This window comes from Rhipicephalus sanguineus, chromosome 9, assembly GCF_013339695.2.
Source record: "Rhipicephalus sanguineus isolate Rsan-2018 chromosome 9, BIME_Rsan_1.4, whole genome shotgun sequence".
NCBI lineage: Eukaryota > Metazoa > Arthropoda > Arachnida > Ixodida > Ixodidae > Rhipicephalus > Rhipicephalus sanguineus.
Genome location: NC_051184.2, coordinates 17,290,519 through 17,578,876, shown reverse-complemented (window position 1 = coordinate 17,578,876; position 288,358 = coordinate 17,290,519). Strand labels below are relative to the sequence as shown.

General features: G+C 46.2%; 10 protein-coding genes across 16 annotated transcripts in view; 3 read left to right on the top strand and 7 right to left on the bottom strand.

Annotated features, from left to right (window-relative positions):
* LOC119404673 (mitogen-activated protein kinase kinase kinase 1) overlaps positions 1–37,208 on the top strand; it is a 154,202-nt gene extending 116,994 nt beyond the window's left edge. Inside the window, exons 5-22 of the mRNA XM_049418964.1 lie at positions 392–508; positions 1,380–1,531; positions 2,085–2,203; positions 5,494–5,590; positions 7,507–7,744; positions 8,557–8,700; positions 8,808–8,932; positions 14,322–14,413; positions 14,950–15,155; positions 17,687–17,920; positions 18,884–19,099; positions 19,395–19,770; positions 22,292–22,401; positions 24,328–24,664; positions 25,243–25,374; positions 26,016–26,158; positions 27,738–27,869; positions 31,937–37,208. Coding sequence (XP_049274921.1) covers positions 392–508; positions 1,380–1,531; positions 2,085–2,203; positions 5,494–5,590; positions 7,507–7,744; positions 8,557–8,700; positions 8,808–8,932; positions 14,322–14,413; positions 14,950–15,155; positions 17,687–17,920; positions 18,884–19,099; positions 19,395–19,770; positions 22,292–22,401; positions 24,328–24,664; positions 25,243–25,374; positions 26,016–26,158; positions 27,738–27,869; positions 31,937–32,107 — 3,141 coding nt within the window. The 3' untranslated portion in view covers positions 32,108–37,208. The remainder of the gene's footprint in view (positions 1–391; positions 509–1,379; positions 1,532–2,084; positions 2,204–5,493; positions 5,591–7,506; positions 7,745–8,556; positions 8,701–8,807; positions 8,933–14,321; positions 14,414–14,949; positions 15,156–17,686; positions 17,921–18,883; positions 19,100–19,394; positions 19,771–22,291; positions 22,402–24,327; positions 24,665–25,242; positions 25,375–26,015; positions 26,159–27,737; positions 27,870–31,936) is intronic.
* Positions 37,209–45,561: 8,353 nt separating this feature from the next.
* On the bottom strand, positions 45,562–53,816 carry LOC119405373 (neutral amino acid transporter A). Its single transcript, XM_037672211.2, has 5 exons — positions 53,462–53,816; positions 50,135–50,394; positions 49,750–49,884; positions 47,894–48,255; positions 45,562–46,154 (listed from the first exon to the last, which is right to left on the bottom strand). The coding sequence occupies exons 1-5, from the start codon at positions 53,810–53,812 to the stop codon at positions 45,562–45,564; spliced, it is 1,701 nt and encodes a 566-aa protein (XP_037528139.2). The 5' UTR covers positions 53,813–53,816.
* Positions 53,817–53,969: 153 nt separating this feature from the next.
* LOC125759908 (excitatory amino acid transporter 1-like) lies at positions 53,970–59,735 on the bottom strand. Its single transcript, XM_049419367.1, has 5 exons — positions 59,724–59,735; positions 57,196–57,523; positions 56,048–56,156; positions 55,192–55,237; positions 53,970–53,984 (listed from the first exon to the last, which is right to left on the bottom strand). The coding sequence occupies exons 1-5, from the start codon at positions 59,733–59,735 to the stop codon at positions 53,970–53,972; spliced, it is 510 nt and encodes a 169-aa protein (XP_049275324.1).
* A 159-nt stretch (positions 59,736–59,894) lies between these two features.
* LOC119405372 (endothelin-converting enzyme-like 1) lies at positions 59,895–63,675 on the bottom strand. Its single transcript, XM_037672210.1, has 2 exons — positions 62,194–63,675; positions 59,895–60,467 (listed from the first exon to the last, which is right to left on the bottom strand). Exons 1-2 carry the CDS (start codon positions 63,673–63,675, stop codon positions 59,895–59,897), a joined length of 2,055 nt encoding a protein of 684 aa, XP_037528138.1.
* Positions 63,676–73,818: 10,143 nt separating this feature from the next.
* Positions 73,819–93,606, bottom strand: LOC119404671 (membrane-associated tyrosine- and threonine-specific cdc2-inhibitory kinase). Of its 2 annotated transcripts, none has more exons than XM_037671270.2 (13): positions 93,368–93,606; positions 92,539–92,653; positions 91,524–91,621; positions 90,310–90,594; positions 86,115–86,237; positions 85,256–85,347; positions 84,163–84,269; positions 83,932–84,077; positions 82,199–82,358; positions 81,180–81,297; positions 80,137–80,205; positions 77,633–77,730; positions 73,819–74,787 (listed from the first exon to the last, which is right to left on the bottom strand). In XM_037671270.2, exons 1-13 carry the CDS (start codon positions 93,434–93,436, stop codon positions 74,780–74,782), a joined length of 1,488 nt encoding a protein of 495 aa, XP_037527198.1. In that variant the 5' UTR covers positions 93,437–93,606; the 3' UTR covers positions 73,819–74,779. The 2 variants fall into 2 exon arrangements, with proteins under 2 accessions (XP_037527198.1, XP_037527197.1); XM_037671269.2 differs by having other exon boundaries at positions 73,820–74,787; positions 77,658–77,730; positions 93,368–93,605.
* A 1,448-nt stretch (positions 93,607–95,054) lies between these two features.
* LOC119404670 (GPI mannosyltransferase 2) lies at positions 95,055–97,496 on the top strand. The gene has a single exon (XM_037671266.2). The coding sequence runs from the start codon at positions 95,166–95,168 to the stop codon at positions 96,282–96,284; it is 1,119 nt and encodes a 372-aa protein (XP_037527194.2). The 5' UTR covers positions 95,055–95,165; the 3' UTR covers positions 96,285–97,496.
* Positions 97,497–98,924: 1,428 nt separating this feature from the next.
* LOC119404669 (collagen alpha-1(I) chain) lies at positions 98,925–233,510 on the bottom strand. 3 transcript variants are annotated; one of them, XM_037671265.2, is made up of 16 exons: positions 232,790–233,510; positions 227,119–227,225; positions 150,901–150,995; positions 144,019–144,115; positions 142,082–142,177; positions 141,255–141,309; positions 138,766–138,956; positions 135,344–135,698; positions 133,672–133,764; positions 129,015–129,427; positions 124,180–124,458; positions 123,405–123,840; positions 117,628–117,945; positions 112,935–114,167; positions 110,037–110,319; positions 98,925–106,174 (listed from the first exon to the last, which is right to left on the bottom strand). In XM_037671265.2, the coding sequence occupies exons 1-16, from the start codon at positions 232,812–232,814 to the stop codon at positions 104,773–104,775; spliced, it is 5,478 nt and encodes a 1,825-aa protein (XP_037527193.1). In that variant the 5' UTR covers positions 232,815–233,510; the 3' UTR covers positions 98,925–104,772. The 3 variants fall into 3 exon arrangements, with proteins under 3 accessions (XP_037527193.1, XP_049274917.1, XP_049274918.1); XM_049418960.1 differs by having other exon boundaries at positions 129,015–129,406; XM_049418961.1 differs by lacking the exons at positions 150,901–150,995; positions 227,119–227,225; positions 232,790–233,510 and adding an exon at positions 148,305–148,324.
* Positions 233,511–248,075: 14,565 nt separating this feature from the next.
* Positions 248,076–259,487, top strand: LOC119404666 (very-long-chain (3R)-3-hydroxyacyl-CoA dehydratase 2). The gene is made up of 7 exons (XM_037671264.2): positions 248,076–248,327; positions 250,968–251,085; positions 252,020–252,127; positions 254,363–254,484; positions 256,863–256,902; positions 257,399–257,537; positions 259,117–259,487. The coding sequence occupies exons 1-7, from the start codon at positions 248,224–248,226 to the stop codon at positions 259,194–259,196; spliced, it is 711 nt and encodes a 236-aa protein (XP_037527192.1). The 5' UTR covers positions 248,076–248,223; the 3' UTR covers positions 259,197–259,487.
* On the bottom strand, positions 259,476–269,648 carry LOC119404665 (ribosome production factor 1). Its single transcript, XM_037671263.2, has 9 exons — positions 269,501–269,648; positions 268,684–268,740; positions 268,497–268,577; positions 268,316–268,411; positions 267,223–267,376; positions 264,810–264,892; positions 263,378–263,556; positions 263,162–263,288; positions 259,476–259,742 (listed from the first exon to the last, which is right to left on the bottom strand). Exons 1-9 carry the CDS (start codon positions 269,612–269,614, stop codon positions 259,701–259,703), a joined length of 933 nt encoding a protein of 310 aa, XP_037527191.1. The 5' UTR covers positions 269,615–269,648; the 3' UTR covers positions 259,476–259,700.
* A 2,800-nt stretch (positions 269,649–272,448) lies between these two features.
* LOC119404664 (epidermal growth factor receptor kinase substrate 8) overlaps positions 272,449–288,358 on the bottom strand; it is a 136,342-nt gene continuing 120,432 nt past the window's right edge. For 3 of the 4 annotated variants that reach the window (XM_049418962.1, XM_049418963.1, XM_037671260.2), the window contains 6 exons: positions 286,017–286,058; positions 282,578–282,610; positions 280,583–281,402; positions 279,782–279,917; positions 273,725–273,954; positions 272,449–272,816 (listed from right to left, as the gene is read on the bottom strand). In XM_049418962.1, the coding sequence (XP_049274919.1) occupies positions 273,739–273,954; positions 279,782–279,917; positions 280,583–281,402; positions 282,578–282,610; positions 286,017–286,058 (1,247 nt within the window). In that variant the 3' untranslated portion in view covers positions 272,449–272,816; positions 273,725–273,738. The remainder of the gene's footprint in view (positions 272,817–273,724; positions 273,955–279,781; positions 279,918–280,582; positions 281,403–282,577; positions 282,611–286,016; positions 286,059–288,358) is intronic. The other variant, XM_037671262.2, reaches the window with a different exon arrangement.

Here is a 288,358-nt window from a genome sequence, read left to right as displayed (position 1 = left end):
ATACCAATATCATGTGGAATAAGCGTGCCAAATTTCACGGTCGTATTCTTTTTCGTTTCTCAGAAAAGGTATATTTAATTTTGTACACCAGTCTAAAGTTTGGTACTCAACCAGAAACAAGTAAAAACGCTACAGGGTCAAAATTGCACGGGCTGAAGGCCACAAGCTCTCTTATTGAGCACGCAAAATTTCTCAACATAATATGGAACAGTTCCTGAGATAAAAGGCTGAAATCAGGACAACCCGTTTACCCTACCATACCCCCTTATGTTTGTCTGGTCAGCCTGACAGGTAATCAAAAGAGTTCTATGCAAATGATTGCCCGGTTACTTAACATCTTTGCTATCCATGTACAGATGGCTTGACCCCTGGTTGTTTTCTTTCACTGCAGACCTGCAGCTGTGGCAAGGGCCCCCACTGTGTCCACCTGCTGTTTGTAATGCTCAGGGTTTTACGTTTGACTGACACGGATGCTCGACTGTTCAGCAAGACCCTCAAAGAGTTCGAGGTAATGGCTGCTATGCGAGATTGTTGTGGTGCACGAACATTCGCATGTGTGTATGCGTTTTAGCAAAGTGTGTTGTTGGACGAGCTGGCGCACGTTTTGGAAGGCAAGAAAAAGCACGAGTTTATGCAGACAAGGAAAGACACGCAGCACGGGTGACCTTTATACATCATCTCAATTTATGCACTCCAGACACTCAGACATACACTTCCACTGGATAAAAAAAAGAAACAACTGCATTCATCACCAGCATGTTCTGCTCAATAAACACACAGCCAATATAACTGATGTGCGCTAGCAATTGCATTTGGTGCCTTATTCTGACCATGTCAAATCCCAGGGCGTGTCTACATGGTGTTCTCCACTAAAAGTCGATTGTAACTTTAGCACTTTTCCCAAACCCTTTATTTGCCCTCCATTAATTTGTTTTTGTTTCTCCCTTTCAAAAGTCTGTGAATCAATCCGTAAGTCAGTGTCTGTCTGTCGAAATATCACCCCGTGTGTGTTGTTTGTGTGCATGTATACGAGTGAGCGTTTCTTGGAGTAGCCCTAACATACTGCACTGACGCTAACTGTAGTCTTGTAGATAAAGAATGTTGTTGCACCGACTTTTGGCATTACTGAATGCTGTGATTGAGCAATGCACAATATGGATCATGGTTTCTAGACATTCATTTTTGACTTCTTTTTGTTTGTGATCCTCATTGTTTATCTATTTCTTCAGTGGTCATGGCTTCTATTCACCATTGTGGTTTATAACTGCTCTTACAAATCCATTTTCTCAAGGGATGTAATGATAACATTTATCATAACACAAGCAAAGATTAAGGCATGCCTAAATCAGCTAATACATGACTCACTCGTTTTGTGACAGGTGGATGAGCTGCTACGCGGATTCTCCATATCCCGGCGCAGGACCTCCCAGCAGTCCGAAGGCCCACTGACCGATGACAAGTCACCCGACTGCCCTGCCAAGAATCTGGAGGACGCCATTGATAGCACATCAAAAACAGGCAGCCATGATGTGTAAGACAACTTCAAGTGCTTCCTTTATTGTCTTAGGCGAAAAACACAAAAACAGACATGGAGCATAGGCTAGACATATTAGGAAAGATGCTTCCAACAAGATCTAGATGCAGGTAATTGGTCTGATGGCAGGATCTTGTGACAATGCGTTCTTACAAAGTGCAGAAGTGGAAGTGATCAAGTATGCTGTATTTGCTTCTCTAGCTAAGTGGCTCCACGTTCACCTGACAAGTCCACATATGTGGGTGCTATTAAACTCACTGAAAATTAACTTTGTAATCTCTTTAAGCTCTTTCTTTTTAGTGATGCTGAATACACAAGCAATACATTAAAGCTTTCAGCTGAGAGTACCATTCAATCCCTGAAGGGAGTTATTCTTAGGCGACTCATATAAACGAACGCCACAGTGTAAAGACCTAATTTGCTACGTGTACTCTCAAGTTATTCTGACAAGTGCAAGTTGCTTGCAAGTCTATTCTGAGCAGCCTGTGCATGCTAGTTATGAATTACCCAGTATGCGTTCTGATAGAACAAACTGTCTTAATACTCACAGTGAAGGTGACGATGCGAGCACCTGCCCTATCTGCCTGCTGGAGATGTTTGAAGGAGAGTCTGTGATCACCTGCGACAAAGGCTGTGGAAATCAACTGCATCATCACTGTGCCTCGATATGTAAGTGCAGCCTTTGCACTATGTTTTGTCAAGTCGATAATTGGGCTAGTTGTTATCTGGATATTTTAAAAGAGGAAGGGGCAGCACGTGAAAATGCAGCATAGAGGAGAGAACTAGGGGTGTGCGAGTACTCGAATGTACAAATACGAATCGAATTCCAACTTGTCGAATAGTTCAATTCGCGAATCGAATATGAAGTATTCGGTTACTCGAATATTCGATATATTCGGCGAGTCTGTTTGGTTGGCGGGTGAAACACATACAATACTTTGAGACCGCACAGTCTGTCCAAAACTACACAAAGTTAGAATGTCACGAACCTGAGAGCACGCAGATTAAATTGTGGTCGTGACACAGCCGAGCCGTGAAACTCAACTAAGACAGCCTTTTGTTTGCGCTGCTCGCACAGGCTGCACTATGTCTCACTTCCTACACATGCAACAGTTGTAGATACACTTGGGAGGAATCGCAGACTGCAATTCACGAGCACAAAATGAAAGCACGCCATTACAAACCGCAAAACCACGCACCACGACCGCCACACAGAACATTACTGGCATGCAGCACTGGTTGCGTCGCGTCGCTACACTGTAGCGTCCATGGTAGCGTCACTGCGCGGCCGATGATGATGATGATGTAGTAGTGGCCTGCCCCTTTGCAAAGGGGGAACACGCTCAGTGTCGTGGCCTCAAGAAAGAAAAAGAAAAAAATAGAATCAATAAAACCCGCACGCGACAAAGGCAGGAGACACGCACACAACAGCCTAGGTCCCAAGTTCAGCGTACAGTTGTCCACCACTCAGCTGGCTGGGCGGCACTCGCGTCACCTCTCGGCGGCAGAGCCCCCCATTTCTCTTCTACTTTCGCAAACGGGATAGAGGTGGCGCTTGTTTAACATCTCCGTTGACTCGTCGAAGCTTTTCTCGTGAACATATTCATAGTCAGTGGTGGTTAGTTAACACGTCTGTAACCACGCTTGCGTGCGCTTTTTAACTTTTTCATTTTTAAATTTAATTTCATTGTTTAGTCCTCTAGGCCAGGGCATCGGTTGACGCCCGCCCGTTACAAAGGGTGGGGCCACAAATCCAATCCAATCCAACCGCTGGCTCCACGACATTTGGCCGTTTGCGTCATTTCTCCGGGCAATACGAAACCACCAAGTCCCTCGCGATCGGAAACCACGCCGACGTGTCCTGCTACCGAATTGTATCCACGCGAGCTGCCGGAAAACATTGTCCAACAGTCCTGCTGGTCAGGTGCGACATGAGTGAACGAACGAAAAGTGCCATTTGGATACATTTCGTAAAGAACTCGGACCAAGAGGCAACGTGCAAAAGCTGTGACATGAAACTTCGCACACCGTCGAGTACGACGACGCCACTTGCGAATCATCTCAAGAACAAGCATTTTTCTTTGCACAGTGTGTTCATGAGAGACAGCGGTAAGCAAGGACGACCAGACGAAGCACAGCCGCTCATCAAAAATGCGTTGAAGTCGGGCAAGGACCTGTCGCAGCGCGAGAGAGCAGCGATAACCACGAGGATTGCCCGAATGCTGGCGCTCGACCTCCAGCCTTACAGCTGTGTCGAAAATCAGGGTTTCAAAGAGCTGATGAACCACATGGAGCCTTTGTACAAGATACCCAGCCGCACTACATTTGCAAGGACAATCATCCCGGAGTTGTATGAAGACACATTCATGGCTGCGAAGGAGAGAATGCACGCGGTGTTCCAGGAAGGCGTAGAGTCGATCTCGTTGACAAGTGACATGTGGACGTTGAGGTCTAACCAGAGTTATGTCAGCCTCACCTGCCACTATTTAACCTCCAACTTCAAGATGAGAAGCTTTGCGTTGGAAAACCAGAGCGTGACCGAGAGCCACACTGCTTGCAACATCCTGGAGCACCTGCAAGCAATGATGGATGACTGGGAGCTGCCACTGCAGAAAGTGCCAGTCTATGTGGTGACGGACAATGCACGAAACTTTCGCGCGGCCCTTAGGGGTATTTCTTGCGTCCCAGTGCAGTGTATGGGTCATACACTGCAACTAGCTATAAAAGATGCCAAGGGAGAAACAGCAGGAGTGCCTGCCATTCTCAAGAAGTGTTGCGCAATTGTTGTCCATTACAAACATAGTGCCCTGGCTGCGGCAAGACTGAAGGACTGCCAGCGACAAATGGAGCTCTCAGTTCTGAAACTTATTCAAGACGTGGAAACAAGATGGAATAGTGAGCACGATATGCTCTCTCGTCTTGTGCAGCTGAAGGAAGCCATCTGTTTGGAGCTTGCCACCTCTGAGACAACTGTGCCCAACCTGGCACCACAGGAGTGGAAAGCTGTGGCTGGACTAGTCAAAGCTCTTGAACCAATCGCATCGGCGACCAAAGACCTTAGTGGCCACAAATATGCAACTTTGTTGTCAGTGGTACCGTTTTTGTATGGAACACAGATGGTTCTGAAAGACTGTATTGCAGTCGATGATGAAATCTCAGAGTTTGCTAGAAATTTGCTGAAAAGCATGAGGACAAGGTTTCCAGGGCAGGACGAGCAAAAGGAGTATGTGCTGGCAACCGCCTGTGGCCCAAGGTTTAAGAACCTCTTCTGTACTGAAACATTCCAGGAAACAAGGCTCTTGGAGCTTGCAAGAACTGAGTTGCAGCTCCCTCCAGAAGAAGAATCAAGTGACTGTGTCGAAGCGTCGACATCTACAGCTCACAAGGAGTGTGTCAGCAGCATCTGGAACAGCATTGAGAAGCTGGCGGAGTCATCAGAAAGAAGACACTGCACTGAAACAGCCAACATCAAGGAGTTTAAGCAGTACCTTCGAGAGCCCACCTGCAGCAAGGACCAAGACCCTCTAGCATGGTGGAAAGAAACAGGCAAGCAGCACTTCCCAGAATTGTGCAAGATGGCCGTGAAATACATGGGCATTCCCGCAACAAGTGTACCAAGTGAAAAGTTGTTTTCAACGGCTGGTAACATTGTTACGGCCCGGAGGGAGAAGTTGACCTCAGATCACGTACAACAGCTGCTTTTTTTGCACGAGAATTTGTAAAAATTTGTGCTTCTTTTAAATAAACTTGATATTCGATATTCGATTTGATATTCGGCTTTTTTTCCTTAATTCGATTCGGTATTCGATTCGAGACTTACTATTCGGTATTCGCACACCCCCAGAGAGAACGGATGATGACACAAACACTGAAAACTTGCAACTAACTTCTACTTCAGCATAAGCTTGTAGATTTGAGTACTGCTTTCGTAGCCTTATTTTGTTTGTTTCCCTTCACAGGGGTGCTGCAATGTAGCCGCAATGGAGAGCCTGTTGTCTGCCCTCTTTGTCGATGCCACTGGAAAGATGACCGATCATCACCGCCGCCCATCACAAAGTGAGACCGTCTGCTTGTTAATTACACCACAACCCCATAAAACAACAACATGCCTTATTTACATGCCTATAGCCCATCAGTGCTTAAATTTACACCCAATTTCAGACCTTTATTCAAGCATTTATACGCTAACACAGACGAGGCACGATATATTGAGCAGCATGGATATAAAGAAATTAAATCATTTTGTTTGTCTGTGCCTCTACGTAACGTAATGGGTAATTTTGAGTCCTACGTGCCTTTATTATATTGATGTCTGTCTGCATTTTTAAGATCTAATAGTAAAATGCTACACGTATTTTTAGTTCATTGAATAATTCAAACAGCATTGCTCGGATTCAGGACAATTCACTGAACACCACTCTGAAAACGTTACTTTTTAGCAGTCCATTGCCTACACCAGTTCAATATCAAATTTTATGATGGCAGCCAAGTAACAGCTCTTTTGTTAACTCTTGACTTTGACAGCTCCAGACATGGTTTTATACGCCGAAGATACAAACGTTTTTTTCTCCGGCAACGATATGGATAGCTTAGAAAAGCAAGCAAACAGATGGCTTCAGCACTTATCAATATGGTTAATAGCAAATAAGCTTGAACCACCAAAAAAAACAAAATATGTTATTTTTCGGCCAAAAAATAAAAGGGTGCCCCGTGACATTCAAGTAAAATTTCGGGGAGATTTGATTGAACGGGTCACATGCCAAAAGTTTCTTGGTATTATCTTTCATGAAACACTCGACTGGACATATCACATAAACAAAGTTCGCACCGATCTTTCACGCTCAATTGGAGTAATCGGGAAAATCAGATGTTTTTTGCCAATTTGGGTAACCAAGCAACTGTATTATTCTTTAGTATACTCGCGTATTCATTACTGTTTATTAATATGGGGAACGACTACTAAAACAAACAAAGAAAGCATCTATAAATTGCAGAAGAGAATAGTACGGATAATCGAAGGTGTTCGCCCTAGAACGCATTCTACTCAGCTCTTTCACAAGCACAACATATTAACGTTTGAGAACATCTTATACAAAAAATAGCGGCAGTTATATATGATAAATTGAAGTCTAACGTGGTGGCATTTCACAATGCATATTCTCGAAGGCATCATACATACAGCTTTAGACTCATCACATACTGCAGTGAAAGAATACGGACAAACTACGGTACACAAAAGCTGACGCATATGATCCCTAAACTACTGAATGTACATCCCACAATTACCACCATCGTGCAAGAGAGCCGCTCAGTAATTGCGTTTAAAAAGAAAAGAAACGTATCTACTAATGCTTCAAAAGTGATTTTTTTCTAGGTGGCATCTCTCAAGTTGTTAAAATTGACGTGCATCTGTCACATTTTCATTTAGTGAATAGTAATAGCATGGTTTTATATTCAACAAGTCTGGATATTTGCACATATTCCTTGCTTTGTCTCTATAAAAAAAATGTGATAATACGCTATTGTTATCAACTGAGTCTTGCAAACAGGCCTCGAAATGTTAATGTTCTTCTAACGATGTTTTATGTACTGTTATAAAAAATTGTGTATTTGTGGCTGCTTGTTTCGTTTCTAATTTTTTAACATGTATACATTACTGATCCTTGTGCACTTTATTGACTGGGACGGGTTACAGCACTTTTTGTCAGGCATTAAATTGCCTTTTTGCTAACCCTGCTCCTTATCTGACATGTATGATCAATGTACAGTACACTGTACTCTGTAACTGATTGATGATTGATTGAATAAACTTTCAGTCACTAATACATTCCTAGAGGACATACTGGAAGCTAGCTAGATCGGCTAGGCAAATATTTTCTGACATCTCCAACAAAATGCTGATATTCACACTCTGCTACTTGTTTAATATGAGTGTCCTTTCTTTGTTTCTTTTCATTTTTTATAACACTCAGGAAGCCACTGCAGTCAGAAGATGATGAGGAGATCCTTGTACCACCATGCCCACTGCACTGTCTTCTACGTCGTGCGTCAGACGTGAGCCCTCTGCCAAGACCTGTAGGAGCACCGTCCTGTTCAGCAGTGAACGCACCACCCATGGTGATGCAGTTCTTCGGCACAGAAGTTGCCCAGTGCCTCATGTCGAGTGTTTGGTCCGAGCGAGAAGCTGCGGTCGTTGAGGTTGAGGCACAGGTATGTTGCTTCTTGTTTTCTTATTGCACCTCATTGGCAGAGAATGCTACTTTTAATCATTGTTTCACCAGATCTGAACAAAGTGGAGGTATCACTTAGAACCTCTGCAGACAAAAACACTGCAGGAGAAAACGAACATAGAGGAGGAAAAAGACAGAGATGTGCCAGTTTCCAGAACAGTTGTCCTTACTCCTGATAGCAGTTTGTCTGCCATCACGGAAAACCAGGAATTTTCAGTAATTTGCAGGTTCTCGAAAATTCATTACAAAAAACAAGGGACTTTTAACCAAAGTTTCTTCAGTTTGGAAATTGTTGCATACAATGGTTATGGAAATGAACTATGCCTGAAAGAAGCAATGTTATAAATCAGAATCAGTTTATTTATGCTAATAAACAGGAATAAATTGTACTTAACTTCAGCTATTCCTAAATAATGGTGGTGTCTTTTACTACTTGTGATATGATGGAAATGCACGATTCCGTTGGATCAGACAGCTCACGCCACATGATCTACAGCTTAATGGGTGTAGCAGCTCAAGATTATGGGCTAGCATAGTAATATTTTACTACTTGTGATATGATGGAAATGCACGATTCCGTTGGATCAGACAGCTGATGCCACATGATCTGCAGCTTAATGGGTGTGTATGTAATGGGTGTAGCAGTTCCAAGATTATGGGCTAGCACAGTAATTTCGCTAGCAGTAAGTCGTTGAAATGCGCAGTTAGCTGCTTTGTGTGTAATTGTACGTACACTAAGATGGCATGTCAAGACGAGCCTACGAGGCCAACGGCACACTTGCATTTCCTCAGGTGACCCACGCCCTGCGACTGGCCACATCGAAACCCATGTGCCTGGAGCCATGGGGAGGCATAGAAGCCGTGCAGGCTGCTTGCTGTCGAGTGATTTCGCATGCCATTGCAGACCCTGTCTACCGTGTGTATGTCACTGCTCTGGTGAGTAGAACACAAACTTCTTCACTCACCTACCTTTCCTGCTGCATTTCTTCAAGGCTTGTCCACACAGCGGCATCTTAAAACGGTTCTTCTTTGTCTGCCAACAGCGTTGTTTCAAGTCCATGCTGGTGCACAGTCCATGCGCCATCTTGGAAGACCTGCATAGCCTGCAGAACCGCGTGCGCAACATAGTGCGAGCTGTGCTCATCAAGTGTGCTCACGGCGGAAACAAGTGAGCATTTTCATTCTTATAACCTCGTTACAATGGATCTGCTTAAAACAGACATTCGGATATTACAGACCAATTTGCGGCGTAATGCCAACCTCCCTATCTGTTATATTGATTGCGCTTCGTTTACAACGGGTTCTGGTACAACGGACATTCGGATATAATTGACTAAAATATGAGGCCAGCAAGGTGGTCAGGACCCCTTTACAACGAACATTCCAAATTCAATAACTTCCGACTTCAAACATATCGCTTGGCATACTTTCGGGAAGGGAGCAGCGCACCGGATATCGACGTACCGATTTAACAACAAAGGCAGTCGATCTCCGGTCTGTCAATGATCAGTTATACCTAGCTGTGGCGACCAAAAATCGGCACGCAGCATGCTTGGTCTTGCGTTTTGGGATGCCGACGCGCGAAATTGCTAGCCGCTGCCACCGCTGCTCCGAGCGGTCGCTGCACGGTGAGCTTGGCCGGAGGGTACGCTGCCGAAGCGTAAATTGCCCATCCGCGGTATCGAGGAGCCAGCAGGCGATGTGATTCGTTGCTTGCGACGGAGCACATCGCGGCTTCTTTGCTTTCGCATGTCCCCTAGCATGATGTTCTTGCCCGCAAAGTTCACATTCGTCTCGTACGTGGGCGCCGTGGACGTAGTTAGGCCTAGCCACGACTTCGAGCAGAAAGCTCGGCTGCGATGTGTGTGGCCGTGGTGCCCGATGTTTCATAGTACGTCATGCTCGATCGTGAATACAAAGAGTTGTCCCCGGATGGTCTTCGTCACGAGGTCCGAAGTGCTGATGAGCGGAACCTCTAACCACTGGTCGAGTCAACGCTATTACAGTCGGTCCAAGACGCGCGTCTGCAATGCTCGTGACAAGTGCAGCGCGATAGCGTAATCTGACGATTGAGCTTCCGCTTGAAGCTGCCAAAGTAAAGCGTAATTACGTATATCCTAAACGATCGTCGACCCGTGAACACAGAACGCATCACTAAGTAGCACGATTTTCGACAGCCGTGACCTTGCGATGCACAAGCAGCAGACGACACTGTCCCGGAGCGAGCATCGGTCCAATGGCAAGAAGTGCTGGAGCAACATGGCAGAAGCAGCCAATCCGAGGCCTCAAAACGAACGTCAAACGTTGAGTTTTTTGTACGCTTGTTTCTGAATGGAGGAGCTAGCTGAAGCGGAGAATTTGAATACGGAGAAATGCGCTTTCCGACGAGCCCAGAATGACGGCGCCCGTTGTGTCGTTGCGGAGCTACAACTTTTTTCAAAAACACATTCTTATTTTTTTTGCGATTTCTGCATTAATTTTCGCCACCTCGGCAGGCGCAACAAATTTTTTACATCACTTCTATGTAGTTTTCAGTGAAGATATTTTGGAATCAAATAGAGAAAGGGCTACAGAAACTGAAAATGTTACTTTCATAAAATCGATTTTTTGTTTATTTCCCGCAGTAAGAAAGCCCATGTCCGCCATTAACAATAAATCCGTTCTTTGACTGCCTTTGTGACTCGTAATTCTCTCCGGTTATAACAAACCCATTGAGCGTTTACATAGAAGTCTGTTGTAACAGTACTTGGATTTTGCATACTCCCTTTACAACAGACCAAAATCTTCTTCACTATAAAGGTCTGTTATAATGAGGTTATACTGTATACGTATTTTTGCCCGCTATCCATAAATTCATTTACCTCGTACAACTAAGTGCAAAAGCATCACGTGTGGGGGTAGGGAATTGTAATGACACCTATGTGGGCATACACAGGTTTCTTTTATGAGAACAAGCTGTAACCAAATAAATAAATGTAATTTTTAAAAAACATGGTAATTATGGGCAGGAACTCAACAATGAAACTAGGCAATAAGTGGCAGCTGAAGACAAGAAAGTAAAAAGAGGAAGCAGTGGTTATGCAAGAATGCACTTAAGTCTAATGCACATACAGTGAAACCTCGGTGATACGAATCTCACGGGACCAAGAAAAATATTCGTATCACCAGAAAGCATGGAAAATTAGCATGCGAGAAAAGAAAGCTGGTGTACATTTTCATTTATTGTTTTTCAGGGCCGCAGCAACGTCAGGAATAACCCTGAATGATTGCCAGTTAAGCTTTTAGATGTCGGCAATCACAGCAGCACTCGTAAATATACGACCCGTGCGCGCGTATTTAATTAATGAACCAGGTGCGTTGTGATCCGCGACAACAGTAGCCCCTTCCAAATTTTAGTATGCTTTTTTGCATGACACCGGAATACTGCAGCGAAAGTAACTAAAGAAGAGCTTTGACACGATGGATCAAGGCCACAAAATTACAGAACCACGGTCCTGTGTTATGATTTTATTATCACGGATGCGTTGGGGATGTTTTTGGGGAGATATACGGCCATGCCCATACAAGTGCGACCTCAACAGTCGCGCATGTTGACGTTGTGAGGCCTGACTCCTTCGCCAAGACCGTCCTCGCCTTCTTTCGGTCTTCGTCCACCTTCCATAGGATGTCTGATGCACGAGGCAAGCACGTGTAAACACAGTACAACGACAGAAGCCCGCGTCGACGCTAATGTCCTCTGTAATCTAAACACGAAGGCACACGGAGGCACATAAGAGCCTCAAAGATTCGCACACACAATCTCGGAGGTCATGACGCGTCTCTGAAGGTTTATTCTGACCGTAAGAAAAGGGCTTTCTTTTTACACCGTCAGTCTGACGATTTGGCGGTGCGGCTCATGCCCACGCTTGCGTTCCCGCGCTCGCACGTGCTTGCCGCGTCTTCCGCGACAGCGCGGACAGCACTTCTTCGTACCTGGGCGGTAGCTTACGTTCGTATCAAACGTGGCTGGGTGAAAATCGGTTCGCAACAACCGTACTCCATTACATTGCAGGCCAATGGACCTTGGCCGGGACCAACGAAAAATTCTTATCACCCCGAAATTCGCATGAGCTGTGATCGTATCACCGAGGTTTCACTGTATATTGAATTCACATATAATGAATTATTGCGTACATCTAACAGTTGTAAAATCTCCTTGAAATATTTTTAACATATAAAGTATTTTATATATTGAACTACCTATATATAGAACTTTCTTGCGACCCCCTTCGGAGCCAATATATTCAGGTTCAACTGCATATTAGCTGTGGAACTGCTAACGTAATTAAACCGAAGTACATGCAGCTAATGGCTAAGTTACTTCCAGTGTTTTCCTTCGGGAGAGAAAAGTCAGAGAATAAGACGTTAAACACGAGCAAGCTGGTGGCTCACTCGTATATTACAGAAGTTGCTGTGTGCAGCCATGCATCTTGAGTCCTGCTTTTGATAATGTCAACAGGACTGGTGCATACATCTGACACCCCCCCTTTTTTTTTTCTTTCTTTTTTATATGTGCAAGTAAGCATATGTCATGCCCCATGAAAATGTGGCCACCATGGCCAGGAGTCTAACCCGCATCCTTGAGCTTAGTAGCATCACCTGCTAAGCTACCAGGGCAGGTGTCCTGATACCTAACTATAAACCTGTTGCTAGATGACACACCTGGACTCTCTTTCGGTCCTGTAGATAAAGGTTGCATGCCTATTGTCACCAAATAGCGTAACTCATTTATTTAGCACCTGGCTTTCATCTGGCTTAACTGATCGGTTTTGCCGAATGGAGAGTTATTGGGGAAGTGGCAATGATAGCTGATCATATCTGTCAGAGTATAAGTACTATATTCATCATTAAAAGATGAAAATTTAGTTTTATCAGGCGAGTACTGCGAGATCATGTACAGTAAAAGCTCGTTAATTCGGATTTCTAGGGACCGGAAAAAATGTCCGAATTAACCGAATGTCCGAATTACCGAATGGTCGAAATAAACACAATAAATGCAAGAGTTTTTTCAATATACCTTTACTTTACAAAGTAATCGCGGATGTGTGTCTGTTTTCGAGCAGAAATTCGCGCGGACACAATTTTTCTGAGCTCAGCAGCTCAGCAGCTCGCATGCTGTCTGCAGTGCCAAAACAAAGTTCTTCAAGGACGACGAGGGCCTCCGCGACTTCCTTCACAGTGCGAGCGGGCCCGTGTGGCTTATGGTGTGGCTGCTCCTCTTCAGGCTCTTCGTTCTCGGATTCGTTGCCATGCATCACTTCCTTGACGATGTGCTCATCAGTCAGACAGCTGGCAGTGGCAACGCCATCATCAATGCCGATATAATCCTCTAGTGTCACTGCATCAGGCATAACACTTCCGAAATCCTGCCCATCGTCGGTACCGTCGTCCGGCGACACTTCGGCATCGCTGGAGTCGGGTACAACAAAGCCACTATGCCTGAAACAGTTGGCAATGGCGTGCGCAGGCGTGTTCTGCCACACACACGCAAGAATGCTAACTGCTCTCAGGAGACTCACGTCGTATTGTTTGCCGACGTCATGGCACAGGAGCAACTTCTTGTCGGCAGAGCCCATTTTTCAGGGCATGCAAAATTTCTACTTTGGTGGTGAAGTCCTTGGCCTCATACTTGGGTGCTTCGCCGTCGTTGCCATCGACGGAGAATGCGTTCACACGAAAAGTCCGCACAATCAAGCTAATGGAGCCGTACTGAATCGTTCCTCGATAAAATGGCGATCAACGATGCAGCACACCAACGGGAACAAAGCAATAAAATGGCACCGTCAACAACACACGCGAAGAAAAGGCGTTCAACCAGTCTCAAGTCAAGCCAAGTCGACAATTGATGTCCATGGCGATGCTGCGTTTGAGCTTCACTTTTGTTCCAAATTGTTCTTTTTTCGTTTTCAAGCCTCGCCAGCTGCCCGAAAGTCGCCGAATTATCCGATTTGAGGTCAAATCTGTCCGAAATAACGAGCGCCCAGTCTCATAGAGTGATGCGTATATTTACAGGCACCAGATGACGTGTCCGAATTAACCGATTTTCTGAATTAACGAGAGTCGAATTAACGAGCTTTTACTGTATATCACTTGTATGATAATTCAAGTGCTATGAGTCCTTCTATCTATTTCCTACTGCACAAACACGTGCAATTCAGAATCAATAAAAGGTGTCACTGAAAATTGAGGAGCATGTGCCACCTTGCACTCATATGTTCATTGTGGACATGCAAAGTTCCTTAAGTCATACTAGCCATGCAACTTGTAGGTCCGACATGTTTCAGGTCACAAGATATGCTGGTACATGATAATGTGAACTCACATTACCACGTAATACACGTAATATGTACAGTTGTACATATTACGTCGTAGACATTTGCTTTAAATATTTTACGCTCACACTCATCTGGAGATCCATACCACATTCATACACAATGCATGTTCAAATAAGCATGGTAATAATGCAGTTTTTCTGTGTCTGTGTGTTTTTTTCTTGAAGTGGCATTGTGTGCTTTCAGGAGAAGCCGTCAGCTGAGCCTGGCAACCCTCGCAGAACTAGCACGCGGACAGGCAGGAGCACTATCCGTTGGAAGTCTCACACAATACCCAGGTGAGCTCCTATGTTTTGCATCCACCTTTCATCTGTGGCATCTTTTAGTAGACTGCATTCATTGTCATCTTCTATGCTTGCACCCAAGTGAAACACATGTTATGATCACCAATGTAGTGATCTTACTGAAGCTAGTACAGCCAAACCTCAATGTAACGGAAATAACAAATTATTGAAACAGAACGAAGTGCGTAAATGTAAAATTTTTCTCACCATTATTAATGAGTAAGAAATGTAGGCTTATAACAAGTATAGAATGTTGCTTCTAGAATTGCTCATAATCTCTTCACAAAGGCACATATGCAAAATGTATCATAACAGGAAAGCGTTAGGTACGCATGACGTCATTTGTACTACAGAGAGACTGAAATGTCGATGCAACGAAGTTTGCAATAGTATAAGGATGTTTCTCGCTGCAATTGCGACTTAACTGTATTGAGGTTCAACTGTAATTTGGAAATGCCGACGTTGTAGGCACTGCAACATTTCTTTGATTCCTCTTCTTGTGAGCTCCATGCCTGTGTTGTTCCTTGCAGCTCCGAATGGCCTGGGTGCCGACTTCCTGCTGGACGTGGTGCTGTCCGAAGGCAAGCAGACCCCGTCGTGGCAGGGTCTCCTCAGCCAGCTGCTGGTGCTGGGGCGGCTAGTCGAGGAGTTCCCACACCTACTCACTTCACCAATAGCCACCACGGGCACTGTCAACGCAGAGTCGCTCGTTGCCGTCGACCTGGCTGTCCGCGCGGTGCGTCTCTAAATCGTTCTTCTCCGGTAACTGGCTTTAAAGGGTCCGACAACCAATTTTTATGGTACCTGTTCTCTTTCGCACAACAGAAAGCTTGCCGGTCAGAGTGTCTAATCACGGAATGGTAATACGGAAAATGCCGTGAAACATTTATATTCTAAGTGTTTCAATGAGGTGTCTACGATGTTGTATACACACAACACATGTTGAAAACAGTGGGAGATAGCGCAGCAGCAGTTCATGTTTGTACGCTGCGGTTTGATATGTTCCACTAGTTGCCGAAAAGGCAGCACCGCTTCTCAGCGTGCAGCTTCTTTTACCTCATAAGCTGCACAGAATAGAGCAAGGGTGGATAGTAATATACATTCTCTAATTTTGAGCACTAATTATGGTGCACATGAAAGCATCAGACTATGTGCAGCAAAGTGAACGACTCCATAATCCAGCTTCAAGGCTCTTCTGCTAGGCTGCACAACATACCGTTTTTTTTGTTACTTTTAAATGTGATGTAGAAATATAAATCCTACTCAGATCGCAAAAAGGATGCTTGAATCTGTCACTATAATTCATGGTCTTTTCATTTCCATCAGGATCTAATCACACATTCTGGCCAGGTGTCAGTCCCTTTAATCCAGGTTTTTTTTAAGGGGAGGTTTGCACAAATGCTTACAAGCAATAGTAATAAGTTAATTAGCATCCCAGTGATCATTCAGTGACGCAGTAACATTTGGAGAGAAGGACTTGATTTCTTTTCACGTGTCGTGTGCCCCATGGCATTGGGCACACAAATTTCAAAGTTGGGGGGGGGGGGGGGTGTTAAGGACCCTGCCCCTGGATCTGAGAGTGATTCAGCATATATATTTACATGCTTCTACCCTATGTTCATTTGTCTTCACTTCTAAGTGAACTTATGATGAAAAAATGAAAAAAATAAACGCCGACCAAAATCAAAAGGTTTAAAAACACTTCGTTTTCGTCGCCGTTTATTCTTTTTGTTTTTTCATCATGGCTCTTTCCAACCAGACGATTTATCGTCAAACCATTGATTTCATCAAGTGAACTAATATGAAACATTTTGAATTTGAGAACAAGTGGTGGCCATAACAAAAACAAATGCAAGCTCACGGGGCTAAAACTTCAAGGACTAGAAAAAAAGTCACAGTATCGCCGCAACGGCGAAGCAATGAATGCGATAGCAATAAATTGGAATGTAACGCGAAGAACGGAAAGCAGCTCGAAATTGCCAACACGTCGCTCGAGCCCAAAGGACGCACGAAAAGAACGCACACAGAACGAGCGCAAACTAATGCGTCACAGCTCGACACTTGAAGCGCACTGCTCAAAGATAAAGCAGGACGCACGAAACGAACGAACAGGTACACACAGGATGAGCGCAAACTAATTGTCACAGTTGTTACTTATTTCTGTTTGAACAGTGCGCTCCTTTCGCAAACGTGGCCGCTGCAGCGAGCGAAGTGACCTTCGTACCCCCCGCTCCACCCCACTGGCCGCCCCTTTTTTCCTCGAGATAAGCGCACGAAGGCGACCACGCCCTGTAGGGCGAAGAGCAACGGCATTCGCAGGAGCGGGGCGACGATCTTTATAGTGCGTCACGTGTGCACATCGTGCCATATATGTGGTGACTAAGAAAGCATGCTGAAGTAAATGGTGTGTATAAATAGCTTGCCGTTAGCAGCCTGGAAGACGGCACTGTTCGTGGCCTAACCGTCTAACGCCGTGCGCTGCGAAGCGAGAGGTTGCCCGTTCGATTCCGTGTGTCGGAAAGTTTTTCTGAATTATTTTTCTTTGTGGCTCTTATATATACACACACACACACACACACACACACACACACACACACACACACACACGTACATATTCGGTGCATGACGGCGGTGACGGGGACGGCAAAAATCTGCCGAGACTGTCCATATAATTGCTATCGCAATAAAAGATGAGGAGAAAGGCGGAATTTCCTATGCTTCATAATACTGAATGGAAAATGATACGTTAAGTACGAAGAGGGTACATAGACAGTGGTATGGACTAGAGAGCAAACAAGTGTGTTCATCTAGCTGAGAATGAGAGGAAGAAACAGAGGTCAGGTTATGTAATACATAGAGCAGATAGCTGGTAGTTCATAAAAGTGTTTCAAAGAATGTCATTGGAATGGAGACATAGTAGATTACAGAGGGTTAGATAATGTGATAGCATTACGGAACTTGCAGGCATAAACTTGAGTCCATTGGCCGAGAACGGTAGCTGGAGACGATTCTAAAAGGGTTTTCTTCTCCACTGAACTTCAAGTGGGGCTCAGTATGAGAATTAACAGCATCCTTATTGAGCTGGCTGCAAAAATCCACTTCTTCTGCCTTCCATTAAAAACCGTAACATCTCCCGAAATTGGCTTTTTGTGATGATCAAGACAGTGACTTTCGACTTCGGGCAATTTGGAAACACCAGAATAAAAAGTAATCCCCATTTGGATCAAAGTTAGAACTAACACAAGCTGACTGTAAACTCTTCAATAGGTGGGGCATAGTCACGTGACCGTGCTTCGCCAGGGACGTCACCTGCTTGCCGGCCTGGCCCGTCTGTGTGGCCGCTGCCCCACGTCCGTGGCCCGCATCTGGAACGGTGTATCGGCGCTACAGGGACCACAGCGTGCCCAAGTGGTGCGACTTGTGGGTGCAGCGTTGCAGGAGGCCCGCAGAAGCCGTCTCTTCTTGTGCGCAACACGCTCACCATCCGTTGAGAGGCAGCAGGTGCGTTAACAAGTCAACGTTCTGCGCACTTTTCCCGATTGTAAACGGCTACCACACACCGTGGTAAAAAGAATAAGGTTAAGCAATCCTAGCTTAGATCTTCTTGAAGTAAAAGGAATTACGTCTCGTGCACCTGAATGAGAGTAATAATGGAGTTTTGTAGCTTGAAACTCCTGATTATAGCTCACAACGTTTATAGAATCAGTTTAGTTTCATCCACATTTACTGGAAGACTGATTAATTTAACTATTCTGCTCTTCCAAGAACCATTAGCCTTTGGAATGACCTTCCTAACACCATAGCTTCCAAGAGTGACCCCGAATATTTCAGGCATCTTCTAACAGCGCATTTGTTAAAATAATTCTACTTACCCTACCTATCAAATTGTTCTTTTCATTGCCTTTATTGTTATTTAGTGCAATTTTATGTTAAAAAATTCTTTGTAATATCCATGTTACGTCACATTTGTTCTGTCATTATATTGTTCGTATTTTAATGAGTCAAATTTTTGCATAATGACCTGTCGCAGCCCTAAGTGTATTTTTTCTTGCCTCTTTTTGTTGTATATCATCTAACGTAGTGTTAATTTGCATTCTCGTATATGGTACTGTAACTTTTTATTCTTGTTCTCATTTCTGTATATATTTATACCCGTTCCTTTTGTTTTCAAGTTATTGTAAAAATTTTAAGATTTTATTGTATTACCCCCTTACTCAATGCCTCTAGGGGCCTGTAAATACTTTTAAATAAATAAATTGAAGAGGCGTGCATTCGAGGGCTGTAGCAGTGTTTTTCATCGTTTGGTCTTTGACCAGAGCTTTAGGTAGGAAAATGAGGAAATTTGCAGTTATAAGACAGGCCTTGCAGACACAAGCGTGTTGTCATTGGAGAGCTCTGGGAGGTGCCCCAATGTGTTACTGGACCGTAACCAGGTTGACGATAACCATTGATGGTGAACTGCAGGAGGAGCACCTTGTCCGTGAGCAACTGCTTCACACCAAGAAGAACTGGGCGGGCAAGGATGACGAGGAAGAAGAATGCTGTAACGGCCAGAGACCGGCATCGCTGGCCAACAGCCCGTCGCGTTCCGCCGCCACCTTCCAGCTGCCACCTCCCACCATCGACCCTGCCTTGTTTGGCCAACTGGTCCAAGCAGATGCTTCAGCACCCATCAGTGAGGTAAGTACCAGGACCATAAGTTGCTCCGTTTATAGTGTGAGAGCATTTTTGCATTTCACATCAGTCCAAGCCCAGTGCTTTGATGCAAAGCATGTCCTCACACTAGAGGACAGTTCCCTTTCTTTTCCAACTCGGTCCTAGTTTGAAATTACGTTTTTCTGATGATGAGGGTCTTCTCTGTACCACTTGGACATATAAAAACAGTCAACACAGCTGGATAGCAAATAAGGGCGTTTCATTGCCTTGCTAGGCTCGTTGTTTGGTCATGCAGGACTATTGGTTGCATCTTTTGCAGACCAAAGCGACTGCCAAGTCCTTGCAAGAAGATAAAGGCAATGTACCCATGCCAGAGAAACTTGCCGACAGCCAACACTCATCGGGTCGGTCGTCCTGGTCTTCAGAGACGTCGTCTTCTGAGAAGAAGGTCGTCGTCACAACCGAGAAGCCCACGGTGCCTGCCATGCCGCCTCAACGTGCCCCACGGAGCAGACCCAACTTCCTTCCGCTCCGCCGGCTGGCGTGTTCGCTGACGTCCCTAGGCCAGGGCCACCAGTCCTCGGCACAGACAACACCAGGAAGCGCAGTTACCTCTCCGGTGTCCTTTAGTCGAGAAATTGCAGCGCTGCCGGCAGCCAGAGCCTCATCGAAAAAGGGGGATGTCATCAACCAAGGCGAGCTTTACCTGTATCAACAATTAATTGCACAACCTAAACGACTTCATTTTAGCGCTAAAAAAGACAAACACATGAGAGATGACGGGACCAGGTCCTGTCATCTCTCATGGGTTTCTTTTTTAGCACTCATGTGTTAGTCTTTTTTAGCGCTCATGTGTTTAGCGGTCACCAGGCAACAAGTTCTTATAACACACAACCTAGTTGCTTAAGATATCTCGGCATTGATTTAAATGGACACAAGTAATTTGACCCTGAATGACTAAGCATCTTAGATCTGTGTTTGGCAGTGCAATCGACGCAGGAAACAAGAGAAAGGATGGAGAAGAGCACTGACTTGCAACTCTAGAAGAACTTGTTTTTGGGCGAGTTGGTGCCTTAGTTTGCTGAACATATCGTAAGTGGCGTGAAGCTAGGAACATGAAAAAGGACCGGAGGAAAGAGACAGAAAGAGACAGAAGTTGGCGCTCTTCTGTCTCTTTCCTCCGGTCCTTTTTCATGTTCCTAGCTTCGCGCCACTTACGATATGTTCAGCAAACTGACTTGCAACGTTTATTGCACGCACTGTCAGGGCTTAGATAGCACACCATGGCTAATGATAGCTAATGTCCGCTAGTGTTGCCATATATTGGTTAAGTAATGCAATCACAGTGGCTCACCATTTTTCCTAATGGCACATTACACTTTGTCAAAGTTGGAAAAAGCACATAAAACATGCAAAATAAAAAATAATGCTTGAAAAAACTACCACACTCGACACAAGATCAAAGCATTCTTGAAACGTTCTACTCGCAATTCTCAATAAGAGGATAGCACCCATACGCTTGTACGTAGCCCACGTTCACAGAGTGAAACACCAGTGTAATTTTTCACTAAATTTCTTAATTACCGTATTTACTCTAATGTAACGCGACCACGATTGTAACGCGAGGGGCGACTTTGCCGGTGGTCGAGCCCTCTTTGTCACTTTCTTCCTCCCAGATGAGGTCATCCTCCGTGCCATCCATATAGTTCGATATACAGCACTTTTCAAACGCGCGAACTATCATGTCGTGCGGCAGGCCGTACCAAGCAGCGGACACCCACTCGGCAACCTTCGCGGCGCTAGGTCGCTTTATCCTACCCGTAGGTGTCAAAGCCGGATCTTCTCGCATCCATTCTCCGTACAGCTGCCGCATTCTATCCTTAAATGTTTTGTTCAGGCAGACGTCTAATGGCTGCAGCACGGACGTCATACCTCTGGGAATAACAGCGAGCTGCGTCTGAGTTTCCCGCATCAGCTTCTTCACTTCGGGCGTCAGGTGACCGCGAAATGAGTCGAGAACTAGGATGGAGGCGGGGTGGAGGAGCGCACCTGGCCGTCGGCACCACAGTCTTGACCCAGTCAAGCATAAGTGGAGTGTCCATCCAACCATTTTCTTGGCAGCGGACAATCACATCCCTGGGGCACAGCTCCTTCGGGATGGTTTTGCGCTGGAAAATGATGTATGGCGGCAACTTGCGCCCATCCGCCAAGCAGGCTAGCATCACGGTTAGCCGCGTCTTCTCGTTGCCTGTTGTCCTTATGCGAACTTGGGGGGCACCTGTTTCGCTGACAGTCCTTGACATAGGCATGTCCAAGAAAACGGGAGTCTGGTCCGCGTTGCCAATGTGCCTCTAGCGGCATTTGCGACGAGCGGCGCAGGTCGAGCACATAGCGCTGAAACTCCACTAGCTTCGCTTTGCAATCTGCTGGTAGCTTCTGCCTTATCGACGTTGTTCACCGGAGGGAAAATTCATTTCTTCGCATGAACTTTTGTGCCCATCCACGTGAAGCCTTAAAGTTCTCCCGCGGGATCCCCATCTCTCGAGCTACGTCTCGGGCTTTCCACTGAATCAGCCAAACGTTGACCCCCAATAGGCGATTTCGCTGCTCAATCACAAACTCCGCCACTTTTTTTTTCGAGTTCTGTGTGACGGCCGCAACGGGGTCCACAGAAGCCTTTTCGGCCGGGCTCACTCTTGAAGAGTGCTTCACGCTGGAGCCTCCACCCACGGATAGTAGATTCCGCCACATCTAGCCGTCGAGCCGCAGCTGAGTTCCCGATTTCCTCAGCCATCAGTATTGCACTTCTCTTAAAGCGGGCATTGTACTGAACTCGTCGTGCTGCCATTTGCTTGAGCCGAAGTCGCGGGAGCACAAAGGAAATGAACCGCCCGCAAAACACGTCGCGAACAATAGGATTGGATTGGATTGGATTTGATGTTGCCAGCGTGCATATGTTGCCAGCACAAGGTTGAAAGATCGCTAGGTTTATTGTAGCCATTTTAAGGAACCAGTGGGGCGGCACCGCCAAGGCACAATTTGAAGTGCTTCGATTATAACGCGGACCCCCAAATCACTTCAGAGAGATTTTGAGAAAAACTCGCGTTACATTCGAGTAAATACGGTACTTTGTTATAGCAACTGTTCCCTTCTGATGGAATTTATGCTCAGTTAATAAGTTTTCTCTTTCCTTCTCTCTTTTCATATCTAATATAGGACCCCCCATAGTATCAACAAGGGGCTGCGACAGCAGGACAGCGCACTTTGAAGAATCAGCTTCCGAGGACGATGCCCAAGACAATGAATTCATCATTTTCAAATCTGTGGTGAGTTTTGCACCTCAGTTGTTGGGGGCACAGCTTCAAAAGACTGTTTCACTGTCGCAGTGTTGCAGATGAAGGCTCTTTCCCAAGCACTTAGCATTGGTATGTCTTTTAGGTGTAAATAGAGGTGAAGCTTATTCTCACTGTACATGATGAATTACTAACAATAACAGCTGAATTTTCTTAACCAACAAGCTGATGAGGGCAATAAAAGAAGCATTTTTTTGTCCCGAGTCCGTCATTTTCAGCATGTTCACGAGCCCATGACGACAAGTAGTTATGTCACCTGTTGCTCGACTTTTCCAGGCACATCACACATGTACATTGTCTTGAATTCGAGCTCCATTTACTGGATTGTTGTTGAATTTTCTCACTTGCAGTATTACACCCATTGCCATCAAGAGCCCACCATTACAAAGCAAGCAAAGCACCTCAATGCTACCTAAAAGATGTTGGCATTTGCAATGAATACTGACTCGACTATATCATGTGTGTGTCTTGTATGTCCTGGACATTTACAGACTTTGTTATAGTGAGAACTCTTGGAGAACATCTTTCACCCACCGAATGGAAGAATTTGTCCGGTTGTTAATATTTAATTAAAGGGGCCCTGAAACACTTTTTCAAGTAACCATCGAATGGCTTCATTGAAAAAGTTTATTGCCTCACGAATCGACCACTAGAAAAATTTTTAGAATCGGTCAAGTACAGGAGTAGTTGCAGAGATTTGTTGCACGCTGTAATTGCTTTCTCTCTTCTCTCGTCCTGAAGAGCGCGCTGGAAGCTAAGCAGGGAGGGATGGCACGGGGAAAGAAGTTACGTCATGCTTGCATCGGGACCTTGAGCACTTTTCCTTTTTGTCTTCAAACGTGCGACTTACTTTCCGTGTGAACTAGAGCACGTGCGGGCAAGTGGCGGCCTCCGTAAATATGCAGCTCACGATGCGCAAATTAGCCAATAGCGTGAAATTTGGGTATATGGCATGGTCATTTGGGTATATGGCATTATTTGTAGAAAGAAGAGGGAACGATTTCCAGCTAACTTTGTGAATTAATTGTGAATTCCAGGCCACGTGCTGCGCTATCATGTTTGGCTCGTATGTTCTCAGGAGCCTCGACTACCGATCGGCAGCGTTTTCCGACCATGCTGAAAAAGTGTTGCAGGGCGCCTTTAAGGGCGTTTGCCAAGTTAAAAGAAGTAGCCATCGCCCGCAAATGGCGATAACTCCTACATTTATTTTTATCTCGATAAAAAGAAAGGAGGACACCATGATGCCTGCAATTGGCTTTGTTTAAATCCCTCTTGTTTTCATAATTAATAGGCATCCTTGTGGTTTGATTTGGTTTTGTTTTATTGTTTACAGTAGCCACTGGAAGCCACATAGAGTAGGGGATGGAGAGGGCACTGAAAATATACAAAAACAGGTTGGAGAGAAAGCAATATGAAATAGAACTAATACATACACTAATGTGTACGCTAGACATCATAAACGAAACACTGTAATTAATTAACATATTAAAGTTAGTATAATAACATGTAGTACAACAATCAATATAATGTTTTGTGTTTAGTTTTTTTTTTTATTTATTTATCATACCCTCAGGGTACAAACGTATATTGAAAAGGTGAGGGGCAAAAGTTAACACATATAATAAAAACTTGCTTACAGATACAAAATGAACAAATACCAATAATAATACAATAACACATTTAACAAATTTCAGTCGCAATGGCAAAGGCAAAAACACACAAAGTGAATAATACAATCAAACCCACATCCTAAACCGTGATGCAAAATGTCCAAATCAAATGACGTGCGCTTCTGCTGTTCACATTATTTTTCTTTTTACTGTCCCTTGAGCACTTCTCTTTGGCAACACTCCCACAGTTCTAAAGCCCGTGCTTGCCTTCTGTTTTTGCATTCCTCAGCCGGGACTTCCCATCTCGTTTGGAGCGAGCAAAGAGGGAGCAAAAGGCTCCAGCTATGTGGAGGGCCAACACTGGCTGAGAGGCCCCGTGCTGGGTTCCGGGGCATTCAGCTCCTGCTACCAGGCGATGGACCGCAGCACGGGTACGCTGATGGCTGTCAAGCAGCTGCCCTTCTGCCGTTCATGCCAGCGTGACGACAAGGAGACAGCCGAGATCATGGGCAGCATATGGAATGAGATCCAGATGATGGCGCGTCTCGAACACCCTCACGTACTACCCCTGCTCGGTGCCACCAAGCACAAGGATCAGTACAACGTCTTCCTCGAGTGGATGGCAGGTGAGCGCACCTTTTCTTGTAGGGTAACAGATCTGTAGCACACCCACAAATGGAAGTTGGGGACATACCTGGGATATGGTTATGGGGCATCACTACTATTGGTTGGAGACAACAGTTCTTAAGCAATGCCTCCTTTGCTAGAAGCTGTATCGCCAGACGAATCATGAAAGCCCAGCGCCCAAACTGTCTTTGTAGGACGCGCACTTGTCGTGGTTAGATGCCATGCTTTGGTTCAACATTGCAAGTACTTTGAGAAACAGTGAATGGAGAGCCAGTTCAGCTCGTGTGTAGTGTGTGCGGTATGTTCTGGTTTCTGCTGAAGTATAGCAATGTTACAGTGACAGAGGCAATTATGCATGCAAGCGATGTCCGGCTTAGCTTAAACCCACTGTCGCGGTACATGGAATTCACACGAACTTTTGTGCTCAGTTCATGAATGATTTTTCGTTTATACTCTGTCACTTACCAGGCACCTTTTTTGGGAGAACGACTGTAAGACGAGAAGCTGCCATTTTACTTAGGGTTGGTGTGAGTACATATTTCCTTACTGGGTCTGTTGGTTGGTCTATTTGTGCCAGGTGGTTCGGTGGCCTCCTTGCTGGAGCGGTACGGGCCATTTCCAGAAGCCACGATCCTGCGCTACACGTACCAGGCACTCAGTGGCTTGGCGTACCTGCATGAGAACCACATTCTGCACAGGGATCTCAAAGGTGAGCACATATGTTCTAAGCAGCTATCAATCTAAGACAATTATAATAATAATATCTGGGGTTTAAAGTCCCAAAACCAAGATATGATTATGAGAGACGCCGTAGTGGAGAGCTCCGGAAACTTCGAGCACCTGGGGTTCGTTCTTTAATGTGCACCTAAATCTAAGTACAGTGGCCTCAAACATTTTCACCTCCATCGAAAATGCAGCTGCCGCGGCCTGGATTCGATCCCGCGACCTTCGGGTCAGCAGTCGAGCGCCATAACCACTAGACCACCGTGGCAGGACAATCAATCTAAGGCAACCTGTCAGCTTGAGCGTTTCATTGCATGCATTCGTTTCATGACTGAGGCTGCATGCCATGCTTTGTGCAAGGTGGGTTGAAGGTCACATGGCACTTACTTGCCAGAGTCTTTGGAATATGATAAAACATTACTTCATGTATTTTTTGTGACTATACATAAACCTAAACCTTTGTTGCTACTCTGCCACTTGAAGCTCAGTTACTGTTATTGCTACCAGCATGCAGGTTCCACAGATGCTGCTTCCCGAAGCCTTTATAGACACTTCAGTTTGTACTAATGTGCTACTGCAGGAATAGCTTATTACAATCCTCACAGAAGCAAACAAAATTTTTTTCAGGTGCCAACCTTCTTGTAGACAGCACGGGACAGCACCTGAAGATTGCCGACTTTGGCTCGGCCAGCCGCCTTCAGAGCAAGGCCACCCTGGCCGGGGAGTTTCAAGGTCAGCTGTTGGGCACGATTGCCTTCATGGCTCCTGAGGTAAGTAGGATGAACACTCAAACCTCATTATAACAAAGTCCAATTTGCCAGAAAAGTTATATCCGAAAATTCATTATAAGCGTTTATTTGTAACACTATATCAATAACAAGAGTATTATTCATTTACTTCATTATAACTGATAATTCGTTATATCCGTGTTCGTTATATCGAGTTTTGAGTGTACTGTTTTGGGTCAGCTTTACAAGACTGCAGTTAGATTATGCAGCTTTTCATTTGAGGTGTTACGTTTTAGTTGGCTATTATAATGTAAATGAAGATTACTGTGAAAGTTAGGAAGTTGCCTCATTTGTATAAATGTGCTTGCGTGGAAATTTAGTTTTATTCTTTGTTGCACGTTACTTTTACCTGTCATCTTTCAGATGTTATTGCTGTAACTCACAATTCGCAGTACAGTAAAAGCTTGTTAATGCGACACTCATTCATTCGAAAAATCGGATAATTTGGACGTGTTCTCTGGTCCCGGCCAGCATATGCATTGTTTAATGGCATCGAATTCTTGTTAATTTAATCATATTTGGCTGCAACTCGGTTAATTTGGATGATCCTCGGATGATCCGCAACTGTGCGATGCAAAGGAACGAAAACAGTGTTCGTAGACAGCCGAAATGGCCGCGGGCTTTGAAAAAGCCGGATATGCCATCCACAATCGCGTTGTTGGTACGTAATAAGGTATGGGTTCAGAGCACGTTTCGGATTTAGATACGGGGGTCTTGCCACGTTCACATCATGAACAAAGGCACCAATGAAAACTGCAGCTCTTGCACTGCTCTTATGCAAAATAATTACTGGATTTACATATTCCTCAAGAAAGTGAAAGTGCATTGATGTAATAGACATTTATTGATTGTTTTCTTGATACTTTCGGCAATTCAGCATTCAGTTTACTTGGACAGTTTTTTCGGTCCCGAGAATTTCGAATTAACGAGCTTTTACTGTATTACAAAGCAGTGTTCATGATAGGAAGAGAATCTCTCTGCACTCGATACTGCTTCAGCTCAGCCTTAGCCTCCATAGAAAGATTTTTTTATTGCAGTATACTGATGCATCAGAGTCAAAGACACATCACAGCAGCATTAAACATGTTTCAGCTCACTGTTTCACTTTGAATAAGGCATGAAGCAAAACTGTTGAGTTCTGCTACTTTACAAATGCTAGGCCACAAGCAAAATTTGTGGAAAACAGCTGCTTTGATTCTCGGGAACAATCAGCAGGTATGAACACGAGATTGAAAGAGAGAAGAAATCAAACGTCTCATGCCAGTGTCAGACAGGTTCAGTTTAAACAACACGCCGCTGTGTTGAAAAAGGAAATTTCTACCACCAATCATTTGATTCTTCCGTTGTTTTCGTGTTATGTGTCACTCCTCTGCTGTCTCCAAATATGATCCATTGGCTTGCTTATTTGAAGTTCCAGAAGCCTTTTATGCAAATCTAGCTTGGTTGTGATTTGCTTGTTCGATGGCACTTTCACTATGTTTGTATGAAGTAAAGGAAGCAAAATGGAGGTCATGTTTTTTAGCATCATTTATGAAATGCCCAATCGTGCTCATTGGTGCAGGTGCTACGAGGGGAGAACTATGGTCGGTCATGTGACATCTGGAGTGTGGGCTGCGTTCTGATTGAAATGGCCACCAATGCGCATCCTTGGGACAACTGCAACACACTGAATCACCTGGCACTCATTTACCGGGTAAGGTCTCACTGTTGCAAGCTTCTGCCGCAAAAGCTGTTAATGTCTCCACACATCTGTGGATGGCACCACTAAACTATACTCGGTTGCAACCTAAAGAAAAAGCGGCAGCTCTGCCCTCAGAAATTTGGCACACCTGTCCTTCACCTGTGAAAGACAGTCGTGATAGTTGGTTTCCGCTCAAACCTTAAGCACTTTTTCTTGGCTAATGTATATACTACACATATTAAAGGGACACTAAAGTGAAACAATGAATCTGTTTAGACTGACAAATTTTACACTGAGAACTCTAATGTCATCAATTTCACCATCATAAGTTTATTAATAGAAGAGAAGTCAAGGTCAAAGTTTTATTTTTAAATTTCGCAGCGAAATCTCCACGCGTTATGTTACGGATTTCAAAGTGTATTTTCCGTATTTTGGCGACGTTGGCTTAACGAAATTTCTTGAAATTTGGTATGTTAAGTCGCTGGCCCCCTCAAAAGACAATGCACTTCATTTTTAGCGATTAGGAACTACTTAGGCCCTAGTAGACACGGTCAAAATGTATGACGTCACGGTGATTGGTGGAGGAACTTCAAGGTGGCATTGCCACCTGCATTTTCTTTTGGTGCAGTTTTATCACTTATCGAGTGTCTTGTTGCGGCAAGGGTGGTGATTTTGGTATTGTGAAAGAGTAATTCACTAATACGAGAAAATTGCTTTTCTCTTTAGTGTCCCTTTAAGAGTTAAAGGTTCTTCATTACTACCTAAAACATTCCGTTTGGCTGAGCTGCAACGTCACAGTCCCTGATGAAATTTACTGAAACATTCAAGTTTCTGACCTAAAACTAAAGTGACTTTTAAGGGCTTGTTTTTCTTTGTTAGATACAATATTAATGAGAACTAACAGACAACAATGCCAAGAAAAGTATAGGGGGTGTAATTTCTAGTAATTAGGATATAAATGTGAAGAAAGTAAAGTGGACGAAAAGATAACTTGCCGCCGGCAGAGACCGAACCTGTGACCTTCGAATAACGCGTCCGATGCTCTACCACTGAGCTACGGCGGCGGTCATCCTCTCGTCCACTTTATGGGGTATATATGTACATTTAAGCCTAGGAGTGTTATTCAGCGCCGACCGCAGCCATAGTGGCGAGTGTGGTCAGCTGCCGGATCGTAAAAAGATCACGTGCTATGTGACGCCAACAGACAGAAAAGAGTGTTCCACACTCACCGCCATGGCTGCGGTCGGCACTAACACTTCTACGTTTAAATGTACATATATACCCCATATATGGACGAGAGGATGACCGCCGCCGTAGCTCTGTGGTAGAGCATCGGACGCATTATTCGAAGGTCATAGGTTCGGTCCCTGCTGGCGGCAAGTTATCTTTTCGTTAACTTTACTTTCTTCACATTTATATCCTAATTACTATAAATAACAGCCCCTATACTTTCCTTTGCATTATTGTCTGTTAGTTCTCATTAATATTGACCTAAAACTAGCAACACAAATGTGGTTCTGTATCTGAAACTCTGGACAAGTGCTTGACGTCACGAAAATAAGTAAGTGCTATTGGGTGGAGCATTTATGCAAGTTCACTGTGGGAGGGACAGCAATGGCTGTGGGCGAAGCTGACATTTTTTCTGAGATTGTAACAGAGTATAGTTATGAAGGCTCTCTAAGCGTTTTCCGACCCTTGTAACAACCACAAAGCTGTAATGACAGGTGCAAGCGTACCCCTTTTAATTACAAAGCTTGTTTGTTTTGGTAAGCAGGATAACTGCAGTAAATAAGATCCTGAGGAAGCACTAATTGGCAACTTGGAGGTAATGCCTGTACACCCGACAAAGCCAGAAACCACGTTGCTTTAGAAAATAATTAGGAAGAGACAAATTAGTAAAAGCTAAATGAAACGTTAGCTGCAACTAGGTAACCACATTGAAATCCCACAGCAACTAGTGCCCATAAAAGTGAAATGGGTTGTCACAAAGTCAAGCAACACCTTCAGCTGTTAATAGTGGTACTGAGGTATTGCTTCAACAGCCCGTTATGTGTAGACGTGCTCTTATATCATGTGCTCATTGTGGTATCATGGAAACTTGAAATGGAAAATGTAAGATGGTACACTTTTTACTAGTAATACTCGAGAGTGTGATTCAACACTACTCATATGGTCATTAGGAATAGTTTAGGCCCCAGAATAAATGTTTAAGCCAAAATGGTGCTACCGCCACAGACGGTGGTGTGAGCGAAAATGCTAAAATATAACTCTTCATATTTAAGGGGAGATGCGGGTCGAAAAACGCGAGTTTTCTAAAAAATTATCGATTTTTTGTTTTCACCTGTTTTGTTAAGATTAGTACCTCTACTGTTCTGAAAAAAAAAATCAATGCTGAGACTCAACTGGAAACGCTTTAAAATTGCGTCTAAAGAGCACAAGGTGGCTGTCAAAAGGCCGAAAGTGTGTCATCTTCGAGCACCTTGCAGCCGATAATGCGCCGCCGCTCGCCATTGTCGACCGCATGAGGCGAAGAGCCGAGCCTCACTGTTCAAATAACGACGGTTTCCCGCGCTGCTGCAGCGCAAGAAATAATAAAGAGACGCACGCTTTTGCCGCCTTTTTCGAGCGCCGCGACTGGCTTTAAATCACAGGGTACGGATCGGGAGCCGCCATTGGCCGCTGCGCGCCTGTGTGTGCTGTGAAGCCTACTTGCAGGATCCGTGTATCACTGAGCAGCGCAGCTGAACAACGCTTTTCTCGAGTGCTTATCCGTTATGGATGAAAAAAGCCGTAGGAAGCGCGGTCACCGGCCTGTGAAGTTTCACGCGGCGCACAAATTTCGAGGACGCCGGCGCAAATCAAAGCCGAACACTAAAACCACGAAAAGAGCGTCTGCTGCCGCAAGGCGTAGTGGCCGCCGATGCGTCCGACGAGTTTGCCGCGGCATTCGAATATGTGAGTGCCTCCCAGAAAAAGATCGGAGTCTTCGAAGACGAAGAAAAATCACAGGACGACGAGTCTTCGTTGATTGCTGATATGACAGCACTGAACATGTTGGTTTAATCGAGGGCACTCCAGTTTTGAACGTGTTCTGAAAGAGCTTGGCGTGCTCCCGCCTCATGATCTTGTTGCTCTTGGCACATCATGGGACAGCACACGCCAGAAAAAAATGTCTCAAAAACTAACAGGAGAAGCAAGGGCTCGTCGGCGTGCGCTGAAGAAAAAATCTCTTGTCGAGGAGTCAGCTCGAAAGAGCTGTGAGGGCCAAACCTATGGTGCTGGCGCATTTTAATGGCAGTGGCCACTACAAGGAGGATTTCTCTTTCTTGTGTACAAATGTAGTCGCATTCAATGACATCTTTGATAAATAAACATGCAGTTTTGACTTTAAAACTGGTTTTTCTCAAAACGCAAATTTTGTCATTTTTGTCAATGTGCCCCTCCTTTTTCGGGTACTTCTGGTGCTCAGATCTGCATGAAATTTTTCCCAAATTTTTTCCAAAGTATCTTAAATGCAATTATCTTGTTTAAGTTTCAATATTCTTATTATATAATAAAAAAAAGTTATGTAAACTTTTACTAGGGTAGGAGAAATATGAACTTCCCACGTTAAAATTTTTCACGTCTAGTACATATTTTGTATGGACTTCCTAATTAGTTATTTGCATTCCACACTTTATTTGAAACATTATGAACTATCAATTGTAAAAAATTATTGAAGTTTAGGTCTGAAAAGAGGGGGGGCAAAAGGCTTAAGTTTTTCACTTTGTCATGTTGCAGAACTAAAAGTATGCGACTTGCAAGAAAACTAATTATATATTTGAAATCAGCATAAAAAGTTCTATAAGCAGCTCAAGTTTCATTGCTCTAGGGTGAATATTAAAGAAAAGTGTCTTCGAGTAGCATCTCCCCTTAATCTGCTTATAACAGCACCTGTTACACTGTGCATTAGCCATCACTTCTGTTTAGGTAACATAGTTACAGCGGTGATACTTCCTCTTTGTAGGCACCCCTGTTTGTATCTTGCCTTTTATGTCTTTTTATTCAGAATTGTCCTCACCAACGTACTGTTCTTGCAGATCTCGTGTGCCCAGTCTCCGCCGCCAGTTCCCAAGATGCTCAGCCTTAGGACGCAGAATTTGGCTCTGCAGTGCCTTCGACTTCGATCCGAAGACCGACCACCAGCCGCTGATCTTCTGTCCCACCCTGCATTCAAGGAGGCCACCCTACACTCGGCCCAGGAGTTGTGAAGGCCCTGCGTGACCAACAGCATCAACAAGGTCGTAGCAGCAGCCATTGGTAGTCGAATGCTGGACACACTTTACTAACGTCCTTGCCACTGTGACAGGCCCTTACCCCCCAAGTGACTGTGTCTTTGTGTCAATTGCAGAACTGTGCCACATGTTGTTTTCCCACTTTTGCAAGTTGTCCTTGCACCCCACTTTTTTCTTTCCTTCTCTCCTATCAAGTGGTGCTGTTTAAAGTAATGACTTTGTCACCATGACTGCTGTCACTGCTGGTTTTTGTAATGCCAGGGCATGCATGGATTCTACACAGCATCATGGTTGTCCGAGGAAACTTTTGAGCCCTTTCGTGGTCACATATAGCATTATGCGTCTATTTGTTGCCTATTGTGCTTGTTTCTGCAGTCCAGTCACTTGGGGTCGTCTGAATTCACTCAAGGTTGGCGTTTGGTTGTGTGTCCTTTTTTTTAGGATGAGGTGGATGCATGTCGAAGTCTAGATTCCAAACGCGTTGAGAACCTACACCAAGGTAGCAATGGAAGCCAGAACTCCACTTTTGATGGATCACTTTCTGTTTGTCAATCGGTGTCTGCTCATTGGCTGAACCACTGATAACAGATGCAATGACAGAAATTTACATTCGGCCGATTCGGCCTGTAGCAGAACAGTTCTTTTGCATCCATGCAACTGTTGAACAGATTAACAAAGCAGGCACCACCAGAAACACCGTAACAGCAGTAACGGTCAATGCATAAGGGCATTTTGGCAAATGATATTGCATCAACAAAAGTCATCAATCAAGAATATACATACAACCTGTCCCTGTTGCAAGCACAGTGCACGCTTGCTTAGCATTTTTTTTTATTCAGCATGCTAGAGTGCATCTCAACACAACATGTACGCTTGTCTCTTTCTTTGTTTCTTTTTTTCTCTACCTCAGTGTGACACACCATTTAGGTACTCTTTCTTTTCTTCCTTTGTCAGCCCGTTCATTCTTTAGTCGTTTCCTTTACTGTCCGAAGCTTGGCAGGACTGATTGCTGCAACGATACCATAACAAATTCGTCTTGCCTGAATGCAATGCACTGTTGTGCATTTATATCTTTTAGATATTGAACCAGCTGAAAAAGAAGTAAAGTTTCTCAAGGTGGCATACATGCTGATTACCATTCAGTGCAACCACGGAGGAGTTTGTGGCTTTGAAGATGATGACTAATGAATGCCAGAAGGCAGAGAGAAAGAAAAACGATCCTGTTTGCACCTTGAAGAAAAAAAGAGCTTTCAGTCCTGCCCGTGACCTATGTGTTTTAATATCAAAGTGTGTGCCAAAAGAAGTATATATGCGAGAGAAAAGACAAAAAACGAAAAAAAAAGAGAAGTGTACTTAATGTAACGTGTCTTGTCATGCATCCTAGTTTTTGTGTGTGTTCAATTTTTCTGTTGCTGCTGCCATTGCCTCAGTTCCACGCTGTGGTTTCTTAGCATGGTACAACAACAGTCTTCTTTTTTCTTTCTTTCTTTTTTTTAAAATTTGTTTGTCACTGCTGGAAACAGTGTTTTGTATCCTTTTGGTATGACATGACATGCGAACGGAGCAGTGTGATTTACTTGCACGGATAGCAGTACTTGGCTGCCTTGCAGAGAGGGTCACTCGTTTGTGACACTTGGCAAAGACAAAAGCTTGTTTTTTTCCGTCGGTTGGAAGCTGTACATTTTTTTTCGGTTTGTGTTGGTTCGTATACACCTCAGCACAGTCTCTTTGCTGCCGTAATGTGGTGCAACAAACATGACGTGGAAAGTCGCAGATCACATTGCAAAACAACAAGGAAATAAAAAAAAGCAGTCATTCAATTTGCATTCAGATTGGTGAACATGTATCCCAAATGTGGTGCACACAGAGTGAAGAGTTATAAAATGTTAACCCAGGTAATTCATCAGCTCACTCGAGTACCCAATTTGTATAATTTAATCAATGTTTAATTAAACCATTTGACATTATTTTTGGATGCAGTGTCAGTTTTTTCCAGAATAAATCTCAACTACTCATCAGCAGTGCTGTCTCTCAAAGAAATACAACATTTCACTGTAACACCACGATTCCTTTCACTGAAAGGAAGCACAGCATCCAAACGTGTTGGCGTTTTAACGTGTACAATTTGTGTCACTTGGCAGTACAGTAGACTGTGCTGGGTTGTTTAATGGATACAACTTTCTTGGGCATAGAAGCCTATCTGCTGCCCTATTTTATTTGTTATTGTTCCCCTTTGACATGTGCAATTAGCATTAGGACTGCAATCATCATGCAGTTTTTTAGTGGTGCACCCACAGCAATTGGACACAGCTTTTACACTTTGCCAGAGGCACAGTTGTTCTTGGTACCAACAGGGATGTCGTTAATACCGTCGCCCAGTATGGATTTTGGTATGGCGCACATTTGACCTTTTTTCTTACGCCTATCTTTTTCTTTTTTTTTTTTTTTGGCTGTCACGTCACAACTTGTGTGACAACGTACTCGTCATATCACAACTTGTGTGATGTGACGCTTGTGTGCAGTGGCACCTTTTCTTTTGTCCTCCCCTATCTTGTGGATAATCTTAGTCACTTATTTGAAGAGCGCAATGGCTGATGTCGAAGTAAAGTTTTGGAAAATAGGTCGCCATCAGAAAGCTCTTCTTTGTTGGCAAATATTCTCAAACTGTGCTGGTCACTTCTGTTATTTCAAAAGTGAGGTTGTTGCATGCATTGCATGTCTATTTATAACTTAGAAAGCATGGATACCTGAAACAAAAAAGGAAAAAATCGTGGGCGATCTATGCAAAAAAAATAGAACAGGATGTTGCACAGGTGTTACTTGTTCAGGAAATTGAACTTATTTTTTTTACTTCATTTTTGCTGGTCGTGTGCAAATTTTCTGAAACATTGTCGCCATACATTGCTGCATCACCAGTTCTCACTTTCACATCATTTTTCATTTTTTTCTTGTCATCAGAGACACCAGCAACGTTTCGTCATGGGCTAAGCCAACCAATTTGTGTGTTGTCATTCATCATATTTATTTATTTTGCTCATGAATGGTCCTTGGGGAAAAAAACTTTCACCACTTGCAGAAAGTCATTTTCATAGGCACTCTGTTATAGAACATTGCTCATTTATTATCACGGTTAACACAGAATATCTCAAAACATCAGGAACGCTACAGAGTGTGCCAACAGCGTGTTACCGACACAACTTATCAAAACAACGCCGCATGCCAGGGGCTTGTGCCTAGCACATGCACCTTCGAACCCCGTTAACCCTGTGCAAACCAGGACTGCTTTCTCGGCAGATCACTGCTGGGGATGAACAGATCTTTTTTCAAAAAGAGCTGTAAAATGCGGTACTATGTGGATATGTTGCAAAAATGTTGCGCGACATCGAAAGATGCTTACCCCTCAACAAAGTGCAATGTTCTGCTGCGTTTCATCATTTGAAGAAAAGCCTCACCCAAGTGGTCAGCTGAAACTGTGGTCCCTCGTTCACTGAGCACACTCCTTTTGGTGAGGTAACACAGGTGAATCGCCACAGGATAATTAAAATTAAAATGACTGTTGGCTAAAAATTTTTCATTGTGGTATAGAAACCTTTTCATGTGGCTCTTGGCTGAGCCCAAGGGACCATTTTTTTTTTTTACTTGGGACCAGAAGATAAAGGACTTCCTTCGAAGCAACTCTACAATGCAGCACTTGCGTATTGTTTTGTTCATCATCTCCGGTTTACTGAAATCACCCAGTGCTTTGTTTTAAGCTGATAGTTATTTAAAGAAATGACTTTTGGGTAATCAGGTATTTTGTCCTTTTTTTCCTTCTGTTTGTGTCGTTATTTCATATGATTTATCTAAATTGGGTGGTCCTCATGGCACAAGGCACTATTTGTCATAAAATGTTTTCTGGACATGTTAAATTCATTATTTTTTTTCTTTTGCCTCATCGGAATCATCGTTTGGTACAGAATTTTGTGTCACTAGTGGTAGTAAAAATTGTAGCTATTGCCATGTGACAACCTTTTTTTTTCGGTGCCACTTTGGAAAACACCAGCACTGGCGTATTAGACACGCACACAGCACATGATGCTCCAGTCTCATATTTTTACAAGGACATGTATGTGAGTGAAAGGGTAAAAAATGAAGAACAGTGTGTATTGTTAACAGCTTCAGGAAAATTATGCCTGCAGAGCTTAATATATTTGCCAAACTTAAGTTTGCGTTATTAAATTCTGAAAAGGAAGTAGTGAAGGAAGCAGACATGTGATTCATGGGCTCCGAAACATTTCAGACATAAGACATGACTACACTGCATATTTTCACTTTTTGCTGCTTTTATGGAGCTCTCAGCAGTGCATTATGCATATGTCTTAAAAGCACATGAATCTTGCATTGTTGCCTCTAATCATATTGCTTTTTCATCATAACACCATACAGTGTCCCAGTAAAAAGCATACCAACAGTCTGCATGTAGTACATGATGGGTTGCTTAAGCCAGCTGCTTTTCTTTTTTTTTAATACAATGTAAAAGACAAGCAGATGAAACAAATCAATGTTGCAATTTTTTATCCTCACTCACTACATGTCTGCATGTGATACACAATACTTCTACATGCGGGTTGGTTGTCCTTTCTTTTTTCTTTTTTTTCTTGGCATGACTGCAATCTGTGTGTGTTGGTCTGGGAAAGAAAGAAATAATCATGCAAAAAAAAGTGCATTTATTTCGTTGTGGGTGCCACTGGTACGCCGTGGCTAACTTGTGGAAATGGTGAATTTCTTTCTTCCAAGCAGTAGTTTATTCTTATTTTTTTAATCTCCTAGCACCCCCCCAAGAGATTAGTACCTGAAAATCATTGACAGTGCCTTATGTCCTTTGTCTGCCATGAAGAGTGATCGTGAAGCAGTATTTTTGTATAACTCAATTGCATTTGTTGATCCTTTATGCCCTTTTTTTTTACATAATGCATGCACATATTGTAGCTTTTATACAAGTGTTGCATACTTTACACTGCTCTCACTATAATGAGGGGCCATAACGTGTTTGATACGTGTGTGCCAATTAAAAATATTTGAAAGCATCTCAAGAGAAGACTCTTCTTTCTGCCTCCTACAATGGCATTGTGCTGTTTTGCCTTGCAAATCGTACAGACATACATACACAAGGAGACACACAAACATATGAGCGCTGTTATACGAGCATTATAGGGGACTATTACCTGGATAAGTAAATTCCTTCTGGGGTATTAAAAGTTCAATCTTTAGTACTGACAACTACTCTCGAACTTGTAGAAACTACACTAGAGCACTGCACGGGCCCGGGCCGGCTCGAAAGCCCGGGCCCAGCCCGCGGGCCAGGCCGGGCCGTCCGAAGCGTTTTCCGGCGGGCCCGGGCTGGGCTCGGGCTTGAAAGTGCGGGCCCGGGCCGGGCCCGGGCTTGAAGCCGCGGGCCTGGGCCGTGCCCGGGCTTGAGGCTGCGTGCCGGGCCGGACTCAGACCCGCTCATTAAAAGGCGTAAGTCGGGCCTTCGAGCACACGCGAATGTTATGCATTCCATGGTCTAAGGTATACTGTGCCAAGCTGAAGTGACATGTATATATATATATATATTAACAGCATTAACAATGGGCCAGATCATGGTTGTTCCCATGGGAGGCATAAAGATTTCGGTCTTTTATTCGAGGTTGACACATACGATACATTTCATTTATATTCCTTCGTATTACGTGCCAAAACCACGATATGATTACGAGGCACGCCGTAGTGGCACCGAATCAATTTCGACCACCTCGAGTTCTCTAACGTGCACCTAGAGATAAGTATATACACGGGTGTTCTTGCATTTCGCCCCCACCAAATTGCGGCCGCCGTGGCCGCGGGAATCGCACCCGCGTCCTAGGACTTAACAGCGAAACAGGACTGAGCTACCACCGTGGGCAATGCAACATTTCAATGCATGTACACACCGGATTTTCCGTCCGATCGCCCGCTACAAAGCGCACGGCATTATTAATAATCATCATCAACAACTAATATCCTCTAGCGGGCCCGGGTCGGGCCTGGTCATGAACAAGCGCGCCCTGGATTAGTTTAGCAATGAACGCCCGGGCCGGGCCCGGGCTTGGAACGACGAGCCCGGGCCGGGCTCGGGCTAGGTACGGTCAAGTACGCCCGGGCCTGGGTCTGGCTCGGGCTGGGTTCGGTCATGTACGCCCGGGCGAGGGCCGGGCCCGCGCTTGGAACCACGGGCCCGGGCTGGGCTCAGGCTTCATAAAGCGGGCCCGGGCCGGGCCCGGGCCGTAAAATCCAGCCCGTGCAGTGCTCTAAACTACACTACCTGTGTCTTGTACATAAAATAATTACATTTAGCAACCATGAAGGTTAGGAAACACAGTTTTAAATTTTATGCTGAAGTTTGTCTCGAAATCCCGGACCAGATGCCATCGACATCATGGCAAAGTGCGAGGTATGCTGACAAGTAGCGATCAAGCTAAGGTGTGATGACACTGGAACTGGTTAGTTTAGACTATTACGAAACTCTGATGCCTGCCAGTGCATTTTCTAGGGCTCAGAAGACTTGAACCTTCGTATATCATTAAAGAAAAATTAAACTAACTCTAAAGTTTTGTAGGTAGACATTCATGGAGCATTGGTGACGGCACCGCTTTGAAGTTTGAACATTACATACAGTGGCAACCTAAATTCATAAGCAGCAAGACTGGAAGTGCTAACATGCCACAGTCAAACCCAACAATATCAAACTCTGGTAAATTGAATTATCCTTTATACCGAGACTATTTTCGAACACAACAATGTTTTAACGTTGATGTAGAAGGAAATTTATGCTACATCGAATAAAAAAAAAAAAAGCCGAAACACTTGATATATCAAACATCGGGCATGTGCAATACGCCCAAAGACGTCCGCTTTGCCCTCACAAGAAGTTGGCTTTTTCTTACGCAAGGGGAGTTTCCCACGTGCATTTAGGAGAGTGAGCGGTGTTATTAGGAGGGCGCTGCACAGAGTGAGTAGAAACTACCACTTGCCCTTGCCATCCCATGCTTTCTCCCATGATTCCTTGTTGCGGCAGTCGTGCAGGGTCGCTGTTCGCTTCTCAGCTTCCTTTGTTAACACAATGGCAGCCGTAAAACGAAAGGACCTGGCTGTTTTCCGCAAAAGATGGCGATAATTAACGCAGTCGAACGCAGATAAAAGAAGTCTGATGTCGTCGCTGCATACAACATCCCAAGAAGCACGCCGAGTATGATAATGAAAAACAATGCAACATTAGGACCAAGGCAGACTACAGGATTCTGGCGCACGACGAGTACGCACAGCTGCGTACTAAGGCACTGCGTCACTGTTTACATCAATACCGTATTTTTCTCTCCTACAATCCGTGCCTGCATATAACCTGCATCCCCAGCTACAAACTGCAGAAAAATTAACACTAAAAAAAATCCCATGCATTGCCGTAAGCTGTCTTCCTTGAATTATTATCAAGCAGCACCTTGAAGCCAACTTGCATACCGAATTCGCATCGAAAATATGGTAAATTCTTTAAAAGTTCTATATCGAATTATAAGACTATACGATACACCGTTTTTTAGCGAGTTCGATATATGCGGCTTCGACTGTATTACAATCACATCAGCTATATACAGGTCACATGACCCTGTCATGACGTTTTATAGCTAGGTAGTTTTCTCAAGTTCCTTCATAAATTCCCTATAGTCTTGCAGCCTGGAAAAATGGTACACATGAATGTACGGGCCTCACCGATATGGCATAGCCTTCAATTCGGCAGAATGGGTGGCGGGCCTGCTTTCATTTCCTCATTTGCCTTTTTATGACGCGTGTCGCACATACCCTACTTTGGCGCTGTCTTGAGGATATTAAGCTGAGTACGGTCTGGTCTGTGTGTTGCATGCCGTTTCGCGATATCCCATGCATGCTGTAGGCGTATAAGGTAGGTGTCTGATATACAGACAGCCTCTGCCCTCGGCCATGCCCCAAACTACACAAAGAAAAAAATTGCTCTGTGGAACATTGAGTTGATGCCCATAACTGGTTATAAAAGAGGTGGTCTAATCTCGGCAGCCATGGTGAGGTCAAGCTTGGATTTTGCAAAACTGCGAACTACTGCAAAGGAAATAATATTCTTACTGAAGATGATTGTTGCCAGGTTCAGAATACCCGAGGTGGCAACCCTCCATTTATAGGGTTTTATATCTAAAAGGCACTCACTAAAAAAAACAATGTAAAAAAACGAGTGTGCCACAAAAATGAAATCCTCCTTTGTCTCATTTTGCAAACAGGTTTTACAGTGCGATATAAGACAATACGGGCAGACCATTCTACAGAACCGTATACAGCACAGGCTGTATTCATGACGACATAAACAAAAAATAATAAAATTTCTGTTCTACAAAAACTGCCGTTTTCTGCATACGAACTTTGCGTTTTTATTTTACAAAAGGTGCGTTCTCCGATTTACAGATAGTGGTGTTTTCAATTAACAAAAACCGCTCTTATTCATTTAATGGCTTTGCTACTTAAAGGTTACATAAAAAAATGACAATGCATTTGTTTTACAGAACTGGCTGTTTCGAATTAACAGACTAGTGAAGGACAAATCTTTACCTTCAGTTTTATCCACAAGCACAGAACAACATCTTTTGCAGTGATATAAATAAATCTGGAACCAGATACCCCTATCCATGGGCATCGGCAGGGGGTGCAAAAGGGGCACTTGACCCCCTCAAGCCACACCAGCAATTGCCCCCCCCCCCCCCCCAAGCTACACTATCACCATCTCCCCCCCCCCCCAACCGCTATGCGACACGGGTCTGCACCCCCAAGACAAAATCCTGCCAACACTCATGCCACTATCCCTTCCCTGCTTCCTACCCAGTGAACCAAAAATATCCCATCGACATCTATGGTACGTTTCTCCTATTCATTGCGAATGTCTTTTAGATATCCACAGAAATCCAAACTACAAATGTTATACATACCACAACTATAAAAAGCTCTGCTGTGTTAGGTTGCAAGTAAGTTGCACATGGATGCTGAGTGCACATATACTAGTCATACATAAACATTGTCATTTAGTAAATGAGAACTTTTTTCCGTGCCCTTCACAGACTTGCTGCACGTAGTTGGTACGTTAGATACAGACCTGCGGTCCCACTGCAGTCTTGCTCACTACCGCTGTGCCATACTTTATAGAAAGCATCAAAGGCGTGAGGCTGGCCTGATTGCTGTCATCATAATAGATATGTGTGAAGGTGTTCAGTGTGCATGTACACACATTCATCGGCTGGTGTCTAAAATGCCAAGCCTAGTGACAAATACATAGACCCTATCTGACAACTGTGGTCATAAATGAGGTGGATGGCACATTTGCAAAACAGTATTATAACAGTATGTAGCCTTCCTTTGTTAAATTCAGTTACATATAAATCCACAATGCAGAAAACCTGCATCAATGTAGCTTCTCTATTGTAGAATATTACGTGCCTTTTACGAGTAAAAGTGGAGACACTTTCATAAAAGGCTATTTGTTTTAATTTCAGATGTTAACTAAAGCTGCCTTGCTGTGGTAGCCCTTTTAGAAAATAGGGCATGTCAGTATAAAAGTTCGAGACAATTTTCTGTTGAAATTAATAATTTTCGACATGCAAGCAGTTATTTTTGTCAACGCAAGGACAAGGTGAATACAGACATAGTACACTTTATAGCTTGCATTTCCATGATGCTATGTGTGCCACTTACTTTTTAACTCCAGACTGTGCCCTCGATCAAGCTGTAGTTTTTCAACCACAATGTGTTTTGCCATTACGCAGGCCCGTAGCCAGGAATTTTTTTCTGGGGGCGCCCCACTTGCTGAAAGGCTTCACTATTTGAGAAAAACGCCTATCTTCATTATTTATTTTCGGTAAAACACCATGTATCATAAAAATTTCGGGGGGGGGGGGGGGGGGCTTCCCGGCCCCCCTCCCCCCCCCCCCCCTGGCGTTTGTGAATGCTGAATTGGTTATAATGGCTACATGAAGAATCAATCAGGAGGTGTAAAATTGCACTTTCGATAACGATAAGCAGAAAGACAAAATTTCGGTAATCAACTTACACAATCTGCAGTTCTGACTGGACGTCATTTATTTATGACCATCTAGTCAACAAGCAATGTGGTTACTGTATTTCTGCACCCTTCACTTAAGGATACAAGGCTCTCACTCGTCCGTTGTCGGACTTAAGTAGAATATACAAAAAGGCTAAAAGCTAAGTACTCAACCAACGCACAACTTGTTAATAGAACGCAGTGCATTGCACGCACTAATAACACAAGTACGCTGACTCAGTTTATTTGCTGTAAATTTAGGAATGTTGGCGTATACAGTGGCCCCAAAATAAGATCGTCAACTAACCTAAAAAATAACATAAAACGTCGCAACGGTTACAGGTCGGAACGTTGGCTTAGCAGCATAGCAGCATTGTCGCGCGCGTTAGCTGCATCACAAAGTTTTCGATTAAGGGCAAGATTTCCAAACACGATACAACAACAAAGCACTCACGAAAGCTGAAGTGTACTCCATCCTGCGTAGCAGCGAAATCTGTCAGCGCGCGCAAGAAAACTTGGTGAGGCCGGCAGGCAAAGGATGCACGCTGAAACAGACGACACGGAACCATTCTTCGGGAGTACTTTCGAAAAAAAGAAGCGGGAAAGTGCTGAAATCACTGAAACTGCTGAAACCTTGAAGAGTGTGCGCTTAAAAAGTTGTTGTAAAGATTATACAATAAAAAACTGGTTATTGTAACAAATTATTTTCTATTTTACTTATTATTCGCACTTTTAATATAGTTAAAAATGTTCATCGCGGCGGCCTTCCTCTAGCGCTATTGGCGCCACGTTCAAATCCACGAACTTCATTTCAAAGCTTGGTTCATTCGTCGCCGTAGCGATATGTCCATTTTCATGAGAAATCAGAGTATCCGTTTTGCTTTCTCGTGAAAATAATGTCCGCTTCTAAGGGTACTCTGTCTCAAACCCTTTTCTAAGAATTCTTTGTTTTTTTTTTCTTTCACCCCCCCCCCCCCCCGAAAAAAAATCCTGGCTACGTGCATGATACATATATATGATAAAGAGAAATTCTGGCTACCGTAATAAAAATTGTGAAAAACTTCCCACTACAACATAGGAAACAAAACAAATATTTATTTTCTCCTAACAGTTTTGACCGCCAGCCTTCTTCGGAGGATATAAGTGACATGACATGGCACAACCCGCTGCCAGTGGCGTAGGCAGAAATTTGTTTCGGGGGTGGCACCCGCTTGATCCGACATGGGGTCCTGGCACGTAAGTGTGGTCGAGAGTTTCGGGGGGGGGGGGGGGGCGGTGTCCCGGTGTGCCCCTCTCCACCCCCGGCTACGCCACTGCCCGCAGTACATGGGCCGCCCACCCTGTTTGGAGGCCAAACGAGAATTTCAAAAAGAAAAAGAAAAAGGAAAGAAAAAAATTTGCAGTGGCTTAGCTCGGCTATGCCAGGATATACGTAGCGTTAGCAAAGGGTCAGCTGATTATTCTTAGCTTTCCAGATTGTCTAGGATTATTAGCCTTCTGTTCATTCTTCGTACGCTGAACCGCCAATTGCCAGGCAACTACTGCGGGATCAGATGAGATAAGCTTCTCGGCTCTTCTGCGCCGTTGAGCAGCATTTGCGCTCTCCTTCTCCATGGCGTTACCCACCTGCAAACGCCAGTCAGAGGCGCTATCAAGCGGCTCCAGCGCAGTGTCAGACGGCGTCTGCACAGCGAAGGCGAATAGCTTCGCGCGCGCCGGCGCCAGTGTGTCTGCCATGGCTACGACGCCACTCCTCCCGAACGCGCAGACCAGCAGCGGCGAGTCGCGCGCGGCGGTGGCGGAGAGAGCGTGAGATGCCGGCTCCGGTGAGCCAGCTGTGTGACATCATTGATCCTCGCGCATGCGCAGCACGGCTCATGAGGATCCACGCGAAATCGGCTCCGGCTAGGCAAGTGTAGCTAACGCTACAAAAAGAGAGACCAGAGAAATAACGAAGTAAGCAACAGCGACAATTGCTTTGCTGGGGCATTCGTCGGCGGCTACAAAACGATGGAGGGAAAGAATAGCGGAAGAGAAGACGGAGAGCCGGCGGAGGCGGGCGGTTTATTCCTGTATCGTCTTCATGGGGTAGATAAGGGTGGCCTGAGCAAGCAACCTAGGGAAAGGGGAAAGAGAATTGCCACTTCTACACATCACTCATACGGAGTCCAAGTTCAGGTGGCGCGTTTGGCCTATGTCACATAGAGTCACTGTATATGCTACCTTCAGGTAGCAGAGTTGCGCATAGGTCTGGCTAGCAACCGCAGCTATGTGGCGAAGCTGCACTCTCTTTTTGCAGGCGACATGCCTACCGTGTCGCCGAATGACATGCTTGGCGTGTCGAAGACCGATGATTAACTTGACTGTCGATGACAAGTGTCAATCCAGTTCACTGCGGCGACGTCGTCAAAAAATACAAAATTTGGCCCGAGCGTCAGCTTCTCTGCAACGCATGGTTGCTCGCGGCGTTGGAAGACAGATGCGCAACTCTGCCACCTAAAGGTAGCATATTCAGTAACTCTAATGTCACCAACAAGCTCCAAGAACAGCAGATTTTCTGGGTGTGTAAGATCAGCGCCTGAGGAGGCGTTGGTAAGGCCAACGTTCAATGCACCGCGGAGACGCGTGGAGAGGCGCAAATTGCATACGCAGTCCTACCTGGAAGCTTTCATAAACTAACATTGCAGCTGTCCGCGAAAAAATACATTCCTTCTTGCGGTATACTTGAAACGCAATTGTGTAAGTCGTGCAACTGTTTCACGACATGCTGGCACGTAATGCAGTTGAGATCGTCGCTCCCAATTATCACACCCTGAGGAGCACACGACAAATCATCCGAAGCGGCGCGGCGAACACGCAGGAGACATACTAGGCTTTCCTTTTCCAGTTTACGTCACGTGTTAATTTACGAAAGCTACAATTTTTGGATTGCGCGGACCTAATAACGGAACTTTAATGCTGTGGAACATGATGTTTTTAACTAAAGTTGTTTGGAAACTTTTTACCATCAGCTTTATCGGTGAACAAGGTTTAAAAATTTTTTAGACCAATAAAAACTTAGAACACCCTTATATTGAAGGGAACATGGTGCAAGAGAAGTAGGCCTCATGCTCCAAATCGGAGTCTTTCTCGAACATCACATTTAAAATCTGCAAATGCTATATTTCCAGAAACCAATATAACAGTGTCCGGCCAAAGAACAAAGGAGTTCAGTTACTCCGAAGCAGTTCGCCTCAATCTGTACGCACAATAAGAACAAAGAAAAGCACAGAAGCTCGTCATCCTCTGCGATGTACAGAAATATGCTCGACGTGTCCGCCGCTCAGATGGCAGGTTTTGCAGCGGCGCCAACTGTCGCGCCAAACTGTGGCGCGAGCGAGGCCTCGCTTCCTAGATCGCACGGGATGGTGAGCGCCGCATGATGAAATACCGTTGGGACCTCGTCTGGAACACGCACAGTCACGGCTTTTGGCATGTTGGGCGACAACGATTCCTTGGCCCGACTCTTCTTGGAACGACGTGGATGGGGATAGTTAGACCTCTTCCTGGATGCCTCTTTGACCTTCTTCTGGCGTCGACGTCGACCTTTCCCGGAACTCACGTCTCCGACAGCGCCTGTTCCGTCTGATGCGGCAGTGTTCGTGATTGGCGGCGTCTCCACCCGCTGATCTTCGTGCCCGTCCTGCTTTCCGGTCGCAGACGACGGCGTTGCACCGGTTCCCTTGCCCGGGGAAATGACGGCAGTCGGCGAGCCTCCTAGAACCGTGATGCCTTCGGGAACTGGGCTGAATGCTCCAGAGTATTCGGTGTCGTTTGCGTGCGACGTCTCGGCTCTCGGCGTGCCGAGACGGAGCTCGGCACTCGGCGAGTGAGGCACGTCGGCGTCGGTCGAACCCTGGCTCATCGGACGAAGCACTGCAGCAAGAGGGAGATCATATAATCATTTCAATTTCAATTTTGCGTTTATTCACAACAAGGCTGCGAGGATGACCAGGCAAAAAAGTTGCATTGAGCAGCTTGAGGGGAACCTGGCCACCTCACACTGGGCAGCTTCACAGCGGTCAAACAAACACAACATAATCAGGCGCTGGTCGCGCGGAGGGCCAGTTAACGCCCTCCGGAACTGGCCTACACAATAATTTTATCGCACAAGAGCGAGAAGTGCATGCTTCAATAAACAGCACTGAGCCACAGAGGCGTAACCTTCAAAAATGCCAGGGGGGGAGGGGGGGGGGCATTGACCGAAGAGAGGATAAGTCAACATGCATTAAAACACGCAGAATGACTGAATCTTAATCTTCAGCACTGAGCATATTCCAGCAGACAATAATGCCAAGGAAAGCACAGAAAAATGAACGGCTCTTTACTGAACTGTTTGATTAATTAAACATGGGATGACACTTGCCGTTAATTTCATATTCGCAAGAGATAAGCTGGCGGAAAATAACAAGCGCCGACCAATCGTTAAAATAAGGACGCTGCGGCCCCACTACGCGGGCCTTGTTCAAAAAGAATAAAATGTTCCGAGTATGTGGGTTTCATTATGTGACGTACGTAAGCATCGAGTGTACTTACATCGGGGGTAGACTGCCTGAGTTGCGATTGAGCGTGCTTTCTGTTGTCTTTATATGAAGGAATTCCAGATGAAGCCTCAGCGTTTTGTTCTTTTCTTTTCCAATTATCTACACACTTTCCCTGTGGATGTCGTGGTTCGTGGACACTGCGTGTCCAGCCGCCGCGTTTGTTACTTGGTTTTTACATTAAAACCAAACGCCACTCAAGACATTTCATTCCTAGTGAACAAGGCCTCCTCAGCGGGGGCGAAACCCTTCTTTTTTTTTATTTTAACGATTGGTCGGGGCTTGTTATTTCCCGCCATGAATTTTTCCGACCTGACGGGTGTCCGTCGAACCCCTGGATTTCAAGGGATGAGTTAAACGCCAGGGGCAGTGCCTTCAGGACGGCAGGGGCGACCGAACTGTATGCAAGTATGGCATATTACCAACTTCCTCCTGGCGCTCCGGGAGGGACAATTAAAATTGAAAAAGAAAAAAATATTAGCGTAGCTTGCGCTGCAGGAGGCGCAATGCTGAGACAGTCTTGGCTTTTGCTGTTTTGCTAAGTTTTGTAAATTTTCTTTCTTCCTCTATTTATTCTCTATTCTCTGTTTTTCCTTTATTTGTCTGTTTAGTTCAATTTAGAAATCTTTCTCTTTCTTTCTTGCTCTTTCATCTCTTTCACTTTATTTTTTTCCACATTCTTTCTGTTATGCCTAACTCTCACCCATCCCCTTTCCCTCCTCCTCACGCTCACTTCCCTTTCCCACCCCCTTGCTACACATGTACTACACAAGGATATGCGATGCTCTGCTAGCGTGCCTGGATAGCCGAGTGGTTAGGACGCTCTCCTTCGGATCGAGGGTACCGGTTTCGAATCCCGCCTCGCGAACAACTTTTTTTCGCCAATAATTTCTCTTTCTTTGTATGTCTTTCTTTCTCTCTATGTACTATGGCGCACGTGTTCTGGGAACGAAGTAGAAGAGGACGAAGAAGAGGATGTAGAGCGCGTGCCGGTTCGTGATGATTATCACTTTGTCTGTCGTTTTCGACAGACAAATTACGGCGAGCCTGTTAAAAAATACCACAGCCGCTAACCGTGCGATGTTGACCCGTGAGAAGAAGCGCTGCCCACGGAAGATTTGCGCCCTGCGCCGCCGGCAGCTCTCTGTCCGGGGAAGCCAGCAAACATCGACAGCCTCCGCTTAAACCACGAACTCGGCACCTCGGGCTCTTCCACGCTCTCTCGGTTCAGCTCGTCCTTGGGCCAAGTCTCCGGGACAATCGCCTCCGGTTCTGGCTTCGATTGCGGCGGAACTGCCGGCTTTGGTGCGGCTTGTGTCTGGACGACGGAAGTCTCCTCGCCGCTGTCCTCGAAGGTCTCGAGGGGGCTGAACTGCTGTACGATGGCCGAACCCACAGAGTCGCTGTAGATGTTTACCGTAGTGCGGAAGCGGTCACTGCGAAGCGTTGGATTGTTCCGTATTCATGCTCCTCCATTTGACACATTTTCCATGTCATTGCGGAGTATAAAAAGAAACAGTGCACAACGGCAAATGCGAGCGAGGACAATCCGCTGCGAACAGAGCAATCGAAAGAGCCCACATCGTTGCAGATGGTCGACAATCATGCACTGAGTAGATTTGGTTTACGACCAGGCCCGTATCCAGGAATTTTTTTTCGGGGGGGGGAGGGGGGGGGGCACTTGCTGAAAGCCTTGACTTTTTGAGAAAAACGCCTATTTTCATTATTTTCGATAAAACACCATGTGTGACAAAAATTTCGGGGGGAAGGGGGGGCGGTCCCCAGAGCCACCCCCCCCCCCTGGCTACGGGCGTGCCTGCTTACGACACATGTGTTTCAGAAAAAATAACACATGCTAAGTAACCGCACGTTGGACGCGTTATACAAGGCCTTGTAGCAACTGCGCTTATCAATAAAATAATGGGATATGCAATAATAGGCGAGAGTATACTCGTAGTGTAGCTTTAAGCTTTCTTGGGCGACACTCTGGGAACAGCGAAAGCGCACTGAAACCAGCTGAAACCATTAGCACGAAACCGTAGCTGGCAATGCTGCTTCCCTTGAAATTACGTGCACAGGTTGGTAGCATTACTTCAGACCAATCAAGAGGTGTAGGGCGAGCAGCAATCGAGGACGTAAAGTGGACGTACTTGTAGTTTGTTCAGCTGACACGTGCCATCAGCATCGCGCCGAATTTCTAACATTCTTGCGCAGCGCTTACATGGTTTGACTAACAGCTTCGATCACAAGAGCTACAATTAGCCATGAATTCAAATTGTCAGCAAATGTAATCCTCTTAAGTGCGCGCAACTATACCGGAACTTCGTTCCAGAAATTCAGTGTCATTAGTTATGTCACTCATGTACTTATGTGTTTTATGAAATGCCTACTTTTATGTGTGTCCATTAAAAAAAATAATATTCCGGGGATGTATGACCCAAAACAATGACATAGACACGAGGCACGCCGTGTCTCCAGATTAATTTTGATTACATGGGTTCTTTAACGTGCACCTAAATCGAAGTACACAGGTGTTCTTGCATTTCGCCCCCATCAAAATACATCCGCCGTGGCAGGGAATTGAGTCCACGACATTGAGCTTATCAGCCCAACTGCTTAGCCGCTATCGACACAGCAGCTAATTCACATTTTATAAATTCAATGAGAACGCCTGTTTAGAGAATGAAACTGCGACTTGCCATCACCCCATACCAATTCGTGGGTGTGGAGTCTGAATAAATGGCGTCAGGATACGCGGTCACTGAATGCAGGAGCAGCGAAACAACGTGTTCGAGTCATTTCGCCCTATTCTTCATTGAATGCGCGTTGAGAGTACGTGCGACAGCCCCTGAAAAGCGGCACAGTAGCTAGCTCCACATATTGACCCAAGAGTTGTGCCACAGCGAGAAGCTGTAATCGCCAAGACGTACACAGCCCAGTCGATGACGAAGACGAGGCTGATGTTTCGGCTGGACACCCGAAGCGCCATGAGGATCATGAGCACCGTGAGCACGCTGCTGTTGGGAATACTCGCCGCACCCAAGCTGGCCAGCACTACAGTCGTGCTGCAAGAGGCCAACTTCTTCAGCGTTCTCGCAAGACATGGCTGTCGCGACTTACTGATGATCATTAATAGTTGTGATTGTTGGCATTCCCTGTCAAACCTCCACGAAAAAACATTCTGGCTACGCCCCTGCACCTCACAGTGCATTTTTTCGCTTATAATAAATGGGCACAAATGTCAGCGACTATCCGGCGAAGATTAGCTAGCTCGTATAAATGCTGGTGAACAAGAAGGCATGGTTTCGCAATCACCCGATAATGCAGGCTTCGACGGCTCCCAGTTCGACGCCGTCGAGGCGGGCGATGACGACGGCCGTGGCGGCGGCGACCACAGCCGTGCCGGACATGCTCACGTTGGCGCCCACAGGTATGACGAAGCGCACGACGCGCGGCTCGAGTCCCGCCAGGTCCTCCAGGGCCTCGATCGTGCCCGGCACGCTCTCGGTGCGCGACGCCGAGCGGAACGCCTTCATCGCCGGCACACACGTGATGCGCAGGAAGTGGCGAGCATCCTGCACGCGGCGCATATAGTTAGAAATTCCGGGCGTTGCCAAAACCAGAATATGATTATGAGGCAAGCCGTAGTGAGGGACTCCGGGCTTATTTTCAACTTTAAAGGGGCCCTGCAACACTTTTTCAGCATGGTCAGAAAACGCTGCCGATCGGTGGTCGAGGCTCCTGAGAACACGCGAGTCGAACATTGTAGCGAAGCATGCGGCCCGCAATTTACAATTAATTCTCAAAGTCAGCAAGAAATCGTTCCCTCTTCTCTCGACAAATGACGCCCCAAAGTCCACAGCCGCCACGTGTCCGCCCGCGCGCTCGCGACCACACTGAAAGTAAGCCGCTCGTTCGAAGAGGAAAAAAAAGCAGGTCCATTCGTTTCACCTGCACTTCGTGAACCGGTTCACGGAGGCGCTGCACTCCGGCATTCGTTTCACGAGTTCAACATGGCCATGGCGGCGTCGGCACCGCGGTATTCGTTTCGAAAAAGTGCAGCCGTCGTGCAAGACCACTTTCTGAAACGTTCCCTGCACGACGACGGCACTCTGACGTCACCACCATGAACCAGTTCAGATAGTGCAGGGTGAATCGAATGGACCCAAGCGCTCAAAATCATGACGCGCGCTGACGAACGGACGCATCGTCCTGCCCCCTTGTCATCCCCGCCTCCCTGCGTAGCAGGAATCTTAGAGCACTGCACGGGCCCGGGCCGGCCCGAAAGCCCGGGCCCGACCCGGCCCGCGGGCCGGGTAAGGGATTGTTGGAACGGGCCCGGGCCGGGCTCGGGCCCGTGATCTTCGGGCTCGGGTCGGGCCTGAGCCAGGCCCGTATTAGGCCCGGGTCTCATACGTATCTGTATAATTGCGTGTGCACGTTGTTTGGCTTTCTTTTTGTTGTTTTGTGGGGTTTAACTCTCCGAAGTGACCCAGGCTATATGAGACGCCGTCGTTGAGGTCTCCGGGTAATTTAAACCACCTGGAGTGCATTGGCGTGCAAAGAAATTGCACAGTACAAGACGTCTACAATTTTGCTCCATCGGTATGCTACACGTAATTTCAAGAAGCGCCTAATATAAGTTTCCTTTATTATAGTGAGTGAAAGACGTTCTTGGGTACCGTGTAAGGAAACGGTAAAGTGCCTAGATTAGTGTATATAAGATGTGTTCACTTCGGCGCTCTAATAGACCGTTGTTTTGGAAGCCCTTAGTCCGCTCTTGCTTTAAGGCGTAACATTTTCAAAGATCGAAGGCGGTCACACGAAGACGACGAGAAAGCCACCTTTAGGGAACAGCGAAGACGGTGGCTCGCTCACTAACGGATGTGCCTCGATCGCTTTGACAGATCTATGGCACTGCGGTGGCGGTGACTCGGGGAAGAAGGGTGGGACAAAGAACCTTCTTGTTTTGAACACGAAAACGTAGTGTACGTTGGGTGCAGTTTCCTGCCGAGGAGTCAACACGACAGCTTTAATTTATGTAACGCTGCCCAGCCTGGTGTATTCTTCCCAGAAGCAGCTAGAGCACGTTTTTTTTTTTTTTTCATTGCATTGTGCAATAGATGAAGTTTGCAGGAGACTTGCTACTTTTACTCAACAGCCCTAGATCGTACGCAGTTGATGTAGACGCAAACTAAAAATGTATGTCATGTTTATTTCTCCCACTTTATGGAGGTATTTTGTAGTCGTTCTTTGAAATGCAAAAATAAGATTGCGGGGTTAGCACTGTGTGCGTACATGAAACAGCCAGCTATGACTCCAATTATATTTTATATTGCCCTGCAATTATTTCGCAAGAGTGTTACGGGCGTAATTAACCGAAATCATACACAGTACCAGTGAAAGTCGTGACACTGAAAGAAGTTCCTCAAACAATCTCTAGATAATATCTGGTGTGCGGCAGGTATCTTCACAATCACCGAAGGTTGGACAGCGTCTCCTTTATGCTCAAGGTATAAGTAGCTGAAACGGGCCGGGCCGGGCCGGGCCGGCCCAGACCTTTCGGGCCCGGGCCGGGTACGGGCCACATTTAAGAACACCGGGCCGGGCTCGGGCGGGCCGGAACATGGCGTTTTCGGGCCGGGCCGGGCCCGGGCCGGAAAAATCGGCCCGTGCAGTGCTCTAAGCAGGATAGAGAAAGCCCCTTGACGCGTGCGATAAATCCCTGTAACTCCGCTCGTACACTTGACTGATTCTAAAAATGTTTGCGGCACTCGATTCGTGAGACAATACGCTCTTTTACCGAAGCCATTCGATGATTACTTGAAAAAGTGTTGCAAGGCCGCCTTAACGACTCGATCTTTAACGTGCACCTAAATCTAAGGGGCGGTCTTGGATGTCGCCACCAGCGAAATGCGACCGCCGTGGCTCGCAATCGAACCCGTGTCTTCGAGCTTATCAACGCAACCTCTTAGTCGCCAAGTATCGACGGAAACGCACTAGTATAAGTGTTATGCAGAGTTGCCATTGGTGGCTACTTTATACCAAATTGGCTATTTTACGACCCCGTCTAGGGATGAAAATTTCAGGTTGGCGCCATGGCTACTTTCTGGCTACCTTGAACTTCTATTTCGGCGCATTTAGTAGCCATATTTCTCATTATTTGTAGATGCATAAAATACGTGGTCTCCAAGCTTTTCTGTGGTGTCAGCCGAGGCGCGCGCATGTCCGCTCCCATGTCCCCTACATAATGGGAAAGTAAGGATGTATCAACAGGGAAATTAAAACCGAATAATGACGCGGACTTATTTTGTCGAGGTAGACAACTTCAACGGGCCACGGCTTTTCATGAACACACATATATAGCAGGGCTGCGCGAAAAAACACGGACGAAGAAAGGCGAGTACACAGGGTGGGTGTACTTGCCTTTTTTCGTGTTTTTTTTTTTTTTTGCGCAGTCCTGCTATGTGTTCAAGAATGTACCAACTAGCCCAAACAAGAGCTTTACTGCTACACGGCTTTTCGCTCGCGCTCTCCTATGCGGCTGTGACGCACACGCGCAGCCATGCGTGCGTACTATCAACTCTACACAAACGTGCCGAGATTATACGTATATACACTTGTATCTTGATACGCATATACCTTCCTAGTGACGAGCATATATAAGGCGGGCAGGACACCGAGGCCGTAGGTGGCCAGTGCAGCCACGCTGACCAGCAGGAGCGTGCACATGGCACCGAACGAGTGGTCCAGCTCGCTCGTCTGCGAGAGCCGCGTGGCCACGAGGAAGAAGACACCGACGGGCGACACCCAGGCCGTCAGCTGGGACACCGTGACCGTGGCGTTGCTCAGGCCTACGAAGAGGTTGAGCAGCGAGTCCGACTCGCTCGCCGTCACCGAGAGCACAGCGCCCAGCATCACCGACACGGACAGCAGGCCCAGGATGTTGGTCCGCGAATCCATGACAACGCGGATGACTTCCTCGTCCACCATACCTCGGAAAGGAAGGAAGGAATCGCCTAAAGCGGGTCGAATTGCCTTACATGCGCCACCGAGGCCATTGCACGACTTAGATAGAGGGGTTTATAATACTAAGTAGTGAAGAGGTTTGCCTGGCAGCCCGCCTTGCATGAAGACGAAAGCCTATGTCTCATGCGAACGTGGCCTTGAACGAAAAGCCGGCGTGAGAGAAGTGAAGCAAGTCGTGACGTCTGTACAAGAGCGAAAGCCGCACAAAAGCGAGTGAGAGCATGACTGTGCATATATATGATAGTCAAAGCAAATTAGTAGTGAGTTAAATAGTGAGTTAATTATGGGATGACAACCAAACCAAAATTGTGTGTATTGAGTTAAGTAGTGATTAGTGAAAGTTGATTAGTGAACGTGAATTAATGATACTTATTTAGTAAACGTTGGACGTCGATATAAAGTGCACGGTAAAATAGCCACACCGGGTGGCTTTCGCCTTCGAGTCGTATCAGGCGAATGCATAAGTACAGCCACTGTAGCATAAGGGACCCTGCGAGTTTTCGCCATAAGTGGCAGCCTATAATTTCAAGTAACGCATGCATACACGGGTTATTATAGCTATCGACTCATAAAATGTGAAATATAAAATGTGAATTCAAAGAGCTTACCAGTCTCGTTCTGTGAAGGGATTTTGGTGTACTGAAAAAAAAAGAACATTAACTACGAAGGCGATCGATCGATCGATGTATCATCGAAACTTGCACAGAGCGCAACTACGCATGCACCTACGAAACACTGCGAGTCAGTTATCATTTGGGAATTATTGTGTTTTATTTTTAAGTTAGTTTTTCTACGCTAACTCTTGAGCACATGGAACGCTTACGCGACGTTTATTTAAACCATAAATTTATTTATTTATTTATTTATTTATTTATTTATTTATTTATTTATTTATTTATTTATTTATTTATTTATTTATTTACCTGCATCACCAGAAATGTCATGGTATTGGTGGAGGAGCTAACTTGGGAGGTATATCATTGAGTAATGACGCCACACAAAACGTGGTACACGCTGCAGCACTTCTTACGTAGAAAAGCAACGAAACATAACAAAAATACAAGGCTGAACAATCACCTTCGGGATCTTGACCGCAACGGTGACATAAATATCTTTCAAAAGAATGAGAAACTATTAACAAATGCGTTGCGGTTAGAATATGTTTCAAGCAGCAGCTCCATTCACGTATTAAATCGCGGAGGAGCAGTGAAACCGTCCTTTAGCAGTGAAAGAACTTTGCTGTTGCCGGACTTTTACTCCGCCGGAAAGCGCTGTTCTATTTCGTCACTTCCTGCCATAGATTGGCCTGTCACTTTGTTCGCGCGTTCATTGATGACACTCACCGTGTACCGGATGCAAGCCTCGATATAGTTGTCGGGGAAGAGGTTCCTAGGAAAGGCAAATTCCAAGTTTTAAATAACAAATGTTTACATTTGCATTGTGGGACATTTATAACCGCGAGCTTTGTTTTGCAGTCTCGCGGAATGTCACGCGAGATTGCAGGTATGAATTGCTTAACAGCATACGTGATGCACATACAGTGATGCAGGAAAACATGTGGCACTTTTGGCGCCTAAAATATAGGCTTGTATACCTATTATACATGCGAAAAGCACAAGTTGACTATACAGCCTGTCTGCATGCGATCCGACATGCACAGTATATTGGTCAGAATGAAAGGTGAATAAGTGAAAAATTGAGAAGGAAGTTATCGATCGTTGGAAACCCAAAAGCCATGGTGGCACATAAGTTACGGCGAAATTTGTGTTTAACACAGTGAGTGTAAGTGAAAGAACCCATGGCCTCTCAAATTTTACATCAGAGCGCGGCCGTGAGTATGCTGCTGCAGCCGCCGTCAACTACAGACCCGTGTATGCACTCACGTTTCTGCCGGGATGCCGCTCTCGCCATGTATTGTAAGCATAGCGTGACGTAACGGTTCTCTTTCCCCTGATGTCCCCGCTTTCCCCGAGACAGTCTGTTCGGAGCTCTGTATAATCGCAAGCAGCTCAATAAAGTTGCTCTCTAGCTTGATCCTGCGTTCTCGATATATACAACATCGATTAGACCAGTCCTTCTCTCACATATGTATATATATTATTTCTTTCTTTTTTCTCATGATGTTATGACGAAACAGTAGTGAAAGTCACAGTGAAACTGTCACAGCCCAGTTTGTGACAAAAGGTCGGGCGAGTATACCTGAGCAAGTCTAGGAAGCCGTCAATCTGGACATGTTGACGCCGCCAGCAGGGCTCATTCTGTGGACCCAGCACAAGCGCTACGCCAATACCGATTGCCGACGCCAAACCTGTGTCAAACCAGCACGTCACGTAAGACACGCGCACAGACGTGGTGCACAGCAGCGACACCTGGCGCTATGTCAATGAAAATTCGCAACGGCGTGTGAACAGCCTAATCACTACTCCAGTACTTGCGTTTGCTGTCGCTGAGGGTAATCACGTATACAAAGTAATTAATCCACGGAGACTGGCTTCCGTCAGGTCTGTGGTCCAACACCTCAATACCTAGTAAAATGTTTAAAGTGTTCTATTCCTACAGCTGCGAATGCATGCCGGCTGAAGCTATGTAAGTGCACACGGTACAACTGCAAAGCCGCGTGATTGTACCAAAAGTGTAGGTGGTGTTGTCAACTCATCATATATACCTCGTACTTCTGCACTGCTACGTTCTTATCGAGCAACTATAAAACTATGGTTACTTAGCGAAAAAAGAAAGAAAGAAAGAAAGAAAGAAAGAAAGAAAGAAAGAAAGAAAGAAAGAAAGAAAGAAAGAAAGAAAGAAAGAAAGAAAGAAAGAAAGAAAGAAAGAAAGAAAGGGGAAGTAGGAGGGAGAGCTCACTCCCCTTGCTTGTCTTCTAGTTCTTCCTGACCGCAGCGGCGGTCAACTGGTCAGAGCGTTCGTCTCCAGTGCGGGAGGCACTGGGTTCAATTTCCGCTACCGCCGGGCACCCACCAATTTTCAATGGGGAGAGGTATCCCGGCTTCAGTTCAAGATGACCTCTCCTTTCCGCTCTCTAACACTCTTTGTCCCTCCCCACAACGACGCTGCGCTGTTTATGGACCTCAAGCCACAACCCCCTCGCTACTAAGTAGTTTTGCGCTTGTTCGACAAGTATGCAAAGGATAGCCCATCGACATTACGTTGGTTGGCGTCGCAGCTGAGCTAAGGTGCTGAGCCACGCGACACACCACAATGCTTCGCTGACTTTCGGCGATGCTGTCGTAAGCTCTACGACGGCTGGCACACCGAAGGTGTTCGGTTCGAGTTGCGAGGAACATTCGTGCCTTATGCGAGACATCTGAAGAGCTCAAGCGCAAATGACCGACCGGTGGCCACTACGAAGTAGAGCATGGCGAGCAGCCCGATCTGTCCGGCCAGCATGATGTCGACGCTGCCGAGACCGGCGACGATGCTGGACGCGACCACGGGCATGACGAGGCACTCGAGCATGCGCATGTACAGCTCGCCCGGGAAGTCCATCAGCTGCAGCAGCCGGGCAGACACGCCGTGGTTGCGGATGTGCCATCCCAGAGTCATGCCGCCGGCCGCCGCACCCAGTAGGCACAGGTTGAGCGAGTTCTCGGACATGCGCAGAAGGCTTCCCCCATCCTCATCGTCCTCGGAGACTGCCCGGTCGCCGGCCTTGCGCTCCACCTAAAGTTTCATTTATTCGGTATACTATAAATGTATCGCTTATCGACACTGTTTTGTGCTGGAAACCCCGGCAATTTAATCTCACCCGTGGCTGTTAAACGGTGTGAGAGTAATTTCGGATGTTCTAAGGGCGCATATAATGATTCTTAATTGCAATTCGAATGTTCTTCTTTAGGCGAAGAAATCCAGGCTACAAGCGCAAACGGAACAAGGAAGATCTAGGCACGCTGTCAACTCCCAGAAACGCCAGCCTAGTTGCTACTCGTACAGAGCGACTAGCCTTGACGAAAAAGGCAGGGCGATGCGGGATCACGATATATAATCGCCAGGTTACGTCATCAAAGAAACCAAACTTGCCATTGTGGTCTCTTGCGTCCGGAGGCTGGCAGAGGCGTTCTTCTTCGTCTTGGCTCGCGCGATTGCACGCGTGGACTAACGCCCGTGCACCCAGTAAAGCCAATAGCCCACTGGCGTCACTAGGAGGCGTATTGCGTACCTGACGATACGTGCACGTTTCAAAATGGTTTGACCAGCGAAAAACACAAACATGTTAAACAGCATTATCAAATCACATGCTCGTGCATATGGCATCAGTCCATCTTCGACATGAAGAAAAATAAATGCCCTCTGATAAAACCGCATATGCATGAGAGAAATTCCGTGCAGTAAAGTACGTGTTACATCCATATAAGAAGTTCGAACAATAGAAGAAGAAGAAGAAAAATAACACTATAGCCAGTACCTCAGTTGGATATGCCGTTGATGACTTCGAGATGCGGTGATGATAATAGTGATAATGATGGTTATCATCATCATCATGTCATGAATATTGCACGTGGCAACAGTCGGGTTAAGTTGGACCTTGCGAAATTAGTTGTAAAGGCTCCAATTGCGTCACGCACATATCGGGCACAGATTTTAACACTGGAGCTGGTTAAAGCCGACGTAAATCCCTGGGGATCATCGTTCGCACTTTCTAGCCCAGGTGAGAGAGCAAAGGCTGACCAGAGGGAGAGCATGGATCAAGATAAGTGGGTGGCAGGGTAGTGTAGCGAGTTCAGCCTGGTGGTATAACTGGTGGATAAAGGGTAGCAACATGGTGAGGGTGAAGCTCGGTAGAGAGAAGAAGGGCAAAGGTGAAGTTATGGCGAGAGCGGAGGGATGGTGTGGAGAGGAGGAGAGAGCAGGAGCGCGATTAACTGTGCCGGTGGAAGGAGTCGGCCAATGGAAGCGTGCTCTCGAGCACGGGTGGCACTGGTGAGAGAAGAGGAAGGGCGCGCCAAGCGTGGGCGAAAGCGGAGGAAAGGCGCGCTGATTATGCCACCAGCGTAGGCGTGCGTGCAAGGGTGGGTGGTTGCCCCCCAATCACCTAGAAGGGGGGACGCCAGGCTTTCGACGATATTGGCGACCGAAGACTGATGTTGCATTCAAAGAACTGCTTACCTTTTTTTTTATCTCTTGTGAAGCACGTTGTTCTTTGGGGTCGACCAGCAGGAGGCGGGGGGGTGCGATGAGTACTCCCCCCCCCCCCCCCACCCTAGTGTGAACCCTGCGCATGCCTATGGCCACCGGCACCGCTGTTTAATCAGCATTCGCCAGCATTCGCGACGTTTAGTCAGTTGAAGATGCGCATATTTTCTTCCAAGGTGGGACTGCGTTGCATTATAAATAAAAGTAAAAATAAATGACGTCCAACGTTGGTTAACAGCTGTTATGACACAAGCATTGTCATCATAACCTCAGCCCAATCATTGATTTAGCCATCTACCATTCTTTGTCCATGCCGACGAGTCTCTTTAAAGCAATAATTTCTGTGAAGAGCAAAAGAACGGCTACGACATAACGAGAGACTTCGTGAGTTTTTTACGTGTCGCATGCTTAATAAATTTTACGGGATGTAGGGGGAGGTCACGAGATCCGATCCCCCGCCCCCTCGATATGCGCTGAATGATGGGGCACGGCGCCGTCCGAAAACCCCTGCCTCAATCGATCAATCAATCACCAATCAATTAATCGATCAATCGATCGATCGATCGATCGATCGATCGATCGATCAATCAATCAATCAATTGGGCATGTATACATATAAGGAGGGCGCGAGGCAGGCAGAAATATGTATATGTATCCATCGATTAGCCGGCTACGAACGCTCACATGCAGTGACGAGGGAAGATAAATCGTGCTATTACACATTCATTACCTCATAATGCATCGTGGTGCTCTTTGATTCTCAATAATTTATCCTGCCGACCTAACATATATGCTGCGGAGGGAAACGGGGCACGTGGGACAAGGACGCTCGCAACTTGAATGTTGTTCCCCCAATTCCGCAATAATTCCAGGTCGGATAAGTTCGCGTCGCCGGTTCCGTCTAGTTGAACAGCTGGCACCTCTGCCTCGGGTGCATGGGCGACTCCTTTTTGCAGCTGTAGGCGACACCGAATGCCTTGATGTTCTTGACGGCTGCGTTGCAGGCGAACTCGGCAGCGTCCGGCGCGTCCCGGCCGTCGCACAGCGAATAGCACGTGGTCACGAAGAAGGACTTCTCGCTCGAGAAGTCCTTCAGCTTTCTGTGATCGCCAACGCCGAGAAGCCTGCGATTCTGGTACGCCTCCCAAACAAGAGGCAGCGAGGCGGCGAGGTAGAGGCGTTCGCGGGGCAACGTCACGTTTTCCGAAGCCGCTTGTTCGGCGTAGCAGTCCAGTCTTTTGGCAGCTTCGGCGAGCAGCGGAGACTCCTTGCGCGACAGCATAGACACGAGCAAGTGAACGGACCCGGTTCCCAGAATCGTGCCCAGGGCCCCGTAGTTGGCGCTGTCTGTGAGGTCCGGGTGGAACACGGGAACCATGGCGAAGTAAGGAGGCAGTCGTACGGACTGGCTGGCCGAGTCAAAGGCGACGAAGTGGTCGTTGTTCCTGATGGCCGCGATGTAGCTAGTTGACACCTGCGGGAACGAGCTTGTAAATCCACTTGCGAGAGCTTTAGCATGTCCGGTATTCTGGTGCACGCAATGTCATTTCCGCAATACCGTATAGTTGATGATGATCTCTATTGGTACCTCCTTTGAAACGGGACGGCGACCACTATAGGGCCCGTTTTCCACAATCAGGTGCCGTTCAGTAGTGCACTACAGAATCGTCTTCTTTTCAGTGCCCGAAGTGCTCAAGATTACGCCTTCAACAAAAAAATTACACCAGCTGAGCTCTGCGCCACCATCCTGGCCGCTCAGGTTACCAGGTAGGCACAAAACGCCGTTTTGCGGACTAACTAAATGTAATTACCAGGAGCACTGCAGGCACGTTCGCGCCATTGACTATATATGCAGTCCAGGGGCGTAGCCGGAAATTTGTTTGGAGGGAAATCGAAAATTTGGAAGGGGAGGGTGGGGCTCAACAGCCCCCCACCCACCCACCCCTCTTTTGTCTATGCTAGTGGTACAGCCCTAGATCAAACGGCAAGATGAATATTGCAGAGCATCTACAGCTGCATGTACTCGATACGTCCCCATGCGCATAAATTGTTGGAGTGCATATTATGATCCCACGCTCATATTGTTATCTGCAGAATTTCGGTGGTTGGGCACATTGAAATGGTAAAGGGAGACGCAGCACGAAGCTTCTGTCTCGGAAAAATTTGCGTCGGGACACCGGCGCTCCTCGCCAGCAGTGCTTTCTGTCGCGTCAGGCCCAGTGCTATGACGGCGATTTTGAACGAGCTGCGTGTACATGTCTGCCTTTAGGAAGCATGAAACTATACGTGTGCAACTGTGGTGCACTTAATAATAATTGTTGGGATTTTACGTCCTAAAACCATGATATGATTATGAGGGACGCCGGTGTAGGGCTCCGGAAATTTCGACCACCTGGGGTTTAACGTGATGCACCTAAATCTAAGTACATTACTACAAGCTTCGCGACCTTTGTATCGAGGTAAGCGATTTGCCCTTCGGGCAATATTGCGGCTTCTTTTGTTCTGTTCTAGCAACTGTCATATACGATTTAGTTTGCAACACTCGTGTACTCTGATTTAGGTGCACCTGAACCCCAGATGGTCGAAATTAATCCGGAGTCGACCACAACGCCGTGCTTTATAATCATATGGTTTTGACACGTAAAACCACCAGCAATTATTACTATACCATATAGCCTAATTTGCTCGCACTGCTTCATTACCAAGACACTGTCGCAAGAGATAGAATACCAAAGTAACTATATAGCATTCTGATCGAAAACATCTCAGTGTGCCAGGATTCGCGATTACGAAGGAGCGCTGTATAAGGTGCCTCGGTATCCATATATGTCGGGACTAACCGAGCACCGACAGCTTCAGCGCTGTCACTCTTCGAGGTGAGCATGAAAACTATCACTCCGTAATTTTCCCAACAACCCGCCAGTGGTTATGGTGCTCGACTGCTAACCGGTCGCGGGATCGAATCCCAGCCGCCGCGTATGCATTTTCGACGGAGGCGAAAATGCTTGAGGCCCGTACGTGTACTTAGATTTAGGTGCACGTTAAATAACCCCAGGTAGTCAAAATTTCCGAAGTCCTCCACTACGGCATCCCTCAAAATCCTATCGTATACATTATCGACGCTAAACCCCAACAATTATTATTATTAATTTTCCCAACAGGTGTAGATTTACGGTACAGTAAAGGGTTCGCGCACGTACCTGGTCCCAAGTGCTTTTTGAAAGCCGGGCAGTAGTAGCGGCGGCGTTTACCCAGTTGATGAAGAACGACGAAGGGTGCATGTCGCTCACGTTAGCCATCGCCGTGGCCAGAATTCCCTGTGCTGAAAACAGCGAGCTATGATACAGCACGTCTTTTGAGGCGGCCTTAATCGCGAATGCCTCGACAAGGTGCGAAAAATCCTTTTGGGTGACCCAGGGCGCAGCTTCTAGTCGCTTGGCGAGTTCTGTGTTGATCGTGTCTGCCATAGCGTTAACCTTGTGCAAAACAGCCGGGTCTATTTTCACCGTCGCGAAGTGCTGGAACAGTGACCAGCCGAGCAGGGACTCCGTCAATTGCAGACAGTCGGCCACACTGGGCGTGCTGAAAGACGGTTCGCCGCTCACCGTCGGGTCCCGCGTCGCCCAAGACTCGGCGTACCACAGCTTCGACAGAGACGCGCTCATGAACCGACCCATGGCTTGCAATACGTACCAGTCGAGGTAGAAGTGCAGATCTCGCTCTTCCACTTCTCCGAAGATGTCGTCGAGCCGCTTCAGGTACTCTGGATCGCGAACTCTAACCTCTGCCGACGTTGAAAGTCCAAGGTCGCCGGTGACCAGGGTCTGCCACACTCCGGGTTTCACCTTCGGCGTGAAAAGCTCGAGTTCGTTCACAGTGAGCAGACGGTGCACGTAGTCAGGGCGGCCACTTCGTGAGCGAACAAGCTTCTCCAGCACTACGCTCTCCACGTCCTCAAACTTCTTGAACTCCGAGCTACTCGGCATGCTCTTCTGTCCTGTGTACATAGCGACGGTGTCTGCGTAGAACACTTCGTAAGTTCCGGAGAGCCGCATCCCGTCTCTCTTTTCTTTCCAAGAGGATATCGTTGTGTCAGGCCCAACGCTTGCGTACGGACCGCCTTCTTCGCCGACGCGGCTCCTCTTGATCTCAAGCAGAGGAGCTACTTGGAACGTTGCGTACACCTTGGCCGCCGTGCCTATGACGTTGGGCGCTTGGGAAAAGCTGGGCCACACGACACCTATCTCCGTAAGCTTCCGCCTAAACTCGGCCACCTCACTCTGTTTGTCGTAAGCGATGGTCAGCAGGCAGGTGCGGAGAAACAGGGCCACCTTCTGGACGGGAGTCTGACCGACGGCGGACACCGCGACGTCGTCGTTGGTGAAGGAAATCAGGGCGCGGCCAAATCTCTCCACGAGCTGGCGGTATACCGATGTATGGCCGTTCGCGAAAGACGAACCGCAGACGTGCTTGTAAAAGTTAACACACGGATTCACACTCGCGTTAATGCTGGCTTTGAGCAGTCCGTCGAGTTCGACGCAAGCGGCGGATTCGCAGGCGACTGGGCCTTTCTTTTCCGGCGACGTGAGCACGAGGACGACGACGACGACGACGAGGAATCCCGCCACGATGACCATCGAGCAGCCGACGATGATAGGCCTGCGTTCTTCGTGTAATGACATGAGGGTGCCCTCTCGCCAGCTCTCCCTTCGAGAAAGCGGCGTCTTGTGTACTCCATCGCTTCGCTCCCCTCGAGGCGTCAAGCGAGCGTACGAAATCTCCGAAGTCTCTGGCGCCGTCTTCGCCGATGGGACCACGGGTGATTTTTCGTCAGTGAGAGCCTTCTTGGGCGTCGGCAAGCCGCTCCAAGTCGTATGTCTGCTGTGCCGTTGGTCAGGCAAAAGTTGCGAAGCGGAGTCTCTGCGAGAAGCATCCTCCCTGATCGACGAATGAACTCTTTCATGGTCACCCTTTTTCGATTTTTGCTTTCTTGCAGACGACGATGACTTAGAAGTTATTTCGATCTGTCCAAGCGCTTTCGAAGGCGACGGCGTGGTCGGAACGTGTTCGGAAGATCTGTCATGCGCCGAACCTCGCTCGGTTTTGTTTGCAGGTGCAGCACTCTTTGGAGTCGCCATTGTCCTTTGCAGTGTCCCTGCGGAAGACTTTCGCAGATTTGGCGTAGCTGCCGTCGTCGACGAGAAACGCTCCTCTACTGAAGGCTGGCTTCCAACGCTTTTCAGTGTAGCCGAGCTCGTTTCTTCAGGAGCAGCGGTCCTTGCGGCCTCCTCAGCGAGTCTCCCAGCGCTCGAAGACACCTGGGTATTCAATAGAATTTTTCCTAAAGTTTTCTATAAGTTTTTCTGACAGCTTGTATAGCGACTGCGCCTCAGCGCCACAGGAAGCGGATCAATAATATAACAAATTGTGTTTGTTTCCGACCATACGTCTATCAATGTTTTTTTTTTAATATGTGTGTTTATCAGTCGCCAACGAATCGAAAAGAGGCACGACATAGGGCACGACATAGAGATAGCAAGATGACGCTGGTCATGTAATGCATAGAGCAGATAACTGCTAGTCTGTCAAGAGAATGGGTGTCCATGGAGTAAGAAAGTTTAGTCAGCGGCATAAGCTGACGTGGCGTGATACAAGAAAATTTGCAGGCATATAATGTAGTCAGCTGACACAAGAGAATATCTGGAAGTCTAAGGGGCAACATAGCAAGATTCGTTGGAACGGAGTATACATATATCTTTTTTTCCCTTCGTGTCCCTTCCCTTCATTAAGCGCAGTTCACTTAAAGGGACATTAAAGTGAGACAGTAAATTAGTTTAGACTGATAAGTTATACTATAAAATTCCTGATGTCGTTCATTTCACCACCATACGTTTATGAAGAGATGAGAAAATCAATGTCAAAAATTTCACTTTTAAATTTCCCAACGAAATCGTCGCGGTTTTCAAAGGGTACATTTTTTTCGTATTTCGGCCCCATTGGCTCAAGTTTTCTGAAGCATGTTATGTTAGGTCTCTGGCTCCCTCAGAAGACAATGTACTTCATTTTTGCCGATTAAGAACTACGTGGGCCCTAGTGGACGCCGTCAGAAATCTATGACGTCACGGCGACTGGTGCGGGAACTTCAAAGTGGCGTCGCCAAACGCATTTCCCGCTTTCGCCTTTTTTCTAGGGGTGTGCGAATATTCGAAAGTTTCGAATATTCTTCGAATATTACATTCAAAATATTCGTATTCGATTCGGAAATTGTGTATTCGAAACGTTTCGAATATTCGATGACTTCGAATATTCGAAAAAATTCGAATATGGGATTCGATAATCATGCATAAAATAACTCGTCTTCCATATTTCTGCTGCATTCGTATAGCTAAAAACGTTGCCGAGAGGAGCGGCAAACATCGTAAGTACACGGAGGCACGATATGTGCCTGCGACGAGTGCCCCAATACGTATGATTTATTGCTGGTGCATCTCCGACGTGCAGCGCTGATGGCGATCATGCAACTATACATTTTCAATATTATGCGGCCGTAACGTGCCGCACTACCATTCGTTCTCTATGCGGGACCACTTCTGAAGAAAGACAGTGACCCAAGTGACTGGTGGCGGACTGTAGGCACCTTCAGATACCCCAGTCTGGCAAAGCTTTGCCCCATGTACCTCCCTATACCAGCCACTTCTGTTCCAAGCGAGCGTGCCTTTTCAGTGGCAGGGGGGGGGGGATGTCTCTGTTAGAAGGGAGCGCCTGCTGCCTGATCATGTGGAGCAACTCATGCCAACATCTAGTCATTACTTTCATTGTGCCGTGATATTTGCTTGTGTTGTGATGTGCATTGTGCTAGCCTGGACATTGTGTTCTTGAGATAGCAGTGTATGTTGTGTTGCCAGTCAGGCTGGTAATGTTTGTTTTTTTTTCAAATAGCTACATGTTAAATAAAATATTGTTACTGTGGAGACAAACTTCCTTTGATATTCGATATTCGATTCGATATTCGAAGGTGGATATTCGTATTCGATTCGTATTCGAAAAATTTGATATTCGCACACCCCTACTTTTTTCCTTTACGAGGCGTCCTCTCGCGGCAAGAGTGTTGTCTTTGTAGCGTAAAAGAATAATTTACTAGTACGAGAAAAATCGTTTTTTTTCTCTTAGTGTTCCTTTAATTTGTACGCAAATGTGGGTGTCCGACCCTCCTTTTGTACGTTAATACGTGTGTTTGTATGTGCACGCGCATTTATATGTACAAAATGTAAAAATTTGGGGGGTGGTTTGAACTTCCCCTCCCACCCCCCGAGTACGCAAATGGTCGCCACCTACGCGAGGAGAGGCAGCGGTGTCCGGTTCGACGCCTCGCAGCGACGACCGTCTCCTCAGGTGGCCGTGCCCCGTGTGGTGGTGACCGGTGACACTCGACTGCGACGACGACGGTACCGCCGATGACGCGGTCTCCGACAACGGATGCGTGGCTCCATCCGGGTCCGGGACAGAAGGAATCTCGCCCTGTGATGTTTGCACAGCACACGCTGAATTCACTCATGACGCCGATTAGCGTACTACGCGAACGTGAGAGAGCGTGGATGGGAAAGTATAGGACAGCTGGGGATTTTTCTTTTCGAGGGGCTCGTTTATATGTTAGACACAACCAAATAAGGCGAACAGACAATTAGGCCTGGGAAAGCATAGAAGATGTTAATTGTCGCCTTTAACTGTGGCGCTAAACAGTGAGCACTACAGTATGCAACTGTATAGTCTCTGTGCTACACTACAGTTACAGACAACAGTTAACGTCCTCTATACACGTTCAAGAACCCGAGGTGGTCCAAATTAACCCGGAGATCTCCACTTCGGCGGATTTCATAATCATGTGGTAGCTTAGGCCCGTGTGACGCATACTTTGGCCCATACTTCATGTTTCCTAAATGAGCATGCATGCATACTCGATCCCTGCCGGCGGCAAGTTATCTTTTCGTCCATTTTACTTTCTTCACATTTATATCACAATTATTACATATAACATCCCCTATACTTTCCTTGGCATTATTGTCTGTTAGTTCTAATTAATATTGGGTCTAACAAAGAAAAACGAGCCCTTAAAAGTAATCTTCTTTCCTATGTATGTATGTATGCATGTATGTATGCGTGTGTGTGTGTGTATATTATATATATATATATATATATATATATATATATATATATATATATATATATATATATATATATATATATATATATATATATATATATATATATAATGCCACGCCCGCTTCATGCTTTATTTTGAAGTATTCGGGTTTGACCAGCAAGGACGTACGGTTAGCAATTCGCTCGTCGCTGACCGTGCCGCAGTGCTTCTCGAACACTGTGGCATGGTCCTATATATATATATATATATATATATATATATATATATATATATATATATGTATGTATGTATGTATGTATGTATGTATGTATGTATGTATGTATGTATGTATGTGTGTGTGTGTGTGTGTGTGTGTGTGTGTGTGTGTGTGTGTGTGTGTGTGTGTGTGTGTGTGTGTGTGTGCGTGCGTGCGTGCGTGCGTGCGTGCGTGCGTGCGTGCGTGCGTGCGTGCGTGCGTGCGTGCGTGCGTGCGTGCGTGCGTGCGTGCGTGCGTGTGTGTGTGTGTGTGTGTGTGTGTGTGTGTGTGTGTGTGTGTGTGTGTGTGTGTGTGTGTGTGTGTGTGTGTGTGTGTGTGTGTGTGTGTGTGTGTGTGTGTGTGTGTGTGTGTGTGTGTGTGTGTGGTGTGTGTGTGTGTGTGTGTGTGTGTGTGTGTGTGTGTGTGTGTGTGTGTGTGTGTGTGTGTGTGTGTGTGTGTGTGTGTGTGTGTGTGTGTGTGTGTGTGTGTGTGTGTGTGTGTGTGTGTGTGGTGTGTGTGTGTGTGTGTGTGTTGTGTGTGTGTGTGTGTGTGTGTGTGTGTGTGTGTGTGTGTGTGTGTGTGTGGTCAAGTCCATATTAGAGCATCATTCATGCTTTAAAATGTCATGTCTTATTTATTTAACATTGGTTTTTAGCAGCAACCAGTTAGAGACAGACGGGACGAGCGCTACTAACATCCAGTCTAGCCAGTTTCTGAGTTTTCACGTGCCAGAACCACGACATTATTATGATGTATAGCCGTAGTAGGGGGATCCGGATAAATTGAGACCACCTGGGGTTCTTTGACGTGCGCCTAAAGCTAAGTACACGGGTGTTTTAGGATTTCGCCCCCATCGAAATGTGGCCTCCGTGGCCGGGAATCGAACCCACCTTCTCTAGCTTAGGGAGAACCAGTGCCAACCTCGCTATTCAGACTGTAACGACAACGACACCACTGCGATTTCACTTACGGCTTTGCACATTTTCGTACTGTATGTTTTTGAAGACATGTTTAAATAATCACCATGTTACCACTTTATTTTCGACTTTTAATGCAGACTAACCCTTGTTCGCGACAAACAAATAAATCCTTCAGAATGACCAATGGAATGGCTCACAGAAGTTGGCTTCTCCTCACGTGTTATCTTCTTGAGGAGAAATGAGCTTTCAAGAACGCCTCCTAGCGCTCTGCGCGCGTCTGCAGGCACAGCTCTTCAGAGGGACGGCATTTGAGCTGCCAAATTTATTACGATACATGTAGATGACTCGCGTTTTAATTCGTGCTCCCGGCAGCCGTGGGTGTTCGTTCGCAATACAGGAAGCTTAGGTACCATGAAGTGAGATACGTTGAGCGACCTACGTGTTAGAAGACTGCGCGAATTACGAGCGCGTCAGTATTTCCCGCGACTGCAGACATCGAGCCTTCATTTTCACAGCGACAGAAATGTTTGCTGTAGATAGCGTGCACGTGACGTCATGGACGCAGCTTCTGAATGTACTGGCACTCCACGATAGCCGGTTTGATGGCAAACAAGTCGCGGTTATCCTTCTTCAATGTGCAAACGATGAACGCCTCTGTGCGTGCATAACGAAAGGAGCTGCATGTTATGTTTCGATAGCATTAATGCGGCATCGCGTCCCCCCATGCTGGTGTACCAACACGGCGGTTTCAGTGGCGTCGGTGCAAGCCACGAGCCAGCCAATAAAAGTGCAAGACGCGACCCAAGCGCAAGGACATATCAAGCATCATCTGCAATTTACAAATTCCAAGCGTATGCTACCGGTGCATGTTTCCAAGCCGCGAAATTAGCATAATGAGCTCCGCGTTGTTTTTCTGGTAAGGGGAGACTAAAATAATCGAGATAGAATCGCGAATAACGTAGTTGTTGCCAACCGCCGACTCCTGTGGACACCAGTGTATGACCGCCGTTGAGATATATCGACTACAAATTATTTTAGCTCATCGAGACGTTCTGCCGTTTTCTGAATAATCCACAACCATCTCGTGCAGCAGCACGTCGGCAGGATAACCGGTGGTCATTAAGGGTAACTGACTGGATTCCAAGAGATGACAAACGCGTGAGGGGGAGACAGAAAATTAGGTGGGTAGATGAGATTAAGAAGTTTGCAGGTATTACGTGGCAGCAGAAAGCACAGGACCGGGTTGATTGGCGGAACATGGGAGAGGCCTTTGCCCTGCAGTGGGCTGATGATGATGATGATGATGATCTCGTGCAGAGAATACCTTTTTTTTTTCTTGCATTCAACCCTCGTTTTAACGAAATCATCGGTACCGCTAGAAATAGTTACGTATAGTCAATACTTTAAAAATATAAATGCCATGGCTGCGTACCAACAGTCTGGGTCCTCGTGAAATGAAGCAAATCGAAACAATGTTCCGCTGTATACGGGTGATCACATAACAGCAATATTGTCATGGCCCTCAGCGGCTGCCTGATAATACGGCTATAACCACGCGAGGATCTGCAACCACGTGGTGATGTTGGCTCTGCAACGATCCTCGTTGTCCAGCTTGACACGTAGAAAAGCACGTATAGCCAGCTGTGTCGTATACATTGCCCGCGTCAACTGCCGTAAGGGCGCAGTAGAAGTTCGTATAAAGCGATAGTTCGGAAAGAAACCGATCTTGTGCGTGTTTATTCTATATTTCCGTTTTTCCTGTTTAGGGGGCTTTCAGCTAAAGCTGTTTCCTAGGGAAAATACTCCATACCGAATAGCAAACTCGGTGTGCAGCGCTACGACACACGTCTCGCTCCAGGGGGAAACCAAATTATGAGCGCAATTAAACTTACCTTATGTGCCTTTCGTTTTCTTTTCTGCAATGTCGTATATGTAGAATTAGTCACAAATGAAAAGAAGAACACGCACACATGCAGGTTGCTCAGTGACTCAGTCACACCTTAAGCTGTGCCATGACATGCGATGACCTTCAAATATACGAGGGAGGGATGAGAAAGGTGGGAGGAATGGGTAGCGGTTATTTTCATAATAATAGTTGGGGTACATGTTACGCCCCAAAACTACGATAAGGTTATGAGCGACGCCCTAGTGGAGGGCTCTGGAAATTTTGGTCATTCTGGACCTAAACCTAGGGCCTTTATCGCCTCCATCGAAATGCGGTCGCCACGGCCGGGATTCGACCCCGCGACCACTAGACCACCATGGGGTAGCGATTATTTTTCAATTCGGCCCAAATGTCACCGTTAAGAGTTGCTAATTTAGCCGTTGAATGTTCACGCGCTTTCGACCCACTTGCACGCATGCAGTAAATTGCCTACTTGCCTCATGTTTAGGAGGCATGCCGACGGCTCTCTTTAGGACTCCCGGCACAGCAGGCGTTGAATGGTTTATGAATGGCTGCCGGTAACAATGATGACGACGATGATGATCTCTTCCTCATATGGCTCCATGGAAGAAGGAATGTGTGGCTCGTACCCGCATGCCCACACTGGGGGATGGGCCAAGTTCACATGAAATTTTAAATATTTGGAATAATAAATGCGAAGCATTTCTTAGCGAACCTTTGGCACTTTGAGCGTTTCTGTATATCTACGTATCTATCTATCTAATCTTTCTAGCCGCCTACGTCTCTCTCACGATCGCCTCCTTAACTTGGTGTAGACCGAAATTGGCATGAGAGGGTAAGAGCATTTGACGAATATGACTGTCGGGTCATGACATGAATAACCTGGAAATCCCGTCACGTACGTCGTCAAACCCTTTCCTCCAGACACGTGTGGCACATACCCGTTTACCACGGGCCGCGGTGTACAGGTGTGCGTCACAAGTGATTGACAGTTTATATCTAAGAACGGCGATAACAGACATTGGTAATTTAAATGAAAGAGCGTTAACAAAAACCGACATCGGCAGCGTTGACCCGAAGAATGGAAATAAGAATTAGGATCCCAGCAGGAATCGAACCCATGGCATTCTGCGTGGGCCGTGGCAATCAGGTATTCTACCACATAGCCACGCCAGGTCTATAAACTGGTTTGAAATAACAGCCTATGCAGGCGTAATGTCGGTGCAACGTCAATTGTGTTTGTGGTGCTCGCTATCTAACTTCTCCTACGATACAGACGTCATATCAGATTAACGTCTGTGGTTCCAGTGTTGCCTCCGCTTTTGTAGCAGTCTAATAAACATTACATTTGTATTCCTATATGATTAAGCAATAAGCTATATTGAAGCATTGCTAGACCACGGAGGAATACGTTAACGAAAGGTATACGTACGATATTCACATGATTGCCCCGTAAAGTGCGCTTAGTTTCGATAATAATGACGTATGCACCATAAGACCTCGTAACGCTTGGCTCAAAGTCATAAAGTACATCATAGAAGTACTCGCTGACTGCTTCGCATGAAACCGATTCCCACAACGCGTACGATCTGACGAATTTTTAAACTAATGCTTAAACAGAAAAGAAAAGCAAACAAATAAAGGGGAGAGTGCAATAATGATTTACTTGCACATTCAGACCAGGCAGCTAAATGGTTTTCCTGAAGAGAAATTAGGTAACAAATTAAATGTCTTTTTTTTTTCTTATTAGTTGCCGATGTTGCAGGTGGGGCATACCCTCTGCAGGCGGCTTTTTATAGCTTCTTTTAAGCGAATCGATTCTCGCATTTCTTAGCTGCAGGTGAAACATAAGAAAAGCACACATGTGCTTGACAAGTCTAGTTTGATGAAAATACATAGAGGCACAGGGCGCCATGTCTTCCGTAATTACCCGTCAGCTGCAAGAACTAGGTCTTGGCTGGTCCCAAGAGGGGCCGGCTCTGAAACGATTTTGAGGATCCTATACGAATCTACTAAACAAGCAGCGCAATTATCCTTCGCGCCATTAACTCCGGAGTGGTTAAAGGGACTGTCTACCGTCCTTCATCGCTTTTCTGTTTTGCACCGCAATAGAAAGCGTACCGTCTGAAGTGTCCAACCTTGCAGCGGTTTCTCTGGAAAGTGAGTAGACATTTTTAAATAATTTTTTTTATCTGCGTATGGTCTTCTTCCATTGGCGTGAAACAGGATCACAACACTGGTTGGTGGACGCGATGACGATTGTAGTGCCGGTAAAAATTAAAACCGAAAGCACAGGTGATTTCTATAATTTCTATAGGATTACTTTATTTTCGCTGAACATTAATGTAATGAATGTAACAGCAGTTTTCAGCGCGCTAGCGGTTAAATGAAGCCTTATTATACGATTACAGAACACTTGTTTTGCTGTAATCGCAGCCTATGCTACGATGAAAACTCCTGCACACTACTCTTAGGTTAGAAATAAATCTTCACGCATCATTTCCATGAGAATCTGACTAGGGATGGGCGAACAGCAAATTTGAGGTTCGAAGCGAATCCGAAGCGAATAGTGATTTGGTCGAATAATGTCGAATCGAATAGTTCGAATAGTATATAGCGCATATTATTATGAAAAATGAGCGTTTTTGTCATGACCATTGCACAATATTTTTAAGAATTGAAACTAGGTATGAGCGAATGTCACTTTTTTTGGTTTGAAATGAAGTGGAAGCAACCTTGAATAGTATCAAGATTTGAATAGCAGTAGGGTGCAGGTTAGAAGTGGTACAATATGTTACAATTTAAAAGTTACTATACTTAGCGCATATAAGCCCATATAACACGATTTAAACTTAAAAAAAAAATATGTACGCTTAGCTTTGAAGTGTGGCTTCGCGGCAGTGCAGATTTCTCCTGTAAAGGTGGTTTCACGGTACAGCAACCTGACGCTGCAGTGAAACCACCTTTACAGGAGGTTATGTGCGGTCAAACATTTCATTTCGTATACTTCGCAATTTCGAATAATATAAATTTGTATCGATGCGAATTCGAACACTGTAATATTCGTTCGAATATTCGAAACACCCGAATATTCGCCCATCCCTAAATCTGACATCAATTTCAGGTTAATCCCCCAGAGTGGGCATGAGACTACCTTCGCTCGATAACACCTATATATTGTTTTCAGCTGAAACCTCCAACTCAACAAACTTCTTCACCAAGCATTACATGAACTCAGTAAGCAATATGACCGATTTGAGCCAGCTGTATCAGAGGCTTGAGTATACATTCACATCAGATGACCTTCAGCTCTAAGAATTGTGCAAAACCTGAACCTTCATGACAAGATCAAAATCGGCCGTGGCCAATGAAAGTTGAGCCAAGGACTCCTGAATGCACAAAGCTACATGGGTTTGAGCGAGGTAGCCAAATCTGATAATAAGCTGAGCCAAGGTCAACCATTGCAAGATCACTTGCTGTATCACGTTTCGTGAACACAAGGTCACCTACACACAGCAACAGATGCTAAGGTGCATATAGGTAGCAAGCAGTTGTGCGCATTTAAACAAAGACATAGTAGTACTTAGATTTATGTGTGGTAAATAATGAACAGAAATAAAATATTTAAAATCAGTTTATTAAGACTGGTTCCCAAATCAATGCAATATGTACACAATGTACTAAATGTGTGTTACACAACTAGACACTGAGCAACGCAATGTCACTTCCACTCTAAAATGACTTGTGAAACAAGCTTTCAGACTTCCATAATACAATGTCAAATGCCTGCTTGCCATTACGGACACCTCTTAATACAACATAGTCCAAGAACAAAACAGATTTTGACTGACTACAACCGGCTCTTTGACTACAACAACATGCTGCTCAATATATTATGCAGGGTATAATACACAAATTCAATACAAATACAAAACTAAACTTACAAGGATAAAGTGGTCCCACAGAATAAGACAAAATTTTAAATAATAAAACTGACAGTGTGCTTTAATCATTGACATTGCTGAAATTCAATTAAGAAAAACAACTAAACAACACTAAAAATTACTTGAGCAAGAGTGCTTGCTGAACATCAATTTATGATTATATAATGGTTGTCAATAACTTTAAAACAATCTGTGCTGTAAACGTCAAATGTAAAATATGAGCAATGCTTACAGCCTTGTTAAACATGGTAGGGAATGCCACTCAAATGCAATAAAACACACAAAAATGCAACGAGCGCATGAAAAAAAAAAAAAACTGCACAGTTCTCACAACATCGATATCCTGCCAACAGCTAGTTTTAAAATACTGCCATGTAGACAAACAATACAAAATGTGTTCTTGTGGCAAAGTGAATGCAACAATAAACTATAAAATGCAAGTAAAATTACAGAAAAAACGCGCATAAACATTTTGTAAATGCTGCCGATATAACAGCTGCAATTTCATTATGTACAACACTAAAACACATTACTCAGTTGACTAGCTTTAACAAAAGGAAGGGTGGACACCGGACAGCATAGTTTACAAGGAGTCCTCGCCACTTGAAAACACCTTTTCTTCATCTGCCTATAAAAAAAAAGTATGATAAATAAAGCACACACAGAAACACAAACTGAAAAAACATTTGCATGGTTAAACATAACAGGCAGCGCACGTGAAGATAAGGACCCTCATCGATAGGCTGGAAAAAGTGAAAAATCAAGCAGTTAGATTTGTTGAATAGCCAATTCATTTTCAAGTATTTCCTAAATAAAAATGGCACTGCGATGGGAACCATTAAAAATAAGGCAGAAGCTCCAGCTTAAGTTTCTTTGTCGTATTTATAATAATGCCATTAATCCCCACGAATACCTCTTAGAACTAACATATGGCTCACTTCGACAAGATAATTCATGCAAAAAATATTAGAATAATCCGTTCAAAACGCACACCTTTGGTAGCTCGTTCTGAGCAAGACACTATTGAAACCTGTTCCCAGACAATATTGTTAAGATAATGAATGTTTTTTTCTCTTCCCTGTGACAATGTCGGCATGATTGTAATTATTTGCCCAAAGTGGTTCTATTGTTTAGAAGTATGGTCTGTATAATCCTGCATAATTTGAGTTTTTGTTCTTCATTACACATCTTGTACAACAACCTATTGCTATTTAGTTCATTTAGCATATTTAGCTTCAATATAAAGTTTGTCTCTAAACGCTGTGTTTGGCAAACATCAACATCACTATGAGGCGATAAAAAGAGTAAGATTTGTTGATGTCTCAGGAAAAAACACGACCACTACCACTGCAAAACGCTGCACAACTATTTCCTATTGATGAGCACGAATAGCGTGCTAAACAAATATGGCTCCATTATGTTTTAACAGTGCCCAGCTACAAGTTTTTCTGTTTGTACTCCCATCAGGTAACACAACCACTGCATCTGTTGATGTGTAATTATAGGTGTGCTCCCGAAAGAATGAGCAAAGAGTGGGTCCAGTATGGACAGCAACAATTAGCATAAAGTGAAACACATTTTCGAAATGACTACGCAGTGTGCAATGCCTGCATTAAATTGCAATTTCAAAGCAAAATTACTTTGACACCTGGGTTCGGTGTATGAATATGTTGTCACTATATACTGCCGTTCCAGAACTGCAATTAAAAAGAAAATAATTATGGCAGCTTTGCACTAGTGGTGCCAAGCCTGAAGGAACAGCGGAGCTGGCTGGCCTTCCTTGTTTCTTTTTCTCGCTCTTTCTATATTTCTATTTCTTGCTCAGTTTTTCTACCTCTTTTTCGAGTGTTTCTCTCTATATATGTTTTTATTCCCTTTATTTCTCTATTTCTCTTTCTTTCTATCACTTTCTTTTTCTTTCACGTGCTCCACTTCGCTGAGCAGAGTTTTCGTTTAACGCTTGCACCTGCTGTACTCTAGTGGGGCTCACCCAATTCCTGTGGCGCATAACTACCTCTGGTTTCCTGTGGACACCAAAGGTTTTGTGGCCGGCTTAAAGGAGTACTGACGCGAATTTTAAAAATTTTCGGACTGTTGCTCTAAATTAAAGTACTGGTGTCGAGAAACCTAAAACGAGTATTGTGGTGCCTGGGAATGCATCGTATATAATTTAATTACCGCTACCTTAAAAAGACACTTTCGGTTTCGATATCGAAGGGGCGGATTCTCAGTGACGTTTCATAGCAGTGTGATGTCACGGGCATGCAGAAACTTGCGACGTACTAGTGGCAAATCCGTTATCTGGTCGTGGTGCACATAAACAACAACGAGTGAATTATCGCCCAGTGACACTGACAGTGATTTCTACGATTTAGGCTGCATGCAGGACGCAGAACTCGCAGGGGAACTGTCTTGACTCGTCGAGATAATGTCCATTTCAGTGGAGCTGGCTTGCAGATGCTCAGCGACAAAAACTTCATAGTTAAAATATTTTATACGTGCTCTCCAACTCCGGTGTGTGGACAGTGTTGACACTGCATACCAAGGAAACGAAAAATGTCCCTTTTGCGATGTCTCAAAATTGTGTCAGTACTACTTTAAACAGCTCTGCTGTTAGAATACAGTAACCCACATCACACATTCCATTACTGAAACTGCCACATGCGAGCCTGGTGCAGCATGGTGCTAAGCCCATTCTTGCACCAAAACTGTGCTTGAATGCACCACACCATCTCAGATGAGTTACAACACTTACAAGGCAACTTTCCTGCACTGCAAAAGTTTATGCACAACAGTGCTGCAGCCCACCCTTGCCGCAGTTGGGTACAGTGTTGCGTTTCATGTGTTCAGCCAGGGTAGCTGGTTCAGCTTCAGCAAAAACCTGTGCTGAATGCTTGAGGCATGCTTGCAACAGAATGTACTGGAATCTAAAGTGCACAAAAGATTAGAGGAACTACAAAGAAATCCAGCCCATGCGCATACCCAAAGGGAGGGGAGGGGGCGTCTAGATGTCATTAGGCTAGATGTGGTGGACAGATAGCTCAGTGCCAGCGCACCACAGATAACTAGCGAAGCCCTTTTCAGCTTCTACTGAATTATTAGAACACGCGCTGGGGTGTAAAAAGATTACGGGTAGTACCGATTGTGATCATCAGTGCAATCATCATCATGAATAATGATCCAAAAAGGAAGAGCCCCACTGAAAAAAAATCCTGGATTCTTGCCTGGTCCAACCTCCTGATGGAGGTGTCTTCAGAAGACGAGCACATATGCACCAGCATAGGCTACACACTTCAATTAACTGCAGCACAGACTGCTCGCACTGGCCCGTTGCATGAATTTTTGCAGCACAGAAAAGCTGCCAGGCAGATTTTGCAACAATTCTACAGTGAAAAAGGAAGGAAATTTAATTTATGCTTTGATGACCTGGCAGAATAGTGGGACTTTGACAAAAATGCTGTTGAGTACTGCACCTGCTATAAACACCCCATTACTCACTGGGAAGAGGTTCTTGACCGTTGCATCATTCACACTCAGATTGAAAGGCACTGGCTTGAAGGAAGAGTTCAACCTGAAATGAACCCAGTTAGTGCATGTCACCGTCTTCCCAGTATGGCAGATACAAATGCAAAAAAGCCTGCTCCTAGCAACTACAACAAAGATTTCTCTTTTTTCTTTCTCGTACATGTGTGCCAGTGCTTTCTAGGGAAAACTAACAAGGGCAGAGCGCTTAGCTTGAAGTGCATTCAGACAACTATAGTTGGATACAACTTTAGAAATCAGCGGCATTTCCTCCTCAAAGGCGGATGAACACAAGCCTGCACCAATGGGCGCGCACTCGGGACTGACGTCATGAGCAGGACGGCCGGTGGCTCCACCTTTGGGGAACATCGGCGCGTGCACGAGCGGGACTATTTCTTTAGTTGCGGAGGCGATCGGCTGCCGCGCTTCGGTTGTCTGGGCCTTCTTAAGTTGTATCCGACTTAATGAGTTCTACAAGGGGAAGAGAAACAGACTACTAGCCCAGAATTAAGCACTGCTGTATCTTAGCATGCTATCTCGTGTGAACTCTACAAGCATGCAATAGCATATTTCGATTGCGATTGACAAGCGAGTGTGTGTAGCTGTCAAGACGCCTCAAAGTGACGTTTCCATACCTAGTACCCGACAAACATCCGCATTCGTGGATGATTCCACATATAACGCTTTAAAAAGAATGCATGGCGAAATTAGCATGATCAAATGCCTGCGTTAGGGCACTATTGTATGTGTGCTTCTCATGTGCCGAAGTATCTTTTTGAGAGGCACTGCCACGTGATGCACATGCCAGGCATCCGATTCCTTCGTTACAGCCACTGCTTGAAGATGCTGTATTACACTGCAGTGCCTGTATTTTTTCGTGTTAGAGCTCCACCAAAAGCAGGATGGAGACAAGAGGCCAAGCAAATCACAGGAAGGCCTACTTGACCTGAAGTCTCAACCCTGTTCCAGAAGTTGCAGCTAATGCACACTGATCTTGCACACAATTCGAGCAGTCCATAACATGGTCTACACACACCTGCAAGCAGTTTGAACATCAAAGAAATGCTTCCCGTTTAAAATCAGAAATCTGTGGTATATAACAGAGGGTGGCGGGAGAGCACTGATTTATAAACTTGACCTCAAGCAATTTTTTTGTTTTTGTTGCACATGCACGCTCATACTTCCTGACAAAGATGTATTTTATAGACAATGATTTACAAGGCATACAAGCAGCACTAAACTTGTAGCACCATTGTAGGAGAGGACTCCTTCAAAGACACTTGTCTCTTACGATAACCAAGTACCCCTCTGACACCCGTTAAGCACTGGAATACTTCCAAAGGAAGGTTCATAGACTGATGAGCAAGACTTTCTCGCAAACCATTTTAAACAGGACAATAAAACTTTAAAAAGAGTAAATTTATAAGCTTTATGAAAAATATCAGAAAGTATGCAAGTCTGTAAATTCAGACACATAGTGCAGCTCAATTAGTGTACGTTAACAGGCTTGTCATTCCCAGCCTTGACCTGTACAGAAGACCTGCCGAACTTACGGTGGTAGCCTAAATGACACATTGGGGTTCAATCTTGGGAGGTGTGGACACAGACACTCATATTTATGCAAAATTTAGCTCTTGAATCCTGGAGTCTAAATCGTGTTGTCTTAAAAAAAAAGGAAGGCAACCTTATCTATAGGGTTAGTGGTCCCTTGCAGCCAATGTTGCACAGGACTGGTGTTCTCGCAAGCAACTTGAAACCCCCCCTCTGCCGAGCACTGCGCTGAATGTGCACTTGTACCCATTACAATGGCAGATACCTGCTGGCAGCTGCTCTCTGCCTCCTACAGCAGTGGTGGATGCTCAACCATTTCACCAGGCTGGCTGTGGTGGGACAAGAGACAATAATAATAATAATAATAATAATTGTTGGGGGTTCAACATCCCAAAACCACAATATGAGTAAGGGATGCCTTAGTGGAAGGCTCCGAAAATTTTGACCACCTGGGGCTCTTTAACATGCACCTAAATCCAAGTACATGGGCCTCAAGCATTTTTGCCTTTTTCGCCTCCATTGAAAATGTGACCGCCGCGGCCAGGATTCCATCCCGTGACCTTCAGGTCAGCAGTCGAGCACCATAACCACTAGACCACCATGGCGGTTAGGCGGGACAAGAGACCTTTGCAGATCTTCATGGGGACAACTTTCAAGACGAGTACCCAAACACAACCAAGTGTCTGGTTGGGATGCCTCTCTACCCGTTAGAAATATGCTGGTGGATTACCAAGTGCCATACGTATTGGAAGCGGATGCTCTACCACTTCGCCACCTCTGCTGTTTTGCATAACACTTTTACAGTGTTCAAATGCCTGCAGCACTGAATTTCTACTCAAGTAATTTTAGTAGAAAAGTATGCCAACAAGAGTTTTCTACGAACGCAGAAATGAAGCTCACAGACCTTGAACTGCCTGTTGGTGTGCTGTGCAACCGGTAGTCATGCTTGTGCTGAAGAGGCTCGAGTGTCAACCTGTTGGGGGAGAAGAATACACTGTCGTGGCCCCCACGCATTTTCGATCATGAAAAAATTTAGGCAATTAATTTTTCCCGCAATTCTGGCCCCGAAGACATGTCTGGATATCCATGACCATCATCAGCCGGCGCTACTTTTATGCTCCCATCAGGACAAGTGCCTCTCCCCACATTCTCTACCTTAACACGCATTCAGCTGTTGCAAGGCTACGACTGCTAATAACCAGTTTACGTCACACCCCTCAGTTCATTGATATCCTCTACTGCATTACGCATACCTTGAACAGTTACCTATTCTACACAGTATACGGCCTCATTTCTTACTTAACTAGAATAATAATAATATCTGGGGTTTAACGTCCCAAAACCACGCTATGATTATGAGAGACGCCGTAGTGGAGGGCTCCGGAAATTTCGACCACCTGGGGTTCTTTAACGTGCACCTAAATCTAAGTACACGGGCCTCAGACATTTTTACTTACTTAACTAGAATATCGGTTAAACATTGTTTGCTCCATAAACTACATTGCCACCTTCCTCTACAGTTTTCCCATCGCTGCACATTGCACCTTCTGCATCACTGTGACGCAGTCCTTGAGCTTTAGTAAGTATCAGCAGAATGCAGTCATTTTACCTTTCTTCGTTTCAAGGATAGCTGCCCATTAAGACTTGGCAGTACTTTTTGAACACACACACACACTAAGGCATTTACCCCTTCACCCGTTTGTGGCACGAAGTCACTTTGTCCATTGAAAATGTAGTTTCAGCACATTTCTTGCATCTTCAGAATCCTAAGCGTGTAACCGCACACCGAATCAATGTTTTTCAGCTTAATAAATCCATGACTGTTTGCATCTTGAACTATTCCAAAAGACCTGTGGGGTTGTTTTACTGTTGAAACATGAACCTCGACTTAAATTCACAATATAACAAAGCTTTCCACTGCAAGTATGACTGACATTTCAGACAAACCTTTTAGGTGAGTACTCGCCATCCCACAAGCCACGTTCAAAGCCACTCAAGTGTATCCCAGAGATGTCTTGTTGGTCTTCAAGTGCACAATTCAGAGAGGAGTCTCCGAATGTATCGTCTGAAAGAAAAAAAAAATATATTGTCTAAGTCGATATTAACTCAGACAAAACCTCGTGTCCAGAAATTAACGACAATGCACAAACAGCACCTGCATCTACAAACTGACTGAAATGCTTACATCTCAAGGACACTTAAATGCATCCCTTTTATAGCTTCCTCCAGCTAGGATTAAAGCTAAACTGAATACAAACACGCCCCAACTTGCATTTTACACAGACTGAGTGCATGATGGTCAAGAGTAATCCTATGCGGTCATAGGGTGGTCCATACTAATCTGAAGCACTCCACTACGAGGTCTCGTGTCAATTTTGTTACCAACTTTGTTAGCACCAATGCTTTCTTGGGTTCTGACCCCAACAACATGGAGTCACCGTGGAGGCAATAAAACCCGCAACCTTGCACCCGACAGCAGATTTGTCCCGACAAAATTAGGACATGTGGCAGAACAACATAGTCTCAGTTTTAGCAAAGAGTCTCAAAGGGACGATCTGTTCAGAATTCTGTGCATTTTAATTGTTTGTATAGATTGCCTAGAAAAGCAGCTTTGATGGCAACAGAGTGAAATAAAATAAGTGGTGCATCTGTGTAGAAGTTGTGAAAGATAATCCCCTGGAAAAAACCGGGAGAAAAGCTTCAAAATTAGCCAGTAAATTGCCCTGGTTAATTTCCCCAAAGGACTATGGCTTTTTGAATACCTAAAAGAGCTGTAACACCAGGTTGTCATTAAAGCGATTATGACTAAATTTAACACTTTTCTCACCAAGGTAACAACACCAGGAAAAAGCAGCCACTAGTGCTGAACCAACCATGGCAAGTAATACATGAAGGGCTATGGATGTACATCACGGAATAAAAGTTTGCAATGCCGTAGCCATGCAGACCAAGGATTAAGCACCGACCGTCTGAAAAGTGGTCGATGACTTGCACCTGACGGGAGACACTGGGATGGAAGGACGTGAACAAAGTCTTGATGCAGGAAAATGGAACCTTCCAGGTGGATTCCAGGAATGAGTGCACCCAGAACCAGGTCACTAGCAGCAGGTCCTGCACCCAGGCGATCTAGAGAGCGGAAAGTGTAAATGAAGACGTTAAAATATGTTCACAACCGAGAGCTTTGAGAACTTCAACAGAGCAAAGGCTCGTATTTCCGAAAAGTAAATGTAGTGCTTGCAGCCCAAAATGCAGGGAACAGTTGAGACGGTGATCACGTACTGTGAAGTTCCTAGCAAGCGCCCCCTCCAATTTCACTGCTAATTTCGCACTTTCACACTGTTGAGAAAAACGCGCAGCCACCGTCTCGGATTTTGGTGCCATTCCGGGAAAGCGCCTTCCTCCTCCACTTTTTAGTTATCCGCTGGCATGACTGCATTGAAAGCAGAATTATTGTAATGAAGGTAGTTTGGCATACAGCACAGTTGATGCACAATAAAATGAACACTATCCTATAAGCCACACAATATAAATACAATTATAAAATTTTCAGGAACACGCTTTTCTACAGCGAGTATTCTAGTGTTACGTAGCTAAAGCAACATTGCAAGATCCAAGGAAGTGTTGCTTACAGTGAAGCGAACATTTGTTCATGTCAAGATATCTGTTCTGGTAGCATAATGTTGGACAATAAGCAAAAGCAAAGTGGCCAGTGGCTGGGCTGGCCTGCAGTAGGATAGCCTCCGATTGGAAGTGTTACAAATGTGTTGTTTAACTCTTCTATTTGAAAAGCAAAATGTTTAAACTTCATTAACACGATGGCACCATCACTGCATTTCCCATTTGTCCAATTACACTGAGCTACGCTGTGAGAGAGAGTTGATGCATTTTTGATATACTAAACACCAGAACACTCATGTTCACCCTCTGGTATGTTTCAGTCCTTAATACTGTATATGAGAACCTTTATACAGGCACACTTGATACATGAGCATAACAAACAGGGATTCGAAAATTTATCAGATGCGACGTAGCTATCTAGTATAACAGGCACTACTGTTTTCACTCATTTCATTTGAACACAAGCAACATATGCCTGGTACTCTGTCCCTTCAAGCCACGGCATTTTCCTTGACCACAAATTAACCTTCTCGAAATGTAAATAGGATTATTTCCCGACACTCAAAAATTAAGTTTATCAGTTTCTTGAATAATGTGGCGAATTGGGCTTGTCGAGACATACTATATGCAAAAGACTGCAGCGGAAACAAAAAGCACTTGTCCTGCTCCATCCATGTGTGTGTGTGTGTGTGCGCATTTTTTTATCTGCACTGCAATCTTTTTCAGTTGTCGAACTCTAAGACGAGCCTTACCTATATATCTCTCTCTCAGGCAGACAAATGTTAATAGTAGCGTGCACTTTGATCATTACGTCGCAACACAACGAAGAGGCCCAGACCTGGTTTCATAAGACACTCCTTTATGAAATGGAATAATAACTGTTGGGATTTTACATCCCAAAACCAAGAGACGACGAGGCACTCCGTAATGGAGGGCTCCAGAAAGTTTGACCACCTGGGGTTTTTTTTTAATGTGCACCTAAATCCAAGCACACGGGCCTCCATCTCGCCTCCATCAAAATGCGGTCCCCGTGGTGGGGATGCAATTCTGCAACCTTCTTCATGAAGTAGAGAAGGCTCACCGCTCTCCTTCGTGTCACATAGAGCCTTCGCCAAAGGCGCACCCTGCGGATTTCAGGCAGGGCCAGCAGCTGGTTAGCAGTGATCCGGTGCTTTGGCTCTGGGTGCATCATCCGTGGGATCACGTTACGCAACTGAGGAGAGAGACCTGCAAAGGCAGAAATGCACACTCTTCGACAAGAACAACAAGGGCAAGGCTGAATTGAAAAGCACACACAGAACAAAGTACATACGTTGCGCAATGTAGTGCGGCAGAGTTCCTGATCTCAAAGCGTGCCAGTTGTCACCTCGACTGGGTAGCTCCAGGTCGCAAGCCAGCTCGAGTGCTGTGATGCCAAGACTGGCAAAAGCAGACAACAAATAGTGGATTTGCTCGTTTGATGTGTGTAAAAAAACCTAGAGGAGAAAAAGGGTTTCGTAGTGCAGCGGTCATGTAAATGTAACGAAACGACTAAATCCGGGGTCTCAAACACGTGGCCAGTGGCTTCACAAGGAATAAGATGTTCGAGACTTTGCTAAATGGTATTCTGATTAACTCGCCAATTGCAATTAAAACTCCTCTTTTTGGGTAAGCTACACAGACGGGACTGGTCTCAAGCTTTTTCTTTTTTTTTTTTTTTTGCGAGGCAGCCCATGCAGTCAGCCTGTGTTGAAACATATCCGCGAAACAAAATCTCCAAGTTCCGGAATCGCCGTCCAGATTTGAGTCATACTGGAGATCGGTATCAATATGTTTCTCAAATCCTAAAGCCAAATCCCCTTTGGAAATAACCCCTATACGAGATACGGGAAAAGCCTTTGATGTGGCAACGTTCCCTGGCATTTTGTTCATAATTCTTGTGCAAATAAAAATACAACCCTTATGTATAAAAACAAAATGGCCACCATAGTCCGATATATGTCCCCCCTTGCGATTTTTCTCGATTTACGGCACTACTGCATAGTACGATGGTGGTAGCACGCCTGAACTGCATGGCTCTGGTACATGTCCAAGGCATTGTGGACATCATAAGGCTGCCAGAGTTGACGAAAAACTGTGTCAGCGTGAGCCAGAACTGCGCTGGAATTATTCTGCAATTCTGTAACTTAAAAACAAACTTTATCCTTTTCATTAGTGTTTCATTCATTTAGGCTTTACCTTCAACCCAACTATATGGCACATATTGATTGCTTCTGTCTTATTTTTTTCTTTATGCTATACTGCTTTCTGTTTAAGAGACTTATGTATGAGCTTTAATTTTTTTGCCCACTCTGCAAAATACCTGCACTATGGTTGGCAGCATTGTCAAACAAATAATTTTTTAAAAAAAGACAAGTTAACGCTACCTGAAGATGTCTGCTGCCTTGGTGAAATTGCCCTCCATCAGCTCCGGTGCTAGGTAGCATGGGTCACCCTCAAGAGGGTCAGAGGAGTCCGGCTGCAAGACAGACACCAGATGAAGACGGGCCTATATTGTTTCAGAGAGTCCCAAGAAATTTAAAAAATCAACCAGATGACCAAATATACTACCAAACTTAAACATACCCATCTACCCAGCTGAAATCCATATTCCTTTGAACGCTAAGCAATTGAATCCAATTTTATAAAAATGGAAAAAAATCCCCAATGTTACCAACTAGCCATTTGAGCTAGTTGGTAACGATCCTATCTTAAATGCAAAAAAAAAAGAGGGGTGCAGTACAAAACAGGGACAAAAGAAGAGGATGACGACACAGGTGCACCTGTGTCGTCGTTCTCTTTTGTGCCCGTTTTGTACAGCATCCCCCCCCCCCCTTTTTTTTTGGAGTTGCAGCATATCACGATTTTGAAGAATCCACAGTAACACTCATCTCAAATTATTTGGTTGTGAGAATTCCTGTAATACCATTTGCTGATCTTATAAGCCTACTGAAGTCTAGTCTTCTACATCGCTGACAAAAATGGAATTATTTCAATAGGACAAGTACAACCAGAGATATCCCTGCTCTTAAACTGTGACACCATGAAACGCACAAAGAACATACGAAAAGCATTTCGTATCTTTGTGGTGGTTCTTTAATCTTTAATTTAAAGAATGATAAGCAGGTCCCATAGGTCAAACAAATTCTATATGCCAAGCTGGAGCAAAGGAACACTAAAAGTATTAGAGGAAATGTTTGGCTCCAAAGAGCAGTGTCTCAGCACCAGCTCTCATCCATTACGAACCTGCCTGAGGTCAAGGACAAGACCAAAGTCACCCAGCTTGTAGTAGCCATCTCTGGAAATGAAGATGTTCTCAGGCTTGATATCCAGATGGGCCAGGTCGTGGTCATGCAGGTGCTTCACACCCTGCAACAGCACAACATACACTGCTTGACCTGCTGCTTCGTCACTGCAAAGCCCCTTCATCAAAGAGCACCATTTGTGTACACATTGGTTCAACTTGTTTAGCATTGGGAAGATACAAGTCGCACACTGAGTGGCAAGTAACCAAATGCAACTCCAGTTCACTTTAGACTACACAGTCACCTATTAACACGCTCGACAATTTGGACAGCTCCACGGCACTGCTCATGCATCAATATCTGTTTATTCAAATCACTAAATGGCGATAATCACGCAATATGGATATACAGGACGAGACCTTCTGTGCATGACGATAAGAATGAATACAAAAAGTGGCAACATGTAAAGTTTCTGGGGTCTCTGAATAGATGCTCTCGGAACACATGGAGACAGTCACACCGTTGGGTTGAACAAGTGTATATTTATTAAACGCCGCTTTTACATCACGGCAAGATCGCCTGCAGAATCTAATACATAACTAGTAACACGCTTACATAATGCCAATACAATACACAGAAAGCAAACCCAAGCAACATAACTCATATACAAGGTACCGTGAATGCGGCGCCGCCAACGTTCTACTCACTACAAGGGGTCCATCGGAAACGAGCCGCGGTATCGTCTCCATGGACCCACCGCGGGAGACATCCGTTTGCGCACGCCGCTAAACCTCAAAGAACCTCGGTGTCTTTCCCTGCACGCCCGCCTATCCTTGTCCCCACCAGGCAGCGCTGCTGGTGCCACCGCGCAAGCACAGCGCCACCTCTCTCGCTCGGCGGCTGTTTAAGCCAACTGCAGTCTAATCCGCGGGACGATCGTGCCATGCGGCGAGAACGCCTTTACAGGGGGTGACAGCACCCTCACAAGCTCTCGATAAAGCTATTAGGGGACATGGCATCAATAATAAAATAACAGCAATTGAATGCATTAAACAATGCAAGGCTGTGGTTTAATCAATAGTTAAAACTACAAAAGTACATTTGTCAAAATGAATATGAAAGTGTGGGAAACAAAAAGAACACAAAGTGACTGAAAAAAAAAGAAGACTGAACACACTAGTACAAAGCTAAAGGTGGTTTGGAAGAAGATAAAAGAAAATGCTGAAGTTCTGTATGAAGCCTGCAAGCTTTCTGCAATTTTACCATGTGCCAGAATGCAGCCAGGAATCGAACCTGCAACTTTTGAGCAAAATAACATGCCAGTGCAGCCATCGCAATGGGTGAAAAGCCCAGTCCAAAACACTCTTTGGTGTGTCAGCTTCGATGAACAAAATGCATTTTGCAAGGAAAAACAGTACAAGCATGCAGTACGGAAACCCACATGGTGGAGAAGGTTTGTCAAAAGAAGAAGAGGAAAAAAAGCCTTCGACCAGTTTGTAGCATGAAGTCACAAGAGCGAGATTACTAGAAGAAGCTTAGTTGCCGATAAATTGATCCTGAACCAATTCATTTCTTGGATGGTCACCCTACCATCCAAGCTAACCAGAAGACTAGAGGATCACTGCGCAAGGCCGAATAAATCGAGAACTCGCAACAAGAGGACACCGAATAGAGCAATCCATGTGGATATCCTTCACACATTTGGGTGGCGGCATTTTTTTCCACTTTCAGGGTAGCAAACAGACACGAAGGGCAGGAGAATGAAAATTGACACATACAATGCCGAAGTAGCAAGAGACAGTATTCCGCTATCTTAACAGCCCGTTGACAGTCAGAGAAGAACTAGCGGTCTAGCCACTTTTACCACATAACGTCATGTGGTTGCAAAAGAGACTCACGCTGCAGCCATATCTGTAACGACTTGACTCTTTATTGGGCGACCCTTTGCCCAGCAAAACAAAACATTCACAGAACAGCGATAGCTACATGCATGATCAGCAGTCATCAAAATCTGATCTGTGGGTGAAGTGAGTTTGCTTTTGCCCTATGTGTGTGTCATTGTCGAGCCCAGCTATATACTGCTCGTGCTCACTTGATTTCTAGATTGCATAAGACTTTTTGCACCATGTATGCAATTTAGAACAATTGAGAACATTACAGTAGGTTGCAATACATTCAGGCACAGCTTGCACCAAGTGACACATAATATGAGTTAACGGCTATAACCGGTGAAGCCTAGTACAGCAAAAAAAAAAATTCATGCTGAATCACCTTTGGGAGTTGTCGAAGTGATGCACTAGAGTACAGCTTTACTGTAGGAAAGTCTGCTGCTGTGGCCTTCCCTGGAATGTTGCTTTTGGGCAGCATTGGCATGGTACCTTTTTTTTTTTTTTAGAGTTCAGCAGCGGCCTGAACGGGCCAATGAAAGACCCCCAACCTTGTGGTCATCGAAACTCGTGTTTGGCATTAAATTATGGCAATGTCGGAATTTCCCTATGCGTACAACGCTCCACGTTTTATTATATGTTGTCCTAGAGAGGGCTTTACTCCACCATGCCAAAATATTTCAACAAGGCCGTCATAAAATGTATTCTCATTTTAATTGTGTGTGTGTGTCAGCTACAATGCATTCATATGGTTAGTACACAGTCATATTCTGCAAGCATTCGTGCGTAGCCCAGTCGGTAAGACACTTTCCGTCCGAGCGTGTGACACCCGATTCGAAACCCAGTACCACCAAGAAAATTCATGCTTTATAGATTAATTTTTTGATAGCGATTAGTCTTACATGACAGAGGCATGAATAGACACCCAGATTTCTTGACGAGTCTGCATAGAAATTGTTTACACCTTTAAAAGAGAAAATTAGGTTGTACAGTCGAACCCGGGTATATCGAACTCGCCAAAAAACGTTTATTAGTTCGATATATGGCATAATTCGATATAGGCCCGCTATAGTATTTTGACACAATGGCACATAACAATAAGAAAAGTACTTTATTAATATGGTGGCTTACTTGCGTGCCCTACTTTGGAACAAAATAGTCCTGGATTTTCTTCTGTCAACGACTTCGCTGCCTGTGACAGCACGCACGCCTTCACGTTGTCCAACGAGTCGGAGCAGCCTTCCACATTCACGCAATAGCGCCGGACCAACGCAAGTGCACTAATCACTTCGGAGGATGTAGGCAATGGACCATCGTCAATTTCCTTATTGCTGTCGCTTTGGCTCGTGGTCGGCACGACGTATGCAACGTAGCCCTCACCTTGTAGCTCACCCATGATGGCGACATCCGTCCGCACTGATGAACTCGTCGAATGTCGATCCGTTGATAGCTCCCGGGAACTCAAGGTGCTCCTTGGAATTTTGTGCGCGGCGGCGACGTCGGACTTCTTTTCACCACGCTTGATCCGATTTATGATTTCGAGTTTCGCGGCGAACAGCAAATTCTGCCTCTTTGCACAAGCCATGACGACAGCGCGCCAATAAAGTTCACAGAGCACCAACAGGCAACACCACCAGCACGGACCACGCTGAATGAGGACTCGAGGAAAACAGGCAGCAGCAGGCACACAAGCATAAAGAAAGAAAAAATGGCGCTCACTTCTACCGCCTCCGCGCCTCGGAGAAAGCACGACGGCCTCTGATTGGCTGTAAGCGCTGCGAGCGGGCCAGGATCATTTCTTGCAGGGGGGTGTTCGCCCGTGCACAACCGGGTCTAAACCACTTTTTCTAGGGTGGCGCCGGCAGTTTTCCCCGCCACCGCGAGGGAAAGCCAACTTGCTGGGGCACTTTTGAGGCACATGGAGTTTGATATATCGGTTGTCGTTGCTATTTTCGTTCGATGTAACAGTAACTTTTGCTATATATTCTCAATGTAAATTTACCGTGTTTAGAAATTGTTCGATATACGGGATAATTTGATATAAACGGGTTCGACTGTAGCATAAAGTACGGTAACCATGTTATGGAAGAAGAAAGACTGAAAGAGACTGGAAAGATGTGTCTTCAACGTGAAATAAAGCGTAGTTGCCAAAGTGCATCTTTTTCGAGTCTTCTTTCATAACAAGGTTACTTGACGCTACAACCAAACTTGACCATGGAATACCCAGTAGCCCTTACTAGAACCCTTGTTCAGTTAAAGGAAAAACAAGTACGAGTATCGGTATGTCCATTGCATGCCAGCATACCGTACCAGCAGCAGGTCGACAAGGAACTCCCAGACGAGCTTCTCCGACAGGTTGTGGTGCTGCTCTGCATAGGCAGCCAGGCTGCACTTGCACAGCTCCGTCTGGATGTACAGCCGGTGGTCTTCCTCCCATGCCTTGATGAAGCGCACGCAGTGCGGGTGCGGCGGCAGCAGCTCATGCTTGGCGACCTCCTGCAACTTCAGCCGACGATCGCGCTGGCCCCGAAACTGGCGATTGGCCACCTTGACAGCATACCACTGGCCATCGTCCAAGCACCGCACCTTGTACACCTGCAAACACGGGGCGACAATCTTTATCAGGCAGAAGTCTGGGCTAGTCGGTACATACGTGTTAAGGGGTTAAAATAATGAAAAATATGAGAGACAGCTACAATGATACACACAACACAAGTGCTAATTTACAACTGACACACACATTACATAAAAAGCTATCGCTTTGCTTTATCGCATAACCATTTGAATGCACTGTGAACAAATAAGTCGGTCACCAAGTTGTTAATAGTAAATGTTGATAAAACCCACGCGGTACATTGGATTAAAAGTAAAAAATTAGGGTAAAAACATGACAGAACAGTGAACTTGAAGAAGGATCACTGTGCGAGGAGCCTGTTGTGTATGTCTGAACTTTTTTGGAACTAGGGAATAGCATTTTTTTTTTCACATCATGCCCCAAGCAGCACGCCGACAACTGCTTGAGACTGTCTCATCACATCCACCGACTCGAAGACCTCTCATTGCCTACTTCTCTTTGGCACAACGTAGAACACTTGTGTCAGTAAATTGCAGATGGCAGTTGCACCTTGGCAACTGCTGACAACCTTGAAGGCCACACGAGACTGGGGAGGGGGAGTCAACCAGCTCAAAGGAGGCACATGAAGGGTGTCCTTGAATGGAACAAGAGTTCTTTGAATGGCACCGACGGATTATGTCGACAGGGACAGGACAATTCCAAATGGAAGCACAGCAGCAAGAGAACTCCACAAAAGCAACCATCTGAAGGGCAGCTGTGCTTTAACGTACACCGTAGAATTAAAACTAAATTTGGTACTGTTAATCATGTTTGGCCCTGTCTGAACAAGCTGCCAGGAAGGGGGTAATTCAGATCAGGAACAGGTCAAAATTGCGCAAGCAAAAATAAAAAACTTTTCATCCTTTATGAATGTTATGAAGAATGCGAAAAAAAAAAAAAGTATACTTGCCACTCCGAAAGAGCCTTCCCCCAGTTTCTGGTCCACTTGAAAACACTGGTGCAGGTAGGAGGTGGGAGAGTGTTCATCATAGTGCTGGCTGTTGAAAGCTGTTCACGATTTGGCAGTCAAGTATAACTCCAGATGGACAAGCAAAACAAGCGTAGCTTTTTTTTTCTCAGTATACTGAACTTGGGCCTTCAGAAAACTGCACCAGACCTGCCTAATGAACCCAATATTGTTATTTTACATTTTGCCATGCAATGGAAGTTGTCCACTATAATGAGGCAGGTCTGCCATTGCATGAAATAGCAGTTGAGCAGGCACGTGTATATGAGCTCCAATGTCAACTCTGTTATTTCAGTCTTAGCTCTATGCATACAGTAGCTTCTCTTTTCTTCTTCGTTTTTTGTGTGTGTGTGTGGGGGGGGGGGAGTAAGAATGAATAGGAAATGATGGAGAAATAAAAGTTCTGCAATAACTGAAATACGACTGAGAATGAACCTGCCTGGGCAGCTGGACACCCAATCCACAAAATGAACACCCACCTTAACCCTGGTTGACCAGCCTTGTTCCCAAAATGCAGAAAAAGAAGCCGCACACATTTTTGTCGCCGCTGACGTAGTTTCTAATATGCAAAGGTATTTAAATGTTCACAATTTCCTTTTTCTTTACATTTTTTTTCTGCATAATTAGCTTTGAGCCTGATGTCTCAGATACGCAGTTCCAATGGCTTTCAGTCTGCAGTCCCTTTCATGCTAGGCGAAATGCCTGCTGAATGAACAGTTCCTCTACTCGGCTGGGTGCTGTTGCAGGAGAGATACGAAACAAACATTTTTGAAGAAAAACAGCACATAGAAAAACGTGAACACACATGTTCATTTGTGCACAGTTTTTTTTTTCAAAAATGAACAAGCACCAACTAGGCCAACTCGCAATATTGTTACGAAACAAACAGCTGCCACAATACACAAATCACATCTGAAGCTACGTGTGTAACAGTTGACAAACAAGGCTCAAAGGATACAGGATTCTGAACCGCTAAAGCTGACTGCCTGAGGTTGCCGAGGCAGGTCCAAGCGCCGGCTTGTTCTGTCTACAGATGGCACCCGTGGCAGCCGTCTTCGTCTGGCTTGGCTATCCTGTCGAGAGTTTCAATATGAGAGCAAGTAAACCAAGCGCATTTTGCTTTGAAAAAAAAAACAAAACAAAAAAAAAAGACAACTTTTACATCCAAGGTAGCGCTGAAAAGACACTGCTGCTCTCATGGAGAAGAGATGCCATTTCAGGAGGCCGGGGTTACTCCCCCCCCCCCCCCCCCCCAAATTTTCAATTTTGTATGTGCACTACATACACGCACACGAACAAACAGACTACTGTCGAATTTGAGGTATCAAAAAATAAACAATCAATTTTCAAACCAAGTTCCCATTTTACTACCCCTGAAGTTTTCATTTGAGCTTGCTGCCCGTACATAGTAAATTTGAAGCACAATATAATGAAGGAGAGTACTACGATGCCAAAGAGGCGAGATGGCACTACTTCACAGCTTAGACAGTTTCATTACACCAATGGCCAATGAAGTGTCAACGCAGATCGTTTCATAAACTAGACAAGCAAAAGTACTTGTCCAGTTTAAAGCCTGTATCGCCTTCGCCAGGTCGGCTAGTGCGTGTTTAGCGTGACCACACTGAATATATATAATCACCGCAGCTGAGGGTTGACACAGATGCTGCTTAATTCGATGTACTTGCGCGAGCAAAAGAAGGGGCGTTGCAACAGACGTCGTAGGCAGATAATTAAAATATGCGCGTTACATCCAAGCAACTGCGAAAACAATAAATGACACTGCATACCTTTTTCGTTAACAGCGGCTGAGACTCCTCGAAAAACACAGGGTCCGGTCTCGGCAGTATTTCACTCATTTCTTTCAGTGTTGTCGCGACCTTGGAACGCCGCACGACTATGCTTTGCGGCAGGCTCCCGAGAGCCTAATGTGGGTGGTCCCAGTCCGAACGCCAGTGCATGTCCACATGCTCACACTGTCGTTTAAATAAGTAGAAACCACGGGACTGCTGCTACCCTGCTGCGGCTCAGAGGCTGTGACGCGATTATGGATAGGCTGGAATTGGATCGGTACAAGCCTTCGAATTAAATCATATCAGTTGCGAAACTGCGCTCCCAAACCAAACCATGCCCATGGCCGATTCTGCGAGTAGCTTGCAGATTGTCGCGCCATCTGGGATCGAAAATATAAAACACTAAATTGCTAATTTTCTGCGTACGTTGCGTGCGTAACAGCGTTATAGTTGAGGCGAGCTATCTATTTATTTTTTGGTCAACAGATGACGCGACAAATAGCAGCAACCCCCCCCTTCCTCCCTCATCCCCCGATGTCCATCATTTCCCACCATCTACTCAGTTGGCGTATCTAGGAAAACATGATTAAAATTACAGTTTGCTCGGCTTCTGCTGGGCCTTTGCAACCAGCGACAATTAAAATTGATCGTTTGCAGCACAGCGGCTCCGTCATAGGTTTTAACATTTTTTGCTTTCAGTGTTTACTGCTTCCCCATGAGGTGTGATGAAGGAAACTTAGCGTGATAATTTGCAGAGCTTTTGTAGTGCTCCTCATCGGCGTTGGTTTTGCACACGGTTTTGCATACTCCATTGATAGAGCCTACTCTGATCCAAATCGAGGCGCCTGGAAAGCTGGTGGGCTTGGCCCGCGCTACCTTAGCCCGCGCCATCACACCTTGCCGATGATGACGTTCATAAGCGCGGTGTTTGTAAACACCGTGTAAAAAGAAATGTTGCGCTTTTGAATTGCAGAAAATGAATTCCAGCAGTAGTCGTGCTCGCGCTCTTTTCTCGTTTTGTGATATTCCTGCTTCAGGTGGGTTTCGCCACGCGTTCGGATCGCAAAATCGACAATCGTTGTGTTCTGAAATTTCGTACGCTCGAGTGACGCTTTTTCCCCTTTAACAGTGACCTCGCGAAACGCTTTTGAGTGGCGTTATTTGTGTAGTCAAAGCTGTGAGCCACACTGGAACTAGCGGACCGACTTACGACACCCGATTCCTGCATTATTTTCGCAAAAACATGTTTCTTTTGGTTACAAAATAAACTGGCTGCTTTCTGGAGCCAGAGGGAGCATTCAAGCTGTGTTGGTAGTTCCGAGTTTGGTAGACGCGCATCTTGTAATTTTCGCGTGTTCTCTTTTATTCATTTTTGATTGGCACAAACGTTGGGGCATTTTTCGCCAAGTACCGAGGAATTGCCGGTGACTCGCATGACATCGGTGATTATTATCTGTTGGTTCTCATTAAGATTGTGTCTAACAAAGAAAAAAACGAGCCCTTAAATTCCACTCCTTGGTTTATTTAATACAGGTTACAAAACCATCATCAAGATGTTTCCCTGTGGCGTCCAGAATACCACCTAAACAGTTCGTGCATGCGGTCTATTTTACGTTTTACTTTGGCTAGCGTTAATTTTCGCGTGACCAAAATAAAGTTAAACGGCGGCGCGTCCTCTTCTTGCCAGGTGGCCTTCAACTGGGCCGTGCCTGATCACAATGCGGACGCCTTCCGGTCACCCTGGCCCGCGAGCAGGGACCTGGGGGACCGGCTCGTCTCGTGGCTCTTCGGTGGCATGGCGCGCTGGGACAGCCAGTACTTCTTGCACATCGCCGAGCACGGCTACACGTACGAGCAGACGCTAGCCTTCTTCCCGCTCTATCCGTGGCTCGTCCGCCAGACCGCCGACGGCCTAGTCGACCCGCTCACCAATGCCTGCCTTTCGCGCCACAGCGTGCTCCTCCTCAGCGCTGTTCTCGTCAACGTGTCGTTCTTCGCCGTCGCCGCCGTGGCGCTGCACCGGCTGACGCATCAGCTCTTCTCAAAGGAGCACGCCGACGAGGCGGTCCTCTTGTTCTGCTTCAACCCGGCGTCCATCTTCTTCAGCGCCTGCTACAGCGAATCCGTGTTCGCAGCCGTCAGCTTCTTGGGCTTGCTGTTGCTCGAGCAGAACAGGCCGAACCTGGCGACGTTGTTTTTCTGCCTGGGCGGCCTTGTTCGGTCTAACGGGTTCCTGTCTGCTGGATTCCTGCTCTATTCTGGCTTGGTCTGTGGCTTGACACCTGTGAGATCCGTCTTCCGGGCATCATTCTGCATCCTGCCATTCCTTTTGTTCCAGTGTTACGCGTGGTCACTGTTTTGCATACCCGACTACTCTCAGCGATTCTCTGCTGCAGTCCTGAATCAGGCGGCTGAGTCTGGGTTCAGGCTGGCAGGGCGCAATGCTTCGAAGTGGTGTTCGAATCTTGTTCCTTTTTCCTACGGATACGTCCAATCACACTACTGGGATGTGGGCTTTCTCATGTATTATCGCCTGAAGCAGCTGCCCAATTTCATTCTGGCATTGCCAGTCGTCATAGTCGTCCTACATTCGTCGGCCTCTGCTCTAAAGCACTGCAGTGACAGACGACACATTCCGTATCTTTTGCATGTTGTTGGTTTTTTGATGATCACAGTTCTCTTTGCAAACGTTCAAGTGGTGACGCGGCTGATTGCTGCCTCAAGCCCGGTGTTGTATTGGACGACATTTCTCAGTTCCAACAGAGTGGAAAGAAAGTTTCGCTCTGTTGTCTGGGCCGACGTTGCAGTGAACTTGTGGCAGAGTGATATCCATTCTAAGCGCATCATCACCTATTTCGTGGGCTATGCAGTTTTGGGAACAGCCTTGCATGTGAATTTTTTACCGTGGACATAACTAAGTTAAGTTGGATGACCTGTCAAAGAATTGTGATAAGTTTTACGTCATGATATGTTTATACCTAAAATGCCAGAAATTACACCTTCTTACTTCATGTACTTACATGTCACTATTCCTAGCTGACATTTTATAATCAAGGTCAACTTCACTGATAACGAGCCAAACACATCTATGTTTGACACTACAGGATATATTCAGCAAACTGAGTTCTGCAGTAATTTTCCATGAATGTTAAAGTATCCCTTTTAATTACAGGTTAGACTATAACCCTGCTGACACTTGTACTACATTTGGCAAATCAATTCTGCAGAATCCTGCTAGGTTGAGTAAGGGTTACGAAATAAAAAAATGCCATCCACCTGAATGTTTGTTCTACTTTTGTCAAGGGCTTCTATTAAAGATTACCCTTACAGATCGTCTTTTTGTGATGTCAACATTTGTGCCAATGATAATTGAAGGTCATTGTTGACCTGAATAGGAGACGTCACTTGACGAGCTGTAGTGACTTGATATCAGAAACTTGCATGTTGCTTGGTCGAGTAACAAAAGTATGTGTTCCTTAGCCTGTATCCATTTTGATGGAATCTAATACCTATTGATGTTTGCTGTTGTTCTTGGTCTGGTCAAAAGCCAGCCACACATGGCATCTTTACCTCTGTGTCTGCATCTTCACCAATGTGTGTTTGTATGACAATGATATATGCAGTTTATTACGCAGTCAGTATACAACTGGTGTGCATTGCTCTTGCTTGGCAGCCATTTATGTGAATTCAGCAAACTGTCCTTAGTTTCAATATATATTCCATGGTGAATACTACAGTGGTTTCCAGCTTGTTTAAAAGGGCGAGATGGGCATGTTGGTACATCCTTTCAAAATGCTGCGGAGCTAAAAACAGACAAGAACGATAAAAGATGCACTTGTCCTTGTTATCTTGTTTCGTGCTTGTCTGTTTTTATCGCTGCGGTATTTTCCAGCTTGTGTTTTATGTGTTTCATGTGTGTCTATATTAAAAAATGTGGAATTGTTATGAAACAATGACTACTTATAAGCAAGCGGACTGTAGTGAACATTCCATGTTTTATGTGCCAAAAGGCTCAGCGGAGCCGAAGAACATTCTAGTCGTTTCCTCTCAGTTGCCGGTATAGCAAGGACAAATCAGTGATGGTGATTGTCCCGATATGTAGTTGCAAATAAATTATTTTGTAGGGTGTTTTGTGGTATGTTGCATGAAAAAATCACGATACATAGATATGGGAGATGCTGCACGGGCAAGTATTCCTGAAGCAATGTAGTACCGGTATCATGGCATTACAGTAACCTTTCCCAATGACAAACCTAGCCCAAAGCACACTAGCAGCATACATATACACCGTCACATTTAAATGCGCTCGTGAGTTTGGAAGTACTAAAACTAAATCAAATGCGAGCTTGAACAGGCATAGCTGAACTGACCTCATGCATGTGCCTTTGACAACGTCCTTCATGCAGGACCTCCGAGCTGCATTGCAAATAAATCTGTGACAATGGTCACAATAAGCACTTTGTCACGATCTGGCTGGTCTGAGTATGCTTTGCTAACAGCCCTGATCACAAGAATTTTCAAGTAGTACCATCTAAGCAGCCACTAACAGCTCTCAACGTGAAAGAATGATGCCACAGGTGCGGGTTGCCAAGGCAGTTGTTTGATCTAGTTGGTTGATATTCATTTTACATGGCGACCAGTGCAGATGAGGAAACAAGTAGCATCGTATTCCTGTTACTGTCATGCTGTCATCCTCGCTGCTCACAATGTTGAACCGACTAGCCCAGTTTTGGTTTCTTGTGCAATTCGTTTTGCACTTCAACAAAGCAGCACATAGATGAGTATGCTTGTCTGCAGGCACCTGCTCCCACCTGAAGTTTATAGCTTGAAAAAGACAACATTGCACAGAGCAGAACCTGCAAAATGCTGCCCTGTCACGTGATAGCGCATATCACAGTGCCAGAACCACAATATGATTATCAATATGATTCTCATGTGGTCGTCTTTTTTAGCACAAAAATCAAGATGCTATGTATTCACCAAATCACCCAACAACAAGTTCTTATTGATTATTAAGCCTTGTCATAGCGGAAGAATCCAGAATAACTTTGACCAGCTGGGGTTCATCTAAATTTAAGTACACAAGCATTTTTACATTTCGCCTTCTTTGAAATGCAGCCTCTGTGGTTGGGAATTGAACACACATCCTCAAGCACAGCAGCGCGAGAACTGCCGAATTACCACTGTGGGTGGGATGCTGCATTCAACTTTAGTCCTGATGCAAATAAGCAGATGCACAGGACAGCAAAGAATGCGATTACAAAATAAAAGTTATATAATAATCTAAAATGACATGTTGTAGTGCTCGCCTATGACTATTCACATGCAGCTTCTGAAAAAACAGTGTAGAGAATATTGAACATGTTTTGTTCGAAAGAAGGGGAATGGATTGAGGGGCTGTTTTTCGTCGGACCAACTGTATGAAGCCAACGAAAGCATAAGGTGTGTTAAGTGCATTTTTAAACTGACTTGTGCGATTTATAAGATAAAGGAAAATGCTCATAACATTCCTTCATCTCCATCACGGGCAATAACGAGAAAAACTGCACAAGGAATGTCTGCAAAAAAAAACTTTTATTACTTCTTTTCATCATGACGTGGCACATTCATACCATAAAAATTTAAAAAATAATAAAAACAGCAAATCAACATCTCTTGCAGGCTTCCATGCACACATCTTTATACAATTTTCTCCCCAGGCACACAAGCAGCAAGCATATCACCCTTTCAATAAAACGAGAAAAAAAAAACAGCATTAAAAGACATCTTTTTTTTTTCCAGAAGAATATTGAGAAAGTTAAAAGAAATATGCCGTGCACGCGGGGGAGAGAGCCTGGGGCAGCACCGCGGCACGATCTTTGACGATCCTGGCGTGTTTTAACAAGATACAGCACACACTGACCTGTGAAAAGTGACTTGGACGCACAAAAAAGACACACCGAGGCACAGCTGTACAATGACAACGGCATACGTACACACGAACCATCTGCTTACAATTTGTACAGGGTGGAATGAAGAAAAAAAAAACTACAACGAACAAAAAAAAACACCTTAAAAGCTGCAGTACACGGCGCTGAAAGCATAAATTATTTCCCTCTCGCGCGACACTGCTTTTCCTATTCGCACTGCGGCGGTGTTCGCCCGTCCGCGATTGAGGTAAAATTCGCCCGCATCCCCTCGTCCCGAAAACATCCCCAAAAAGATCCCCTCCCGCTGAAGACTCTTTATTGCTTCTCCAGTGAAAGCAATCAATGCACAGGGCGCGGCTAGCTGGGCACCCAGATCTCCGCAGCTTCACCAGAAGGTGCATGAATTCTCCGCACCCCACCCCCCCCACAGAAAAAAAAACCCCAAAAAACTGGGAATACCACCTGTCAATTGTGTACGTATGAGGTGGCAGATGACATCACGTTAGTTGAAGACGATGGGAAAGACAAAAATAAAAGTACTGGAAGAGGAAAAAAAAAGCACTTGGGAGAGAAATCTAGATTTGGCACACGGCTGCTAAAGAGACACTGCGAACAAAAGCGCGACGTCGCACGGCTCACCTCTATTGCTGGAGTGGTCGAACAACGTGTCCTTTTTTTTTTATTTGTTGCGCGGTGACGCTACCCTGTTGCTTGATGTAAAGAAACAGAAAAGCGAAAGAAAATATTTTAATTGGAGATCAAAGGGGCAGGCGGGAGGTAAGAATTACGGTGATGATGCAGTATTATTCCCATACTTTGCAAAAGTGATGGCCCATGTGAGATGATTGGCTCGTAATGATGAAAAGAAGCCATCACAGGCTTGAACAGAAAGCTGCCGTAGACAAAGCATGCTTCTCAATTTCATCTGTAAATGGTGAAAGGCCAATGTGACAGTCAGGTGCCCAAAATTTTTTTCTGTAAAAAAAAATCGTATATTTGTATATAATTCCTTGTGCAATCTGAGCTATTTCTTGAGCTGCAACAGTGCAGGTGTTGCACAAAGCAGGCAACCTTGCAAGAGCACCTAACATGGTGCCTGCTGTCAGACCCGCAATAACCGATCATTCGCCCACAGTCAGTGGTGCATGCTGCAATCAACAGAAAGCACCAAAACCTGCAAAGCACAACGTTTGGATATCAGAGATGAAGGCAAACATTTTGCACTTCCAAGAATTGTGCCATGGCATGAGGAACAGCACCCAGCCCTTCCAACTCAACAACTGCACAAATTTCCGAGTCTTTACGCTGCTTTTATGCTGCACGTGCTACACAAAAAACAAGGAACATAAAGTCATGCTCTTGAACACGGTACAACTGCCTAAAATGTTTAATAAGGTGCTACCTAAGCAGGCCAAAACGTCAACACATCAATGTATCTGACAGTGTACAGTACACAAAGCAACTAAAGATCCATCCTGTTTAACTCTACTGTGTACACAATTCACTGATGACGAGATCAGCGCCCCCTTTCGTTTGTAAATTATTCATGTTATAGACAACAGGAGGGGTAAATCTGTATTGCATTATACTTGAGAGTTTCCTACAACACCACCTAGACTGAAATGCAATGGAGCTGTCCATGAAAGTCTCAGTGTGGCGACTGTAAGTGCGCAAAGATGCAAAGAAGTTTGGCTAGACTTAACTTGGCCTAAACTTCTCCATTTGTTCCACAAAGGAAGCTTTCTTGGCGTTGGGCAACCAAAGCGAATGTCGCCTTTTCAATAGGATATTCTACACTGCTTGCTCATGCAGAACACTTTAATGAACTTAAATGAAAACACGCGATCAAAGTTGACTGGTGGCAAGTGCCGAACTTTTCATCTTAATTCAAAATTCTTTGACCCACAGGTAGTACTGTTCGACGATGTTGGACAGATGCCGAGACATCGCTTTTCAGTTCCAGGCAGGTGTTAAGGGAAACTCTATTGTGCTAGGAAAGCAGGTACACAAAGATACAACAAAGATCTTTAAAAGATGTTGAGAACATTTGATAAATGGGAAAGAACCACTCGACAGTGCAAAGATGTGATGGTGTGGGGACGGGATGAGCTCTCTCCCATTTTGAGCATTTTCCTTGCATGTGCGGGTCATTATTTAAGATGAGCCATGAAAATGGTGCCCGCTTCTGATCATTCATTCGTGATCAATTTATATTTTTTCATCACCCGCTTCTTTCCATCTTACCTTACAAAAGAAACTAAATGCGAGTCGGAAAATTGCGCATCCCATTAGGCAACGACAGGAGGAGAGCCATGCATGGTGGGACATTGTGTGTATGCTGTTAACGAGAGAATGATACAGCTAGAAGGATGTGCAGCCAGCGCCTTATGGATTTTTGTCACAGTACACCAATCTGTGCCAGTGAGGAAGATGAGTGTCAGATTCATCGGCCCATTTTCTGTTTATGCAGCGAATTGCTAGTGATGCGACACTTAACGTATACTTGAAAGCTCAAGCGCTGCAGAAATATTGCATACCAGGCTAGTACTCTTACATGAATATTCTCAGGGACTATTCGTTTGATTTTAATTCATTCTCCGTATTTCTGCTTCCCATATTTGAGAAGGAAGAAAACCGTGTAAAGTGAAATTTTAGTCCTTTCTTCCAACAAAAAGCGTGGAAGTTCATACAACATAGTTACTAGTCTGATGATCATTAAAGTTAAAAATGTACTTGCAGAAACTAGGCTTGAACGAATAGTAAATTTTAGGTTCAAAGAAAGTTCGAAGCGAATAGTGATTTGGTCAGATAATTTCGAATTGATGTCGAAGCGAAGCGCAAGGAAAACACAGTAAAGAACACAGGACGGGGGCTTCGCTTTGACATGAATCTCTACCAACTCACCCAGTGCTCTACGTTACTTCAGGTAATTTCGAATTGAATTCGAATAGTACATATCACATATGAAATATATTAAAAAATGCGCATATTTGTCATGGCCCAGCTAACCTGCACAATATTTTTAAAATTGAAACAAGGCACGTGTAAATGTCATTCTCTTTGGTTCAAAGGGAAGTGGCAGCAACTTTGAATAGTAGCAGGATTTGACTTTCAGTAGAATGCAAGTGATAACCTGTAACACACATTACGTTTTAAAATTTACTATACTTAGAGCATATACGCTGGTATAATGAGCTTTTAAACTTAAGTTATGAACCTATGTGAGAGTAATATGTTCATTTAACCTTTAAGTGGGGCTTCGCAGCAGGACAGATTTGCCCTGGATAGATGTATTCACGGTATAGCGCCCCTCCACCGCAGTGAAACCACCTTTACAAGGGCGGGGTTACATGCAATTTATGTCAATTCGTTCATTTCGAATACATTGAAACTTACAATAATTTACATTTGTGCTGAAGCGAATTCGAATACTGTAATACTCGTTCGAATATTCACACAAGCCTAGCAGAAACAAGTGAGAAGAAGGTTTTTTTATTAAATTTCTCATACTATGTTGCTTTGAATACGACGCGAGACCTTCACAGTCTGAATCCATATGCAAACTTTCAATGATTGCTGAAAGTACGCTTGTACCTATGGTAATAACTTGTGAACATACCCTCTCCCATCCCCCTGCACAAAGTACAACGCAGATGGAAATAAGTGAAACTTGTTAATTAGTTAAATAAATTCAGACTGCTGCACAGGTGAAACATTTTTAAAGACAGCCTTACCAGGTGCACAAGATGCAAGGCTGCACATCCTTCCAGTCACATTGTATGGGAGATACTGTGTGAATGACGGTGAGAGGAAGAGATATACAGTGAAAGAGAGGGTGAGAAGGTGTGTTGTCAACGCAGCTGCAGTCGTATATAGCGAGGTTGCTCTGCCAGAGAGGTTTCATTGCCCTCCCCCTTATTTTTTTCTTTACAAACTCCATGGACGGGATCTCACTTGTGAGGAACACAGAACAACTTTGTTTTCAGAAATAACCTAGCACAAAACTAAACACTTGTCAGTTTGACTTAAAGGTAGGTAAATGGTATACTGCTTATAAAAATAATAAAGAGGCTAAAAATAACAGAAGAGACCACAGTGAAGACGACAACTTTTCTTTTTCATGATAAATAACTTAGGTTTATGGCTGACACGATGAGTGACGTATCTTGTATTTTCGCCCTTTTTTTCTTCTTCTTTTGTTCCTCATTCTCCTCTCAGTTGCACTTTATATAAAATTGAGCAGAAAAATCACTCCCCTTCCAATTTTGCGTGGGCAAAGCAAAAACCGAATAGGGTGGCATAGAGCAGGGGACAGAATAAACGAAAAGAACTCGTGCTTGTCTAGAAAAAATAAGTGAAGCAGGGGTTCTTTGGAAACAACATTCTTAATAGTAGGCCAAAAAAGGTTGTGCGTAGGAGACTCTCAGCTCAGCAATAGTTCCCTTGCTCTTTCTAAACATAACACCTGGTTGGCACTGAAAGAAACAAGCTGCACACTTGTCTTCCATGCGAGACAGGTTTATGTTACCACAAACATGGCACACCATAAACACATTTTGAGTCAGTGGGTGAGGTATAAGAAAAAAATAAAAAGAGTGAGCTGCCTTACGTGAAGCAACAGAAGCAGCCATCAAGAATGCCTGTGTCCCTTCGCAATGGCCCATGGTATCTAGCTGCGATAGCACACAACCATTAAATAAAGATAATCTGCAAGTGCTAGGTAGCCATCAGCTTGACCGTTATGATTTGCCACTATAGGCCGTGCTGCCAAAAGGCTAGCTATGTAAAAGAAGTTCAGCATCCCTTGGCAAAATGGCCTTCAATTTATGCGTCTTCCCCCCACTCTATTTATATATATATATATATTCTTTCCATCAGGCTTGTAAAACATGAAAACAAAATCAATGAGAAGCGCGGCACCAGGAACAACTGCCAACAAAACGAGAAAAAACAACAACCAGTGAGGGGCCCCATCAACACCAAAGCCACTGAGAAAAGGGGGGCCAAAACACTTATGATCTCGAAAAAAGATGGCACGGACATCTGAGTGCTGGTTCCTCCTCAGCAAGACTGCTGCAAGAACAGCACATTTCACCGAAATCACGTAGGTCCTACCGAGATGAAGCCACGTGCCTCCTCGATGGCGACACCAAAGAAACCTGTGATGCGGGGGCGGGGCGGCTCCGCTGGCCACATCGAGCCTTGTTGAGCAAAAGAAAGTCGGCTCTGGTCACGCACACAGACGAGAGGCCATCAAAGTTGCGCTTTGGAACCTGAGCACTCCCTGTCCCACAGTGTCTACAGCTCCCTCGTAGCGCCCCCAAACTGTGCAACTCGCCCGACCTGTGTCACGCGTGTGGGAAATGGGAGTCACGCACTGATGACTCAGGCTTGGAGAACACACAACTGCCGAGAAAGATGGTGCACGAGAGAGGGGGGGTCACATTTTTCCTTCCTTTCTTCCCCGAGAGACGGAGCAGGGAAGCGGTCAAGTCACTTTGGGCCAAAGAACCCCGCGGCAGCTGCTGTCGCGCCCGACGGCCCCGACGTTGTCGCACCCTGGCTGCGGGTATTTGTGGCGTAGAGCTGCTGCTGAAAGTTGTGGAACTGCACCGCATAGTTGGGGTCGGCTGTCGTGGGTCCATAGAAGGGGCCCTGCTTGTAGCTGAATGCCTGGCCCACAGTGGGAGGCAATGGCTGCGACACTACGTCACCACCTGCACCACCTCCGGGAGATGCCGGCCGCAGTCCTTTGCCACCCTGAAACATAGCATTTACAGGCATCCCTCCATGCTGAGGACCATTGGGGCCTCCACCGTATGCGTCCATTGGGGGTAACCCACGTGCTCCCGCATAGGCCCCAGGCCCACCGGGCCCTCCTCGCATCATCATGACAGGACCCGTCCTCTGGGGTGGTCCCGATGGTGGGAAGTACTGTAGGTTTTGTGTGGGCACCTTTGTGTCGAGGTTGGTTAGCGGCGTTGTGAAACGCTGGAGGAAATCCAAGCTTGGTGCTCGGTGCGGCGGTGCTGCCACTGGGTTCTGAGGTCGCGCAGGGAGGTACTGGATGGTGTTCGGGGCACCAAGCTTCACTTGCACGTTGGCTCCACCTCCAAAGGAAGCAGCCGCAGCTGCTGCAGCTGCTGCTGCAGCAGAGTTCGCAGAGCCACGGCCCCGTGCACGCGGTCCAGGTGAGTTGCGGGCGGGGGCCATCGTAGGATATGGTGCTGCTGCAGCCGTGGCAGCCCCCCTACCATGAGACATCATGGGTCCACCGCCACCACCGCCCATAAACTGTGCCGAAGCCTGCTCAAGAGGCACCATGCAGCCGGGACTTCCACGATGGGGTCCATTAAGTGGGTCTGCTGGCACGTCTCCTTTACCGCTGCCATCAAAAGGGGGCGTCATCTTCTGCAGGCTCTGGATGTGGGGCGAGTGGGGAACGTCGCCGGCATAGCCGCCGCCGGGCCTTGGGAAACCCGCAGCACCCATCATCGGCTCGCCAAAATCACGTGCTCCCGTTGTTGGCCCAGCCTGGGAAGCCCCAGGAAATGCAGCCCCCTGATGCGGCGGCATGGCACCAGCAGCGAAGCCCGGGTGGTGCGCTGCAGGGAAGCGGCCCTGCTGTGACGGGTCCGTTGGGTCTGGCTCGGGCCCTACACCAACCCTGCACCGGGGGTCCATGTAGCCAAAGCCGGGTGCTTCGTGTGGTGCTCCTCCTGGGAATCGTGTATCGTAGGGGGGACTCGTTGCAAAGCGTGGGCCCCCTGTACCATCCGACATGGCTGGGCCCATGCGAGGAGTGGCACCTTCCATGCCAGAGGAACACGAAGAGTGGTACGATCCTTGGGAATTCTCCGAGGCCAGACTGGGGCCCATGTCCAGAGGCGGGATTCTGGAATGGATGCAAGTCCATGTCACACAAAAGCTCACTCGTGATATACAAAATTTTGCTATTTTAAGGGGGGACCCTGCTCTTAAAAGTTTTTCTTTATTTCTTCATCGATTGTGATGAAACTCTGTGACTTTGTGTATATTTGTGTGCTGATTTCAAATATGCAATTACTTTTCTAGTATATCGTGTAGTTTTTAAAATACAAAATGTTTCATGTACCTTTTGGGGAGCAAGATTATTTCTGAACTGACTGCGTTTAGAGTAAATCAGCATATCACGATAATCTGCAATCGTAACTGTGTGCAGTGCAACAAAAATGGATGTTCTAAACCCATTTGAACAAAAGTTATGGTATGTTGAACATTTGTGAGTGAGTCAATTTCGAGCTAGAATTTCACTCGTGAATGTGAATGTGGCTTCGTGCTACAAACGGGTGGTCGTCTATTTTCCCTTTCTTAACCCTTCCGCCACCTTGCGGGATTCCGCAGAACTGATTTGCAGTACATTCACTTGCGGACGGCTCTCTTTGGACTACCCAGTTAGCACCAGTGCAGCCATGAGAGCAATGGTGGTGGTGTTTTTCGCAGCGCCACCTGGGCAGAGTGTGATGTTCATATTATGTTCCTCAGTGCTGCATTTTCCTGGCTGTTTTTCAAACAGTTCCAGCGTGGTATCAACTGAATAACAGCGTGTATGACACGGACAGAGTAATACCACAAGCACCGGCCTAGCTCACATAGGACCACTTTGCGGCCCGGCAATGTAAAGCAAGCCGGTTTCTTGTCAGTCCGATTACCTCAGCCAAGGTGCTCGCTTCTTTTGCCATGAACAGCACCATAAAAACCATAAAAATTGGCTACAATTAGTTTCTCACACCAAATTAACTAATACATGGAATAAAGTGAAACCAAAAGCGTGCCTGTTATGAAATGTAGAGCACAGTAGTAAATCATTGGTTTGATTTTGACTGAGGCAGTCAGCACAGCTGCCATAGCTTTCATTACTGCAGCTTGTCTGGCTGGCACGTTTGCTCGTCGCTACAGTGTCGGGAAAACTGATTTTATTTTCACTTAAGAGACACGCAACTGTGCAGACAATGATCACGTTGGCATATGTACAAATTTATTTAAAGTGGCAGTTGGGTTACAAGCAGCATTGACCGCAGATTCAATGGCCAGAGGCCAATTTTTTGAAGAGGCTTGATAATTCGGATGCTCTTGCAGCGCCTCCGCATGCCTCATAGAGTCAATGTAAAAAAATGTCTTAAACTTCAGATGCTGAAACTCTTCAGCATTCATTTCTTTAAATTTTCTTCTCTGATTAGAGGCAAGAAATGACATGAACTGAAGTCACCACCGATGCCGCATTGATTACCTTGCACTCTTGAATCAACACTTGTGTGCGTGCGTGCTTGTGTGTGTGTGTGTGTGAATCGATTTGCAGCTGCAACTGATAATAGGAATTGGAAGGGGGTATGTCAGGGGATGCAGTGAGTGTTTTTTAATTATATATAAATGCACACCTGCCACCTCCTATCAGTAAAACCTCACTAAGCATTACGAATGAAGCATAAAGTACGAACAGTTAAAACTTACTTGTAAGAATTCCCTATCCAGTATCCACAGAGCCTAACATCATCATATGCTATGTCTACTGGCTAGTGCATACTGTGATAACGTTTTGTGCCATAAATGCTATCTGCAACCCTCAGCTCATGGTGTGGCCAATGTCACAAAGTACTGCAATAGATCTTCCACCTTCGAGGTAAGAGACAGACCGGTGAGTCAGTGACGTCATGCACCGGAAATTACACAGAGGCATGATGGCTGCAACCGACAAACGCGCGCCGCTATTACATACAGTAAAACCTCATTAATTCGAACTCGGTTATTTTGAAATCCCACTTAATTCGAAGGGTTTCTGTGGTCCCGTATTTTGCGATGTAAATCTGAGTGGATATTTTGAAGCGGCGGTCAGCGCCAGCCCAGTTAATTCGAAAACTTTGGGTGCCATGTGCCAATAGACCCTTTTCATAATTGTAAAGCTAGCTTTCCTGCCATGCAGTTTGCCCAAGTAATGGCGGCTAGTCACTTACTGCAAACAGCGTGTTCAAGCGCATTTTGCTTACGCTATGACGTGGAAAATGTAGACTCGGCTCTCTTGACATAAATACGCATAATAGACAAGCCTCAGCACGTGCAACTAGGACCTCGTCTCCACTCTAAGCAAGAGAGATGCCGCCATTAGTTGTTCAAATATGCAGCGCAGAGAAGCGCACTTGCGGATTATGAAAAGGGTCTATTCCCGATCCCGATTTCGCCGCAACACCGCGGAAGCGACGGCCATTAGGAGCCACAGGGCAATGCAGTGTAGCGATATTAATGAGTGACAGTTGAAGCAACCCAGCCTCGCTGGTGCTAGCGCAAAAAAAGTAATAAAGAAAAAAAAAACGCGGTCTCGTGGTCAGTTACAACGTGCACCTGCAGAAGAGAAGGCGTGCTTCACTGCAACACAGCGGTGACACGCGGGCAGCATGTCGCATGCTTCTCACAACGTCAGCGCGTCATGATTTACCCTTTCTTTTGGGAAAACATAATAAAGGACGACCTGACGGAATTCATGATGTATGCGAACCTCCGACTGGCGGTTGCTCCAGAAATTTGCGAACTTGCATTGCTGGCGGAGTTCTTGCCTGTAATGCCTACTTCGAAAACTCAGTTCGAAAACTTCAATGATCATGTTTTCCAGCCAGAACAGATCGCAGATTCCGTCACAATGGCCATTATCATATTCTTTATTTTATCAGAAAGAATGGGCGAATGGTCGCATCTAGGGAGCTAGTCGCATCATGACGCGCTGACACTGCAAGGGGCAGGTGACATGCTGCCTGCGTGTCGCCACTGTGCTGCAGTGAAGCACGCCGTTTTTTCCGCAGGCACGCATTTCAGCTGACCACGAGACCTTTTTTTTCTTTTTTTTCTTTTTTTTTTCGCTGACAGCAGCGAGGCCCACCATTTTCCCTGGTTTTCGGCAAAAATGGGACCGGGTATTGCTGGAAAACAACCCTTGGAGCCGCAAACTAGAAGGCCAAACGACCACCTCTGATTACTTTCAGCAATTCAAAGTTCCTTACATCCTGCTTTTTGTATGTTTCGTTAATTCGAAAACCCGCTTAATTCGAAAGTTTTTCACAGTCCCAGTGACTTTGAATTAACAAGGTTTTACTGTATCACCGATAACTGTCACGATACGCATCTTCGGCTATCTGCTCTCTAGTGCGTAGTGTAGCACAGTTGTAAGCCTATTAATGCTTTCAATGCTTTGTGCAGGACCACCAAGTGCACCACAGAGACTCGTCACTTACACGTACAAAAGCAGCAATTGTTTTTTCAGACTGCACAACTTTCCGTATTTCACATTCCCTTGGGAGTCCGGACAATCAAACACTGATTTTGTATCGACTCCCAGTGATCCATGGCAGTTAGCGGAAGTGACACAGCTGAGCGCTTGCTGGTATCGAAAGCTTGGGGCACATACAGGTGTGGTTTTATTGACAAAGAAGCAATCGTTCCTAAAAAACCTTTATTTTAACTTTCTTGGCCAAGGTACAAAAGAGTACAAGTGTGCACGGCTGGATGCCAGGTTTGGGCGAAGCCTGCATGCCCCTCACCCATTTGTACCATGCATCCTGAGGTCATATGTGGAAAATCAGACTGCAATGCGTCATATGTTTGATTGCACATAAAATCATGCCATATGTCTCACGTTTCAAGCTGCCCCTTACTTATTTAGCACAGCACTCTCAAACAAACCACTGAACGTGCCGTAAAGCCATTTATGGCAGACTTGTTGAGCCACTCACTCTGATGGGTGTCCGAGGCCTTGCAGCATGCCCTGTTGCTGGGGCATGATCCCCTGTGTCGCTGCCGTCGGCCCCATGGGGTTCTGGCCCATGGGGTTCCCCCCGTGAGGGGGTCCCCCCTGCGCGCTCAGGGAACCATCGGGCACCCCCAGGTTGGCCTGCTTCTGGATAGTGAGCTCCTGGCTCTCTAAGGAACCAAGGTACTGAATCTGCTGTGGCGAGGGCACTGGCATCAGGCCGGGCTCACCTTTAAGACCACCAGGATGACCTAGACTACCCCCACCTGCAAAGAAGAAGGCAAGCATAAGTAAAAACTTTGGCTATCAGTATTTGCATTAAACAGTCTTAAAGCTTCAAACACTTTCAATTGCCTTCATTCCCTACAGGACACAATAGTATGCATGCCTTCAAGACTGTCTGCAAGTTAAACAGCATGAAATACGAAGACACGAGAAAAATGCACACACAGGACCAGTGCTGAGCTATCAACTGAGCTTTGTTCGATAAAGGTGCTTTTTATAGTGTCACTCGTCACCACTGATAAAATGCCATTTGCATGAACATAGCAAGTAACAACAACAAACACGACTGCTATCTTCTTAACAAAATCACGGTGACAACAGAGTCAAAATACAGAAGTGCGTGGCATGTCACTGAATCACGCTGAAAGCACAAATCTTATCACTGTCGAAACAAGTTTAGTACACAAAATTAGCATTGCCTCGTGTCTTCATATTTTGTGTTATTTAACTTGCAGATGTCGCACCAACTTGCCCAAACCAAAACACTCGATGCATCAAGACCGGTTTCTATCTCTTCAAAGGAGACATCGCCAAGGGTGTGCAATTGGAACACCACCCACACTGTTACTATTGCTGTTTTTACAAGCAGTAATAGTAGCAGTAGTCTCGGACCTCTAGTTTGGACAACTTTCTGACAGTGTCACTTGACCCACAGATACAGTAAAAGCTCGTTAATTCGACTCTCGTTAATTCGGAAAATCGGTTAATTCGGACACGTCATCTGGTCCCTGTAAATATATGCATCACTCTATGAGACTGGGCGCTCGTTATTTCGGACAGATTTGACCGCAAATCGGATAATTCGGCGACTTTCGGGCCGCTGGCGAGGCTCGAAAACGAAAAAAGAACCATTCGGAACAAAAGTGAAGCTCAAATGCAGCATCGCCATGGACATCAATTATTGGCTTGGCTTGACTTGAGACTGGTTGAACGCCTTTTCTTCACGCCTGATAGCGTGTGGGTGGGGCGTGTGGGTTTGGTGCGGTGTCATTTTTGTTGCTTTGTTCCCGTTGGTGTGCTGCATCGTTGAACGCCGTTTTATCGTTGCTGGTGCTTTTGTACTGACTTCTCGTGTGAACGCACTCTCCGCCGATGGCAACGCCGGCGAAGCGGACCAAGTACGAGGCCACGGACTTCACCACCAAAGTAGAAATTTTGCGTGCCCTGAAAAATGGGCTCTCCCGGCAAGAAGTAGCTCCTGTGCCATGACGTCGGCAAACAATACGACGTGAGTCTCCTGAGCGCAGTTAGCATTCTTCGCGTATGTGTGGCAGAGCACGCCTGCGCACGCCATTGCCAACTGTTTCAGGCACAGTGGCTTTGTTGTACCCGACTCCAGCGATGCCGCAGTGGCCGAAGTGTCGCCGAACGACGGTGCCGATGACGGGCAGGATTTCGGAAGTATTATGCCTGATGCAGTGACACTCGACGATTATATCGGCATTGATGGCGTTGCCACTGCCGGCTCTCTGACTGATGAGCAAATCGTCAAGGAAGTGATGCATGGCGACGAATCCGAGAACGAAGAGCCTGAAGAGCAGCAGCCACACTATGAGCCACACAGGCCCCCTCATACTGTGAAGAAAGCCGCGGAGGCCCTCGTCGTCCTTAAAGAATTTTGTTTTGGCACTGCAGACAGCATGCGAGCTGCTGAGCACCTTGAAGGGCTCAGAAAAATTGTGTCCGCGCGAATTTCTGCTCGAAAACAGAGACGCATCTGCGATTACCATGTAAAGTAAAGGTATGCTGAAAAAACTCTTGCATTTATTGTGTTTATTTCGACCATTCGATAATTCGGACATTCGGTTAATTTGGACATTTTTTCAGGTCCCTAGAAATCCGAATTAACGAGCTTTTACTGTATATAATGAACAGGTATGACTAAAACCCCTGAAACTTCATAAAGTAGTGGCATACTTTGACAAAAGTGCACCTTCTCTCTTGTTTCCCTCCTCTTCTCTCTCCAAGGCTGACACTGCGTCGATAGTGGCCAAATGGCATCACATAGGACCGCGTGCACAGTTCATTTGTTTAAAGTCGCTCTCGATTGCCATCTTTGCTCCAGATCTCTACGTGCACTGGCGAAGAGCGCATGTATCGAGTGTATACGTAGTTGCTGCTATGTGCGCGTTGTGTTGCGGCATAAATTTGATTAATAGGGCGGCATCGCTTTCCATTGCCATGGGCGGGCGCTGCACTTTCAGACGCTGAAACAGATTTAGCGATGTTGAAAACCTCCTCACGACATCATCCTGTAGACGCGACAACTTATGAAGAAAGACATATGAATGCACCGAATTGGAATGGCGAAATTCAGGCCAATATCTTCGATTTGTGTTTAGTTATGAGTACCTCAATGTAGTACGTTTCGAGGTTTGCATAATTTGGTGCATGCTATAACATCGTACACAGGTCAAATTTCACTGAGCAAATCACTGTTTCTCTTGGACACTCTAACACAGCTTCTGCGGGAGAATTCTGTTTAAGAGATTTCCGTTTACTGAGAGTCTACTGTACACATTAGCAGGGCACGAACTTGTTGATGGCATTCTGTTTGACAGTAATTATAGAACATGCATGGATCTTTGTCACTCACCCGTCGATGCAGACGTGTTGATGCCAGTGACAAACTCTGGTTGATCTTGTGTGAGTGGAGTGGCCGACCGCTTCCGTGAGCTTCCTGCCGACGATGGGCTGGGCACGGCACTGCCCCCACCGGGTGTGGTCGGTGTGTGCGGGCCCCCGCGACAGGGCTTGGGTGAGCTCAGTGGTGTCGTCTGCACACTGCCAGGGCTAGGGTTGGCCAACCGACCGCCGCCAACCGGATGGGAGAACTGCCGGGCACCAGGGTCGGTCGCTGGGGATGCTGTGCCAAGACGAGGGGACGGCGACGTCGGTGGGTGGGGACTGGGCGCCATCGGACCCCTCGCACCGTAGGGTGGCGGTGGCCCCTGCTGGAGACGCGGGCTCGCGCCAGATGCGGGACTTCGTGGTGGCGGCGGGACGGTGCCCGGGCTCGCGCTGCCGCCTGCGCCACTCCCGCCGTAGTTTGGTGGGCTGGACCCTGAGGACCCGCGAACCGATGGCGAGAACGGCTGGAGGGCTGGACTGCCACAGGGCGCGGATCCTGGGAACTGACCTCCACCTCCACCACACTGGGCAGGAGGCCGACCGCCAAAGGAGCCCGCAGATGTCTGCTGCTGTTGGCCTACTCCACCAGGACTGAACACCATGCCGGGGCTGGCACCAGGTGCATTGGGGAAACTAGATGACGGGCCAGCCGGACTGGCTCCTGGCGCACCGGGGAAACCAGAAGGTGTCGGCGGGTTTGAGAAGGAACCGGGAGAGTTAAAGCCAGCACACGAACTGGGCCTGTTGCCTGTAGAGCTGGCCGCAGGACCCGTGGTGCCGTTGTTGAAGTTTGGGTTGGGGCAGGATCCCGGCCGTGTAATGTAGCCACTGGGTGAGCCGGAGGCCGAGAACTCGCTGCCGCACGCAGGGAAGAGCCCCTGCGGTTGAGTGGTGGCAGCAGCCCCCTTGCGGCGCCGATCCTCGAGGTATGGCTTTTGGGCCGTCATGCCACCTTGCTGCTGCTGGGCTTGCCAGTCGGCCGGTGGATGGCCCATCATGGCTCCCTGGGGCCCTGCACAACAGCATGCCTGGTTTCCAGAGGCTGAAGACGTGATCCAGTCTTCACGCTTCACTGATGCTGGCTTCTGGTTGACGTTTCTTTGTAGCGATCCGAGGCTCTGCCCGTCTGGTTGAGATGAAACATTTTCTCTTTTTTTTCTTTTTCTTTTTTGTTGGGAACAAGGCTCCTGCGTGGGAGCTGAAACACCATTTAAGCCTTTGTTTTGCTACCGAAGTTTTTTCATACCCTTTCTATTTGCCACCTGCTTTGAGGCAGGCAACTTTTAAAAGACATTACCAATAACCTTCACTGCCTCACAAACAAAACACTTTAAAACTCCACATTTTAATACATTGTTGACAGACCTTTAACACAAAGCCAGAAGGACTGTGCTAGTCAAGGCATGGCTAAAATGCAAGCCATTTACTTCAGAATGCACAGAACAATGAATTTATTGACAATATCCTTCTAGCATAACCTTCAATGCCTCGCAAACTTTTGTTCTAGAAGAGACGGGGCATAAGGTTCACGTTATTGGATTCCTTGAATAATACAAAAGCCATTCGCATCCTATTCAGCAAAATATGAGGAGGAACAAATTTTCCATAGATTGTTCCAGAATGTAAATGAAATATTCATTAAATAATTTCAAAATATGAGGAGGAACAAATTTTCCATAGATTGTTCCAGAATGTAAATGAAATATTCATTAAATAATTCCTTACGTGATAAACAAAATGAACATTATATTCAAAGCAAGCCCCAGTAGTTACACAATCAGCTCTGCTGGGTTTAATGATCTCGCACTCATCACATAAATACTTTCATTATCGTGCATTTGAACCCCATTACAGCCGACGACCGATAATTCAGACTCCACGGGAACGTAAATAAGTCCAAATTATCAAATGTCCGAAAAAAACGAATGCGTCGGAAAATAAATACTTTTATTGACACTTCAGGGTCCCGGTGGCCGAAAAAGTTGTCAATGCGTTGCTGCTCGCACTTCCGCTTACGTGCAACCAAGTCCGCCTGTATCTCGGCCAGTGTGATGTGATCGCTGTACGATGACGAAAGAACGGCGAGGGCTCGAGACGAGGCCCATCAGCGTATTACATTACGGTGATGGGCCCCCTCACTCTTACGATAGTACTGCGCGGATGGGCCCCGTCACCGTAGTCACTGCCTTAGCAAAACGCTTTACCGCAGACTGGCGATTCGGCATGCGCAACAGTCTCGGACAGGGCCTGGATTATCGAATGTAGATCTGGCAGCTGTCCGAAATATCGGTCGTCTTTACACATTACTTCTATGGGATCATCGGCGGTGCCGAATAACCGAGCATGTCCGAATTATTGGTGTCCGATTTATCGGTCAGCGACTGTACAATGAAGTTGCATTGTACATAAAAATACAGTAGAACCTCGTTGATACGTTTCCGAAAAAAACGCGGAAAATAAACGTACGATCCGCGAAAATGTACAATCCAAATCGAGTAAAAATTGAGGCTGACAAGTCCATATTGGGGTGCAAGTGCAAAAAAACATTTATTTCTAAAAAAACATGGAGGGACTCTGAGTTTCGAACTTCTGGCATCTCGCTGGCAGCCAGAAGTCAGCCAGCTAGTTCCGGTCCTGACCGGACATAACGTCATGGTCACGTGTGTTGAAATCCCGAGACAATCCGAATATTGCAAAATCGAACTCTGGGACAGCCAGCGTAAACGTAGCGTCGGTTCTTTCTGCATTGCCACTTCGAAATATGGGGCTAGGTTTGCCAAAGAGGGGAAGTGATATTCTCGAGCATACGCATTTGAGATACGATCACGTACGTTCGCAAGATCATGCGCGACTCGCCCCGTCCGTGAAGAAAACTGCCGCGTCGCTAAAAGCTTAACAAGCTCAACTCTTCGCAGTGCACGTAACAATCGCGGTACAACACGATATGCGAAATCTCGCGAAAGTGATAAGCGTCCCCGAAAGCGACAGCTGTTCGCGGCTATCGCATACTACGTCACACACTCGCACTGATCAGTTTGCGTTCTGTCTTAATTGAGACCTGCGCTGGTATGTTCACCGCCACTCGTAATCGCACCATCTCGCACAGAGGAATGGGCTTTAAAAGATAACGCCCTGCGTAACGGCAACTGAAGGTGAATTCCCCAAGCGCCCGCATTGCGATCCGTCGTGTCCTCACAAAGATGGCGGCGAGCGCGCATCGTCTCGTTTTGGCGTCTGATAACCAGAGACCTCCCAGATATCTTCCAGAACAAATTTTTTCTGGCAGCTTCTGACGACCCACTGGTAGGCAGAATTGCCCAGCCAGAGAAATACGAATGCCGACTGGAAATGCGCCGGGCGGAGCAACTGAAAACGAACGCGCTCCAGGAGAAAAGTGTGGGAGAAATTATCGGCCATATTCACTGGGCACAATGGCGGTGTTGCTATGGTTACGTGTCGCGGCGTGTTGTGCAGCGGCGGCGGCAGCATGTGCATTTCCGTAGGTCTTGTACCAAACTGTGGCGGACTGGAGGAGCGACAGCCTCCATTCCTTGGGCCGCATTGTTAGTTCCCCTGGCTATTGTAGCCTTGGGGTCTGAACTAAAGTGTGTGGAAAAAGTGTGCATCTAAGTATTTTGTTTACAGGTATGACACGGCCCTTGAGTAACTAGTTGAAAATTACAGTTCTCCTTGATTTCAATAGACTCCTAGATGTACGAAATTCTCTGCAGTCACGCAAGTTATTTTTAAATTATCTAACTATTCTGTGATCCTCTTCATGGGTCTTATGTCCAGGTTTGATTGTATGTGCTGTTTGACTTTTCTGCTCGGCCTACATTCGAGATAACTTTTTTTTCTTTCTGGCTTCGGACTTTAGGTGGTCAGCTCAGAATCGGGGCCGGCTTAGATTCGAGTAAATACGGTAGGTCATTTTCTGTGTTGCCGATCGCGAGCATTCACCCCAGGAAATCAAACAAAATGGGAACATATCAACGAGGTTCTACAGTACATGCTTAGCCATTTTACACAATCTGTCGCAGCTGCACAGCATAAGTCAAGACAAAATCAAAACAAAGAACAACGTAGCCACGGCATGACAGAGTGCAGGAAGAATATGACTGCTGTTTGGTTTTTCTTGTAACTAAACAAACAATTTTTAATCACAGATAAGAAAGGCACGAGTCATCAGCTGTCTGTTGGGAACATCCATGGCATTAGGGCAACTTCTGAGGTACAAAGTCTAATGTGAGTCTAATGTGAGTGAGTTCTGTTAACTCATTCGATTGAAACTATGATGATGATGATCATCATCATCAGCCTGACTACGCCCACTGTAGGGCAAATCAACCCGGTCCTCTGCTTGCTACGGGCCACGTTATCCCTGCAAACTTCTTAATCTCATCTGCCCACCTCACTTTCTGCCTCCCCTTCGCGCCCTTGCCTTCTCTTGGAATCCTGTCTGTTACTCTTAATGACCAGCGGTTACCTTGCCTTGGTGCTACATGATTGAAACTACCGTTGTCATCTAATAACAGTTTTCCCGGGTGATGAAAAACGAATTACATTACCAACAAATGCCATCTGCTGTAAACAATGTCTCATCTGCTGTGTGACAAGGGGATGTGAGCTGTGAAATGAAACTTTCTGCTCTGCATTACCTGCACCAAAGTGTTGCTGCTGCTGCGGTTGCGCCTGCTGCTGCTGCTGCATTTGCGGAGGCACGCTTGCCCCTTCGTGCTGGTGGTCGCCGCAGTGCCCAAACTGGTCGGGGCCCCTGGGGCGGGGGGGTGCCACACCCCCCTGTGGCTGTTGGGGAGCCCCGGTCTGCTGCTGCTGCTGGCCGGGGGGCCCCGTCGCGTTGCCCATGACTTGCTGGTCTGGGAAGAGCAGCTTTTGCATCTTACGAATCATGGCTAGCTGCTCTTCACGGTGCTGCCTCTGCTGGGGCGTCAGGTTTTCGTCGGGCACTTTGACTCCTGCGAGACAAATGCCCACTTGACACTGTTAGTCCAGTGGCCAAGACATTTATATAGCAAAGACAGAGACCTTTTCTCATCTCAAAGTGTGCTGGCCTGCCATGGACAGAGGGAACAGGAGCCCCTAAAAGCGTACCATATAAACTCATGTGAGGGCCGCAGCCTTTTTGCACAATTTTGACAATGTGTCCCTAGGCCAGAACAAATTTTTCACCAACTAAGAAGCTTTCTGTCTGAGAAATTCATATAGATTTCCTGGCGACTTCACACTACAAAATCGGTGGTTGTCGATTTCCCTATCTTGACCCTCCTGCCGCCTTGCGGGATTCTGCAAAACTGATTTGCAGTATAATGTGCAGCCCTTACGTGGTATCACACCCATTGGTCTACTTTTTTTTTCCCAACTAAAAGTGCGAAATCTTCCATTATTCTTCATGTGTGCCCACCACAAAAAAAAAAAAAAAAGTTATCCTTACCATGTCAGTTTTATGCATGTAGCACACTTGGCTATTCAATTTCGTTCTCATTGCCACTGCTGCTTACACTCAGCTTGTTAGCATATTTGCAGACCATGTCACTTTCAGTGCCATCCATGGTATTGGAAATTCCCTTTACTCTAAATCTCCTCCCAATCACTTCCGATGACAGACTGCAGCACACATTAGGAACACATAAACATAAAGCAGCACACATATGAATACCCACCAAATTTGTGCAGTGGGCATGATTTCACTGGCAAATATTTTTCAAAATTTTGGGCTGCTGAGTTTGGGGGGGGTGGACCTCACACAGGTTCAGCCATTTCACGAACTTGTATGGTAACAAGAATTGCAGTTTTCCAATATGCGAAAAAAAAGAAAGGAGGCTAGAAACAAAAGTAACACCACCTCACTCGAGTTTAAGCTGTCCTCTTCCAGCTACTTTATTCTTATACAGCATAGACCGTTTATAACGTAACTCGCCGGAGTCGCGAATATCCGCACTATAAGCGGCACCGCACTATAACCAAAACAACATTTTTGAAAGGTTGCATGTGTGCAAAACATGACCAAGAGGCAGGTGCGCGATTCCGACTATCGAGGCATGCGACTAAAACATAAGTTTGCATCTGCTTACATTTGAAAATGTTGAACGGTTAGCGTCCGCGGACCTGCGGTGCTGACATAACGAACGGGGAAAAAATGCGCCGTCACGGGAAGTCGCTGCGGTAACACACTACGCGTGCGCGATGTCAAAAAAGGTGGCGACCACTAACAACCACTCGAGTGTTCACACGCACGCCCACGTTTTCGTTAAGAATGTAAGTCACCCCTTCTAAATGCAACAACTGCAAAACGTTTCATTGACTCGGCACCAAACCGCAACTTCTGTAGTCCGCGGCCGCCGACATGGCAGCTAGCACTCGTTAGGGCTCACGTGCGCATTGTAACTTGGCATGCCGTCGTGAGAAGCTTGTCCTAGACAACACGGAGATCAGGCGTAGAAGAGATCGCACTCGCGAGCTAAACCGAGGGCATCACGCGTGAAATGAAGTTTCGGTTCGCGGTCGGGAGAACAGCCGCGGCAACTATCCTGAAAAAGTAACAACTTGATGTGGGCTAGCTGGTTCATAATTAGAACAAATAAAGTAACAGCGCGAATGAAACAAGGACGACAAAGGAACGAAGACCACGGGACAAGCGCTGCTTGTTCAAGCTCGTAAAGTCGTTCAAGCTCGTAAGTCCGCCTGATGGTGGCAAATGCGAAAGCTCAATCGCGTCTCCAAGCATTGTTACTTGCGGGGGAATCGCGGTCGCATGCATGATATCTGCGCTCTACGACGAAGCAACTATTTTCCCGACAGAAACAAACAGTGGCAACGCGCTCTTGATGTGGACGCGGGCACCCGTACGTAGCGGGGCGCACGTGTCAAGCAGCCAAAGGGGGCAAAGGCTTCTCCGTCGGCCACGCAACCGCTTCCCCTCCTCACACCACGCACTCGGCCCGGGCTGCTGCCTCCCACCGCCATCGCCTCCCACCGCCATGCGGGCCCGGGCCAGGCCCGGGCTTGAAGCCGCGGGCCTGGGCCGGGCCCGGGCTTGAGGCTGCGGGCCGTGCTGGACTCGGACCCGCTCATTAAAAGGCGTAAGTCGAGCCTTCGAGCACACGCGAACGTTATGCATTGCATGGTCTAAGGTATATTGTGCCAAGCTGAAGTGACACGTGCAAAGAGCTGGCTCTTACTAAAGCTTAGCAATAAAAATAGAAAAACAGTTGGAGTGCTATGTTTTTTCGCCAGTATAGATATAGATTGGCACTGTATATTTTCACTAACATTTCGTCTGCTGGACCAGACTTTGTCAAAGAAACAAGTACATCGTGGTGGGTTTCCTTGTAAACACGCCAGATCACGTATATATACTATATTAACAGCACTAACAATGGGCCAGATCACGACTGTTCCCATGGGAGGAATAAAGGTTTCGGTTTTTTATTCGAGGTTGACACATACGGCACATTTCATTTATATTCCTTGGTGTTACGCGCCAAAACGACGATATGATTACGAGGCACGCCATAGCGGCACCGGATCAATTTCGACCACCTCGAGTTCTGTAACGTGCACCTAAAGATAAGTATATAGACGGGTGCATTTCGCCCCCATCAAATTGCGGCCGCCGTGGCCGCGGGAATCGCACTCGCGTCCTAGGACTTAACAACATAACAACTAAACCGCTGAGCTACCACCGCGGGCAAAGCAACATTTCGATGCATGTACACACCGGATTTTCCGTCTGATCGCCCGCTACAGAGCGCACAGCATCATTAATAATCATCATCAACAACTAATATCCTCTAGCGGGCCCGGGTCGGGCCTGGTCATGAACAAGCGTGGCCTGGCTTAGTTTAGTAATGAACGCCCGGGCCCGGGCCCGGGCTTGGAACCGTGGGCCCGGGCCGGGCTCGGTACGGTCAAGTACGTTCGGGCCCGGGCCAGGCTCGGGCTGGGTTTGGTCATGTACTCCCGGGCCCGGGCCGGGCCCGCGCTTGGAACCACGGGCCCAGGCTGGGCTCGGGCTTCATAAAGCTAGAGTTACTGTATATGCTACCTTTAGGTAGCAGAGTTGCGCGTCTGTTTTCCAACGCCGCTAGCGACCATGCATTGCGGAGAAGCTGACGCTCGGGCCAATTTTTGTATTTCTCGACGCCGCCGCTGCAGCTCACTCAATTAACAGTAGTTATCGACAGCCAATGTTTATCGCCGGCCTTCGACACGCCAGACATGTTTATAGGCGATGCGGTAGGCATGTCGTCTGCAAAAATGGAGTGCGACTTCACCGCATAGCTGTGGTTGCTAGCTGGACCTATGCGCTACTCTGCTACCTAAAGGTAGCATATACAGTGACTCTACATAAAGCAGGCCCGGGCCGGGCCCGGGCCGTAAAATCCGGCCCGTGCAGTGCTCTAGTCTGAGCTGTAGCAAAATTTTCTTTCTTAAATTTCTTCCAGGTATGGATTGCCCTAGTTACTGGGAAGGAAGCGCTGCACCAGCAAGTGTTGGAAGTCGCCTCTATATCATAATCGTGTGTGCATGATAATTTGCTAAACGCATAAATTCTGGCCTGCAAGATGTGAGCACAAAATATAAAAAACAAAGAAAGAAAAAGGAGGAAAGCATTACACTGCTGCGCAGCCCAACTACTGCACAGACCAAAGACACGAGCTACTACACAGTTTGCTCTCGATCACCTTCCACGTGACGTGGAAAGATCAGCAGCCCAGAACAGGCAAGTCACCTTTCCTTCTGAAAGCACGAATTTGGCTATCGGCTGACACAAGCCCCTGCCCACACTGCACTGCACAGAGCAGGTCGGGCAGGGTACTGAATGACAAAACGAGAATAAATACATGTGCCATTTTCATTCTTTCAAGCCTTCTCAGCACAGCACACAAGTTTCCCAATGACAACATGAACTGTGTGCAGCATAACGCGACAGCATGCTGAAAAGTTGAAAGGACCGGAAGAAACAGAAAAACCGGTCGACATTTATCGAACCAGGGATGTCTCAGGCCAGAGTTAAAGGGACCGACAACTGGCCAGAACGGGTGATTAGATCCTGGTGGAAATGAAAAGGCCGTGAATTATAGTGACAGATTCCAGAATACTTTTCGCGATCTGAGTAGAATTTATATTTTTAAATCGCGTTTAAAAGTAACAAAAGCCGGTATGTCGCGCAGCCTAGTGCGAACGCCATGAACCAGACGTATGCAGTCTTAAGCACTTTGTTGTATGGAGTCTAATGCTTTTACACGCTTTTAATGCTTTAATGTATGGAGTCTAATGCTTTTACACGCACCAGAACGAGGGCTGAAAATTTGAATATGTATGTTATTGTCGATTCCCGTTTGTTTCTAAGGTAAAAGAAGTAAAGCATGAGATGCGGCGCTGCTTTCGTGGCTTCCAGCGAAACGGAGGCTGCGGCGCATGCGCGCGGCGTCCGGCGGCGTTTCCCGCGTAGCTCGACTCTCGTCTGCTCTTGTCGTATCGGACTTTTGAAGAGTAGCACGCGAGTTTGCGCTGCTGCTCGCAAAATGCCATCGACTTACTGTTCTGTGGAGGACTGCTACCACTTCATGAACAGCACTGCTGGTGTATCCTACCACTTGTTTCGTTTTCGAAGGCTTAGCTTGGCTTGGCTTGACTAAAATTTGATAAAGCGACCTGTGTACGGGCAAAGTACTTCTATAAGAAGCCCCAGAAAAACGCTATAACTATTGTAAAATAATTTAATAGGCTAGAAAGCAGTAGTCGCGGCACCGCAGGCTTTGCAAACGTAACATTGCCTTTTCATACTTAGGGCATAACTTGTCACCAGTGCTGGCGTATAATCGCTATCGCGCTCACCTCTCACTGTTTGCAGCATGTGATATTAAGACTGCATAATCGCTGCAGATCGAAAAACTCTTATTACAAACGTTTTACGGCGTTCTCCGCATTACCACTCCGTGATTAGAAGCTCTGACCGGTAAGCTTCCCATTGCACTCAAGAAAACGGGTACCACAAAAGTTGGTTGTCCGTCCCTTTAACATTTGGACAAGGGGACTTGTTTTCTTTGAAGACCAGTGTTGGCAAAAACAAGCTAAAGCATCCCATGTCTGCCTGCCGTCTGTTGTGGCAGCTGACAGTGGGCATCACAGGTTGGCAAAATAAGAGGAGCTCACTCGGACACACTCAAGAAATATATTTTGCACTTAGGGCTCACTGAGACTCACCAAAATTTCCATCATCCGGTCTAGCTTGGACTCAGAGCCACTCAAATTTTTCTCAACCAGGCTCACTCAGACTCAGGCTCACCAAAATATTACTCAGCCGGACTCACTCAGACTCAGATCCACGGCTCGAGTATGAGTCTGGATGAGCCTGAGTGAGTTAATTCATGAGAGAGTTTGCCGACCTATAGTAGGCAGTGCTGCTCACCCGCATTCATCTGGGCAGGATTGCCACCACAACCGGGTCCTCCCATGCCAGGGTAGGCCCCTCCGCTTGCCGGGAAGCAGCCGCCATTGGGTGGTCCGCAGCCCTGAGGATGATGGCCCTGCTGAGGTCCTCGGCTGCCGGCCGGTGATGGGCCCCTCTGCGGTGCCATGCCTGCGGGGCCATAGGGGCCTGCTCCCCAAGACTCCTGAGGCTGCCAGCCAGCTCCGCCGGGATGGGTTGGTCCACACGCGTGAGGAGGGCCGCAGAACCCAGGGCCAAATGTCTGCGGCACCTTCATGGCCCCACCCCCACCGGGAGTCGGTCCCATGGGGCCCCCCGGCATCCCCTGGGCACCCCGCTGCTTCATTTGGGCCAGGGTGTTGAGCCAGGCAGCCGGGTTCTGCTTGCTGAACTGCTGGATCTTGAGGGGGTGCTTCTGCAGAGCACACGACAATACGCTGGTTTAGTGGACTGTGTGTAGGATATTGAGTAGGATAAGTACAAACTAGCTTATCCTATTGACGTAGGGCATCAATAACTGCTCCGTATACTGAATGAACAACAAAACCAGTACAGTACTTGCAGTGAGTGAGATGCACAACAGCAGAGGATGAAATGGAAATCCTTGACACCTTGTCCTTCTGCCTGTTTGTCTTTCTGCTGTGCACCTCATTCACTCTGACTAGCATGCGCCAACAATACAATTCACGGCTGATCAATCGGGCTCCCTCAACTTTAAAAAGTATTCGAAGTCCATTCAGAACAGCATATTCACCTCAAGAATACGCTTAGTTCCTGGCTGTGCACAGTGGAATGCAATGATGCTGGGGCATTGTCCGGTCAGCACAGCCTCGGCCGCCTGATTTGCCAGGCCTGTCGTGAAGACGAAGATCTGGCTCTGCTGCTGCATGTACTGTGCTTCCAGACCACCACCACCAACACCTGCACCACCCTGTGGAGGCATGGGGCAGCCTGCTCCACCAGGGGGCATTGATGGCCCCGATGGCGGCCTGTGGAGCCCTGAAGTGCCCATGTTGCCACCAGGGGGCAACACCTGCATACAAGTATATTGGTAACTCATCGAAAACGTCTGTAAAATGAGTGTGTACCACATTTACTCGATTGTAACACAAGTTTTTTAAATAAATTCTTGCTGCTTGAAGTTGACCCTCATTTTACAATCAAATACTAGTACAGTAGAACCCCGCTGATACGTCTTTGAAGGGACCGTAGGAAATAAACGTAAGAGACGGGAAACGTAAGAGCCGAAAAAACAGGAAAAACGGCAAAATATTTAGTGGTACAGAATTTTATTTCAATTCTTACGAGTAGCACGAAAATTGGCGTGCTCAGCCGCGATCTAGTCGATGGATAGAAACGCGGAGCTTAGGAGGGCCTCATCCACAGAAATGTAATCAACGTATGTGATTTTTTTAACACCAACAGCTGTAGGCATGAAAGAACTAAGCACACGCAATCACGACCGGCGCGGCGAGTCCGACCGCGAACCGCACGCACGACCATGCGAGCTCCAACCAGCTCGAACTCCTCCCGCTCTCCGGCAAATAACGATGATGATGAGTCTACGCCAACGCGATGGCAGAAGTGAATGCCAATCTCGAAGGCCTTGCTTTCGCAAGCAATTACGTCACACACGCCATGTTTGTGCAATACAAATCTCAAAGGCTATGCTTTTGTCAATAGTAAATGCCAATCTCGAAGGCCTTGCTTTCGCGAGCAGTTACGTCATAGACGCCATCTTTGCAATTTGAATCTCGAAGGCCATGCTTTTGTTTGCATCAATTGAAAGATTCTGTTGCTTGCGCCTCTCATGCGGCTAATATTACGGTCAAACGAGGCCAAGCTGCGTGAAAATGCACCATGGCGGCTCTCTTTGGTAGTCACTCGGTCGGCTCTGAGCGCACTTCGCGACGTATCATACGAGAACGGTCCGACAGTTACGACGTAACAGCGGGGTTCCCAATACATTGTATCCTATGGGAGCTATGCCGGGACCGGCGGAAAACGACGTAACAGCCGGGAAAACGCAGCAGTGAGGAACGTAACAGCGGGGTTCTACTGTACAAAAGAAAGTCACAGTTTCGCCGCAACGGCGAAGCAATGAATGTGATAGCAATAAATTGGAATGTAACGCGAAGAACGGAAAGCAGCTCGAAATTGCCAGCGCATCGCTCGAGCCCAAAGGACGCACGAAAAGAACGCACACAGGACGAGCGCGAACTAATGCGTCACAGCTCGACACTTGAAGCGCACTGCTCAAACATAAAGCAGGACACATGAAACAAACGAACAGGTACACACAGGACGAGCACGAACTAATTGTCACAGTTGTTACTTATTTCTAGAGCTGTGCGAACAGCAAAATTTTGGGTGCGAAGCGAATTCAAATATTGAAGCGTGAGTGCGAATCGAATCGAATATTTTTCGAATATCTCTCGTATATTTCTAGAATGTTTCTCGGATATTTCGAAGCGAAACTGCAGAAAAAAAAGTTGGAGAGGATTCCTAAGCATATTCTTATGAGATAGCAACATGAAAGCGTTTCTTTTTGCTAGGTTGATGAAGCACTGGCGAGGTGGTGTTTCATAGTTGTCTTATCAAGAATGAGGCAATGTAGAGGACGAATTGTATTTGTGTACATGATTTGGTGCAACCAAAGTGTTGCCAACAACACTTTACACGTGATAGGCAAAGATGCCATGTCCTCAGCCTCTCCTCCTCTTTCAACTTCTGTGGAAGCCCAACTGATGTGGTGGACAAGGGTGTGCTCCCTTCAAGTCCGGAGTTCCAAATCTGTCTCGTAGACGTCGATATATAAGAACATCTGAAATTTCGGATGCTAAAAAGCTTCGGCTTCCAATTTTTCGGACTTCCTGCCCAAACTCCAGGTCCAAAACAGCATTAATAAAGCCCCCAACTCTGCCACATCTTTCATCTCCATGTTGGAACCAGCATTTTTTTGAGTCAATACATCTGCGACCGTAGCGGAGCTTGAAAGGCAGCTTTGCCGCAATACCGGGGTGTGGTGAGGTGAAGCATATTGAAAATCTAGAGACCACTTTCAATCCGATGGACTGTCTCTTGGCTAAGCTCGACTGTAACGGAGCTTGAAAGGCAGCTTTGCCACAATACGGGGGTGTGATGAGGTGAAGCATATTGAAAATCTAGGGACCACTTTCAATGGGACGTTGAGTCGAGTCGAGTCGAAAAAACTTTATTGCAAGGGAATTCAGGACCTCCCAGGCCCCCTACTGTCTCTTAGCTAAGTTCGACCGTAATGGAGCTTGAAAGGCAGCTTTGCCGCAATACGAGTGTAATGAGGTGAAGCATACTAAAAACCTGAAGGGGTCACTTTCAATTGGATGTTGACTGTATTTGTCTTTGGGAAGTTCGAATAGTTCGAATAGTAAAATTCCAGTGCGAATCGAATCGAATAGCAAACACTATAAGAAAAATATTCGAAATTTCAAATATTCGCACACCCCTACTTATTTCTGTTTGAACAGCGCGCTCCTTTCGCAAATGAGGCCGCTGCAGCGAGCGAAGTGACCTTCGTACGCTCTGTGACTTCAGCGCGGACATCGCGGGGAAAGCACAAGAAGACACACAACCCCCCACTCCACCCCCCCCTCCCCGGCCGCCCCCTTCTTTCCTCGAGATAAGCGCACAAAGGCAACCACGCCCTCTAGGGCGTGGTTGCCTTTGTGCGCTTACTGAAGAGAAGATGAGCAAGTTCGTCTCACTCTATGTGTACATGGTAATCGTTGAAGTCCCGCGCTTGCATTGGTGTTGGGGTCGACGACACGTATTTCCAGGCCTTCGTCTACCCTCAGTGACGCCACGGAAAAGGTTCAAGGCTTCCTGAGTGCCTCTGATCTGAAGAAGACGACCGTCGCATCCCACGAGAATCTTCACCACGTGTCTTCTCTATTGCAACACATGAACTATTTTTCTACGCTATCTTTTAACCCCGTCGGAACCTTTCAGTGAATGAGAAAATGGTGAAATGTGAAGGTCGGTATGGTATTCGGCAGTATATAAGCGAGAAAGAGGTCAAATGAGAGTACAATTATGGTTTTTTACAGATTTGGAACAGGCTACACTGTTCATTTCAACACATACACAGGAAAATTGAAAAATACCAGAACTGAAAACTATGCTAGGAAAGCTGAACAGAAAAAAATTTTTTTTTTCCCGAAACATGCGCAGCCAGCCTTTGTTTCACCGCGTCGAGAACCTTCATCGCGCGGTGGCATGATAGGCACTAGTGCCTATATTCTTGTATTTATGTAAATAATCTTTGCACTTACAGAGCTTATATTTCCACTATTATTCTACGAGGGCTTTGCATTCAAAACGTATATTTCAATTTTTTTTAATGTTTAAGCTTTGCTGAGTAGCATTGATGTTTTTATGAATCTTTCTTTCTGCATTTTTCTTTGATAATTTTTTTATTTTATTAGATATAAAACCGTTGTTTGAAATTAATACTGTTGGAAAGACCAATTTTTCCTCTATCATTTGATACCCTACACTTTAGCATCAATTACAATTCTTTGGCAGGGGAAAAATATTTCCTAGACTAGCCAAAAACAACCGATTTTTCCGCGGTCACGAAAGTGTTAAACAGGTACGTGCCACAGAAATTGGTAGGTGGTACTACTGGAATAGCCACCTAGGTGTAGCCCCGGCCGAGCCTAGCTAATACGAAGTTCAACCTAACCACACCAAGTATGACCTCGATATAGCCAAGTTCAACCTAGCCACACCAAGCTTAACCTCGATATAGTCAAGTTCTACAGAGTTCAACCTGGCTACAACCAAGTTCTGCCTAGCTACAATTATAATAAGCAGCCGGTAGATCTATGAGAGGTGCGAACGCTTGGTTCCAGCACGAGGTTCTGTCTCTGGAGCTTGGACATCCGTGTCGCGTCTGTGACTGTCTGTGGTTTAACTCGAACCTCTATGCGCTGAGAATCAACGTAGAAACAACCTAGCATCACCTCGCTAAAGCCCAGCAACGACCTAGAAGCAACCAGATTAGTCTTCCGATTCCATCCAGTTTCGCTGTTGCACTCTTTTATCTTTCGCAAATTCCTGCGTGTTTTCCTGTTATTTTTCTCTTTATGATTCCTTATCAGCTGTCCATAGGAAGGAGAAAAATGTCTCACCAAAACAAATAATTTTTCTGGACACACTTCCGTTACAGCAACAATCTTGTGACCGTAACCAGATAGGAAAGGTACACGAGCTACAGACTGCCTCGAAATTCGGGGTGGCAGCTCGACAACTTCCTAAGGGTCCACAATTTCTTTCTCAGTGTGGCCACGGCACAAGACCTATGTCTTCAACCGAGGCATGCTTTTCGCTAACCATGCACTAATCGCAACACCTTTCTCTTTTTGCCAGGTCAGCAAAGTATTGTCTGTTCATCATGATGTAACTTATGTGATTGACGTTACCAGCAAAGCTACGGTAAAGTATTGACCTTCAGCCTCGACAGCTTTCATCGCACTCATGACATTACGCATGCAATGGACCGAGTCCTTTGTGTCTTAACCTCTGAAAAAGAATGCTGCCAACACTAACCTGAGGTCCCCCCATGCCCGGTCCTCCCATGGGGCTTGGTCCTCCAACGGCCATGTTTCCCCCTGCCATGTGTGCCGTACCCGTGAGCGGATTGCACGGTCCGACTCCTGGGTGTGGCTGTGGATGCTGCTGGTGAGGCGGTACCATGTGCGAGGGCATGCCACCGTGGGAGAGCTGTGGTGCACCGCTTCCCATGGTGAGAGTGCCGCCTGCATGGTGGTGCGGGTGTGGAGGTAACTGCTGCTGTGGAACCCCCATGGGTTGCTGCTGTTGCTGCTGCTGGTGCTGATGCTGCTGTTGCTGCTGATGCTGCTGATGATGCTGCTGATGCTGCTGCTGCGTTGACATTGAAGGCAGCATGGGGCCAGCTGCTGCTGCTGCTGCTGCTGCTGCTGCTGCTGCAGCATCGGAGGCTGTGGGACACAAGAGAAAATGTGGTGCTGCTAACAATGTGCAACTTAAGAAAGGCTGCGTTCTTGCATACTACTATACTCTGTTACAACCTAAGAGAAAATGTCAGATCCTCCTACAGCCATCGCTGTTGCTCCCACAGAGAATTTGCATATGTGCTCCGTCCAATAGCATTTGCTTATTTTCGCGACACCAAGCACTACTGGAGTGCATCAAAATAGCTGACTTTCCCATAAAGACCCACGTCTGAGTCGCTGGTTTTAGGTCATAAACTCGAGAAAGTCCTGGTAAATTTCACCAGGGATTCTGACATCACTGCTTAGCCAAAGGTAATGTTTTAGGTAGTAACGCCAAACCTTTCACTCTTTATGTGCGTAGTATTTACGTCAGCCGAGAAAAAGTACTTACAGTTTGAGCGGAAATAAGCTAGCATGACTGTCTTTTACAGGTTAAGGACAAGCTCGCTGCAGTTCTGAGTGGAGCTGCCATTCTTTCTCAGGATGTAACCGAGTATAACACAAACAATCTTTTGTCCAGAGCAGACTTTACTTCTCTGCTGTCGGCTATATCATGGAGACAGGAATCATTTACTGAGCGGTCCTTTTGTTAATACAACTGAAACCCACAATTAGAAAATTTACGGGGAAAACAAAAAGAATTCGCTATTGCACACATTTCATGGTCTTAGAATTAGACAGCACCGACAGGAAATGTGCTGAAAACTGAAAGGTTAGTGCCAAAATCATGTTAGCCTGCTTTGGCGAGCTTTGCTTGAGGCTACCCAGAGCAGCATTGATGACAGCAGCATTGATGACAGCCCCATGCATCGGTCAGTGACCATGGCACTGGCATGGAGGGGTAGACATGATCACTTTTGGAGATACGATTACAGTAATACCTCATTAACTCGAACTCACATATCTCGAAAAATCAGCTAAGTCGAAATTTTCTGCGGTACCAAACGATTTCCCATAGGTGCAATGTATTTGTTGCCCTTTATCTCAAAGTATTTCAGTGCCCACTTTCAGTTATCTCGAAATCTTGACTGAGTGTGGAACAAAAACTTCGCCGCCAAACCATTTCACAATATACTAGCGGCAAAATGTCATACATTTCACAAGGTTCGCACGAGGCTGCTGCGCTTACGACGAAGTGGACACTGTGCCTGAAAGCGAAGTCGGAACCTAGCGGCATAATAACTTTGTCAAGCAACCCTGTATCACGTCATGTGACGCTATAGACATGCACAGAGGCAGGCCCTGCAAAATAGCACGGTTCGTACATGTCGTTTTGTTTGTCGTGACAGATGCAATTTCAGCATTTCATTTACGCAAGGCACGTCGCGCGGACTTTTTCGTCGGCCATGCGATGTGGTGACGATAACGCCGCCAAAGCAAAGCAAGTCACTGATGCTGCAAGGAAAGTAGCCCTAATCAAAGAAGTGGATTCGAAGCTCGAAGTTTCTGGACGTCAAAACGGCGCTGATTGTGTGGTTCCATCGTGCGAGAGGAGCCCTTTCCAGTCACAACATTGACAGAGAAGGCTGATTCACTGGACTTAACAGTGGGCCACACTGATCTCGCATGCAACATCGGCTGGTTTGACCATTTTCTGAAGCGAAACGACGTGGCGTCACACACTGTGATCGCGGAGTGTCGACGCAGCTACTCAAGGGGTGACGACATCAGCCGAAACAAGAAACATGCTTCGCTTGATGGGAAATAAAGTTGAGTGCAGCGGCACGGACGATTGCCACGTGCAACGTGTTAAGCAACTCGAGAAAGCTTTGATAGGTGCAAGTGTTACTGAGAGGCACACCAGCCTTAATCGGTCTTTCTGCACTAAATAAAAAGGCATTGCCGAAAACCACAGCTGGTTGATAGCGCTGGTATGTCATTATTTTTCTTTAAAACCCTTACAAAAAGCCAGTTAGGAGCTCCTGTTAAGAAACTGGTCAGTCGTGATAACATTTTTAGAGAGAACTTGACTCCTTAATAGAATTTGCGCAGCTTTGCTTGTCTTGAAAATCGATTTGTCTCAAAATCTTTTCTGGCTTTTACTACTTCGAGTTAACGAGGTATTACTGTACATTCGTAATATTTCGCATAACATGGCACCACTGTGTTGGCATGTTATATTGACGATGGTCTGAATTGCCGCTTTCAAGACATTCTGCACCATTCATGGACACAGTGCATCATCCGTTGTGAAGGAGAACTATAGTTTTCTTCTTTATGTAGTTTTTTTTTTCCTACGCAGCCTTGATTTTAAATGCACTCCAAAGTAGCACGATCATCTAAGTAGAAAGCGAACATGGCTGCCACCGGATGCGGTGCGTGCACGCACTTCAGAAGATTGCAGATATCAGCATTCCGGTGTGTTTGAGGCTGATTTTATTGACTTAACGAGCAGCACTGAGTTTGAGGATGCTGCCTATTCGTTTCACTTTGACTCTGAGAGCAATAATACCGGCAAGGAACACTGGTCGGCTTCGCTTTCTGCTTCGGGTCGTCTCAGTTCACATTTCAACACACGCCTACCAGGATGGAAACTTATAGAAACTTTAAGAAATGCAAGTGCAACTAGAAAACCAAGCATAAAACCAGAGTTTACTGCAAGACATGCGACGTCATGGTGTTGTTTACACCGAGGAACTGCTTTGCCACATGACATGCCCAACTGTAATACTTACAGTAAGATTTTTGTCAGAGAAGTCTTGTTCAATGAAAAAGTTTGAATTTTTTAGAGATGGTGCCTATTAGATGGTACCATATTTTGTGTACCTCATAATTTCTGTTATATTTTTTTCTTAGTAGATTGAAGCATGTCTTTACAAACCCTGTTCAATTTTGTCCTGCAATCTTGAATTTGGCAATTTATATCGCCCGCATAACACACATCTTGTTAGTGAAACTTCTATGCGTAAAAAGTTCATTCATTCTACTTTTCTTTGATGTATTACATAAAATATTTGGTGCAGTGGTTCCTTCAGCAAAAAAGATCTAGTGTAACCTACACCTATTTTCGCTGTTGTACGGAAAGAGTTAAGTGATCTTGGTCGGCAAGAAAAACGACATCGCCATTTTTTCCGAACATCATAAAGCTCTCTCCATGACCTTAAAGTAAGAAGAACCGATTCTCAACACTGTGAAGAATAAGGTGAACTCCCAGCATCAGAAATTAAAACTAACAGGTGCTTTTACAAAAAATGAATTCTTTTTTTTTTGATGAGTGTACTGCTGCAAAAACTGCAAGTAGATGCCTGGTTTCTTGCAGCTGCTCGCAGTTACCTGCCGCATCGCTTACATACTTTATCGAAGTGCGGCTGTTCTGTGGTAAAACTGATTTTAAGAGTTTATTCTTATAAACTTATGCATAGCAACAATTGAAATTCACAATGCAACACCAGGTCTTGCTCGACCCTCCTGTCATAATGCACACACAATGCCACAAAAAAAAAAAAAAAAAATGTGGCTACTGTGACGAAAAGTGCCGTAATTCAGGTTGTCGCACACAATGTCATAAAGCATAAAAAATGTGGCTACCATTAAGAAAAATGCCGTAACTCAGCTTGTCGCCTCACTTTCATGCACTTTTAGACCGAATATATTTTGTCTCTGTGATGTGCAAATGTTTCTGGTGTTGCCCGTTCATCGGACTGAGTGAAGGGAAAGTGGTTCAGTTCGCTGAACATGATAACATAAGCGGTGCACAACCTGAAGAACACCCAATGCTTTGATGGCAAGCCACAGCAATAGGACAACTATGATAGCTTTGTTAGATTGCTATCTTCATTTCCATATTGCATTGAATCTCAGCTCTTCCGAATTTACACACTGCACATGGCCGCTGTGAAAAGGACTTCACCAAAGCGGCCTATGAAGTTGCGGCTGCCGGAAGTCAAGATAAATAAATTGATCTTTTTTTTACTTAAAAAATTAGCTTTCCTTTCGCAGCACTCAATTATTCGAACATTTTTATGGTACCTTTCATGAAATCTATTGGCCATTGTACTTTGCATACAAGGTCAAATTTCAATACAACGAAGGAAATTTGTGATTTTACTGGTTTCATTATGTCAAGGTTCACCTGTCGTACACTCAAAGTATTATTACGGCACAGAAACGTTCCTATGAGCTCAATATGTAATGCGATTATTATCACAATCATTAAGCTCCATTACAAGAGGTTTACTACAACATCATTACAGACTCAATAGTAACAAAGATAAATGTGAAAGACTCACAGGTGGGCACGCCCAAGGCTCCTGGATTATCCTTATTGCCTGCGACCATTCCATCACCCGGGTTATCACCCAGCATGGACATTGGTGGTCCACCTGCAATGGGCATAGCAGACAATGTACGACCCACCAGAAGAAAGAGTAAACATGGTGCAAGCAGAGAGAACCAGGCCACCTATCACAATAACTATGTCAGTAGGTGTCAACCCCTGCAAAAATTCAGCATGGCCAGCATTTCCTGATGGGCCCCAAGCACACAAGATACGTGAGTTCATCCGTAAGTCATAGGATTGGGCACAGGGATAATTGTGAGACTGTGACAGGTTGGGTATGCATGTCTTAAAATGAGTAGCGCATAAAAAACAGGGGCAAAAGAAAGCATAAAACTTCAAAGTATGCTCATAAAACTTCAAAGCACGTTTATTTGGGAACACACATGAATATATACTAACTCAAATAACAAATGTGATTGAGTAGAACTTGTTCTTGGCCTAGCTGACATGTGTTTGAAAGCATACTTGCCGCTAAAAGGATGCGCACAGCCCGTGTCGACCTTCTCATCTTCTTCTGTCTGCATCCTTTTAGTGGCAAATGTGCTTTCAAATCACAAAGATCTCACGCATCACGCTCATACAATGACACCACTAAAAAACCCTTTACACTATCAAGGAAAAAACAGTGGCACAACTAAGCAAATAATCCTGCATGCTTCACCAGCAATGATGCCCAAAGGTGCAATATTGGAAAAGATGATACAATAAAGCTTTCTGATTGATATGTGCTTGTCGGTTGCTATCAATGATGTGTGATTCCGTGGCTAACTCACTTCCTGTTTTTTGTAATTTATTTCTGCTTTGCAATGTCCCTGTGCTATACATTTTATTTATTCTATGCATAAAATAGTCGCTACTTTAAAAGAATTTATTTTCTATCCTTCAGCTTAGTCTACCAGTAAATGGAACTCTGTATAAACAGAACCCTTTTCCCTGGTCTCTTGAGGTTATGTTTAGAATCCACTATACATGTTGAAGGGACCCAAGTTCTCCACAGAAACAGCCTAGTGGAAAGAATTTCATAGGGGCTGTGAGGAGATTTCTGGTTGGGTGGGGGAACATAGTGACCTGCAGAGCTCAGAGTAATCTCTCCTGCACTCTAGGTAGTGACCGCCATAGAGTTTCCTATAATACTAGAGGGAACTCTGGCGCTAGTGTCTATGGGAGCTGCAACGCATGGCGCTTCAGCCAGCATGGGAATGATGGGTAGTACACGGATTTGTCGAAACTTCGTTCTTTTGGCTCCGTTTGGCTCCGCGTCGCCTGCATCCGCTTTGTCGCAAAACGAAGTTCAGCAAAAGTCGGCAGTTCCGCTTCACCACTGTAACTTTTTTAGGCTCGCCAATTCAAATCTGGTCACGAAGTTCACGACGGTCTATTCTTTTATCTGAGACGAACGACAACACAGCAATAAACAAAGCCACAAGTGCGTTTGAAGCCGTAAGCACGAAGATTAGGCAAATCCGTGTACTACCCATCATTCCCATGGTGGCTGAACGATCGCAGCGCCAGAGTCCCCTCTAGTTAATTTTAGAAAACTCTATGGTGACCGCTGAGAGACGATACGTTCCGAACCTAATCACTGAAATAAGTGCAACAGACGGGGGCGCAGAGACACTTACTGTCAGGCAAGGGTGGACCAGTCACAGGTGGAAGGCTTCCACCCCCGTTGACAAGAACTCCGCCAGACGCGGCAACGTCTGCGGCAGAAACTGGCGTGCCTGGAGCGCGACCAACGTTTCCAGCTCCGGCGGCTTCCGCCGGACAGGTGGGCGCTGCTTCCTTGGCTGGCGCTGCCTTGGGCCCACACTCGTCGGCCGCTGCTGCGGGCTGAGGCTCAGTGGCGGCCTTGTCCACTGAGGGGGCCCCGTTGCACTTCATGTCGGAACCCGGCCGAGGAAGGAGAACCTCGTGTTGCTCCCGCTCGAGAAGCCAACGGTTCTCTGTTTCCAGGTCACGCTCTTCACACTTCAATGCCTGCATGCGTACAAGCACCCAATGAAATTTGGAACTGAAGTAAAGTGGCATACTGGGCGAGCTGGTATAGGTTCATGTCGAGATGTAGCGCAAAGAAAACTGGACACAGAGGCGAAGACACGGGACAGGTGCTGAAATATGACAAAGAAAAGAGCCCATCGTAGTTGAGATGAACTAAAGTGAAGTGGCGCACTAGGCGAGCTGGTATCAGTTCATGTTGAAACGTAGCACGAAGAAAATTGGACGCAGAGAAGACACGGGACAGTGCCTGTCCCATGTCTGCTTCTCCGCATCCAGTTTTCTTCGTAGGAGAAATTTTTAATACAGTGCACTCTCAGTAAATAGAAGTCCGTTAAGCAGAACAACAGACTTTTAACTTCTGTGCAATCGATGAGCTGGACTTGTCAACACCTTTCTGGTAAAAGCAGCCGAGCACAACCTTGGCTCGTCGGCAGCACCTTAACTTTTCTCACACTACCACGGACCAGCTGGATTTTCCTCCCATGTTATCCCTTACACTGGTAGACAGGAGCACCCATCCCGTTGGGCAACAAAAGCATCAGTGAGTAAGTTGGCACAGAGGAATGAAAACATGTTGGCAAGAAAACCCACAGTAAAAAAAAATTTGGCAGTGTCTTAACCGATTGTTGGCTGTTTTCTTTCTTTTTTGTTCTTTTTTTTGTGTGTGTGTGTGGAGGGGGGGGGGGGGCATGACAGTGTAGCACCAAAGAAGTTAAGTGGTTGGTTTTTAAAGGGACACTAAAGAGCAAAACGATTTTTCTCGCATTAGTAAAGTAGTCTTCCACGATACCGAAAGTGAAAAGACGCTTAATAAGCGAGAAAACCCGCAAAAAGAAAATACAGGTGGCGACGCCACCTTGGAATTCTCGCACCATTTGTCGTGACGTCACATATTTTTGACGGCGCCGGCTTGGGCCTACATAGTTCCTAATCGGTTAAATCGAAGTACATTGTCCTCTGAGGGGGCCAGAAACTTGACATAACGAGCTTGTGGAAATTTCGTCGAGCCAGTGGCGCCAAAATACGTTAAATGCTCTTTGAAGTTTTTTACGTCACGAATTACAAAGTTCGGCGCGAAATTTAAAAATGAAGCTTTGAACTTGGTTTTCTCCTCTAATAATAAACCTATGGTGGTGAAATAAACTACACAAGAGTTCTCCGACCACACTTTATCAATCTAAACCAATTCATTGTTTCTCTTTAGTGTCTCTTTAACAGCAAAGCTGTTTAAACTAGCTGTAAGTTGTATGCTGTATCACGATTCATAAACGGGTGTGTGCCACAGAAATTGGGTAAGTCCCACTACTCACCGCTGGTCCCCTAAAAATGAAGAAGACAACAGTTAGCCCGAAAAATTGGTATGTGCCACAGAAATTCGGTAAATCCCACTACTCACCACTGGTCCACTAAACAGCAAGAAAGCCCAACACTAGGGAATGGGGAAGGAAACAGTGGCTGCAAGAGGACCCCGAAGTGATGAAAGGCCTACACCAATGACGACCTGCCCGTAGATCTACGTGAGGTACGAACGCTCGGTTTCAGCGCGAGTTTCTGTCTCTGGAATAATATAGAAACTTGAGCGAGCTGGTACATCTTCATCATGCGTAAAGTGCAGCGCGCACGGGAAACAACGGACGAAAGAGAAGAAGCAAACAGGACTAGCGCTGACTCTCAAGTGAAATTTTATTGGAAAGGAAACAATATAAATATCTGGAATTATGACAACACTGAAAACAAAATTCAAACTTTAAATCATTGATAGCAGACTATCGGTGGGAATAGGCCCAGAGAGAGAAGTGGTAACCAGAACACGTTTTTCCGGTCCCTTAAGGTTCTGTTTATTGAGATATTACTTTATTTCTGACATTTTCAGCATAAGTGGTATGTACCTCAGATAAATGAAATCATGGTAGTTTCCAAACATGCAGCTGACTTGCATCATTCCAAGTTCCTTTAGCTGCATGTTTACCTGAAATTAAACAATAGGTGGTCCAAAACAATATGATAGTTCCATATACCAACAGGTATAAATAAAAACAATATGCAAGACAGAGCCACTGGCCAAGTTTGTTTTCCATGGCAGATAGTTCTCAGAAACCTAAGTGAGAATATCAGAGCAGTAATTGCTTCAATCATTCCAACAATGCTGGCTTTAGGCTTTGAACAGGTCACACAACAGTCCAGTCCCCCACATTTGTGACATTTACGTCAAACATTCCATTATAATTTGAGTCCATAAAGTTGACTGAATTGTACATTGCTTCCCCCTATCATACATACCACAAAGCTGATGTAAAGGTTAGCTCGAGCTTACTTCCATGCAACATCTTTTTCGTCTTGGGTGGTGGACTGTCTTTGCTTCTGTTATTGAACTATGCTTCAACACACCACGCTTTATTTCTTATGACAAGCCTACGTGTTTTGTCTTTTGGTAAACTGCAGCATGTGTGTTTGTCAATACTGTGTTGATAACCATCAATGCCTCCAGGTTATGCCTAGGGGTTATGCCAAGCTGCCTAGAGAAGCTTTTATCCCTGAAAGCCTTGCCCTTTCTTCGCTAGAGAAACAAAGTTGACTTTCACAACACTGACCCTTTCCTCCAAAGATGCAGCACTCCTGTATGACTATCAAAAACACGACTGCTACTTCAAACACTCTCAAGATTTAAAAAATTACAACAAGACTGACTACTGTCAATTGTCATTATCAATGTGAATAACACAACGGCAATTCAATGACACACTGACAGCGTTATGAAAACACGCCCAACGCCTCAATGCCCTGGCTTGAACTAAGAAAAATCTTGAGGAAACCATCGGTGTTGTGGAAAAACATCGAAAACATCACTGAAACATTCTTACGATCTTTGTGTTTAATTGGTGTACATGCATGCTGCTCTGATGGGCACAGGCATGTGCGCATGTGGACGAATGAGAAGGTGAATGGAGTGACGTCACATCAGAAGACTGATCATTCACCTATTTGGAATACGTTGTGATAATCAAGAAAATGCTATTGCCATTAAACAGCAGGTGTTTCCACGCACCTGTGCCTGGGCCTGGACAATGGGGAAGAGGTGCGATGAGAGGAAGGTGTGCAACTGTTTCTCCCGCGGGTTGGAGGACTTGCGGAACTGCTTGAGGAAGCCCTGCCAGTCCGACACTGTCAGGCAGACACAGTCCCACTCCCGGCTGCGTTGGGGCTTCTTGGGGCACAGTTCACGATACAGGCGCAGGTCTGCAAGAGCGAAAAGGTCTCATGGACAGGCACTATGTGGTAAACTACCCACACAAATGGGTCACAAAGACAGCCACTGCATATCGAGCCAGGTATGGTTCCACAAGCTTTCGCTAATTGAAAATAGGATTACTAAGAAGGGTACTGGTTTGGGCGAGTTGGCAGCGATTCGCGATAAAGGTTATTCACACTGAAGGAGTCCTGAACCAAACCTAGGGCTCCTCACTAAAGGCCCATTTGGATGTGTTGGACGCCTTCCAGAAATACAGAGTCAAACGAATTTTCTAACAGATGTAGTAGGAACGGAGACGTTGCTACCACTATATTTCCCTTTCACATTCTCTCTCAATGCCCTCCATCATGACAGAGTGAAGCACTGGTGGAGCGGTGCCGCTGAAGGTATTTCCATATGTCTGAGGCCAGAAGTGAAGCCCGCTGTGACTGCAATCAGTGAGAGTACATGGCACATTCTGCTGATGTTTTCCACTTTGACTGCTATTAACCCTCAGCTCGTCAGGAGAAATTGTCACTTTTTTGCTTGGGTTCCGCGATTGCCGCTTTCGCTGAATGAGAGTCTGCACACTAAACAACTAAATGCACGCCTTGCATCTCCCGCACGTATAAACGAACATGGCACAGTGCCGTGCTTCGAACACTACCACAAGGATGGTAGCCTCATCTTTGTATTGAAATATCGAGGAATAGTACATTTTGTCCATGCATAGTCAAATGCAGGGGCGTAGCCAGAAATTTTTTTAGGGGGGAGGGGGGTTCAACCATACTATATGTTTGTTCGTGCGTCCATTTGTATTTGTGCGTGTATGTATGCGCAAGCAAAACTGAAAAATTTCGGGGGGGGGGGGGGGTCGAACACCCCCCTCCCCTTGCCTACGCCCCTGGTCAAATGGAACCCATACTTTCTGGATTTGCAAAAATTTCTTTCGGAATACCCATCAAATGCCCCAGGTGTGAGGTATTACCAGGCCCGCAGCCAGGGAGGGGGGAGGGGGCATAGACTCCCCCCCCCCCTGAAAAATTTAATGGTTACAGGCCTGGGCATTACATGACGATGCGAAATATGATGAATAAAGCATTTTCATAAGCCGTAAAACGTTTTTGCAAGTTTTTTTGTGTTTTGAACATGTTACTGAAGCATTTCACATCATAAAAATATTTGCGAATTTGGAACAATTTTTCGTAATTTAATCGGCACTTAAGGGGTTAATTCAAAGGACTGCAATCTACTATCAAACAAGGCGTATGCCCAAAATACCAAACTTCAAATCAACTTTATTATTGCTAGGCAGTGCTTAATCCTTTGCTGAATTTAGAGCACATCAAAAATGACTCGAGGCTCTTATTTTATTCTTAAAGGGACTGACAACCAATTTTCATGGTACCTGTTTTCTTTAGCGTAGTGGAAAGCTTAGCAGTCAGACTGTCGAACCATGGTATGGTAACGCGGAAAACGCTGTCAAACATTTATGATCAAGTGTTTTGATCTGCAGTGATTATGGAGTTGTATACACGCAACGCACGCTGGAAACAGTGGGAGGCGAGCGCGAGAGCGTTTCGTGTTCGTGCGCAGTGGTTTGCTGCACATTCGCTACGGCTCGACATGTTCCACAAGTCGCCATGAAGGCAGTGCCGCTTCTCAATGTGCCACTTTTTTTACCTTGTAGGCAGCACAGAATTGAGCGGGGATGGATAATAATATATATACGCTAAGTTTGAGCGCTAAATATGGTGCGCATGAAAGCATCTATCTATATTACATACGTACACCAAAGTGAACGACTCCATAATCCAGCTTCAAGGCTCTTTCGCTAGGCTGCGCGACATACCAGTTTATTGAGACTTTTAAATGCGATTTAAAAATATAAATCCTACCCTGCTCGCGAGAAGGATGCTTGAACCTGTCACTATAATCCGCCTTTTTCATTTTCCTGTGCTGCCCTCTGCCGTTATGGTCGGGGTTTGGTAGGGGCCGGGACAACCGGCATTGCCAGAAGCAAAGCCTCCAAGACGATGAGACGTTTCGCAACTTTTCCTCTAGGGGAGAGCGCATGCGCGGGGGAATCGTGAGAAAGGTGAATTCAACATCTTTTCATTTCCACCAGGATCTAATCACACATTCTGGCCTGTTGTCAGTCCCTTTAAAGCCTTGCAAAGCAATTATAATGCAGAAAGCATATGGAAAACTATATTATGAAACTGCACTTATGTACAAAATGACAAAATGAGCCACAATATTCTCTCCGTACATTTTTTTTACTGAAAAAAAAGTGACAAACTCACCTTCCAAATACCAGTAAACATTGTCAAGAGCGTCTTGACCTACACGAATGCCACGCTGGGGAAAAAAAGAAAAAAGAGGGAGACACAAGGTAATTTAATGCATGCCCCACAAAATGATTTTCAGGATGTAATAGGTGCAACTGGGTGAACGTACACTACACATTTAGGTGGCAACATTATGAGCATACAGTAAAACTGACTGGTGGGTTAGTTGGTACTGCATATCTTTAGGCTTAGTGCAAAGAAACACGAGGACACAAAAGAAGGCACGAGTACACAGTGCTACTAACAACTGAACATGTTTCTTTGGGCTAAACCTAAAGATATGGCACACAGGCCATCAAAAACCAAGAGCTGAAAAAAATTCACATATTCTCCCAGTAACTTATCTTTTGCTGTTTTACGTGTAGTGGAAGTAATTAACTCACCAGCAAATAAAATACCTATGTTCAGTCACTGTGCGCTGGTTTAAAGTTGAACCACCATATATGTGATTTGCCACCACAAAATGAAACCAGTATGTTATCAAGGTACAAGCTACACACACTCAAGCCCTGACTACAAATATGGAAAAACACAATATGTTTCTGGTATCTCTGTAGTGTGGCCCTGAATAGTATATATTCGCATGCTATGCATGTTTGTAGCTCTGTGCCGATCTCGTGTCTTTACTGCACTAATAGTATAGGCGATAAATTACAACTTCGTAGCCACAACAAGCGCGGTACTGCATTCAACAAACGGCTCCAATATAGAGGGGAATGGTCCTGCGAATCTAAGCTGCAAAAAACTGAATGAAGATGCAGGCCAAGAAAAAGAGAGCTCACCAAATCCTCAGCGTCGAAGTGGTCATCCAAGAATTCAGACAGCTCTTCCTCTCGAGACTCGTACACATAGTCCAGTAGCCACTTGACGGTCAGGAGCTGAGAGGGGACAAGCAAGAAGACTCAAGCACATGCGGCGAAGAACAGGCGTGCAAAGCACCAGACCTGCAAAACGGCACACACACGCACACCCCCAAGAAAGGTGGTGGGGTCACATGCATGGAGAAGTCACCCTTCCAGATAATCCCTACAAGAGGAAAGGCGTGGTGTGCCTTTGGGTGATTCAGTTATCTTTGCATTTGGCAACAACTTGGCAAACACATCCTGAAACAACACATACAAAGCCCATAAAGAAGCTCATATGCATGTTAGAATGTATGTTTTCGTTATGTATGAAAACTGCTTCCGTTCATATGTAATGAGAAATCATTCATTGTGGCTACGGCACAACAGACATAGACGAAAGGCAAAGAAACAGAGGCAACATGGCGCTGACTATCAACTTAGTTTCCACACATATACAACGTGCACAAACTAAACCAAACCCAGCCCTAGGCGAACCTGACGGATTATCAATAACATTCCCCGTTCACCGATTTCTCATCGCTTCAAACCTCCACCTACACCTGAACTTCTGTCTTGTCATTTTGGCGTCAAGGGGTGAACAACAAGGTGTTCACAGATGGTGTTGTTCAAGCTATAGCCTAGTGTGACATTGCCTTCAAGGTAACGACATGCTACAATATGCAGCACAGATTCTGTGTGGGTCGCCAACGAAAGGATAACCATAACTGTTAGCTACGCTGACTAGCAAAAATATTTGCTGTACAGCAAGAACGCTATTTAAAAAATAAAAGCTATTCAAGAGAGGATGGGGAAGGCAATGGCCGCAATCAAAATCACACAGTGATGCTGGAGCCATGAATGTACTCTAAATAAAGCGCAATACACATGATTGGGCTTTCACCTAAACTCTTTCCAGAAAACTTATTGCAATGCAGGTAGAAGCCTCAAATCAAATTATAGATAGCACAACTGTGGTTGCAGGCCTCCTTTGAGACCACAGCCCTGTTTCGTGTTTCTTCCTTAAATATATAGTTACGACATACAAGACGGATTAAAGACAAATGCCAGTAGCAGAGAGACAATATACTGGCTATGAATTCGCTTCAACTATGGCGAGCTGTACCCAGATGTATCTAAACAGAATACCAGAGCTATCACGAAGTCTCAAAAAAACTCGACAGATCAAGCTGTACCGAGACATTTTAGGTTGGTAATATTGTCACATGGTTGTGATAGTGAAGAAGACTGCAGCAAGACTGGGAAATACGGGACTCTTTATTTGGGCAAAATCGTGTCCGAAAAATGAAAACTCAAAATATAAGCGCTACAAGCTGTACATTGATAGCGGCAAGAACAGTCGTCGGCCATCGAGTAATCTGATCACCTATGCAAGGCGTCATCTTATACATCAGTCACCGAACCTTCCAGTGTTATCGCTGAAAATTTCGTCTCTAAACAGCAAAGCTCTAAACAGCAAAGCTAAATATATAGTACTACAATAAAACACCCAACACTTGTACATTAAGAAGCTTCATGCATTTATCACATGTGCTCCACCATGATGGCAGGGTCATTTGCCATCACCAATAAAGCTAATCCCACCCTGTTGTGCTCAGAGGTACCATCACTGCTCGCCAACTTCACTAGCCCATTTGACCAAGCTGTTCTTTGGTTGCCACGAGTAGCTATTCATGTGACAATTTTGTGCAATGAAGTTTAATGCTAGTAAGACGTGCCATTTTCATTTGCAGTGAATCACCATTAGGGACATCTGACAACCACTTCTAAGGATAACAAGGGCTTAATTTATTCTGCAGCTGTTCTAACTGCAGAAGGCAATGTCTGAACAACAGATGCACAAAATATGAACACACCTTGTCTCCTGGAGAGAGGTCTCTCCAGGGTCCCTTTGTGAATTGAACTTCCTTTTCTTGCAGGAGTTCACAAAGACTTTCGTCAAAATTGGAGATCCTGAGGGCCAAACAGGAAAGGGAAGGGATCATGTGCACTCTTCAATATTAGGTGCTGAAGTTCTTAAGCATAATATTGCACATCTCTATACGTGATGCTAATCCTTCAAAGTGAACATGCAGGCTAAATTGGGCAAAACAATTCCTAGTAGTTCTACAATTAACTCACACATACTATATCGTCTTGCATACTAAGCTCATTTTGTTCTAACGTTTTGACACGTGAAATGACAAGAAACTGATCAAGTGCAGAAACATGGCAAATTTCTCAACACAAAATGTCCAACTTCAGCTGTTTGTTCAGTGTCGCACACAGCAATCACCAAAGACACACCACAACACCCAAACAGCCCAAGCAAATAGATCATTATCAATGTCAAATTCAAGCACAACTTGCCGTTTCTCTGTGCAAACAATGACAATGCCCATGAATTTGTAATTCTCATGCATACTTCTGTACTTCTAGGACCAATATGGTGAGTGGTTTCACACAGCTTCAGCAATGACATCCTCCCTATGAAGGTGTTATGCAATAGCCTAAAACTGTGATGTCGACATTTACACTTCATCTCATTTCAAAGAAATCCTCTTCCTGAATGTTAAAGCGTGTGGTTGTGACACTCTGACAGATGAGGTGGTGCACTGTGTGTCGCAAATAACTATTACAGACTTAAAACACATATATGCACGTAACACAAGTAATATTCCCAAGGTGTCCATAGCTCATAAAATTTTATTTTTATTTATTTGTTTAGAATACTGTAAGCCCGTACGGGCTGTTACAGGGTGGTGTTTGCACATACAATACAGTGAAGTCTATCACTGTGAAATACAATACTCCACAGGAGGAAAAATAATTAACCAAGTAATTATAACTCATGAAAAATACAACTCCAGATTTGGTTCAAAAGAAGCCTAGCTATCAACGCCACTGAAAACTTCCGGACTAAGGCTATTCTATTCAGTTATTGTACGAACAAGAAATGAATATGCACATCAACTCGCAAGTTATAGGGAAAATAGACATGACAGTGTTTGGGGTGACGAGAATTTCTTCCAGGTGAGAGCAGGTACAACGAAGAGTCCAGACTGAATTTACCACCTGACAGCTGATAAAGGAATTTTAAGCGGGCAATTTTTTTCTTGACATTTAGTGTTTGTAGTCTTGCCCTTGTTAGCAGGGCTGTTGCGGATTGCGTTTGTCGTTAAGGAGTAAATGAATCTTGCTGCCAATTTCTGAACACGTTACAGTTATATGATTTGGTATTGTTAGCGAGGGTCCCAAATTATACTAGACTATTCCAGAGCTGGGCATATGATCGTCTTGTAAGCTTTAAGTTTCACGCTGGGGCTAGCAGCCCCAGCATGAAGCTTAATCTGTCTGCCTTAATAAATAATCTGTCTTAATAAAAGTGCATATGAAAAGACAGCTTACTGAGCAGGAATTGTCACTTAAGAATGCAAAGACTGCAATACTCCTTCGTCCAGACGTGGACACAACACCAGCTGAATTCCTCGAGCGATTATTCGCAGATCAAAACAAAATGAAAAGCATTCACGCCAGACCACCAGCACCACCACCAAGAAAAAAACTTGAATAAAAAAGAAAATGCAAGCAAGCAGCATGCACACTGGACAAGCAAATATCAGTTTTAGGAATGAAGAGGTCATCATGTGTATTACCATCTCGCACCTTCTTGAGAGGCTAAAAAGATTTCTCTCACAGGAAGATAAACTTATTTGCGCATCCAGAGCATAATTCGGCATTTTCTTTTTTTTTTGAAATCATCATAACAAAATAAGGGAGACACTACCATGTCTGTCTCACTCTCGTGCCTGCATCAGTGGGCACACTAACAACTATGGAATAATGAGTGGAAAAAAGCATCACGTAGCTCTTTGTGCCCCTAAAATTACTTCAGTCCAGCATCCTGCCTTGAAAACCCTTAACTGTGATAACAGTCCTTACAGAACAGCCTTTTGCATTCTATATAACTGCACTAGTATGTACACTATTTACACATAGGTCCACTGATGTGCATCGCTATAAATGTCTAAGCAATCTGACAGCCTCAAACTTGTGATAACACCCTTTCATTACCAATGAAGAATGTATTTTCTTCCTCTTATCCCAGTTCTGAAACCTAGCAGTATTACAGACACCACAAAAAAGCCCCAGAAATGCAACTCGCTAAAGAAACATTATAACTGCAGCTGCTCACATCCACATAGTCTGCAGTAACATTAGCTATGCTTTGCCTCCCATGCTCCTTGCTGCATCAATGCAGCTTCGTTTAAATTTAATACAGGCATTGAAATCTAGAACATCAAATTCTGGCATTTACAAGGACCTACAAGGATGATATTTGGAAGGGTTTTCTTTGAGAAAGTATTTCTCAAACAAACACAAGGAAAGCTCTCGGGCTCCTAAGCAGCAGGCACATCAGATTTTGCCCCCTTTATATTTTTGCAGGGTGAAACAGCAGCATGCGCAACTGGCGCATGCGTTCTGCCTGTCCCAACAACTGCGGTTAACCATGCGTAAAAACGGGCCAGAAATGGAAGGGGGGGGGGGCTCCATGAATACATAAATGGCAAAGGCATTCAGCCGTGTTAGGCAAAACAGCTGCAGTGGGGGTCTCAATCGCAGAATGCCCCTTACACGATGTGTGCTGCTGCTGCTGCCCAGGCAGGTGGCTGTCACAAGTGTCGCGTCGAAACCCTCTCTCTCTCTCCCACAAACCCTCGACAGGCAGCTTTTTTTCTCCGTTCCTTCCTTGCTCATATGAGGTGTGAAAACAAACAACGTTTGCCACTGCTCTTTACTATTTTACGCTCAGCTTTCTAGGCCTTAATGTAACTTGCCTTCAGTAATCTAATACTCGTATTCAAAGTGTAAACATTAACTGTAAATAAACATTTCTGCTGCTTGTGGGTAAAGCTTGCTGTTTTTCATAAGCGTCAAGCAGTGCAATCAAATGCATGACTCAGAAAACGGACAAACCTTGCTCACACTCACTGAGTGCCGTGCCAACCATGCATTCATGGTGTGGAACGCATCACAGGTTGAAGTCAATTCAAAGAATACAGCACCCTGCCTATAGGTGCTCTTAACGGCTAATGTGCATGATACATACAATCACAAATGTAAATGTCCCTTTAGCATATGTACCAGTACCATCAGTATTCCTTTCGTACCAGTAGCAAGCTTTGGCACCACTAAATGGTACAATCATCTATTGGCACTTTAATTCAAGATCATTTACTTGTCAGCACAATGTGACATCATAAAAAATTTTGTATGTTTGGAAAGCAACTGTATAATAAAACAGTGCTGCTCACAATTAATTTGACCAAATTCTTTGTGACTTAAATGCTCAATGTTTTCTACCATTCATAATGACTGTTATAGTGACACACAAAGAGCAGTCATCTGACTTCTCGCCAATGTTAAATATGAGCTACTGATATCCTTGTGCCTGTATAAATGTAGCTTGACTTCAAAAGATTCACTTTAAAGCTATCGTATAGCAGCCATTAGGTGTTCAGGTATTTTTAGACTCACTGCTGCAACCTAAGGAGGCACATAACACACGAGATAACTGCAAATGCCGTATAGACTCATGTAAGGTCAATACCAGTACAGGGGCCACAGTCCCAATGTGGCAGCCTAAAATCTGGATAATAAGGTAGGTAACTACAACGAATAGAAAAATCTATGAAAAGAAATTCCAGCCTGGGTATTCCCATATTTCAATCACCATATTTCAAACAATTTTGCACAGCATTAAAATGGCAGAAATACCTAATGTCAAGGATGGCACCTACGGTGACGTAATCCCGAATGTGCTGGCTAACCGAGCGCAAGAAGCAGCGGCAGTGATGGCAAGGACATGTAGCCAATAGTGAGGCACCCATGAATGAATCTGTAGCATTTGCGTTTGTGGTGGTGAGAAATCATGATTACGCTGATTGCATGCTCGTAATCTGAAAAATTAGGCCAAATGGCCTAGTCTCATGCAAGAGCTGCAGCTTGTCAAAAATGAAAAAAAAAAAAAAGTGCCACTCTTACACGAATCTATACGGTACGTAATTTAAAAAAAATTAAATGTGGTTTGGTTCTGTGTTTCTCTGCATTAAAGTGTTTTTACTAGTTAACAGAAAATGGTGCCAAGGAAGTGGGTAAGTACTTCTTGTTTTGAAGTGCGAATGCTTCTGTTCACTCGGTCGTCAACCCTTGCACCTGGGCGTTAGTGAGCAAGCCATGTTGCGGGGAACAAGCAGGCAGCAGGGAGAACTAGTGGGGAAAGGGGGAAGACCACTAGGGATCACACCTGGAAGTTAGGGAGAAATTAGAAAATAAGGAAGACAACTGGAAGGAAAAATGAGTAGGCAGCAAAGCAAAATGGATAGTGCAACAAAAAAGAAATATTTAAGGAAAACGAGCAAAGAAGTTTCAGCAGCACAGTGGCGATTTTCTAATATCGGGGACGACATTCTGTGGCTAGGCATTGAATGCTACTGGTGTGGAGCTACCGCAAATGTACGAATTTGCAGAAGTTGTCCGAATGACTCGACATCACTTCTAGTTCTGGAAGTGCCAGTACTGGGCTTCTAACAACCAGCATTGTGTTCAGGACAAATATCGTCAGGCGAGCCGTAACATCCAGATCAAATATACATAGACTGCCTGTCTTTTTATTTCATCAACTTTGGTTAGTCATATTCCTGTGACTACAACACACCGTACGCATAACACGCTCGATATGTGCGCATGCAGTGAATTTCCCACTGGTGTGTCTTTCGCTACAATAATGTGGTAAAGTAGCAGTACTTCCACAACATAGTGAAAATGTGCATGTTGCTGATTTCCTGATGCAGCTAGTTGTCGTAAGTTGTAGCTGCAGCCTACCCTAAACACTTCGATGTGACATGCTAAAGAGCATGTCACAATATTATTGTGACATGTCTGAAAATTTGAGCAAGTTGTTGCATTGATGTTGTCAAAGTGGAAGTTCGGATTTGGAGCTACATCCAGAGGTGCTACGACCCATGCACTTTTGCTTAGCAGCTTTGGTCGCATAGCCACAGAAAGCTGTCCCTATGTATAGCCAGTGTCCACTTCTTAAGGTTGACCCTGATTCTAGATATAGAGCGTGGAAACTTGGGCAAGTTGGTAGATCATAATTGAATAAACGAGCAGCGCAACAGACAAGGACAGAGGAAGGTAACAACACACAGCGCTGTGTGTTGTTACGTTCCTCTGTCCTTGTCCGTTGCGCTGCTCGTTTACTCAATCTAGATTATAAGGCTTAGTAGTATGTTGCACTATATCTAAACATGCACTGCCACTCTAAATTATAGGAATGTCAGCTTTCTTATGCTGAGGAATAAGAATCTATCTTTTTATAACAATGAAAAAACAAGGCAATATGTATTTTACACATTCCACTTCTAATGAGATTTAATGCAATAAAAAGTTCCTGGTCAATACAGCTACACTGTCGTAAGCTTTATCAATTGACGTTTAAGTGTAGCAGGTTAACATGTAGCAAAGTAAACCACCACCAATTAGTAAGCTGCAAGAGCAAGAGCCACACATAATTGTTCATGCCTGGCTGCTAAATTATCGTCAGTTTATTTAACACAAGGGTAAAACAAAACATGCTGAATTTAGAAAAAGAGGCAAACACAAGTTGCAAAAAGAGTGTGAAATAACATAACGATAAGTGGAACTAAATGGTCGGTGCAATGACATGCAATATTTGAAACAATACATGACGGCTGAAATATAGGCCGGTATTTCATACATGACGTACGTTTTAGCACCATTTATTCCAAAACAAATTTTGTTCAAATGTATGTGCGTACATGTGTGCGTGTGTGTGTGTATTTTCCGCTCTTACAAAGCAGGGTTGCATCAATGTTGCCAAGTGAATCTAATAATAATAAAGTGGAATAAAGTCTCAGCAGCTCACAGCTGTGCCTTCTAGACAAGGAAAAAAAAGTTGTTATAAAACAAAGCTTTGCTCAAAGCAGGATACCTTACACTTTTTGACAAATAAGAAGCTCATCTTCCTCAAGTTTCAATATTAGCTACCGCATTTACCACATAAATTACCATTGTGGAATTTCATGAATATAAGCATGCTCATATGGCACTGTTTTCCAACAGTAATAACAAAGGAACTTAAGTTTATTAGTGAATGCATTAACCTCATTAGCACACATGGGTAAAGTGGCAAGCTTTTTGGTAAAAACTAAATAAAAATTAATTTTAAGTAAAAAAAAACACAACAGTTCGAATGCTTGTTCCCAGGGTCCCTTCAGGGCAAAATTCACAAGTTAACAGTGAATTTATATGTCTAAATATGATACACTACACCAATCTTAAATGAAGTTTCAAGGTTTTATTTGTCAAAGCTGTAATCTGTTTATGCATCTTGCCATAGTGAGATACTCCACATTAAGCTTGGTCTGTTGGCGTTCTTTAACGTGTTGCAACGTGTGCTGCCCATGGTCAAAGTGGTGCCAACACTGCACAGTAGACATACAAAACAACCAGTGACGTAAACACTGTTTCGACTACTCATATTTGCAAAACCGATTTCATGTTTGCTGGTGTTACAGTGTCGGCTTGGGGCCCCTTCAGCCATGGCCACCGTGTTGCAACTCATATTGAGCACCACAGTACATGGTAGGAAATACATCAAGTGTATAATTAAAGGAACAGAGCCTACTCCATGGAGCAGGAACAGTGACCACAGATTTCAAGGGTGGACTCACAAAACGGAGGACTGCCGGGTGATGAACCTGAGCAGCCGAGCGCAGATATCGGGAACAACCAGGCTCTTGGGATTGAGAAGTGAGTCTTCCAATTCCTGCACAAAGAAACATCCCTGAGTGACGTTTGCAGCACATACACTGAGGTAGTACATGCTGGCTGCTCAAGAGCAGTAATAATCATTATACAAAAAATAAAATGCATACAATTTCAAATTAGGGACTCCCGAAAGCAATTAAATTGACTCGCAGGGCAACATTCTAAAAGCAGCGGTGGCTTTTTTTGTTTACAAATACAAATAACAAAGAAAAATTTTTTCATAGATGCCCTGATGCTTTAGCACTTTCTAAGAGCATACAAATGCCAGGAGCAGCTGTAATGCATCTCCAGGCTAAGCCAATGGCATTCTGGCTGAAGTTTCGTGCAGTGGTAGCATTTTACAGTGAGCCCGATTCTGCCCCAAACTTGATACACATTACATGATTGATGACATAAGTTCTTGTGGCACAAGGACCAAATGCGCTTAAAGAGTGCCACCCTGATATATTTTGGGAATGCTGAATTACAATGTGTTTGTGTGCATCTTAGCTGTAAAGGAGCCATATGCATAATAACACACATCACCCTGTGTGTGTCTTTTTTCACTCATTCTTTCATGAAGTTTCTGGCAGTGTGAATAGTCATGAAGTCGTACCAACTAGACCCCATAGCAGCTTTTCTTGCACGCACGCGCGCGCGCGCACACCACACACACACACCACACACACACACACACACACACACACACACACATATTCACAGCATATCCACGGTGAATGATGAAGAGCTTGGGCGAAGCTCCTGAAGCAATCATGGTTACACCGTGAAATCTTCAGTGGTTTCGCCCAGCAGTAATCAAAGCGATAGCCCAGTACATCATCAAAGACGTGACAAACACTGTATATATTTATACAAGAAATTTATTAATCGCAAGTGGTAGCTAGACGTGGCTTCCGTTCCCCCTTCATTATAACGGCTTTATGGTCGGTGAAGTGATGGATCGGTGATGGGTCATAGTGGGATGTTTGCAAAGACAAAGTAGTGGGCAGTTTGCAAAGGTGGCTTCCGTTCCCCCTTCATTACAACGGCTTTATGGTCGGTGAAGTAATGGATCGGTGATGAATCGTAGTGGGATATTTGCAAAGAAGTAGTGGGATGTTGGCAAAGACGAAATGGTGGGCAGTTTGCAAAGGTGGTTACGCCGGACAACGGAGACGTGACAAGGTTAGACTAAGAGGAGCTTCGCCCCTAAAACAATGAAGTGCTAACAAAGGACCCGGAAGTAAATGTTTAAAAAAATCAAGCACGTAGGAAAAATTGTTCTGTAAAGGACTGACGTTTCGGCCGCAGGGCGACCTTCGTTGAAGATTTCGGCCACAGGACCGGCCTCCGACGAAGGCCGGTCCCTCGACTGAAACGTCAGTCCTTTACAGAACAATTTTTCCTACGTGCCTGAATTTTTTTAACTATATATATATAGTTACGTGTGTGTGTGTGTGTGTGTGCGTGTGTGTACACACAGCTGAAATTGATTTTCTTTCGCGATATTTTTGATGTTTTTTGATGTTTTCCGAGGATTGTTGTGACGTTGCGCCTGCGCAGCCTGTTGGTATATATGCCTGGAGATCTGCCTTCAATAAATCAGTTGTTAGTTTGCGCCTGTGCTCGTCTGGTCTTCTCTTGTGTTGTGTGGTGTTGCGCCTTTAACGATGGTTCCCACGTACATACACACACACAAATATTACAGTGAACAAGTTTCCTGTCAATAAAGTTTCACCACCACCAAAAGTATGATAGATATAGTGAGGTGTTATGGTCTCAATGAAGAAATATTAAAAATAACAACAGTGTTCCAGTGTGACACTACAGCCCCTACATGGCCCTTGAACACAATAACAGAGAGACTTGTGCCTAACTGAAAGTGCCGCAGCAGCAGCCTCTCTTGAGCGGCTGCTCTATGGATCTGTTGCTGTGACATGGAATGTTTGCATTTAAATAGCTTAAAATAGAACTCGTGTCGAATAAGGGTTCTAAGTCAAGGAATAATAATGGGTTCCACTTTTACTTGTTAATACTGACAAATACTTTGCCTATATGCTAACTGAAGACATTTTTTTCCTTGTGCTTCTAAATGGCAACATCTCAGTAAGATGCAGTGGGCAGTTAGTGCCCCCCCCCCCCTACATTTGCCACAGATAGGAGGATCATTACTGGTCAGAAAGTGAGAGTGTGTGCCTCAACATTGCATTTACTGCAGATAAAACGGGCATGCACCATCCCTCAATGTAAGCTATACCAAAATAATGAAATTATGTATTTACCTTATTACACAGAGCAACAACAACAACAAAAAAAGAAAACTGCATGTTGTAAAGAATGTACAAGTCTTGCAGCACGGAAATTCTTTCGCATTCATTATTGTTTAATAGGAATACATTAACATGTTTGCATAGGTTCATTAAGGGAGAAATATTAGGATTAAACACCCACAAGCAAATAGCAAAATAGGTAGTTAGTGCATGCCTAAACTCCACGATAGTATGCTGCCATTTCTTCTTCATTGTTTTTTTACTATATTGGCTACAATATTGTTTGTCTCTGTACCTACTAACAAACTCTCAGAATTTAAACAAACAACAAGGCTGCAGGAAGTCAGCACTATGTTTTTTTCCATGTTCACTGTATCCAGTGCGGAAGCGTCACTTGGGGGGAGGGGGCGGGGTTGTGCACCTCCACCCCGGGCCGTACACGTCAGCAGCCCTAATTTGTGGCTGCATTTTGTTTTACACATGTAGCGTAATGTTGGAAGAAACCTTGCATAAACAAACTTCCAAATTCCGATGAAAAGAGATGTGCGTGTGCATGCGCATCACTCTCAGTGGAGTTTGTTCAGCTTAACTCTCCCCCTCAATGCTGGCTAAGTCACTCCACCCAGGCACAAGTAAAACCTATGCGACCTAACTGGTGGTTTAACCTACACCCCTTTCAGAGGAACCAACCGCCTGACACTCCCTCCCTCACCCCCAACCCCGATTATTTCCCATATTACATACACATATCAAACCTACCAACACATCCCTCCACCACAACCTCGAAAAAACAGAATCCTGCATAAGCATTCGCTGCAAATGGCAGCATTCGTGCTGCCATTTAGGCTTGCAACGACGACGTTTTGCGGAGCAGCCCAACGTACCGCCAGTTTACGAAATCGAGGCGGTCGGCATAAACCTGGAAATGGCCAAGGTACCACAACAGCCTTCCCTCACTTCTCGCGTGCATGACAGAGAAACATACGTTTACCCGCCACGATGGTCTAGTGGTTACGGTGCTCGAAAGCTCACCCGAAGGTCGCGGGATCGAATCCCGGCCGCGGTAGCTGATGGTGACGAAATGCTAGAGGCCCGTGTACTTAGATTTAGGTGCACGTTAAGGTACCCAATGTGGTCGAAATTTCCGGAGCCCTCCATTACGGCGTCCCTCATATTCAGATAGTGGTTTTGTGACGTAAAACCCCAACAATTATTATTAGAAACGTGAATTTGGGCGCGAACTGAAAGGTCAGTGTCAGGGCTCCTACACCGATCAGCGGCCGACCAGTGACATCCGTCAGGGGACGTCGAACGAGCGGCCGTTATCACTGTCTTATCCCTCGCTCTGTGATGCCGCCGGCAAACACATCGCCGAGGCGCCACACACACAACGGAGCGTAATCGCGGCCCGTCTCGTGACCGCCGATAAACAGCGATAACGGCGGCCGCGTTTCCTTGTGGAGTGACACAACGTAGCCACGTAAATTACGCCATGCTCGGGCGGATTCCCAAGTTTCGTTTAAAAAGGAAAGTGCTACGTCAAGGTACACGGGCAGGTTACATTCCTGGAATAACAAGCAGAAGACTCATGGAAGACTGGGGACGGCCATAAAATTATGACGTAAAAACGAAACACTGGTGGCGCCGCCACTTGGAGATTCCCGCACTATGTCCACGTGATCTGATAAGTTTCGCTGTTCCTTGCTGAAAACGGAGGAGAGAAGGCGCGGGTTCGTCATCAACCTTAGTTCGCACACGGAAAGCGCTACGCGTCCGCTCTTCTATCTCGCGGACAACTTCTCTTGGCAATGAAGGGAAGGCTACAGAGCAGAACTACGCGTGTGCTACCGCTGAAGAATGTAGTCCCGCAATTGCGTCCGTGTTTTCTGCGTGAAAAAAAAAAAATTACTGTATTTTCTACGGGACGCTGTTTGAAAACAGGCTCAGCACGCATCAAGGATATATTTATATTGTTTAACTTTATGCAGTTTCATTTCGCGTTTTTGCGCGTGTGAAAACGTCACACCATTTACGTGCACCTCACAGTCAAAATGGCGTCTTCGTCACAATCTAGTTTTTCCGACTACTCGCCGAAGCAGCTTGTGACCAATTTCACTACCAAATGGCTGCCTAAGCCTGTGACGGCCACTCGAATAATCAAACAGCCAGTTACAGAAGATACGGAAGGTTCACAAACCAAAACTAAGTTCGAAACGCGCGCCGAACCGGACTACTTCGCGGAGCAGTACATGTGCAGTAAGCTCCGCCCCCGTAGCCTTACCTTCATTGCCAAAAAAAGTTGTCCGCGAGTATAAAGTTCCATCGCACAAAACCAGCCCAAAACATCGATTTCACTTCTGCTGATCAGTAGTGTAGCCAGAATGCTTTTTTTTTTTGGGGGGGGGGGGGGGGGGTCAATGATAGTTTATGCATGTCCGCGTGTGTGTTTGTATATGTTTGCGTATATATACGCATGCAAAATCGAAAGGTTTACAACCCCCCCCTCCCCCCCCAAGCTACGCTACTGCTGCTGATATAACAATTCTTTGTGACAATCCATCCTTCCTTTATTTTATGCCAAACTAAAGCACTGTTCTGAAAGAATGATCCAGCAGCCGAAAATATCAGTACTAGAGTTGAAATATTTTTTTTTTGTCAGGCCGGTTTCTTTCTGCTTTTTCGCATAAAGGCTCTAGAACCGTCACCGGTCTATCGTGTCTCATTCGCGCTAAACATGTTTGTGGAGTATTGAAATCGCGTCGCTACCATAATGCGCGCTGCGCAGCCATGAATTTATGTTGCTTTCTTGAACGCAGTGGGCCCTTTACGTATTGTAGCAAAACAGCCGTTTGGGCTAGTTGGTAACGATTCATCTTAAATGCAGAAAATGCAGAAAGGCTGCATTTTCGATGGAGGCAAAAATGTTTGACGTCCGTATACATAGATTTATAAAAAAAAAAACAAAAAATTATAGGTGCACGTTAAAGAACCCCAAGTAGCAGAAATTTCCGGAGCCATCCACTACGGCGTCCCTCATAAGCATATCGTGGTTAAACCCCAGATATAATAATAATTATTATTATTATTATTACTATTAAATTCAAAAAAGGGGGCTCAATACACAACAGGGACACCAAGAAGACAACTACGGCACAGACGCATGTATGTATGTGTGCAGGCACGTAGCCAGGATTTTTTTTCGGGGGGGGGGGGGGGGCCAAGGCCTAATTATTCGAAAGAAAGTCTTTTCATGGCAAAAAGAAAAAAAAATGTTGTCCGGGAATATAAAAGGCTGGACGAATTTCGGGGGGGGGCCGGGCCCCCCGGGCCCCCCTCTTGCCTACGTGCCTGTATGTGTGTATGTATGTATATGTGCACGTGTGTGCCGGACTCCGGTCGAAACGTCGAATAAACCTTTCCTCTCCTGTCGCTATTATATATATCCAAACCTAACAACAAATACGACGTCAGGTCACGAGGTGGGTGGGCAAGCAAGATTATGGCGAATAAATATTGGCTCAGCCTCAACTCTATTGTTCCTAGTTTGCTTACATCGGCATTATGTGTGCAGGCTCAAAAGATTTTAAAAGAAGGCAGGAGTGTAGCGTGACCCCGACGCGAGCAGCCGCCTGCGGGCGACCTATCGCCATTTCCGAGATGGCGCTACAGGCGCTTAGGTGACAAAGGAGAGCGCTAGAACGAGGAGGGGGAAAGCGAGAGGACGAAAAAATCGATGCCGTCCGCCCGCGACGCGAGAGGAGTACGCTGCCATAAATGCCGCCTCTCGAGTTGCGTGCAGCGTTGCAGAGGCTACTGCAGAGACGCATTAACGCAGGCGAAAACGGGGACACAGGTGAAAGGCATATAATACATTCCTGTTGAGGGCTCCGAAAATTTCGATCATCTGGTGTTCTTTAACGTGCACCTAAATCGTAAGCACACGGGCCTCCGGCCTTTCGCCTCCATCGAAATGCGGCCGCCGCGGCCGGGATTCGATCCCGCGACATTCGGGTCAGCGGTCGAGCACCATAATCACTAGGCCACCGTGGCGGGTCCAGGTGAAAGGCACGCATTTCCCTCGTGTAACGGTTTTGTGTGCGCTACGCCGTAGACGCGTCAAAAGACCAACCTCGCTACCTTAGGCGATTGAGAAACTGCGTATAGCAATGTAGTACATATGCGAATATGTACATTGCTATATATTAAACTGCGCCACTATCACCTAGACTATGCACCATCGGAACTTAGAAAAAAAATTTTGGCGATCAGTCCATGCGGTTCTACAGAAGAAATGGTTAAACTTGAGGAGCATTCTTAAAATTAGACTTTACAGAAAGTCGAACAGGCAGGCTGCAGCCTTCATGAACCGATCTCTGCCCAACACGACATACATACGATTTTCGTGTCGTTTGCACTGAAGCAGTGCAATTGGCGTCGTCCTGTCGTATTCGTTCCTCCCTGTCTTTTCTTTTTGTGCTTTTACTTCATAATGCCTGTTTACCAACTCGCCCAACTGTCCCTGTAAGTTCAGTGCAATTGCATACAGTTTGAGTGATATTGCACACATCGGCACCGCATAAGTTACCGGCCCCCTCAATCCCATACGCCATGAATGCTAATTTCACTCGTTTACGCCTGCAGCGCTGCAAGCAAGGTATCGAGACCCAGTTGGAGCGTAACACTAAACACGCAGTCGCAAACCTACTGTTCTTTGAGAATGTTTCACAGCGATTAGTCGCGGCGTGTGTGACGCGTCGTGCGCCTATCTACGTCAGCTCGCGCAAATCAGCGGGCAGGCGACGCTAAGCGAACCACCGCAGAAACAATAATAATAAAACATAATAAAACCAGAGAATAACAAAGCTAAGGACAAAACACGACTCTTCAACGGGTTCAGATGTTACAGTGCACAGCCGTAGCGAAGAATCGGTGCCTCTGTAGCTCTCGCGAAACTCGGCACTATATTGTGACGCGCAGTATGGCAACGATCGCCTGATCAACGCCGCCGCGTTTCCCCGTGCTGCAAAGATTTAGCTAGAGCAGAGAAGTATGGAGTTTCGCTCCAAGTCTAGAATCATCCCCCATCTCTCGCTCCCAGGACTTCTCTCCCTCGCCTTTCCCGCTCTCTCCTCTTTTTTTTTTTTTTTTTTTTTTTGTGACGACACGCTTTCCACGTTGCGCGGGCTCTACCTGATTTCTCTCTGCATCTGTCTGTCTTTTAATTTTATACTCGCTGCTCTCTCTCCCTCGACCTCTCGCAGCAGCGCCGTACTTTGTCGTGCGCTCCAATCAGACGCCACGCAGGCTCGAACCGCTGTAAGGCAAACATTAAGCTCAGACAGAGCGATACAGACGAACAGCATCCTCCACATACGAAGCAACAACGCGACGCAAAATTGATTAGGAAGCGTCTAGCCGGCCCATATCCCCCCCCCCCCCTCCAATGTTGATTCTACAGCTTGGTCTTTCGCAGCAATGCAGTTTCCCACAATATTTACTAGAGGGAAATGTGACGCTGCGATCGCTCAGCCACTGTGGGAATTATGGGTATAGTACATGGATTTGCCTAGTCCACGTGCTTGCGGCTTCGAGCACGCTTGTGGCGTTGCTTATCGTTGTGTTTTGGCTTCTGTTTCGGATAAAAGAATGGCCCGTTGTGAAACTCATGAGCTTATTTGAACTGGTCAACCCAAAAGGGTCAACTTCGTCTTGCGGCTGCAGGCTACACGGGGCCACACGGAGCCGGGAGAACGAAGCTTCTCATTCCCATGCTGGCTGAAGCGCCATGCGTTGCAGCTCCCACATACACTAGCGCCAGATTTACCTCTAGTGTACGGCTATGAAACCGGCCCGCCGCAATGCACTGAAAAATGAAAAAGAGAGTTGCGTCTGACAACGAATCGTCTAAACTTTACGCAAGGGAATAATTGACAATTCACAAAAAATCTGTAAGGCGGATTTCCTGCAAAGTTTTGTTTTTTCTAACCAAAAACCCTCGTTCACAAGCTGCTTCTGTATCGCTACGTGTTCTTCCCTCTCCTAATTCGAGTGAAAGTGCGACCCCCAATGTACGGATCCCCGGTCACCATGCGCGGGCAGGTAAATGTGAGGTGTGACAATCACGTACAAGTAACTTTTAAAAATCATTCGCGGTGCTCGCGCACCTTCAATGGAATTGGGTGGGAGAAAGAGCGAGGAAAGCGGTCTGTGAACGAGAGTTCTTGTTTAGTAAAGAAAGCTTGGAGTCGACTTACAGATTTTTGCAAATCACTACAGTGGGGCGTCTATGTTTAGAACGCAAACACCGAAAACGAAAGAAAAGGTACGCCGAGTCAATGCAGTAGAGGCTCAATTCTCACCTTTCTAGAAATACATACGAATTTGTGGGTATTTATTTATCTACTTATTTATTTTCTTATTCGTTCGTTCGTTCGTTGATTCGTTCGCCAGTCGGCTAATTCATACCTTCAAAGGAATGAGATGCCGCGCTAGCCGATAAACAGTCGCAATAATTCTGAAATTGTGCATCATAGTGTGCATCATCTCGGTCTATACAGGAAGAACTCCGGCTTTAATTTGCCCGAGCACCTATCGCGCTATATTTATTTAAAACGTATAATCCCGTCTTTATGGATGCGCCAGGTATTCATTACAACCTTCGTAGCTGTGGGCTGCAAAGGAGAAAATTGAACACGAGTAAATTGGCAACCAGGTACCGTGCCAGAGACCCCATTATGCATCGGCACTGCCAAAAACACTTCCGAGGTTTCAAAGGTGCGATGCTCTCGCGTAGTCTAAAACAAACGAGTAATCTTTCCCCCAGTCACCAGCAGTTCATCAAATGTTGCATATCAAGACCGGCGTGTTTTCTCGAATAAACCGCTGAAACTTAAAGAATAGAAAAAGAAACAATAATTGGGGCCATTGTGGTCTGTGCGTAAGAGAGGAGAGAAGGGGGCATCGCGCGGATATATGCTCGAAATTTTGGCGCCTTTTGACCCGCGCTTTACTGGGTAGTGGCCTCGGAGATTGCAACGGTGCACCGCTCTATGACGCGATGCTGCAGTGGTGCTGCCGCAAATGGCGAGTAAAACTACGAGGACTTCGTACATTCACCCGCATATTTTTAACTCCCTCTTTCTTCCCCTTCACCTCACTCTCTCGCCTTCCATACGTTTATTTATTTGTCTGTTTTTCATCGTCTTCCGCGGCACGATATAAGCGCGTCGCCATGACGACATGCTCCGACATTACTGCGTCACAGCTGAACCAGACGCACAAACGGGATCGATAGTTTGGGTAAAGTTAGGACGCGCAAACTCAGCGGTGCTAACGAAGTCGCTAAAGCCCCCCCCCCCCTATCTCGCGTTTATTTCTTCCCCACAAAGTATTAACCTTATACGTGCGCCCGGAGTCCTATACTCCCTGGTTATATATAAGGTCACAGTAGAGGGTTCGGGAACCAAGTTATTAGTCGTATCGTCGCGACGTCCCCGCCAAAGTGGCAAGAACTTGCAAAGCGAAGTCGCGCTATCATTAGGGCCACGTCAACGCTCTCAACAAAATACGCGACCTCCCAAACGAGGCACAACACCGCGATCGACCGCTCTTGGTTCTACGCAGGCGACAGAACATCAAAAAAAAAAAAAATGAAATGAAGGCGGATTTGAAAAACAGGCGACAGCTTGATCCACCGCATCGACGCGTGCGGGTATTCCGGCACCGCTATCGAAAAGTCGAGAGGTAAAAAAAAGGGTCCAGGTTCAAAAAGGATGCGGGAAGATTATCGCGGTGGCAACGGCGTCTAGAACCACAAAATAGGATCATTCAATTCATACTTTTTTTTCTCTCTCTCTCTCTATCGCGCGAAATCCTCTTACTAGACTACGGAAAACGTTGACATGGCGTGGGCACGCAAACGCAGCTAGTCTTTTGACAACCGCCGACCCCGCCTGGCATAAGAGCCTGCTTACGCGTGCATATTTGACAGCACTGTTTATTTCTCTTTCACTCCAACACGCGCATAGTGCAGAAGCAAGTTTCCACGAGTCCAGCAACCCCCACAGTATAAAGCCAACCAACGTTGAACCCACGTAACACACGCGGGTATATGGTTCAATTTCTTCAGTGTAAACTGTTCAGCAGGTGACATGCATTTTTTATTTCGCATTCCTCGTAAAGGAAAAAAATTGGCAAAGCTACGCGCTAGTGGGGCAAAGAGTGAGCAAACAGCGGAGCTGGTGGCCCTCCCCTCCTCCTTTCCCTACCCTTCACTCCTCCTCATCCTCACTTTCCTTTCCCACCCACTTGCTATACTATACTACACATGGCTATGCAACTCTCTACCCCTACCTTCTCCCATCCTCCTTTCCCTTCACATCACTCCTCAGCCTCACTTTCCTTTCCCACCCACTTGCTATACTATACTACACATGGCTATGCAACTCTCTACCCCTACCTTCTCCCATCCTCCTTTCCCTTCACATCACTCCTCATCCTCACTTTCCTTTCCCACCCACTTGCTATACTATACTACACATGGCTATGCAACTCTCTACCCCTACCTTCTCCCATCCTCCTTTCCCTTCACATCACTCCTCATCCTCACTTTCCTTTCCCACCCACTTGCTATACTATACTACACATGGCTATGCAACTCTCTACCCCTACCTTCTCCCATCCTCCTTTCCCTTCACATCACTCCTCAGCCTCACTTTCCTTTCCCACCCACTTGCTATACTATACTACACATGGCTATGCAACTCTCTACCCCTACCTTCTGCCATCCTCCTTTCCCTTCACATCACTCCTCAGCCTCACTTTCCTTTCCCACCCACTTGCTATACTATACTACACATGGCTATGCAACTCTCTACCCCTACCTTCTCCCATCCTCCTTTCCCTTCACATCACTCCTCAGCCTCACTTTCCTTTCCCACCCACTTGCTATACTATACTACACATGGCTATGCAACTCTCTACCCCTACCTTCTCCCATCCTCCTTTCCCTTCACATCACTCCTCAGCCTCACTTTCCTTTCCCACCCACTTGCTATACTATACTACACATGGCTATGCAACTCTCTACCCCTACCTTCTCCCATCCTCCTTTCCCTTCACATCACTCCTCAGCCTCACTTTCCTTTCCCACCCACTTGCTATACTATACTACACATGGCTATGCAACTCTCTACCCCTACCTTCTCCCATCCTCCTTTCCCTTCACATCACTCCTCAGCCTCACTTTCCTTTCCCACCCACTTGCTATACTATACTACACATGGCTATGCAACTCTCTACCCCTACCTTCTCCCATCCTCCTTTCCCTTCACATCACTCCTCAGCCTCACTTTCCTTTCCCACCCACTTGCTATACTATACTACACATGGCTATGCAACTCTCTACCCCTACCTTCTCCCATCCTCCTTTCCCTTCACATCACTCCTCATCCTCACTTTTCTTTCCCACCCCACTTGCTATACTATACTACACATGGCTATGCAACTCTCTACCCCTACCTTCTCCCATCCTCCTTTCCCTTCACATCACTCCTCAGCCTCACTTCCTTTCCACCCACTTGCTATACTATACTACACATGGCTATGCAACTCTCTACCCCTACCTTCTCCCATCCTCCTTTCCCTTCACATCACTCCTCATCCTCACTTTTCTTTCCCACCCACTTGCTATACTATACTACACATGGCTATGCAACTCTCTACCCCTACCTTCTCCCATCCTCCTTTCCCTTCACATCACTCCTCAGCCTCACTTTCCTTTCACACCCACTTGCTATACATGGTTATGCAACTCTTCCCCTTCACCCCTCCTCCCCACCCTCACTTTCCTTTCCTATGCTATGCTTTCTTGTGCTCTTTCTGTTTCTCTCTCTTTCTTGGTCTATTTCTTTCGTTGTCTCTCCTTCTCAGTGTTTCTCTCTCTGTGTTTCTCTTTCTTTCTTTTTCTCATTTTCTCGCCCTAGCAACGCAAACACATGGTTCCCATAAATGCTTGTTCCGCTAGCGTGCTTGGAGAGCCGAGTGGTTACGACGCTCGCCTTTGAACCGTGGGTACGCGGGTTCGAATCTCGCCTTGCCAAGAAATTTTATTTTGTTTTATTTATTTGTTCTCTTCATCCTCTCCACTTCTCCACTCCTACCTTCCTCTAACGTGTTGCTAGACGCCGCGAGATGCCACATAAGGTAGAGGCCGTTCATGATGATGATAATTTCTGCGAACGCTACGGGCCCAGCCTCAAGCTTGAACTGTTGAAATGAAAGCAGCCAGACGCCAAAACTACAGTCACGTGAACTGCGCAGTAAGTAAGGATGTTTACGCTTAACTCCGGCGGAGGTTCTGAATCAATTCTTTTGAGGACTCGGACTTCCGTTAGCGCAGTCTGTGCACAAGCTTATTCTCCTTGAAGTCACGTAAGTCTGGGCACGTTGGTATTCCATTTCAGCATCTAGCGCACACATAAGACAAGGCCCGAGTGACAGCCGACGAAGAGTTCAAAATACATGACGTCACGGCGAGTTGAAATTCGAGACACACTGCACCTCCTTTTCGCGCGTTCTCCAGCTACTCGCGACAAGAGTGGTGCTTTTGGAATTGATGAAGGATGGTTTACTGATACGAGAAAAATAATTTCTCTCTTTCGTGTCTCTATGATAAACACCCATTTACTACAACGACGGAAAGGTGAGTTATCGAACTACAACTACATGCAAGCCACATGGCGAGCGCGCTGCCGACAAGGCGACCTCCGGCTCCTCCCGTGCCCATTCAACGTTGCCGACGCTACACGGCTGCTGGTTGCCCGGTCTTGCTTCTCGCTGCCGTTCGCGCTATATTTAGGAGGGAGGGATGGGGGGACGACATGGGGAGGAGTCGTACACGCGCATAAGCGCGCTCGCGGCCGAATAGCATATTTCCAGAATGAACGCCGTCGCGCAGCAACAGCCCAGCATAACGGGAGCAGCAAGTGATGCGGAGGCGCAGCGCCCACCAATTCTTTTCTGCTGCTCCTCTGCGGACACCGCTTCCGTAACGCGTGGGTGAATAAAAAAGGGCAGAGAAGTTACGCAACGCAGCCTAACAGAACTTGTTCCAAAGACGCCGATGCGGTACAACGACGGCGCTTAGATAACGGACGGCCCGCCGCGCTCCCTCCAACTGTGACGTCACCTGCAAGAAGGCCCACGCTCCCTTTGAGAGCCACGTGCTTCGAAGAATCTCCTTGACGATGACAACCACACCTATCATACCGCTTGACGACGAGGATGAATTGAGATGAAAAATTCGTGGACCCGGAGTGGCGCTGAAGCCAGCGGCATCCCGTTTTCGCGAATTTTTCATCCTCTTCAAGCTTCCATCTTCCCCCCTGAACTTCTGCTTTTTTTTTTTTTTAGGGGCGAAGCACCTTAGGGTCAAGGCTTGCCCGTTGTGTGGTGTCCGTGCTCGCGGCACAGCACCATGTAAAATAGCCTAAAAAAGGTTTACCAATAGACTAATATAAATCATAATTGTTACAGAACAATTTAGAACACCTAGAAGCACAAACCCTAGTCGGTGATTTCAACGTAGACATTATGGACCTTAGGACCTAGGTTTGTAGTCGACGCTCACTGTCCGCTGTCATGGTGGTTAGAAATCCGTTGCTATAGTCGAAACATATGTGTGTATGTGAATCAAAAAAAGGTTTACAATAGACGAGCAAAAATCATAATTGTGACGGAACAATATGAAACACCTACAAGCACAAACCCTTTATACTAGCCGGCGACTACAACGTAGACATTATGGACCTTGACCTAGCTTCGCCCATCGTCATCATTCACTTCGTGGAGATGCGTTCCTTTCTTTACTATATTGTGTTCTCGCATGGGCAGCTTCTATGTCATTGCTCGGGTTCCCTTCTGAATAATAATTGTTGGGGTTTAACTAAAGTACACTCTAGTTTAAGGTCCCAAAACCAAGATATGATTATGAGAGACGCCGTAGTGGAGGGCTCCGGAAATTCTGACCACCTGGGATTCTTGAACGTGCACCTAGATCTAAGTACACGGGCCTCTAGCATTTTTGCCTCTATCGAAAATGCGGCCACCGCGGCCGGGATTCGATCCCGCGATTTGCGGGTCAGCAGTCGAGCACCTTAACCACTAGACCACCGTGGCGGGTCTTCTTACTTACTCCACAGAAAAGTGTCGTTTATATGAATGCGAGTAGGGCATTTCGAAATGCATTTTGGGAAAGGCGACGCGACGCACTTTCCATGTAGCGCATTAACTCCTCCTAACTCCTCCAACAATGTGGCGCCACATGGTGTCGCATATGGGAAATGCCGTTGCACCAGGTTCAAGATCCAGTGCAACCGGATTTCGGTAGTGGCCCGACTGTGCCGAAAGGTTCTGGCCTGCGGCTCCGACCAACGTTAAAGGAAGCTGCTCGCAGTTTAGCAAGCGCAGCAGCACCGCAGCTACATCCTTTCCGACATTATAATGCGACGCTCAAAACGATTACATGCTCCGCATGAGTCGACTCGAACCCGTAAATCTACACTCACCTGGCGCACTAATGACTAATGTGACGCGCCTTCCTGGCGCATTTATTCCTGTTTATATGCATGACTACGATGCGACGCGACACCGTCGCATTCGTGTAAACGCGGCTACAGACATTGACGAATAAATTAAATACATTGTTCCCCACCTACGTCTGCCCACAAGACAGCGTTTACTTGTTCAGTTGGCTGACGTAACGAAGAGCTTCCACCAAGAGCATTTATGTCTCCATGTATCTACCAGCATGCCTGATCGACTAGCTCGAACAAAAAAAGCTTTGATACAGAATCGAACGCGCGACCTCGCAACGCCAGAGTTGCTCAGCCGCGCCGGAGGAACTCGAACACCGAGGAAGCAGACTCAGCGATTCTTTACTTACTATGATCATTTACTTTTTTTATTGCGTTTTTCACTCCAAAGGCTGAAGCCAGCTCTCGCGAGCTCTCGCGCTGCCGGCGCCGTGAGGCCTACCCTCTAGAAATAAAACGCCGGGGTCTGCCGAAACACCGAACCGGCAACACACAACGAGGCTGGGGAAAGAAGGACGCCCCACAATGAAGGAGAGGTGAGCTACGACTAAATCAGTGCAGCGTTGTGCAGGCTGGAACCTCGCGTCATCCAAATGAACAGAGAGAACGGGCAGATGCACAGGACAGGTGTTCCGGTACGGCCCGAGGAAGGCACTCGATCGCACGTTGCCGCATGTGCACCTCGATCAGGGCAGAAGCACCCGACGACATGCAAAACGTCCGATTCGCGCTTTTCTGGCTGTTGCACAAAGGCGGCGGCTTTAGTTTAAGATTTACGACCGTCGTAGTCTCAAAGACAAAGGGCTCCGGATCGGCTTGGTTGTGCGTTTCTCATTACTGTGCGTTTTTCATTACAGTGCGTACAGAAATAGCTTGAGGAGAATGACGAGTTGGGCTAGTTGGCAGTGATTAATTGTAACAATATACTGCGCAAAAAAACAAAGATCAAGAAATAAAACGAATGCCAAAAGCAAGCGCGAAACCACAGCATCACGCGGTGGCTATCAAGTGATACTTGGTTCATCTTAGCAATGGCGCTGTATCAGAGAAAACACAGAAGAGAAGGCGCGACAGGTGCTAGAAATGACTCCATACTAGACAGCACACAGAAGCGAAAGCCCACAACTAAGCCAGCAACAAGTATTACTCTATCAACGGATAAGTCCGCGCGTGGCCCTGTCTTTTCGTGTCTGCTCTTCGTCCCCCCCCCCTTATTTTTCTTTTTGCGCAACAGTAATAATTTAAAAAATACAAGTGCACGATATATTTCACCCTCGCCGCCGTCCAAGTTCGAATCGCTTGACGGGAGGACACCGTCGCCGGAAGCATGGAAAGTCACAGCGCTGCTGACGCACCGTTACTGAAAATCCGTTGCAATAGCGGTGCGTGAAAAGCTGAAGCTGCAGTTTTGGAATTCAAATGGCAGGCAAATACAGTCCTCTGCCACGCGATCCGCATCGTGGTAACCACCACTATGTATACTCTGCTATACTCGCGGACAACTTTTCTTAGCAATGCAGGAAAGGCTACGGGGGCGGAGCAATGCACTGCTCCGCGAAGTAGTCCGGTTCGGCGCGCTTTTCGAACTTAGTTTTGGTTTGTGAACCTACCGTATCTCGTGTGACGGCCGTTTGATTATTCGAGCGGCCGTCACAGACTTAGACAGCCGTCTGTTAGTGACATTCGTCGCAAGCTCCTTCGGCGAGAGTCATCGGAAAAGCTGGAGGGTGACGATCGCTCACCTGAAGACGAAGACGCCATTTTGACTGTGAGGTGCACGTAAAAGGTGCGACGTTTTCACGCGCCCAAAAACGCGAAATGAAAAGTTAAACACATATAAATATATCCTTGATGCGTGCTGACCCTGTTTTCAAAGAGCGTCCTGTAGAAAATAAAGTAATGTTGTTGTTTTTTATCTCACGCAGAAAATACGGACGCGATTGTGGGACTATATTCTTCAGCGGCAGCACACGCGTAGTTCGGCTCTCTAACCTTCCCTTCATTGCCAAGAAAAGTTGTCCGCGAGTATAGCATAGTTTCCTGCGTAACCCGTCCTTTCCACGATGCCACGGCGCATGCGCCCTTACCCTAGCGGGAAAGTTGCGAAACGCCTCTTGATCTCGGAGGCTTTTGTTCTGGCGATACCGGTTGTGCCGGCCCCTACCAAAACCCTACCCATACGATAGAGAGCAGCACAGGAAAATGAAAATGGCGGACTTGCTACAAAATTAACTGGAAAGTACTCGGACGCTAGAATCAATCATCTACAACGGGAACCATAAGTAGTACATGAATTTGTCGAATTTTTCCCTTTTCCCCTCCCCTTAGTGTAGGGTAGCAAACCGGATGTTACAATTCTGGTTAACCTCCCTGCCTTACTCTCGTTTTATTATCTCTCTCTGTCGAATCTTCGCGCTTTCTCCGTTTAAGCTTTTAACAATGCCCAGCCATCAGGAAACAGGTTTCTGCTCATATCATTGCGAACTGACGCGTCTGGGGGTAATACCTCGTTAGAGACCATTAATTAAGTGGTATTCAAATTGCAAACACAAGCGGCAGCTTTCCCAGTGTAACAGAAACCAACCTCGAAGGTGGCACGCTTTCGTGTACCATGCATCAGACGCGATCAGTGAACGCGTCATGGTCGCCATGCTTTCGGACACCACCTCTGGCAATGTCACAAAGTTGACTGAAGCCGTAAGTACGAAATTTGCACAGGTCTATGGATACGCGCAAATCATTTCCAATTAATGGTACGGAAGTACTTATACACCAGGGGCGTAGGCAGAAATTTTTTTCGGGGGGTGGGGGGGGGGGGCTGCATGATCTGAAGTGGAGGCAGGGCAGGCAGATGTGGTCGAGTATCATTTTTGTGCTTTTTATGCCATGGCAAAAAAAAAAATTGCGGGGGGGGGGCACGGGCCCGGTGTGCGCCCCCCCCCCCCCGGTCCCCCTGGCTACGCCACTGGTACACACACGACACAGACGAGCGAGACACAACAAGCGTAGCATGAAATGTACCAACCAGCCCGGTCATCCACTCTCCTGCGTCATGTACAGGGTCGTGCACATCTATAATGAACACATCGTCAGAACTGAACACCTCATAGAAGCTAATGTTCAATACATAACTCGTACAATTATTATCGTATTGTTCGACACCATGGTTAGACGTCATATAACGTACATTTCCCCCATGAAGTAGAATAAAGGTTCTAGTTTTACCAGCTTGAATACTAATGTGGTGTTCACCTTACACCGGTGTCAGACGGGTGCGCTGGTGATCACGATTAAGCCCGATCGGGATCAAATTTCTCAACAGTGATTGGCTCCCTTCTGGAGCTTGAGTAAGGGAGCCAATTGCGATCGAGAAATTCGATCCGGATCATGCCCAATCGCGGTCAAAAGTGACTGTGTGACACCGGCATTAGATGTGGTGGACCCTGTACACCCGAACAACACGTTTCAGTAAATATTTTCGCAGGTAACAGGCTGTGCACTAGGGCCGAGTTGGTGATCCATGTTTAAGCTAGCGAAAGCGCGCGACTTAATTGCACGAAACTCTCGTTAATGTCGGACAAACCTCGGAGCCTGCAGCGCCACGGTAAACCGAACTCAGCGTTACTGCTGCATCGCTTCGAGACCACTGCACGGAACAAGAGCGGCGGCGCAGGGATAAGCGGCGGGGAGGGGCGGGGATGGTGACGTCTGTGGCACACGAAGCAGCAAGCTCCCGCAAATAGATGGAGGGAGCCGAACGACGCCGCTCTTGGCAACGGAGTCCGAATTCCGCGTCGTTCTTGGTTATTTTTTTTAGTCGTTTTTCGTTTCGGTCCCTCCAATGCCGCAACAGCGCGACGCAGAGAGGTGACGGAAGAGGATGTTAAGACAGAAGGGAGGCTCGTTTGCAGCGCTGCTCCCGCCGCACGACCTCGCTAAATCGCTGCACTGTCCTGAAAGGAAGAGGTCGCACGGGCCAATCACGAGACTGTAACAACGTAGACACGTTCGCAGCTGGGTCATTATTCCACGCCAAATCAACCAGCGTTTTTCCGATCATCATAAATATGGCTGAAAAAATTTGCACACTTTGCTTGAAGTTCAAAACTCGTTCTGCTCGTTTATTTCTGTTGCCAAAACTCTTTCCGCCTATTTGTAAGAGTTTGTAGCTCTGCGCCGACTGAGCCGGAGGGCATCAACCAAACTTTCATTTTTCGAAGGACGCCTACGTGATGTACTCGATAATATGGTGTTTGTGGCAAGCTAGTGAAGTGATGTAATGGTAAAAATAAAGACTTCTATATGCATATAAATTCTTCAAGGGCTTTTGGTACAAGCAAAATTTAATAATGTTGCGAAATTTGATATTTTTTCGGAAACATGCCAAATTCAAAGGGCACAAAATAAAATATCTAATGCTGGCCTGTTCAACATGCTACAAAAGAAAAATCATTTAGGCGCTGAAGGTATAGCAGATCGTCAGAAAAAAAATTGCGAATATCGCTTTTTCTGAAAAAGAAGCTTTGTATTCAACGTTAAAGAACTCGCCTTGGTGGTCGGACGAAAAATATGAATGATACCTCATTAGAAAGCACTACGTATTCGCTGAACATATGCGAAGTTACAAGAGTGTAATAATTTTTAAACTCGAGAAATATTTTTTGAAATGTTTTATCTGCACCAGCTTTTCGCCGAAGCAACTCAAGCGGCATGAAGCACTCGCAACGGCGATCTTCCGGCCAAGCCCACAGACCTGGAATGCAGACGGCAAACTTGGCACCGCCTTCAAATCAATCGAAAAGAAAATGCGTTATCAGGTGCGTTTTATTACCAGCAGAGGTAGGCTACAACAAGGAGATCTAAAAAAACCTCCTTGGGCTACAAGCGATGTGTCCAGAGAAACTCCCTGCTGGAGAACTTTCAGTGTGTGCACAATCACTATTGGTAATTGCATCACTTAACCAATATATGACACCATTAGCCGGTACTAGCCGTCACCATTGGCCAGCGCTAACTACTTGGTAGTATGCGTGTAAATTCGGTATCGGTCACGCCATTCACCAGGCCCGTAGCCAGGAATTTCTTTCGGGGGGGCACTTGCTGAAAGCCTTGACTATTTGAGAACAAAGCCTATTTTTCCTTATTTATTTTCGGTAAAACACCATGTATCACAAAAATTACGGGGGGAGGGGAACGGGCCCCCCGGGACACCCCCCCCCCCCCTGGCTACGTGCCTGCATTCACCGCTGCTTCAAATCTGAGAGGTAAGTAGGTACGTGGTATGTATAGTTAATTGTTTTGGCAACTGTACTGTTCCGCTTTCTTCTTACTGCACCAGGCAGAGAGAGAGAGAGAAAGTGATACAGGAAAGGCAGGGAGAGAGGGAGGGCAAGTGCGCCGCGTTATTGTGCTGCCCTTGCACTCAACCACTGGACCATGGATGTGACCACGTTTCACGAACAAGTCTCAGTCTAGATCACTTCAGCTCTGTCCTGCCTTGTGATTGGAAGCTGCGCGAAGTACGACTGTCGAGATTATCCTGAACCACAAAATGAAACACGTCACTCGATACACGCTTCTTTCTCGTGTTTGAAGAGAGAATAAGAATCAATTATAGCATTCAATTAAACACGGGTCTCTGGGTAATGCCAACGCTACGTGCCCGGAAGTATCCGAGTAAGGCCGCCAAACCACGCCACGTCGCTCGGACGAACATTCCGTTTAAGAAACGCTGGCTAGAACCAGCGACGCCGTTATCTCGAGTGTATGCAGATGATGTTCCGCAATCTCGCATAAATTAGAACGCGCGCTACAAAACCCTTGGGAACGAATCGTTGCGCGAGAAGGTGGGGACCTGAGCTGCCGAGAAAAGGAGGTCCCTCCCGCGATAGATCCGACAAAGCGGGGCCCGCGTTTCACATCTCCGGCCGCCGCGTCGAAATGCGGTCACCTAATCGGTCGCGAACCGGAACGGCGACCTCGCAGTGGTGGTGGGGGGGAGCAACAAAACAGCAATACGGAGAGAACAACACCGCGCACGTCGGCAACGGTGCACCTCCAAGGCCGAGACTCTGCGACGACAAGGAGCGCACACCGAGGAGGGACGCCCGTTCGCTCCATTTCCGAAATACCTGCGTTTTATGACGCAATTTCCTTCCTCCCTTCGAAGACGAGGTCACTGTCGTCATCGACGGTGTGTGTCCGATTGTCGCCCCCCAGTCGCGTAGAGCATGCCCCGAGGAGGGGATCTCGCTGAGGGTCCATTCACACGAATGGGTGATACGGAGGATATTGGAGTGGCGCGTGTGCGACGGGAGAAGATGTCATCAATGATTCAGTCAACCAATACACGCAGAGACGGAAGGAATCGAGGGTGTGTGCGAGCGTGACACCTGTTGCCGGGCTGTAGTATTTTCATACTGCTCAATACAGATCACATAAGCAATGGTCACTTAGAGCGAACAAAGAGGAGGGCGAGAAGGTGGGAAAGATCTAAAACAGACACAAGGGCACGCCTGCAGGTGCGTGGAGACTTCGCACGCCATTTTGCGTAGCAACGAATTCTTGTGTCAGTTCAACAGTTCCAAAATGCCGACACAGAAGGTCGACCCACACGAAGTGGGCATGCGACCTTAACCTTTTCTACAACGTGCCGTTTTCACGCAATTTCTTTTCTTTTTTCTAGAACAACAGTCTTCTTTGGCTTCTTCCACCCACCCTCTGGAACGGAGTACACGATATATTGACACCGTGTTTTCCCACCCCTGTTATAACAGGGCTGCCAGTATCAATACACGCAATGAAATGCCTTATTTCTGACGAAAGATATATGGGCCAATGACGAAGTCAGTGCAGCCTAACAGAGCGTCTCACTTCGCCACTTAAACCACACACAAAAAAGAAATTATATGGGTGGTGTTGCTTAAACTACCGTATTCACTGAAGTAGAGCACCAAGTCGGGCTAGTTGGTTTAAATTCATAATGACGACTAAAACTGCGCTAAAAACACAAAGGCACAAAGTATTCAGTTACTCGTTAGCACTGGCTAACGTCTAACGTTTGCTAGCATTGGATACCCGTTGTTATAACACCAACGCTGCCTTTATCCAATCCCACCCATTTCAATGTTTGATGCGTCCAGCAGTTCTTTAGACGTCACTTCCCCCTGCATTCTCCCGCCGTGGTAACACGTAGGGTGTTGCTGAGCTCGAGGACGCGGGTTCCATTACCGGCCGAGGCGGCCGCATTTAGATTAGGGAGAAATGTAAGAACACTCGTGTGCTTACGTTTAGGTGGTTCTTAAAGAACCCTCATAACTAATCCCCACTACTTCGTGCCTCATAATCATATCCTGGTTTCGGCAGGTAAAACTCCAGAATTCATCGAGTGGCGGATCCAGAAAGAAGCCTTCACACCTCCATCGACCCTCCCGCCGTTCTCAGTTGGCGATTCCTAGGCCCCGCCCCATTCGCCACGGTAGTCTAGTGGTTATGGTGCTTGGCAGCTGACCCGAAGGTCGCGGGTTCTAATCTCGACCGCGGCGGCCGCATTTCGATGGAGGCGAAATGCTTGATCGAGGCCCGTGCACTTAGCTTTAGGTACACGTTACAGAACCCCAGGTAGTCGAAATTTCCGGAGCACTCCACTACGGCGTCTCTCATAATCATATCGTGGCTTCGGGACGTAAAACCCCAATAATAATTATCATTATTGGCCCCACCCCGACATAAGCTTGAAGCGACAAGCACATACACAAATTCGATCGTCATTCCCACAGTTGAGCACACGATGGCAGCGCCACTGTTCCTTCTAGTTTTTATAGAAATCTGTGCCTGTCACACGTATCGGCAGCCGGGTGGTACAACACTCCGATCGTTTCGAAGAAGAAACGAAAAAGAAAGATAAGACGGCACAGGCATCCGTCCTCCAGGGAGAAAAAAAAAAAAAAAATACGAGCACCGAGAAAGCTGTCGGCGGGGTCGAAGGACGGCGGCGTTTTGTGGAAGGCGGGTTTCCCGCCGCGAACCGGCGGAGCAGGACAGAAGAGCGGCTCTGCCTTTTGCCGCCCTCCCTCCGCATGTACCGCACTTCGCACGAAGAAATCGCCTTTTCCGCGAAAAAAAAAAAAAAAAAAAAAAACACCGGGTGGCGGCGCGAAACTTTGCGCGAAACCGCCCCGCTCTGCCGAGCCCCCCATCTCATCATCGCCGCAGGGATGCACACTGTACGGAGACACGAAGACTGTGTGTGCGTCCCTCCATTCGTGGCGTTTCCGTTTGCCGCCGCGGGAAAGTGTCCCTAGTGGTCAGTTATATATGCACCTCCTACTTCGACAACAGCGCCTGCTCGATTTTAACGGCGGAAAGAGTAAGCAAACAGTAAGCAATGCGGCACTGCCATGCAAAAAAAAAAGAAAAAAAAAAGGAGGAAATTACCGACGCCCACGATACCTTCTCAAGCGAAATGTGCGCGCAGCTGTACACATGTTATGTGCGATATATATATAATAATTGTCGGGGTTTTACGTCCCAAAACCACGATATTGACATGTGGTTGTGACGGTGATGAAAGCAATCGCAAACGGTAAAGATGAAACTAATGGGCGAACTCGTGCCCAGAAAAAGAATGACACTCAAAGTGCAACGATATTGTCGCACGCAAACGTCGGTCATCGAATAATCTGATCATTGGCGGAACGCGTCGTCTTTTATATATCAGTGATCGAACCTTCCAGCGTTATTGCTGGTGCTCGCGTAAGCTCTCCTATAAACTTGACTAGTCGCGTCCCGCGCGTAATCTTAACGGAACGCGAATCTTCCTGACCAGTTCTAAACAGGCGGTGCTAACAGTTTTTGTGGGTAAAACACAATAACATTTAAATAAAGAAATAAGGGCGGGTGACAATATCGTTGTGAGGTGCGCGTGGCGGAGGGCTCCGGAAATTTCGACCAGCTGGAGTTCTTTAACGTGCACCTAAATCTAAGTACACGAGCCTCTCGCATTTCGCCTCCACCGAAATGCGGCCACCGCGGTCGGGATTCGATCCCACAACCTTCGGGCCAGCAGTCGAGCACCATCACCTCTAGACCACCGCGGCATGTATGTGGAGATATAATGAGGAAAAGAATTTGTGAAAGGCACACGTGCAATTACAAAGATATCGAAAACCTGAAATCGTTTAAATATGCCTGCTAGTTCAGTATCTACACCGTCCCACGCTTGCCATCGCGGGTGCAACTAAACCGTCGCGTCTGCCGACATTACTTAGATAAATAAACATCCCGTTACTCGCAGGAGTGTTTCAGATGTGCTTCGATTGAACGAAATAATTATTGAGGTCCTAAATGACCATAATAAAGTTGTTCATCCATCCATCCCTCCGTAGAACCAAGCTAGAGTTCTTTGACTGTATATACTTGAGGAGTGCCTTATATCCGAGAAAAGCAGTGATGTCACTCGCCGTGAATGCGCGCATGCCTGCTCAGCAAGGGTTGAGTGACCGCGTCGCTAGGCTGCTCATTCGTAAATGTGTTCGTGGCCGTGATTCAAACGTCAGCGGCCACTGCGCAGCTCCAGTCGCCGGTGGGACACTACTCGCCGCAGAACTTGCCGACACGCGCACTTCACCCGAAAGTTAGTGCACAGCGGTGGCTGTCACCCCACGGCCGCTTGATGGAAGCGCACGCATTTCCATCGAGCGGCCGTGGCCACGCTACGCCCTCGGCGATATTTGAGTAGAATGGACACTAGAACATGGGCGCTTTAATTTTCATTTTACAAAGGGAGCACCCAGGTGCCCCATTTGCGAAATGAAAATTAAACCCAAGTTTTCCTTTCCGGCGTTTCTCATAGCCAAGTGAGCATTTTCGGGATGTTAAACTCCATGATGTAATTAAAAAGATGACATGTTGCGCGGTTACTTCGCTGTCCCTGTGCCTCCAATGTGTTTGCTCACTAATTTTGTTGCTTTAGACTTGACACACAAAGTTGTAACATGCACTGTCACTTCATAACGATAGAGCCACACGTAAATGAAAGTTAACAAGAATACGAAAAACAAGAACCTCCGCTGTTTCATTAAGACCGATGAGATCTCCGAAAAAACGCGATGCCTTTTAATGGGTTCGTGCATTCCCCGTGGCGAAGCGTACACGAAGACTTAGCAATGGCAAAACATGCTAGTAGCTCATGCGCAGTCGTACCTTCTAGCGCAGAGATTATGCCCAACATTTCTTTTTTCGGCACACGGTGCAGATGACATGCACGCACTCGCATATCATCGCGTCAAATTCATCTTTACTAACATGTAGAATACTGAAGTTCCGTTGACAAACGGTCACTGCGACTGGAGACACAACACGCGCCAGCGTTTTTGAAAGCAAAATGCATCGTTAATCGAACAGTACGACCGCGGCTCATTTTCGTAGACGATGCCGCTGTTCCTCGCGAAGCAGCCAGTAAGCATGGCTAATTTATCGTTACGCATTTTGCCACACATCCACATGTTCACTGACACATACCACAACTAATCTTGCTCGCGATAAGATGATTGCAGAGGCAGCTGCTGTGGCTTGGAATCGAACCTGCGCCCATGCGTTTCAGCGCAACAGCTAGCCGCTACCACGGCGGCGTGGTTCCATAGCGGAACTTCCGGTCGCCTTCACATGCGGGAGTCACGTGACCTAAGCAGAGGCGTCACGTCTTGCGTCATACGACCGCCAGAATTTGAACGAAAGGAAAGGTTCCGCGTGGCCTTGCATAAGCATCGCTATTTTCCCGATGCCAGTTAGTTCGCCCGTAGCAGGGCCAATAACAGACACCGTGCCGCTTCGCGGTTCTCTCACTATTTGTTCCAGCATCGCTACTGGCAGAACCAGAGTTGACAACGATGTGCGGCTGTACAAGTGACGTCATACGCAACGTTTCTCATGCAGTCACGTGACTCTCCCGCATGTGATGGCGACCGGAAGTTTCGCTACTGGTCACTTTCATGACGTGGAAACACGCGCCATAGACAGTCAAAGTAAAGACTCACAGGGTGCCTCATGCAGTCGCCTGAAACGACTCGAAGGCGAAAGGCATCTTCTTTTTCTTCTCAGCAGACGTACTGATCCTCCCCGGGCCCCTCCGAAAACTCTCTGCACCTCACCTGATTTTGCACTGCCTCCGTGATCGGCCCACCTTTGAGCAAGCGACGGTGTCATGCGATGACGTCATCATGTGATGTCACAGTATGTGACGTCATAATGACATCAAGAATTCTGGCGATATATGACATCATCGTGCGATTTCAAGCATCACTCGTGTTGACGCCGACACAGGACGCCGACGGTCAATGTTCGCGTTTGATGAGGCATCTAAGGCTTTCGCCTCACAAACGAGAGACTATGTCGGTCGATCGATCCAAGTGGCGCGGAGGCAGTAATGCAATACGCATTAAAGCACACAGAAACGAAGGATTCGACATTTGGGGTTACGATAGCCGCGGTTTTTCCTTATTCAGGGGCACCGCGTCGTGGTCTACTGTGCGCGCACCATTCAAACCTGCGAGAGGCTTCGTCGCTGTCCATCACAATGCGAGACGCGCCAGCTGACCGTTTTACTCCCATCCCCGCCACCACCACCGGTGGGCTGTTCTCGTTTCGAGCCGTTCCGATTTCCTCGCTATGCAGAGCGGCGGCCCCGCGCACGGCCTATGTGGCACACCGGCCACCGCTGGCACAAAAAGAAAAGAAGAAAAAATAATAACACAATACAGTAAGAAGGACGGGAGGAGGTTGGGTGGCGTCCGCTCACGATCCTTCGCACCCACAGTGTGCCGGTTTCAATCGTACGCTTGATGATGTGCATTTTACTTATTTTTTTTTAATGTAATCGTGCGAGGACCAGACGTACGCGTTTAGGACCGCAGAACTCCAGAGAAATGTCTCAGTGTTTCAAAAGGCTGCTCAAAGTACTCGCGAGTACTTGAGGCAGTGGGGTCAGAACTTCGCGAGGGCTCACTGACTATATCACGGAAATAATACCGAACGAAAATGATTTAATCAACCATTAATATTGTGTACAACAAAGAAAACGAGCCCTTAAAATTAACGCTTCTTTCCTTCATTCATAGCAAGGGTCTCGTTCTGGCAGACTTGATGCTTTCGGGTAGTATACGAGGGATTATTGGTCAGCTGCCAGCTCGTAATAAGTTCACGTGCTACGTGACGCCAACAGGCAGAAAAAAGTGTTCCGCACTCGCCGTCATGGCTACTCGCGGCGCTGACTGATGCTCCCACGTTTAAATGTACATGTATACCCTATAGAGTGGACGGGGGGATGGCCGCCGAGGTAGCTCAGTTGGTAGAGCATCGGACGCGTTATTCGAAGGTCGCAGGTTCGGTCCCTGCACGCGGCAAGTAATCTTTTCGTCCACTTTTCTTTAATAACATCCCCTATACTTTCCTTGGCATTATTGTCCGTTAGTGCTCATTAATATTGTGTATAACAAAGAAAACGAGCCCTTAAAATTAACACTTCTTTCCTTTAATCAACCAGGGTTATCTGACGTGCACCTATACATCTACATTTCAAGGAAACGTTGCGGTGCAAACTAAACACGGACAGAGGAACACAATGGGCAGGACGCTCGTTTGTCCTTGTTTAGTTTGCGCCGAGGAGTTTTGAAATGTGAGTCTTCGTCAACTAACCCAAACCAATATTCTGCTTGAACCTATATGGCATGATGCTTGATTGCCGACCCGAAGGTCGCGGGAATGAACCCCGGTCGCGGCGACTGCATTTCGATGGAGGCAAAATGCTAGAGGCCCGTGTGCTTTGATTTAGGTGCACGTTAAGGAACCCCAGATGGTCGAAAGGCATGACACTGCTATGTCATGCCTTATGTTGCCGCAACCACGAACCAGCTACACCCGCAGTCTTCTCGTATAGGGAAGACCCATAAGCAAAGCTCTCTGCTAACGTGCCACACTTCATGAAACTAGTATGGCAGGTGGCGCCAGATTTCCCCCTAGGTGTAGTCGACGTACGGCGCCGTTCCAACATCGCGAGGTGGTGGTGGTTGTAAAGGCGATCTCGCTCGCCGCTGCCCCCGCATTGAAATGCGCAAGGACAAAAGGGGAGAGAATAAAAGTTAACCAAGAAACACACGGGGCGTCAAGGCAAAAGACGACGCTCTCGGGCCAACCGTATCGCGCCCTGCTATTCTCTGGCGGCCATGGCGACAAGACGGACGGCGCCAGGCACTTTTTATCCGCGAGGTTTTCTTTGGCGTCGCATAAGCTTCGACCACGGTCATCGACAGGAGGACCAGTAACGAGCTTGTTTGCCAGCGTTGGCCTAGTTAGCAACGGCCAAGCTTATATATATATATATATATATATATATATATATATATATATATATATATATATATAACGCCGCATCGCGACGGACCAATTCTGCGCAAAAAACTTACAAAAGTAAACTCTCCTTGGGATTATTTACATGCACCAATGAGAATGACTGGCAGAAATGGAGATTCCTGGAAAATTTTGACTTGATGCGCTACACGTATAAATGGCGTCTCATCGCATACCGTTGATGTAAACGAAAAGAGATCCTTGTTTATAAAAGGCTTTCGTCATAAAAGAAGGTAAGGCGTGCAAAACACGGACATGAGAGAAACGAATGTTGTTTCGCCTTCGTCTCCTGCGTCCGCGTTTGCACGTCACGCCTGCTTTTACGATGAAGCCTTACCGATTATGTCAGTTTTCTGTCCTTCTAAGGTCGTTTAGGCTCCACAAATTTTGGCGCAAACGGTTTGCCGGTACTGTACGGCAGTCCTGCAGCTAATTTCCTCCCACAATAGAAGGTACAAGGCGCCGTTGTACCTTCTATGGTTATAAGGCACAAGGGGCCCCGAGCGCTTGTCTTCTTTTGCACTCTCCTGGGGTTCTGCTGCTCGCCAGCAAGAGTTCTGGTATAGGGGCCACCCTCGAGTGCCTAATACAACGCGCCTGCGGGAGGGGAGGTGGGGGGTGAATTTGAAGGTTGAAGGTGAAAAAAGATACGCTGTTTTTCAGAAGAGAAATATGCGAAAGATGGCATGCGAGCCTGTCGAATAAGGAGCGCAACTAATGGGGCACGAGCGAACGAGCAAGCAGTTCGCGCTCCTTATGAAGGCGAAAGCCTCGGATGCCTCGTGGAACGCAAAAAAAAAAAAAAATGACCGTCGGCATCGTCAACACTAGTGATGAAAAAAAGATATGTGATGACGTCACAGCTCACCAACGTTCGTGGCGTCATCATGACGTCACATGATGACGTCATCACATCGTCGCTTGGTCAAAGGTGAGCTGATCTCGGAGGCAGTGCAAAACCACGTTGGGTGCAGAAAACATTCGGGAGCATGAAGCTAAAACAGTCGACTGAGAAGAAAACGATGGCTTTCGCCTTCGAGTCGCCTTAGGCAAATGCATAGGGGACCGTGAGATTCTGTAGCCCTAGTTGGGAGCACGGCTCAGCGCCTGCAGGGGGATGCGGAAGGAAAAGGTGAGAAGCAGAGAAGAGGGCATTTACATGTTCCGCGTGAGCCGAGCCTGACCCTTACCCTCACCATGCCATGCGCCTTCAGAAACCGTTGTTTACACTAGTGCGATGAAGGCTCATGCAGCAATCGACGGGAAAATAAGGGAGAGCTCGTCTCGCACAAGCGAACAATAAAATGGGATTTCGGCGACACGGTCATTTCAGGGCTTTCGACCACCCCAGGTGTCCGCCTGCATTGGCTTCGTCAGTCCCCTCGCGCTGTGCATGAATGGGTCGGGAAAGAGACGCTGCAGTCAGTCAGTCAGTCAGTCAAAAACTTTTATTCATCGGTCCTGAGGAGTTTAAAGAGACGCTGCAAGTAAATATTTATGCCGCCAGCTACAACACAAACAAAAAAAAACAAGAGCACGACCCAAAATGTTCACGTCACTGCGAACCACCAAACGGTACGTAAGCGACAGTACTAAAATTCCGTACCGGAAAAAATTACTCGCGAAATGGCTAACTACACCCAAAAGTATACATACAAATTCAACGGGACGTACGACGTACGTACACGTCTACGTACAACCAGCCTCATTGGCAAATCAAGTCGCACACTCTAAGCCGAAAAGGACTAAAATGGGGTATGGCATTGGTCCTTCAGGGGTCTAAATGGGCTGCCACAGATTTTGAACCATTTTTGGACCAACTGCGGGAGTAACTACAGGGGTTCAACTTTTACTCTCTAGCACTTACTCCAGTTGGTTTAAATGTTGGTCCTCGTAGGATGCTCCCGAGGGTCTAACAGTTGAACCGTCGGGACTAACCGAGAAAAAAAAAAAAAAAGATGGCGATTCTTCGCTATGTCGGCGTAATTCTTGTTATTTCCAACTGAATCAGCATTGAATGATGCAGTGTTAGGGGCACGTACACAAACATACAACAACACACAACCATTGCAATCTAAACACCACACGCACCTACTATGCACCTATACCGCCCGCGCTACACAGCCGAAAACCAACCATCGGCTATATATAGGCACAGTATCTTGACCTCCCATGTTGTGCTGGTGGCAGACTTCTGTTCGGCATAATAAAACAATAAACATTCGCAGCGTACGTCTAAACTTACGTGGGCTCAATGTTAGAACCGCAACACACCGATCTTTTAATATGAACCCGCCGGATTTTTAACGCTCTTGCAGTCAGCGAATTCGAATCATCAGCTGGTACTCTATCGTGTCGGCCGAACCAGCCTTAGTAATGCCGGTGCACAAGTCCGTAAAATCCATTTATGCACACACAAACATAGACGCGGCACTTATGCAGGAACGCCGGCGAAGCAGTGAGGCGCCCCGCCGATGCCGGCTCTTGCCGACAACGTCGTTAGGCCTTTACGAGGAGCACGGCTGAATTGAACCACCGCTGGCGATCATAACATGCGTCTCCTGCGCAGTTTTCGTCGTCGTTCTTTTACACACAAATGAAAAATAGATGTCCGCTGTCCGCGACGTCTTACGGAGCGATGTAGATATATGTATACCTACAACGACGAGACGGCGCACAGGCACGGTTCTTTCACCGTGCTCGTAAGTCGCTCGCTGTACACCACCGGCCGCACGTTGATTCGTATCGGCGCTCGCCTTCACGCTAGATGTTTGACAACAGTTGTCGCATGAAGAGAAAGACACAGATTGAACTGTACTTTATTCCAGAAGACATTATTCTCTGTGAAACAAATTCTACGCGACGTTTCTTTCACCTGCACCGGCAACGAACTCGCACCGGCCGCCGGTCGGCTTAGTGCCGACGACGTAGCGAAGCCTACTTCGTATACTACTTCGTAGTTGTAGCCGGTGATTCTGCGGGAATACAACCGCTGACGAACCGCTTACTTTTGTTAGCGCTGGCAGTGTTCTTCGTAGTTCTTCCTAATTCGGCACATTGAAGCGAGAGATCCGCGGTGTCCGGACTCGAAGGCTTGCACTTGTTTGGGTCCGGCAGCTCGATAGGGAAGAAACGTGGGTGAGCGCGCTCGCTCGCTGTGTGCGCCGGCGCGAGTTGAAATTGACTCTCATAACTGCTTCTATTCGTTGTAATAGTGCTTCGCTTTCACTCTGGCGTGTAAGCCATGTAACTCGTAATCGTGCTAGCCGACAGGGCCGAGAAGTGCAGCGCGGCAGCGGGCGATCGGCGCGCAGTTACACCCCCCGTTGGTCCCCTTCTTGCCGGGCGTTTGCGCACGACACGCACTGTCTCGCATTTAAACCGCGTTGGACGAACCGTTGATCCTTTGGTTTAACGACTGCCGTTAGTCCAATTTTGCCCAGTTTCGGCTTAGAGTGCAAGGTCGAGCCGCAAACAACACGTGCGCACGGCGTCCCAACATAGGCTTATGCTCATTTTTCCTTTGAAAACAAGCTCAAAAACAGCGCGTGGCGTCCAGGCGAGGCACTTGACCAAAAAACGCACAATCGTGAGCAATAAGCAATAAGCTACTATGGCCATACTGGTTGAACGCAGTTGCCAAGCACAAACGTGTCCATAGCACGTTTTCAGCAGAAATCTACAGTCGTGAGCGATAGTTTTGGGGACCACGGCACCAGGAACAAGTGAAAATGCCGTCTAGAGCAATTACGCCACCGCGCATAACTCAAAACACTGCGCTGGCCGAATGTGCGCACTGAGACTCGGCCACTCGACGTCAACCAACACACTCGGGCTGCAAAGAAGGAACATGTGGTCTTTCTTTGCGTCCCCGAATTCGCGCCCGTGAGTTGAACTAGGTCATAATGCGGCCAGCAAAGCATCCCAATGGTGCGCGCGATATCGGGCTTCATATTTAAGGTGGGGCGAGATTTTGAAAACGTGTTTTAAAATTTGGCTCTACAACAGTGGCAATAAAAGCTACGGCTATAAAATTTGCAAGACATTTTTAAAGATAGATGCAGGTCGCATTGGAGCTCAAAATTAGTTTTAAATTGTATAAACTGTGTTCTTTCATTTTGTTTTATATGCACTTTTTTTAAAGATCTGTCGTCTTTAAAGCATTGCAGTATTGTACAAAGGTAGCCACTAACGTTTTGCAAATGTGGAACTAAATTTGTGAGTGTACAACAAAAATTAGATTTGCAATGTTTTTTTACGTTTGTCGATGTATGAAAATTGTCGTTCATGAAGGGTTTTTTTTTATACTAAAACACACAAATGCACCTAAGCTACTGATACTAGTTCCAGTTATGTAAATGCCACTGATTGAAACATGTAAGCATGTTTGTTTGCTTATGCCATATACTTGCCGATAAAAAGGTACACAAACTGCCGAAAATGTTGTTTTGAGATAAAAGCGGAGATTACGTAGAGGTACACCTACATTTCGTGTCAACGCGTCGAAGAAAAAGGACCAAAAATTATTTTTGAAAGCACGAGTACCCAAGTGTGATAAGTTTTCTGAAAGATAAAGAAATTCTCTGACAGGCAGTGGCCAGGAGCTGCTGGGAACAAGTCGGTCCCGTAACTCGTGCACCACCGATAGTCTGGGCTCGATAAAATTTGATTCATAGTCATCATTATCTATCAAAATCCAATTTTTTTACCAAATGAAGTCACGTGCCCCACGTGACTTCGTTCAAAGAAATGAACAGTCACAAAAAGCTACTAAAGCGAGTAGCTTGACGAAGTGGCGGCCTCCACGGAATGAAAGGAAAAGCTGTGTAATATTAATAATTAATAATAATCGTTGGCGTTTTGCGTGCCAAAACCACGATATGATTATGAGGCATGCCGTAGCGGAGGAGTCCGGATTAACTCTGACCACCTTCGGTTGTTCAACGTGCGCCTACATCTAAGCCCATGGGTCTTTGCGTTTCGCTCCCATTGAAATGCGACCGCCGCGGCCGGCAATCGAAGCCGCGCTCTCGGTCTCAACAGCGCGACACAACATTTGACAAAGACAACCTGTGATATTAGCATTGACCGAAACAAAATTAAAATTCCCTTCTTTTTATACATGAGGTTCGCTAATAGGCACGGGCGAATCCCTGTACTACGCCTCCAGGAATCCAACACGCGACGTCTCCGTCAACCTCGAAACACCGTATACCAACACAGACAGAAATATCTGCGGCGTTCCAGTCAAACTCTTATTGACACGCCAGTAAAGCGTAGCTATCACCTGTTACGAACTTCAATGATTATAAAGGATACCACATACCTAAAAAAAAAGCAGGAGTCAGGGGAATATGGAGGCTTGCAATAAATATTCGTGAACAGTGGGTGTGTGCTGGAGCTTGTCGAAACGTCGGCTCCAGCCAACACCCCCTGTTAACAAATTTTTCATCACATACCCAGTGAGCCGGTTTACATGACGGGTAAGTTATTATAAGAGCGAAGCCCGATCAACACAGCTTCGTTGATTAAGAGTAGAATGACGTTAGCTCAACAGAAGAGAGAAGACTGAGCACAGCGTCGGAATGAAATGCCCCGTCAATGTTACTTTGCGCATCGCAGCAATGTAACTAGTGAGCCGGTGGGTAGGGTTCAATTCCCAGTACCGCCGGGCACACTCCGGTATTTCAAATAGGAACAAAGGTACTCCGACCCGGCGCTCGGTAGTGTTGGCACTCATTCTTGGCCCTGCAAGCGCCTGTAAGCATTCAGTGGATGGAAAATATTCCTGCAAGAAAGCAAATGTACAATTTTTTTTGCAAGGTGTCAATTATTCCTCGCGTAAGAATCCCACCGCGGTGACGATATAGGTTATGAAACGAAGCCAAGCGGAACATATTGTGGTGCTATGCTACTTACTGTAAACGGGGATTAGTTCTCATAGTAGTTACTTTAACAGGTATATGCCATAAAAAAACAAAAAAAAATCAACAAGGAGAGACGGAGGAGAGCGGCATTCATCTGGTTCAGGATAAGTAACAAAATTAGGTTGACACCGGTGACATCCCCACCATCGACGCATATCCAAGCTTATAGGGCGCATCAGTGTCTTATAAAAGAACACTTTTAAACATCAAGCATCACAAAAAAAATTGAAACTAATCAAGCACGACTCAGTGTTATGTTAGCGCTATTAACCACGATGTTCAGCGTGGACAGACCGAGTTAAATTGATTTAAACAGTGATTACAAGCTGAAACTCCAGAATACACATGAAGAGGTAATGGAGAATAGGGTAACAAAAGTGGGCGACTTGCCGCCTGTAGAAGCCAAGTCCACATCTCCCGCATTTTGGCTGCGGCGCTATGGCGATCATTGACTATACCTTGCCTATAGATAGAAGACTGGGAGCGCTAACCAGCGCCGCCCACGGTGATGGCGGTAGGTGTAGAACATCCTTCCGCCCCGAAAGTGTGACGTCATCAGAAAGTCTCAAAGCCCACAACTGCTCCGCGTGAAAACATGCGTGCGTTATGTCGTATCCATGCATGACCATACTCCGGACATTTTTTACAACGCACGCACGCACAACACACACACCACATATTATATATATATATATATATATATATATATATATATATATATATATATATATATATATATATATATATATATAACAACTCGCTGCTACGGACGAAATCGACACATCTTAGTAAGGCGACTCGCTTCGCTGTCTCCAGCATCCCATCAATGTGCCAACGACACTTCTCGTGATAAATTAAGCACTTTCTCGTTTATTTTTTTATTGTTCTCCTTCTTCCGTACATATATTTCACGTAAGTCACTGGGACCTGGCGATCGCACGGAGAAAAGTCGCAGTCAATCGCGCACAGTTTATGTAGCAAACCGCAAAATTTTGAATTCGCCACTCGGCAGTCGGATACAAATTATGAAGGCATATACGCACATCAACCCACATCTTAATTTTAGGGCACGTCATAACCGCAAAGGGAAACGACCCGGCGACTTCGGCACGACTTCGCCCGTTTTTCAAACTGTCGTGGTGATGCCAGCAAAAGACTGGTTGCCATTGGAATGAGAAGGAATGAAGGCGATGTTGGTGTTACAACAGTGGACAGCCAACATTTACCGTCACCATTCAGTCAGAACTAGTCAATGTTAAGCAAGACTTGCTGCTGGGCGAGTTGCTTGACATTTTTGTATCCTAGTTTGCGCTAATATGTATCCCTTTGTAGTCAGCGTTAGCTTCGGTGAACGAGTGCTGATAGTAAACACGGTTGTCAAAGTGAAGTGGCTGCGCTGCCTTAGGGATCGCCTATACTTTTCGTCAGAAATCGAACATTGCCAATACCCCGCAACGGAATGTGGGCGTAGACTGTCTTCAAAAAGAAATCGGAGAGAACAGACTGGTTCTCTGCTATAGAGTCCATGCATTTCCCTTAACGAGGTGACATGCGGCAAGGCAACACTCAACGATAGGCCCGTGAAATAATGCAACCATTTGCTGGAAGAAATCGAGGCGAGGTAGCGACTAAAGCGAATGACGCGAGCAATAGCGCAATGGTTCCCTCCACGACAACGTTGCGTTAAAATATTCCATTCTTGGGGAACTGACCTCCATTGAAATGCGGCCGCCGCGTCCGGCATTCGATGCCGCGACCTTCGAGTCAGCAGTCGAGCACCATAACCAGAGTACCGCGGCAGGTCGTTGACGGAACTTCGCTCAAATATGGTGATACTATACCCACACGGATTCTAGGTTTTACGTGCCCAAATCAAGATATGATTATTAGGCGCACCGTAGTGGGGGACTCAGTATTAATCTTCACCACTAGGGGTTTTTTTTTAAGGTGCAACTAAGTACACGGGCGATCTCACATTCACATGCAACCGCCGTGGCCAGGAGTCGCGTCCGCAGCTTATAAATAGCTTAGCAGCGCCACACAACATCCGCGGTGTCTGAGCAACATCCGTGCAGACACCACGGCGAATTTCGCACTTACGGGGCATCGCTACTCTGCTGGTCCCCCCGAGTTTGCCGTAAAATAAGTTTGCGGTGCCCGAAGGTAGCGGGATCGAATCCCGGCCGCGACGGCCGCATTCCGATGGAGGCGAGATCATCGAGGCCCGCGTAGTTAGATTTATATGCACGTTAAAGGGACACTAAAGGCAAATAACAATTTATGTCAGAGTGAAAGCTCAATGTATGACAACGTCTAAAACGGCAATATTATCACCAGCAGTGCCCTACTTACCGAGAAATTAAGCTGAATGTATCACACGATGAGCGCCACCAGCGGGACATTTTGGAAATGATCCCGATAACGTGAGAGAATTCGACTATAATTAATCACTCGTAATCAAACTAGCAGCAATAAAAAAAGAACCTCCCGTGCATCAAGAGATGTAATAAAATGCTGCTTGTTCGTTTCTGTTTGATTCATGGAAAAAAGAACCTCTTTAGCGTTGCCATGGGGAACGGCGCTCGCGGTTCAAAGGTTTCGTTTTCGCCGAACTGCGCTTCGCCCGGCGCCCTGCTTCGCTCACGCGGTCGCGTCTAAGTGGTAGTTTCAGTATCGCGTGCTGCCGCGTGTGTTTTGCGCGCTCGTGAAAGTCGCTCTGACAGAAAGTTCGACAAAATGCCGCATGCATGTGATGTTGCCGGATGTCCGAATGGCGCACAACGCCAGTGCTGCAGCAAGAAAACCGATGCGTCTTTTCACTGGGTGCCGCGGAATGAACCCTTACGCTCGAAGTAGCTTAGTCGCTGAATTGGAGCCCAGCGCCGCGAGCCAATGTCTCGTTGTCAAGTTCTCCGTTCACATCCATTGCGGCGATTGCGGCCAGCTTCGATGGCCGTTGTTGATGCTGTGGGTCCCGCTACTTTCGTTCTGCTGCTACTAGTGTCGGCGGCCGCGCAGTAAAGGCGGACAACGTTGGGCACGGCAGCAGTGACGTATGAAAGTCTGACTTCAGGCAGGTGATTTGAAGTGCGCCAACGCGATGCGGACCACTAAAACGTGATTTTATTTCAAAATAAGCACTTCCTTGGCATAAAAGTAGCACTACGAGGTTTTTGGACCGCTATTTCAACAATCAACGTCGACTTATTATTTGCCTTTAGTGTCCCATTAAAGAACCCCAGGCGGTCGAAATTCCCGGAGCCCTGTGTTAGGGCGTCCCTCATAATCATACCGTGGTTTTGGGACGTAAAACCACAACAATTATCAGCTTGCGGTATGGAATCGAATAGTTCCGTGCAGAGCTTGGTACCTTAGAAACCTTCACGAAAGAGACACACGGGAGCTACGATTTCGAAGGTCTCCGAAAAAACATATATACACAGATAATAAAGGCAGCTGCTCGAGTAGATGCACTCTCCGGAACAACGCGCGCGCAGCGAGCCTGCCTGAGCGCATCTCGAACGAAAGCGATGCGTCGACGAGAGAGCGCGGCGAAATGAAAACATTTAAAAGGAAAGAAATGCCGGGCAGGGAGGGAGAGAAGCCAGGGCGAGAGAGCGAGTCCGCGGGCGGCCGAATTCGACCGGAAACCTGAAAATCGTGTTTGGCCGACCTGACCGCGTCGCATGCCGCTGGCAGGAAGGCAGGTAGGTGGCATGGGCGCGCAAGCGTGCGCGGCTGCCGGGCAAAGCAGAGCTGCATGCCGATGTTAGCTATGCACTTCAATTAGAGCTTATTTATTGGTCCCCACAAACTTCAAACTTCGAGAAAAGAAACTATAGCGACACGACATACGTTTTGCACGATATGTATGCACGTATTAACGACTAACTGCCTCTACGCGCAGCGGCAAACTTGGAGCGGAAGGTTCTTACAAGGAATGTATTGTTTTTATTTATCATTAGCGACTTCTTAGGCGACTTTGCCGTTGCCGAGTACGACCGGTTTCCGGCCCGACAAGCCGACCTGAGCTAACTTTGTCGGGCAGCTAAACTTTTCAATCAACACTGGATGTGCAACACGGGACAAGACACGAGGCACCAGGAGCGCAGTTTTATTGGCGCTGTCTCCCTCTTGTCCTCCTCTCGTGTTGCGCAGCCAATGCGGATCAGTACCAACTCGCCCAACTGTCAGCACTTCTAGCACTCACAACACTTATTGGTTTTACAGTGAGTGACTTACAGACCGACTGGCTCGATGTAACGACCAAAAACCAATTAATTATTGAAGTTTTACATACCAAAACCACGATACGGTTATGAAAGAGGCAGTAGTGGAGGGTTCCGGAAATTTCGACTGCCCGTAATTCTTTAACGTGCACCTAAATCTAAGCATGCGGGCCTATAGCATTTCGCCTCCATCGAAATGCGGCCACTGCGGTCGGGATTCGGTCCCGCAAACTTCGGGTCAGCAGTGGAGCGCCATAACCACTAGACGACTGTGGCGGGTGAACGTCCAAAAAGTAATAGATCACACGTCGTAAAAGAGCACTCTAAGAAAAAAGAAGAGCCCTTTGAACTCTTTTTTTTTTTTTTAGAGTTCTGGCTTGCCACGCACGTGACTCTCTTTAAAGACACGCGTCAACTCTCTTTGGAGGTCATTACACTCTCTTCGGAGAGTCGATCGTGTAACCCGCAGGAGAGTTAACGTGTCCTTTTAAAGATAGTCATATACGTGGTAAGCAGGACTCGCCGAAAGGAGTCACACATACGGTTTTTTTTTCCCTTAGAGCGAGGACTGGAGACGACAACGTATCAATTTCGCCCAATTTAGACAAATGAACATTTACGCATTACACTATCTCGGAATCCCTTCCTACTCCATTAAGTTTCCGTCAATAAGCTGTATTATGTTTCTTTGTGCTGAATATTTACGATTTTCTTTTTCAAAATTGTTTGTTCGCCCCGCCACGGTGGTCTAGTGGTTATGGAACTCGACTGCTGAACCGAAGGTGGCGGGATCGAATCCCGGCCGCGGCGGCTGCATTTTCGATTGAGGCGAAAATGTTTGAGGCCCGTGTAATTATATTTAGGTGCACGTTAAAGAACCCCAGGTGGTCGAAATTTCCAGAGGCCTCCACTACGGTGTCTCTCATAATCATATCGTGGTTTTGGGACGTTAAACCCCAGATATTATTAAAATTCCTTGTTCAGAAAAAAAAAAAAGCTATGCGCACACGAGGCACTCATTAAATCACTCTGAGGCTATCAGTCCACTGCAGTGCTACTTTCCGTAGTTCTCTTCCGGTCGTTTGGATGTCACAATTCCTTCTACGTGCTGAGACTTAGCCGCCACGATAGTTGGTTACGGTTCTCAGCTGCTGACCCCAAAGTCCCGGGTTCGAACCCGGCCACGGAGGTCGCATTTCGATGGAGGCGAAATTTCAAGACCCGTATACTTAGATTTAGGAGTGCGTTAAAGAATCCCAGGTGCACGAAATTTCCGGAGCCGTCCGCTACGGCGTGTCTCATAATCATATCGGGGTTTCGGAACGTAAAACCAGAGATATTATTACATGCTGAGACTTGGTTATCGAGGCGTTAATTCGCACTTATCAATTAATTAATTAATTAATACACTCAGGGTCAGTGGAAATAAAGAGGGGAGTGGTTACAAGGCATACAACGCGATACCAGAAAAGTGATAAAAATGCACTATTCTTACAAACAAGTACGTAGTAAGAAAACAAGGCTTGGATGGCATAATGCACTAAGGTTAAATAAAAAAAAACACAGAGAAGGCCCAACACATGACCTTCAAGAGAGTTGAGTTTTGGTTTGTCCGCAAACGCTAATTACTGAGCCACCGGTGACCCCGACGACCGGATCAGTGGCGCTAACTGGCGGTGCATAAAACAACCAATCCAACAGGCAACTATTATACTTCACTGTTGGTGTAAATTCCCAGCAGCGATGTCATTGGTAATGCGTTGCCTTTTGAAAGGGTACACTTCTTTTCGGGCACGACACATCGTACACGCGAAAGGCCGTAATAGGGCTGTACTTCGGGAGCTTGCCGGATGTTACTAGAGGTGTAAATGTGATCGGCAAAGATAGCGGCGTTATCTGGAGGCGCTGAGGTCAACGTGACAAACACAAAACTGTCACTGTAGTAAGCAAGAGTATTACTGCGATAGCAATTATATGGGCACTCGAGGTGCATTTTTGTCGTCGCTGTCTGGGTCGCCGTCATGTTCCGCATAAAATCCAAATCGATAACACCGCCCCGCGAGTCCTCCGTGCGAGTGACACGGTGCGAGGGTTTTTTATCTGGCTGCTCGTGTTAATCGCCAGTAGAAACGTACCGATGGACCCGCTTTTCATTAACTTTTTTTTTTTAACAAGAACACTCCCACAGCATGAAAATGCGCCTATAAGTGTTGTGGCGCGACATGGTGCTTTCCGGACATGCTAAAACTCACTAAATTGTTTATCCTTGTGCGCTGACGTAGCTTTGCCTGCGCTCTCTGATGTGCCAATGACGTGCTGAGACGATATTACTTTTTGTCTTCAATCGTGCAGCGTTCTCTCCTTGATATTTTTTTCTTCCTCCAAGAAAACCAAAGCCCTACGAACCACGCTTAAGAATCTAACCGAGAACCAGAAAAAGGCGCTCTCTCGCGACGAGACAGTGGGTAGGTGAGGGTGTGCTCGCGCACTCAGCGAAGGAGGGAGGGAGAGGAGGCGCGACCCGGCGCTACGACACGCGCTCCGGCTGGCACCGCTGCAGGCGCCGTCGGCGACGCCGCGGACACACACGCCGCCGACTACTGTGCGGCCGCGGATATATCGACTCGCAGTGGCGGCGGCAACGCAGCGCTAGAACGCCCTCTCATGCCACGGCTCTGGCTGCTGGAGCAGGATGGCAATGAAAAAGAAAAAAAAAAATAGTTGGGAGGGGATTCGCGCCCGCGAGACCAATCAATACGGCCACCGCCGCGCACTCAGAACTGAAGCAGCGAAAGGGCAGCCAGGAGAGGTATCGTGTAATTCCGAATACAGCCGTCATTAAAACGGCAAGCTCGCGGTCAATTTCACTATTCACGTGCCTTAGTCAACTGCAGAAGCGTCACAGCTCAGCCGACTCTAATGAAATTTGTGGCCGACGCATAATTTTCATTTAGGGTCTCAATTGGTTACAAAAAACAAAGATTGGTGAAAATCAGTAATTTTTTTAAAGAGAAAATTAGCTAACGCCATAAAGCTTAGACGCATAGCAGTTGGGCTGCTTCGATCCATTACGTAAAGCATCAAGTTAAAGGGGTAATGACACCAAATTTTGGTTTGGCGTCGTTTTTTTTTTTTTTTTCGTTTTCTCTTTCTGCAATATGTTGCTGGGTCCCTATTAGTCATAACACGGCACATAGCTTGCTGCAGCGAGCGACAGATAATTCATTACAGTCTGTTTATTTCCGACCAGTCTAAGCTTCGGTTTAGGAGAGCTCCGAAAATGACAAGCCAGCGGGTACAACGCCACTTAGTGCATGAAACGGCCCACATGACTGCGACGCACTTCTGCGCTGCCTGCGTCGTCTGCTTGCGTTCTTTCGCCTGCCGCTTTGCGCTGCGCCGTCATCGTCGTCTGGTGACAACGACTTTCTTGAGGCTTCCACACTTTCCGCACGTTCGCCGCGGGCACGGACTCGCGAGCAGCTACCGAATAGTAGCCTGCTGGCGAAAGCGCGGCAAAAGCGCAATGGCGACTATGACGTCATCATACTAGCTGCGCCAGCTCGGAGCTAGGCCGCGGTGGTGACGTCTCGGAAGTTGGGGGTCACTTTCAGGTCACCTTAGATGCTGTCAATGTCGCGAGGTGCGGCGTATATGATCGCGCACGCGAACTTCAAAATTCATATAAATTAGCTTTCAAGCTATATTCGCTGTTGATATTTGGTAGATGATGTACGCACGTTCACGAGAATCGATGCCGCAGGCTATCCCGGCAGCAAAATTCTGTGTAGGTACCCCATTAACAAACAAACCAAGTCAGAACTTGTATAGTCTTCCTCCTTTTTAGATTAATATGGCGATCTACATGATGGATCCATAAAGATTACAAATATGTCACTCTACACACACAAAACAAAACAGTAGCCTGAAGTGGCAGATTTTTAGCGCTTTCATTGGGTGACACATCATGGCCGCCATGATTTGGGCACCGCCAATTTTCCTAGGCGATGTTTCGCTGTTTCTTTCATTACCCACACTTTGGGTAAGAAGCTAACAATTCGGCACACGCTGCGCCCACAAAACATTAGCCCCTCTGCCACTGCTGCCAGAGAAGGCACAGCACCCGAAAGACTGCGACATTAAAATGTTCGCCTCGGCCATGGGACGTCGTGGAAAAGAGCTGAGGTAAATGACGGGCGAATCCATACGAGCTCGCTGTCGAGGTGAACGACGCTGTACTTATCACTGCATTTTTATGTTGTTACCCACAATAACCACGCACAAACTGGTCCCCCCAAATCAGCGTTCCATTGATGGTCCTTCGTACAAATTCGCACACCAGACAAGAAGAGAGTGTGTGCTATCCTTGCATCTCTTGGTTCTCAATCCCGCGATATCTGACACTGCAGCACAAGAAAACGTGCACGGACGAAACAAAAATGACGAGGGACGAGCGAGACGAGGTCAGCGCTCGTCCTCTTCGTTTTTGTTCCGTTCAAGTTTTTTTTTTTTTTTCGCTGCAGTTCGTCAGAATTATGTACCAACAAGCCCAACTCGCCACTTCAATCCATGATATTTATTACAGGGTACCCGAAACATTTCTTTTCTTTCTTTCTTTTCTTTTCTTTCTTTCTTTTCATGTAAGCGGTTAGGTTACACCTCGTGTAAATCATTCGCATCGTAATTTACCCGAAGAACCTTGCATGAAGGAAGTTACGACAGCTTAAATGTTACCCTCCTCCCCAGCCGTGCTTGACCTCACCCACTTTTTCGCCTGGGGCCGGAGCAAAGCTGCGCCTTCCGCGATAACCAGCCGTAGCGCTAGTATGCACCCTGGGGCGCTGCAGATCGAGAAAATCACGCGATCTCTGCCCCACCAGATGCCACCCAAAACCCGACCGTTCGAACGACATATACGCAAGTGTGGTTCGTTGGGCTAGTTGGTCACGCATTTGTAAATAGGAAAAACAGCGCGAAAGGAGACGTAGCACAAGCGAAGGAACGCGCAGGGCCTCGCTATTGAAGCAATAAAACCTGCAGTCGTTAGTCAGCGCTCGTCCTGTGTGTTCCTTCACTGGTCCTTTCGCGCTGTTACTTCCATTTACGATATGTACGGCTCTGGGCAGCTCTGAAGCCCCTTGTGCTCACGTTTTATTCTCAGACACAAGCTAAGCAGCCGACAAGATCTGTCGCACGAGTGACGTTCCCAAACAGTGATGAGAATTCGTTGAACAGGGATTGTCGCTGCAGCCATCGTTTCGACAAGTGGACTTTGTTAAGGCAGCAAGTCCATGAAATTATAATAAATAAATAAATTAAAAATGAAACGCCGAGTACAACACGTTCGGATTCTGGAAACGCTGCTTATACTCGAGAGAAGGCGGCATATTCTTGCACCCTTCGCTCGAACGACGCGATACAGACAAATACGGGCCTGCCGTCGCTGTCGCGCACGCACACTATCGGAATTGCCCCCGTCGACTTTTCTCGCGGAACTTGGAAACACTCCAGAATCAATTCCGGTACGCTCGCACCACGGACGACAACGAACCGAGTCCGGGGAGGATCGGACTCCAACAACGACCGACCCCGCTGAAAACATATTAACAGCATCACTCAAAACGCGAACAGGAAATAACTCATCAGAACTCCCGTTACGCGTACTTAAATAGAGACCCGATGTGTAATAGCTCAATACGTATACAATGCCAATGGGAGCTCCCTGGGCGCCGCCATATTGTCCTCTGGACTGTTGTAAATGCGCACGTACCCGCCGGAAAGTACGACAAAGCGGGTTTCTATATCCTAACGAGCGCACCAGCGAGACTTCCGGTCAACGTCACATGCGGGAGTCACGTGACTTGAGCAGAAACGTTAGTATGACGTTATTCACAAAGCGACACGTCGCACTGGCAAAATATCGATGTTTATGCAACGACATGCAGAACCTTTCCCTTTCATTCAAGTTCTGGCGGTGGAATGACGTCATAGTGACGTTTCTGCTCAAGTCGCTTGACTTTCGGGCATGTGACGGCGACTGGAAGTTCCGCTCTAATATATGGGAACACACTACGGCGGAGGTTGCCACGCCTGCTTCTGTACTCCCGCGAAACCGTACAGAGAGGCGGTGCTCCCTGTCTCCGATGGCTCATGTCCTATGTGGCAATGCAGTCCTGCGGAAGTCCGCAAGGTGGAGGATGGAAAGTACATGAAAGGGCAAACTTATCAGCCACCCGTCCTTAGCGCAAAACTACAAGGAAATCCATAGAGACTTCTCAGTAAGAGCGTCTCTTCGTCGGCGAAAAATCCATACCTATTCGGGATTCCAACCCGGGACTAACGGCGTTACGCAAGGCGGTCGCTCTACCATATGAGATAACCAGGACCCTAGCAGATTGCAGCACCAGGGCGAATTCATTGAAAAATCGAAGCACTGGTGGACGTCGAAACAAAACGGTGCACTGGAGTATAGTTCCGCAATTGTTCGTACTTCCTGTGTAAAGCATAAAATAGATGTACAAATACACAAGAAGGAGCTGACGCTAATTCCGCCCGGTACAATTATCGATGTACGCCTCTCCTTTTAACAGCTGAGCAGTTTAAGCTGACAGCCAATTTTCAAGTGATAGCCAATTGATAACCGATAAATAGCTAATCGATCAATAACCAATAAATTTTAGAAAATGCACGGCTTAGCTTAGCCTGACCCAAATGCATGACGGATACCTTCTGATAGCCAATCAATAGCCCACCAATAGCTAATCATTCATCGATCAATAACCAATACATTACAGAAAATGCTTGGATGACCTTAGCATGACCCAAAAAATGCATGACCGATACGTTGTGATAACCAGTCGATAGCCAATGAATAACTGATGAATAACTCATAAATTCTAGAAAATTCTTGGTCGTACCAGGACCAGCTACAGGTGCCGACCAGGCTCAGCTGTGAATCAGCCTTGCACAACTAGCGCAAGACGCTTCAGTTTTTTTTTTCCTGGTTTTTGACTGCCAATACATCGGCAGCTTGATTCTGAGAAGTGTTTGCGTTCGCAGTAGTTAAACATGTAAAGAAGCGAGGAACATAGGTGACGACACTATGCCAAGGTAAATGTAAATGGTAGCGAAGCTTCCATAGAAGCCCATACGTTCAGAAAATGGCTGCTCGTCAGCTGCTCATGGGGCTTAGCGCCATCTGTGTGAGGAGGGAACACTTCCGGCGGAACAAAAAATAAAGCGGATGTGACGCAGTATCCGGTAAAGTGACGTCATTTTGTTGGCACTAGCGCGAAATTTGACCTCAAAATATTTTTCTTAGGCCCCTGATCGCTAAGGACTCGCGCTACGGCGAGCCGGCAAGCCCTTGGCGAATGCGCTTGAAGCCAACGCTAGCTAAACTAATATCGACCAGTAACTAAACAGAGGTGTTTAAGTGTACCGTCGTGCAATTCGCCTTGGTTTTACCAAGAAACTTTATTCTTTGAGCTTTTATTCTGCGTTTGTGTCATCTTCCACAGCGTGAATAAAGTAGGAAGTAGCGTACCTCTCATGTTTGCTTCGCACATGCGCAGGGGACTTAAAGAGCGCATTGCATGTGTGCTTCAGTTCTGGCGAGAAGAAATGACGCCTGGTCACGCCAAAATAATGATATTTCAGTTTTATTCAATGATCACAATAACGCAATTTAGCACACCCTACACAATGAGCAACAAATGTCATAATAAGTACAAAAAGTGCGTACACTACGTGCACCATGTTTTGCCTTTTGTTCCGATAAATTAACCTTACGTGCAACGTATCAACACATGCGAATTGTAGTGATTGTAGCGCGACAGATAACTTAGTGATCTGCTCACCGATAACAGGAAATATAGTAGGCCCCGCGTGTTCACGAAGAAACCGGGCAGCAGGAATACTGATCCATGGAAATCCAGCAAGCACACTACTCCGAACCGTTGCCCCGGTGTCTTATCTAGAAGGGAGGGCTCGCCAGGCGTACGCGTGTTGCTATTGTATCCTTCGAACACCACATCGTTTCCGCGAGTACCGAGGAAAGCGTGCGGCGTGAAATGTTAGCCGCCTCGTGCCGCTGTCCGTTGAACACCGTAGCCAACACGTTCACCAACGATGAAACGCACCTCGCAACTTCGCGCACACCAAAATCAAATTCTCACCGCAATAATTCACACAACGCATGCAAGTGCGAAACACCAGAACATCTGAGGGGGCGTGTCGCCGCAGACGAACTTACGAGCGCGCCTTTCCATGCACCGCAAGGGCTGCACTGAATGACAATGACGTGGGCCTCTCTTCAGGGGGCGCTAAGAAAAAGGTTTTTCGTAAGAATTAAACACTGTCGTACATTCTTGGAACATTGCGCCTACATAATATTGTTTAGGAAATAAATGTAATTAGTAAAACATAAAGATTGCTTTACGTTTGAATAAAACTTGGTTTTTCGCTATTAGTGTTTGTTCCCTCCAAACATAGTCGCGCTTCAATCGCAGCACCCATAACTCCCATTGCTGGTGTCGTTGGCAATATGTTCTGAACCGTTCTTCGCCCGAAGCTTCGCGACCTATTTGAATCGACCTTGACTATGCGCTGATCAGTAGACACGACAGCATTAATTAAGTTATTTACTTGATATAAAAAAACTGCCTTAGCAGACAATGATAAATGCTTTACGATTTAGGGAAAGGGAACGCCAGCTGCACCAAAAGAAAAGAAAAACCGCGGCAAGAAAACAGAGACAGAAACGGGAAGGGTGCTGGACTATCAACTGATTTTTAATTCGATGAAAACGCGAAGAACAAACCGATATGAGCATGCGCGGAAACGACAGCAATCATATCGATTTCCTCGCATGATTTCCTTACTCGGTCGTGCCATTTTTACTGCGACGGCAGCATCGGTACGCAAACACATCACGCCTTCGAGATGGAAAAAGAAAGAAAACAAAGGAAAATAGCCGTAATGACTTGCGAATTGACGCATAGGGCGCCCGCGAATGGACGCTGCTGTCGTCCAATTGGCGCTGTACACACCGGTCGGATCTGTGAGCACTGAAACATACGTACGACGGACTATCATGCGTCGACAATTCCCGGCAAACACCCACACCATTAAGAGTTGCCCATAACGGTGAAACGAGGAATGCGCCGTCAGTGAGAGAGAGGGAGAGAGACGCTCCCTGACCGAGACCTTGGGAGCGTCGGGGTGTGCTGGGAAAGCCCGCGCGGATGACTGGGCTGAGACCGCGCCTGAGTCATCAGAGGGCCTCCACCAATGAGTCCTTCTCTCTCGCCACGGCACAGCACCGCCCGAACGACAACCGAACATCGACACCGGAAGGCCCGAAGGAGCAGATGCACGACGAAAGATGTGAGACAACGCTTGCAGCAAAACGTCGCAACAGAAAGGACAGCGAGTCGATTGGAACCTCAAGTCATGCGACATTTTGTCTCGCTACGCGTCTGCTTGTCTGACATGCACGCAGCAGTGGTGCCTGTGCTGTTTCTTTTTTTTTTTTTTTTTCGGAAGTTTGTTTTGGATATATACCTCAGAGGGACTTGCTGGCGAAGACATCGTCGACCTTTCACGTAAAGGACGGGTAATATGTTAAGGGTGAAAGTGATAGTCTGTAATCGATTGATTGATTGATTCAATGATAATAATAATAATAATAATAATAATAATAATAATAATAATAATAATAATAATAATAATAATAATAATAATAATAATAATAATAATAATAATTTCTTTATTTCCATCAACGATAGAGGAGACTGCGGGTAAAAGTCGATTGATTGATTGAATGATTGATTGATTGATTGATTGATTGATTGATTGATTGATTGATTGAGAGAGAGACAGAGAGAAAACCTGAGTGAGTATGAATGAGTAGTGTGCGTGTGCGTTAATGAGTGAATATATGTGAGTGAGTGAATCACTTGTCACCAACAGAGTAGGTGATATCTCGCGCGCGCAGTCGTCGCCGCCGCCGCAGCTGCATGGCTTTCAGGCATCGACACACGCTCGTCTCAGCTCGCGGCCGAGTCAGGTGCGCGAAGTTTCGCCGCTTTTGAAAAACGCGTCCCTCTGCGCACGATCGCGTCGTGTGCGCGGTGCACACGCTGCGGAGAAGCAACAAACAACTGGATGGGCGGGGTCGTATATGCACTAGGTCGAAACGGGCAGGAGAAAACAAAACGCGTTAGAAAAGACAAGAGCGCGGACACGTCCATGCGCTCGCGCTTTTGTGTCGACAGTCGCGAGTCAGAGAGATCAACTACCACGGAAAGCCGCGGCAAAAAAATTTGAAATATGTTTCCAGCCGTACCAAACAATACTGCGCCGGGCACACGGCCATTTCACTTTTAAAGGGACACTAAAGAGAAAACTTATTTTTCTCCTGTTAGTAAAGTTACCCTTTCACGATACTAAGAACACCACACTTGCTGCGACAAGACACTTGGTAAGCGAGAAAACGCACAGAAAAGAAAATGCGGGTGACGACGCCCCCTTGGAAGTTCACGCACCAATTGCCATGACGTCACAAATTTTGACGGCGTCTGCCAGGGCCTACGTAGTTCCTAACCGGTAAAAATGAAGTACACTGTCCTCTGAGGCGGCCATAGACCTAAGATGCAAAGTTCCAGGAAATTTCGTAGAGCCAATGCCTCCAAAATATGAAAAACGCACTCTGAAATCCATGACTTCATCATTGGAGATTTCGGCGCGAAATTTTAAAAGGAGACTTTGACCCCGATATTCTCCTGTATTATTAAGGCTATGATGGGGAGATTGACTACATTGGAATTTTCAGAGCGAAATTTATCAATCTAAACCGAGTTATTGATTTACTTTAGTGTCCTTTTAAAGGAGCGCTGCAACTTTTTTTTTTTTTTAGCATATTCAGAAAACGGCGCTCCTGCGAATATGTGAGCCAAATATTACTGCACTGCGTGCAGCCGGGAATTCACACACCCGTGTGAAAAACACTCGCCCTCCCTCTCATTCGCAGAGTCGAACGAACAATGCAGCAAACGGGCGCGCGTGCCGGCAGACGATCTCAGAGGCCACATGCAGCGGCTAAAACATTTTTGACGGATTCGAAAGATGCGCTTTCATTAAGCGCTTTCTCGTGCCATGGAAACTTCCACAACCACCCAAATTAGCGCACAAGATTTCTAATACAAATATTCTGAAGCAGGCGAAAACCGCGACAATGCGTAAAGTTGGCTTCTCCTCGTAGAGACTGACATTGCGGAAAAGCCAGCTCTAACGAATGATTTCTTTTATTTATTCAATGATACGTACGCTCGCAGGGACAGTCGTCGGTGGGCGCGTCGGAAGTACTACATACAGGTAACAAAGTGTAACGTGTTTATGGATAAATTATAGCTGGATGTAAATGTCGCAGGAAGTTGAGCGGGCGCTACACGAATGAGACGCGACGGAGTCAGCAATCGAACTGACCCAACCCGACATAGCCGCGTTTTGATAGACAGACCTGTTTAGTTGGAAGAACGGTTGCCCGCGGTTTCATCGAAATCGCACTGACGCTTGCTCGACCCGCTAACGTCGACATAAACGCATGACTGGTTTCCGTCTTAACGCGTCGAGTCAACCCGGCTTCATCGAGTTCATGGTTGATGGCAGCAGGGGGAATTGAAAGACAGCTTTCTTAAAACCTCGCACCAGAACCTCAACGCAGGTGTGTCAGTATGACGTAACGAAGACCCTTCCGGTATACTGGTCGTTTTTGTCGCGTTATTGGAACTTGTGAGCCCGAGTGCTCCACCCCCCTACGCACACACACAATTTTTTTTTTGGGGGGGGGGGGGGGGCGCACTCGTGTGGCACCTCTTTGTGTGTGTTCGTACATGCGTTTGTATGTGTGCGTCTTACACAAAATGTAAAATTTCTGGGGTGGTGGTGGTGGCTATCGAGCCCCTCCCCCCCCCCCCCTCCAACCCCTTCCTCCCTAGGTACGCCAATGGTAGTCTACACCGCGGAGGATCACGACAGGCGGAGCTTAGCCCTGACCGCTCGGTTTCGAAGGAAACGCACGGCTTGGGAGGAGGGTAGCCTATAGTCAGCCGTAGCTTCCTCGATACAAGGTGTACCGCTTAAATTGTGGTGCGAATGATTTACTTCGGTTTTACCCTATCGCAAATCAAGATGTCTGTACCAAACAAAGCGTTTCAAAAACTGTTCAACTAAATATTGCTGTCTAGTGCGCCTTTGATATCCGTCGTACCTTGGTGCCTATCGCCGTAGGTTTAGATGAGGAAGAGCTACGATGAAGTACTTCCTCGAGTTTGCCGCGACCAGCTAAGCGAGAGTTGAACGGAAAAGAAAGACGGTGCAAGACAAGAATCAAAGAAGTGGGATTAAAGTATCACGTACGACGCAGAAGCGAAACCAGAGCGGTGCTAGAACAGTGGCACCGACTGTATCGATTCTCTGGGGTAGGGGCTGTTCTCGAATGCGCGAGCAGGCGACAGCCCAGCGAGCCGAAAACGAAAAGGGAGAGCCTAACGTCGACTGCTCGAGGAAGCCGTGCGTGCGAAAGGGAAAAAAAAAGCAACTGCGGAGAACTCTGAATTCTAGCACCGAGCGACAAAAAAATAAAAATTAAAGAAGCGAAAGAAGGAACGGGGCAAAACCACCAACCAAAGCGGTGGGGAAAAAAGGGGGGCGAACAGGAAAATGAGGGAGCTGCAACGCCGCTGCAACGAACACAACAGTTGACGACGCGCACGTCGTCGATGCTCGGCAAGGCTTACCTAAAAGCGTGCAGTGTTGAAGACGGCTAAGCTTTCACTACCAAACCCTCAAAATATTTCCAGGTTCTCCCTGGCTCGTTTATTTTATTAAGGCGAAAGCATTCGATGCCTCACCGAACGCGAAAAGTGACCATCGGCGTCCACACAAGTGATGCAATAAATCCTCATCGTGTGATAACGTCATCCCATCCTGTGACGTCACCACACGGCATCGTCGCTTGATCAAAGGTGGGCCGATCACGGAGGCACTGCAAAACCACGTCAGGTTCAGAAAGCTTCCAATGCCTCCGAACCAGGAGGCAGTGCAAAACCACGTTGGGTGCGGAAAGCTTTCGCCTTCCAGTCGTCTATAAGGGACCGTGTGACTTTTATCGAACGTTTCATGGCGGTCCATGACATTGTAGGTTGGGGCGAACGAAACAAATTTTCTGGATTTCTATCTCGCCAAGCTCTTATACGGCGCTGTGAATATCAACTTACATCAGTAAGCTGCAAATCAGCTGTGATTACATTCAAATGGATCCCGTTTATTACAAGAGAAACACATGCTTGTTACGTGTGACCAAACGAGCAGAGGACACCGATACTTAGGATTGTGTAGGTTCGACTGAAAACGCTGCCTATGTACGCACCCATTTCCCAGTTTCCTAAAACCGGAGTGAAAAAAATCTATTATCTCGTTGAATTAAGCGGAACTGACACATTCCCTAAGACCTTTACACAGCTTATACTGGCTCCGTGACATTACGGAGCGGCGCACCCGTTTCTCGCTGTTGAAACGGTGTTATAGCATGCCCGTGGTGCGACTCCTCCCAGACATTCGCACACACAACCTACCAATGCACGTAGCGTCCGACAGACGCCGTCTCTTTGCTAATGAAGGACAGACTCATCAACTGGTCGTGGCAGGCACGACTCTCCGAACTGAACTCGGGAAGCCAATTGGCGACCCTTGACCAGGCCCTGAAAGAGGGGCTCCACCCAAAGTAACCAAAGAGTTTTACTTTATTAAAGTTGTCTCTCTCTCCCTCCCCCTACATTTGCTATAATAATAATAATAATAATAATAATAATAATAATAATAATAATAATAATAATAATAATAATATCAGGAGTTTAACGTCCCAGAACCCCAATATGATTATGAGGGACGCCGTAGTGGAGGGCTCCGGAAATTTCGACCACCTGGGGTTCTTCAACGTGCACCTAAATCTAATCACACGTGCCTCTAGCATTTTTGCCTCTCTCGAAAATGAGGCCGCCGCGGCCGGGATTCGATCCCGCGACCTTCGGGTCAACAGTAGAGCGCCATAACCACTAGACCACCGTGGCGGGGCGACACTTGTTATGTCAAGTCGCTATCTCCTTTAGAGCCCAACGTAATTCCATTTTTACAGATAAGAAATCGCATGTGCCCTAGCAGACGCCGTCAAAACGTATGACGTCACGGCGAATAGGTGCAGTAATCTGAATGACAAGACGGTGGTGGCGTCACCTGATTTCAATTCTTACTTTTTTTCCTACTTGTGCAACCCGCAGGTAGGAAACCAATTTTATACCACCGAGAAATTTTTCAAACTCAACCGAAATCCCCGCAAAGACTGTCCCTTTCATCGCCGTAGGAGTTCCCGATGCACGGTATCGCCAGGTAACCACGGCCGCTCGATCAAATAGACACGCACACTCCCCGGGGTGAGAGAGAGACCCAGCATGGGAAAGAAGCAAAAGGAACGGGGCCGATCGCGCGTACGCTCCAGTTGCGTCCTTTCTTCAGGCGACGGCAGCAAACGGAGTCCAAAGGAGGACACTTTCCCATCTCGTACCAAGGCCGCGTAGGGAGGAAGCCTGAAGAAAGGCTGCGGTTTTCATAACGCTCTTTCCTGCGTCACATACAATGCCTCCTCATCCATGCAAGGAAGGAGTGGTGCTGTGAGAGCCAAAGAAAACGCCTCGAACATGCGCTTCCCGCGATATCAAGCCGCAGGCTGCAACGCAAGGAAGTATTGGTAAACAACTCGATCACTGGCCTGAGATTGAATGAAGACAGTGTTGGTGTAACAACAGCTGAAAGCCAACATTAATCGGCGCAAGCCAATATTTGGACAACAGTAGCCAGCGCTTAAAGAGTGCTGTGAGTGTGCAACTAAACGCGGCGACATGTGAGACTTTCTGTTAGAATTCACCGCCTTCGGTATCGCCCCATATATTACGGTCAAAAATCGACCATCGCCGTACCCCATTACAGAACGAGGGCGAAAGGCGCCGAGGGAGGCACTGTCTACCGGTCTTTCAAGCAGCGATGGTGCTCCACGTATCTGCTGCCCAAGGAGCTCGACTCTGCCTCCAAGGAGAGCCGCGAAAGGAAACTTATATCAGCCACAGAGCGTCGGCGGTTGACTTAAAAGAGTTCTGAGAAGTTAGAAGCCCTACAGTTGGGGGACGACGCTGTCGTTGGGGGATGCGAAAGAACGGCATTAAGGAAAGGAAGCGCCACAGATCTAATGGCACCTTCGACTGGTCGTTTTCGAGTGCTCCGCAGGCGCTGAAAAAAGTATGTAAAATAGCAACTAACCATTGCTACTAATATTATCGGGTCAAAACATGATCATGAAGGAGAAACATGACTTGCGTACCTGCTTGTTCTCGTTGAAAAGGTTTAAAGCTGTTGAATTCAACAGTTTCAAACACAGTCAGAGCGCTCTCAAACGACCAGTCGAAGATGCTATTAGTTTCGCAAGTATATAAACGGTCAGGTCAGTCCGTAGAAAGCGCGCGAGTAGGCTCTCGCCCTACGAGACCGGCCGTGACATAAAACAGCTTGTTAAAGAACTCCGAGCGTAGTTTTTGCTTGCGAGCATGCGCAGAACCGCTGATGTTTATTCTCGGGCCACATATAAAAAGATGTCCGCTATCAAACTACGCGGCAGGACAAGATGCAAAGAAAGAAAGAAGCAAGAAAGAGCGCAGTACTTGTATCCTTTCCTTCCACACAATTTGCCAGAAGATGCATCCGTACTAACCCGTCTACATTTCAACGCTTTATTTACATACAAATACGTGCTTACACGCCACACAAGGTCGACGACCGCGCCTGTCTAAATGCGTGTGGTACTTTTGCGATTGCCACCGGCGCAGCATATGTAGCACTGCAATTGATCTATGACGAAGGCATGGGTTCGATCCATTACAAAACTGAAAACAAGCTCGTGTAACGATCACCGTCTGACTACGGTGTCCGTCATAGCCAAAGTGCTGCGCGTAAGGTTAAGCCACACGTATTCTTTATTATTCCTGTTGCAAACACGTGGGCGATCAGTGTGCGACGCTCACATGTCGTGCGCGCTGGATCACCTTAACGTGTGCATCCGACGTCCTAGCTGTGCGAACCTCTCGGAACAATACAAAGGTTCGGTGACGACCTGATGTACCACTGATTTCCGTTTGCATTTTTATTAACATCATTCGCGAACAGTATGCTCTCCAAGTCACCACTCCGCAGATACATTCCATAAACCATAAAACGCGCGGATGATGCACTGGGGCGGGCTTCTCCGCACTGAAACATTCTATGCAAAGAAGCCAGCTTTAACAAACGCTCTTTTCTACTTGCGAGCTACACATGCACGCACGGACAGTTTTTGAGACGCCCGAGGAGAAGCACGTAAGCCACGCGATTGTAAAAATACGAGCAAGAAGGGATCCAGCAGCCATTGGTCAGCACCTTCTTCACCGGCCACCTGTCTTATCTGGCGCGCTACCGTGCGGGGTCCTCGTGGACCGTGGGTCACCAGAAATAAAAACTCCCACGGTCCCCTACGCATTCGCCTAAGACGACTCGAAGGCGAAAGCCCTCACCGTGTCTCTTCTCGGAACCTTCGTCCAAGCGACGAGGTAATGTTATGTCGCCGTCATGTGACGTCACGACGTCACAAATTCTGGCGATCTGTGAAATCATGATGACGTCATATGGCGACGTCATCGCGTGATGATGTCTGGGGTCACTCGTGTTGACGCCGCCGACAGCCAATTTTCGCGTTTGGCGAGGCATCTAAGGCTTTCGCCTAAAAACTGGTACACAACTGAATCACTGTATTGAGATAGAATCGAGACATGTTGGTCTTTTAACAGCGGATAACCAGCGTTTAGCCAACGTTAACTGACATCAGCCGCAATTTAGCCAGCTGAAGTCAGTGTTGACGAGTGCTGGATGTGTGCAACTAAATACGGCAGCTAGAGTCACGCGACTTAGAAACTTAATTAGGACAAGTCCAACTATATGCAGTCTGTTAGATTGCACTATAATCGGGATCGGTCCCTATTTTTCGTGAGAGATAGTTTATCGTCGAACCCAGTAACACAATGCGAGTGGAAGAGTGCTAGGAATACACTTTCTCGTGGACCTCAAAACCCGTCTCGCTTCCACCAGTCTGGTCGGTTCTCATGCGAGTGGTCTGTATTTGAAAATAAAGTGCATTCGGCTAGTTAACTCTGTTCACCGCAATCTTAATCCTAATAATTATATATCTATCTACGTCCCTTCCGCGACGCCGGGTACCGGGTCAGAAGCACGGATAATTAGGCTAGTTAGTAGCTGTTCATTTTCGCCAATATATGGAAAAATGCGTAAGCGCCCCCACATTAACAGAAGTAGAACTTTCCTATCTCATCAGCACTCTGAGGGCGTGACCTACGGCACTTGTTTCCAACCCCTTGTCTATGTTGTTAAAAATATTGCCGTGTACTTTCTGCACTGGGCGAGAGGAGCCGGATCACGTGACAAATGTGACATGTGTATGCATGCCTTCCCTCTAATAAATCGTAGTTGCGAGTCAGCGCCTGTGCTGTTTCCCTCTTTTTTCGAGTGTCCGTGATTGTGTGCGCGCCATTTTCTGGCAAAAATTGGCAGGTCAGAATTTCGATTCCAACCGACATCTCAGCTTTTCTACCATCACCACCTCCCTCTCCTACTGACGTTCGTAGAGTACTTCCTGGGTACTGTGGCCCAGTATTCGTATTTTTAGCCCACACAGACACACTGTAAAACGTATAAGTGTTGCGTAGGCGACAGCTACAACTTTTTTCAAATATGCAACGTTGTAACTCTAATGGATCAGAGTCGGGTGGAGGGGCGGAGCGGGGGGATCAATACAATCAGAAGCAGAAGATGGCCTTTGAGTCGTCTTAGGCGAATGCACAGGGGAGCGTGTGAGTTTTTGGTTTCGTTGATTTGCTTTCCTTTTTTTTTCATGTTATGCCTGCAAATTTTAGCATGACACAGCCCTACCTAACTTTTCTGACGACATCTGTCCCGCTTCCCGTCCCTCGGTACAAATTCCGTCACCCTAAATTGACCCCTGGTTACCTGCCGTGCGCATTACGCCGTGTGCCCAGCTCCATTTCCTTCTAGTTAATGTCCACTAGAATATCGGGCCAACTCTGTTCCAGGATCCACAATGTCGTCTTCGTGCCTCTTAATGTTGTACGTGGGAATTAATATATTAATTATTACGATCAAAGTGGCACGCATAACCAGTTACGTCGACGACTGAGAGAACACCGGTGCATACACGGACAAGACAGATAATACGCAACCGGATGCTGACACGTTGACGACTGAAGGTACATCGTGGTTCTAGCGACGCGGTTAGGTAGCGGCGACAGGCCAGCGTACATGTGGTGGAGGGGGGTGACGGCGACGCCCCCTCTTCGATAGGGAGGGGGAGGAGGAGGAGGCAGCGGCAGCAGCGGGGCATTCCTACTAAATTGAGCGGTCCGCAGTTTGCCCAACAGAGGTCGGGGCGGTCGCCACAGAACGTGCATACGGCGGATACTCCCCTCCTCTTCAACCCGCACTACTACCTCCACTACTAGATGCACGAGGAGAGAAACAAGAGCTGCCTCCCCCATCCGTCTCCCGCCTTCCCCGCCGCATCGTGGACACCGGTCCACGCCGAGCTGGCTGGCTGCCGGTCCCAATGCCAAGACGGGAAGCGCGCGCCCATGGAACGATAAAAAAGAAAGGAGAAAACGAAAGCAAAGATCTTTAAAAAGAAAGAAATGGTCCAGAAGAGAGAGAGAGAAAGCGCCCGAAGCTGCAGCAACATCGGAGACGGAGAAACAGAGCATCGAGATCGGCGTCCGACGCCGTGGCGGCATCGGACGGCGGGACCATGAAGAGGGGGGGGGGGGGGTGTTGCTACGAAAGAGAAACCGGTTTCCATGCCTTCACAAACACACACGCACCGGTCAACGCGTTGCGGCCGGTGGGAGAACCGGAGGCCAGAAAAAAGGAAGAAAAAGAGAACCAGGGGGTATGCTCCTCCTGGTCGCCGACCGCCGGCCAGCAGCTCCGAGGAAAGAGCAACCGAAGCCGCCTGCCCTTCCTCATTCATCCCTCCCTCGTTCTTCTGCGTGGCTCCTCGGTCCTCGGTCGTCGAGCACTTCTGCGCCGGCGGCAAAGGGGAGGAGGAGGAGGCACGGGGGAGGGCAGGTGGGCCGTCCGGTCGGTCGCAGGGGTCGAGTTCGCAGGCGATGATCGGACGCTGATAGCCCTTCTTTTGCGCCCCGATCGCGACGCCTTCTTCGTTTTGCTCTTCTTCGGGCCATCGCTCGCTCGATCGCTGACGACGACCACGACAGCGGACGAAAGAGCACGCGTGCGGTCGAGCTCTATCCGAGCTCCAGTCGCGGAGGTATCATATCGTCCACATAACGCCGTTGCCGCGGTGTAGTTTCTCCGCAACGATCATCAAGGCGTCATCATGGCGACGAGAATTATCGTGCTATCTGGACTCTTCCCTGAATGTCGCTTTCTTCCGTAATGCCTCGAGGGAAATTGTAAGGCACGTTCTAATGAATAAAATGGTCCCCCAGTTACACATGTATGAGCAAGTTATGAGGTTGGGAACCCAAATCTGTGGCCTGATCCGACGAGTAGCCACACGACACCGCGGTATGCAGGAGGCCGATACGTGCCGTCTGACGCAGGTTTTCCAGGTCAGTCGCATCGTGTACAACTTCTCATACTACCAGGGGTATTATTTCTTTAGTCGTGGAGGCGATCAGCTGGCGCGCTTCGGGGCCTGTCCTGACTTGTATCCGACTATAGGCCATGCGTTGTTGCATTGCTGTCGCAGGAGGAATCTCCAGCGCAACACAAGTAACACCCGCATCTATGGAAAAAACTTTCGAGCGTAAAGATGCGTGCCTGACAAAGAAAGGCCACCTACAGCACACTCCTTGGTGTCAAGTTGACAGCGGGCTCCGGAACTGTCACCAGCGCGTTTCGGACACGGCCCGTAGGCAGCCTTGGGCTTTCCCCGTGGGTGCATCGGCCGACCGATAGCACGGCCGGCACCGCACCGCATCGGGGCGGTGCCTTTCGCCCACGCGGGACATTTACTCATTCATTCTTGTCTTACTGTAAGCAATACGGCTCTCCAAGGAACGTTTGACGGGCCCGCCATAATGGACTACGCCACGCTTAGTCCGTAAGCACCGTGTCCAGCGGATTGTCAATTTTGGCCTCTATTTCTTTACCTCGCACTCTTTAATACGTGATTACCACCCCCAATCATCTAAATGGGGGCGTCAATTCTGCCCCAAACCTGTACTCTGTCTCGGACCTTTCCCGCGCACGGTTATCGCGACGCATGTTTTGCAACGACAATGGCGACCAAGCACTCCTGATGTTACCATTAAAATAACTGTTTACTTCCAACCTCTACCCCGGAAAGCCTGGAACCAATGGCAGGCCTTCGCGAGAAGCGCGTCATCGCTTCATTTTCATTTCTGCATCCGTTGCGGAGCTCGTTTTCTCGGACTCGACCAGGGTTAGAATTTGCGGTTAGAATTTTCCTCTCCCCCCCCCCCCCCTAAATGGAGAACCCTGCAAACGCCCACGAATAACGCTGTCATTGTGCACTACTTGTAACAACGTCTTCTACCTTCGCCCGCTTTGAATCGAATCGAAAGCAGAGCGATCTTACAGAAACTGGAAATGGTCGACTTGAGAAGCACACGTCGTCAGCGGCGATATCGCTCTCGCGCATCCCAGCAGTGAAGCGAGATGCGCGAGGGTCACAAGAAAGGGCATTGAACAGGTTGGCCACGCAGTTGGCGAAGCGCAAACCGCCTAACCGACCAGGCGGTATGTCCACAAAGAAAGAAAAGGACCGCGAATAAAAACCTCCAGCGCGGATTTTGAACGGGTTTCGCTGGAAGCTCGACGCTGCCTTCTTGAACTTTCTTCTTTAACGAAATCACATCTTGTGTTTCGCATTAGCTTCAGAGACGCTAAATCGAAAAACAATTTTCCTCGCTTTAGTAAATTACTCTTTCACGATACCAAAAACCACCACTCTTGCCGCGAGAAAACGCGCGCAAAAAAACAAAAAAACAAAAAAGAAGTGGCGCACCACCTCTAAGTTCCCACACCAACTCACCGTGACGTCATAGATTTTGATGGCTTCTGCTACTGCCTACGTTAACCCTCATCGGTAAAAATTTAAAAACGAATTACAGTGCGTGCTAAGGGAGCCAAGGACTTAAAATAGAAAGATTTATTAAATTTTATTGGGCCACTGTCAACAAAGTACGAAAAAACAAAGGAAATGCGCGTGACGTTAACCAGGTACTGGAATTTTAGCGCGAAAAAAAAAAACAAAAACTTCGACCATTATTTTCTCTAATAACCTAAAGCTACGATGGCGAAATCAGCGGCAACTGAGTTCCCTTAGAAAACTTATCCGTCTAAACTATTCTTGCTTCCATTTACCGTTTGGGAAAAGAAGCGCACTTGTGTGAGTGTTGGCACTCTTGACGGCAAATAACCTACCGGCTCACATGCCATGTTTAGTTACTGCAGCAAACGCGGGCGAAAGGGGACACAAGGAGGACACTGCTCCTGGTTAGTCTGTGGTGCGTTCACTGCGTTGCCCAAGCATATAATTCAATCAGATGAAATATATAGGCACCTTTATATTGCTACGATCGAGCTAATAATACAATAATTGTTGAGGTTTTACGTCCCAAAACCACGATATGATTACGAGAGACGCCGTGAAAGGCAGTAGGAGAAAAAAGTTAATGCGAAGACGGAGTCTACCAAGGAAATTACAACAAACTCGACGCCGTCTGACGTTTTCCCTGGCAATACTGAACAACTACACTCTTAAAAAAAAAGTTAGTAAAAAGGTTGTAACTGCAAACAAATAGGTAGTAACTGCAGCGGTTACTAACTGTTTTGGACCGTTACTAACCTTTTGCTACCTGTTTACTACCTACGTTAGTAAACAGTTACTACCTGCAACCGTTGCTAACTTTTTCCTACCTGTTTACTACCTACGTTAGTAACTGCAAGCAAATAGGTAGTAACTGCAGCCGTTACTAACTTTCATCGACCGTTACTACCTTTTTCCTACCTGGCCGTTAACTACTTAATCGAAAATTGTAGTTAATACCTACTGTGTTAATTTATAACTGCAATCGTCTCGACACATCATTTTTAATCGAAAACTGGTGAAGAAAATGTCCATGGAACAAGAAAAAAAATACAAGTTCTCTTTTTAAAATTACGCAACCGCTATTTCTAAGCATCGTTCTGCTATTCTGAAAACGGAGGAGCAAAATTTATTGCACTGTAAGCAAGTGCTATACGCGTTTTAGTACACAATATCAATTCCAACAAACCAGCATGACAGGCGGATGTGAAAGGACCACAGGTGGTCAAAATTAATCGGGAGTCTATACGGCGCGTATCGTAATCATATTGTGGTTTTGGCACGTAAAATCCCAGAAATGATAATTATTAGCTTTTTACTGTCTATGGACTAGCACAGGAATTCACTGAAATGCACTGAGGCTATGTTAGTGGACTTAGTACCGTGTCTCGGCCGCTGTACATAATGCTTTATTGCGGCAGTTTTATAGCAAATAGACAGGACATATTGTTTCTTTTAATACGGTTGATTAAAAGTCTTGTGCTACGTCCCAAAGCACACATAATCCGGTAGTAGGGTGTGGTACTTTAGCGTCACATTTTTTTATAATTCATCGTGAAACACAGGTGCTCACCGGTACCAGTCGTGCATCTCGAATGTAGGGGCTATAAATACCTCGGGAGTCGCTTAGTAAGTACTGTCGCGTAGTGAACTTGTTGTTGCATCTGTGTATTCGTCTAGTTCATGACACTGCACGGAAGATTACCCGAAGATGTATCGTAGTGTGCCATTATAAATTTGATCACTGTTAATAATGTGGCAAAATGAACACGTTAGTATCGGTTACTACCTTTTTTTTTTACAACCTTTATTTTACTACCTGTGGTTAGTAACGGCTAGGGTAGTAACAGCTATTAATTGCTGTTAGTAACGGCAAAGGTAGTAACAGTTACCACCCTTGCCGTTACTAACTGCACTTACTAACAGGGTAGTAACATATGTGACAAGCCGTTACAACCCCAAAGTTAGCAAGTACTACTACCTTTTTTTTTTTAAGAGTGTAGACGTTACTTCTCTTTAGTAAAACTTGTTGTTGGGCTAGTTGGTGTTATTTCTTGTTACTTCTCTTGGATGGCATACAAAGTGGATACAAAATGGATGGCATACAAAGGTCATGAAAGCAATTAGTCGCAAGGCTTGTAATCCGTAATACCCTGCACATAAACTAACGAAAACGCGATGCAGTGCACGAAAGGGTTCGCGTACAGCGGTAACAGACGTCCTTGACAGGCAGCAGAGACGCGGAAGCTATGAATGGCGGCGCTTTCAGTACGGTGAGGTCACGTGTGGGCCGTGTACTCCACCGTCGCTATCACCACGGCTCGTCCATTCGCGGCAGAAAGTGCACGCCATTGAGGTGGCGTCGACAGAGAGCCTATCAACAGGGCAGAGCGACACTTTCGGCGTCGAAACCAAAGAGAGAGGCACGAACGCGAGGCGAAAAGAAGATTGCGACTCATTAGGCATTCCGGCACGTCTAAACGAGAAGGGCCGGAGACGCACCCTTCCTCCTTGCCCTCTTTTTTTTTTTCCTACCTCGAACCACATTCTACTTCTTCCTCCGTTCAGGACAGGAAGAAGCAGCCAGGGCAGGCACAATCAGACGCAGGAAGGCAACAACTAATCGGCTACAGAAAACTCCGCGCCAGGGGGACTTCATCCGCGCCGAAAAGACAAATAAATATATAAAAAGCAGCAGCAGCAGCACTCAACACACCACCAACCATCGCTACCCTCGCAACACCATCCTCTCCCTCATCCCCCTTTCTCAGCGGCCCATTCCTGTCACGGCGGGGGGTGTCAGAGGAAGCCAGAGGGCGAAGAGAGCGAGCAGTGCTACGGTGGCGCTGGTGGCGTACGCGACGAAAGTACGAGCTGAGGAAGCTGGAGCATCGCTAGCGACGTCAGCGCTACCAAAAGAAAGTGAGCGCCGTCGTCGAGAGGTAAAAGAGCAGACGCGAAAAAGAGACGGGCACGAAGAGAGCGTGCGACAGGTATCAGCGGTCGGCTTTACCCGGAGGCGGCGGAGCACCCGATCATCGGCAGATACCACCACTACTACCGCCGAGGGACGAGATAAATGACATCCGAACCAGATGAGAGAGAGAGAGATCCGCTCAGACTCCTTTTCTCTCGGAGGGAGAGCTCTCCCCCTCTGTCTGTGTACTCGTGAGAACGAAGACGTGCGGCAAAACGGCATCTATGCGTGTGACCACCACGAGCTCCTGTTTTCCGAGCGCGGGCGTCGTGGGCTTTCACCTTTCACTGGTGGTGTCACTCTCTCCCCCCCCCCCCCCCGCCCTCTTTCGTTTCACACTGCCCCTCCCCCCTCCCCTCCTCGCTACTTTTCTTAGTTCAACGCAATCTCTCGCGCTACTACACGACGAACGTAAAACACTTATTAGCGAAAGAAATGCCCGTCCGACATACCCATTTGAATCTCTCGCCCAAATAGTGCCGTAGCTGACGCGACAGATAACAGATTTCACGAATACCGGTTCTTCTTGAGCGAATGTGCGTAAATTGTTCCCGTGGACCAACCTCGTTCGGCTAGGAACGCAATGTAATAACAAACAGCTAACAAAGAAGACCTGTTACGTTTGTGCTGTTATGCCTATGAACTATGCATCACCAACTAGCCTGCCAGCAGATGTTACTAGAGTAACCAGCACCATCGTGAACAGACGGGTCCGACGGATAGAAAACCGTCCGTCGCTCTGCATCTTTACTATCCTGCTAGATCGACACCGATCACGATACATCAGCTACCTCGTATTTCAGTAAATTCAGTACTTCGTTCTAGCGTTCCCTTATAACCACTATTCGAAGCACGTAGCTACCGCACGCAGTAATGAGCAAAAATGGCCAGCTGTGCGGGGAATAGGAAAGCGCGGCGGTAACTGCGTAATCGGAAGTGCTGGAAGTGAAATAACACTCCTGTGTTCCTTCGGTGCCGTTACCGCGAAGCAACCATCACCACAACAAAAACTTTTTGACAGAACAAATAATAACAATACTAATGATTTGCCGTAAAGCTGCCTGTGACAGAGCGTATTGTCGTGGAGTGCCTCAAGAGCACTAAATAAATAAATAAATAAATAAATAAATAAATAAATAAATAAATAAATAAATAAATAAATAAATAAAAGACAAGTGAAATCCGGGGTCTCACGTCAGAGCCGCGATATGATTATGAGGCAGGCCGTAGTAAGGGATTCAGCACAATTTTCTGATCACGACGGCTTTCACTGACGTGCAGCGAAATCCAAGTACACGGGTGCTGCTGCATTTCGCCTCCGGCGAAATGCAGCCGACGTGGGCGGGAATAGAACTCGCGTGTTCGGGCTTAGCGGCGCTATCCGGCATGTTCATCTTCAACCATACTTGAAACCATTCCGTATTATCAGTAAACACGTGTTGTCTCTTTGTATTTACTTCGTTACACGTTTTACCAACCCTGCCATAGGCCGAGAAGGGGCACGGAATATCGTGAAGCAAATAAGGCTCCTGGATGCTGCGCCCCGCGCGGTGGTGGTCTTGCTGTTATGGCGCTCGACATGCTGATCCGAAGGTCGCGGGATCGAATCTCGGCATAGACGGCCGCATTTCGATGAAGGCGAAGTGCTAGAGGCCCGTGTACTTAGATTTAGGTGCACGTTGAAAAACCCAAGGTAGTCGAAATTTCCGGAGCCCTCCACTACGGTGTCTCTCAAAACCATATTTACAGAGTCTGTCAAAACCCCAACAGTTATTATTATTACTAGATATCGCACATTGCACTGGCAAGTGTGTGCAGCAGCCGCTGCCTTTTGTTCTTTTTTATCCCCTACGAACCGAGTACACATGGCAGTCTCGAACCGCGGGGCGCAATGGGAGGCGGCCATGCTCAGCCACGACCTCACAGATCAACTGTGGACCATACGGCACGCCGAGGCAGCCGCCTGTGTCCAAGGACTCGAGGCCGTCACCTAGGCCGGGATGCTTGCCGCCCCATCCCGCCCAATACCGCCAAACATAAAGTTTTCACTCACTCGCTCCCACTAATCGTCGTTTATATTGGGGTCCGATAATGTCTCTCCTTACCTCACCACCACGGTTATGGCGCTCGTCTGCTGACCCGGAGGTCGCGGGATCAAATCCCGGCCGCATTTTCGATGGAGACGAAAATTCTTGGGGCCCGTGTATTTAGGTGCACGTTAAAGAACCCCAGGTGGTTCTTTAACGTGACGCCGAAATGGAGCCCTCCATTACGGCGTCCCTCATAATCATATCGTGGTTTTGGGACGTCAAACCCCAACGATCATCATCTTCTTCTTACCTCCACCGTACTTACTTTTTTTTTTTTCGCTTATTTCTCTTCTTCTTCGCGTCGCAGAAAAGGGTTCGACGAAAAAAGAAGGGAAATTCGTACAAAGAGCGCGACAGCAGCAGCAGCAGCGAACCGCGCCACAAACGCGCGCAAGGTTCATCAGCCGCATTTGGACGGGACGAAATGCGGCGAGTACTTAGCGCGTCGCGCGCTAAATACGCGGCAGCGAGCAAGAGCGGCGTGCTCTTCCACGTTTGCCAGAAAATGTAAGCGCGCATGCTCGCGCGCCTACAACGAGGGAAACAGATGGAAGAAACAAATCCGGTAGGGAATTTCGTGTATCCAGCAGGTGCAGCACGGCGACACGACGCCAATCGATCGCGCCATTAGTCCAGCTAGCCCCGATAGAAAATAAAGAAGTCCGTATAGTATCAAGCATCCATATCGCAAGATCTCTGAGGCCGTGCATGCCTTACGACATGAAAATCGAAACGAAATGTATCGCCATGAACTTGGCAAGAAAGAGAAGCAGCAGAAAAAAAAATCAGTGATTTCTTTTTTTTTTCTTAACCGATGCTTCTGTCACGTGGTTGTGACGGTGAAGGAGGTGGCAGTCGGACTGTTCGAGACGAAACTCTTCATTTCGGCGATTTGGTGCCCAGGAAAGGAAAAGTCAAAGTATAGTATGTACAAGCAATACATGCTGCACACTGATACCGCCGATCACAGTCGTCGGCCGTCACTTTTTGCGGGTGAAACCCCATCACATCAAAATAACGAAACAAGGGCGCGTGGCCCTATTTAAGGAACACTGTAACAATTTTCGTAGTTTCGCGAAAGAAAGAAATGAAGAAAACTCAGAATTGTTTTATCCGCTAAACGTTATTCCTGGCGATGATGGAACAAGATCAAATCGATGTAGATAAGGTGGTTCATGGTCGCGAGATGGCGGCACCTGTTGCAAACCGGAGACGGCGCCAAGCGGTCTGCAGCGGCGGCGTTCAGCGGAGCGGAAAAGGACGGAGGGTGCGGCGGCGGCCGAAAGTGCGCGAATCTTATCGGGCAACGGGATCGAATACCGAAAATCACTCGAGCGCCTCATCCGAACAAATCCCCCGAACAGCTGACAATGTAACTGCCGCGCACGGTCGCTCCTCTGTTATGCGAAATTCCGCTTACACAGAAAGGAGTCACGTGACTCATTCCGTATAGTACGGTTGCTGGTGCACGAACAATGGCACCGTGTAACGTTACGCCGTCGCAGCAGGACTCGCTGTTGTGACTGGGGCGTGACGTCAATCATCATTTTACTCTTAACGGGGCCCATCGACATTTTTTGAAAATGGTCAGAAAACGCTGCCCATCGGTAGTCGAGGATCCTGTGAGCATATGAGCCAAACATTATTGCGCAGCACGTGACAGGGAAATTACAATGAGATTTCAAAGGCAGCTAGAAATCGCTCTCTCTTCTCTCGAGAAAGGTACCATATACCCAAATGAACTGCTTCGCGTACCCAAAAGACCCGGCCACTGGGTGATTTGAACATCGTAGGCTGCACAGTTACCGCGCGCGCGTTCAAAGAAGACAAGAAAAGAAAGTGCTCTTTGAGCCACCCCCCCTCCCCTGTGTCGCTTTTAGCGCGATCTCTGTAACTCCGCTCGTACCTGACGAATTCTAAAAATTTTTGCGACAGTCGATTCATCAGGCAATAAAATCCAATACTGAAGTTATTTCATGATTACTTGGAAAAGTGTTGCATTAAGGGTCCCAGGTTACCTACACAGGGGGCGATGCATGATCACAGAACCGCACATGGTCACTAATCTAAAGAATAATGCATAAAGAAAAGTGGCACGGTCCGTCACGCATTCGCCTAAGACGACTCGAAGGCGAACGCCATCCGGTGTGGCTATTTTTACCGCGCACTTCACGTCAAGCCAACGCGGCTTTTTTTATTTTTGTTTAGTGCCGCGAACGCCGCTCATACGAAGTGAGCGCGCGGGTGATCATGTGACTTTTCGTAGATTTTGAGTCTACACCGGCTTTTCGCTCAAGGTCACGTTCGCATGACACACGTAAGGCTTCCGCCATAATAATACAAAACAAGTAACAATGCAAGGCATTGCAATAGTTCTGTCAGAAAATGTTATCGGCAAAATATTGACAGCTTACCTTACCGTGAAACCAATGAAAACAGGGTCTAGAAAGAACACTTTATCAGTCTAAAACACAGGTCGGCAAACTCACTGATAAGTCGACTCCCTCAAGCTCGGACTGACCCGTGAGTATGAGTACGAGAAAGCCCGGCTTAGCAATAATTGTTGCAATAATTGTTGGCGAGTCTCACTCAGAACACGAACAGCTGAGCAGTATTTTTGTGAGTATGTGTCCTAATAGGCACTAAGCAAGGTTTTTTTCGTTCTTTCAGCGAGTCTTAGCGAGTTCCATTTCTTTTCCCGGCCTGCAGTATAAACTAACTTGTCGGTTATGTTTAGCGTCTCGTGGATGTGTAAAACATAACCGTGGAACAAAAAACAAGTTCAGAATCGGCGTCCTCATTTCAGTCATTCTGGAGGTCAGCATCGATGTGTTTCTTGAAACTTGAAACCAAATCCCCTAGAGAAATGACCCATATAAGAATGAGATATGAGACGCTTTGCTCACCCCCCCCCCCCCCTCCTCCAACCTTCTTCGGTATCCCGGCCCATCGGGAGGGAGACCAAATTTCGTAACTGCGGCCCGCTACCTGAGGTGAGTTTGAGATCCCTGAACTAGACTATCGCCACCTACGCCTCCGGTACAACCTGTCATACCATGAACAAACTCTACGTTTACTGACGCAAACAGCAGCCTTCGATGCAGTGCACGAATTTGATGAGATGTGGCACACATTCGGCAGCTGTTTGCAACGCGGAACGGAGTGCCTGTTTACAGCTTTCGCTGTCAGTGAATGTGTTCCGGGCGCGATTTATCGCTTCCCGCCGACACCCAATAAAAACCCCGCAAGCATAAAGCGCTCGCAGCGCCACTTATCTCCTCTTTACCCTCGCCGTTCTCGACGAGATCAGCCGTTCCGAATCGCCGCTCAGAAAAAAATAAACTACAGAGAAAGAATTTATTGGCCGGACGGAGTCACGCGAGGGCAATGCACGAACAGAGAGAGATATATATGCGTGACGTAGGCAGAAATAAAAAGGCAGCAATGAAGACTGAACGAAACGAAAGAAAAAAACGGATAGGGAGGGGTAAGACGTTATTAGCGGTTGAATCATGTGCAACGCAGGTAAGGCTGCGTTTCGCTCTCCGCCGAGTCACGTGGATAACGCGTGGGTCGCCGATTTGTCATAAGAAATCCCAGGCATGGCGGAGTCGAACATCTCGTTGTTTTTTGTTTGTTTTTTTGGCTAACGAAATCACGAACGCAGTGAGAGCACGCCGTAAGTAACGATGACGCTAGAAGCGGAGGCAGTCAAGAGGAACCATTTTCCAAAGAACTCCTCCGGGACACACCGTCCAACTCGAGCGATAGACGAACACTGGCTCGAGCAGCGGAACTCAACGTAATATAATAATTGCTGGGGTTTTACGCCCCAAAGCCACGATATGATTACGAGGGACACCGTAGTGGAGAGCTCGGGAAATTTCGGCCACCTGGTGTTCTGTAACGCGCACCTAGGTACATCGGGTCCCTCTGGCATTTCGTCTCCATCGAAATGCGGCGGGACTGAAAACGAGGGACAAAGTGCAGTGCTCGCGCGCTGTCTTCTTTTTGGCCCTCGATTTCAGCTCGAACGTTAGCTATGGGCCAACTAGCTCCGGTGAATACCGTTTTGACGATAGACGAACTCGGGGAAGACCGGTGCAGTGCTCGCGCGCTTGGAAATGTGACATCACATTGATGTCCGTGACGCCGCAGTGGTCGCCGACGTCAGACGAGTTACCGGTGCATGAATTATGCGACCCATCCATCGGGAACGAGCAGCGATTCCACTGTGTACCGCAAATGATGCGACGTAAGCGCAGTGTCTGTACTGCCCACCAAGGCACAGCCCCGCAGGCTTTCCTCCCCTCCCCTACAGGCCATGGAGCAATTATTCGGAGCAGCACGAGTCGTGCGTGCCTGCTGCAGTAGAATTCCGGAAACGAGTGAGCACGTCGCAATGGAATGTCAATAAATTCAAACACAAAGCACCGCAGGAAACGCCCACCTTTTAGAAGCGCAGTGCTTCATAGTGGCGGACGTATTAACCTGTCATTGAGTCGGAACCAGCAAAACTGACTACGCGTTCATCATCAAAACTTATTCATCGGAACAAAAGACCTGAAAAGAAAGCACCTTGTATTTTGTTGCGCGTAATAAACTTTCAATATGAAGTGGAGATCATCGAGTCATTTGGAGTACTGGTTGATCGGAATCCTTAAGAACACAACTAATTGTGCAATTCAGATGTAGAGGTTTTTATAAGGGGAAAAAAAAAGATCAAGGAGAGATCAATATGCTAGGGGCGAGATGTAACAAAACCTGATCAGCTCAAACAGGATATGTGAGAACTTGCCGCGACCCGTCTGAAAAGCTGACTCCGCAGAAGACGCGTCAAACGCCGTGAACGCCGAACGGGCAATACATACGCGAACGTCTACGGCGAAAATCCGCCATTGGAAATAGGCGAAAGCGGACGACCTCCCTTTCTTCGTCCCGTCTTTATTGCGCCGTTTTTCTAGTGGTGACCTCCGCCGCTTGCTTTGTCGATCTCCACAGCATTACTGCACACACCTCTAACAACCCCCACTCCTCCCCCCACCAGCCCCAGACATTCCTTACCGACCCTCTCCCCCCATCTTACAGACAGGCGATCTTCCACACCCTCCTGAGTTCTGGTACCTCCCCCCCCCCCCCCCCCCCCAGACGTATCCAAATTTTGGATAAACCCCTGACACTAGTCCAAAACCAGAGACGGATAGAAAGAGGCCTGCGTGCCGGACACAAGTGGACAGTTCCCGACCATTCCTCCAACGAAAGCGACGCGCGCACGCACCACGCCTCTTCGCGTCGCCACGCGCACGCCGGAACGGTTCTGCCCCGCCGCTGCCGATGACGTAACGCGGCGAGCGTAGAAGCAGCAGCGTAGCGCGCGCGCGCAGCTCGTTCACGCGAGCGTAGCTGGCGCGTATCATCGCCCGCCAAGAAGGGAGCGACGCGCGCGATTCCGGAGCAGCAGCAGCAGCAATGCGCGCGTCCCTTCTCTCTTCCCTCGCAGAAAAAAAAAATAAAAAGGCGTCTCACACTGCAACCCCTGCAACGCCCCTCACCAGGCGCCAGGCTGGTTACGTCCGACCGGCCAAGCGGGGCGCCCAAAAGCGCTCCTCTTCCTCGGCGCCTTTTTGCTCGCCGTGGGAGGAGCGAGTCGACCCTCTCTCGCGCCCTCGCTCGAGGTCGCCAAACTCGCACTGGCTCGGGCAACACGTGCGACTTTTTGGTCGGGTGGGAAATCGGTGTACGCCAGATGAACCGACCGTGAAAGACAGCGCGCTGATAGGCGGTGCGAAGTTGCTGGCTGGCTCAATCACTTACTAATCAATTTATTAGAGTTCCAAATGAATCAACAATGTATTGCTTGTCTACTATTTTACCCACATTCATTTACTCGTCTACATTTTTACCCGTGCAGTCAAACATTGGAGCCTTCAGACAACTGATGAACAATCCGATTTAAGATGAATGAGTGGCAGGCAATGACTGACTAATCTATTCATTGGTTGATGGGCTGACTTGGCAAAATATCTCGTGCCTTTTACTCTTCTTCCTGCTCATCTGTAAAGTGGAAATAGTTGCAAGAAGAGTGCGCACAATAGTGACAATGAATGGAATGACATGTGCGAGTACAAAATCACGATGGCTGATGACTGCAGGGAGCCTGCCAGTAGATATGACCATGAATGAGATTCAGAACAACTGACATTACGGTGAGAATGCAAAAGATGACTGACACAGTGTAAAAGGGGAACAAGTGAGTGCAAGCAGATGGTACTGTCGTGTGAGAACAGGAAACAGGAATGTTTTGATACGACTGAGTTGAGCAAGCAGAAATGGTTGAGTTCCACTATGTTTAACTACCAACAACTGCCCTGCACGTACACAAGCTTCATGAGTGTGAACGCTGTACAAGAGCTGACACTGCACCATCCGAGCGAATGAGAGCAATCTTTGATCATGCCTATGTATGCGATGCACAATGCACTCTGTTATAATAGTAAGAAGCTACTCAGGATGCGCAAAGCTACTCAGGATGACAAAGAAAGCAAGTAAGCAACAATCTTTTTTCCAACAGTGCACTACACGCGTGTACACCCAAATGCACACCCAATGAAAAGAGAAACAAACATGATATTTTTCTCAACTCAACCAACGCTGTGCCAATTCAATGCCTCACTCACCCTTAGTGAACAATGAAGTTAGTTCTGTGCTGACAAGTTACTGTGACCGCTGAGCTAGCGATAGCAACATAACAATGCAAGTGCTTTGAGAAACCAGCATAAAAAATTTAGTGAAAAAGCATTAAGTGGCAAAGTGTGTGACTGCACCAGTAGGCCCCAACTTGACAAATATTCTGTTTCAAAAATAATTACAGATTACATCTATTCAGTGTGTTGATAATCGTCATTAAATAACATCCACCCCGTCTTCCTCCATCGCCTTCTTCCTCCTGATAAGAGCAGCCAGCCTCAAAAGACGTGTTGCCCTGTCAAGACCTTCAGCTGACATTCAGCACGGCTATATACATTTCGATGATGCTATGTATAGTACAAGAAAGTAACAAGACATATTCGCAGAGCACAGAAAGGCCCATTTCCCTGACACACGGCACGAATGCAATGTTTATCCGGAGCAGACAAGTGTGACGCCTCTTGGCAGGTGTTGCCGTTCAGCTAGACAAGCATGTGTCAAGATGAAGCAAAATGGATATGCCTGTCTCATGTTACGCAGGAAGATGTGCGAAGTTGTGGATAGTGCGTCAGACACAAGGTTAGACAGGTTCACAATTCAAAACTATTCCATGTCCCTCAGCAGGACCATAAATTCGAGCTGATAAAAAGCAAAACAGAGCAGCCACGACAAAAAAAAAGCATCCCCTCATAGGGGTGACTCATTACCATTACTCAAAAAGGCAATTAAGATAGAAAACTGAGCTAGTCGGTTTGTGTTCATGATGTAGTTTGTGCAGTGCTCACAAAAAACCCGAACAGGAAACACACAGGTAAAGGCGCTGACCCTTACCTGGTTAAATGAGGGAAAAAAGAAAATAAAAAAGAAACCTGGCTGTTCGTCCATTTTCCTGTGGACAAATGTATACAGGCCGTGTAAATGTGAGGCTAAGCGAGCGTAAGTGATCTCTGGTTCGAACCAAGCCATCACATTTAGCAGTTCACTGCCATAAGTGTGGATGTACAACACATTTTAGTGACATCATATTATCAAAGCACGGAGTATGGCACGCATGCGAGCTAATCGAAGCCTTCCACACCCAAAGGAAAGGGGACGGCTGCGTCAGTCAACTGTCAATGCAGATATGGGACAAACTACCAATCTTTGATCAGCACATGCAGTTGCCTAAGATGAGACAGCATGATGCGCCGAGCTTGTATTTCTGACTGGAATGTTCTAATCTGGAGGTTCCACGCGTGTTATAGATTATGGACAGATTTCTTCCGTGTTCTTTTTTCCCAAATAAAATTCAGCTGAAAGTCAGTGTCTCTACCCACGTGTTTCTTTTTCGTCCTTTTTGTGAGCACTACACAAACCACATCATGAAGGCAGTTAGGGATGCAGAATCATAGAAAAAACCTAACAACATTACTACCTACTTCACTGAAAAACTTGGGACACACTGAAACTGTGGTGTAACCTGTGTGAAGACCTGCGACAAGCGGTACATAAAAAGCACGTCCCACCTACTGCTTATTCCTGCAACACGCTTTTAAAGCCCTAGGGCTTTTAAGGATAAGAGGGTGATATTAAAAGAATGGCCAATTAATCTGCAGTGCAGAATAATAAGACTTTTGAAATGCTGGAAGTGCAAAGACAGGCAGGAAACATAAGCAGATTTTAGGGTGATGTATTTCTATCGGCTTCAACGGTTTATATAACACAAACCACGAGTTTAAATAAGTAATTATATAGGCTTTCACGTGCAAAAATTGCAGTACACATGTGAAGTGTGCAACAGTGAGGAACTCTGGATTAATTTGCCCACCTTTGGTTCTTTAATGTGCACCTAAATGCAAGCACACAAGCATTTTTTTGCATTTCACCTTTCCTTTAAATATGGTCATTGTAGGTGGGAATAGAACAGAGAGCTCTGCACTAAGCAGCATGATGCCACATTCACTCAAACCCATGTGACTGGAAAATGCATAAAATAGAAAAAATATATAGATAATGAATTTTATGACGTCCACCCCAACCCCGTTGAAAAGGGATGCGTCTAATATCCATTTATCCAGGCATAAAATAAATGTTTATAATGAAAACAGCACGATATAATCATGCAAGGTGGAGAGAATGAAAAGGCTGCATCTGTCTCTCTTCCTAGTCTCCATGTGTTTGCACTGCTTCCATTCTAAGTAAAATGCATGAACTAGACCAACTGCAAACTCTCTTGAAGCAAAATGAGAATAATTAGCTCTACAGGAGGCGCAACTTGTCAGCAGCAACAAGAAACGGGAGCGTGAACCAGGAAGTATCACCGTTGTACTATGCGCAGTAACATAAAAACCTCACAAATAAAAACGGGGGGAGCACACCATGCTGTACAAGCAATCAAAAGCACTCGTTTAGCAGAACATAACAGCTAACACAAAGTCCCGTCAGCCAAAACTCATGCAAACAAGAAAGGCAGAATGGAAACGACACAGCGCACATTTGTGAAAACCCCGGCACCATACGTCTGCACGCAGGCCTCATACACCAGCTGTTACAACATGCACGCAGCGCTGACAATACAGAAACTTGCCGGGCCAATGCCTACAGCTGCTGTTGTACCTCTTCCCCAAGCCCTCCATCCTAGCTGCAAGCCCTACACTATGCCCATGTAGGACAGGAAACGTTCATGTTAGACATTCTAAAAAACATAAGCAAGCACTTATATCCCCCCCCCCCCAACATGGCGTTGAAATACTAACAATAATAACGTACACAGCAAAGGCGAAATATGTAGCAGTAATAAAAATCGAAATGTGCAACAAAGCGATTATCTGTGTCAGCGCACAATGGGTTCCAAGTAAGATAAGAATGCTGCCCTAGTTTTATCATGGGGAAAGATTTCACCCCCATGACAAGCTATACCCATGTGGCCCGATTCATAAGAAGACAACACAGAATAGACGAGAAGAATATACAATGACAAGGCGCAATAACAGGGTGGCGCAACGAGAAAAAGTCTCAAAAGAGTTAGCGGTGCCATGTAGTCATAAAATAACTGAAGCTGCAATTGAAATAGCAGTAACGTGCTTGTCACAAACAGATCGCGATTTCACATCGCTAAAAAGATTTCGAATTACTACTTGCTGCGCAAGCCAAAGAAGCACAGAACAGTGGCGTAGCCGGGGAGGGGGGGGGCACACCGGGCCCATGACCCCCCCCCCCCCAAAAAAAAAAAAAACTTTTTTTTTGCCATAGCATATAGAGCACAAAATTACACTCGACCACAACTTCCTGCCTGGCCCTCACTTCAGATCAAGGAGGTGGCCCCCTCCCCCTGAAAAAAATTTCTGGCTACGCCCCTGGCACAGAAGCAGCATGAAATAAACGCTTAAAACTATGATATTAGAACTGCAAATTGGGCTACTTGGTGAGGATTCATTGTGGTCGTAGCACGACAAACGTAAACAAAACAGCACAGAACCACACAGGACAGGCCTCAAAAACAAGTGGTTCTGGGTTTTAGTAAAAGTAGCCTGTGGAATTAATTCGCTTAACTGTTTAGCTGTTAGTGTGCATGACTAAGAGGGCATAGAGCCTTCCGAAACCTGGTTATGTCATCCAACGAAGCGCATGAAACTTCAGAGAAACAGCTCGTGCTAAGCACAGCAAGAGCTATTTATTAAAGCTATTAATTTCAACTCATTAGTTATAACTGCTGTATACTGGCAACATCCACACTGCACTCAAGAAATGAACACAGGATACAAGTGATACTCAAATATGATGCTCAACTTCTTAATCTTTCTCTCCGCAGGAAAGTGTCTCGTTTATCGTTATTTTATAAGATTTTTCATAATCCACATCTGAAGAATGAACTTATTAGTGAGCCATCTTATTTGTCTGGTCGTACTAACCACTCTCATGAAGTTGAAGACCCTTTTTGTCATACTAACTGCATTTCCGACTCTTTCATGCCCAGAACAGTCAAAGAATGAAACCACCTGCCCACCACCATCGTCACTCCTCCAAGTCTCTCTGCATTTAAATCCGCAGTTGAAGGGTACTGTTTGAACTAGCTGCTAACAAATATACATTGTTTGTTTAAACTAACATTCCCTTCTGTAATGCGTTTTGGCATTGAAGGTATCGAAATAAATAAATAAACTAGGCAACAGCAACAAAGCATATCACATTCGTCTCTCAAATCAAGAATGTTAAATGCCTCCATCCATACTGCCTTTTGAGTCAACACTTGTATGACAAAGATCTGACGTAAAACCAGGGTCATTCTACGATCAATGGCAGAGTTGAAAGTGTTCTTTTCCAGCGCAGACTGAACAATCGAACAGACAAGACAGAGCGTCACAAACTCAAGAGGACATTCCAAGCTATAACATAGTGTATGGTTATGTCTTGCATATGGTATCTTTCTGCACCGGACTGTCTAATGGAAGGAATTCAAAAGTATTGTGGTGATATCCTTGCTTCTTAGCTGCTGCTTTACTTGGGCATCTCTGGGTAGCAACTTCCAGCTTCCACGATGCCTGGTTAGTGTTTTCTAATTAGACCAAAAATTAAGTCCCGTCAAGTCACCCGCTGCCTCATTTTCATTCAGTGGCCAGGTCATGTCCACAATATACATACCTGAAAAGAATGGAGCACACAAATGCAGAGGTTTGCAAGCTTACCTGAGTTGTTAGGCTCTGAAATCCAAATTTACGCTGAAAGAGGCGCACAAACTGTGACACGTATGCTCCCTCCCAGAGGCCCCGGATGGCTTCAGACGGATTCCCATCTGGAAAAGAGACAGAATAAGGAGACGTCAGCGGCCCCTGATCTTGAATGCAGCCGAGTTGATACGCCAAGTTTGCAAGTTTGTCACCATAAATCTTCAGTGTATTTCAGAAAGTTCACAATTTAAAGGGACACTAAAGAAAAAAGGGCAACATTTTTTTGAAGTTATCATTTCACACCATGACATCATAAATTTTGCAGTCTGCTTAGGCCTGAATAATTCTTTATTAGCGAAAATGACTTACATTTTGCTTTAAAGGAGATAAAAACTTAACATAGCAAGTTACAGAAAATTTGACTGAGCCAATGTGACCACCGTACAGAAGACTTTAAAATCCATGACTGGACATTTACATGCTGAATTTTAGTGCGAAACAAAAATGAAACTATGATCTTCCTTTTCTCTTCTAATCATGAACCTATTGCTACATGTAGGCTGCTGGAATGCATATTGTCGACGTGCGTGTTCGCCCGACGAAGAGGACGAAGATCGCTCACTGCTCGAGCTCGGAGCCGGACTGGTCAGCGCTGCAACCACTATTGAAAATATACCTCGTAAATAGCCTACTGTGCAAGCGACTCGTCACTCGCATAACACTATGATGGTAAATTAATTAAGAGTTCTCAAAGAATAATTTAACAGTCTAACCTGATTTAGTGCTACACTTTAGTGTCCCTTTACGAGGCCCCTAAACCACCTTTGATATTTCAACATTTAACATTTCAATTAAACATGCACATCAAGTTCAGAATATTGTCACGACCATCAATGCCAAATATGGCAGCGCTACGAATCTCTCTACAGAATACAGAGATCAAATACTGTCCCTGCAGTCTTCCGCAAGATATGATTTTGTCACCATTTTGAATTATGCTCACAGTACAACACATAAATGGAGAATAACAGCATGCATGGGACCAGCCATTATTCATAATCAAGTACAGGTTATGGAAGAGGCATATGCTGCAATATCACTTGCTTATTTAAGGAGGGTTGCTCGTGTTCACCAAAAAGTTATTGGGCACTCTCTCAGTTTTGTGGAAGAAAAAGAAAATGAAGGGCTGAACTGCGTGAAACAAAGGAGGGAGTAGTAGTGACAAGCACTACAGCTTTACAGAGCTCACGTAGTCATCCCGACATTTCGGGAATTCAAAAGAGGAACGCTGAAGCAACACCTCATCACTTGGCAGCAAATAGTGCACTTTCAAGAAGTATTAGATATCCTGTGTTTGTTCGCTTCTACTTCCTACACATTTGTGATGCATAAAACTGATGCTGTGTTGAACCTGGAACTTCCCATCTAAATGGAAAACTGTTTAGGAACAGGCACTTGTTGTAGGAATTGTTATGTATAGGGGTGGTCATAAGTTCCCAGGTCCCAGTGCCATAGGATTACAGGGGTGGGCCTGGGAACTTTTGACCACTCCTGTACATACAAGTAGCTTGTCAATGATGTGCCCCAACGTGTAACCCCATGGTAAACATGGCAAAAACATCTGGTGTCTTCAACATTACAAAACTGTGTGTGCCTTCATTTCTTCCCGAGTACACAGAACTACACAGGTGGACAGATCAAGGCACTCAACAGCTTGGCAAAATGGAACCAACAAGGTTCCTTGAGATCAATGCTTGAAAACAGTGGCTCAATGCCAAAGATCAAGGTAAAGCGAGTGCCGACTGGCCTCCGAGAATCCTGAAACCCAACAAAGACATTTCATGCGATGCAGTGGATCATGAAGGCAATGAAAGAGAAGCAGGGTCACCATTCCCCCTTTTATCACTGCACACACAGTCAAAAACTGACAAAATGAACATGATCATAAAAAATCATTATATACACCAAGAATAAATAAATACCTTTTGATGCTTATGTCAGCACATAATAGATATATGCGCATAACCAATTCTGGTTTTATTAAAGGTATGCTTGTGCCACATGTGACTTCACTAAATAACAAGGTTCGAACTAAAGACCCCCATATGTGAGTGACGGTACTTGCAGCACTTGACTGCACAGTATGAAAAAGCACCCCTAAAAGTTGGTTTAGGTTTGTTTCTTCCTCAAGTGTTTTACCAAACAAGTTTCAGAAAATAGAACCCATGCATTTAAGATGCTATTTACAGATTCGTGATCTGGTTCTAACTATCTGAAATCTACTATTCAAATCCATGAACTCAAACAGCAATGCAAATGAAGAACCACATTTAATTCGTGAGAGTATATTCAACTGCACAGCTGCTAGTATGACTTGCAATAGAAATGTCTTCCAACGAATTTTTACAGATCAAGTGATGCATCATTACTGCATTATACGCAACCAGTCACAATCACCATCAATGGACAGAATGGCGATTAGCTTTACAAGACGGCCCAGGGACATACTGAACACGGAAATCATCAAGTGCTTCAAGGTTAACCCTTTTAATAAATGTCTACATGGGTATTGTTGGTCATTCTACAATTTCAGGTTGAGTTTTGTTCACGTAAGACATCACCAAGGTATGGCCTGTATGCTGCATGGGGCCAGAATGCTGTCCCCTCAAATTACTTTTCGAATTTCACAAGAAATTTTTGTGCCATGTCAGCACAAAATAAATTTTGATGTACTTCTACATGTTTGAGCTGTGTTAAACGAGAAAAAGCCCTTAAAACTCCCTTGGTCAAGTCTTTAGTTCTCTTAACCATTACTTATTAGCTATCAACCAGTCCCGAGCAGATACCCTCCAGTGCTCATGACATCGCATTGAGATCGTGCACAAGCGTCAAGCCCACCTCAATTTTAAGTCCATTTCTGGCTTACCAAAACGCTCACTGTACTATGACTGAGCTCAGCACTTCACAACAATTTACCTGGCCAGGTTAACAGCTTTATTCAGCATCCCTATAACACAGATAAAACAGTATCAGTGTTTTCGTTGCACAATATTGATTACAAATGAGATGCACCTTAGTTCCTACCAGCAGGAATTGAAACCATGTGCTTCATCTCTGTGAAGCAAAACTGTGCGTTTCACAAGTTTTTCCTTTTGAGTCGGCCCCACAAGAACACTTACTACCTAAGCTTGGTTTTAAGTGTTGCAGGTGCTGTCCATTATGACTGATGTGAAATGCTATTCTTCCTCTGCCCATTCTTAGGGCATCCAACACCTTCATTTCAATATTTGTCACCTTTCAGTAATGACAATTGTGAAAAGGGTGGAATCTGGTAAGCAATTACAGAGACAAGCCCCACTCGCACAGTCAGGCACAATCACTATAAATATGCATGACAGCTACTTGAAGTACTCAAATGATAGCACAGATATATAAAACCTTTAGATGTGCCCGCGGCATCTCTATTAATATAATTCAACACAAACGAAGCTTCTGTAAACGACAGTTTATTAAAAGTTGAGCAACTTCTGGATATGTAGCATTTTCTACACCTTTAAGCACCTGTTGTATGTTTTTAGATACTTTCATGTTTGTCGTACACAAATAAGAATTTCTGTGATGCCACCAGTATGTGCTGAAGTTGGATATAGAAATCATCAGAACACAGATGTAATGTAAATTTCCTAGTGCTCTCAGGTATATGAACAATCCAGAGCCCATTTATGGCAACATTACAGAAGTACTGAAGAAGTCTACATGCAAAAGTCCCTTGTTTTCATTTTTACAATGCACATTTCATTTGACAGCAGATGTGCCTGAACTATCCTTACATGGAACTTGTGTACTTTGTGGTCTCATGTTTTGAAGTTTTTTGTATACCTTTTAGAAAGACAATGCATTTTATAAACATCAAGACTCCAAAAATGTTGCTAAAGGGTTCCAAATGACTTCGGTAACATGAACAACCTATATGGCAAGTACGCAAAATAATGACAAAGCTACTCGTATGATCATGGCCATGAAAATACATGAATATGTAATATGGCAAGATATCGGATATTCATTGCTATCTAACAATGACAGAAATATAATAATTTCTGGGGCTTCACGTGCACTCCGTAGTGGGGATTGTTGGAATAACTTTAATTACCTGGAGTTCTTTAATGTGCACCTAAATCTTAGTACAGTTGGCGTCAAAAGTTTAGGAACCACTAGGTCTGAGCAAAATTTGAATTTCCCAGCAATTTGCGAACATATTAGGTTGAACTGCACAGTACATGTTGGTAGCGCATTGTAGAACATGCCGGAAATCTAAATCCAATGCTGCCTGCCAAAGCAGCGGGAACATTGAGCTTTTTCTTGTGTCTCGTGGTTTTTAAAAACTGACATTAAACAGAATCATGTGTATCAAAGAAGGCTAGGAAGGCGTAACGTAACAATGCTATTCCTTCTTGCACTCTATCAGAGGTTCACAGTGATGCTCAAGCCATATTCGCAATGGGTTCGGCCAGTTGTGAATGGTGGACAGGAAAAGCATGGAAGCAGGAGAAAGGAAACCTTATATTATACCAGCTCTCAGGTCCTCCATGAGGCAAACCCAAACATGGCCAGCAATTTGAAAAATAGGTTAATTTCTCTGCACCTGAATTTCCTCACGTGCTCAAATAACCTTCAGGTGTCAGCCACTTGCAGCAAATGCCAAGCAGAAGTCTAGAACGGGGCAACAACTCACGTTGTGTTTGCAAGATGATGTTTTAAACTGCTGAAGTTGCAAAGGTAACTCTTCGAACCTAAAAACTTCTGGGTAATGCCATCATACAACACTTTCGCAAACTAGGGTGCCTTAGAACTACTGAAACTAACTTGGAAGGCTAAATGAGACTTTCCTACAGCTCAGTGAAGCTGAAACGCTAAAGCATTAACCGCCCTCCAAAACATGCCACATCATACTTGTTCGCATGACTGGGTAGGCTGTATGTTTAACATCGCAAGTGCGCGGCGTGGTCAGCGCTGAAAAAGTCACGTTACTGCGTCGCAACGAAAACTCGGTCGCTGTGAGGTCGACTCCGGTGCCACTGCTGCACATACGCACGGACATGTCACGTCCAACACATTCCAAAAGCAGCTGACACGTGACCAGCGTCCTTCGCGGGATACAAACGTCCAATTTTGAGCTGGTACGATCGCACTGGCAAGCGCGGTACAAGTCAACGCACACGTATTCCCATTTCGGGTTTCACCTGGTCACCGCGCGGGCTCATAGAAGCACCGGACCTTGCAAAACGCATTTTTTGGTGTGTAGTACGTTCACTGCAGAAAAACAAAGAAAACTGCCGAGACGACGGCGCATCAAGTAGTGTGGGCAGTATGCGCGCGTATGCTAACGCGCGTGCGCGCACTTTCGGGGTTTCGCGTGAAACTAGCGGCCGCAATGTGCACGAAGGCCTGCTGTAAACAAAACGCGTGAGGTGCCTAGCCCGTGAGTGGGGGTGAGGGGGGGTTGAAAACGCGGCGGCATTTCGCTTCGCGGCCGGAGGTGGGGGGCCACGACGAACCCACGAACCTGAAGCACCCGGCGGCCACCACTATTGTCCGATCGAGATCAATTTCCCCGCTCTCCCCTGCCACCCCACTTGTGATACCATGCCCGAAAGCGTGCGGTCAAGAAGAGATACAGAAGAGTGCTGACCTTGTGTTTTGAACTTCCTTGGCATCTTCTCCGAAAGTCACCTAAGCGCGGTGCACAGTTCCTCTGAATCACTGATCGGGACATCCATGCTTGATCAGTCATGTTGTTGCCATGTGATTTTGGGCAGCGCTTTCGGGAGATGAGCGATTGTGAGTCCACCGAATGAGACGAGACACTCACGAAGCAGAAGCGGTGGTTTGTGGTGGGATGCAGCAAAAGAAACAAACAAAAAAACAACAGCCGAACGAAACACTGGCTATTTCCCCCAGCCGCAAATGGCGCGAACGGGCGCGTTGACTTGAGTTTTCATCACACGTTCAACGCACGGGCCGCTCACACACACACAGGCTCGTGCGGAAGGCAGGGCGCGCGATTTCGCGGCGGTTCACGGGCGCCCGAGCACAGCCGAAGCACACGCTAGCAGCACGGCACCACACACAGCAGCGGCCGATCCGCGACAGGCAACCAACCCATGGCGGCCCCGACGGTTTGCTGTCGAACGTCGCGACGGCTAGTCGATGATCGACGCTGCTTCATCGCCGCTCGCAGTCCCGGCGGGCCGTCACCTTGTCGTCTCCCGGTTGAAGACGGTGCACGCGATCTCGTCGGCGGTCATTGCGAAGCATCCCACGAGGAACGATTATTTCGGGATCGCAGCGTTTTAGGCCTACCGCGATAGCTCTCCCTTACCTGGCCGAAAAGTAGGCAAGAAAGGCACTTTCTGGCGTCTCGCAGCCGCGCGTACCGGTGGCGCCATCCGGCGCCTCCTTTGAGAAACTCCAGCCTCTTTTTCTTTTTGTTCACGCCTTCTCTCTCTTTTCTCACTCGTCCGTTCGCTCTCTTTCGTCCGCGCGTTTTTATTACGGCGCAGTTCTTGCGGCTTTCTGTCCATGGAACAGCGGTCTCAAGTTTATGAATATTAACGCAGAACAAAACACTCCTAACATGGAGAAATAAATGTTTGATAGTCCAGGGGCGTATCCCAAATTTGTTTTCGGGGTGGAGGGTTCAACTACCATTCATGTATGATGTCGACCGTGCGTGTGCTTGTATGCGTATACGTGTATATATACACATGCAAAGTTGAAAATATTCGGAGGGGAGGGGGGTAAAGTGTAAAGCAACAGCAGAGGCGTAGCCAGAAATTTTTTTCGGGGGGGGGGGGGGGGGGGGTTCATTCATACATTATGTATGTTCGTGCGTGCGTTTGTATGTGTGTGTGTATATATGCACATGCAAAATTGAAAAATTTCGGGGGGGGGGGGGTTGAACCCCCCCCAACCCTCCCATTGGCTACGCCCCTGAGCAACAGCCTTATTTGCACTCGATAATGACGCTTTTTTTTTTATTATGCTTCGCCGCAACACCGGTGTGTAGTGCAGTGAAACATACAAATAAATTTGGCAAGAATGAAGATGCGATTGCGATCGAGGGACCCTCTTTTCTGTCTCGTTTCCTTCCTGTGGTGGTTGCACGTTTTGTGTATTCCATAAATCATGTGCCACGTGGCCCAGCAAGAAGTGCTGGTAAGAAGACTCAAGCAGTCAGGGCCGTACCCGGGAATTTTTTTCGGGGGGATTGTGTGTAGAAGTAACGGCTAACTTTGGCAACTGGTGGTCACTGTGAAGGCGTGTAAATATTTTAGTATCACCCGAAAAGTTAAAGCATGAAACAATTCCGGAGGGAGGGGGGGGGGGGTGTCTGAACCCCCGAGTTAATTTCCTTTCCCTTTTATCGTCTACAAGGCAGGCCCGTAGCCAGGGGGGAGGGGGCAGCCCTCCCCTCCCCCCCCCCCGAAATTTTGATGACACATGGTGTTTTATCGAAAATAAATCATGCAAATAGGCGTTTTTCTCAAATAGTCAAGGTTTTCAGCAAATGCCCCCCCCCCCCCCCCGGAAAAAATTCCTGGCTACGTGCCTGAAGGTGTTTGAGGTTCGAACCGGCGCCCCTCGATGATCGACTCGAGTGCACGATGGCAGCGCGAAGGAGGAGCCGTCGTCCAGTGAAGAGACGCTTTATTGCCACGCTCAGGCGTCTGCCCGGGTCCAAGCCCGAACCTCCGCTCCCCTCTCACATCCAAAACGTCCTCTCTTCAACACTTGGTTAGACAAAGAGTCCCCCAACAAACCAATCGCACTTGGGCATTGGCATCACTAAATCCAATGGCACAAACACTTTCATGACAGACACAATCTACAACACGCGAGGGGATAGGTTCACTGCGCAACACGTATCATCTCTCCCCTCCCCTGACGTCCGCCGGCGCCGAAGGCCCGGCTCGTGCTCAACCTACCCGCGCACCAACGTCTAGCTCTTTCAAGAAGCTGCAAGCCACAAAAGCAGCGAGAATATTTCTAGGCCCTGGCCACTGACGATATGTGTACGCGACAGTGCGTTGCTCTGCCAGTGACACTCGGTCATTACGTGCAGCTGGGGGCCGGATCACCTAAACGCTCAGAGTGCCGTAATTGCGACCAGAAGGCGATTGCACTCAAAAAGATCCAAGGGCGCATCCGTCCAAGCGGTCGTAAAACCAATTCCGTTTTCTTACGGCATGGTCAAAGGGTGCGTGCGGATGCCGATGAGTAACTGAAACCAGCTAGGCGGGCGTGCATCGCGTCGCCCCATCTGCGCGACGCACTACCCCGTTCAGCTCTTATCTCCTCCCTTATTGCAAGCAAGGAGGCGGCTTTGGCGGATTTGCCCTTCAACGGCGCCACCACAGAGTCGCCTTTCTTTCCTTGCGTGGGGTCTTCCGCGTCCCCTATTTGCGACGCCGACACGTGTTCTTAGTTTGCGGTAAGTGCTCTGAACGGCAGCGCGGGGAATCCCTCTGCGCTTTGCAGTACTCGTACACTTGGGCCACAAAACACACGCCGACTCTGCATACCTCAGACTGACTCCTCCCCCCTCAAGAGTGTTACTGGACACCCGATGCCCACGTACGATACAAAAAAAAAAAAAAAAAAAACATCGCACAAAAACAAATAGATCACTCTTCGCACACGCACATATGCGTGGACCAATTTCCACTTCTCACTCAATATAACAACTTTCTCGTCATACTGCCGAAAAGAAACACTTATAATTATTTCCGTCATGCAGTATACTCCCACTCCAAATGATAAAAGTACCGAGCAATCCTTGCAACTCAAAACAGTTATGACACACTCTGAATGAAATCAACAGCATTAATAAATTCGTGGTAGCTTGACACAAGGCACGCGAACTGGGCGGAGTCCTGTTGCATAGTGTCTCTCACGTCCACCGCCCCGTCATTGTCCTCACACGCGAGACCCACTTTGTGCGCCCTCCAGGCCCCGCAGAACACACTCAAAGGGAGCGACGGATCCCACGTCAGGTATGTCCCAGGCTCAACGGATCGCACCAGGTTCCAAAAGGAATGAACACATTCCACAAAACACTGCTTCATTTCATCCACAACACTGGCCCTATAAAATGAATCTAATACAACTATACACATGGTTCTATGAACTTGCTCATGCATTAATTCCAGCGTAACTTATTAAATGGCGATAGATAAAGTAATAAACAGTTTTAGACAAACATAACAGGCTACTTACATAACATTTATAACAGTCTACTGACACAACATTTATATGAACACAACCCAAATGATCATCCGAGACGCGAAAGAGCATCAGCAGCCTTGTTCAGCGCGCCTTTGATATGAGCAATTTCTATGTCATATTTTTGGATCGTCAATGCCCACCGCGTTAGCCTAGCACTGGAGGGGGCCGCGCGTGTCAGGAAAGTCAGCGGGTCATGGTCATTCATTACTTTTTTTGTGCCAAATAGCCACGTACCCAAAGACTCTAACGCCCACACAATTGCAAACGCCTCCCGTTCAATTGTGGACTCTTTTGTTGCGACTGGCTCAACTTCTTACTAAGGAGTGCGACTGGCCGTTCAGTTTCACCTATCCTTTGGGAGAGGCCGCGGGGCCAGACAAAAGGGTTTGCTGGGGTCTGGTGGGCTCCTGACTGCTTGAGTCTCCTTATGACAGCACTTCCTGCTGGGCCACGTGGCACATGGTGGCGGGGGAGGAGGGGGGGGGGGTGTCACAACCCCTTCCCCGCCCCCCTATAGTTACAGCCTTGCAAGCAGTGCTCGAGGCGTACTTGTGATTCAAATCTTCTGCGATACCGAATAATCAATATATCAAGCTATCCTTTGATCTCCTCCCGATGTAATACATCCAAGTACGAAATTGGGAGTTTGTCGGGTCCACGCTGGTCCACCGCGGAAAGTGGGTCAGATAATCCTGAAACCACATTCAACTAATTCTAGGATGGGCTCTTTCAAGGGCCTCCACACGCTTTCCCAGGGGCGTAGCCAGAAATTTTTTTCGGGGGGGGGGGGGGGGGTTCAACCATACTTTATGTATGTTCGTGCGTGCGTTTGTATGTGTGCGTGTATATATACGCAAGCAAAAGTGAAAAATTTCGGCGGGGGGTTGAACCCCCCCAACCCCCCCCCCCCTTGGCTACGCCCCTGCATGGCAAGTATTTTTATGTGTTTCAGGGTTACTACTCCCCGTGCTGCCAAGAATGCTTTGTCACGCTCATATAATGCGCATATATACGCTGCAGACACATATAGTTAATTACATTTATGATAATTAATGTATAATTACACTCCTTTCAATCAAGGGTTGCCGTTGGACAAATTTGAAAAGGGGCCAGATCCCAAGATAAAAGTAGCCATGCCATTTATTTTGACGCCAATTTGTAGTCAAATAGAACAGAATAAGCGATATACTTTGAATAGAGCTTTTTATAATTTAGACAATATAATTTTGAATGAGCGGGAACATATAATTAACGGCACAACTTTTTTCCCTCTTCTAACCACAGGTGAGTTGCAAATAACTAATTACCTGAAATATCAAAGCTCAGTGCAACTAATCTAGAATAGATACAATTCTTGCCAGAGTAATCTTGGAACATGTTCCAGCTTCCAATCAACTCAGTAGGAAGAAGGAGATGTTTATAATGACTTAATGACAAGAAGGAGGAGAGGTCGGCCTGGAAAGCGGGTTTTTAGCCTGCAACACAGTAGGAATCCATGTTTGAGTAAGCCCGACTAGACAGGGACGTAGGAAGAAAACAAAGACACAGCGCTACCTTCAACTGATATTTCATTTTCGCTCGAACCGATAAATATATATACCGAGCGAGCGGAAGCAACAGAAACAACAAATGGACGATCAGTGGGCAAATCCCAGAACCGAGCACGTGTACAGGGCAATATCACGACATAGCAAAAATATTTCCGCGACAAAGCAAGATATTGCAACTCTTTTTGAGAACGCGAGAGGGAAGGCTGCAGGCTAACGCACATTTCTTCTAATCTATAGTAATTTCATAGGCCTCAACAATTTATCTTGTCATCTTACTATGCGCGTATGCACTGAAACTGAGCCGCAATGTGGCGCTGCGGTGCCCCGAGCTGGGCGCCATTTTTGCGGTTCTCGTGCAGCAGCCGACCCACGCTTGCTACTGTGTTTGCTGTGTGTAAGTACGCGCTAGGTGTTGTGTGGTGTTTCCTTGCCTTCCGTGTACTCGCGTGTTTCATTAACGATAGTACGGCGTTGGAACTGTCCCCTACCACTGCGTGTTGCATGGACTTGTAAAAGTGCCGAAGTCGCAGAATTGTTGCGCATCGAGCTGCGTCAATCGGCTATGGTGAACTGCGCTGTTTACGGTTGCTCCAACCGTACAAGAAACAGCCCCAACGACGAGAACTTTCAACGGGTAGGGTTCTATGTCGTGCCGAAAGTTATATCAGGACAGTGTGCGAAGACAACGGAGCTGTCGTCAAAGCGGAGAGCTCTATGGCTGAGCAGAATTCGTCGCGAAGACCTGGACGAATCGGCGACGCACTACCGCGTTTGCGGGGCGCATTTCATCACAGGCGAGCGCGGCAGCAGCATAAAATGCATCTCCTTGGCGTTATATTTTACGTACAGCACTGCAGCGTACGTTCCATTTCAGGAAGACCAGCTTATTCGATGGACGAGGCCAATCCCGACTGGGCGCCGAGCCTCAATCTCGGCTACAAGTCCACAACGCACGCTAAAAGAAGCGCGAGCAACAGCCTACCTTTGAAACGACGACGATGTTGCCATCACGAAGAGTTTTTACCCTTGGTGGCTCCACGAGGCCGCTTGTGACATAATTGTGAGCCTCCAAGGATTTGTAGCTCTTAAGCTGCTCCCGCGTCACGAAACTTGTCCCGTGAACAAGATAATCGTTGATATCCGCACGGTCTACGCTGGGATAGCAGCCAACATCGTACGTGAACTGGTCATCGGAAAGCGCCAAGGGGTCGTCGCTACCGCATTTTGCGACTTTGATGTGGTATCTCCTGCGCTCGGGATCAGACAGCGACATGGCGTAGTCGCTGAGCAGCATCTTTTCACTGCAGCAACACGGCGATCGCTTGCACAGCCAGGCAAATGACTAGATCCGTGCAACACGCAGTGGTAGGGGACAGTTCCAACGCCGTACTGTCGTTAATGAAACACGCGAGTACACGGAAGGCAAGGAAACACCACACAACACCTAGCGCGTACACACAGCAAACACAGTAGCAAGCGTGGGTCGGCTGCTGCACGAGAACCACAAAAATGGCGCCCAGCTCGGGGCACCGCAGCGCCACATTGCGGCTCAGTTTCAGTGCATACTCCCTATACAAGATAGACGTGTTTTCAAACAAGGGCATGCAGCCACAGTCTCGGCAATGAATGCTCAAATGAGTTGAGAGGCTGAGATTTCTTATGCGACGTTATAATGATGCTCTTTTAGTCTCTTCTTGACAGGGGCGTAGCCAAGGGGGGGGGTTGGGGGGTTCAAACCCCCCCCCCCGAAATTTTTCAGTTTTGCTTGCGTATATATACACGCGCACATACAAACACACGCACGAACATACATAAAGTATGGTTGAACCCCCCCCCCCCCCCCCGAAAAAAATTTCTGGCTACGCCCCTGCTTGTTGATATCTGCCGGTCTGACCAACGTACGTCATTTTACACGAAAGCCGTTGGTTACGCGGGCGCTTGAGGAAGAACTCTTTCTTTCTGTAGCAGCTTGGCGTGGTCGATGACGGACGGCTTTGTGTGGGCATTGTATTTGATTATTTCTCATGTTACTAGTTATTTGTAACATTCGCCTGGCGAGCTCTCCGTGATAAATATAAATAAATGTCCACGTGTTCGTTAGCGTCGATGGCGCGACTGTTTCTGTTTGTTCCCTGAACGCGGCTCTTTAGACCTCACAAAATACACCCCGAATACTCCAGTTTAGACGCCTCAAGGAGTAAAACTAACTCTTTTCGTGGTGTAAAAAGTTTACACTTTTTGGCGCTACAGTTACTTTGCGCTACCTTCTCTTCTTCGAGTATCAACAAAGTAGCAGAAGAAAAATTAAGTTGTAGAAAGTAGAGATCGCCGTGTTTTCGGGAAACGAAACTCATGCCTGCAAGACAGACGCAGATTACACTCTGAAAACAGTTTTCACCCCTCGGGGAGTCTTTCTTGCCTCGCAACAATTATCGTCAGCTAGCTTTATCGCGTTTCTTTTAAATGCGCATGCATTTCTTAGTCGGGCTATGTCAGGCATCCCGCGTTGTCCGCGGCGCCCTCTCCCATAGCAACAGCTGCGGGCGCGCGCGCTTATCCTCGCCCCTAGCAACCGGAGCATGTGGTGCGAGAGAGTGTAGGAGAGGGTAGGTGCAGTGCTTCGCCGCTCCTTCTGTGGCCGTTCGCTCTCTCTCCTCCCTGCGCCCCACTCTCCCGTCCGCTCGCGCCTCACTCTCGACCGTTCGCTGGCTGGGCGCCTCTCAAGGCGATGGCAGAAGTTGGTGAAGGCGAATGTCTGACGGCAACGGTACCCTCTTTCGGCGCAAGAAATTCATTCGCATTTCCTCACGATTCCCTTCGGGGAGGTGGGGGCATTTTTTTGAAAACTCCGCGCTCGTCAACTTCCTGTAAAGAACTTTATGTGACGCTGATAGCGCGCACGCCATTTGCGACGCTTGACGATTATCGTTGTTGGACAAAAGTCACAGTTTCGCCGCAAGGGCGAAGCAATGAATGCGATAGCAATAAATTGGAATGAAACGCGAAGAACGGAAAGCAGCTCGAAATTGCCAGCGCGTCGCTCGAGCCCAAAGGACGCACGAAAAGAACGCACACAAGGACGAGCGCGAACTATCATGCGTCAAAGCACGACACTTGAAGCGCAGTGCTCAAACATAAAGCAGGGCGCACGAAACGAACGAACAGGTACACACAGGACGAGCGCGAAACTAACTGTCACAGTTGTTACTTATTTCTGTTCGAACAGCGCGCTCCTTTCGCAAACGCGGCCGCTGCAGCGAGCGAAGTGACCTTCGTACGCTCTATGACTTCAGCGCGGACATCGCGGGGAAAGCACAAGACATGCAACCCCCCGCTCCACCAGGCTCCACCTCCCCGGCAGCCCCCTTCTTTCCTCGAGATAAACGCACGAAGGCGACCGCGCCCTGTAGGGGGAAGAGCAACGGTGTTCGCAGGAGCGCACATCGCGCCATCTATGTGGTGACTAAGAAAGCATGCTGAAGTAAATGGTGTATATAAATAGCTCGCCGTTAGCAGGCCGAAAGACGGTACTGTTGGTGGCGTAACCGTCTAAAGGCTCGAACACACGTACGCGCTGCAGCGCGTCAACGCGTGACTTTCTGACGCGGCGCCGCGCCCTCTCCCTATGGGGAGAGAGGGCGCGCGGCTACGCGAAGCTGCGCGCCCTCCCTCTCTATAGGGGGAGGGCGCGACGCCGCGTCAAAAAGTCACGCGTTGGCGCGCTGCAACGCGTACGTATGTTCGGGCCTTAACGCCGCGCGCTGGAAAGCGAGAGCATGCCCGCTAGATTCCGCGCGTCGGAAAGTTTTTCTGAATTATTTTTCTTTGCATATATATATATATATATATATATATATATATATATATATATATATATATATATATATATATATATATATATATATATACATACATACATACGGTGCAGGGGTATAGCCAGAAATTTTTTCGGGGGGGGGGTTCAACCATAATTTATGTATGTTCGTGCGTGCTTTTGTATGTGCGCGTGTATATATACGCAAGCAAAATTGAAAAATTTCGGGGGGTTTGAATCCCTCCAACCCCCCCCCCCCCCCTTGCTACGCCCCTTATACGGTGCATGACGGCCGAGACTGTCCATAAATGTCCTAATCAATTCACATAATGTAGACAGATAACTCTTTCTTAGATAACAAAATCGATGGGTTGCTGACACATGCGTCACCAAGTACGGCTATGTTGCGTGCTTCTATAATTAGCCGCGTCGTCTCGCACCTGTTCCTGTTCGAGATAAGCGATCATTGAATTTTGGTTTGCACCCACATTTCATACAATGGAGTGCCAAGAAGCCGCCAGCAGCCACACTGCTTGTTAGGCGCAGAAAAAACACCATTAATGTTGCTCTTTTGGGCAACCTTTTTCTATTCTATGGGAGCACCATGAGTGGCGGCGTATTTACACTGCGACACGCGCCATCCGCATCTCTGGAACACCTTCCCTGTGCTTTCTTAAACTGACACAAGAATGTGGCTTGGGTATCCTGCGCAGTTGAGCCCCGAAACTTAATTTGTGCGAAGCTCTCGCGCATGGTGTGCTGGCACGATTTAAGCGCACTGCTAAGGCACATACAATGCCCCTTTTTCAGTGGTGTAAACCCAGAAAAATCACAAGGGGGGACACACATCAGACCAAGGCCGCCATCTTGTTTTTATACATAAGGGTTGTATTTTTATTTACATAAGGATTAAACCATGCTTTGAAATAAAATTTTAAAAGACGAGCATGGGGTTCCAGCGCGAGCAACTGCATTGTTCTATTCAGTCTTCTTTGAACCGGTCCAGAAGCTTTTGCGATTTTTATAGTCTGACACAACTGAGGGGTATTCAACACAGGTACACACTAAAATATAATCAGCCTTTAAAGAAAGTTGAATGCGCTATACTTAACTGTCAAGTAATTGAAATATATGATGTTCTAAAGCTAAGTCTCAAGGGGCGACACTTTCAAGAAGCGCCCCCCCCCCCCCTCCCCAGCCTGAACACAATTAAGGGCGGTCAGGAATCCCCTGACCCCACCACCACCACAACCATGATTTACTCCAATGTCCTTTTTACTAGCTTAGCTGCTTAGTGTAGTGAAGGCGCGATACACTTCGTATGCGAACACGCTTGGGTCCTAAATGAGGGAGTTCTAGTACAGTACACTGTAGCCGCTTATAGTCGGTCCAGGGATTAGCGCTTCTACGTTTTACATGCAGTTGATTCCGACTGAAAGCATTTTCTTTCAGAACGTGCCCCTTGCTTGAAATCGCCTCACCTAGGGGATGAATAATTAACTTTTATAGAATTCTTGTAACGTAACGCAATACGCGCACGTTCTGGTCCCACAATGTAAAGAGGTCAAGGGCCAGAACCATGCTGTGATTTCGAATTAGGCGCGCGTTGCTCAGTCTCGGAGATAACGCGCGTGCAGTTCTGGTTTCAAAGCTGCCAATATACGTGCCTTTTCTGTTCTGTACGTATACACACTCTACGGGAGAAAACAGAACAAAATATATATATCACGTATGAGGTAATGAGTATTACATATATGATGCAGTACATACAGTGATGCTGACAACGGGCTTATATTGCTGGTCGGTCCTCAAATATACCCCCCCTCGCCCCCTCAAATCCTGGCACGGCCTGTAGTGATGTACATACGCGTATACACGTCATGTAGTGTGATTGTTACCGCACGTAGCAATTGCACAATAAGCCGAACTAACAAACTGAGTTAGCTATATAGTCGTACGTCGTACGTCGTCTTCTTTGAGCAGCAAAGTAAATGTGTCTATCTGTTTATTTGAATCAAAATCGCAGGATTGTTAAAACTGCAAGAACTGCAAGCAATAGAATATTAATTTGCGCGACATACGGCAGTGAAAGCCTTAGAATTAAAACAGATTACGTGATGCCAGGCGACAAAATGGCTCTGCTTTTCGTGGTAAGCTGCGGTGTTATTTGAATGGCACAGATTCGCTGATTATAGTCGACAGTTAACTGGAATAAATTGGACCACAGGGTCAATTTGTTGCAGTTAATCTGTAGTAAATTCTCAGCTTATTCTAGGCATTTTTTTTGTTTGTTAATATGCCACTGTGCCGAGCCTCTCAGTGGCGGGAGCTTCTAAAGGGAATCACTAGGCCCTGTTAGCGTTGCCTGTGCTTGCTGACCATGACCTGCCCCGCCACGGTGGTCTAGTGGTTATGGAGCTCGACTGCTTACCCGAAGGCCGCGGGATCGAATCCCGGCCGCGGCGGCTGCATTTTCGATGGAAGCGAAAATGTTTGAGGCCCGTGTACTATAGATTTTGTGCACGTTCAAGAACTCCAGGTGGTCGAAATTTCCGGAGCCCTCCACCACGGCGTCTCTCAAAAGGTATTATTATTATATTATGACCATGACCTGCAAGTCACATGAGCGCAGCACCCCCCCCACCCCCCCCGCGTGGGCTGTCTCAACTCTCAAGAGCCATACAAATTTAGGTTTTACGCCTTCGTTACTCTTTGCACGAATACTTTCGTTCTCTTCTTGATATATCTGTCGCTGTTATTAATAACATTGTCTAAGAAGAAAGAGACTCGTCGATGATCGACCTGAGAATGCACCGTGGAAACTAAGGAAAATGAGACTTTGACAGAAGAACTAGCACTAGATCCTTCTGCGTGCCTTTTCCCAAATGCATTTTTTACTGCAACTGATATCAAATGAAAGCTTCATATGAAGACTGATATCCCGTGTTTGATACCTCCGATTTTTGTTGTGCATTTGTTGCACTAGGGCACAAGAAATTCGGACACAGCTAGTACACTCCTTCTGTGTATTTGTGCCTTTTCTTACGCTAGACGTATCGAAAATGGAATACCAACAAGCCCGCTCCCACACCTTGCTTTATTCATATGCTATATTCTTTTCGAAAATTATGTGCAGCTACAGTACAGCTATGGTGGCTATAACCACCATAGTACAGCGGACTGCAGTACAGCCCGCACAGTCGAGTGTTCTAGAAGTTTATAGTGCGCTCACTGAGCGGCGGAGCGTGACGCACTTCATGTCGCCGCCGACAGGCGGCGCGACTCACAGCGTCACCTGAAACTTTCCGGCGGGTTGCAGGGCGCGGATAGCGCGCGTTGTTGTTTTGCGCGCTAGAAAAGTCAATCATACGGTGCGCAACTCACGGAAGTTCTTTTGATGCAAGTTTTCTGTGTGTTGTGAAATAAGTTACTGTTGTTGTGACTGATTTACGGAGGGCGAGCGATGTTTTAAGTGGCTATTGCATAAATGAATGCTCCTCCACGCAGCCGCTGCAACAACAGGGTGTGTAGTTGGGGGCGTTCGTTTTTCTTTTTTTTTTTTAACACGAAAGTGTTTTATGCCGGGGTCCACCACGGCTCCACTGACGCATTTCCGTCACGGATATGACGTTATAAAATATAAAGACTAGCATATGGCAAAGAAAAAACTCAAAGAAAAAGTTCCGTCACCTGGAATCGAACTCGCGACCTCTCGATCCCCAGCGCGCAGCGCGAAACGACTCCGCCACAAACGGCGCGTTCTTCGGTTCACTAACGGCGTGCTATTTATATACACCATTTGCCAGTACCGGTACTCAGAGATCGAGGTACATCAGCATGTTTTCGTTATCACTAGCGAGATGGCGCGAAGGGCTCGAAGAGCGCGCTTTAAATGTCGTCGCCCCCCGCGTTGAGGTGAGCGTGTATCTGTATACAGGGCGTGGTCGCTCCGGCGCGCGCGCTTATCTTGTACGTCTTGCGCTCTCACCGCAGGTTTGCGTTCAAGTTACAGAGAGCACGAAGGTCATTTCGCTCACCGCAGCGGCCGCTTTTGCGAAAGGAGCGCGCTGCTCACAAACAAATAAGTTACAACTGTGACAGTTCGCGCTCATCCTGTATATACTTGTGCGTTCGTTTCGTGCGTCCTCCTTTGTATTTGACCAGCGCGCTTTAACTGTCGAGCTGTGACAGTTGTTTGTTCGCGCTCATCCTGTGTATGTTCGTTCCGTGCTTCCTTTCTGCTTGAGCAACGCGTTGGAAGTTTCGAGCTACTTGCCGTTCTTCGCGTGACATTACAACTTGTTGCTATAGCATTCATTCCTTCGCCCTCGGGGCGAAACAATGCACAAGAAACGCTCAACTACGTCTGTGAAGACACGTTTTACTTTCGTGTTATACCGATTCCTATGATAGAGGGATCAACCATGTTTTTTCTGTCGTGCTGATCGATACGATTTTCAATGCACTTTCACCACTGTAGCTATCATAGCGACTTCACTCCCGCCTTTCGAGCCCCACTATGCCGAATATAAACAACGCCTCATTTTAAAAAAATTTTCGTGTATATATGATCTAGCTGGTCTGTGTAACTAACCCACTTAATGTTCTTTTTTTTTTTTTCGCGAATCAATAATGGGCGGAATCACACGGCTTCGTAATAAATGTATCCGCACCGTACGCTTAAAAAAATTTTTATGTACAGACGTAGATCGTACAAGGTTACCAAAACTGCAGTTGGACTCGTATACCCAATAAAAAATATTTATACATAGTTAATATGAGTACATAACAAGTACCATGTATCACGTGCGTACACATTTTTATTGCACCTTGGAATTGCACCAGCGCGGATAAAACAGGACACGAAGAAATACTCGACAGTGTCACGCACTGACATACTGATTTTATGTACACAAAACCCTGCCTATGTATGCGCAAATGTTTGCCGTATCACAATATGAATTATCAATGCCGAAAATGTCACTCGTGGTCAAACAATAAACAGATGCAACAAACGTGTATGAACATCTGCTAGTCGACTACGAAAATGAAAAATAAAGGACAGCAAGAAACGCCGGCGATGTTTGCAGTCGACAGCCGACGACAACGTCGATCTACCAGGAACTGGGGCATCCCAAAGAGAGCCCCATCCCTTTGGACCTCCCCCGCTTCCTAATGAGAGCTATTTCAGCCCCCCTCTACATCTCCTTTTTCTGTACGTCACTACCCAGCCCGTTTCATCCGTCAGTATAGTTATGTGCTTAGGACTTCGATAGCGAAACAAGCAGCGACGTACCAGCGTTCTTTATTATTTTTTTAGAAGTACCCCTAACCCCCCCTTTTTTTTTACTAAAGCACGAGTATGGTTTTGTTGTCACTGCCCTCGCGCGTTTTCTTGCTTTTATTGCTGTCACACTTGACTCTGCGGTCACTCCTAGCTTCGTTGGGTCCAGCTGTTTTTTGTTGTCAAACGCAGCCCCAGAAATTCCTCTGCACGTACGCTGCATGCTCTATGTGCACGACCGCCTGAGGCTGTAAAAAAGCGCGTCCCTCCCGTCCAGATGCAGCGGCGGGCCGTCTTTGACACAGTTGCGATTTGCGGATAGACACAGATGCCGATCCTTCAGAAAAACAAGCATATATAAGTGCAGTAAAGCGGCACGCGGGGTGCCGACAAAGGTCCTTGAAACGAATGAACGGCGTGAACATGCGCTGCAGGGCACACACAAATGGAAAACCAGTAGCTTCAACTACTTGGGTCAGTTTAAAAAAAAAAAAAGAATAAAATGCTCGACTCCCTCCCCTCCTCATTTTTTTTTGTGATCTCTTTTTGTGTCATTGTGGTGGCCCTCTCCCCGCCACCAACCCCGCGTTTGTTGATATTAGTTGATACCCCCGCAACTACAGCGTAACCAGCCTAACCCCCACCGACCAAGGGGACGCGCTCCACACCCCGCAAGAGTTTTTAGGAGAAACTGGCGGCAGCGCCCCTGGCGGGCGCTCAAGCTGTCGACGCGGAGAGGGCCGCGGCGGCGCGGCGCAGGGATACGGCAGTGAGCCCACTGCCCCATTCTAGTACACTGTACTGGTACTACTGGTACAGCCGGTACAGCGACAATAAGATGGCGCTCAGATCTACGGAACCATGCTCTGCTCGAATAACGATGTGGATAAACCACTTTATTATTATTATTTTTATAACAGAGACCAGAGAAGGTCTGCAACCTTCCCCTCGAAAAAGAGAAAACCGGTTCCCTCGAAGTGACGCCGCTTTCTCTCTACTCGCGTTGTTTGTGAAGGGGACGCTCGAGCGCTCGAGTAGTACTCCAGTGCCAAGCCAAGCCACAGGCAACTCGGCAGCAGTCGCCGGCCCAGCTGGCTGCTTCGAAGCTGAGCGCCAATTTATCGTAGTTCAACAACTTTCTCGAGGCTGCTTCGCCGCTGATCTACGTTCGATCACCTTCGCCAAAAGATATGTCTCGGCCTGCGACGCAGAGCAGTGCTTCGAAGCCCAAGCGCGGGCCCGGGGAAGCCGGAAAGCTCTACTTGGCTGCGTACAATTTTTTCCAGTGTGCCGGGTGAGTTTCCCCCAGTTATTTCCTTCTCGGACTTGCTACTGTACGTTTCCCATAAAAGGTTTTGAGGGTGTACGCTTGATTTGCGGTCGACGACATTCGTCCAACAAATGCCATGCTTTAATTGCTTTAGTCTTTCTCCCTTCAGAATCGTGTAGTACACTCAAAACCCGCCGTGGTGTTGCGGTGCTAAACTTCACTCGGTGGTCGTATTTCATTTGGGGCGACATGCAAAAACACATGTGTACTTAGATTGAGGTGCACGTTAAAGAATCCCACACGTAGTCAAATTTAATGCGGAGTCGGTTTGGTACGTAAAACCCCCGAGTTCTAAGTAAACGCCAACAGGACAAGTGATAACACGATTTGTTCGTTGCCGAACCGCTTACATCCCTGTATCACCAAGGCTGCTCTTCCGTTCCGTGAAGGCAGCCCGTACGCCTATTATGTAGTGTGAACAACTTGGACTGCATAATCTTCGCAGTGCATATCGAGCAGCATTTCCTTGATTCTCTCCGTTTGCTGTGGATGAATCCCTCGAAAACTGCGTTCAAAAACAGTAGTGCAGGCCGCGGCGACCTTGCACGCTGCAGAATTCCCACACATGCGCGCGCTTGCGCCTGACGTCTTTCGTTTAGTTGAGGAGGAGGAAAACGGGCGCACTTCGCGATTACTTCCTCTAACGGGGCGACGTCGCACCTTGGAAGCCGCCGCGTTTGGTGAAATTGTGGTGCTTGCGCTGCGTTTCGTATTTTCCTGTAGGTCGGATAAAGTGTTCGCCCTCCTCTGTGCTCTCCGATTCTCGAGTTTCTGCGGGCTGCGTTGCTGCTCTCAGATTGGCCGAAACCGGCGTTGCCTCGGTGATAACGTCGCTGCGAAAGAGCGCTTGCTCGTTCGATCGCGTGGATAAGATCCGACGTTCGTAGCGCTCATATCACCGACAGCAAAGGTCGTGAGAAAACACAAAATTAAACATGATCAGTGACTCCAAGGCTTAGTGACAAAAGGCTGAAAGTGCGCGGCTGGGAGTGAATGTGGCTGGAAACTCCGAATTACGCTTGCACGGCTTATCAACATTGAATTATTTAGAATTAAACACAAGCACAGCACGAAACGACAGTTGTAAGCAGCAGTATATAAGCAAACAAGGTGCATTTCTATATTCCCCTCTAGAGCTCCATATAAAATGCAGTACACCCTGCTAGCTTTAGTTAAAGTTTACAATAAGGGTGTGACAATCGCATAAGCCAATTCAGAAGCACTTTAAGACAGTGTCATTTAGCGGCCGGGATAATTGCCTTGTAGAGAAGATGAGAACCACACAGTGCAAAAACTGCAAGTCACGAAACTGACTACTGTGACAGTTATTAACTTGTAAAAACAACCATGAGAAACAGATAAGCAACTTATGCATCTCAATATGATGTTGTCACTTTATTTCTGGCTACAGTAGGGGCCACATTATTTGTTCTGGGAAGCATCCTGGGTTGATTGGCTGGAAGTCCTGCACGCACAAGTTTTCAGGTTTCTTTGGCTAGTTGCCCGTTCTTCTCCATCTACTGATCGCTGCTGTACATTAAGTGATGAGAAATCGTTGAACAGGGGTTGTTGCTGGCATGAACATTTCAACAAGTGGACTTGCCTTTATCAAGGCAGCAACTGCTGTACATTAGCTGGTTAAACATCATTACCATTTAGATTGCCTTCATACAATTTTGCTAACTGAACTCTATTGGATAATTTATTTGAGTAACTTTCTTACTATATTTATCTTTATGTCACTTCCTTACCTGAACCTAAAGTTTCAGTAACAATTGCTCCTGATTTTGTGAATGGCTGTTTGTGGTGGCAGACATCTATGGTGAAAGTAATATTATAACTCTGAGCATAGCTGGTAGCTTCACATTACAGGCTATGAATGGGTGAAAACTGTCATCACGGGTGGCACCAGGATTTTTTTTACCGGAGGGGCACCCATGAAAAGCCAGTTCCTTCAGTGGGGCAGGGAGGCTGAGAACTTAGGCACTGTGTTTTGAATATCTTTCCTCTTGGAGAGGGGGGGGGGGGGGGGGGCTGGTGGAAGGGGGCAGCTGCGCCCCCGCACCCCCCGCCGGCGTCGTCCCTGTCTGCCCTGTTCCTTCTATGGCTACGAAGTAGCAAGGTGTTTGAAAGCATCTTATAATGCTGCATCTATATTTCAAGTGACAGAAGGTAAGGACATTTTTCTTCACAATTCAACAGTTTGTTTCTCTCTCTCCTTCACTAAATGTGTGTCTGCCATTTAGCTTTTTTCAAACATGGACTCCTGTTTTGTAAGACAGACCTATTTAGTAACAACGGGGCTCACTTGCTATTTTAATGGATTGTATCAACTATTTCATTTTAACTTGCTAGTTAAATGGCCATGGCTCAGTCATGTCTTAAGTGCACACTAAACAACCACAAGAGAGTATTTATCTGGATCCCGATATTCAGCACATCACACAGCCCGAGCGTTATTGCACAATCAGGCTAGCTTAACTCTCTTAACTATTGTGCACTTGGACAGAGCCTCCATTGCAGTTTTTATATTTGTGACATGATGCTGAATCTCCTGTGGGCATGGTCATCTCATGCCTGTCTTTCATTTTTGTCTTCTGCCAGATGGAGCTACATTCTGTTCTGCACACTACAGTACCTGATGCACAAGCGGACCTTCAAGGGCCTGTGGCCAGTGGTTGCATGCCCCACTGAAATCTTCCAAACACTGGCACTGCTTGAGGTGAACTGCTTTTGCAGTTGAACAAGTCTGGAGGGGATTTCTTCTGTTTGAGATTAATTGCACCCCAAGGGCCAGCCTGAGACCTTGCAAGCTACTAGGAAGTGGAAAGCTTTGCAATGTTACAAATATATACGACAGGTGCCCCATCATTTCACCATCTGGTTTAGCAATATAGTGGTTGTGCAATGTAGTGGGATGGATTATTAAAATTTGCAGGCTGAATTGGAGTGAGCTGATGCAAAATAGAGGTAATGGAGAATACCAGGAGAGACCAAATATGTCGAGTTTTTCAGTGTAGGGCCTGTTTGTAGTGTAGATACGGAGTCGTAAAGCACCCCCTAACTCCATAGAACAAGAAGCTCATTATGTGGCGGAGGTGAGGGAATGGGCTTCATAAAGGTGATAAAAGTTGGGCGTGCCTTAGTCAGGTACAGATAAAATCAGGTATATGCAAACACAAAGCTTATTTGACATCATATAGTCCATGCCTTGATAATTGTCAGTTTTGGCTGCAGCACTTTTCAACACACGATTTCAAGTTTCATGTTAAACTAATTTTTTTTAGCTTGGTGTAGTATGAACACGCCCTCTCAGCCACCTTTGGTTACAAAGACAACGTTATGGTCACCATGTTTGCCATTGTGAAGCTAAAAGCATGAGTTAATTGAAAGTAGGAATTTGGCTAAGGGGGTTCATAGCTGTGTTGAAGACATACTTGAGTAATCAGTTTGGTTTGCTTGAATTGAGTGAAGTTTTTAATTGTCCCAATTTGAGCCATGCCATGCCAGCTCTTTTAAATGTCAGACATGCTCTTTTAGAATGATGCCAAATTAAAGAGAAAGGAACTGGCCTTAGCACATTTGTTCTTAACAGTACGAGGAAATGCAGTCAAGACTTCTCTTTCTATTGTGCATTGTCTTCCTTTTTCCGGCAGGTGGTCCATTGTCTTGTCGGTCTCGTGTCCAGCAATGCTTTCCTGACGCTCATCCAGATTCTCTCACGACTCATGGTCGTCTGGGGCATTCTCGTGCCTGTGCCTGAGGTGCGTGTGTGTACAGTTGCTCGTGTCAGTCTTTCATGAGAAATGATGATATCCAGATTTCTCACGTCACAGTCTCTCGCACTGCTGCTAAAGTGTGAAGATCATCGCAAAGTTGGCGATTAGCTTGTTCCTAAATGCATTTGGAAAAAATGTGTCTCCGTTTTCCTCCTCTTTGCGAACTATGAGCAGCTGGGTTTAGTTAACAGAGGAACTTGTGTACATAATCGAAGGCGAGCGTCTTAACCACTCGGCTATCCAGGCACGCTGACAGTACATAGCACAGCCTTGTATAGTATCTCATAGCAAAGAGGCAGAAAAGGGAAGTGAGGGCGAGGAGGAGGGAAAGAAGGAGGGAAGAGAGTAATGCATAGCATATCAAGAATGAGAACGAGAGAGAAAATAATTCAGAAAGAAAGAGACAAAAAAGAAATAAAAAATAGGGAGAGGGGAAAAAAGATAGAAAGGGGTAGCAAGCGATAAATAGAGAGAGAGAGAGAGAGAGAGAGACAAATATAGGAAAGAAAGATAGAAAGAGATAGAAAAAAGGGACAGAGAAAAATAGAAATAACAGAAATAAACGGAAAAACAGAGAGAAGAGAGGAAAAGAAAGAGAAAACTAAAGAGAAACAAAGAATGCCGCCCAGCTCTATAGAGAAATAGGTTGGCCAGCGAGCTCGTGCTTTGCTGTGGCGAGCTTTGCGAGACTAAGTGCAAACTTTCCGCATTTTTTCCACTTCGTCGATTTACCTGTTGTCTTGAACGTAATAATACAAGTTCTCTCTGTGCTACTGTTCTGAACCTATTGCTGGTTTCATCACCCTTCAGATCTTGGAGTACCTTTCTGCAAGTGCATTGCGAGAATGTGTATACGATGATATTAGAAGCACTGCTGTTTGCAGCTGGCGCCCCCTGGCATACATCTGTGTTACGTCTTTGTTATGCTAAAATTATTAAGTATTAATCTTGTTATTACACGGTTTTGAACCATTTTATTAATTTAAGCAAATTTATTTTGTTTTCTGTGTGTTGAGGCATGCCAAGTGAGAAGAATAGAGCAGGGCAAGGTTTTTATTTAGTCACAGCCATTTGAAGCAAACAGACAGTGAAGCCAGCAAAAGCGTTGGAGGTCACGTGTGAATTGAAAAACAGAAACAATAATAAGAAAAAGAGAAAGAGATGAAAAAATATATATAAAAAAAGAAGTGGGGGTGTGGGTTGTATGTGGGGGGGGGGGGGGGGGAGTGGGTTATATGCGAGAAAATTTTACAGCTGATTTTGTTTCCACAAACAGATAAGTATATATACTAGTGCCAGGGGAGAGGAAGCCAAGGCAAAGAAACTCTACACGAGGCTTATGCACATGAAATGGCATGGGTGAAACAAGTGTTGACGTTTGCCCTAAAACCAGGCAAGGTATTCAAGTTCATGGTTTGATAACGCACTGGAGGGTATGCTGACACACATATAGCCTAGTTTATTTACCATATGAGTCTTGATAATCATAGTTAGCCGGGTCCTAAGATTTGCCATCACTCTGCATTCGTTTAAACAAGTTGCATAGCTGCAGTAGCGATAGTGAATGCCAATGTGGCTCTGCACAGTATTGTAAACGTCAAGCTTAAACTTTTACAAGCTCAATGTTCGTGTTGCTCAAGTGATTAAGCTACCGTAACAGTTACCCTCCCATACACTTTCTCTGTCATTCCTCTATGTGTGTTAGACTTTTTATTAGTTTAGCCAGTGCCACTCATGGAAATGGTGATGGATATGGAAGCTCATTTTAACAGTTGACATTGTATGTTACGTGAAGTTGGGAGAAGGCGACTGACCGATAAACGTTCGCTTACTACCTTATGGCATTGAAGCTGCCAATGTTGTAGCTCACGCTGTGCAGTGCTGTGGGTGAGAAGAACTGAATGGCTCAATTTATGCTCGTTACTGCCACATGAGGGCAACAGAAAGTGAAGCTAGGGAAAGCAAAGGGACAAGTGCACAGCAGGCACAGTTTCGCAGCTTGATGTAGTTGTGTGCGAAGGGCATTGTGCTTCCCTTTGCTGACAACATTACGAGGTGAATTTTCGGTTTATATTCTTCCCTTGTTTTCTTTGTACCCTTATTGATGCATGCAGTGCAGAGTGAAAGTAATATTGTTTGTATGTCCTTCGTCCATGCTACCCGTAGACACTATGAAATACAAGCAAGACTGTTGCTGATGTGAGAACCCGTTACATGCAGTGCCAGGACCAGTTCGGCATTATGATGCTGTTGGTCGCGTGGTGTCTGGCAGAGATCACACGATACGCGTTCTACGGCACCACGCTGTACAACTCTTGCCCATACCTGCTGTCCTGGTGCAGGTGAGCCCCATTTGACGAGTGTTCAGACTTCTGTGCATATGTGTTGCTTCGTAGATGTCTGTGCTGGTAACAGGTGCAGCTTGGCAGCGTGCAGTCTGAACCTTGTGATAACAGTCACATCCAACATGACAGTACCCCTGTTATGTGCACAGGTCAGCAAACTCACTCACGAGTCAACTCACTCGGACTGACACTTGAATCTGAGTAAGACTGGCTGAATAAAAATTTTTTTGAGTTAGATTGAGCCAGGTTGAGTTAGGTTTTAACGAGTCTTAGCAAGTTTGGCTGAACAGAATATTGGTTAGTCTGATTCTGAGTGAGCCCTGAGAGCAATAATATACACTAGACTCTCAGTAACAGGAAAATCTCTTAAATGCAATTTTAAACAAAACTGCCTCTAGCTTGATTGGTTTCATACTGGATTTCTGCATCCCCGTTCATCTCTGATTAAATGGAACTCCTGATTAACGAAACACATTTTCCTGGTCCCTTCAGATTTTATTTAACGAGACTCTGCTGTAATTTTTGCTTAAGTCTGAGTGAGTGTCATTTACTGTGCTGACCTACGATTATGCGTGGTATTCATTGGTGCATTGGTGGCATATGTTAATTTTGTGTGCGAAAACACTTTAGGTTTACTGTGTTATATCCAACAAATAGTTACATCTATGTTCAATATGCCGAGTTTCAACTAGAGGACGCAGTCTAAATTGGGCCCTGGTAAAGTACGTACATTTCTTACTGCACACCTCTCAACTGCACCAATTTTATCGTAAAATAATTGACTTTTAGAACTTCTTTGCAATTGTTGTTTTGGCACCAGCTATTTTACAATATATTTCATTACAATATATTGCTTCTAAGGTAAAACTGATCTTCTAAAAGTATACATACTATATAGTTCCTGCCAATTTTTTTGTAGTATTATTTGTACATTAGCTGGTTATTGAGACTAACTGGCAGCAGTGATGCTACTACAGAAACATTGTATAACAGCAGTCGATATTGTTACTGCAAATACTTGTAAATGAACAACAGAAACTTTTCTTTGTGTGTCGCAGGTATATAGAAATTAACAACCAAAATGAGGAATGATCCTACTCTTTGACTGTGCTATTTTTTGTACATTCCAAAGTTGACAGGTCTACCTTACTAGCAGCTGTTCTGAATAACTTGCTCCTGGCAGTGTTGCAAGTGGAGCGCAGCTTGAAGCCAGTGACAGCGTGCAGAACAGCATATCGTTGGAATCGTGTTATGCCATTATTCTGATCCAGATGTGGCTTTTGTGCCAGTATCTTTCATTTTTATTTGATTAAACTATTAATGAGTGCAAACAAGCGAGAACAGTTAGTGATGGCCCCTTTCTAGTGTTTTTTTGGAAGCTGCTGTGGTTCTTCAGGACCAAAGTCTCAAACAAAAGCTGTGTGGGGTAGCCAGCACAGCTGCGTGCATTGGAGCCTCGAAGCAGTTGTGCAACCAGGCTGTAGAAATGTGCAGTCATTGTCAGTAGAGGTGGTGTGGCATAGAGGAATGTGACAAGTTAGCTCCGTGGTTCATGAAAGGCTACAGGGAAATCTGCATGGATATCTCGGAAAGCTTCCCAGCTGGTGAAGAATTTGTCCTGGTATGGGATTCAAACCTGGCACCAATAGCTTTCCGGGGCGGTCACTATGCAATCTGAGACTTAACCAGGAGCGTGCAAGGTGAAGGAAGGTTTACGAAAGAGAATAGTTCCCGTCCACGACCCTCGTGATTGTAGAATGCACCCAGATTCTCATACCTTGAAAAATGAGAAATGCAACGCTATTGATCGTTGCCCCAGAAGATTTTAATGGTGAGGAAAAGAGCGACGTCTTCCGATTTGGAGGCGAGAAGAAGCTATAGGTCACACTCCACCTGGAGAGTGTGTATATAAATCTTGGATTTTATGGCACTCACTGCAGTTCTGGTTTCCTACCCGATTCTGATGCTCATGTCGTACTCATACTTGTTGTACTTGTACTGCTTGTATGTATCGTGCTTATCCGTTGTCTATGTGCTATTTTACACCATCGTAAATAACCAATTAGCTCGAATTACCACCCTCGTACTTGTGACCTTCTTGGAGAAAAAATTTGCAGGTCAGAATCGATGAAATATAGCACTAAACTCAAATGTAATGATTCGCTCAAAAAGACTTTGCTGTGGTGAATGAATCGTACCGTATGTAAGTGCAGTGGTAAAAACTTACGTGGCAAACGAAACCCCCAAGACTTGGTTTAAAATTTAAGAACTGGCATTCTCTACAGCTACAAACACATTTTCTTTTTAAATCTTTCCATCGCTCCCTATTACATACTATTTGCATTTCTCACATATTTCTGCTTGGTGCCCTGCAGGTACTCCTTCTTTCTGGTGCTGTATCCAACTGGTGTTTCGGTAAGCATCCCAACTGTTGCAAACCTATTGAGCAAGCATACTTTGGTGGCATTTGCGCACAATTTACTCACGTTGCCAGCATCAATATTATCTATTGTATAGATGTATCAATATAGGAGCTTCAAAGCTCTGTGATGAGGACAGAGAACGCTCACCAAAATGTTACATGGAGGACTCGAATGGGATGACACACACACACCAGGAGATATGCTGCTTAGGTTTAGGGCAGAAGTCAGTGCTGGCTCTAGGACCGCCATATTTCTTTATTAATGGCACTGGCCTTTAGCAATATTGGCTAGTAATTTTGTTTGACTGTAATGCTTATATCCCGTAATAATTTTTCTTTGTAAATCACTGCATCAGTACATATCCCCTCTTATGTAATGCCCTTTTGTGAGGGTGTTTTGGCTTGTTAATAATTCTTTTCAACACCCATCTAGCATTTTGCTTGATTTACTGGTCTGCTTAGAAGCTGAAGCGCTACTCTTCTACCCAGGGTGAGATTGTGACAATGGTGGCGGCCTTGCCGTACATCCGCAAGCGAGGCCTCTTCACGTACCCTCTGCCGAACCAGCTCAACTTCTCCTTTGATTACTACACATTCGTCATCCTTGTCATTGCCTCCTACCTGCCCTGTAAGTTGGTGATGTACTGGAAAGCATGTGTACGAGTGAGGCCTGTCAGAAACAAGATTCAATCTGTAGTGTGACTTTTGCTTGCGTGCAAGTTCTCGTGGCCAAACAAATACGATCGGTACAAAAGACCCCTGGGGGGAAATTAAAGGACTATCTCAAGATCCTGGAAACAGTTGTTCCATGAAGTAGGGACACATGTGGCCATTTTTTCTTCTCAGATACTTCAGTTACAGTGGTGGCATACTGTTGAGTCTCAGCTGCCAAATCATATCTCATGTCAGTGAACATAAACTGTAAGGGCAGGAAATTAAAAGATACGTAGAATGTACACAGTATTGCGAATATTTTTACGTTTCTTTTTCCTAATAAACAAACAGATGTCAGGGTGCTTCAGTAAAGGTGCAGTGCATGGTGATACAACACAAGGTTGTCATCACTTGGCTTTTACTACAAATAGCTGTTGGAGCCAACTGCAGTGAAAATTTTGAACAGTGTAAGAAACTTCGTTCTAGGTAGTGTGGATATAGAGAAACGTTCATGCAAAATTGCATGTATGTTTGTGGAGAGGACACACCATGAAAAGCTTCCAAAACTAGAACAAAAGCTAGGTAAGACGTAGAGCCTGGAAAGTTGAAAACCAACATAGTTCCTGTGCTTACACAGTGCAATGCCCATGGCGTGTTGAGAAAGTCTCGTCTATGGGAGTGCACAGTATGGAAAGGTGCTACTAATACTATGTCACAGACACCTGGTGGCATGGAATTACCAGATTTTTGAGGAATAAGTAATAAGAGGATTTTAAACTTTTTGCTAATTCTCGCAGAAAGGCTGTGCAGCAACCGTGACATTAACTTGTAGCATACTATAGATCTGTGCCTTTAACTATATATTGCACAGGACTACAGTCTGCATCAAAAGTTTGAGGTGCAAGTAAGTTGAACTACAAACCAGCTTATGCTTGCAACCAGTAAATCTATACAACTCTATTGTCTTTGCATTTATTAGTGCAGGATGGAAGCTTGAATGTCACTCCATGTGACCAAGCTGTGAAAAATCTTCAGATTAAGGACCCCGTAAACCTTCGATTCCAAACCATCCTGGTGACTCAGTAGCTGTGGCATTCTGCTGATCATTGCAAGGTTGCGGGTTTGATTCCCGCCCACGAGAGGATAAATTGAGAAATGCTCTCCAGTTTTTTAGATTTAGGTGCAGATGCTTTCAACTGATCTGGAGCCACCCACTACCACACATCCATCACAACCCACTGTGCAGTCTCTAAATGTTGGTGCTTTTGAATTCAGGAATGCAATACTGATGTATAGGATATGTGGGCAAAGCATCTACCTGCTGTAGGCATGTGTACAGATAACCTTTGTCAGGAAGTAAAAGAAGAGCATGCTGCACCAGTTTAAGGAAATGCACTGCCTTTTGCCGGACTCATTAACCATGTGAGGCCAGCTGTGATCTAGGGAAAGGCCCGACTGCAATATCTTTTCATGCGAACATGTAACTAATGTCTAAACTGTGTATTTTATGCACTGCAAGTTACATGCTTGTAACACTTTTTCCCCCATTTCAGTCTTTCCCCAGCTGTTCGGCCACCTGCTGAAGCAAAGGAAACGCTTCCTGTCTCCTTCCGATGACTCCAAGAGAAACTGAGGACAGGAATTTCCAGCGCTTCCTCTGGGTGACTGTTGCATTTGCACAGCTGAAGCACACATGATGCTTCCTACAAAGGAGTTGTTTTGGAGGAGCTATCGAACACAGAACATTCCAGGCAAACATGTTATGGTCTTGTCTGCACAAACTGTTTCAGGCATGCTGTTTTCATGCTGGCAAAGGACCACAAGGTGGTTTCAGATCATTTCATTGGGAACAGCTGTTTGCTCTGGCTGTGTGTTTTTTTCACTGTTTTTAAAATAAATATTGACCGGGAGCGACTCTTCAGAACACCTTTTTGTTATTCTGCATTCAGTGCGACTGAGGAGGTTGCATCAAGTCTGAGAGAACAAGGTTCATAACGCGATGGTTCCAAGAAATCACTAGTCATGTTCTGGCCGATCAGCACATCTCGGATATGACTTATGTGCACTGGCATGGACCGATCACTACAGAGGACTTGGACAGTGATGATGATAGCATTTGCACTTGTGGCAGTCTTGATTACAGGAAGAATCTTCTTCTGCTGGTCTCCATTTCGTGTCTCTGTGAAAATGAAAAGCGGGAACTTAAGTTATTAAACCAGCATTCCACATTGACAGAAACACAGCAATGTTACGAACACTACTATGTAGTCAAAGAGTTTGACGAAAGTTTGTCTGGTCAGGTAACATGATGAGGATGAAGATGCGGTCACTGACCAAGTCAAGGTGAAAACACAGACATTTCGGGACCCATACGGGTTCCTTAGCGTGATCAAGGAAGCCATATGGGTCCCGAAATGTCTGTGTTTTCACCTTGACTTGGTCCGTGACCGCATCTTCATCCTCGTTACCAACACTAGTTCACTAAACAGCCCTTTTAGTATTACATCCTCGCACTACACGGTGGTGTAGTGGTTATGGTGCTCGACTGCTGACCCCAAGGTCTTGGGATCGAATCTCGGCCATGGCAGCCACATTTCGATGGAGGTGAAATGCAGGAGACTTGTGTACTTAGATTTAGGTGCACGTTAAAAAACACGAGATGGTAGAAATTTCCGGAGCCGTGCTCTTCACCTACGTCTCAAAGTGCGCTCCGAGCCGGCCGAGCGACTATGGAAGAGAGTGGCCATGTTGACTTTTTACGCAGCTTGGCCTAGCTTGACTGTTTAGCTCAATGAGCTGTGCAAGCGACACGCATAACATACCTTTGGTTGCCGCGAACAAAGGCATCGCCTTCGAGATTCGTAATGCAAAAATAACGTCTATGACGTAATTAGTTTCAAACTTGTTTTTAGCACTCGCGAAAGTAAGGCCTTCGAGACTGGCGTTTGTTTCTGCCATCAAATTGGCGTGGACTCGTCGTCATCATTATTTCTTGGAGGAGTCTGTGTGGCTCGCGGTTGGATTCATTGGGTTGGTCATGTTGTGTATATATAGTTCTTTCACAGCTACAAATGTTGGTGCCTAAAGAATCGAATACGTTGATTACATTTCAGTGGATAATGCCATTCTCAGCTCTGTGGTTCTATCTGTCTACTAGATAGTGGCCAAGAGTGCCAATGCGTGACGAAGTTTAGGAGTTGATGAAGCAGGGGTCATCTTCTTCAATGATCGCTTTCAGGGGAACTTTCATTTTCGCGAGGCGTTCGAACGTCTAGTACGAGCCACAATGGTACGACACTATGCAAATAGTGCTACATTACAGCTCGGAGACGGTGACGCATCCGGTGACAATCTCGTGAACGTATCGCCAAAAGTGATTGCTTGTCAGGTGTCGGCCATGGTGGCAGTAGATTTATTCAAATGACATGACACTGCAGGTGCTCGAGAAAGTTTTCATGCTGCTTGGGTATGAGCTCAAGACAACGTTGCATGGTTTTTTTCAAGCGTAAGCATTGAAATAAAATTTTGTACCATTAAATATTTTTCTGTTTCTCGGCTCTTGCGTTTCCCAGCTCTCACGTTTATTTCTCATGTTCCCTTCAAAAACGTATCAGCAGAGTTCTACTGCATTACTATTTATTAAATCCTCGAAAACTTATTTTGCAGGCCATTGACAAATCAAGTCAGAAAACACAATCATGTGCGTTTAATGTTAAAGGGCCCCTCACCAGGCCACATAGCAAATTTTAGTTAGACGCTGGAAGTTGTTGTGTGCCGAAAGAAGAGCAGTATGCCGCAAGAATTTTTCAAATCGGTTCATTACGAGCTGAGAAATACAATAATTTGTAGCGGCGCGAAACCATCACGCGAGGAGGCGAATTTCAAACCCTTGCCACTCGCCCCGTGTAGCCTTAGCAAGCCAAATCCCTTCCCTGCCCTCTTCACTTGACACATACGCATGAACACGTCATGCGCAGGCATGGTCACGTCATGCGCAGGCATGGTCACGTGCGCATGACGTGCCCGAGCCAGCCCGAGCACGCGAGCGGCGTTGCACGGCTGCTACCTTTCCTTTTATGTATCGGCCGTGGGCGTTTTGTCGGCGTTCTCTGTGGTGTACTGCCTGTTTCTGCGGGACGGGCATGAAAGTTGAGACATTTGTACGGGCACGAGAGTGGCCGTATCATGAGCCAGTGCCGCATTAACGTTTACTTGGACGCGATAGAATAAATGAGCATAACGAGTGGAGTGCTCGAACGCGCCAGAACATTACTTTCGTTTCCAGGGCTGGCGTCTGCTCGATGCGCTAACCGCGGGGACACGAACGCATGGGAAAGGGAGGCACATTATCCCCGCATCTTGCTGCAATTCACGAAAAAAAAAATGAAAAAGCCGCACACATTCCCTTTGTGTGTCTCATTATTTCTCTCAAGTTTTATTAATCTATTCAACCAACAAATTACACAAACTACACATGTCGTGTCAAATAATTATCGCAGTGTCACCTGCTACTGTTGGCGACGTCAGAGCACAGTTGTCTACGTAGAGGAGCGACGTCACAGCACTACCATCTACGTAGGGCCATTTTCTCATGTACGTCATCCCCTCAGTCTCTAAAGCGCGCGCCCGCGAGAGGAAGGGCAAGCAGCGTTCACCTTGAAATTTGACCCATTTCCGCGGCGCGTAGCGCTGCAAATTTTGGCAGATGTGATCGTGAACGCCCAGTGTATGCATTGCGCTCGTCAAATCAAAATTGTCAAACCTGGTGAGGGGCCCTTTAAGCAGAAAATTATTAGAACAGTAAAAAAAATTTATTAGTGTACAAACATGCGAGCCAACATACAAAATAGTTCCAGCCCTCTAGCATGTTTCATCATTGTGTCAGGCTTTCCACCAACAAGGAACTTGTGAATTCTTATAACACGACAACTAATAGAAATATGTTAGCAAAAATTTAATTGATCTCTTTAATATGATTTGTAGTGCGTGTGCCAAATTTCAGCACTCTATGTCAAGAAACAAGGAAGTTCAGGCACCATCAAGTTGGCTCTCGAGCTACACCTTGCCTACTCTTGCATTCAGATATAATGGTCATTTCACAGTGTGAAAATCGTACCGAATTAGGGTGTGAGATTTGGTGTGTGCTGAACCAATGCATGGGGAGCATGACTAACCGATTGGTATTTGGTTCAGCACTGCTTTCATTATCACATTGGTTATTGTCTCGCAGTGAGAGTGGGTCTAAATGCCACAATGCTATTTACCATCTGTAGGCCTAATTATTTCATTAATTAGGCGCACCTACAAACTTTTCCTCTTTCCCTATGTTCTTGCGGGTTCTGGTGCTAAAGAAGTGCTCTTTGTCCTGTAGCACTTATCATCCCACAGTAATCATACATGGGCACAAACGAAGGTGCTGTCATTTGCAAAGTGCTGAGTGTGAGCTGGTGTAAACAGCCTGCGAGTGCTTTTCCATGCAGCTTAGCGCAGCAGCCTGCATGGATAACTAAAGGTTTGTTTCGATAATGATTAAGCTCCAGTAAAGCACGCTTAAAAGTACCCATGTGATGAGTACCCATGTGAATAATTCCCCCTCACCTTAAGCACCCACTCGTACTCTCCGAACTTGGAGTCGAACGTTCCTTTCTGTAGGCTCTTGAGCCGCAGTGTGAACCGGGGCCCTATTTCCTGGATGCTCACTTTCTCTGCATTCCTGAACTCGTACCTGCATCCGCAAATGCACACAACAGATTCAAACGAGGCACTTAAGGTAGCCACGCGGAGTGCTTCCTTTACGGTCTACAGCAGACTAACCTGTGGTGCCGGAAGAAGATGTAGTCTCTCTGGTTGTGAAAGGTGACGACCCGACGCCCTTGGAACTGGGGGTCATAGTGGAACAGTGATGCGAGCATTCGTGCGACGGAGTGGCCCAGCCTTGTGTTGAAGTTGTTCAGAATCACTTCCGGACGGTGTGCACTGTAGGCAGCACGACCCTGTGTTAACAAACCCGTGTGAGCTGACCACCCAAAAAATGCCAAGCCTGCGCCGCACACGCAGCACTGTCACAGTGAAAGCTGGAGGAGCGGCCTTTCTAGAGCCCGTTGTAAACTCTCCTGGGGCGACTACTACAAGTACAGCAGCAAGGTGCCGACTGCGCCATAAATCATCATAATTTTGGAAAGTAGGGAAATACACACTATGCCATTATTCATGATTCTGCAGAGAACTGATGTACCCACTACACATCTGTAAGGCATTATGTGCACTTTGTTGATGCTGTGGCTCATGACGAAGAATTATGGCTGAGCCATTTGTAAAGGGTGGGAATCTTTAAACCACCCACTTGTTGCGCAATTTGCAATGCGTGGTGCCTGGTTGTTATTTTACTCTCCTGCCACGTTATATTACATCTGTTAACGTGATTCCTTGGCCGACATGAAGCCTGTATAGGGTTCTGCTGCAATGGAGTTCCAAGCCCCGTCATGGTGACTCTGTGGTAGAATACTCGACTGCCACGCAGAGGGCCTGGGTTCGAATCACACTTGATCCTGAGTACTTTTTTTCTCGTTGTGTGTGGTAGTGGTTACAGACACCGGCGGCAGCGGACAACTACGGCACCAAAATTGGCGGTTGTTGTGATCTCATAACAGCTTTCAGTGTAAAAAGGCTGCCATTCGCCGCGAGAAATAGTTTCAGTGAGGCTGCATTCTTGCTAAGGAATTTTGAGGAATGCAGTAGACTTCCCTTAAAACGAACTCGAAAGGGCTGTAAAAACTGGCTTTATCGTATCAAAAGTTAAGCTTATTGGAAGGGGCCCCAGAAGTGAAGCGACAGCATGCCAGGCGTGTCCAAATATCTATCACTTAAAAACAGTACATGAAATAGGTTTACAATGGGAAGGTAATTAAAAAAGGAGTATTTATTTGGCTCCACATGATTGAATATGGCAAGATGAAGCATTTCTGCCGAATTTCATCCAAATCTGCACTGCCTCTTTGCTCCTGTTGCAGAAACCAATGTACCATCACAAATGAAGACAACTTTGTGTTCATTTATAACAAACAGTAAACAGCTTCAGCACATGCAACAAACAGTAAACAGTTCCAGCACATGCAACTATGACAGCATCTCTTCAGGACTGAAGCTAGCTGTCGTGTAGCTGCCAGAACTTTGAATTCTCGACATTCAATGTCTGTACAGCCATACAGCGCATTCTGTATGCTTGATCAAAATTTAGGTCACTGACCTTGATGTCCTTGCAAAACTTTATGTTGCTTATCCTGAAGTATGCAGTTGGCCCATCGGGTAAGTGTGTCAGGAGGAGTCCATCTGGGAGGGCAGGAGAATTTTAAATTCTAAGCAAACTAACACGAAAACTTGTGACAGCTCAGTGACATTATGAAGCCAAGTTGTTCTTGAGGCATAACTGTAAAATCTGTCCCAAGACCTTCCACTACAATAAAGATCACCTATTACATACGGAAAGCTTATACGATTTGATTGTTGTTCTTCATAGACAGTTACGAAGGAACACTACAAAGACATACCAAGACAGACTTCTCAATGTTTCTGCAAGAACAACTAGCTCAGCCTTAGCGACACAGACGTGGTGATGCACATGGGGGGGATTTGGTCTAGCAACTTATTTTGCAAGCAGCATTTGGAAGCACACATATGAATGACGAAGAGCGTTGAAAGACTTCACTGTGTGCACAATTGCCTTAGATAACAGCTTAAGTAATAATTAGTAGAGCTGTGCGAATAGCAAAATTTTGGGTGCGAAGCGAATTCGAATAATAAAGATTGAGTGCGAATCGAATCGAATAATTTCGAATAATTTTCGAATATTTCTCAACCATTTTTCGAATAATTCGAAGTGAAATTACAGAAAAAGTTGCAGAGAATCCCTAAGTATGTTCTTGTGAGATAGCAACATGAAAGTGTTTCTTTTCGCTAGGTTGATGAAGCGCTGGTGGGGTCATATTTCATAGTTGTCTTTCTTACCAAGAATGAGGCAATGTAGAGGCCGAATTGTATTTATGTACATGATTTGGTGCAACCAAAGTGTTGCCGACAACACTTTACACGTGATAGGCAGAGATGCCATTTCCTCAGCCTCTCCTTCTCTTCAACTTCTGTGGAAGCCCAACTGATGTGGCAGACAAGGGTGTGCGCCCTTCAAGTCCGGAGTTCCAAATCTGCCTCGTAGATGTCAATATATAAGAACATCTGAAATTTAGGATGCTAAAAAGCTTAGGCGTCCGATTTTTCGGACTTCCTGCCCAAATTTCAGGTCCAAAACAGCATTAATTGAGCCCCCAACTCTGCCACATCTTTCATCTCCATATTAGAACCAGCGTTTTCTTGAGTAATACATTTGCGACCGCAGCGGAGCTTGAAAGGCAGCTTTGCCGCAATACGGGGGTGTGATGAGGTGAAGCATATTGAAAATCTAGGGACCACTTCCAAACGGACGTTGACTGTCTCTTGCCTCAGTTCGACCGTAACGGAGCTTAAAAGGCAGCTTTGCCGCAATACGGGGGTGTGATGAGGTGAAGCATATTGAAAATCTAGGGACCACTTCCAATTAGACGTTGACTGTCTCTTGCCTCAGTTCGACCGTAACGGAGCTTAAAAGGCAGCTTTGCCGCAATACGGGGGTGTGATGAGGTGAAGCATATTGAAAATCTAGGGACCATTTTCAACCGGACTTTGTCTCTTGGCTAAGTTCGACCGTAACGGAGCTTGAAAGGCAGCTTTGCCGCAATACGATAGTGTAATGAGGTGAAGCATATTGAAAATCTGAAGGGGTCACTTTCAACCGGATGTTGACTGCATTTGTCTTTGGGAAGTTCGAATAGTTCGAATAGTAAAATTTCAGTGCGAATCGAATCGAATAGCAAACACTATTCGAAAAATATTCGAAATTTCGAATATTCGCACACCCCTAATAATTAGTTTTTGCAAGTGAGCTTCTTTTTATCAAGTGCCAAGGGCAGCGAGGGCAAGGGGTTGGGCACTGTTAGGCTATGGTGGCCCATCATTCAGGACCCTGCACATGCCTATGGCGGCAAGAGGCACTGTCTTGAAACTTGTGAATCTTTTTAAACAGTTTCTGTGTTGTCGGCGTCTTGACACTGCATGCTCATGGATAGTTGGCAAATAATTTATCAATAAAGAAATGCACTGAATTTGAAAGGGTGCCAGAAGTGGCATAACAGTTCTTAATTGCAACTCTGATCAGCAACAATAAAAGAATTCCAAAAACTACCAACATTATTGCTGAGTGCAAGCCAGTGCTCGGAGCTATGCATTTAATTGGCTTCAGTTTATTTCATGGAAGGTTTTAACTACCTCCAAAGGCAATTGTTTCTTACCTGAAGTACGGAATACATAGGAAACAGAGGTGCAGAAAAGACAACAACAAATTATTTTAGATAATGTGGTCAAAATATTGTTCTGAAACGCTAGTGTATCAGGCATTAGTTTATTTAGGCTTGTTGGCTGATTTCTACTACCATATGTTCTCAAGGAAAAAAAAAAGAGAGAGAAAGAAGAGAAATGAGGCCAATCAAACATGCTGTTACAATGCAGCCTAGCAGAAGTGGTAACACTTTTATGCACAAAATCTGCAGATGACTCATTGCAATGCAACTCACTGGGATGCCTGCGGTCTTCATTGATCACGGCAATATCCGAGTATCCGCGTGCAATGGCGTGCTCGACAGTCTTCTTGATCCGCGAACGATTGCGCCACCGGAAATCAGCATTGGGTATGCTCTGCTTGAGTTCGCGGCAGAACTTGATGGTTCGCTGCAACAGGCACCGCAGAAACACAAGACAAGGATACTGTAGGTTACACAATACTGGTTCGCTCACGTTTATGCAGACTGAAACTAAAAGAATTTTGCTCAAAATTGGTGTTTTGATATAAAGCAGTAACAGCAGGTGTCACATTGTGTTAAGCCTCTGCTGGCACCAGGAGTCACAGGCTGTAGTTAAAAGAGGCAAGCTGGTATAACAGCTGAGTGTCGGCAAGGGGTGAATAAGCAGCAAATGCTGCAGTTTTGGAATGTATGCTTTAAAGAAACATGCTCATGGCCTAGTTGGTACACACTATAAAAAATATAAAACATAATTAGGAGACACACGAAGCAGGGAACAAAGAAACACTTATGTTTTCTCCTGCATGCTTTCTGTGTCTCATTTTGATTGTAACTGAGGCAACCCTTCAAAGGGATATTGCACAAAAATATTTTTAAAAAATACGACGAAAGCATCGAAATTCGACTGGGAAGATGTGACTGTTCCTATTGTAGATGGCTAAGGCTCGCTCCCAAAGCTCAGGCGTGTGGTATGGATTAGATGTACTTATAGGTGACTGTGCACACCCCTCTACCACATGGTATAGTGTGCCCTGTGCTCCACAAAATTGGCACTGTGGGGAGGACATGAAGGGGGTAAAGCCTTAGCCAGCCACACCCTCGAAGACCAGCGCCCGCTGGTAGCGAGGGCTGTTGACACGGCGAAAGCCTATGGTTTCCTGGAATGGGGAGACCACCCCAAAGATGATGCCTGAATGAAATCAAAATAAAGATGTTTATTCTCTCTCTCTGTCTCCTACTGCGGACACTGAAACAGCAAAACTAGTTGACCCCCCGAGGTAGTGAGAGGTTGTCACGCAAGTCGCCCCAAATTCGATCCTTCAGCCACGAAACTAATGCAACTACTTGACCTCCCCTGCAAACTCACTGTGTGTGGGTTGTCACTTGTGGTAATAAGCAGCTTGGGGACATACTCCTTTCGGAAGTAGGCAGCCATTTCGTCCATTGCTTCATCCAGCTGAACCTGCAAGCGGCAAACAGTAGTGACTCGACGTTTTCTACAATAATAGAGGGTTAATGTAGAAAGCAAAGGCTCTACGGATACGCACCTCTTCGTCGTCTGCCTGTACCATGGTGTCATCTGGTTCCCTGGTGTTTTCAATGGTACGCGGTGTCTGCTTTGGAGGTGCCTGAAAAAAAAATAGGATCAAGAATAGAGTGTATCGATTTATGTATGGGTTTTGGCAGCTTAAACGCAAAAGAAAACGCGAAAAAAAAAGCAAACAACGCACTTACATTTTCACCAAGGGCTTCAGCTTCCTTTCGACGTTTTTTCTGCGCTTGCCGCTTGAGCTGTTCGGGTTTGGAAAATTGATTCAGAATTTACTCCTTCCTTAACGCTCATATGGTTGACAGATAATATTCATAATGCGTCACACTACCAAATCCACCTTTTAAGTTAAGTCGAACCGAGAAGAGGTCAGTTTCACGTTGAAATGCGCAAAGTATAACAGTTACTGAAGGACGAAGAACAAAGAACAAGTGCACGTACGCGTCGCTCTTTCTTCGTCGTTCATTAGTCTGCTACACTGAGCAAATTTCAACATGAACGTGCACCAACTAGTCCGATTCATTGCTTTACTAAAGGATGTCGTCGTTCGAAGAACAACCTGCAGTTATATTCACGCTTCAATTGGAAATACAATCGACAGGAAAACGAGTAATTCATATAGCATAAAGTTAAACAAATGTGGAATCCGAATAAACGTTGTTTAGGTTAGTAGGCGAGTCGTTTTCAAATGGGTACAGCACTAAGGTGACAACATACTTCAGAGGTGGAATGTCTACGATTATTTACTTTCGCATTGACCACAAAACGTCGGAGACTATTAGAGTGATAGACACAAGCCTTAACCGCTAATGTCGTGCATTGGTAATCTATAACGCTGGCTATTAAGACAGTCTTGGAAAGGAAACGCAAAAATACAAACCGAAGCAAAACTCCACTTCCAAACGTTTCATTCAATCGGCGATCGACTGGCCACGTGGGTTATATAATGGCGACAGTTCGGTCAGCGATAGCTGACGCGAGAAAAAGGTGACCAGTGCTTACCTTTTGCTTTGCTCGTTTAAGCTTCAGGTACTCTTCGAGCCTCCTTTTCTTGTTTTTGATCTGAGAAATATTTCGTTTGTGCACATGAGCGTCGTCGACGTTTTCAACCTCCATGTTGACTTTTTCTTTTCTAACGTTGCCACTTGAACAGTTCTGAAATCCGCTCAGTGTGATGATTAAAGTTTACTTAACCTAATACACGCAAACGCGCACACTATAACTCACGTATGTGCAAAATATTAACGTTGTTAATGTTGTTTGTTATAAAGTTGCTATAAATTTTACAACAAAGAGAATTAAAACCCAACTTAACTGCAGCGCCCTCTGGCATCACTAAAGGCGGGAACGCGGAAAAGAAGCGGAAAACGTTTGAGTGCGCGGGAACTACAACTTCTAGCTGCGGCTGGCGTTCCAGTATCTTCGAAGAAAAGGTCAAAAACGAGTACCGACGTGAGTCAAGGGTTCTACTTCGAGTGCTGGACGTCGTTAAACAGGTAACTACACAACGCTGTACGACAGTTTTCGCGTACGTTAATAGGTCGCAGAGCGTGCAGCTGCGTGCCGAAGTTCCCAGGCGTACGTAGCTTCTATATTTGCCCAAGAGAAAGAAGTGGGAGATGGGGGCTGCGGAAGATGTGCGAAAGACGCACTGCAGGAGGCACACAACTAAGTGAGCCCTTGTTGCGATCAAAATGTTCCCATAGCTCATTCTAGAAATATATCTCTAAAACGAAATGCCACTTTTTGGAGTTGCCTTGGGCTTGCACCCGACTGCAAAGCATGTTAGAAGTGGCATTTTTGCTATTATTCAATAGTTTTTTGTTTTTCTCCTGTAAATATGTTTTTTCAAAAACATTTATTGCAGAGTTTCCATTTAGGCGTGTTGGTACAACATCGTCGACGAAAATAGTGCTGGATAAGCAGGGACACGAGGAGATAGCACCTGTGTTGCATATCCCCTTCCAGCACTAAGCACTATTTTCGTGGACGACATTTATTGCATGACGACGGTGTGCCTTGAAGACGCGGACAGAGAAGGGCCGGGACACACACAGCGCAAAGCGTCTTCAAAGCACATCCACATTGTCATCATGCAGAACCAACGGAGTGCATCTTTACGAAATTGCGTCTGGTATTGTTTTTACACATAATTAAATTTGGAAGTAAACAGCTAATGTCGCATTAAAGGCTTGCTTCATGTTTTGCAGAAGACACTGTTTTGCTGGGCTTCACATGTACATAATTGCTTTCTCTTCAGAGTTGCTGCAGACGCTTGCCTTTGTTGGGCTCTCTCCTTCTTCCTCCTCCTTGGTGCCCAGGCATACAATTGAAATATTGTTCAGACTTCGTTCGGTACGTATATCTACAAAACTGCAGCATTTCTTTTTTAGTGCAAGCTGTTTGATTATAAGACCAGACGAAAAATCACTTTCTTCAAAGAAATGCACTAGCTTAAATTTAAGATGCGTAGTTTTCAAGCACACTAGGACGTGCATACAGAATGCAAGACACCAAGGCCAGCCCAGGATCACCATTGCACTTACCTGTCACTGTTTCCTCCCTGAAGCTTCATCAAATGCAATAGAAGCTATTCAGTGGACCAACACATTTTTATTTGTTACGGCAGGTTTTGTACGTGTAAAGAGTTGGTATGATTTTATAATTTGATTATACAGTTGAACCCCTCAACAACAAAAGCCCACAAAAACGAAATTCTCGCGACAACGAAGAAATCTGACGTCCCTGGAGAAGGTCCGTAGAGTTCAATGTATTTGCCCCCTCTTGACAGCCAAGAGATTTTAAAAAGCACTCCTGCAATAACAGCAGTTTCAGGTAGTGATCCGCAACATTTTTATCAACCCATGAGCTAGTTGGGAACCCAGAAGTTCGAAAATGCCGAAGACGGAAGCGGGTGTTTCTTCTGCAAGCAGCGATGACCTGCAGCCACTGGCTGAAGCATGGGACGCGCTTTGCCATGTCGATGGAGCGATACAAGACGCTGTTGAACTGCACGACTTCTCGTGTGCTGACACCGACCTGATCGTGCACGAAGAGTTCAGTGACACGCTATCATCCAAGGTGTGCGCAAAGAATATGAGATGTGTCGACGAGAATGAGGAACGCAACAGAACGCAAAAAAGGCATGTAAGTTAGGGCGAAGTTCTTGATGCTTTTGACATCATTAATTGCCCCTTTCCTCAGCGCGCACGACGACGAAGACTCTATGCAAAGCTAATTAACCCATATATGTCCAGTGTCCTACATATAGGACGCTTCTTTGATGCACTCTAGCATCGCTATTTCTTTAGCTGATGGCTAGCGCCACCTACAGCACATCAAGCAAGCCTCATTCTCAACGTGTGCAAGCCTAGACATTGCTTGCTTTTCATGCTGCCAAGTGCCGACCGCTTTCTCCGGGCAAACGCATGCTTTGTATGAAAGACGTCATGGAGAGGAAGAAATGCAATGTCGGTGTTCACGTGAAATGTTTTAAGGCTTACCACACCTGCACATAGCACCCCTAATGCACAGTGTCCTATATGTATAGGACGACTTGAAAAACAGTGTTGCGTTTATTGTAAATAAAGAACTTGTGCTTTCTTTTGAGAGTAGAAGTACACTGTTTGTGAAAAAAAATATTTGTTTTGTCATTTTTTCTGAGTTTGGGCATATATGGGTTAAGCTGTGAGGGCCACGCCGTCAAGCTCCTTCAAACCGAAGTGAAACATAGCAAGATCAGCCACTTCTTTAAATAAATTTTGGATGTGCGAAGTAACTGGTGTGTGTATTTTTCATTTTTGCGACAATAAAATTCTCATAAGAACGAACAAACATCGCTTCCCCAGCGCTTTCGTTACTGAGGGGTTCGACTGTAGATGCACACCAACTCATTTGGAGCGAACTGTAATGGGTTGATCTTGATGGTGACATTGCTAAAAAGCAAGAAATGCAATACTTTCAAAAATATTTATTTGCTGTATGTGCTCTCTCTCAACAAAATAAGATGAATAGACAACATTCACTGTTGCCTTTCTCATGCTGCACGGTGCATGACATGCTCCCTAAATTTTATCTACACCTGAAAGACTAGCATTGCTGCTGTAAGCAATAATGTTTCACATTTTCACACTGGCCAACATTTCTCGCAATATCATTCCCATAGAAACAGTGTTCCTGGAAACATAATGGCCCATATTTTGACATGTGGTATGGACTTGAGTAAATGTGGACGGTGTCATCTTGGAATGTGTGTAGGATGCCTTCAGGATAAAGGTAGATGGACGGTTGAGGATGCTGCTGCTCCAGAGTTTGGATACTGGAAAAGAAGAAAGTAGAGTGTAAAGCACCAGTGGAAACCTTTGCATTCTATAAGGACATAGGCATACTGCAGACCACAATGTCATTAAAGATCTGTTACTGCCATAAAAGGTGATGCACAAAAAGTATCATCTACTTAAGCATTATAGGGCAGGCAGAGTACTTTTCTGGTGTATTTAGTGCTGCTTATTATCTCTAAACTGCACCCAGCAAGTTATAGTTGCATAAAATGGCGTTGAATGAATACTAAGATATACTGTGGCGCGACAGACTTAGCACAAGGCGAAGATAGTGCTCATAGAAAGCACCACTGCCTGTGTATTACCATTGTCTTGTGCTACATCTGTTGCATTACAGCAAATGATGTTAAAGTAGCAAAGCAGATTCTCACTTCAAGTGACAAGCATTCTTTAGCGTCTCCCTAGGGCACAAAGAAATGGAACGGGACACTGGTGTAGCCAGAGGGGGAGTTGGGCGGGTTTAGACCCCCTCCCCCCCGCCTAGAATTTTAAAAGTTTTGCATGCGTATATATACACACCCATATACAAATGCACAAACATACATAAAGTATAGTCGACCCCCCCCCCCCCAAAAAAAAAAGAAATTTCTGGCTACACTACTGGAATGGGATGATGTGAAGTGTACACAAACCATACAAAGCCACATTTTTGGTTGATTTCCTTTTGAGATGTCACTTCCTGTATCCTAGGCTAAGCTGCCATACTGGACACCGGTTGCTCCAGTGATCTGTAAGGTTGTGTGCAGTGTGCCCGCAGTAGCGCAGTAGGCTAGGAAGCAGTGTGCAGAAACCATATACTTTTTGATTAATGCTATAAAATTATGTAAAATGTGATGAAGCACTCTACAAGACTCATAGGCAACTGGTTGTCCACAAAATAAAATACCTTTTTCTTTACCATCACTGAGTGGTGGTCATAGTAGCCATAGCTGCTGTCTCGATGCTGGCAGTGGTGGGGACCTTAGAGTCGCTGGTTGCACTGTGCTGTTTCTGCAAGACAACCACTGTGGTAGTGGGGCTTCTGGGTGTGTCCTCAAATGCTGGCATGCCAGCGTCCACACGATTGCGCCGCATCTGGAGGATCTCACTCAGCTGGTCCTTGCCGCTGGGCTTGTACTGTGCAGGCAGAAGATTGATTGATTGATTGATTGATTGATTGATTGATTGATACGGCTTTGGTGCTTTGACGCAGCACATGGCCTTTAGGAACTTAGCAATTACTTCAGGACTACCATGAAATCTCGAGCAAGCGCCCCCCCCCCCCCCCCCCTACAGTGAAGAATAATCTGACACTATTTGGAGGGGGGCCCTTGCTTGGTCATGGATCAAAATTCAAAATGGCGGCAGAAGAGCCACTAAGAATAAAGAATGCACACCCGTGCTTCTAATGAAATGCATTATCGAATACGCATGCATCCGCTATTTTCATTCGCCCTCGTCAAGTGAATAAAAGCAGTGAAAATGGTGGGAGAGGAGAAGGCGGTGCGTATTTGAAGTCTCCTGAAGAAGGGAGGGGTGCTTGCTTGAAATTTTACGGTACGTACCGTATTTACTCGCATAATCCTCGCACTTTTTTTTCCAGAAAACCGATGGAAAGTTGGGGGGTGCGAGAATTACGCGGGGAAAATTTTCCGCGAAAACGTAGAGCGCTAGAAAAAAAAAAAAAAAAAACGAAGCGGCCGCAAATCGAGGTTCTCCCGCCAGCAACTAACTACAAGCTATGAAAACTGCTAATACAAGACTTACCTTAACAATAAAACTACAGGTTTAACACAAATCAATGTTTATTTGCAGACACTAAAGCCACTAGCAAATAAAGTGTCTCTTGGCCGAACTACTCGGAGTCAGAGTCAAGACTGCCGTCGACGTCGCTCGTAGCGGCGTCATCAGAGTCGTCGCCAGCTTCAGCATCGTCTCCATCGCCATCGTGAACCACGTCGTCTTCCGTCCCGTCCAAGGCGTTGGAAATTCCAGTTTTTTTGAAACTGCGGACTACGATTTCTGGGGAAATCATGGCCCATGCCTCCATTACCCACGCACAGAGGAGCTCCACTGACGGCTTTTTTATCTTTCCCCCGGGAGTCATGGCATGGTCGCCTTCAGCCATCCATTCGGCATACAGCCTCCGAACATTATCCTTGAACGGTTTGTTCAAGGATACGTCCAGAGGCTGCAGCATCGATGTCAGACCGCCTGGAATGACGGCGAGATCAGTCCGCAGCTCCTTCAGCTTCGTCCGAACGGAGTCGACAAGGTGACCGCGGAAGCTGTCGACGACCAGCAGCGATGGGTAAAGAAGTGCCCCTGGGCGGCGTCCCCAGACAGTCTTTACCCAATCGACCATAAGGTCAGCGGTCATCCAACCCTTTTCCTGTACTCGTACATGAATTCCAGGGGGCAACTTGGCCTTCGGGAGGGTCTTCCGTTTAAAAATAACAAACGGTGGCAGCTTCCGCCCATCCGCTGTTACGGCAAGCATGACGGTGCACCTCTGCTTCTCGGCACCTGTTGTCCTTATGTGCACACTCCGCACACCTTTTTGTTCAACAGTTGTGCTCGAAGGCATGTCGAAGTTGAGCGGCGTCTGATCCGCGTTTCCAATCTGCGAGAGCAGGAAGTTCTCCTCCCGGATCCTAATCACGAATCGATGAAAATCGACGATCTTGTCCTCATACGCCGAGGGTAGCCGCTGACACAAAGTCGTCCGCCTCCGGAGTGACAATCCACTTCGGCGCATAAATCGTGTGGCCCACCCGTTGCTCGCGCGGAAATCTTGCGCCGGGATGCCCTCCTTCCGGGCAATTATGCGCGCCTGGTTTCGGATCAAGTCGATCGAAACGGCACACCCGTCCGCGCGGAGACCCTTGATGTAGTCAAGCAGTGCCGCCTCAACCTGTGGATATTTTCCAGTCTTAGGCCCACGGAAGGCCTTGCGTGTTTTGTTGGTGGCTTTCAGCTCTTCGTGCTGCCGTCGCCAGTAGCGCACACAAAACTCGTCCACGCCGAAGTGCCTGCCGGCGGCCCTGTTGCCGTTTTCAAGTGCATAATCGATGACCTTTAACTTGAAAGCAGCTGTGTAGCTTCCGTATCGGCCCATTGTGTTGCTGCAGAATGGACGCTACTACACATGCGACACGGAAGGAAACGGAACACTAAAGGCCAAACCCCATATACGCGAAAATGCACGCGACAGCGACGAGCGACGCGACGTAGATCGTGTTCGCGCAAGCGGTCGCTTGGATGGGCAAACCCGGCAAACCCCATTCACGCGACGGCTTCAGCGAGCGATCTCCACTGTTGCTGGCATGAGGGCGTTTACTCGTGCCAAAAGTGGCCCGTAGTCAGCGGTATGCAATGTAAAATACGATGTTTTGTTGCTTAATGGTACATAAAATGTTTATCATTGTCTTGCAGCATTTTTTTCGATCCCATCAGTGCTGCTACGTGCCGCCAAGCCGCGTCACCGACGGCGCAGGACTTGTAGTTCCCGTCCCTGAGGGCACGCTCGCGTTCAACAATGTCAACGTTGCGCTCGTCGCCGTTGACCATGTTGATGAACGTTGTTGTTGATGCGCGTCGATAAGAAAGCGGCGACAATCAGCAGTACTGTAGCAGTACGTCACTGATACATCTTGTTCCGGTGTTTTGCTATTGGCTGCATGAGCACAGCACTTCCGGGCGACGAGCGACGGATTCCAAATCTGAAAAACCGAGCGATCGCGCGAAATCGACCACGCGACACGTCGCACGAACGGCTCGTTTCGTCGCTCATAGCATCGCTCGTCGCTGTCGCGTGCATTTTCGCGCATATGGGGTTTGGGCTTAACACTAAACACGGCGCTCGGTACGCGAACTTCACTTGTGGCTTGGCCTGGATTGGATTAGGGCTCCGTGCGCTGGTAGTATGCATGATGCGTAAGAGATGGCGCTAGGCTGCCGCGCGCTATCATCATCATTGGCTGGAAGAAGCAGACGACATTTGATGCTGCGATCTTTCGGGGTGCGATAATTACGCGAGGAAAAAAAAAATCGCATTTTTGTTGGACGATGTGGGGGGTGCGAGAATTACGCGAGTGCGAGGATTATGCGAGTAAATACGGTATACCAATTTTCGTCACCTGGAGCCTTTTTATTATGCGTGGAAACCTCAATTCATATGCACTTTTTCACCTCGTCCCCATCTAGGAATGTAGCCATCACGGCCAGTAATATAAATTGCGACCTTGTACTCAAGCAGCAGAATGTTGCAGCTGCGAAGCCACCTTTGTGGATCTATGCAGGCAAGCTGTGTGATCGTTAAAAAATTATAGTAAAAAAAAGGCACTAGAATGTCAGAGTTCAGAGGATTTCCGCACAGCCATGTGTTTTGTGTCAATGTGCTTTTCCGGCTTGTTTTCTCAAGTCACATCCATCCATTTGCTAAATCAGTCACATTTATCAATTAAACAATAAGTCAGGGTTATTTAATTTCCAATGGCTGCAGCTAAGTGGTGTGACAATGTATAGGACAGCACAGATGGAATAAGTTGAGGGAGTGCTGTTCCTGTATAACACTTGTATGTAATGCTGCTCAGTCTAAAAAGACAGGGTGCGCAAACACGGACACAAGAAAGAAGTCAGGACACCACAAACGCCGACTAACAACTGAATAGATGCACAAAATTCAATGAACGCGCAGTTTTGTACCGACATAGGAACGAAGAAACGCGTCTGATGATTGAGGCATGGCATATCGAGAATAGTGGTAGTGCATGCGTGAGACAACCGACGATTAACTTGCATAAAGATGAAATCAAATGCCTTAACAGTTATCTTTCACATAGGCCCCCACGTGTGCCGGATTGATAGGTTCGCCTATTGCATGGGCATGTGCAGATAAGTTTTCGTGCCTTCTTTCTTTTCCGCCGTTGTGCATCTATTCAGTTGTTAGTCGGCATTTGTGGTGTTCTGACTTCTTTCTTGTGTCCGTGTTTGCACGCCCTGTCTTTTTAGAATGAATACTTACCAACTAGCTTAGCTCTCTGTTAGTCTAATGCTGCTGATGTCTGCCTAACAAGTGGACTTTCAGAAACTTTGCTTTTTTATAAGGTGTTTGGAATTTTTTATTGATGGTTCATTTCCACAGTGTGCAAGGTTTCTCATAGCATTACTGATTCAACTGCATCTGAAAGCCAGACTAAAATTTGCTGGCTGCTGCACTGCTGTAATTACTGGAATCTCATGTTAGACATGACAAATTATTAGAAGATAAGCTAATCACAGGAAATTTTACAAAATACATCCCCTGGTCGTAACATAGAGGTGATACTTGGCAAATATTACGTGAATTATGGAGAGCCACATTTTAGATCCCTTTCTGTGATATCACTTTCACTGTGCTTGTCACAGCCAGCGGACTGGATGCTGGTTGCACCAGTGATCTGTCGTACTGCACATTGTGTGCCATGAAAATGTGGAATATTGTTCATTGTGATCGATCAAGGCTAAAACTCAACAGAGTGATGGCTAATTGGTCTAAACTCATTCTTTTTGTGCTTTGTCATTAACAGTGACAATTTATAGTCTCAAGAGTATAGACAACAATGAACCCGAAAGGCAGCTTATATAGGCACACTGGCTCGTTCCCTGCTGTGAAAGGTCCATTCTCTAACATTTTCCTCCTACTTTGCATTCATGTCAAACTGTGCCTGTTGCATTTGCAAGTTCCCTTTATCATCACATCTTTTCTAGGAGTTTTTTTGCACCACAGCATGGCCTTCAGGCACTTTCTTAGGACCCTAGAGGACAGTTGGATAGTGTCTAATCTCCATATACTTTGCCTGCCTGCCAGTGCCACCCATGAGTCATTTGGCAGCAACAATCTTCTCTCTCCTTCTTCCCTCTTTACTCTGTACCCTTCCACAAAGTGATGAGCTGTGCTCCCTGAAGGGCTGCAGAAAATGGCACTCTGCCTCCCCACAATCAGTCCATCTCTGTTTGTATAAACATATTGTTACGGGGAAGAAACTATATACGCAGCCCTCTCTGCCCTTCTCCGCCCGTGACAATATGTCAGACTGCTCATACTGCACAAATAGTGTTCCGTCTTCAACAAAAGTCTTAAATGCAGGTATGTATATTTGAGAAAGCATATTGCCATTTTGCATACCGGAGGCACACCTTCAGTCATCTAAAGCTTCGGAGGGTGATGCCAGCACTCTTCTGTGTCGTCAAATTCTAGGTAACATATTTGCTTCACAAGTACTGGCACAAGGCTACGTGACAGAACTTTGTCATTCATGTAGTGATCTGTAAGTTTAGTCTCTAGTGCACCATCGACAACATTTGTAAAAAAGATGCCTGTGTAATGCAGTATGGTACCACTTTACCAGTTTCAGGCACAAACTGTGCATCCCGGGGATACAGCTCTTTTCCTGAGAACAGTCGAAAGCTTTCGATGGCTACAGTGAATTAGCATGTTCTCACACACGCACACACACTGAAGTAGTGGGAGGACCTTTGTTATGCTCAGCTTGGCCTTTGTTTATGTTCTGGATTGACAATAAGGCACCATACTGACGGTGACACATCATGCACTATATTCTGCTAAGTGGTGTCTCTTGTACTTCTCAATGCTGAGCTTTCAAAATTTTTTTCAGGAAGCCCTATTGAAGCTAAGCAGACAAGAGTTATGAAGGAGCCTTGTACATCTACCAGGTTGAGAGCATTGCGCAACAGTAATAAGTACATCAGAAAACAGTGCACACACACGAATACAAAAGAAGAAGGAAGAACCGACGACACGAGTGGTCGGTTCTTCCTTCCTTCCTCCTCCTTCTTTTGTATTCGTGTGTGTGCACTGTTTTGGGATGAAGTTCGACCAACTCGCCCACATATATACCTTGCTCGAGTAATAAGTAATCGTAGCCTGATTTATTTCCTTGAACATCACATTGTTACTCACTCCACACAGGTTCTTCTGCACAGTGAGGTGGCTTAATAGGCGGGCGGCTTCTGTGGCTGCAAGCACTTCCTCCAGTCGCTCCTTGGTGAGTGCAAACATGTGCTCGCCTGTCAGCTCCTTGCAGAGTCCTTTCACCCTGTATTAAAGAAAAAAGAAAAGTTTGCATGTTCTCAGTGTTTTCACATGGCAAATGCTTATCTTAATTCGAAAAAACTTCCACCGTGGTACCTCTTAAAGCTTTGCTCATGAACATTATGGACATGACCAGAGGTATAATTCAGGACAAATAGACAGTTAAATTGGTTGTATATGGCTGCATCACTTGACTTTGGCAAAGCAGTTCACCTGCGGTGAATGTGTACCTTCACGAATGGAGGCAATGTGAGGACAGTGTAGCCGATGAAGATGCATGAGCGGTTCTTTCTTTTATCAGGGTTCATGACAGCAGGGGCTGCATATTACAGGTAACAGATAAAGGCACCAGTATTTACTGATATGGAAAAAAAAAACGCTATTCCACTTGTTTTGTTCCAATATCTGACAGGTTACATCAATGGAACATTAAGTGATGGGTGTTGTAAGTAGTGGAGTTAAACAGCAAGGAATAGATAATGAGCCATTTATAATATATGTATATATATATATATATATATATATATATATATATATATATATATATATACATAAGAAGTAAACCTAGTCAGTGTGAAATAAAACATTGTTTTCTATATGTACAACAAGGTGTTATAGGCCATGAGTTCCTGAAAGCATTTTCTACCGTGTGAGTCTGTGATGTCTCACCTGTCACTGAAGTCTTTTGCGGTAAGCCAGGCCTGTACTTCCTCAACCGTAGACTCTGGTGTGATGTAGGCAGCACGTGCAGCAACTGCTGTTGCCCTACCCCATTTTTTGCCAGCCTTGGGACCAAGAGACACGCGAAGTTTAAGTTCTTCATCGAAAGTGTCTTCACGCTGAGCTGGCTTAGTAGTAGGTCGTGCAGAACTAGCACTCGTGTGTTGACGTGGTGCCTCCGAGGGCACTGATGGTGATGACTCTGCAAGTGCTAGAGGTGGTGGCAGTTGTGTTGTGGGAGCATCATGTCGACTCGAACTCGAATGGTGTCTTGTATTGGGGTCATCATACTGATTTCGTGCCATGTCAGAACTTCCCGAACCATAGTATTCAGCACTGACTGCCTGTGGTGGCGGCGGTGGAGTCGGTGTCAACGAGTCGAAATTGCTTGAACTGCGTGCTGAGCGAGGTTCAGAACCTCTCATGTGGAATTCGATGTCATATTGACCCGAATGGCGAGTTGGCAATGGGAGGAGATCCTCTTTTTGGATTGGAGGTGGGGGCAATGTTTCATCATCGAAGTGGCTGGAACGGTGAGCCACTTCCTGCCAATCAGACGCTTGCCTGTCGAACTCACGCCGACTTAACTCGTGCATTGAGTCGTGCTGGCCTGAGTGTATTGGCATGGCATCGTGTCGGCTTCTCATTTCCACATCCTGTTCATTGCTGCTTGCATGTCTCAGGTTGGACCGGCGCGATGGTGGTCGGTAGTGGTCAGAAGCACCATCATCAACAACACTTGGAGCACGTGAAGAACGCAGTGGAGGTTCTGCAGCGTAAAGTGCGAATTACCGTGCAGATCATACTGCATGTATGCAAGCACTCATCAGACTTTTACAACATCTATGTGATAATCTTCCACATCACAATTATCAAAATAAAGTTCTCTTATCACCTCATAATGAAAGCATGTCTTGCTTGAAATGCATCTATATAAGCAACTTTTTACAGCTAATGCTGCCATGGAACCAGCTGCTTTTGCCAGCTTGATTGCATGAAATTTGTTAAAATAGATTTTGATATGAATTGGTCAATTTGTTCTGTTAGCTAGAGCTTATAGAGCCTTTAAATTCAGTTTACTGGTCATGGCTATTACTAGAAAACAACCTTGTCAAAAAGTATCCATATAGGACGAGGTAAGCAGAGGTGTTTTGCCTGTAGGCAGAATGGGTGGCCATCTAGTGTGGCACATTGAGTGGGCGCAATGCACCTCATTGGCCCTCAGTGCCTTTCACCAACTTGCCTCACACAGTGGTGCGTTCCATTAGATGCAAAATTACTCACAAATCAGGTTTGAATTAGCATTTGCTTCGTTTTTTTTTATGGCTGATGGGAGGTCATCCAACAAGTAATGTCACAGGAGCCAGCGTTATGACAACGAGACTTGTCTATGTGAAGGCAGCATGGCATTGCTGGTGATTCACAGAACTATAAGCCAACAACCAGAAATCTATGCGTTAATTTTTTGTCATTATGTTCACAACACAAATGCCTCACAAAGTTATATAGCTTTTATGTGATCAACGGACCAAAATTTGGTGCAAGAGTGGAGAAGGGTCCACACTTTGCATTGGGTGGCAAAAATACCTTGAAACACTGCCAGTAATGTTCACTTCACAGTGCCTCAACTTGGGCTATTATCAAGACTGGTTGTGCAGCTCTGGCAGTGGTACTGGGTTCGATTCTTTTGCTGAGCCCAAAAGTGTGGAGCTTGCTGATTAAGGTGGTTCTTGCAGAATGAAAGAGAAGGAAGTTGCACTGTTTCCTACTTTTGTTTACTTTTGTTGCTCTAAAGAGAGCATGGCTCAGCGTCTATTATTACTGTCAAGTGCTAGGCATTGGAGTCCAAATGCATAGCCTTTGTCCCTCTCTCCCAGAATTTTGAACCAAATGAGAAGGATAACAAAGAACTCTGAAAAATATGAATAAAAAGTAATGTCTTACCAGGTGGTGGCATCGGTGGTGCAGGAGGGATGTCTACAAAGAAAGAAAATGGAATGAGTAAAAGAAGTAAGGAATGCAGTATAAGCATGTTGACGCAGTGTGCAAAATATTCCTCGTGCTGGCAGGCTTAGACACAGTGCTGTGCCTGTCCCTACCACGCTCGTTGAGTCACAGGGTTGTGTTGAAATGGCTGCTATCACAGGTAGTCAAAGCAAGTGTGCCGTGAGAATCTTTGCGTGCACCATTAAATTGTAGATATAGGCCAGTGTAACGTAGTTCTATTTCATATGTTTTAATTCTAAGGTCGCCATAGCGCTCCCTGATTTGTTGAAAATGTATTGGCTGCACCCATTTTGCCTGTCAGTCAAGTGATGGAAGGAAAATGCAAAAACTTGTGATGGTCATAATAACAAGTGTCCTGTGCTTTCTTGTCTGTGGTCCCGTTTATTGCACGTGAGTTTTAACAGCGGGGCTGTTTAGGCTCGCCATTGGTCTGTGACAGGTGAACAGAAATGATCATCATCATGAACCAGCACGCACTCTCTTTGTCCTCTTCTTTATCTTCTGCTTCATTCCAAGAACACGTGCGCTGATTTGTCCGGCGTGGGATGCAACAACTCTGATGGGCGAGAGAACGGGTACAGAGAGAGAGAGAGAAGTGGAAAAGTGCTTGGCGAGGCAGGATTAAAACCAGCATACCCAAGATATGAAGGCAAGCATAGGAACCACTCGGCTATACAGGCACGCTAGCAGAGCATAGCATAGCCTCGTATAGTATAGTGTCTTCTTGTGTCTCGTCCGTTTGCACTGAAATTTATTCCAGAATGAACCAACGTGCCCAACAAAGCATTTTATTACAGCAAGGGGGTGGGAGAGGGAAGTGAGCGTGAGGAGGAGTGTAAGGAGGGGGGGATAGAGTGAGCCATTGCATAGAAAGAGAGAGAAAAAGGCAAAAAAAAGAGAGGAAGCAAGCGAGAAAGAGAGAGAAAGAAGTAAACAGAAATAAACAGAAAAAAAAACAAAAACTGAAAAAAGAGAAAAAAGAAAGAAAGAGAAAACTAAAGAGAAACAAAGCAGGCCGCCCAGCTCTGCACTTCAGGCTTGGCACCACTAGAGCGAAGTTGCCTGAATTTTTTTTCTTACTGTGCCTAGCCAACTGGCCTAAGACAGTAAGCTCCTAAAGTTCATAATGGTGAGCATGCAGCGATTATGCTGAATTATGATGTTCAAACTTGAAAATGTGAGACATAGCCGGTGAGTGCCTCCATTCCGAAAGAGAATAGAAGATAGTGGCGATTTCCGTTTTCAAAGAAAGGAAACAGCTAAGTGGACATGATTGGGACGCGTAAAATATAATTGTACGCAAATAATTACACTATCACTGTCAGCTACGAGTACGTAGTGCGAGAACAATTGGTGAGCAGCCATCATCTATTCTGTTTAGAATAGTAATCCATTGTTTGGCACATGAATAAGATGGGGCATTTTTGTGGCTTTTGCTGCATCTCGTGACAAACAAGCGCAGTGGAAATGGCCTAGAAAATATTGAGCACTTATGGAAAGCTTCTGCCAGATACAGAATAGCTTTATGTTACTGTGTCCACAGTATAGTAGAGATAGCTGTGTGAAGTGGCTGTGCAGGTAGGTTATTCGGTTTGAAAAATATAATGGAATTGCCCAAATTTTGCTTTCATGTTCAAATAGAATGCCTTTTGTATTCTCACTTAGTTGTTTTCATTGGGGCATATGACATCACTAGGAGCTTCTTTTATATAGCTGGATTCACGTGAAGGGGTGCACGGTTGATTGAGTCCTGGACAAGCATGATGTTCAGTGCAGCTAAATTAAGATGCAGACGTGGACGACACGTGAGCACATGGGCTGTTAACATTAAAATTGAGAATTGAGCTAGTTGGCACGTAATCATTGTTTTGTTCGTGCAGCGATCAGAAAGAGGAGAAGGTCAGAACTAAGGAATGAGGAGCACATGTGCTGACACTCGTAACTAGGACACTTGAGAGTGTCGATGCAGGTTCTGTTCATTTCTTAGCTTTGTCCTAGTCTCTGTGAGTGCTGCACAAACTAACCGATGAAGCTGCTAGCGGTGGTGTTAGCTGCAGCTCAGACACAATATGCTCATCTGCAGTCTCATTAAGCGTTCCGTCCAGTTGTGCGAATTTATGCATTTTTACAATGGTGGCACGAGTCCCTCCCACCATTTATGTTCTCTTGTCAACAAAACCTTTGCTGTCACTAAGGGACATTCTGGTCACGTTGAAGTTAAATGTAAATGCACCCAAATAGGTTTAGTTAAAAATCTATTAGCAGCTGAAAGTCAAGGCCTCGTTATGTCTAAAGTTAGCACGCGAAAATCCTGTCATCTATTGTGCAGATCAATGAAGCTAATGCACGCTTGGTAGAGTCTTCGATGGAATAATTAAACAACGGATGTGTCATTCATATGGGAAATCTCCTCTCATACTCTCACCCACAGACTTACAGTCAACAGTGTTTGAACAAGGGGTATCTCGGTCTGGAGGTGATGTTTTCGTCAAGGGGGTTTCTTGCCTTGTTTAGAACGAGTGAGTCACTGATTATTAATTCAAGTCATCATCTCTTGATTTTGGATTTCTACTGTATTTAAACATTTGACTCTATAAATTCACAACACATGTGGTGAACAATGATCCTGGCTCCGAGATGTGCTGCAAATTTAGAGACCAAAATGTCCAAGTTACTGTGAGCTCAAGATAGTTAAGTATTTACAGTACAAATATATTAATTTGCTCGTTGGTTTGTGTTATACCAGAACAAACGAGTCTGCTCTTCATTCTAAAAAGAGTGTCACGTCTGCTCTGTTGTTTCGCACCATAGAGTTTCATGCTATAAAAACTAGAGAGCAATCTGGCACTGTGATCATTCAACGAACATGGGAAGTACAGGCTTCGGATTGGATTCTGTTAGTTAGCAGGCTGTGTACTAGTTTTTATTTCTACAGTTTTAGTTTTGTTATGTGCACAGAAGCTGTATCCTGCTGTAATGCGTACAATGTTCTCTAGTGTGGGTGTTGGTGTGCAGCTCAAAGCACTCAAATGGTGCCTTTGTTGTTGAAAGTGGCTGAAGTGCGCTAATCTCTTAGTTTGTCATGACGTGCCTTAGCAAGCCTGTACATCTCATCATTCCCATGGTGGTTGAGGTGCCACTCAAGGAGTTCCCATCAACACTAGCGCTAGATTTCCCTCTAGTTTATGTAGTACGAAACTCTACTTGCACGACAGGTCGCGAGCATAAGTTCTGTGTGTGTGAATGTTACTATGTTCTGTGGTGGTGCAACTCTTGCAGTCTGTTCGATCATTCAAATAAAAAACAATGATGGTTTCCTTCTACATTTAAGCTTGATCGCTCATCTGACTTGGAAAAGCAGCAAAACGGCACTTACTCCTTTCCACGTACCCATAGGGATCATTTTCATCATAAGTCTCTGAAAGGTAGAGAAAGAGTCGTGTGATATTTTTTTCCCTTCGCCAATGGGCCTAATGAGTGCACTAAATCTGTCCATTCATGATAATGTCGACGAGAACCCGTGTTTTAAGCCAACGATGGTGTCACAATTCTTCATCTGACAATGCATTGAGGTAGTGCAGCACCTGTTAGAGTGCCTGGGTAAACATAGTAAATGTGCACCTCCTCATCCCGTTGTGTCCTAGAATACTGTTGTGTAACAGTAAATTGTCATATCACCTGCTGCTGAAGTATGCGGACTCCTGGCTTGTAGAATACATAATATAAATAGAATAAATATTTTACAAGTTATGTTCTTGAGGTTAATACATGCAAATTTATCCACCTGGTGAACTACTAAATCATGTTTTTGTCTCTGCTGCAGATTTATTTGAAATTCAAAATATAAAACTGAATTTAAGAGCAACAGTAAACCATTTGAAACGGTGGAAAAGAATACTCTCAAAACTTGATCAACAACCCTTTAGTCCACAACCAGATGAGGATGGTGAAGATGGGAGACACACGGATGTTAACTTGCAGCACTTCATTGATAATAGCAAAGTGGAATGTACACGGCAACTCCTGATCGTACAACACGCAAGCACAGTCAGCAAAGCAATCAACGACCATGCAGGCACTGTAATTGTTTTGAAGATAAAGCGATCGATGATCTGGACAGTACAGCTGTCCCCTTTTCTACCAGTCCTTTCAGCCTCTATCATTTCACGTCTAAGTTGGCTGTTGCTTCTTGTAACAATGGGCGTGTTTGTCATGTCTTACCAACATGACCGAACAGCCATGTTAGTGAATTATCAAAAAGCTGTTTATTTACATTCATTTGGTGTGAAAAAAAAAAACTGTGATCAATGAAGGCTGAAGTTTGTCATCTTTGGTTTCATAGTATGACATCACATATCTTTCGTGTGTTTGGTAAATACACCTAGTAGATGCTGTCAATGTGATGTCACCATCAACATTTTACTTTTGTATCTCTTTTTGCCTTTTGAGGCTGTGGGTCACAACGAGATATGCAATTTTGCTGGTTTTCGACAACTGTTTTTACGAAAACAGCTTAAAATTCCTACTAAGTGTCCATTTAGTTGCCATGAAAAAATCCGTAAAACAGGGGGTGGGTGCTCGAGCCAACATTTCGACAAGTGGACTTGTCTTCTTCCAGCCTTGAAGGCTGGAACTTCCAGTTGAAGGCTGGAACTTCCTCAAGGCTGGAAGTTCCAGCCTTGAAGAAGACAAGTCCACTTGTCGAAACGTTGGCTCGAGCACCCACCCCCTGTTTTACGGATTTTTTCATCGCAGCTTCCATCTTCCACTTCCTGCCGTTTTTTGCATTTAGTTGCCAGCCACACTAAGGTAGCACTATGCTACTTTCATATGGATGGCAAATTTTCTGTTCATTTTTTTTTCACATGTGGCAATGACCTCGGAGGCATTGGCACTGCTGCACCGAGTATTCGCTAGGGTTATCTACTTATGACGCACATCTCTTTATTTGAAAACCAGAGTGTTGTCACTGTGCATTTTTATATCTTGCAGAAGAGAAACATAAAACCATGTATCATGGTCATAGTTCCTTAACTAGTAGCACCCATCCAGGCTGCTATGTCTACCGAGAAAAAGGTACGCAGTAGGATCGAAAGACAAAGTACACATAAAAATGCAAAGCAAGATGCATGGAAAACATAAAACAAAACTGCATCCTATGTTGGTAGTCAGCACAAAGAAAGCACAGTGGCAGCTTTACATAGGGACATCATGGGTGGGATTCTTTGCAAGACATGCATCATTGTAGTGCATTGTTGTGGCATAAGCACTGCACATGCATATTCTCAAGAAGACTGCATGATGTCACATTCTGTTATTGATGACTTGGTCTTATATGTTAATATGATATGAAACCTCGTATGATGGCTGACATCAAAGCATTCCACTTTCTTAAACCTGTTAACCATGCAAAAATATTAGGTATGCACCACCTCACTATCATTCAAGCAGGGATGAGCACATGTTCATGCTTTAACGAGAATTTATATCATTATGTCAGCTCCAGAATGCAGCATGTTACATTTCTGTCACAGTACTAGCTTTAAATGTTGAATTTCTCATGCATGTTACAGTTCACATACATACAGGGTATTTTGAAATACCTCATTGCGTGCTATATGAGGTGGCATGTTAGAGCATGTTAGTACAGTCAAGATGCAGGATTCGCAATGAGTAATTTGGAATGTATAGAAATCGGCATGCTTATATTTTGTTCAT

Coding starts and splice junctions, on each gene's coding strand:
- LOC119404665 (XM_037671263.2), bottom strand. CDS start 269,614: ATGGAGGTTGAAAACGTCGACGACGCTCATGTGCACAAACGAAATATT. Junction 267,377..268,315: donor CAAGTGACAACCCACACACA/GTGAGTTTGCAG, acceptor TGCCTGTTGCAG/CGAACCATCAAGTTCTGCCG. Junction 263,557..264,809: donor AGTTTTGCAAGGACATCAAG/GTCAGTGACCTA, acceptor TTGTTAACACAG/GGTCGTGCTGCCTACAGTGC.
- LOC119404670 (XM_037671266.2), top strand. CDS start 95,166: ATGGCGCGCTGGGACAGCCAGTACTTCTTGCACATCGCCGAGCACGGC.
- LOC119405373 (XM_037672211.2), bottom strand. CDS start 53,812: ATGGTGGACGAGGAAGTCATCCGCGTTGTCATGGATTCGCGGACCAAC. Junction 49,885..50,134: donor GTCGAAGCCTGCATTATCGG/GTGATTGCGAAA, acceptor GGCCTCTTGCAG/CACGACTGTAGTGCTGGCCA. Junction 48,256..49,749: donor TTCGTCATCGACTGGGCTGT/GTACGTCTTGGC, acceptor AACGCTTCGCAG/TGACCGCTTCCGCACTACGG.
- LOC119404669 (XM_037671265.2), bottom strand. CDS start 232,814: ATGCCAAGGAAGTTCAAAACACAAG. Junction 138,957..141,254: donor TGTTTACTGGTATTTGGAAG/GTGAGTTTGTCA, acceptor TCGCTCTTGCAG/ACCTGCGCCTGTATCGTGAA. Junction 124,459..129,014: donor CGGGCATGGGGGGACCTCAG/GTTAGTGTTGGC, acceptor ACTTGTATGCAG/GTGTTGCCCCCTGGTGGCAA.
- LOC125759908 (XM_049419367.1), bottom strand. Junction 56,157..57,195: donor CTACTTCGTAGTGGCCACCG/GTCGGTCATTTG, acceptor GGTTTGACACAG/GTTTGGCGTCGGCAATCGGT. Junction 55,238..56,047: donor GGCTTCCTAGACTTGCTCAG/GTATACTCGCCC, acceptor TGCCTTTCCTAG/GAACCTCTTCCCCGACAACT.
- LOC119405372 (XM_037672210.1), bottom strand. CDS start 63,675: ATGTCATTACACGAAGAACGCAGGCCTATCATCGTCGGCTGCTCGATG. Junction 60,468..62,193: donor CAAAAAGCACTTGGGACCAG/GTACGTGCGCGA, acceptor TCGTTCCCGCAG/GTGTCAACTAGCTACATCGC.
- LOC119404666 (XM_037671264.2), top strand. CDS start 248,224: ATGTCTCGGCCTGCGACGCAGAGCAGTGCTTCGAAGCCCAAGCGCGGG. Junction 248,328..250,967: donor AATTTTTTCCAGTGTGCCGG/GTGAGTTTCCCC, acceptor GTCTTCTGCCAG/ATGGAGCTACATTCTGTTCT. Junction 254,485..256,862: donor TACCTGCTGTCCTGGTGCAG/GTGAGCCCCATT, acceptor GGTGCCCTGCAG/GTACTCCTTCTTTCTGGTGC.
- LOC119404671 (XM_037671269.2), bottom strand. CDS start 93,436: ATGAGTGAAATACTGCCGAGACCGGACCCTGTGTTTTTCGAGGAGTCT. Junction 85,348..86,114: donor TTGTCCTTGACCTCAGGCAG/GTTCGTAATGGA, acceptor TCTGTCTTGCAG/CCGGACTCCTCTGACCCTCT. Junction 84,270..85,255: donor AAGGCAGCAGACATCTTCAG/GTAGCGTTAACT, acceptor TGCTTTTGCCAG/TCTTGGCATCACAGCACTCG.